The 288358-nt window shown below is 41.6% G+C and overlaps 1 protein-coding gene across 2 annotated transcripts; it reads right to left on the bottom strand.

The window, feature by feature from the left end:
* Positions 1-22896: 22896 nt before the first annotated feature.
* On the bottom strand, positions 22897-197827 carry LRFN2 (leucine rich repeat and fibronectin type III domain containing 2). Of its 2 annotated transcripts, XM_076334386.1 has the most exons (4): positions 197755-197827; positions 197037-197242; positions 64625-66017; positions 22897-25335 (listed from the first exon to the last, which is right to left on the bottom strand). In XM_076334386.1, the coding sequence occupies exons 3-4, from the start codon at positions 65995-65997 to the stop codon at positions 24417-24419; spliced, it is 2292 nt and encodes a 763-aa protein (XP_076190501.1). In that variant the 5' UTR covers positions 65998-66017; positions 197037-197242; positions 197755-197827; the 3' UTR covers positions 22897-24416. The 2 variants fall into 2 exon arrangements, with proteins under 2 accessions (XP_076190501.1, XP_076190500.1); XM_076334385.1 differs by lacking the exon at positions 197755-197827 and having other exon boundaries at positions 197037-197311.
* Between the last annotated feature and the right edge of the window lie 90531 nt (positions 197828-288358).

Below are 288358 nucleotides of genomic sequence, written 5' to 3' on the forward strand. Positions count from 1 at the left end.
TTACTATCACCATGCAAAATAATATGTATGAAGCACAATGAATATAAACCACTTGTTTGGCTGCCTGATAGAACCCTTGCTAATGTCACAGTTTAGATAACCTAAATATTCCCTTTGGGCAGATACTAAGGATATTTTGTCTATTTCTTTTCTGCAGAAATGAACACTGGACAATTAAAATAATTGATTTTTTAATGGAATCTGATTGAATTTATGTTGGGGTTTGGGGGTTTTTTTTACAAAGAATGAAGGAGTAAGCATGTGTTCTACTTTTTTCTAGTATTGTCTTCTTATGTTCATAGTTTAACAGAAGATCCTTAATCAGAAAGATTGACTGTTCAGGAGGCTGACAAAAGGAAAGAACCCAAAGGTTATCTTGTAAATAAATTATGGACTGAGAAGTTTTCATTCTTAGCAGTACTCAGCGAATCAATTACTCCTGTTTCCTCTACCTGAAAAATAAGGCTAACCAATGTTTAACTATCTCACAAGCATTTATTAATCTTTCAAAACCTTTCTGAAATTTCTCAATTAGAACACTTCAAATTGCAAAACTTTGTATTATTATAATAATTATTTGTGGTGAAGGAATTCTTCAATTTTAGATGTCCTGTTCCTGTGTGTCTTTTCTAGTTTTGGTTGTCTCTAAACTTCCTGAACATAGAGGGGCAGGTCTGTGTGTGTTTTATGAATACCGGTAGTTCCTCAACAACTGATGTAAATAGATCCCAGGTATTGTGATGTCATACGTGTGACCACTTTTCTGTGATTTGCACCTTTGCATTTCTAAGAGCTTGCTATCTGTTAGAGGAGATGACATTTTATGTTCATTTTAGATGTAGCAGGTTACAGAGGAAAGGCATGTGCTGTGCCTTTTCATGAGATTTGTTTTCTTGTCTCGTCTTTTTTTTTTTTTTTTTTTTTTTTTGCCTTATCCCATAAAAGTCATTCAGGATATGAAAAGAAAAAGACAATTCCTTGTTTATGGCAAACACAGCATTAATGTGTATCTTTCTCTTTTGCATTTTCTTTCTGATCTTCCAGTGTGCAGGGCAATTTGCCTGCTAATTCATTTAAGACTGCTTTTGTGAGCCTGTCTGAACACGCAGTAGAATAGGAAAATTTGCAAGCATAAAAATGCAGAAGTGTTTCCTACGCTAGCCATTTGGAGTGATAAAGTAGGCAACTCCAGCAGAAGGGTTATATGTATGTGTAGCACTGTGACAGTGGCTAAGCAAGGAGCTCATGGGATCCTCTTGCTGCTCGGAGGTGAAATTAAGGGCAAGATCACACGTGCCCTTTTGGCTGGACCAGATCACCTGGAGACATCCTTCCCCCACGTTAAAACCTTTCCTTCTTCCCTTCAACTCTTGCAGCTGTCTGATGAGTTACTGGGTGCTAATTTCTAACCTCTTCCAGTCAAAGTGACCATTTCTATGACTGGCCTTTGCTGATCTTCATCGTTTTGCCTTACAGGAGTAGGTGAGCCAACATATCTGGTGATAATCCCTGGGGTGAAGAATCTGTTCATCTAGTATACCTGTGTGTGAGGAGAACGACTGAGCAAGCTGCCGCCGTGGGACAGAGGCTCAGCATACAAACTGATACTGAGCCCTCAGTACAGGCATGACCCAAATCGTCGTACCTGACCCTGCAACATATAAAGCATCCACTAAGAGGCACTTCATTGCACTGCCTTTTCTAGGATGTAATACACCTATGTACTATCAGCAGGAGACTAACCTCACAGATGAATCAGGCTTATCTGTTGCCATACTGTAGGTGTAGAGACAAATTCCACTTAATTTGGTACCACTGTCCTCATATACTTGCAGGCACTTCTCATTCACCTGCTCTCTCGATGGTTTCTCTGCAGGTTTATTTTCCCTCTTGCTCCAGGCAGTGATGATTGATTCATAAAGCACATAGCTGCACCTTGCAGGGTCAGCATCAGTAATGTTATTACTGTGTGCATAGTTTATAATCCCAACAAACTTATTTTAAACATTGAGCACAGAGGGATACAGCATCTGTTAATTGGAAATCTCCAAGTCTCTCATTTTTTTTTTTAATGTACTACTAAAAAGCAAGCATTCTTTCTTGTATAAACTGAGAGGCAGGTTTTATTTGTATTGTGCCTTCACAATGGATTATGGCCAGTTAAGCTGAATCATGACTGATAATGACTGAGTGTTTTTTGTGGGAGTAGAAACACAGTTAAGGTCTCCTCCTCACACTCAGAGCCCAGCAAAAGAATTTGGGAAAACATGATTGAAGAGCCAGAACATTTGTGAAGTAACATGGAAGAAAAGCTGTTCTGGAAATGTGTGATCTTGGGTCTCAGTCATGGGTTGGTTTTCAACTCTCTGTGAACAGGGTTTAACTGGTAAAGAGTACATGACATGTAACCTACTCAAACATCAGGGGACTCACCTGTGCCATTGAATTTGGGTTCCCCTACTGGACAAAGAGGAATTTCTCATTCTGTGAAGTGTCCAAGAACTTAGTTATTCATTCAAGGTCAGAATAATTTGATTCAGTTATGATTTCCTGACCTGCTAACCAATGGCCACCTCTCCCTCCTCTGTCTGGGGATATTCTAGGGAGAAAACCTGAAATGTTCAGGGGAAGAATTTTTGTCACTTTTGCCACTTAGCTTCTGAAGGAAGACAGTAGGTCTGGTGACTTTAGCTCTGTACTGGGTGAGAAGGAAGAAGTTTATTCCTATGAGCCAAGGGATTGCATTGAGCAGCATATTCCTCAAGGGGAGTAGACAACCTGCTCAGATTTCTCATGGAAATTAGAAAGTCTTGATAGATCCCTATCTCCACGACACATGTAGATAGCCTTCTCTGAATTACGTATTCCAAGTGTTTTGCCTTGGACATGTTGAAAAGAGAAGAAGAAGGTGAGAGCGCAACAAAGAAGGGGAAGGGAACTTGACAAGAAGGTCCGGAATGAAGGAAAGAGGACACTATCAGAAGAAAAAGAATAACATAGTAAAAAACAGGATGTGTATATGTGAAGGTGTAAGTTTGTATGTGAAGGTCTAATGCAGGGGGTTAAGGGGAAGCATGAAGTGAAAAATGTGCAAGTGGGAAAGACAAAAGAATAAGCTTCAAAGAGATGTTTCCATATTTTCACATTATAACAAACCTCTCCACAGAAAATGTTGTTTCATTAAAGCTGATTTCAGCTCAATGATTTGATTTTTAAGTGCGGAAATGAAAATGACAAATATTTTTTCCAGTTTTCATTTTACTTTAAACAAATAGAAAGTGTTGTAAAAATACACTTAAAATTTAATTTTGAGGGAAAGAAAATATGACACTTTTGTCAATTTAATTTAATTGAAAGTATAAACATTTGTTGTTTGGAAACTTTGGAAGACAGATTGCAGCATTTTTCAGAATTGTAAAACACAGTGTGTTTGGTACGGTGGGGTTTTTTTGCTCCAACTTGGAGGAAAAGTAATTCTGGAATATAGAAATCTCCAGCCAAAAGACATTCTGTTCTTGCACAGTGCCTTAGGTGCCGCAATCACTGTGAAGCTGAGCACTTTCCATTTGCTGTTCTGCAACCTGCCTTTGCTCAAAACTCACTGTAACCATTCACCTGGGCTCTTGTGGCAGGGCTTTCCTGAGCTGCCAGGGCAGTACTTTTTCCCTTGTTGTTTCTCTCAGTCTCACATGGTTTCCCTCATGCCCTTGTACCCCCAAGCCCACGTACCAATTGTATAGATGGTTCTTATGGGATGCAATTGCCATCAGCATGGAGAATCTCCCTTCCTGCCTCTTTCCTACAGCTCATCTTACGGCTTTTAGTTTATATTAGGGAATCCCAAAACTTAGAGCATAGCAGACAGTGGTCATCTAGATACCTGGGCAGGATTATCCGATGAAACATGCACAAAAGCTTAGTGCCGATCCGTGTGCAATGTCTGTGCCCAGCTAAGCATGCTACAGTCAGCATGAAGAGCATCATGAATGGGAGAGCCCATAGGATCTGGAGCAGGTCCTGATGGAAGGTACAAAGTGCTGGGGGACAAGGATGGCAATGGCTACCATCACTATTATAACCTGCTGTGCTGGAGAGACCACAGAGGGGGATGCTTGTCTGGCAATGACACCCAGCTGGTCACAGGGAGAGGCTTTCCTTTCCCTTTTTTTTCTCTCTCTCTTTCTTTTCCCATTGTTTTTAATAACTTTGGTAACTTTGAAGTTGGTGTATATGTCTTCACCTCCAGACCCCACCAATAAATGCTTTGTGCATTAAGCCTGTCTCAATATCCTTCGTGCAACGCTTTTTCGAACAACTGTACTATTCAGTGAAGGCTGACTGTTGGTAAATGTGATTTATTGGAAGGCCGCTTACTTTGAGTAAGACAAACACATTTCTGTCAAACTCTTCCTGACTTGACCAAACAAAGTTTTCTTCTTGCAGGATATAATAGGCACCCAAGAATTTATCTGTGTCCTTATGTGGATTCTGTGTCATGCATTCCTGTTGTTTTCTCCCTGCACAGAGTGAACTTCAGCTTGAGAGCAGGATTGGGCAAACCTGCACAGTCACAACATCAAGTGCCAATAGGTAGTGTGCCAGGAAAGATCAAAGCTGAAATGGAGAGCCAAAAAAGCAAGCTGTTTCTTACTCTCCTCACCACTTGCTTATCCTCATACATTTCCACAGTACCTTCAGGTTTAGATGTCTTTTGCATAAAGTAGTCCATCCAGGTCCTCCGACAGTGTTAGTATATTCCTTGGCTAATATGGACTAATATATAACCAGTTAAAGGCGATGGAAAGAGTCAGATTTTGGGTCATGCTCCAAAGGATTTCACTTTATTGCTGATGGCCACCCAGAGAGTTTATGCGACCTATTTATGGGAGACTGCATCATCCTAGTTCTGTGAAAGACAACGCTATATACTGCTGGTGGAGTGGAAAGCATTGATCAGCCTCTTGAAGTGCATCCCTCTCTCTGCACAAAGGCTGCAGAGGGAGCCTAAATGACTAATATATGCTAGGTGCTTAAGTTTTAGATGGTTAAAAGTAGGTAAGATGAATCCCAGCCTAAGTGCTCTGCTCCTCTTTATCGTCTGCTTTTCCTAACAGTGCTCCTGCTCTAGTCTTATCTAAAGAGCATGTAGCAGCACTATGTCCAGGCAAAGCACTTGCTTCTGCTCTCCCTGAAGTCAGTGGGAGTTTTTGATTGCTTTTCATAACTGCAGAATCAAGCCTAATGCCCCTTCTTGTTTGGTACAAATGCAAGTATTAAATAGCAAAGACAGATGCTGCTATCCCAGCAGCAGAGCATGTAAAGCACTCAGCCCATGGATCTCCTTGTGCTTCTCTTGGCTGCCCAATTCCCTCCCTACCCCGGTTGTACAGATCACACAGGGTAATTATGCACGTTTGTTTATTTCCACTTCTTAACCTAACCAAGAATTGATCACTGTTACAAAGTAGTTACCACCCAGGGGATGGAAATGGAGCTGCATTTTTCTCCTGATTGGGTACACCTCATTAGGTCCATGACAGCCTTCGGCTGAACTCCCTGCCAGGGTAATTAGTAGTGACAATGGTATCGTTTTGCCACATAGCAGTCAGCATTGGCAGGAACAGCCAGATCAGAGAAATGCACAGGAGGAGGTGAATCAAAAAGATTACAGAGATGTCATGAGATTAGTAATTAAGTAAGACTTCCAGAAAGGTGTGTGTTAATTTTATTAAGAGCTGTTGAGGACAATCATCTGTCTTAAGTAACAGATGACTGAGCATACAATTATGAAGTGCCAGTTAATAGAGTTAGAAGCAGACCACAGAAACTTCCAATATTGGCTGTAAACAGAGCTCAATGGAAGAGGCAAACTGATCTTCCCTTTATTTTCCTCCTATGTATCACCAGAAAGACTTGCATGTGTGGGCTTTTTTTTTCCACTGTAAATAAACTTCAGTGAGCTGTTCACTGGTGACTTCAGCCAGGCCTGTAAGACCTGTTGGATAGAGTTTATTGTAAAACTAAAGAAGGGGGCTATATTTAGCTCACAATGACAGAGCTACTGTGAAAGAGCTGTTAAAATTGTCAGAGATGATATAGCAAGGCTAGACTGACATTGCTTTGATCCACTCTGATGATGCTGTACTCCGCAAGCAATCTCATTTGACCTTACTTGTGCCACTTACATATGATTTTGGTGCCATGCAGGCAATTAAAATATCACAACGGGCAAATTGTTCACTTCTTTCCATAAAATATGGGAAATATTCTCAAAAACTTTGATTTGTAAGTAGAGATGCCAAGTGTGAACTGAATCTAGGAATATTTTGATCATAATTTCCAGGATTATTCTAAGAATTTGGCTGGAATGTGACAACAGCTTTTTCCCAAAATTTTGTAAACTAATACAGATAATTATATTGCAGTAATGTGCAGGAAAACCTGTGTAGTAGCACTACTAGAGCCTGTACAGAAGTAAAACAGACGACAATGCCTGTCAAAAGGATCATAAAATCTGAATAGCATACTTAAAGAATTTGCCTGCACAACTTTTTGCTAGTTTAATTATATTATATACAGAGCTGTTCAAACAATGTGTGGACCAGCCAAAACATATGCTAAATATATAGTTTCTATTAAGCTTTGCAGCATAAACAAACCACATAGCACAGCGCACTGTCTGCCAAAATCTGTCATGTGGCTGATATAGTCTTAAGGGACATAAAAAATTAGAGCTTTTGGAAGTATGGTATTTTTTATGTCAAATATGATGGGATTGAAACAAATAAGATTGATTAGCCATATCGATGTCTTTATTAATACTTCATAGGAAGTATTAATTCCTTCCCAACTGGAATACAAATAAAAACCATTCCTTAATTTATTTTTCATTGTTAAATTGTATTTTGTTTCATTTCATAACAGAAAAAAACCTTTTTAAATGGAAAACTATGCCTTTTATTTCTGAAAAGGAGCTGAAATGCTCTGTTTTGACAGTTCTGCAATATTTTCCTGAAAAAATGTGTAAAAAAACTCAGGAGGAATGGGCTACTCACATAAATTATTTTTTATTTTATTAATCAGTAATTTCTGACAAGAAATGTCAAAAAATCCTTTTTGTTCAAGCCAGTATAATGTATATAAGCCTGGGATAATTCCATTGTCTTTAATTGCTTGTAGTTTTCACTATTGTAAAAGAGCTCAGTATCACGTCTCTCAAAATTTCATTGAAACTGTGTAAATCATTTAACCTTCCTGATATAACACCAATGCATCTTCTCTGATAAAAGTCTGGTTTTGCCCAGAATCTGGAAATAAAAGGCATTTTTCCTTCTTCTTATGACATTTTCTGAATCTTTAGTCTCTGCCTTTGCCTCTGGTGTTTCTGTTCTCCCTTTTAATTTTCATTTGTTCCAACCTTGCTCCATCTTCTTGCATGGCACCGGGTTCACTGTTCCCCCTCCTTTGCTCCCAAACTTTAGAAAGGCAAGGAGAGCTTTCATTTTAAAAGAATTGAACTGTGGGTGCAAGTAACATGGAAAAACACGCTCTCGTCTGTATATTATTTGAGGAGGCAGGTACAGGGCTTGACTTCACTTGGAACTGTATTTTTTCAGCACGTTTGTTACATATGCATTGCTGGATTGCTCCCTTATGTTTTCCAGTGTGCTTCATTCACAAGCGGGCACCTTTAAGGCAGAGCCAGCAGCTGTTTAGAAAAGGAACAAGCAAAGATTACCTCCACCAAATGGGCATTATATAGGTGTAGAAGGCATAAGTAAGCACACCTACTGCCTCACGAACTTGAGTGCTGGGCAGCCATGGTGGGTAATGACAACTGGGTTCAGGACAGCCTCTCAGAGACTAATATGTATGCAGCAATAAACCAAAATAGTGATGAACTGGACAAAAAGTACAGGCTCCTGAAACCTTCTTAACAACAGGCTTGCTCTACAGGTTTTGTTTTTTTTTTTCTTGCTCCCATGCCAAGGAAACCACCTAGGAAAGTCAAGAAGGAAACAGATATTTGTCTTCTTTAGAGATGTGATGGGAATGGTGCTTAAGGACATATTGCCACAGATTTGCCCGTTCCCCTTATGTACCCTTCCTCTCTGTAAAGTGATTATGAATCCGGTGCTATTCATCCTGACTGCTTTGCCTGCCTGTGTCTTTCCTTGCCTGCAGAGAATCCTGCATGGAGCTTTTGGTACTTGCCCTAATTTTTTGCTTTGTGCTGCGGCTATCAAAACAAAGACCTCCTGCCAAAGTGCCATCTTTCATTTGGGGGGCGGTGTTTCTTTTACCTGGCTTTAGAAGCTCTTCTTGTTAACTGCCTTTCCCTAGCACGTGAGAAAGGCAACCTTTGCCTCTAAGCCGTATTTCACATCGGATAAACCTATGTCACACAAACAGCAAGAAGGGATTTGCCTATGCTTGTCTTTAATCCAGTCTAATTCAGAGCAGATGGCTCTGAGAACCGTGCATGGGGGTACCTGCAGTACAAGCCTGTCCCTCCCCATGCCAGCGCCTACTCACCATCAGCAGGGTGGTCCCCAGCCGCCCATGCAACCAGAGGGGCAGGAGGCTCCCCTGCTCTGTCCCCTGCTTGCAGGAGTCCAGAGCATCTTTTCACATGCCTGCCTCATCTTGTTATTTGTAATGTTCTGGAAGAGGTTAGTTAACCCTAAAACTTCTTCTGTCCCTTAAAATCCCGTGACCTCATCATGGAGGAGGGATGCTATCTGGTTAGTGGCTTATGGTGCATGAAGGCTAGAGCCCTCAGTGAGGCAAGGAGCTGCAGGTGCAGCATGCAATGCTCAGTTGAGAGGTGGCATCGAATCAACAATGAGAAGTAATGGGTTAACTCACTGTTTTCCTCTTTCAGAATTAGATTAAACGCACCCTGGGAAAATACCTGGTGATGGGTTTCCTCGGCAGGACCTGAGAAGGACTGACCGCCCTAATGGGTCTCTTGAAAACTCTAGTTTCAGTGTCCTATAGCTGTCTGTCAACTCTGCTAGATGTTATAAAAGACAAAGTCAACAGGCTGCACTTAAACTGGGCTTTATTCTGAAGGAAGAAAGGATGTGGTTTCTGTCTGACCCAGTCTGGTACACAGGATGGATGGCCTCAAGTTTTCAAAAATCATGAGCAAGTCTTACTTCAACCCAATCACAAGATATTATAGTGCTAAAATGATAACTTTGGCATTTGAATTACCTTCTGATTTTCAAATTTAGTCAAGAGATTTTTTGCCTCAGTCAGGACGAGTAAAAACTTTTTTTTTTAATGGAAGCTGACAATCTGTCAGAATAATGTAAGTATAGGACCTTTATGAAAGACACCAAATATAGCAGCGTCATGATAAAAATCACTGACACTGGATCCATTTTTTTGCCCTGAAGCGTGAAGAGTGACAGCCCTTAGAATGTTTATACCAGCAATAGTAGCTGCAGATCCTGTCATTATTTACCTAAATGAAATGTATAATCCTTTTACTGAAACATTTTCAGCCAGAAATCAGCCTTAATGATTTAGTGGTCTCAGCCCAGGTACTTATTCTGTCCCCATCCATCTGGTATCTGAACAGCTCGTAAAATTAAAATATACTAAGATTTTCAAGGTCACTGCCTGTTGGCAGTAATTAAAGTAGTCTCTCTTTTCCATGAAGAACTGATTGCTCTTTTTATTTACATAGGATTCTGTACTTGGTTTTGCATATGGTCTGTCAATACTAGAAGATCATGGGATCAAAGAGATCAGATTTGAACCTGAAATCAGGCTAGTTTGAGATTTTGGTCATTAATTGTTCAGAGTAAGGTCAGCTATTCCACAAAATTTAAGTGTCTTTATGATCTCTGTCTTGGAGGGGAAAAAAAATCTCTTGCTCCAACAGAATAGGAATGCTAACAGTGGCCAAAGACCAGGAGGCAAGACAGTTTTTTTAAGTCTCTTATTCCTACAGCATTGAGGACATGAAAAATGAGGCCAGGAGACAAATAGACATGAACAATGAGATGTCTAAAATGTTAAATAAATACTTCATGGGTCACCTCCTGGATTTAAAGATTTGAAAAGCAATCAGACTCAATAATCTAGATGCTTTTGTAAATCTTATTCTTTATTTGTCTCCACAATTAGGTGGCCTAGATACCTTTGTAAAGGCCCTCTCTGTCCTAACAAGAATGTGATCATAATGCAAAGTTGAAAAAAACATGAATAAGGAGAGTCCTTCCTGTTAGGACATAGGCTTCTTGATTCATGCACCAGGTCCAGCTTTTCAGATAGGTCTAAATATACTGGATTCAATACTATGGGACCACAAATATGACATGATAATATGGTCATTAACCCAAAGGACGGGGGACAGTTCTCCAGGTAATCAGTGTTTTGTGATACTCTGGACAAAGAAATCTTCATATTTCTGCATGAATGGCTACTGCTGCATTAAATACAAGCTGTAAATGTATATCCTCTGTCACTAGTGTGCTGCAGGGCTGGGCATGCGCCGTCAGACTGTGTTTGTTGTCTTTCCTCAGATAACTATTGTCATGATGTTATGGACTGAAGCAGGGAAACTAACTGCATCTTCTGTCCCCTCTACCAGGTTCCCCTCCCTGTGTGTTACCCAAATAACACTGTGTTCAACTGCTGTCCCAGCAATGGCAAAGCTAGTTTGTGCCTAAGGGGTTGACAAGAAAACACATTCAAATTCCCAGAGACTCAGCAAATCCACCTTTCTCTACTCTAGGAGTCAACCCCCACTGCTCCCCTGTGAGGTAATTTGCAAGTGATTGTGTTGGACAAACCTACTTTGTTTCCCTTGATTCAGAGATCAAAGTTGGGAGTACAGTTCTTTCTTTGGTATTTAACACATAAATCCCTCCCGTTTCAGAGGCATCCACTTAGAATACATTGGCCATATATATGTATAATTATATCTCAGTTTAAGAGATTACATTTCCCACACAGCAGACGGAATGAAGAGCAGAATGCCATGTTAAAAGGTGTGTCTGAGAAAGGGGTAAACTCAGCAATTAAATATTCAGATTCCAATGCACCAGGTGGCGATGAACTGAGAGACCCAACACTGATGCAGTGCGTTTATTGCTATTGAGTGTAATTTCACTCTTCTGCCCCACAGTGTGGAAGGGAAGAAAGTCATGGGAAATTCATGTAAACCAAGCCTGACACACAAGCAGACCCTTACTCGTACCTCTGTAAAACACTCTCTAAAGCTGAAAAGAATGTAACTTGGTAGGTTCTTCATGGCTGCATAGCAGGAGAGCTATAAGGGAGCAGCTGTCCTAAAAGGCACCCCTCATTCCCAAGTCACTCCATTTTAGTTGAACGTAGCAGAATTCCTCATTCTGTCCCTTCAGCATCTTGGATGTGTGGTGGAGGGAGCTGCAGCAAGGAGCCTGAGAGAAGCGCTGCCGACTGCAGGTGTGTGATGACATGTGGTAACAGGGATGTGTGAGATATGAAGGTGAGGAAACTGTGCAAAGTGCCACTGCTGCACCCACAAGATGATAAGCTCGCCCCTCCTGCCCCACCTTGATGTATTCTTGTTTTCCTCTCTCTTACTGACCTGACTCATGCTGGTCTTGCAGCAAAACTAGGATCCTGATCACTAAAGCTTTTTAGGTACCCAATCACCACTGAAATGAAGAAGGAAAAGATATCTAAAGTGCTGTTAGGGGCAGTGTCTGAAGTCCTTGTCTCTTCTAAAAAGAGGAATGCATTAGGTGGGAATGAAACAGTGGTGAAAACAGTCCTTGACCTTTACTAAGGAAGGATCAGCGCAATCAGCACTGGAGAGAGCTTAGTGCAGTGTATCGACATTCAATCTCTTGCCTCTGACACCGTCCCCTCCTGCAACCTTGGCCATTTGACTTTTCTTTGGTACAGAAAAATGAAAATGCCATGGAAATACTTCAACAGACTGGCAGTGGAGACTGACAGTTTTATTATATATATGTGTGTGTATGTATGTATATATGTACCTATGGATGCACGCATATCTATTTATCAAGGTTGGTTTTATTCCATATATTTCCAAATTGCCTGTATATTTTCATAGGCATAGTGAAAGAAAGCAAAGAAAAACCTGCACATATGTACAGTTTTTTGTTTTGCACAAAACCTACATAAAGGGTATCCTAAAAGGAAGGGAGTGGTTTGAAATCTCCCCTGGAACTAATAGAACAGTTGCACTGTCAATACATGGATCAATACAGGTCTGTCTGGTCTCTGAGCTTTCAGTCTCAGACAGAGAATATATAGTCTTATAAATATATCTACCAGAGGTAAGAAGCATAATAAATTGAAACAGAATATTTGTATGTGTGTGAAAGAAAAGGGAGGAGAGATCAATGAAGAGGCAATGCCATAGTTCATTTCTGTCAGTTCTTACTGTAAGTTTAAGGAAATGCCCAAGTAAATCAGCTGGAGTCTTTCTGTTGCTACCAGTGATCTGAGGACTATGTGTAAAGGTAGTCTTCAGACAACATCAGAACTGTGCAATGGTCAGACAGGAATGGAGACAGTGCTGTTTTACTTTTGCTTTGGTGCCTGAGATTTATACATTCTGTAGGGCACTGTTTGTTTGATGTGTTGAATGCATATCATATACGAAGACTATTGAAGAAACATATTTTCAGAGAAGTTAAAAATCTTGTGCCATGCAGCTGACTGCAAAAAAACAAGCCCCCTTTTTGCCTGCCTCCTATCCCCCACACATCAAGAAATTTCCACGTGCTCTCACTCCAGATTTTCCTGCCAAGCCCAGTGCTGCCAGGCCATTGGCACCCTGCTATCATGGTGGCAGGGACCCCCAGGAAACCGGGAGAACTGTAAAAAATGCAGATTATCTCCCAGAAATCTGGGTGTTCTCCTACTTTGCGGGCCAGGAGAAGGTACTAACAAAATTTGTGTGGTTTGAGTTCACTCAAAAGACTGCCATGTGAGTCATGCGTTTCTAAGTGTTGTGGGCTGTCTGTAGTGATTTTTAAACACTGGGACTAGACATCTCATGCAGCTTAAGAGAGGTCAAAATGTTGTGAATAGGAGACCAGGTCAATATACACCTAAGTGGTTTGTTTTTGTCTGCTCACTCGAGCACATGAGTTTTTCTAGGTCAGCAATTTTATTCATAGGCACTCTAGACCAGATTCTTCAGTTGGGATAAATTGGCAGAAGTGTCCTTGAGATTATACCCATGTATACAAACTGAGAAGCTGCCCTGATGCCTCTAGCATTTCTTCACTATGTTTTAAGAGAACTCTGCCTCTGAGGGAGATGACAATACAGCCAGAAAAAAGTGTGAGTGAAGTAAAACCTGAATACAGACTAATTTGGATGTTTTTATAAAGTCTTGCAGACTTCTCTCCACAAACCATTAAGTCGTAATTGCCACACTAATGTTATTTTATGTTGTAAGTGCAGCTCCCAACTCTTGATATTATGGCACCCAGCAGAATTAAAGCAGGCTCTTAGCTTTACCACCTTCTCTGCTGTAACCTTTTCAATCCATGATTATTATTCTGTCAATGCACGCTTGTTCATTATTACTTAAAGGTGTCATCCCTTCCACCAGGATGACATGCTGCTGTGTAAATTAGGGCCATAACTAACCTGGTTCGGTGCTGAAGCAAGCGCCTTTCTTCTGACAAGCCATGAATTAAGGGCTTCTTTCCTCTCAGTGGAAGGAGCCTCTCTCCTTCGTTCCAAATAAGGGCAATGCTGAGGTGGATTTAAAAGGCTCTTTTCTGTTAAGGGGGTTTGAGCTATGATAATCTCCTATAATCTGGAGATGAGGAGCAAACTGAGCATTAGGCCTGGATTGCAAATCCGCTCTCAGACTTTTTAAAAATTACTTATTTATTTCAAAACTCATTTAAATACAGTACCTTCCTTCCCCCTTTCATAAGGGACATTAAGGAAATACCTTTCCAATTAGCATTCAAATTCCATTAATTATTATTAGTTAATCCCGGTTCTGGTAATTGCATTCCTCCTTCAGGAATTTCACAACCCTTTTAGAAATCATACAGTGTTGGACTGCAGACTGCATGCTATAACTGTATGTTAGCCTCACAGCTGATTTTCTTGTTCTGAATATATATGGAGTAGATGCTGTGCAGTTCAGGAAACATCCTCATTTCCATTTTAACTCACTGTTAAAGCTCTTAGAGTTACATTTTCCAAATAAATCATCCAATGAATTTGATTTGTTTTGTTCTTCTTGTGTTTTCATTCTTGAATTGCTTCTGACCTACCCTAATGTTAGCAAATCTTAGTCTCATTTACACATAATTTTGGAGAAAGACATTTTATTCTAGGATTTGTGATTATATTGCTAATTTCAGCTGTTACATTCCCTATACAGCTATTTGTGGTAGATCAAATGTTACTACTTCTACTCCTTGCTGGACGAGAATAACTTTTTCTATGGACAAGTAATGAAGAAGACATGATGAATCGCAAATAATGAATGGAGAATACTTGTACCTATGTGGGAGTACTGTATGCTAATACAGGCAGTGGTAGAAGGACCATTCCCCATGCAGTCATATGAATGAAAAATAACTAACATAATATTTATGAGCTGAAGATAACATGGGATAGACAAACCACACCGGAACCAAACACATTTTGAATCTGGCTGGGTTTTCACCAACACAGGTGGTAAAGAGAGCCTCATTCCCTCATCAGCTGCTTTGTACCAGGTAAAAAATAACAGGGAACAAAACAGCTAAGGGAGACTCTTACCAGTGCAGGAAAAGACTATCTCCCAGCTGTTTTGGGAAGGGCTGCTAAACAAATCCTGCTGGGTGTGCTGAGGATGACAGAAAAGGAGACAAAAATTTAGACCTGTAGGACTGCTGTAATTTATACAGGTCTCTAGCACCAGCTACATTATACTGGGGGTTATGAGGCAGGTTAAGACCAGAAGAATGCAGATCCACTTCTCTTCAGCACATTTGGGGTTGAAGTTTTGTGCAGAAAGCATATGTAAATATTTCTGTTAAGAGTTATTTCATATTTAGCTCTAATTGTCCCACTCTAGTTTGTGCTTGGGGTATAAATCCAAAATAAATCCATTCTTGAAAGACTGGAGATTTACCCTGGTGGATTTTGGAGGATATTTGGTCTAAGATACATGATTACATTCTGAACAGCAGTATGGCCCATCTATACCCACCACAAGTAGTACGGATAATGGGAACATGCTACACTGCGCTCTTTATATTTATAGGGATGCAGTTATATAGATATATAAAATAAATATATACAGTAATTAGCTCCTTAAACAGATAGAGCAGATTCTCAAAAATATCCAGGAGAGGATGAGGCCTCTGAAGAGTATGAGATCTCTCCTCACTAAAATGAGATCCAGGTCACCTGCCCTAGAGATTAATTCTGAAGCTCTTCACCAGGTGTAATCCATATTAATGCCAGATACACTTTAAACATAGTGGCATTAACAGTAAATCTAACATACCTGACATAGTAATACCTTTTAGCTGTTTGAAAACTGGGTCACCAGTTTGATTTTCCTAAGGGATATACTTTGTCTCTTGCTGGAACAATGACAAACCAATAGGTTTGTTTAGTCAGTGTATTTATCGTCAATTAGTGTGTTTGTTTTGTGGTTGTTCTGAAGAAATCATCCTGAAATGCCCACCTGCGAACTACTAATCAGGAGTGAAAAGGTAGCAAGGCCCCTGATATTGAACTGTGTTCATGCCACCTCTCGGGAGAACACTGAAGGATGACAGATACCTCTTAGGAAATTCGGGTCCTCAGTTTGTGAGAGATGAAGGAGCTCAGTTCATCTGATCATCTTGCTACACTGAATAATTCAAACAACTGTAATTGTAATCATCAGTCACTGTAGTCAACAGCAAAGTTGCAGCAGGGTAACTGAGAAAGGAGTATGGCCAGAAAGTGCACCAGCCATATTCAGCCTGCCCATTCTCCTGTGGTGTGTGGTTACTTCATAGCACCAGCTGGGCTGATATGTATGGTAGATAAAAAATAGCCTCTTGCCTGAAATCAGATGATAAATCAGTGAAGAAAGGGAACAGAGGAGGTATGAAACTTGGGGAAGGGGGGAAGGTGGTGGGTCCCAGAAGGCCAGGCTAGATATGTACGGTCCTTCCCTCTCAAATAAACTCAAGCTCTCACAGGCTGATATAAATGGCAGAAGCAGGGGGCCTCCTTTGGGACTCGGGTCCTGGAGGGATCTGTAACCTACATTCCCCAAGGAGGGACAAGTTCCTCAACCTCATTCAAGATCATGCTTGGTGGTATTTGTGGAGGAAGTCCAACCCAGGTGTCTCTGACCCTCAGACTTCAGGTGGCCAAGGCCGGCAGCAGTGCAGTGATTTGGGCACCCAGCAGCGTGCAGATAACAGTAGCCCAGAAGTTACAGCCAAAACTGTATTGCTCTCATCTGTATTCATGACTTCTAACCAATGCTAACCATTAGCCAACACTCAGCATATTGTAGGCAGTTACATTTCAACCGTTTGAGTCTGTGTAGTCGTTTGGATGTGTTTATTTAGCAGCCCAAACGCATAGCAAGCTGAGGTGCTCTGGCAGCTGTTAAAAGCATTTGTACTAATGGCTTCAGGACTGTTTGCATTTTCATGCACCTACTGAGCTTTGCACTGGCCTCACAACCCGACTTTAAAGGTCCACAATCCCACTGGAGTTTCTTCAATAGAAAGCCATAATTTTATGGCTTGTATTAAAAAGGAAGACAGATAAGTTAACATCTTCTACTGACCTTTAATCTAGGGACATCAGTTTCTTCAGATCAAATTTTTGCTATACTGAGTGTTTCCTGTCTCATCTCCAAATATTACCACACAACCTGGTACTGTGCAATGGTCTCTTGGAAGATGGGATCTTTTTTCTATACAAATTTTGTATTATGTGCATATCCAGAGGAGTATTTGAATGGAAGAGAGAATATCTGGTCTTTTGTTTCTCAAAACCATGTGAGAAAGGCACTTTTTGAGGTGGTGGTGTGGTTTTTTTGCATTATGGCAGAGTTTCATATTTGATAAAGTTGCTACTGGTTTTAATGTTGTTGTTGTTGCTGCTGCTGTACGCATTGGTCTGTGTTTAGCAACAGTGAGACACACAGGACGTGCACTCTGGCCTTATTGCAAATGAGGAATGTTCTCATCATCTCTGTAAATACTCACCTGTCCATTTCCAAGCTCCTTGGGCAACCCAGTCTCAGATGACAAGGAGTGTCTTATTTTTTTAAGTCAGGATTGACAGGCTCAGAGACAGAAACTCCAAAACAGGAGGAGTCATTCAGAGCTCATTCTTGTCCCAGTTTTAGTTCTAAGTTGTGTTTTAATTGTCGAGGTGTGAATTTTGGAAGAAATTCTTTGCTTCTTTATGGAGAATAGGATAAGGACTCCCAACCCATGAGGATTTGGGACAGAGCTCTCTGAAGTTTTCCTGAAGGTACTTTCTCTGAAGTGACCAGTGTTGTACACTATCACAGGATACTAGGATAGGAAAGATTTATTGGGCTATCCAGGTCTAACATGTTCCTACATCACCATGCCTCCTGTCTGTGCTGTGACCTGTGCAGCGATCCCCTCCTGGGGATCCTGCTTCACCAGGCTCAGCCTTTGTGCGTGACACCAGTTCCACCAGTGATCAGCACGCAACTCTGCTGCAGTAACACTTGGATCACATCAGTCCAATGAGTGCCATTATTCTGTCTATGGTACATCAGATTTATGAACCTAATTATTTGAAGTTTCACATCTCTCTGTCATGTTCAAAGAAAGGAAGATTAACACATCCCTTCTCTGGATTTCTGTTTAAGCCTCATTACCACAGGGTAAAAAGTAGACATTTCACCGCATGCAGCCCTGCTTATGTCTTTCAGATCCTACATTTTATACTGATGTACCAGTAGCATTGGCAAAGAAGACCAACTTCCCTGAAACGACAGAGTCTCTTTTTTCTGTGTAGACACCCATCTTGTGATTTTTGACTCATAAATGGTACAGGTGGTAATTAACTGCTCAGTATTATAATATTCTTGCATTGTTCATTGCAGGGAAGAGGATAGGAATATTAATACTTTTAAAATAAACTAGTCCCACAGAAGTAACTTGAAAAGTGTCACAAAAGACATCCATTCAATTTCTCATTGCATGAAAAATATTATGAGCAAACATGGCTGAGCAACTTTAACAATAAGTTGATGCCCACCTCTGTAACTGTACAGGTAACTAATGGAGCATTCTCTTTTCCTATATCCAAACTAAGATTTATGGATTTTACAGTCAGGATTTACTTTCTCCAATGTAATTCTTTACTTGTACAATGGTACAAGCCATTGATTTTCAATGTTTCTGTTTCCCACCAGTTTCTCTAGCCTTGTCTCCAGACTCCTCATATGACTGAGTATAACGTGATACCTCCCTCTCCCAAAAAACAAACTAACAAACTAAAGCACAACATTGTCAGCACATGTAAGACGACAAACAAGGCCAGTGAATGCAGAACAGTAACTCCCTATGGCTGCTTGCCTCCCTGCAAAGCATGAGTCCTCATTGACAGGACACTTATCTGCAGCATGTGATGGGAGAATCAGGTGAATAAATGCCCTAATGTAGGAGTTGAGCCTTTGCTGTGGTCACATGAAACGAATGAATCTTTTCACCTCCAGTTAAGTTCATCTGAAGCACTGAACTCTCCCAGCTGGAATGAGATGCAGATTATCAACTAATCTGCTTCCTAGAAAGAAGATGTTTCTGTTCTCTCTCTCTCTTTCTCCCACTAGTATTTGATTAAAAATGTAAATGTTCTTTTATTACCAAACTATGAAATCTGTACATTACAAACCATACAGTTAAAAAACACAACATGTACATATGTACATGTGTTCACACGGACATGTATACATGAATACAAATGCATGCACTTGCTGATATATTTATATCTGGATATATATTTATATCTCCAGTATTTGCCATCTGTTTGGACTGTAATACCGGGAATAAACATCTGGCACTGGTTTGTATAGTAGGGCCTTTTGGCAGCTGATGCTAGGGAATGCTGTACCTTTGGGGATTAAGGAGTAATTAATTAGGACAAGGAAAAAATACTGCAGAACATAAAATTCCTATATTGAAAGCAAGAGTTTCAAGGTACTCTTTGATTTAGTTTTCCTCTGGCCTACAGCCTAAAACCAAACCTAATTTAATGTTTTTGGAAGGATCCCCTTGTCACGTTTAGGGGAATTTAAAGGTGAAACATGTAAGATGTTAATAATGTCACTTGTTAATTCCACATCCAGAACATTATTACACATCCAGAATTGTCTAAGTATTGAATTACAAACACTGAACACAGAGGGGAGAGTCACTGAGAAAAGGTTCCAGAGAAATAGGCTGCAAGGGGTGGAAGGGGGTGCTGCATGCACCATATGGTGTACTGTGTGTTACCCACAGGTTAATGGGTACAAAGCATTGCAAACAGATGTGACATTCAAGCTATTCAAAGACTAAAATGTTTTCTTGGTTATCAGGTGGAATTATTCATTGGCCTCCAGGTTAGAAAGTGCTTAAATCATTGCTGCATTTATTGCACTTGCTCAGACACCTCCAAGGGCTCTTTTTGGTCATTTGTCTGCAACACTTTGCTGGGTGAAGAGAGAGAATGAAACAAACAGTCTTTTGGAATATTATTTTCTTCTGTTTCCAGAGCGAATCAATCCCATGGTGTGGGATATAACAGGTTTAGCAAAGGAAAAACTATCACCTTTTCAGTCTTGCATCATGCAGAGCAGAGGTACCTTTCATTGCTTTGTTGTTATGCATTGCTTTATGAGTGAATTAATCCAAATTGTAACCAAGTACTGGGTATAGTTTGGAGACATATAAAAAGTTATCTTCCTCTAAGGGTAAGAGGAAAGCAAATTGGTTGCTGTTCTCTAGAGCTGGCAAACTTGGAAAAGACATTCGAAACCAGAAATATATTCCAATGCATGAAATTTGTCAGGAGGATATAAATTGTAAGCAAATAGTATGGTCTACTTTGCTACGCATATGTACATACGCAGATATACACACACACACACACACTCTTTCATTTTAATTTCATACAACAATTTGGTTCCTAGCAGACATCAAATGAAATCCACATCATCACTAATTTCAGAAATTTCCATTTCATCATCTTGTTTAATAGTCTCCAGGATGATATTTTTGGGATTTGGGTTGGTTTTTTTAGCAGGACTAAATGTGTCCAGAATTTCACAGTGGAATCATATCCTGTTCTTTCAAGTAAATGGCATATCATATTTTTAGAAAAAAAGCTTATTCCACTATTATAAAAGATGTAAAAAAAAAAAAAACCTTACAGAGGTTACATACTCGTATGCAGTTGTCTTTAATTATTCTCACAGGCTTCACTTTAAATTCTGTAGCACCTTTAACTTCACAGACTCCTTTTTCAGAAGGCTCTTGTTGATCTGTTGTCCTCATTACTATCTGCGCTACCTGACACTTGCATCTAAAGCATGGTTGGTGCAACTGCATATCACACTACCACATGTTAATTTATGAGACAGCACTATTACTTGAGGCCTGTATAAATTTCTCAGTGTAGGGTTGCGAGACCAGGGGACTAGGCCATTGGAGTTAGCTCAGCTCCTCAGTGATGTGTGAAAATATTTATTACACCCAAGTAAGTGGATATCTAAACATAACTTCACCAGCTGCTGACGTGCAGTTGCACTCAGAGGTGGAGCAAGGAAGAATCCCTATCACACAGCAACACTACAGAAAAATGACCAAATCCAGAGATGCTGAGTGAGGTGCACACATGAAAATAGAAGCAAAAAAAAGGCAAGGTAGAGATTGGTCAGATTGTGTGTGGAGGACCCTGGGGTCACACATGCATTAGCAATTAGGGCATGGATTCAGGATGTAAACCAAAAGACAGAGCTATCTTCAGCAGATCTCAAAGTGGTAAAGGGGAAGCCACAAGATAATTTCAGAGGTCTGCTTGGCTGGCTGTGTAAGCAGGGCAGTGGCTGGTGGCACCTGAAGGATGATCACAACCCAGCAGGTGCCCAGGCACGGGCACCACCACGCTGGGCTTGCTCCATCCCTCTCTCAGGGCTGGCCACTTGCTGACTTGCTGTGGGGCTCCCTGCCTCACTTATGAGTCCCTGAGTCCTCTTACTCCCAAATGCTGTGAACACCAAAGGTAATTGTTGGGCACTTGTTTAATTTTTCTCAGTATCTGCAAATTTGCTGATATGGATTGAGCTTCATTCATTAAAGCTAAATGAATTAAAATCATGGTTAACAGTAATAAATGCAGCTGTTAGATTGTGGACTTTATTACCTGGCTTCTTTGGCAACTATTCATTATTTTAAAACAGCACCTGTTGGCTTACTTCCTCTAATATTGTATGAGAAAGTTGAAAGAGGTGTTTTCCTTTTTAATAAAGAAAATAGGATAGGATATTGCTTTTGAAAATTCACAGCTGCATATGCTACTAATATTGACGATGAACTCAATGGCTAAATTAAAAACAACCCAGATGTCATATTCAAAGCAAAGCAGCAACATCATAAAAAAGTCCAACGACACCACAGCGTAACAAGGAAAAGAAAATAATTACATGAACTCTTAAAGAGTCTTCAGTACAACGTAAATGTCATTAATGGTTAATATGAAGGTGCCATCTGGACAGTTGGATGATGTAGACTCTGGCACTAGAGGTGTAATTCCTCTTGGAAACTATAAGAAAACCAGAGTCTTTGAAAGACGTTGCGAACAAAGTTTGACTGGATCTCTTTTGAATATATTAATGTTGGCTGTGAGCAATAATCTAAGGAAAAACCTACAAAGTCAGGTCCTAAGCCTAAAAAGGCTTCCTCTTATTTCTGCGGATTTTGGATCAGAGTTTAAAATACATTAGTGATATAGATCTGTATAAATGTAACCACTGAAAAAGAGGTGGAATGCCTTTTTACAAGATCTTTTCTCATGCGTTCCAAGAAGGTCTGTATTTCTTGATTCCTACTTAATACCCAAAATCCTGAAGTCAAAGATAGTTTGAGGGAAAGAGAAAGCAAACATCTAAATTTTCAAGATAATTAAAAAAAAATAATTACTGCTCCTTATTCAGGTTTCAAAGCAGACCACAGAACAGCAAATAAATGAAAAGCAGGTACTTTTCCCCAAGAATGTTTTTTACTGTACATTTTGTAGCAAAAAAACCCAAAACAAAATAAAGGAAAAAATATTCTGATCACAGGGATGTCATTTTCTAAAACTCCAAGTAGGAAACGTGACAAATACAAGATCAAGTACACAACCATGTCACAATATATCTCTGCACCTTTAAAAAAAATATACATAGAGTTTTTCATGTGTTATTTTCTCTGTGCTTTGCACCCTTTCTCCACGTTTTTTACAAAATCATAGTAACAATGTGCAATTTCAGATTGGTTCCCAGCAGCTGATCATTGGGAGCCAACAAATAAATAAATGAATGAAAGGACTGTTGCAGTAGCCACCAGAATGCTGGAAATCACAGTAAAGACGTTAAGGACAATGAAGTCAGCTGGGTTGGCCATGTGCATTTCCACAACCACAGCAATGCTCCCCAAAAACAAATCTGAGAATCAGTTTACAAGCCCTAAAGAGCTCCTGTTCTCAGTTCAGCCTATCAGTACTTAAAGGGGGCTTATAAAAAAGATGGCGGCAAACTTTTTAGCAGGGCCTGTTGCGACAGGACAAGGGGGAATGGCTTTAAACTAAAGGGGGGTAGATTTAGACTAGATAGAAGGAAGAAATTTTTTACGCTGAGGGTGGTGAAGCACTGGTAGGGGTTGCCCAGAGAGGTGGTGGATGCCCCATCCCTGGAAACATTCAAGGTCAGGCTGGACGGGGCTCTGAGCAACCTGATGTAGTTGAAGATGTCCCTGCCCACGGCAGGGGGGTTGGACTAGATGACCCTTAGAAGTCCCTTCCAACCCAAACTATTCTATGTTTCTATGATTCAGTTAGCAAGTACCTTAGTGAGGGTGAGAGACAGGGGCGCAGGAGTACACCAGGGGCTGGGGAAGGGCTGTCTGTAACGGAGGGGACACATGGGAGACCCCCTGCTCTGAGACACCCAAACTTAACTCGGTTTCCGTGGCTAACTGGGAACATACCCAGTCCTCTGAAATACACAAAAACTTACATTTCCTGTGATGCTACTTATACAGTCAAGCCGTGTCATGGCAACTGTACAGACGAAGAGCTTTTGTCACAATAGGGTGAAAGTCTGTGTTTTCTTTGTCAGTTGAACGGAGTGTCAGTGTGACCTTTGCCAGAAGCCATTGGTATTCATAATGTGGAGAGTTCATGGGAGCTACTTTTGTTTTCCCTTTCTTTATTCTTTAATAGGGAATCTTGATTACTATTTTTCCCATCTTTGATAGCAACACCCCTACAGATATCAACAGCTGCTGCAATCTGCCTTGAGCATTGACAAGCAGAGACTATGAAGAAGATGGAAGAAAGAGGATGATTTTTTTTTAAATTTATTAACCCCTAGATTTAATTTTTCCTAGGACATAAAGGGGTGGTATTGGAGGTGGGTTATGCAGTACATCAGAAATTTGACCTTTGTACATATCATCCTTTTCATCTGGGGGATTTGATGAGACTGAAAACAAAAACAAAAAAAATGCATGGAAACATACTTTCTGCTGTGGGAGAAAAAACAACTCAAAAGCAGTAACAAGGCAAAACAGAACAGAAATCATTAAATCCAAACCAAAAGCCCACTCAACAACAAGTATTGTTTTCCCAGATGTCACAGTTAACACCATGAGATTATGCTGAACAATTTGCTCTGATCTCTCCCTGTGGATGCCCTGCCTGCACTTTTGAGAAAGTCACTTGCAATGACAACCAGATATTTCCTAGCACCAGTCTTATACCCACAGAAAAGTATTTCTGTGTTTAAAAGAAAAGAAAGAGGTGCCCTTAAAAAAAAAAAAAAAAAAAAGAAACCCTGTAAAATTAAATTTGTGCTGTTAAACCCCTTTTCATCCTCCTTGTTTAATCTTGTGTGATGGTTCACCAAGAGTCTGAGTAACTTTTGGAAAGCAATGCTAAATACAACTAGCAAATTCCTTGAAACATTCACGCATGGTTTAGTTGGGGCCAGACAAGAATGGTGCCACACGTGCCTATTCACATTTCATGACCCTCTTTCTCTTTTTTACTTATTTGTTTACCTATCTTTTTGGCCAGTACAACTGAAAACGTTTCCTCCCCTCTCTTTCCAAATGCATGGCCCTGCAGCAAACCACGCTTTATAACACGAGGGGAGAAGAGGAGGGGGTAGATACTGATATTTACACTGTGCTTTCCATTACCCACTCTGAGCTCCCGAAAGTCCCTTTTGCCCCTGTTAGGTCAGTGTCATCGTACTGCAAAAGCATGCCATTCACCGAGAGGCTCCTCTTTGTCCAAATGTTTGTTATCTTTTTTGGGTAGGTACAACACTGAGATGTGGCGAAGTCCCCCATGTCAAAAGAATGGCTACGTTTAGTTTTGCCCTCCAGAGGCAACATGAGGAGGCTGCGAAATTTGGACTCCGGCTGGCCCAGCAGTGGCTCTTTGTCCAAGTGGTGGGCCACCGTGGAAGTTCTGGAGTCTGTCATCTCCTCCTTTTTCTGACGTTTCAGTTCCAGGGAGGCAAAAGCTCCCATTAACCGGTCAATATTGTGTTTTGACCTGGAAGGAGGCCTCCACTTACTGGACAATGTGCCCTGTTCACTTTGGAGGCTATAGTCATCACAGTCATGGCTATTTGCAGAGCTGGAGGAAGAGGAGATGCTGCTCCGTGCAGACTGACAGTTAAACTCCATAAGTTCATTTCTCACCACCACTTTGGGGTTGACTTGGGGCAAGACTCCGTTTTGAACTGGTTGTGCTCCATTTGTCTGTGAGTAGACATTGCTGACGTTAGACATCTTCCCCTGGGAATTGTTGCAGACCTTATAGCGGACCATGAGTATTACAATGAATACCAACAGAGTTGCCACAATGATGCCTCCAATGATCAGAATCATGGTCCCACCCAGGAACTGGCTGTGCATCGACTCGCACTGAGGGTAGTCTTCTTTGGTGAAGAACTGGGCGCATCCCACAATATTGGTGGCAGTAAGGGTTGTGGCCGTGTCATCCCACATTGCCAGGACACAGAGGTCATAGCCTGTTCCAGAAACAAGGTTGTTTACAACAAAAGCTTTGTTTGTAGCTGGAATCATCCTTTAAAAAAAAGGAAAAAAAAAAAAGAAAAAAAATTGGTTACTCTTGACACTAAGGAAAAAGAGAGAACAGACATAAGAACAGTGTGGTGTTTACTGTGTTGGGTACCGGCAGAGAGGAGTCAGAGCCGTAAAATTTAAACAAGCATTCAAGCTTCCCAGCTCCTGTGGGTCCAACATCCCAGCATTCAGTAATACACAAGTTTAGAGGGCCATCTCTCAAATGTGCAATAAAGGGAATAAGAAAAAGCAGACCAAACTAGTCTGGGTTTTTTTCTCCTCACTTGCATCTGTCCTAATCTTACATATATTCAAACCCGAACAAATAACTCAGAATAAAAATATGTGCCTACAAAGAACAGTTCTTTCTGAGTGTGCAAATGGCCCTTGCACTTGCTGACTCTGAACCTGGCAGTTGTCACATCGCTTCACGGTTTACTGTGAAACATCAGCAGGTTGCTTACCTTGTGAAGACGAGGGGCTACATTTAGTTTTCTCATTTCCTGAGAATGCAAGGCAGGCAGCCACTTCTCTCTCTTTCTGCACTCCCCCATCTACTTTCCCCATCCTCCTACTCCCCACTGTGGAAAATATTTCCTAGAAATGCAGCTATCATCTTCTTTGCCAGAAATTTCTCCCTGCAACCACCTTCCTCTGTGTGAGTGAAAAAGAAATACTGGTATTGGCATTATGGGCTGTGGAAGTGTGAGGAGACGTAGGAAGTTGAAGGGATGGAAACAAGAAGGCTTCTTTAAAATAAAAAATTCTACTCAAATACAAATCCGTTTTCAAAAACCAAATAGCTAGGCCCAAGCTGAGCTCCAAGTTCGGTCACTTATGGATATTATTCTTTGCTGCCACAAAACTTAAGCAGTCATTTGAACTCATGCAATATTAGAGCATCGCTAGCATTCAAAATTAGCAGATGGGAATGAACGTGGTCTATCCCCACTTCAGACTGGTGAAAATTGCAGCACGTTAGTGGAATAGAGTGGAGAATGCCAGATTCGGTGCCTGGTGGGTAGCCAAGAATAAAGCCAAAGAGATATCCCATACGTGTTTCTTTTTACTTCCACGTAACAGGCTTGAGTGAGAGAAAAAAGCTGAAATTGAAACCAGCTCATTCTGACTTAGAGCTGCAGATCATTAGCACCAGCAACAAGGGAGCCCTACAGGCACTTACGCCGCACAGCAAGCTGGTGTGACTGTAATTGGGACGGTAAGGCCTGGTCAGAGGAAAAAGGCATACTCCTTGTGGGAGTGCCAGGCTTTCTTAGCCTCAAATCATCTTCACAGCTAGCATAAATTGCAGCTCTGCAGAGGCCCTTCTGTGCAGTGGGAGGGAACAGGCCTGCACAGAGAAGCAGCAACGTCAAGGCACTGCAAAGACGAGCTTCTGATCATCTTTGCATTTATGCATTCACACCACTTACACAACCTTCAGTCTGGCCACAGGCAAGGATGTGGCTCCTTTTTAAAAAGCAAACCAACACACAAAAAAATTCTGTAAGGAAAAGAAATATCAGTGAGAGACACCTGGAATATAAACATCACCTGGCAGGTTTACTCAGTGTTATATTTGAGATTTTTTGGCACATTTATCATCCTAATGGAGATGTTCTGCACAGACATTGATGAGCTGTTCAGAATGAGCCGAGAGATCATAAAGCAGCCCTCCTGGGAAACTCCAGATACAGTTGCTAAAGTGGTTTCTAATAGTCGAAATGGTTGGTCTCAAGTTATTTCTAATTGTTCTCCTCTCCCTGTGGCTCTGAGAACAACACACCACTGGCCACAGCACCTGGGGCAATGCCTGCACTCCGTTGAATTGTTCAAGGAATTTCATACGCACACACCAAGGATGATATAAGGAATAACAGAATACTATTGATCTTCAAACGTATGATCTTCAAACTCTTGAACAGTTTCACCAATTGCTTCATATCTCCTTCCGTATCACCTAGTGCTATACTCCACTTTCCACCATCACTCCCAGCCACATGCTTAAAAAATTCTGCAGTGCGTAAGTCCTTCAGAAATTATTTCACTGTGAAACCTCATTACAAACAAGTAGCACTGTTAGCAGAGAGAATAGTCAGCCCTATAAACTGGATCTTGGACTCGGGTCATAACTCTCAAAATACAGAGCTATAGCACCATCTGTTAGAGTGGTTCCTTTTGCTTTGCACTGATGAAACATGGAGAGACCTCTATATTCTCCCCAAGTGAACAGCAAACAACTGGGTTTATGTAGTATATAGCTTTGCACATATCTTACACATATAGAAATACAGTCTTTCAGCCTAACACACTATACTAATTTATATAGAGTGAACACTGGTAACTTCAATCATTTACAGCTTGTTTTCTTCAAATACGATTACACACAAGCTTCCAAGGAAATGTAACTGTCTGGAATATTTCAAGCACTGGCAGGTAGTGATACTGGCACGAAATGTAAAGCCAGTCCATTTTTAAATGTCCAGCAGTGAGGCCACAACCAGTCCTAAAGTTTGGCCAGGTTAACTGTATTGAAACATGCCATAAAAGCTTATCTTAGCCCTTAAAAGAAACTGAGTCATTTCTAAACTCAATCAGTCCTGGAAGCTACAGCTGTGATAATATCTGGACTAATAATAGCTTTATGAAAGATCACAGTTGCAATCCCAATTGTGGAAAAAGCAATCAACTCTCCATAAACATCTAAAATGAAGAACTTTAGATGTTTCCATAGATAAACTTCAAATGTTATTGTAAAATATTCAAATTAATATTATTGTAAAAGAACAGCTGAGCATAGGAATAGCACCAAGTTCAAGAGTACTAGGAGTTAAGTAATTAACCTCAGACTCAGTTTTCTAGCTTGCAGGGAAGACGATCTTGTTTTCATGAAGTTGCCAAATTTTAAGAGTATTTTGGCATTTGTCCATGCTTTAGCCCACCCTCCCCAAACATACTGCCAGTCAGCTATGATGGATGACATCTCTTAACGTTCCCCACACCTAAAATCGATGCAGACACATTTTCACTCTGGGATATTGATGATTCTTTGATTGTCCCCAACACAGGTAGCTGCAAGATGCCACTTCAATCTTTGCTTTGCTGCTTAACAGGGGGAGTCTCTTCATGGCTGCTCTGTACATCTAGCACCATTAATCATGGACCGCCGTGCCCTGCCATTGGGACTCGATAGGTAGGAGCTGCCACAAAACTAAAAGGGGTCATTAAAACTGTGTCTAGGCAGAGATCCTGCAAGGCTTTGTTCAGTCAACTCATCAGCTAAACACAGAAAGTTGGTTCCAGGTAGCAAGAATCTATAGCCTGGTTCACTGGAGAACAAAAACAGCTTTTGAAAGTTGCTAGCTTTTGAAACTCGGAAGATCCTACTGCTCACTTGTTAGCCCTCAGATAGCAAACATACTTAATTGCAGCAGGATCTTGAGGCAAGGAACCTGATAGCGTTCACCTGCTCTTCAGGGTAGCATTCTCTTGCAGAGATGCTTCTTATCACAGAAGAGGAATAGAGATCTAAATCTGATACTAACCTTTCTTTAGGGAAAAAAAGAGTAACAGTTGACTAACTGCAAGAGGAGATCAACTAGCAAAACACTTGCTTATTTTTAAACTAACGGTAGGTTATGATAGGTTTTAATGTGTACAGTTTAAGGAGGCCAGGAACAGTGAGGACTGGGAAAGCAAACGAATACTCAAATATGTTAACAGTGTAAGTGTAAATGTAGTCCTAGCTAGAACAAGAATTTTGAAAATCTCTTTATGGGAATTTCACTGTCCAGACACATAAGACACAGTAATTTCTGTCTTTCTCCTCTGGCTTATTTTCCTTGGGGTAGGAGGAGCAGGCAAATCTCCTCCACATTGGTGCCAGGATTTTGTTACCTGATTCTTAAGCTAGTTTCTGAATCCTGTCTGAAGATCAAAGTACTCCAAGGAAAACTATTCATATAAGAACATGGTTCTGACATCTCTGAAAATCTTGCCTCTAAGGAATAAAATGAGCATAGGGGTCTTACAATTGACCTTATTAATTTACAAAAAAGCCCTCTTCTCTCACCCTTTGGCACAATAGCATCGCTTATTGGAAGAGGGGGAGATCTATGGCCAGGATTGGGGCATGGCATAAGCATCTGAAATAGAACAGCAATAGACAGAGGCTCCTATGAGAGTTTATGTGTGATGAAGAGCTATGAAGCTGAGATGGAAGTTTGCAGGACTTTTTCAAACAATACATTCCCTTCAATCCATGGAGATTTACGTCTCATTTTGTGAAAGCACCAAAATGAGACCATGAGACCCTTTTTAAAAAAAGGAAGGATAGTGCTAACACTCTTCTTTGAAGTCAACCTTATTTTCTACCACCACCGCTAAAAAGTCCTTGTTATGTCCTTGTAGACACAACATACGGAAAGCAAACAATTTTGTAATTACTCAGTTCAGTGTGTGGTGATATTAAGAAAATTAGAAAATAAATTACTTAGCAATGCAGGAGAAAAAGGTTTGCTGCAAACTTCACTCGTAGTCCCAGATGCAAGTGAGCACTGAAGCTTGCAGAGAGTGAACTGTGCTGAGAATTTAGGAGACCTGAGTTTTATTGTCTACTTTATCAGTTACACTGATACCAGGCTCTACTTTATCAGTAACTCTCAGTTCCTGAGAAATCATTTTGCTGTACTGTAAGTCTCCTCATTTATAAAATGGGGATAATGCCAGCAATCTCCTTTCAAAAGAGGCCTGTAGTGTATGGAAGGAAATTAGTAGATATTATGATTACACTGTAATATACAAATGGGTTCTTTTCTTCTTTGTAGCACTGCGGATTAGCAGGAGTGAACTGCTGGTTAATACTGTGGTTATGCAAAACAGACAAATTAGAGAAAAGATAGATTAGGCTAATTGGCTAGGCAATTCTGTTCCTTTTCTCCATCGAAAGAAGGGTATGATACCATCTAGTTTTAGCCTGAAACTGCTTTAATCACAGAACTTGCAGGGAGCTGTCAAGGCAATTCCTTTGGGAAGGCACTTGCAACTCCCAAGACTCAGTTTTATACTGACTTGATAGACTATGTTGTTTTTCTCATGGTCATTTTTTTTTATTATTATCCAGGGCTATATACTATCTATATTGCAATACGATTTCTCTTTTTGACGTGAATGCTAGGAGTTTAAAATGGAAAGTCATGCTAATTTATTAAATGCTCGTGTCTAAGGAAAAAAAAAAAAAAGCCGAATTGCTTGGGTGTGAATTTTCTGTGTTTAAGCTGCTCAACCCAAACTCTTCCTGTAAGATTCTATGTCTACATACTGTGTCCCAGGGCAGACACTTCACAAGATATGGTCCATGTCTCTGCTGGTAAATTATCTTTTCTTCTAGAGTGACTTCAGAAAGCTGCGTATCAAAAATAGCCCTTGAAATATTAACTCCTGAACCATGCTGGAAAAAGCATGCAAGGAACTGTACCAAGACATTAGCAGTATATATGATGGGGTTCTGGTGCATGGGAGCATTTCTGGGCCCTCATTAATTTACTGGCACAGCGGTAGCCTATACACTAATTATGAAGCAACTGCTGAACAGTAGTGCTAAACACTGTCACTAGGCACTATAGTTTGTAATGAAGAGGGGAAAAGGAAGAGGAAGAGGGGTGCCACGGTGAAATAACTAGTGTTCTGTAAAATCATATTCTGGTTAGTTAGCACACTAACTTTCCTGGATAGTAATGCCTTAGTGTGAAAACATCAATCTCACTGTACATTCCTATTCTTAAACTTCCTCTTACACAAAGTTGAATTCACATAGCACAAAATACTATCCTGATTGCACTCAGAACTAGAAATCGATCCAGAAAAGGTTAATGCTGGAATCTGACCAATTTTCATTTTTCAGTGAAATTCTCAAGCCAAAAATGTTCATTTATTTCATCAGTAATTTTCTCCCCTGTTTTAAAATCTTTGGGTTTTTTCCTTCATTCCAGTTTCACAGGTAATTCTGAAAAAATGATGATTCCAGCTAGTCTTCCTTTAAAGTATTGTAAAAGGGTCTGATAGAGTTCTACTTTTCAAGTGGAGTGTCCACCTTCAGTCCCAGTGGGATTAAAGTAGGATGGTAGAGAAAGGGGAGAGGGAAAGTATCAATGGTGACATATTGGAGAATGACTGGCTAAAAAGAACATAAAAAGAGTGGGTAATCAGAAGAGAGAGTTCATTGCCTGAAGAAGGACCACATAAAGTATCCTTTAAAGCCTGGTGGATGTAGTTCAAGGGCACACAGATCTTGCTTCTTACCAGACAGAGATAGTAATGAGGTGTTATTTCATTGAGGCCAGGTAAGGAAGAAGAAGGAATCATAGAATCATAGAATCATTGAGGTTGGAAAAGACCTCTAAGATCATCGAGTCCAACCGTCAACCCAACACCACCATGCCCACTAAACCATGTCCCTAAGCGCCTCATCTACACGTCTTTTAAATACCTCCAGGGATGGGGACTCCACCACTTCCCTGGGCAGCCTGTTCCAATGTTTCACCACTCTTTCAGTAAAGAAATTTTTCCTTACATCCAATCTAAACCTCCCCTGGTGCAACTTGAGGCCATTTCCTCTCGTCCTATCGCTTGTTACTTCGGAGAAAAGACCAACACCCACCTCGCTACAACCTCCTTTCAGGTAGTTGTAGAGAGCGATGAGGTCTCCCCTCAGCCTCCTTTTCTCCAGGCTGAACAGTCCCAGTTCCCTCAGCCGCTCCTCATAAGACTTGTTCTCCAGACCCCTCACCAGCCTCGTTGCCCTTCTCTGCACACGCTCCAGCACCTCAACGTCCTTCTTGTAGTGAGGGGCCCAAAACTGAACACAGTATTCGAGGTGCGGCCTCACCAGTGCCGAGTACAGGGGCACGATCACTTCCCTACTCCTACTGGCCACACGATTTCTGATACAGGCCAGGATGCCATTGGCCTTCTTGGCCGCCTGGGCACACTGCTGGCTCATGTTCAGCCGGCTGTCGACCAACACCCCCAGGTCCTTCTCTGCCAGGCAGCTTTCCAGCCACTCTTCCCCAAGCCTGTAGCGCTGCATGGGGTTGTTGTGGCCAAAGTGCAGGACCCGGCACTTGTCCTTGTTGAACCTCATACAGTTGGCCTGGGCCCATCGATCCAGCCTGTCCAGGTCCCTCTGCAGAGCCTTCCTACCCTCGAGCAGATCAACACTCCCGCCCAACTTGGTGTCGTCTGCAAACTTACTGAGGGTGCACTCAATCCCCTCATCCAGATCATCGATAAAGATATTAAACAAGACCAGCCCCAAAACTGAGCCCTGGGGAACACCGCTCGTGACCGGCCGCCAACTGGATGTAACTCCATTCACCACAACTCTCTGGGCCCGGCCATCCGGCCAGTTTTTGACCCAGCGCAGAGTCCACCTGTCTAAGCCGTGAGCCGCCAGCTTCTCTAGGAGAATGCTGTGGGAGACAGTGTCAAAGGCCTTGCTGAAGTCCAGGTAGACCACATCCACAGCCTTTCCCTCATCCACTAGGCGGGTCACCTGGTCATAGAAGGAGATCAGGTTGGTAAGAAGAGAAGGTTGATGTGAGAGAGAATGTAAGAAGAAAAGAGGATAATGAACATTGGTTCTGTATGGCAGTGTCAGAGCAGCAGAAAATGATAGAAATTCAAGATAGGTTCAAAGCAGCCATTGGCAGGGCACTGTCAGGCACGTGGTTACCATCAAAATGATGGAAGTCCAGGTGGCCACTGAATGGGGACCAAGATCACAAAAACAGCTCAATATATAGTTGTGTGCAATGAAACATAGGTGAAGACCTTTCAGCAAAAACAAGACAATTAGAATGATAGTAAAGTGAATCAAGGCAGTGGAAAGAGTTCAGATGGTGGACAGAGATTAAGAAGGCTGGAGAAAAGGGCAAAAAAAGATCAAAGGCAGACTAAAAGGATCTAAATTGCAGTGAAAATGTCACACGTGATGTATTGCCTGGGAGCAAGAGCAAGTAATTGACAAATTTGGACTGCACAGTTGGCATTCTTCTCTGCTGCCAACTTTTGTAATTTCCTTGAAAGTTTTATGGTGTATACTGTTGTCATTTTTTTGCTGTGTTTTTATCCCGGAAAGCCCCAGTTTCTGCAGTCATGGAATGAAAGTAGAATCTAAAATGTTATTAAAAATTAAGTAAGCTAACAATGGAGATTAATTTCTGATCCTTCAAATTTCCAAAAAAGCCCTTGAATATATATCTTCAGATCATCCTAAAGCCTCAGGAATCAAAAAACAAATACAAAATACCAAGTATATTACTGTGTGAGATCTCACAGTCTTTTAGCACCTGATTCAAGAGTTTTTAATCTAAGAATCTGAGAAAGATAGAGACATACTGTGACCTGCATCTCAAAAAAATGACAGTTGTATTTCTGGTGTCCTGGGAAAAAAGATAGTTGTTAGTATTAGCAACAGGGCCTAATTCCTCTGTCAGTCATGTCAACATAAGGAAATGTCAGATAATACCAGGAGGTAGCCAGACTTGTTCAGTAAACATTAACTCAACCCAGCATGAATAATTTTCTGCATTTTTTATTTTATTAGGTTTTGGGGGGTTTATGACATACAGTCATAATTTTGCCTTCAGATGGAACATTTATTATTAAACACAAATCCCTTCCTGCTTTTCTGAATCTTGTCTCCTCATCACTCACACATCCAGCTGCCCTTCAGAGAATCTGTCTTATCAAATGAAACATAGTACATATCGTTTCATTATTATTTCCTAATTTGCTTATGGTCTTTTCTGATCATTTGGAAAAGTGGGGTGGGAGGTGGGGAAGAGCAGACGGAGCCAAAAGTAATTGATATGTCTGTCACAAGATGGTGAGCCAGGGAGATACTGAAAATGAATATATCCCCTGTGCTACAGGGGAAAGGAAAAAAAAAACAACCAAACATTAAACTGCTAGCTCAGAGAATATAAATTTCTGGTGAGGCTGCTGAACGGTGTCCCCTGGGAATGCACTGAAGTCATTCAGCAGGTGACAGAAAAAAGTGTAGGCTTCTAGGGGACATTACTGCACAAGGCTGAGAAAGGGGAACCTTGGTACAAGCTATTCTGCTCCCCTCCATTAGCCATTGCTCTAAGAGGAAATGCTCCTCTCTCTATTATTCCCAACCAGATTCTTGCAAACAACAGGGAGCCGCAGGCAGGCAGGCAGAACTGGTGAGGCACTTCTGGATGAATGAAGACCACCAGAACCATCCCGTAATGCCCTGATCAATGAAGGTGCTCAGTTCAACTGTCCAGGTGCAAGCTACTGCACAGGGGCAACCTCTTTTTGGTTAATGTTGGTATGGCAACACAAAATTAGACTTTCAAGCTCCCTGATCTATGCTATCATTTCTTTCACATGGACATGACAGCAGCAGGCACTTACTGCCCTGATCATTGAATTTTATCTTTAAAGGGAATGCAGACATACCCTAGGAACATTTGACAGCACAAAAGGTAAATTCAGTCACACCCAAGCTATTCAGCTACACACAGAACACCTTTCACCTCAATATATCTGAGATACTAACTGCCTCAGAAAAAAAATCCTCACACTAATTCAAATCCAGCTAAAACATATGTAAGCTCATTAGCAGAGTAATTCAAAGCCCACACAATATTTCTGTTAGTAAATGTGAAGCTGAAGTATTTATGGAAACAATGCATAGCCATACTAATAAATTCACTCTGTATCGTGTTAATGTAGAGTTAGAAAGCTATCATAATTCACAGCAATGTTTCAAAAAGCCAGACAGTAAATTTGAGATTAATCAAAAAATATTTAAAGACAGTAAGTTATTCTACTGATAGTTGCAACAACACGTTACAACTACCCCATTTCTAAAGATGGGAAGAGGTAAAAGTTATCCACGAAAGGTGTGTTCAAGTCATCAAGCAGAGTGTGGGACCTGGGACGCTTTTCCCAGGTTTTTATAGACAAATGGCCCATCCACTTGGCTGGTGTTATGCTTTTTCCCTCTGACTCAAGTAATTTTGAACTCTTTTATGCAGAGTTGGACAGTTACACCAGAAAAGTCATCCTACCATACCAACAGAGGTTCCCAGTAGAGAAGCAACATTAGAAATAATGAGTACATTTAGGAGCTCAGAGGAAATTAATTTGCAAAAGGGATTCTGCTGTTTTCCTGGCAGAGCACAGCTGTGAGATTCAGCTATATGCTGTCCTTTCTTGAGAGTTACAAGTGGGGCTTTCCACTTATTTCTAGGCAGTGAAATCTTTGCAAATTATAATGATAGGATCAAAGAGAGCTGACTGGGATCCTATAGTGGTTGACAGCTGCCCATCCCCTTTTTCTGAAAGAGCTCGTGTGAGCTGAGGTGAAGAGGAGGATCTTCAGTGACTTACTAGCAATTTCATTCATGCTTACTACGCAGAGCACTTATGCTAGGTTGCAACTCATATGTCCTGCAGAAACTCTGTGTCCTATCACACAGGCTAATTTTATCTCTGGAAGGTTGTGCTGGAATGACAAAAACTCCAGGCACTGCTTGAAGTTATGTTCACCCATGTTTTGTAATTGACCGGTCAAAGCAAACTCCAGCATGTTGTTTCAGGCTCTTCTGTCACAAAATCTTTGTACACTGGTGGGAGAAGAGTGGTGCCAGCTAACAGCTGACAGGACTATTCTAACTATTCCAACCAAAAGAAAGAGTCTTATCCAGTGAATCGGAGATCTCGCTACCCATAGAAACTATGTATACACTGATATATTAGTCTGTATAAAAAAGTGTTTCAACGTCAGTTTAAGACACAATTTATGCATTATTAATAAGTTTAATCACATATCACGTAGGTGTTCCCCCACCTCAGTGATTGAATTTGTTGTAGTTAGTCTTGAGAGATCAGGAATGGTTATCTACCAGAATCTCAAGCGTCTCTCTCATTATGAAGATGAAAAAATGAGTTTAATTTACAGTGGAGAGGAAGGGAGAACTGCATTTGCCAATCCTCCTAAAATGAGCTAAAGAAATATCAACTCACTAAAGATACAGACCAAGTATACCTATATTCAGAGAAGAACACAGCCATGATTTAGAAACATGAAAAGGTGTTTATTTGGAAGGATTTTTACCATCACGAGAAGGTTGAAAAGCAAGCAGAAAAAAATGTAAGATTGAGGACCCAGCCCTCTGGCCTCTCAGCAAACACTGGAAATACCTTTTGCTATTTAAAATGGATACAGTAGATTTGTTTGCTTTTTGTAAACTAAGAAAACTTATTGAAAAACAATAAGGGAAATTTTGAATAACAAACTTTTAGTATCAATCATCAAGCTTTTAGTTTCTGAGTTAGAAGAGGGAGAAAATATTTTGCAACAAAAATCTCTGTGAAACATGCACAACAATGCACAAGATAAAGAGAACAAGGATGATTCAGGGTGACTTTTGCAATAACATTGGGGAAAGAAGTGTTTTTTTCAATTGCAGAATGAGAACATGGGGTGCAAAAATCACTAATGGTCAAAAGCATTGTCTTCTAGGGAGGGAAAATAAGCGGGGGGGGGGGGGGGGGGGAAGCTGCATAGATATGTAATAAAGGCATTTCCTAAGGCAGAGGTTTGACATTTTGCCACTTTCTGGGTATTGGATATAAAGCAAAGGAAAAGGAAGGCTAGAAGACTAGATAGGTTAGAAAGACATGGAGAAGTTGAATTTCAGAATGCTCTACAAAAGGCCAGAACACAGTTACATCTTTTCAGTTTGCGATACCAAAATTAGATAAAAGCATTTCTCAGCAACCAGAGACACCCTGCTTCTTTCAAAGCTGAGCCTGGACCGAAACCATAATGTGTGAAGAGTGACAAATACATTACTGAAAAGGAAAGTAAAATCCATCCAGTAAGGAAACAAGTTTTAATTTATAATGACCCCAGGAGGAAGGAAAGAAGAAGTCAATGATCGATTCCAAAAGTAGCATGATATTATCGCCTAGAAATGTTTGTCTGCTAAAGGATCTTAGGCAAGTGTCACAGAATTCTAGTACATGAACAAAGTGTACTAAAAAGTAGTCTACTAGTTCCTTACATGTTACAAATGAGACCCAGAAAACTGAAGGAAGCTGACATGAGTCATCTGATAAGCTAATGGCATGACCCAAAAACTGAATGTAAGTGCAGAATCCCAGGCTGTGCATCCCAATAGTGAACCCACTGCAGAGAGGAAAGCATGAGCAGTGTTTATTGGATTTTCTTCTTCCAGGTACTAGCCATATACTTTGCAAATATGTATTTGGCCCTCTTCATGTTATTTCTCATTCATGGAAAGTACACAGAAGGTTTGGAAGTACTTGGAAAGGAATTAAATCCTACTTTTAAGCAAGGTTACCTATTAAATGAGTTTAAAAATATAAGACTGCTCAAATTTGGTGTCTCCCTTTAATTTCAGAGTACCACAACTGATCTGTTTAGGTTTGATGGTGTAACATTAAGAAGAGACTAGAATTTGTTCTCATGTTTCAACTTCTCCAATTGATTAATGTTTTACCTGGGTCCTGAGATTTACCCACTTACAGCTTAAGTTATGCAGTTTTGCTGAATATGGTTTTAGGATCAAAGAAACTCAGACAATGAGCAGCTGACCAGCAAGTTAATAAGCTTTCACACGAAAACCAGCTACAATAAATGCTAGGTATGCCATCGGTCTGTTGATATAGCTACATCCAGATCTGCTAGACTTATTATTTCTTTATCATGATTAATTCTTAGTCATCAGACCTGAAGGTTTTTGCCGTAATGGCTATTTCATTGTCCACCAGTAGAACAAATGCTTCTACATGTTATAGGCATCCATATGAGGTCATTACAGATAACGGAAAAGAGCTTGCGAAGAATTTCATTGAAAAATTTTATAAATACTGTAGAATCATACGTGTAAGAGCACCCTGAAAGTGAAATGAAAGAATGGATTTTTCTTTATCTTTGCTTGAAAAACGTTCAAAGCAGTGAGTAATGAAGGAAGAGACTGGCAGATTGCTCTGCTCTGCAGAGTTTCAAGTGTAATGCCTGCAAAACTCTCTCTTCTTCACTCTGTAAAATCTTATCTGAGCTTTCCTGCTGTAACTCCAGATAGCATAATAAATAGGACATGCAAAAATGACCCTGAGAGCTAAAAAAAGAGACCATGGAATAAAATACAAATCAAATACACAATGATACTAAACCCACAATTTTTGCCTGCTTGGAGAATACAGAATCATTTGTCACCTCTACTATCAGACAAGGGAATGCTGTCCTCATCCTGTCAAAATGAGCAGTAGTAGAAATTTGCCAAATGTTCATTGATATTTAGGAGCAAAAAAGATGACCGGAACATTGATTCGTAACATCAAGCAGCATCAAAACCTCAGTGTGACCCCTCCAAAAAGACTAAGGAGTAAAAAGCCAGGCTCTATCATTCCTAGAAAGGAGGGTAAAATAAATACTCTAAAAAAATCATTACATAGAAATGTAAGATTCCAGGCTTCTTGGAGAGCGCAGCCAGCACTGCATTCTAGGGTATGTTAGTTCTATGACTCTGTTTTCCCATACATATATTTATCATGAGTATTATCAATAAGGGCATTCAACTCAACATTTCTAATAGCCAATGTAATCCTTCAGAGGAAACTTAAGCATGTCCCTCTTTAACCACTATATGGGCTGGGAGAGTTCCTTACATCTGCAGTCAAGAAAGAACAAAATCTGTTGCCCTCAGTAAAGCATTTTCCCTTCTTTTCTCAATAAATGATCACCCCAGAAGTATTGGAGTGCAGGTCAGAGTGTATGAGCAAGGGGATGAAGTAGACCAGAACTTTACTCCCTTATGAAGTCCTGCAAAGCTGTGCTCCACTAGCAGAACTGCTGTTTTTGGCTTCTCTGCAGTGGGCTGGGTTGGAAGGAGTCCTAAACTTGTCTCTGCACCACTTGTTACACAGCTGCTGGGCTCCAAGTTCCCTTCTCTAAATGATGATTGAGTCCCCTTCCTAGGTTGCACCAAGACAGTGCTGTCCACATGATGTGTGGAATTTAGGTAGGTACTACCACCAGTCTGTGGCAGGACTTCAGCAAGGCACAGTGTCTGTCTCTTTGCTTGAGGAGAGAATGAGGGCTAGACTTGAGCATCTTGACTGATGAGATGGCCTTTCCTACTTTCTTGCTGGGGAAGTCAGCCAGCTTTGGAGAGAAGGGTTTGGGTTTTTTTTTTTTTAAAGTTTAATTTCCTTCCTTATTTTTCTGCCTCACCAAAATGACAGAAGGAGGGAGTCACCAGCAGAAGAAATGAAGCTGCAAACCTGCTGAACAACAACGCTGACTAAACAAGAGGGGACGATGTGGCCTGTACCCTGTAAGAGGAATGCCCACATTTCCCCCAAAAGATGTAGCAAAAGAAGCAAAATGGGAATGGTCTAACAAGAGCTGTCTTTTGTCCTTAAAGTCTGCTTTGGAGCTGCCTTTTTTTCCACAGTCCCTGGAGATTTCTCAAGCAGAACACACCCGTTTCATTCCTTATGCCTTCCCCAGTAGATCATAAAGGTAAGAAAAATCCTGTGTCCAAGCACCTCAAGGGCTTTTTATCCACTTTAAGATTCAGGATTGCTTTCAGAAGAGACATTTAGGGTGTAGTCCTTTCCTGGCCATGTGCACGTTGGCTTTGCAGGTGTGTATTTGTACTATCCCCCCACGTTCAGAGCGAGTCTTTTTCCTAGACCTGACTTGGGAAATACTGGCCCTACTGTGACAGTGCCACAAATCATTATTTGGTGATTGAAAAGTGCTACATTCAGTGATGAAGTGGAGATAGCTGTGGCACTGCAGAAAACTTCTATGAGCTGCTGCCTTTTACATAACTTGGAGAAGTTACTATCTAATGTGCCTCGTGGGCAGATTAAAATTAACTTATCTCAGCCAACAGAAACTACAGACAGAGCCAAATCGTTCCCCACAATACGTGTGTTTCTCTCTTCCACATTAGCCTGACTATAAGCCACAAGCCAAAGATAGTCTTGTCCTAAATTCATGTGGCTATGCACCTAATGAAGGTATAACTCTGACTCACAGTGATTAAATTTCAATGAAATATTGAAGAATGCTTAATTGGTTTTAACACATCAGCAGTAGAAAAGAATTTATTCTGTCATGACTAAATTTCATAACTATGTTTCAGAAAATTAGTTGCTTTTTAATAACCATGCTGGCAACTTTTTGCAGTGCCATAGAAAAGGTGAATAGACAGAAATGTTTTTGTAACCACCAGTGCAATTTCTCACTCCATAGTGTAAATACATGGTGGCCTGCCACAGGTTTCACCTAGGTCTTGTTTTCTCATGTGCACTCTGGGTTTGTCTGCAGATACTGGCCTCTTTATCCTCTGAAGTGTCCCAGATCATTCATAGACATATTTCTGGAACCACTGCTCTGTGGATTTTTTTTTTTTTTACCTTGGTCTGGAATGAATCACTCCACCCTCCCTCCAGCACGAAGACAAATGTGATTGCTGCTCCTGAACATATGGTACAACCTAAAAAAAGGGTTATCTTGTAGGAGTGTATCTGTATGGTTCACTTATCACACATTCCCCAATGAAGGATTTAGGAGATAGCATCTCTTTTTCTTTCTCAAACTGCTCATGTTCAGCATTTTTCTGTCTACTGCTATCCAAGATGCTAACGATTCCTCGAGAGAGAAAAGCCCACTCCCATTACAACTGGCCTTTTACGTATTGCTCAGCAAACTTGGATCCGCTGTACTGCCAGAGACTAGTTGCATAAGATGCAAAAACAAATATACAAAAGTTATCCTCCTTTCTGTGTTCATCATCCTAGATTTGTCTAGATTCATTCCCCATAAGAATGAAATTCAAATTCTGGAGTATTTGGTGACATTATGCCACAATTTTTTGACTCTGAAGAGAGTAACCTGTAATCATGTGAAAAGACAGATTTTCGAAGTTATAAATTTCTATGCTGCTCTGAGTTTGAGAGAGAAGATGTTAGCATGATATTTTATCCCAAAGCAATCTTCTCAGATTACAAGGACTGTCTCTCTGAAGAGCCTATAAACATCTTTTTTTCATTCACTACAGTTTTAGGCAAATACTTTGAGGACTTCGGAATGCTTTAACCAATATCCAAAAGTATCTAACTAGAATAATCTCTAAAGGAAACCCTTTACAAAATTCAAGAGACAGCTACTCTGAGTTGAAGGAACACCTGGCTCTATTCTTGGCTATAAGAGAATCCTATACAGGTGGAGTTGTCTCCTCCAATGTTTCTGTGCATTGGCTAAAATAGATTTAAGGCTTGGTAGAGCACTGGCTACTGCAGTTGCCCACACAAAAGTTTACTAAGACATGACAAAAGCGGACCTAACTAGGAAACCTAACTGTAACACAAACACCTTACCTAAGCAGAAATTGCAAGTTTGATGATGTCTGGTGTCAGGAGTGCACACTTTTAAAGATGGGAGGAAGAAAAGTTTACCATGGATGCAGGATGACTCAGATAAAGGTGAATTGGAAGTATATGGGACAGTATGGCCATAAAAGATGATACAGCAAAAATTAAAATGCATCAGCTGGTTTCATCATGGTTTAAATCAGAGTAGAGTCATGGGGTTGAGCACAGTGGTCCTAGGGAACCATATGGTACTGAGACTGTTCACCCAGCCACCAACACACTATGCCTTAATTGTTCCTTCAGTGAGTATTGGCAGAAGTGTTTTAAGGCTGTGCTTGTGCTCACTAAACCTGGCCAAACCTGCTCCATTTGACTGAGTCTGTGATTATTTCTTAAGAGAAACCTGATACTGCAATCGCTCAACTGCAGCCCTGCTGGCATTGTGGTACTTGAGACCTTGACACAGGCATATCAATAGCACCAGCAGAAGCAGCAAAGAGGAAGACACTGATGAATGACTCCGGTGACCACTAACCAACCCAGACAACAATACACCCAAAAAGACAGATCTAGACCAAACCTCTTCCACAATGACTAACAGCAGAGAAGGCAGGCTGAAAGGCAGAGATGTGTCTGCAGTGCTCAAAATATCCTTGGATGCAACTGTCCAAGGGACTGGCTAGCAAAGAGCATCCCTACGGTCAAGCAAGAAAGAAGTATACATTTTCTTATTTTTCCCTCTCAGTTGCAGCTCAGTGCAAAGTGTCATAATACTCTCTTCTCAGTTTATTCACAAGTACAAATGTTTCTTGTAAGCTGGATCTTGCTGAGATAAAATGCATTGAAAAGATTCCAGAGGAACAGGATAGGAAATACTTAATGGATCACAGCTTAATAGCTTACCCAGGGAATAAACAATGGTAGAGAGAGACTTTGACCCTACCATATGCTTTCTGCACCTGTGGACATTGCTTAAGGTCTGGTAGGATCTTTCCTACCAGAGTTCTAGACCAGGAGTCTCTGAAATGATCAGTACCTGTTGTTTCCATCAGCTTTATTTTCAGGACTGTAAGGGGAGGGTTGGTACTTGGAGACAAGCACTGACTGAAAGCTTGACTGAAAGTCTTCTACCATGTCAGTTAAAAAGGCTTTTCTTAGGTCTCAAGGAAGACGAGGCCATGTAATACCTATTTTTGATACAGCCTAAGAAGATCCATTCAGCATACTGCTGCTGTGACATGACTGCCAGTTAAAGTAATGAGTATTCACACTCACAAAAGTTAAGGCTGTTGAAATCTTAATGCATACAATTGTAGCATTAGTGTACACAGAGGTGTTCAGTTTTATTGAACCTGCTGACTTTACCAGAAGACTTTGATTGACAGTTTGACTGCTTTTACATTCTTGCCTTTATAGGGGGCTGGTTCCCAAATGTTAAGAGCAGTACAGGTAGTCATGATCATCTAGTCTGACCTTCTGGACAGCAGAGTCCAGTATAGGCTGAGGAGTTTATCCAGGGATTCTTCCACTGAGCCCCAGCACAGCGGTTTACTGGACACACGGTCTTAAAGATTTCTCAAGGGATGAGGAGTTGGTGACTCCCCCTCCTCCTACTGGTTCATACCACAAGGTTAAAATGTCACAGCTCATTTCCAATTTGAATGTATAGGTCTTCACTTCAGCCTGAGAAATATAAAGAGTGGTTTACACATCTGCATATAAAGACAAACCAATAAGCAAACAACAGACTTTGAGGCAGGATGGAGACAAAGTCAGCCTATTTAAAGCTGTTGTGAATTATTTAAGTTGTGACTTTTGCTTTTGGAAAAGTCAGAGGATGGTAAGAGCTTCTATACTTGGGGGAGGAGGGCAGGGGTTGCGGAGATTTGGAATATAAAGAATAATGTCATGGGTGATGGATGGTCTGTTATTGGACAAGATGACTGGGTCAATAATCAATGACTCCTCATAAAATGGTTGAGGGATAGGCTTGAGAAAGCCCAGGTGGCCACAGGCAATCTGCCCAAGGCCATGATGAACATGAAGACAAGTATCCAGAGTTTATTTATGGGAAAAGACTTAGGACAACTGGTTGAAATTGAAGGGGATGCAAACACACCATGGAAAAAGGAAGACTATGACATTTCATGTGTAAAAGGAAGAAGAAGGTAGTCCCAGGTATTTAAAACCAGCTCTGGAGTGTCCGGAGATAGGTCATTTGTTTTGTATCCAGCCACTTCCACTTGAAACATGCTTGAGACTGTGAGGTACTTCTGTGTGTTATTATCACTATTAAAAGAGACATAGACAAAACCCCTAAATATTTAGAAGCTTTTTCTGAAGGTCACAGGACCACATGAACACAGAAGAATGTAAACCCAGTGTCTTTTCGGCTTAGCATTTTAGTTACAGTTTCTACAGTATTACTCTGTTCTAAGATGTCTCTTCTATCACTTTGATCATCAGAAAGTCTGTGGGGGAAGCCAGTATCATTCAGCCCAAGGGTTTTGTGCAGATCTTTAATCCTTTCATGACAAGCCATTTTCAAAACTTCTGTTGTGTAGATGAAATAAAGATGACCTCTATCCTTTACTTTTCTCCATTCAAGGTCAACAGCAGTTCTGTGATCTACTGACAATGGCACATGATGCCTATGGAGGATATCCCATTGCTGTCAATGATTAATAGTTGCATTTCACTCTCCTCAGGGCCATAACTCACTCAAACCTTCAGCATCTGAGAATGATGGAACATCCCTGGAACAGATAAATCCATAAATCCTTCCAAGCCAACAAAAACATTGCCAGCTTTCTAGGAGTTTCTTCACAAGTCAGGCTATAGTTTTCAGATTAATATGTGCATGTAACACAAGAGGGGGGAGACCAGATCACCAATAGGAGAAATCAGAGAAGTAATTTAAGGCTGGTTATCATCACTTTCTATACTGTGTTCACTGTTGTTCACTTTGCAGGAAGAAAATGTCAGACAGGCAGACATGACTTATTGTCCACAGTATCTGCATCTGCAGCAGTCATTTCATTTGCAGTTGTGCTGGGAAATGCATTCTGAAGCACACGACTTATCCCAAAAGCAGCTGTATAATAACATCACGAACCAACCTTCAAAAGGACTGCCTGTGGGAGTAGTGTATCAGTCACGTCATTCGGAGATATATCTGCTGATTTTAGCCACCAAAAGTTTTTATTTCTGATAGGTCTGTAGAACAAATACATGTATCAGAGACAGCTGGACTATGTTTAGGCTAGTTCATCGTCTACAAATGGCTCAGCCACTAAAAGCTCCGCCTTCCTGGCTGGCCAGAGCTCAAAATTTACTGCTACAGAGAGACGGAGTCTTGCCCCCATCCTGGCAACATGGGGGGCCAGCCCTGCTGCCTGGGGCTGTGGTTAGTCCAGCTCACAGGTCCATCAGAGATGTCAGCCCTAGGGAAAGGGAGAGCAGCTGTCACTCCGCTCTGACTGCACGCTGGAGCTGGCGAGAGGAGGAAGGGCAACCCTCCTTGAGCTGCCTCTGCAATCACTGTCTAAACTAGATGCTGGAGCTAGGTGGTATGGAAACCTCTCCTGGGGAGCCAGGCAGTCTGTTTGTGTAGGTTGTCAAATACACTCAATTTTTTTGTAAACAAAACAGAAGGCATGTGAGATTGTCAAAATGCTAACTGTAGGAACTCTCAGCTACACACCGTAAAGTTCTGCTTTGAAGTTTAACAGAACTTTTCTGGACTCATAACAGAAAAGTCTTCTGTAGTTCTCAGAAGCTTTTCTCAGAAGGTTTATTAAAAAAAAAAATATTAAAATGAAGTAGTTTTATTTGCATCTTTTATTTTTAATAAGAGTGTTCACAGGTTCAAGAAAAAAAAAATTAGCCTTTTCAGCTATCCATTTTCAAAAGCAGAACTTAGGAAGCTCTTTTTTACTGCTTGTTTTTTCAGTGGAAACCTTTAAAATTTTAATGGAATAAAATATTATTTCCTACATATTTTTCTTACACGTTGCATAATTTCACTTTTCATTTTGGAGGAAAAAGATCTACAATTTTCTGAGTTGTTCTACCTATAGATATTTAGATTTAGCAATGGCCTAATTAAGAAAAGCTTGAATATTTCTTTGAATAGTTAGTCTCTGCAAAGTTTTGGTGCTTATCCAAATCTGACTGAACAGCAGTGAATTTTCCATAGCTTCTGAGGATGCAAAATAGCAAAATGCAAAAAACCCACAGAAAAGGCTGTTCTGCTTCCATTCCTAGCCTGCTCTACACCAAAAGAAAGAACCTCATATTACCCCTGTGCTGGAGTAGAGAAAATACTGAATTTTTAGAGAATTGAGTGGGTTAACCCATCCTTGGAAGCAATATTGGATTTCATATCTCTGAGTCCTCATGGCAGGTTGCTTCCACCTGTGACTATCTATCATCTCAAGTGTAGTTGCCGTTACGTATATGATAGATACATGTATCAGGAACATCCTATGTTGACTGACTGTCCTGGTTTTGGCTGGGATACAGTTAATTTTCTTCCTAGGAGCTGGTAGAGTGCTGAATTTTGGATTTAGGATGAGAATAATGTTGATAACACACTGATGTTTTAGTTGTTGCTAAGCAGTGCTTACACTGGTCAAGGACTTGTCAGCTTCCCATGCCCTGCCAGCGAGAAGCTGGGAGGGGGCACAGCCAGGACAGCTGACCCAAGCTGGCCAAAGGGACATTCCATACCATGTGACGTCATGCTCAGTATATAAACAAGGGGGAGCTGGCCCGGGGGTGGTGACTGCTGCTCAAGGAACTGGCTGGGTGTTGTTTGGCAGGTGGTGAGCAATTGCATTGTGCATCACTTATTTTGCATATTCTTTTATCATTATTATTATTATTATTATTATTATTATTATTATTATTATTATTATTTTCCCTTCTTTTTCTGTCCTATTAAACTGTCTTTATCTCAACCCATAAATTTTACTTTTTTTTTATTTTTCCCCTGATTCTCTCCTCCATCCCACTGCGGGGGGAGGAGGGGAGTGAACGAATGGCTGTGTGGTGTTTAGCTGCCTGCCAGGTTAAACCATAACACTGATGAAACTGTGTCCTAAGTATGTATTCATCTACCTGTGCTCAGTAAAATAATGGTTACCATAAAAGGTATCTCAAAATAGTGGGGTGAGAAGAGAGAGCATAAGCATAAACAGGCAGCCAAATCATAAAACACAGTCCCAAATGATTTATCTAGCAGAAACATTTAAACAAAAAAAATCTCTGCACAGAAAAGTCAAAAGTCATAGCTCTCGTAATTACAGTAGTTAGCAAAAAGTCTCACAAAACCTCCAGCATGATAATTCTGAATAGAAAATAAAGCTGAAGAAATCTCAGTCTGGTCATGGATTAAATCACAAGTGGAAAAAGAGGATCCAGTCCTGACAAGTGGTCTGTTATGACTTAGCTCTACTCAGCTCTTGATTTGTACAAAAATCCATAGGGGAAAAAAATGAAAAGAAATAAAGATTGCATTAAGCAAAGTTACATGTAATTCATATTTGGGAATGGAAAGGGGGAGGAAAGATAAAGAATTTTTTTTCCCCAAAATTTCCTCTGCCTTCATGTACCTTTTTATGTGTTCACGTCACCCTTTTCATATTGTATCTTCCATCTTCATTCCCCTGCCTTTAGCTAAATGTTGTGCAGCTCTCTGCCCTTTTGAACTGTCATTAAAACAACGTGTAAGAGACAGCACTGCAGATAAACAGCAATGCGTGTCACCTGGTAAGTTGTACTGTCACTGCAAGGAAAAAGACAAAGCATCATGCACTCAGAATTGAGCAAAACATCTGAAAGTGTAAGAGGGGCTTATTGTTTCACCTAAGTGCAAACCTTAACGGGGAAGGTGCAGCTGGGATGGAACAAGTGTGGTATCTATTGCTAGTGTCGGAGAATGACTGAAAAATGTGATGGCTCCCAGGACACAAACCTCAGCCGGAGGTTTTTGGCTCCTGCAGCTGCGGCTGCATAAGGCAGAGCCGTTTGGTTTCTTTCTGGCAGAGGGATTCATTACTCACACCAAATCATCCCCTCCCTGAGGGAGCTTGTGTAAAGTGCACAGGTATTTTTCATTAGTTGACGTCTCTAGGACCATGTGTTCAAAGCTCTTACAGGCATTAACACTAGGTGCATCTAGCGAAACCTTGGTATTCTGACGGCAAAGCTGGTCAGATACCTCAAATGAAACACATTTTTATTGTTAAAATAAGGGTTTCTGCTAGATCCAGTTTTTTCTTGTCTCTTGTCAGGAAAATTAAAATGAAAGCTATAGCTGTGGGGACCCACAGTGCTCTTCCTCTCCCTGGCACCTGTGAGGGGTGCTCTGCTTCCAGCCATTGCTCTGCTCCTCTACCAAGTTTTCTGCTCTTTTCCCACTCCCCCACAGTCAGCCGCCCCTTCTCCTTGTACACCCCAACCATCCCTTCGCCACTGCAGGGGCTGAAAGCAGGGACAATATGCGGGGAAGGAAGACCGCTGTGGTGAGGGGAGAGAGAGCAAAGTGAATATGATGAATTTAGTGAGCTTTTCTTCCAGCAGGAGAATAACTCCCCAAGTGGCATGATGTATGGTGGGGATGGGGCTGTCACTCCCAAAGCTGTAACATCCACAAAAAGACTGATAGCAACATTTCCATGTTTCCAAATGAAATACTTCTAAAGTTTTCTTTCCATAAACAAACAAAACAACTGTTATGGAGAATTTTCAGCCCGATTCTTGACAGAAACAGATGTTGCAATATTGGAATTTCCCATGGGACAGATATTCCAGGGTTTGTTCCATTTTAAACAAGGCTAGAAAATAAAACTGAGTTGATATATGGTTTGCTTCTTCATAACCGTTGCAGAGGCAGGTGGTTGGAGGGTGTGCTAGACAGATGTTGCACGCTGCTGCAATGACTGTGAGACCAACTAGTGTGGATTTTTTTTTTTTTTTTTAATTAGTTTTTAAATCTGCTCCTTGTTCAATGTAAGGAGCAATCAATTTCTTTGTGGTTCTGTCCCATTATATGGCAGATTAAGGTTTGCTTTGGGTAAACTGAGGCACTAGCTTCAAAATTTCCCCAAGATAACATCTCTTGTTTGGGAACTAGTAAATGTGACCTGATTTGAAATGCAGCCTGCAGCTCTTTTGAGTATATGCCTCCCTGTCATCAACCTTATCCAAGGTTAAGCAGAAGAGATGAAAATGACGGAAGCCAGGAAAACACTTGCAGATCGTGTCCTCAGGGACTCTCTCTAAGTAGGAAGAAGGACTCTGTTTCTATGGCTTTTCCTGGACTCACTTTGCTACCCTAAAAACATGGAAAATTTCTGGACTAGAATCACTTAAAGAGGGATAGAAAACAGGTTTTAACCTAGTGCAGACGTATACAGTTTCACTAATTTAGGAAGCTCAGCCAGCGTGTTAATCCAGTCTTAACTGGGGAGGTATGGGAACCAGCAAACTGTCAGGAGGTGGGTCCCCATGGCTAGCAAAGCTGGAAACATCTCAGCACCATGCAGCTGTAAGGTCACAGCTTGGCCACCTTGAGCTAGAGTGCGATCGTAAGTTCATAGTAAATGCAGGTTCCCAAATGTTTCGTCAAAGCCCTGGCCTTGTTACTGTGACCAGCCACATCCAAGGGGGGCCAAGAAAGAAGAAAGAAGAAAATTGTCTATAGCACAATCCCACATACACACAGTGAAAGCAGTGAGACAGCAAAAAGTCTTACTAGGACTTTGCTCAATACTGCCTTTGATTGCTAGTTGAACAACAGCTAGTGACTCTAAATGGACAGCAGTGAAATAGCAAGGAACGGAGAAATGTGATCGGCCATCGCCACTACAAGGTTGTATGGATTTGGACAGGAAGGTGTAGGACTTTGCCAGTTAGGCACCACTGGAAAAAACACACGTTACAATTCCACGTTGCAGCAACTTAAACCTTACCACTATGTGTGCTAATCAGGCAAAGAAGCAGCTCTGCTTGCCTGCTTCTCTGTGCTACTCTTTGTCATCTTTGGGTTTTTCAAGAAAGACCAGACAGCTTTGATTCCATTCACCTGTAACCTCTAGTTCAGCACCTCAGTGAGCACCTAAAGCTTTGCCTACAGTACAGCTAGCAACAAGAGCAAGATTTATATACTTACAAACTAAGTCTGCTAAGGAAAAGGGAATTTTTTTTTTGTTGTTTGGAGATGCAAAGGCCAAATTCAAAAAGCCTTATACTTCCTAGATACAATGTGTCCTTTAAAGGTGTTAATCTGAAGGTTAAAATCACTTTTTCTGGAGTAAAGCTACATCATTATTATTATTATTTCCTCCTATAAAGTCAAAATATCAACTAAATTTTGCAGGAAGTTTTATGTCAGTGTGCAACTCCCAGGAATATGCCACCTCTGCCCTCCAAAGTGCTATTCCTTTCACTCCACTTGGATAATCAGCATGTTCATAAACCCCAATGAAACCAGTTACAAACACCTGTGTTACCACACAATGAAATACAAAGAAAATTCTAGGAGAAAACCCAAATGGAAGCTGCTTAAGAACAACTAAATAAAAGGATTTACTCTGAAAAATACTCCAGCTCTGGCATAGTTAGCTAATTAAACCACAGCCAATATAATTATCTACCATGAGAGAGCCTGGATGGGGAAAACAAAGAGAAAAGGTGAAACAAACAACAATATTATGTTTTAGTGGGGGAAAAAAAAAAACAAACAACAGCTAAAACCTCATATGCTTCCATTAGGCAGAGTTTGTATAGCACAAGGTCTCGCCACCTCTTCATCCCACTCCAACCTGGTGTTGTACAAAGGTGCAGTACTGAGCCCTGAAATGGGACTGTTGCAGTCCCTCATGCTTTTGTTAACACTATTCACAGGCGTGAATCCTGCTCCCAGTGTTTATTTCATGCTTCCCCTTGCAAACAGTCCTTCACCTCATAAAAGGCGTTAGTGTCCCCGGAGAAAGAAAATAGAATTTAAACTACTAGCCATACATATAGCCTCGTGTCTTCGATGTGGCTCATCTTCCTAAGCAAATCATACAAGAGCCAAGCGTCTATCAGAGGTACTTCTGCACTGTTTTTCTAGCAGAGAGATTGCAGCATCGCTAGTGCCACTGAGGGTGCAGGAGGTTTGTCTGACACTACCCAGAGAAGATGGGGCTGTCACTGCCCTCTGCTCAGCCAGCACCCTGTGACAGCAGCCACCCCAGGCGCTACAAGGCCCTGGACGGGAGGAGCCAGGTTCTGAAGGAGACTCCTTCCATGATGGCCGTTCCTCCTTCCACCTGCTCAGAGAGCGAGGCACTGTCACGTCATTGACTGAAACAGCAACCAGAGAAGGCCGCAAGGATCAAGGGGTGGAGGAGAGAAGCAGGGATCCTCCTGGCTCTATTGCCTGCTCAGCTAACGTGAACATCTGGCTCCCTTTTAGGGAAGGGGAAGAGGCACAGAGAGACAGGATGGTTTCAAGCCAATTACCTTCATTTCTCCTCCCCTCTCCCATTGCCCAATCTTGGCAGCGCTGTCAAATTCCTCCCCATGGCATTCCCAGGCCATGAACCTCTGCACACAGCAGAGAGAAGAGCAGGCACCAGGCTAGTGACCCATCCTTGTCCCAGCGTAACCAAGCTGAAATTCTGCCTCTACATACTCAAATTAGCAAGATTCAAGTTCACGTGGATGCTGCCATTCCAACTCTGCAGTACAACATGCGGGGAGGCTCAGCGATCACTGCTGTGTATCTTTCTCATTCTGCAGCAGCCTTCTGGAGACGAGACGCAGGCGTCCCCCACCCTCCCAGCACCGGCAGAAGGACTGATTCATCAAGCCTGACTCTCTAAGGCAATCTGCCAGACAACAGAGCTACTGGTGGGGTGCCTTGATGCTGTCAGCTGCCCATATGTCTATCGGGCAGCTACTGCCTGTGCAATCCCCACTCTGAGAAAAATTCAGAGCACAGTTTGGGATATCTACATAAGAACCAATTCCACAATTCAAGCCGATTAAATAAACAAATAGATAATTTAAAAAAAAAAAAAAGTTTTGAGTTGAGCAAACAGCTCTTTTATTTGTTTTCTTGTCAAAATGAAGTAAATTATGAGGTAATAAATATATTACAAAATTTAAACCTAGGCAAATTCAAAGTGATGCAGGGGGAAGGGGAGGGAGGACAGATGGGCAAATTCAGCACAAATTCACACCTCGTGCTGGCTGTCTCAAACTGCTCATCTCTGCAAATAAACTAATCTGTAAACCATGAGCAGCTGAACAGAAGGAGGTTATGGTATAGCCTTACCTTGCTGTCTACATGGATTTTTCAGCCACCTTAAAGCACAGCTGTAGCCTTTAGTGGATGAGCTCTTTCCCATCCGAGGATGCCAGGCTAGGTATCTCTCTCTCTTGCCCAGCATCAGTGCATCCCTCTCTGTTTCTGTGGCACACAGGTGATTTTGCTTCCACTCTACAGTGCCCTTCGACAAAAGCTGAAGCCAATTCCCATTTCCTTTCTGGGCAGCATCACTTTGTGGGATTCTTGTCAAATGCTCTGGGACCTGATATGATCGCGCTGTGACTCTGAGACATCAGCAGGGCTGTGGCAATAGGGCAGATCAGCCTGCTGGCTGGGCTGCTTTTTCTCTGCTATGAAAATCAGAACATTTCATTTTAAACATAGAAATTTCTCAATGGCATTATAGTTTCAAGGTTTCTTTAGATTGCAGTACTATCCTGTTATCCCCAGCTAGGACTGGATTACCTTTGTGTTTGGCCCTATTACAGATTATCATGGGTTACAGGGTACATGTCTGTACTGCCCTCATATTAGACTGTAAAACAAGACACGTTTGAGGGAAAAGGGTAATATGACAATGAAATAACCCATATCATGTTTTCAAAGATATCTATTACCTCACATTTTCTTTCCTTACCATTGAAAATTTGAGTTCCATTTCTCCTGTGCCCTTTTAAGAACAAAGAAAGGATACATGACTTCCTTGTAGTACAAGCCTTCATTGAAAACCTACAAGTCCAACACTCAAAAAATTACATGGAGCATGAATCTGGTTTCTGCCTCAAGTTTTAAGTTCCTCAGCTTGTCTGAAATCCTCCTCTTTCATCCTTCCCTGACCAGAGCATTAACACCAAGACTACTCACCATCAACATCTCAATTAAAGCCTCAAAATAGGTTTAAATGATAAACAAATGTTACATTCACCTTGTAATGGATCACCTGAAAAGAATGATTTTTGGTCACTCTGAGGGCATATATTTTGCTCAGAAAATCTGCCTATTATAGGCAAATCCAAAAATAACCAGGCTTGTAAGAGCCAAAGCTAATGAAGACTTTATAATATCATTTATTTAGTCCAGTGTATTCTTCTTTTTTATTTTTCCAGTGCTGTGTCTTTTTCAGTTCTATATTTTTTCAAATGATGAGTCTTAAGTCATTTCTCTAAAGAAACAAGCTGTATCATTGCTATCATATGTTAGGGTTAACCAGTGCAATCATTGTACAAAAAAGTACAGTTTTTCTGAAAATAACCTGAGCATACAAGCAGAAAACCTGGTATGAAAGAGAGAGGGTATAATAGGAAATTCAGAACAAGCAATCAGATAGGTGAGTCTGCAGCTACGTCAGTGAAATAAGGCATTAGGTTTTAATTGTATTTGTAACTTTGAGTTATTCTCCCCCCTGCCATCCTCCTTGTCCTGTCTCATGTATTTGATAGATAAAATAGTCCTACATAAAAAATTAAACATCATAATAAAGAATGCCCACAGTCAGAACTCAACTGGTCAGCGCTGAGAGACAAGGAGTATTAGGAACCTGCTGCAGGAGGAGCAGGTGCCTTCCTCCAAGTACCTCCTACCAAAAATCTAAAACAAAGACAACTTTGAAATGGGTAAAAAGGCTTCCTGTGACTTCGCGGGGGGGCTGTACTGGGTAGGGTGTCAGATGGCTGGGGAGGCAGGAGCTGTCAAGGCACCCTGTTTCACCTACCCACAGCCTGGAGCCTGCACGTGAGCAAGTGGGAGCTAAGTTAAGCAGAATGATCTCAAACTGGCAAGGCAAATTTTAGGAACTCAGTATGTTTTAGGAATATAATACGCTTTTAAGCTTTTCTTTTTTATTTATAACTCTCTTGCAAAACACCTGTGGATAAAAATAAATCATCCTCTCCTTCAAGCAGGTAGTTTTCAGCCACTACTTCTACTATATAGTCACCACTTGCAGGAGATTTCTTAGCAGTCTGGGGATTACCTGGGTTGCTGGTTTCCCAGTTAAAATGAAGCATGAAGTGAGGGGAGGGAGGAAGTTCTCAGATACAGATTTAGAAAGGCTAGGAATAGTTGTCATGCTCTGTGGTCACTGATACTTTTTCCATGTCTCCTAAAAGGACCCAGGTGCCAGTAGCTGTGACCCAAAATAAGGAAGGGATTAGAGTGGATCTCTGACACCATCTGGAACTCAACGGATCAGCACTGGAGAGACAAGGAGTATTGGGAACCTGCTGCAGGCACCACCTGAAGAAGTGAAAACTCAGACATCAAGTGGAGCATCTTGGGTGCTTAAATGTGTATTACATATACAAACTATGGAGGAAATCAAGCCTCATTGTTTTCATTATTCCTTTAAGGAGATGACACAACACTGTTGTAGAGGTACATGCTTACAGCGAAGCCCTGATCTGAGTTTGATACTATTGAAGGTGCCTTTCCCAAGTCAAACAGATTTATAACCTATATTTAACAAGAGTAACAACACCAAGAATGCTATATTTTCTCCACAAATCATGACATTATGAGGGAAAATTTTCAGATTTGAAATATGAGGAAGGACTTTATTAGGAACACATTGAAAGCTAAATCAGTACTACTCCCAGCTCTGATTCTGTAGGCATGTTGTTTCTTCCACTGGCTTACCAAATTACCTTGAGCAAACTATTTAACTTCCTTCTTCCTCCATCTGCCTCTCTAGAAAATAATGGTAAACCCTAAAATGCAAGATTTTCAGGCTGAACCAAAGCCCATCAAAGTCAATGGTGGCTACTCATTTCTGAGGGCTTTGAGTCAAGCCTTCAGTCAAGCATTTGATCAGTTAATATTTGTAACTATCAGTGCTATTGTTACTTTGCATGACTACGAATGACATGGGAGGTTGTTACTGTTAAGCAGTCAGCAAGTGGCAACAGGTTTTTTTGCACAGAGCAGCACATGAACTGCTATAAATCTGCCCTGGATTTGAAATAGGAAATATAGTTGTAACTGTGCAGCTGTGTGCTGGCTTCTTAATATTCAGGAACAGTGTGAATCTGAGTATGTTAAAACTTTTCATTTAGACACCAAATTGTTGACTCACCTGAAGCTTAATCAAAATCTTATTTCAATAGTTCATTTTGGCATCAGATGTGTAGCTCGTTATTGCAATGACCGGTGGGGACAGCTCCTGGCATTTGGGTTCAGAGCAGCTGAGAGAGAGGATGTGGCAGATGTTATGGGCAAGCATTAGCTCATCCTGAATACCCCTCAAGTAAAAATGCTGAGCCTTGGATGAGCTAAATAGACAATTAGCAGCACAGATAAAATGGGTGTACTGCTGTCTTATGCTGAAAGTCGATTCTGGTTTCCTTTCTGCCCTGTGCAACACTGTTGGCTGTGGTGGGGTTACTTCCCAGCAGCACAACAGGGGCTGAGACGAGAATCAGGCTCTTTGCCTTTGTATTCAGCTCCTGAGGCAGAGCTTGGGGGTAGAGCTGTAGCATGCAATCTCTCCACATACCTCACTAAATGTTATTTGACAGTTGTTAAACTTCGGAGGAAATGGGAATGCCTCCAAGCCAGAGAGAGGTGCTGTCCTGCCCTTCTCTGCTCTGCTGGGGCACTGTGGCTTAGGCAGCAGTAATGCAAATGCCCTCTCACATGCCCTCACATACTTATCACATACTCACATAAAAGGACATACCTCCTGTAGAGATAAGTGGCCATTATCAAGCAAAAAAATATTGTTCTGGGTAGTGATTGCATGGTCTGCCTCTGCTCATGATGAACTGGACTGGCTCTGACCAATGGATTTCTCATCAGTGTCTGTATAAGCCTCAGGTGGATGACAGTTTGTCACAATAATCTAGGACAACTTTAGTGACAATACTAAGATGTACATCTGTTTTCCTTTATTTCTTGTTTATTTTTATTATATTCATATTTATTTCATAATTTATATTTCTATTTTCCACTTCATTATCTGGCAAAATTTTTGTCATTTTCACCACATTTTCTTTCTTATTTTTCAAAGATTTCTCATATTGTGAAGGGAAAAAAAAGAAGAAAAAACCAAACACAAGCAAACAAACAAAAAATAACCCTAAAATACCCTTTGTACCTGTGCTTCTCCCATTAAGAGAGACAAAATAAAAAGTCTAGATGAAAATTGTTTCAGCAGAAGCGAATAAAACCCCACAGTCCCAGAATACATGCTTCTGTGAAGCATCTTCTTCATTATGTCCGATCCCTTTCAGCAAGCTTGCACTTGCTGAGGGTCTTCTAGAAGTCAATGTACGCTACTGCTGCAAACCCCTCTCAAATGGCCTGAAGTACCAAATGTCCGTGTCAAACTTTCCTGTGCTCTGCTTATATAAATTTTTCTTCCCTTTGGGACTGTGACTTCACATTTTTATTTTTATACAATTTCTGTCTTAACCTGTCAAATACAAATGATTAATACATGATGATTAATGTCTTCATGTGATGTCCTTCCTCCCAGTGGTTGTTTTATTCAGTGTTTACATACCTAAATTCTTTGACCAAATCAAGGTTTGTATCCTGGATACAATGCAACCAGAATATTTTAGCTCATGTGTTGAGGGCGAGGAGGGGTTTTTGCACCAGCTGTGAGCCATGGAAGAAGGTCAGTGCCTAACATGATTGGAGACAAGGGTGGAACTGAAAAAGGGGTAGTAGAGTGGCAAGCATTTACCCATAAGTCTTCATCTGTATGAACCCACTGTCCAAATCACGAGTAAGGATAGATGTTCGGGCCTTTCAGAATAAATTAATACTCTGCCTTTTCTAAAATTACCAGAACTTTTTATTTCTAACTTTCCTCAGAGAGAAGATAATGTAATCACGCTTTACTACAACATCAGGATGTTGAGATTATTTGCCCTAACAGCAACAGGGCAGGGCTTCCTCTGTTTTCAGTCTTTAGCTGGTAGACCTCCACACAATAGTCTTTTGTTGCAAGAAGCATTAGCAATCTAGATGATGCATGACCTGGCGTTCAGTGTGGCACTGCTGTTGGAGAGAACATCCTTATATAACTTAGATATCTATTTCTGAAGTTTGCAACACCTTAGTCATAAAGAATTTTCTTACGGACATGCAATTGCCTAGAAGAGAGCATTGGTATATTTATCCCACTATGCTGTAGGAAATTCAAACTCAGTTAATTACTTCCTACCTAGGTTAAAGTAGCCATAAGTGCAAATGTTGAAATTATTTTTTGCTCGTAAAATGGAGCTGCACTATTACCTGACTGCCAAACTGCAGCTAATATTTAACTGAGAGGTGACAGCATAGCAGTGGTTGGTGGAGTGATCTCTGTTCAGCCAGTCTGTAAAGCACTTGCAGTAAAAGGAGCTGTGTAAATGTAAATCATTATTATATTGTTTAAGTAATCAAATCCATGGCACCATTGTTTAAAAAGACTGGAGATGTGGAGCCATTTATTCATATTTTAATGCTTAGACTGCCTGCTACATAAAATATATATGGAAAAAATAAGCTTTCAGAGATATATAAAATACTTATTTTTCCAGTGCTGAATTTATAAGCTAGGGAGACTGTAGTGCTACAGTAATTCTTAATTTGTACAGTTGTTTTTATCACTCTTAGTATGAAATACCACAAAATAAAACAGACCTAAATCTCTCATAAATCAATGGCAGTGTTGCACTTCAGATGCACATTTTTAAGTGGCTGCATCATTGCTTTAATTCAAAACACAGCCAGCAGGCTCAGTACGACCTGGGAAGTTCAACAAAACACTTGCAAATTTATTCATCTTTTGAAATAGTGGTGAATTTATATATTACACCAATGCCCGATGGCCAAAACTGAGATTTGGTCCCATATCATGTAGGGTGCTCTACACATAAAAAAGACACAATCTCTGTCCCCAGATACCTTACTTGAATTCAAGTGTTGCAGTTATGTAATGCTCCATCTTAATCATTCATGACTACCCCTGTTGCTGCAGACCACACAATGACTTCAAAGCAACAGTCTCCCTAGTCACTTATGTGGGCTCCTGGTTCCACAATATTTTCTAATGTGTTTATCCCTATGAGGCAAGGCAGTGCTGTCACCCCAGGTTACAGATGGGAAACTGAGGCCCAAAGATATTATTTTCCAGATTTTTATATTTCAGTTCAATCCCTTATTCAAATGAATTAAGTATGCTAGTGCCTAAGTTGCTCTGATCATGAGTCTGATGCTCTTAAACGACTAAAACACTTTTGAAAGGAGAGTCTAGACTGAGAAAAATTTACTCTTAACTTTCCCAGGAGCAGGTAGGATTTCTATGATAGAACAGGTCTCCTAGTGTTTGCTCCTTTAATCCTGAGTCTAAGGATGGACATTGCTTTGCAGACCTCTGGTCTTCTTCCATCCCTTTCTCTGTTCGACATTGGTTACTCTTCCTGCATGATTTTCCTTCAAATAAGAAGTGATTTTCAGTTGTGCATTTTGTAACAAACTTCTGGTCTTGGCTAAAAGTGATGGGTACAATACACATTTACTGTCATTGGTGTGTGTTTAGGGGTGATTTATTACAGAAAAGGATGAAAGAATGGAAAAGCTGCTGCATTAAAACCCGCATAACTGTCTAAGCATACCCAAAATCACTTTGCTCTAGCCTTTGCAAATTGTACTGTAGTTTTCTAAAAGAACAGCTACAGATAACTTTTCTTCAGTGATCAGCTCACAGTGTCAAAGGAAGTGCCCACCTGAGTGACACTCATGATTACAGAATCACAGAATGGTTGAGCTTATAAAGAACCTCTGGATGTCATTTCGTCCAACCCTCCCGCTCAAGCAGGGCCACCTAGACCCCGTTGCCCAGGACCATGTCCAGATAGCTTTTGAATGTCTCCAAGAATGGAGACTCCACCACCTCTCTGGGCCACCTGTGCCAGTGCTTAGTCACCATCACAGTAAAAAAGTATTTCCTGATGCTCACATGGAACCTCCTGTGCACCTTCAGATAGTGCCTCTTGTCCTGGCACTGGGCACCACTGAAAGAAGCCTGACTCTGTCTTCTTACACCCTCCCTTCAGATATTTGTACACATTGGTGAGTTCCCCCCTGAGCTTTCCCTTCTCCAGGATGAACAGTCACAGGTCTCCCAGCCTTTCCTCATATGTGAGGTGCTCCAGTTCCTTGATCATCTTAGTGGCTCTTTGCTGGACTCTCTCCAGTACACCCATCTCTCTCTTGTACTGAGGAGCCAGAATTGGACACAGTACTCCAGGTGTGGCCTCACCAGTGCTGAGTAGAGGGGAAGGATCACTTTCCTCAATCTTCTGTCAACTCTTCTCCTAATGCAGCCCAGGATACCATTAGCCTTCTCTATGGCAAGGGCACATTGCTGGCTCATTTTCAATCTCATGTCCACCAGGACCCCCAGGTCCTTTTCTGCAAAGCTTTCTAGCCAGGTGGCCCCAGCATATCTGGTGCATGGGATTATTCCTCCTTAGGGGCAGGACTTGGGATTTCCTTTTGCTGAATCATGGGATTCCTCTCAGCCCATTTCTCCAGGCTGTCGAGGTACCTCTGGATGACAGCATGACACTGGTCTATCAGCCACTCCTAGCAGTTTTGTGTCATCAGCAAAATTGCTGAGGGTACACTCTGCCCCATCATACAGGTCATTAATGAAGTTATTAAATAGGATTGGATGTTAAATAGGTTGTGGACCAGTATTGATTCTTTCAGTATACTGCTAGTTACTGGTCTCCAACTAGACTTCATGCCACTGATCACAACCCTCCTGGCTCAGCCATTTGGCTAGTTTTAAATCCACCTCACTGCTGATCCAGCCCATACTTCATCAGCTTCTCTACAAGGATCTTATGAGAGAGAGAGTGTCAAAAGCCTTAGGGAAGTCAAGGTAGATATCTACTGCTCTTGCCTTGCCTACCAACCTAGTTATTTCATTGTAAAAGGTTATCAGGTTTGTCAAGCATGACTTTGTGAATCCATGCTAATGAATCCCAATCACCTTCTTGTCCATCACATTCCTGGAAATGGTTCCCAGGATTAGTTGCTCCATCACTTTCCCAGGGATTGAGGTGAGGCTGACAGGCCTGTAGTTCCCTGGGTCCTCTTTCTTGTCTGCTTTGAAGATAGGAGTGATATTTGGTTTCCTCCAGTCCTCAGGTATCTTTCCCAAGTGCCATGATTATTCAAAGTTAATGGCCTCGCCCTGACACCAAACCAGATCCCTCAGCACTCGTGGGTGCATCCCATCAGTGCCCATGTATATCCAGTTTGCTGGATCTGAGCAGCATGAACCATGGCTACATGTGCCAGCCAAGGAACCTTATTATGTGACAATAGTTTAAAAAATTTCTTGCAGTTCTCAGAGAAATTTTAATTTCCACTTTAAAAGGGCCTGCTCTCATAATCTGTGTATATGAACAGAAGATATAGATAGCAATTTATTATCTTCTCTCTGTGGCACCTGCTGGCCATGATGTGGCTTCATAATGTTAGCAACAATCTCCATTTTCTCCATCCAGGGTAGCACGGGTTTGAATCGCACAAAGATAAATTGGACAGTTAAGGAGAGTGAAGAGGAAAGAAAAGTTAGAATGAATAAGCAACATAAATCAGAAAAGGGAAAAAATACAAAACAAGAAAAGCAAATAAAATTAAAAAAAAAAAAAAAGGCAAAACAAGCTTTCCTCTCACTGCCTAGAAAGAGAGGAATCCTGGTTCTGTTCCAGGTGAAACAATATCATTATTTTGACAGCAGGATTACTAAAAACAGTGCAAGGACAAGTCAGAGAGAGAAATTGCTCATTGGGAGCACACATAGATCAGTAAAGCAAGGGTGTTCACCTGTGTGTGACACAGGACTCCAGCACAGGCCCCTGTTGTAGGATCTTTTTCAATATGAGCACAGATCAAGGCACAAAAAGGAAGCTCTGAGATACCACTAAGAGTTAAGTGCACGCTCCATTAAAGAAGGAACATTTCCTTCTGCCAATGATGTGGAAAAGGTAATATAGCATGTCACCTCTGAGCAGCCTCAGGTTATTGATTTGGTGCCAATGTTAGGGGCAGTCATTGTCTTCGCAAGTTGACATTGACCAAGCTGCCTCTTTGAGACATTTGCACAAGCTATCACTCCCTCCCTCCAGCTTCTCCTTCTCACTCTGGGAAGCCGTGTGGAAAAGTGCTGATCCAGGACCGTGCTCATTAGATCAGTATCAGAAACATGCATCCTGAATCCACTGAAAGAGATAAAAACCTGCTGCTAGCTTCAGCAATGGCCCTGAGACAGCAATTACAAGGGAAGGTCAGATGGGGGAAACAAACAGTGCTCCTCCTGCTAATCCTCATTATAATGGCACTGGTGTATCCAGAGCCAAACTTCAGATTCTGATACTATTTCAGCCCAGTGAAATCAGGAGGCCCAACAGACAACACTTGCCACTATCTCCCACACCTTTGAATTTTCATGGCGCCACTGCACCCCATCGCGGTCCCCTCTGCACCATCTGCAGCTCTTGCAAGTGGAAGACCACAGCTGGGATGCAAGCAAGAATGGGACTGGTGTCCTCAGTAATGATCAGGAGAGATGTTAATATCAACGGGGAGGGAAGAACAACTTCTTTCACTCTTTCACTATGAGTACAATGTTCATGAAAAATTCTTAGCACAGAAAGCAGGAAACCTTTTGTCTTTTGTGCATACAACATTTCTTACTAGCGAGGCAGGATTCCTTCAAGCTGAGCACAGACAGTGTGCCTGAGTCCTGGCATACCGACGTATCTTAACGTATATTAAGTGCCCATCATTTTAGCAGCTAAGCAGTATCTCATCCCATTTAGCGCATACACAGCATTTTATAGAGCAGAGCACTGTAGAAATCCTTTTCCCTTAGGTTTTTCTACACGCTTATTGCAGTGACATGCATCTGACCAATTAAAGCAAAACAGCTTTAGTTAATTAACTCTAAGGGACTGAGTAGTTCCCTGGCTGAAAGTCATAAGAGCTGGTTTTGATATTATTAGGGCCACTGATTAACTCTCAGAAGCTGGACAGTTCACTTCATCTTCCTATGCTTCATTTTTCCCCGGTGCAAAATGTAGAAAAATAAAATTTGTTTTCTTTGGTGAAGTGCTTTTGAGAGCTGTGAATGAAAAGAGCTATGCATCATCAATGAATCCTCAAAAAGCCCCGATGGGAGATTTATGGAAATAGCACTGTCCTCACTGTGCTTCTGGAAAACTGAGCCACAACCAAGTAAAGCAACAAAGGGTCCAAACCTCACTGAGAGGCAGCAGTGAGGACAGGGTAAGAATTTAGAGTTGCCTGACACCTTGACAGCCACTTGTTCCTCCAGACCAGGCTGGCAAGATGGCTTCTTTCTCTCATTTCTGCCCACGCCACCCGATTCTCACTCCTCCAGCTACTAGATTGCATGTCTTCGCTTCTGCATAATTTGTTTTATTTACCCTGGCCATCCTCCTCCTCAGCAAATCAACACATCCAATCACTTCCAACACCTGACAACCTCCAGTAATGTCTCTTTCTGGTTGCAGGGATGTTCCTGTTCACTGGACCAAATTCACTATATGGTGTCATATGACTATACAGATCCTTCAGAGTATTTTTTCAGACTTCCACTGGGCTCAAGATCTTAAATACTGTTAAGGTTTTTTGCCAAAAGCTTTGCCTTAGGAAAAACTGTCAATAGCATACTTTCTTTCATTCTATTCCTATTACTCTATCATTACTTAGTTTTATCTTATCCTTTCATTCTACTTAACTCCACATAGTTGCAAGTCCCAAAGCCAACACACCAGTTCCACAGTACATTAGCCAGAACAAGGCAAGTAATTTGCACCTGTTTATTGATTTGATTATTTCAAAATATTTTTATAATTGAGGAATGGAAGTTAACAGGACTGAATTTCCTCAGATTTTTTTCGGTATTTGAATAAATAGTCTTTTAAAAAAATGTTCTTTGGACTTGCTTGTCAATATTTCTTCTTTTGGCAAAGAGTGGCTAAGTTTGGAACAGTTAAATAAATCACTTTATTATTTCTGTTCTACAACTGACTGAGATATAAGTATTTACGGCACAAAATTGTGTCCATGCCAACTAAGCATTCAGTTCTGAAAACAACTTTAAAATTAGATTTCATTGTAGGAGAAGGGTGAGTGAAAAACATCACATGAGCATTTACTACATCACATTTTGACTTTCTCAGGTTAATGAAAACTATACTGTGGTAAAGAAGAAAATAGCAAGGACTGTTCTGGTATTTAGAGGATGAGTACCATGACTTGACTGGTGCCTCAGCTCTCACTGCAGGCAGTAGGAGAAGGACAGAGTAGTTTGCAGGCCAGCAGACAGTAACCCCGAGCCTACTGAGGAAATCAATGGCTTTTGACTATGTTTTGGCCAGAGATTGCTCTCAAATTATAGTCAAAACCCAAATCTCATTATTCCTCTACCAGATCCAATTTTTCTTCACTGGCTTCAGGATGCTTGTAAAGCTATATGAGTTTATGTGTTTGTTTCTACTTTGCCCTGAGATTCTAACTTCTGCTGGTAGCTCACATGTATCCAAAGACAGACTTCGGCTCAATGCTTCCGATATCTGATATTGCTGCCTCTGCAATAAAAAGGCAGGAAAGGGTGGTTTCTAGGTATTCATCATTAGCATAAACATACTACATAAATCATTCTTCCAAGATAGAGGGGAAAAAGCAGTAACACTGTTTCCTGTTCTGTTAAGCAGTTTCCTACCCATTTTTAATCCCTAAAATTTATTGCTTCTTTCTTTTTCATGGTTAGGATCACTGCATGAGCGACTTTTTTTACATCATTAAAAGTTGGAGGAGTTGTGAAACTGGAGGAGCGTAATGAACATTCAGGGCTTGCTTTTGAAACTATCTCTATCTCTTCTTGCATTTAATATGGTACAAAACATTAAATGCTCCAAAGTTGTCAGCCATTACAGTTGTGTAAAACAGATGTTAATAAAGTAAGAAACAATCTCTTTCATATAGGTGAAAAATCTCTTGCTAACAACCTCGAATCTTGAATCGCAGAATAATTAGAGTCTGTGTTATGGGTAGACAGCACAAACTTCCTCCCACATTGCTTCCTCTCTCAGTAGTATGTTTCAGTCCCACCTACAGGAGGTGGAAAGGGAAACTTCTGACTTCTAGCCTGTCAAGTTTTTCTTTCTTAGTTAAGCCTAGTAAGGAGGCTACCAACTGCAGTACTATTTTTTCCTAAATTGGAAATTTTATTGGTAAGAGCTGTTGTTAGAGAATGAATACTACAGAGATTTGTAATGTATGACTTAGACAGAAAAGTGATGAACAGACCAACAGATAAACTGACAGACACAACGCAAGTTTATCAGACACCGCTAATGTTACTGGTGGTAGTGGCAGTGCTACCTCAGTTCAAAGTCAAATCAATGACCTAAGAGTAAAGGACTTCATATCCTGCTCTCCTCCCCCTGCCACCATCAGAGGACAAAACAGCAATTGGATTTACCTGTAGATCAGGACTTCATCATCCGAGCAATTATACTGCAGCTGATACATTTTTACCCGAGGGGCTGACTTGCTCACAGTCCACTTGACCAAAGCTGAGGTAGTGGTCACATCTGACACCAGGACAGCCCTTTCTGGTGGGCCTTTTGTTTCCCCTCGATTAGACTTGCTGGAGCTGGTGATGTCCGAGAGCCTGGATTTCGGTGGGGCTGTTCTGCCTGTGCCGTTGCTGAGATGGGGGAGCTGAACAATTGAGAGCTCAATCGTTGCGGTGGATTCTCCAGCAGCGTTGGCTGCTATGCATGTGAAAGTCCCGTAATCCTTGGAGGTGGTGATAAGTATATCTAAGGTGCCATTGTCATAGACAGCTGTCCTTGAAGAGTTCCCGATGAGACGGTCATCGGGGGCCACCCAGTGAATGATGGGGGTGGGATCCCCAATGGCTTTGCATTTCAGTGTGGCAGTTTGCCCTTCTAAAACCAGCAACTTGTGAGTATGCTGTGTAATAAGAGGAGGCTCACAAACAAACTCTTCCTCCCGTACATACCAGAAGTACCTTCCCTTTAGACCAGGAGGAGAAGCACAAGTTTCCATATCGTCATCTCTGTCCAGTCGCCTTAACCACAGTAGCTCGCAGTTGCAATGCAGCGGGTTGCCCCCAAAACTGAGAGACAAAGGTGGAGAAAATGGGGTAACGGCTAATGGAATTACTTGAGATCTGGCAAATATAGGGTCGGGGGGCAGCTTCTGGAGTCTGTTGGATGTTAGATCCAATCTGGCCAATTTCTGAAGATCTGCAAACGTCCCCTCTGTAATATAATCTATCAGATTATGATCCAAACTGAGCTGGTGCAAGTTTATCATCTTCCTTATGGATTCCCAGGGAATGCTTCGGAGGTTATTATAGGAAAGGTCTAAGTCTTCCAATGTCAGCAAAAAATCCTCAAAGGCTTCATCAGAGATGCTGCTTAGCTGGTTGTTGTTTAAAATCAAATGCTGAAGGTTAATTAAGCCTCTCAAAATATCCTCTCCAATGTCAGGCAGCCTGTTGCTGTCCAGATGTAAAGAACGAAGGCTCTCCAAGTCAGTGAAAGAGTAGGGCTGTATGTAACTGATGGTGTTTCTGGACAAAGTAAGGTCAACAAGTCCAGACATATTGGCAAAATCCTGTCGGCTGATATTAATAATAAAGTTGCCCCCAAGTCGGAGTTCAACAGTCCTTCGATCTATGTCTAGCGGTACAAATAGGAGACCCTTGGAGGGACACAAAGTCCCCAGTGACTCAGACAGGTTCTGACAGACACAATATTTGGGACAAGCGTTGACCATGACAGCCATTCCAAACACCAGGATGCTGCAGAGCAATTTTTCCATGGTAAATCACGCAACAGTACCTGCAAGAAATGAAAACAGTTACAAGGAACATCAGCAGTTATGATATAGCTACTTTCCTCTTATGTTTTACCTAACATCTACCTCCAGAGAAACTTCGCAGTACCTCCTCTCAGGAGTCATACCTAAAGTGATCAACATTCTAGGATGGGAACGTTACGTGTTATAGCAACATTTCCCCACATAATGCATTTCTTTCTGAAAAAAAAGTGTTTTTCATTCTAAATCTGAATGGGATAGGAATTGTTAGAGCTTACGCCTGGTAATAGGGTCTTGTGACTACCAATTTTCTCATTACAGTTTTACAATTTTTATTGGGTAGGTGGTAGAGGACAAATCCTGCTGTCAGATTGCATGGCTTACTTAAAACCCTGAAAGATTCCATTTTGAATAGTGCCTCCTTCTTTGACGGTAGAAGCTGTCTTATAGTAATTACATACTGCTGCATAATAATGTGGAATTAGTCTTAGGGTTGAAAGAGCTGATTTTATGGACAAAAATAACTGCATATTTACCCTTCAGTAACATGGTTAGTAATGACCATGTAATTATCTGGCCAGTCCTGCAGCAACTCAGTTCACTTGCCCACCCATAATAAAATTCATGATAGGCAGCATAAGAAGCAGAAATCACTTGCATAATCATCACCTGGATTCACCCTGCGCTCAGCCAACCTATGGGAAGGATGACTTCATCTAGCCCCAAAGAGAAGAGATGCAGGGGAACCCTGTGCTACCTTAGGTTCCTGGTAAGCTTCCTGATGCCCCCGTGCTCACATGCCGCAATCCTTTCTGTTGTAGTGACACTGGGGTTCTCATCTGCATCCACGATCCTCCCTTGCATCCTGCCTATTTCTCTTTGCACCATTATCTCTTTTTTTTTTTTTCAGCTCTCACGTGCTTTTCCAGCTTGAGCTGTAAGGTGTGTGTCTTTGAAGAATAAACAAAATTTTTTTACAGGCTGACTCGGCGGGCAAATTGTGGCTGGGAAAAGTTGCAACTCTGCTTCACGTTTGGGAATATCTTCTTACATAGGTTTGCTGACATTCTTCCCACACATGCAGGATATAGGTAAAATTGTTTTCTTTCTGTTTCTCCCTTGCCCAGGCCCTGCCATCAAGGAGGGTCAAGGAATGGGCAGATCATTCATTTCTAACCCTCATTGTCCCTTTGAGGAAAGGAGCAGGTTGACAAAGAGCTGTATTTTTGTGAGGGATCTCCCAGGCTTTTTCTCCAAGATGGTGTGCCCTAGTCTCCAAACCCCTCACTTGTGGCAGTAGCTACAGGCACAGTTCAGGCTATAATTTCCAATGTGGCCATTTTGCCTCAATTTAACCTACATCACCCCACCATGTAACTTTGCATCATTGTCCTCGGTCCTTGGTATACACCATAACCCTTCTCAATCATGCAGGTGCTCATATGCTTAGCAGGTTTTGGCACCTGCGTTTCAAGAGCAGTCATGGCACAATAAGAGATGAGACACCCTCACGCTTCATCAGTTGCCCCTCCAGTGCCTACGCAGTGGATGACAGACAGTCACCTGTGCCTAAGCTGGTTCTCTTACAGCTGTACACATGATGGGATAATACACGGTGTCTCATAATGACTCCAATAATTAGTACTACGAGGCCAATCAAACTTTAGTAAACATATGATGCAAGAAACATATTTCACAAAAAAGTCACATTGCAATTATTTACACTTCATCACACAGATGAAATGACAGTTGCGCAGATGTTTTATAATAATTAAAAGAAATCTTAAAGGTTAGTTATTAATCCCCCAGTAACACACACCAAACACAAAACAAAATCTACCACATCAGTTATTTTTTTTTAACTCTTTAAACAGGTCTTGCTCCACCTCCCTGTGAAAGGAATGAAAACAAGGGCCCCATGTTTGGGGCTCTGCTCAAAGGTGGATGATTCTTCTCCTCTGTAAGGTGGTTTGGTTTCCCCTCTATAGAATATGTGAGATGACTCAGAAGGAAGGAGCTGTAGAAATGCAAGATGTTATGAGTGCTGAACTATGTATAGTATGTTCTTTATGGCAAGGTTTTCTACATGATGTGATGTTAGTAATTATATACCATTATTACTATTTCATAGGAGAGGAAAGGATTGAAGCATCTGTGTTTGCTGAACTCTGCAAACAAGATGAAAGTGAGATACTTTTAGAAAGGATGGCTTGAGAAGAGTAATCTTACCTTCAATAGTAAATAAAAGGCTCCTGAATAAAATGTTTGGAGATTAGAAAGTATGTTATTGATGCAAATCTGTGGCATACTTAGCAAAGAGCTATAAATATCCCTTACATTATTATCAATTGGTAGTTTACTAACAGGCAATTGGCTTTTTGAATCTTAATTATAATTGTGTTCTGCAGCTTTAATTTAGTGCATTACCCTACCAGCTGAAATGATAAACAAAAAGCAGTTTAAAAGGGGGAGAAATAGATACAGTTAATTAGTAATAAGCCCCTTCATAGCTTCTCCCTCATCTATATTCCCACCCTCTGAATATCTATTCAAAAACGTGAATGCACACTTACGACAGCAGTGTCTCCTTTAAGTGTCCCAATTCTCTAACCACATTTTTTCCGGATGCTGTTAAATATCACAGTGCTTTGGGGAGATGGTTGACTCTAAGCATCAGAGTGAAAAGCGTTTGTAAAAAAAAATGGGGGGAGGAACAGAAGTTAATTACAGAAAATAGGGACTGCAACACCAAGAGGAGGCTGTGAAGCAGGAGATTTAAATGGCAAAGTAAATCCTGATGGGGAAACCATCTGTGGATGGCTTGAAAGTGCATCATCTGCCTGTGTGCGCTTGCATGTGTGCATGAAAAAGACACAGTGAGCACAATATGTGCTTTTACCAGCAGGAGGACAAGTAGTAACAACCGTGCTAGGATGGAAATATCATGGCTGCTGTCATAGAATCATAGAATCATAGAATCATTAAGGCTGGAAAAGACCTCTCAGATCATCGAGTCCAACCGTCAACCCAACACCACCATGCCCACTAAACCATGTCCCTAAGCGCCTCATCTACACGTCTTTTAAATACCTCCAGGGATGGGGACTCAACCACTTCCCTGGGCAGCCTGTTCCAATGTTTAACCACTCTTTCAGTAAAGAAATTTTTCCTCACGTCCAATCTAAACCTCCCCTGGAGCAACTTGAGGCCATTTCCTCTTGTCTTATCGCTTGTTACTTGGGAGAAGAGACCAACACCCACCTGGCTACAACCTCCTTTCAGGTAGTTGTAGAGAGCGATGAGGTCTCCCCTCAGCCTCCTTTTCTCCAGGCTGAACAGTCCCAGTTCCCTCAGCCGCTCCTCATAAGACTTGTTCTCCAGACCCTTCACCAGCTTCGTTGCCCTTCTCTGGACACGCTCCAGCACCTCAACGTCCTTCTTGTAGTGAGGGGCCCAAAACTGAACACAGTATTTGAGGTGCGGCCTCACCAGTGCCAAGGACAGGGGCACGATCACTTCCCTACTCCTGCTGGCCACACTATTTCTGATACAGGCCAGGATGCCATTGGCCTTCTTGGCTGCCTGGGCACACTGCTGGCTCATGTTCAGCCGGCTGTCGACCAACACCCCCAGGTCCTTCTCTGCTGGGCAGCTTTCCAGCCACTCTTCCCCAAGCCTGTAGCGCTGCATGGGGTTGTTGTGGCCAAAGTGCAGGACCCGGCACTTGGCCTTGTTGAACCTCACACAATTGGCCTGGGCCCAGCGATCCAGCCTGTCCAGGTCCCTCTGCAGAGCCTTCCTACCCTCGAGCAGGTCAACACTCCCGCCCAGCTTGGTGTCGTCTGCAAACCTACTGAGAGTGCACTCGATCCCCTCATCCAGATCATCGATAAAGATATTGAACAAGATCGGCCCCAAAACTGAGCCCTGGGGAACACCGCTCGTGACCGGCCGCCAACTGGATGTAACTCCATTCACCACAACTCTCTGGGCCCGGCCGTCCGGCCAGTTTTTGACCCAGCGCAGAGTCCACCTGTCTAAGCCGTGAGCCGCCAGCTTCTCTAGGAGAATGCTGTGGGAGACAGTGTCAAAGGCCTTGCTGAAGTCCAGGTAGACCACATCCACAGCCTTTCCCTCATCCACTAGGCGGGTCACCTGGTCATAGAAGGAGATCAGGTTGGTCAAGCAGGACCTGCCTTTCATGAATCCGTGCTGGCTAGGCCGGATCCCCTGGTTGTCCCGCTCATGCCTTGTGAGCGCCCTCAAGATGAACCGCTCCATAATCTTCCCCGGCACCGAGGTCAGGCTGACAGGCCTGTAGTTCCCCGGATCCTCCTTCCGGCCCTTCTTGTGGATGGGCGTCATACTGGCAAGCCTCCAGTCATCCGGGACCTCCCCCGTTAACCAGGACTGCTGATAAATGATGGAGAGTGGCTTGGCGAGCGCTGTCATTCCAGTTATTGAATGCATTTGAAAGTATTAATGTAAATATTGGTTGTCTGCAGAGGAAATTTCTAACCTTTGTGATCTGTTGCCAGCATCGGTATTTCAAGCTTCTGAGCCTTGGGTTTCTCTACAAGGTAGTCCTGAAGTGACCAGTTCATGACACAGCAAATATGGTACAAACCCAAAGGGCTACCTATAGGACATTAGAGAGAACAGAGGTGGGCAGGGCTCCTTAAGGAGAACATCTGGTGTTTTCATAGGGAAGCTGGTTTTCCTTTTTCTCTCCAGACAAACAAAGCACCTGGGCCACAGATGAGGTAAGAATTCGTGAGTCTGCACAGTTATAACAGTATCTTCTAAAATTTAGACTCTCCTACAAAGTCATGGTAATTGCTAGTTGCCAAGGGGAAGGATGTATAATAAAAATTGTTTTGATTTCAGTTCTGGTAACTTTCATATAAGACAGAAAATAAAGTGTCAAGTTTAGGGTCTGTTTTTGCTGACCAGTTTGCTCACCTTGTTCCCAAAATCTCTTGTGACCTGCAACACCAAGCATTCCATGGGCTACTAATGGTAGTCTTGTGATAAGCTCACCATTCTGATTTACATTTTAAAGGTATCTATCAGCCAGATAAAGTAGATTTCTCACAGCAAGTCAGTAAATCTGGCAGAGTTCCTTTCTCAGCCCAAGATGAAAAATAGCCCCTTTAGTCCTCTTATAACATGGATTGGTATGAATTAATATGTGCAAGAGTCATAAACCTTGGTGGTTTGTATTCAAATTTTCCTCATAAAGATACAACTTCTGAGATTTGGCATCTCATTTCGGGAATGTCTCTGAGGCATTTTTTAATTCTATATTCATTGAGCTTTGCATATAAATTCCAATAACCTTTGCGTACCACAGCACCAAGTACAAGGTAACTGTCAGGCAAATAAGCTATAGCTGCAGCATACAGGCTGGGAAAAAAAAAGACAAAAAAAGGGAGAGGTGGATGGATAGCGGCTCTGATTCTACTGTCTTCAAGTGCCCTGGGACCCAACTTCCAGGGACTGCATGGGTGAGTGCATATACTTTTCTTCAGCTTTGTAGGTGCTGTGGAGGAATTGCATTTTCTTTTCTGGGAGCTGCACTTTTCCTTTTTCTTAACCTTCTCTTATCTCTGTTTTCAGTGAACTTCTGTGACTAGGAAATCTACCCCCCAGCTACAAAGCTTGAAGGACTGCAGCGATGGGTGAAGTTTCATGCATATTCTCTGAAGCAGTTTAATTTAAAATATGCAAAAGGGGATGGGACACTGTCAGGACAAAAATTACTCCTTAATCCCTTGCATTGACAAAAACTGTGTGGGAGAGGTAGGTCTCGTGTAGTCCCTGAGCCGTGCAGGTAGTTTATGCCTAACTCACCAAGGGTTGACTATGGCAGTAAGGAATGTAAATGTCTCAGCATCTGAATCTGTCCTCAGTACTACATACATTGAAACATGGGGGTCCGTCCTACCTGCTCTGTGCTCCCCAGCCCTGGAAGCAGCCCTAGTTTGGTAATATTTAGGAAGAGCTATGCTGAAGAGGTGTATGCCTCCAAATGAAATTGACTCATAGGATGGTCTTAAATGTAAGAACATTTCTCTTATGGTTGCAGTCTTTAAAGAACTGATTGTAACTGGATCCAGAACAGAGGTAAGGATAATCCATAAAAGGCAATTTTCAAGAGGGCTTACTCTGTGAAGGCTGATTTAATCCATCCAACAGATCCCCAAGGAAATAACCCAATATTTTCTTAGGCACGGCTATCTCACACAGGAAGATATTGGTCTCTTTCAGTCTTTCATTGGCAAAACTTGTGTCTATTTGTGTGCATTTTTGGGAAGCTTTTCTTTATTTTTATAATTTTTTCCTGATCTTTCCCTGACGCTAGTAATTTTATTTCTTTTTTAAGTACTAACTTTATCTAATTCCTTTACCATTCCCAAGACTGAAGCAATGCATTTATCAAAAGCCCAAATTATCAATGTAGCTAGTCAGGTGCAGAGCTAGGTCAGATGTAATTCACTTACAACCTGAGCATCCTTGCATCACCAGGCTATGAGTGTGGTGGAACATACATTACTTTACACACCACAAACCTCTATTCACTGTGGGATTTTGGTAGGGGAAGCTCTGACCTCACAGCAGCTTTTCTGCTGAAGTACAGGGCTATAACACTGATGGTGTCTGGCACAGGAACCTCACAGCTTTAATGCAGATAAATGTTTTCATCCTTTCATGTCTCTTAGTTTACTAAGGCATCTCATTTCTTCCATTAAAAGCAGTACTTTCCATACACCTTAAAAGAACAAATCTATATGCTAATGTTCCAGCACAGTTAACCTTTGCAATTAGTCATCTCTTCACATTTCAGGCTACTTAGGCCAAAAAAAGAACATTGGACACTTCTATGAAGGTTTAACATCTGTAATACTTGAAAGACAATAGTAACCCAAAATCTTATCAGACAAATTTCAGAGTCAGTCAAAAATATCAGCACGTTGTTTCTGTTTCACATAGTTAAACTACTAGCAAGTGCTGCTTAGGGGAGCTCTTGAAATACATGGTACAAATTCCCTTCATGAAGCCATTTTCTTGGAGTATATAGACATCACCTGGAAAGGGCATTTTATCATAGAATCATAGAATCATAGAATAGTTTGGGTTGGAAGGGACTTCTAAAGGTCATCTAGTCCAACCCCCCTGCCATGGGCAGGGACACCTTCAACGAGATCAGGCTGCTCAGAGCTCCGTCCAACCTGACCTTGAATGTTTCCAGGGATTGGGGCATCCACCACCTCTCTGGGCAACCTCTTCCAGTGTTTCACCACCGTCCGTGTAAAGAATTTCTTCCTTCTATCTAGTCTAAATCTACCCCCCTTTACTTTAAAGCCATTCCCCCTTGTCCTGTTGCAACAGGCCCTGCTAAAACGTTTGCTGCCATCTTTTTTATAAGCCCCCTTTAAGTACTGAAAGGCTGCAATAAGGTCTTCCCGAAGCCTTCTCTTCTCTAGGCTGAACAACCCCAACTCTCTCAGCCTTTCTTCATAGGAGAGGTGTTACAGCCCTCTGACCATTCTCATGGCCCTCATCTGGACCCGCTCCAACAGGTCCATGTCTGTCTTGTGCTGGGGCCCCCATAGCTAGATGTAGTACTCCAGGTGGGGTCACACCAGAGCAGAGTAGAGCGGCAGAATCACCTCCCTCAACTTGCTGGCCGTGTTTCTTTTGATGCAGCCCAGGATACAATTGGCTTTCTGGACTGCAAGAACCTATTGCCAGCTCATATCCAATTTTTTGTCCCCCAGTATCCCTAACCCTTCTCTGCAAGGCTGCTCTCAATCCATTTATTCCCCATCCTGTATTGATACCGGGGGTTGCCCCGACCCAGATTCAGGACCTTGCACTTGGCTTTGTTGAACTTTATGAGGTTCACACAGGCCCACTCCTCCAGCCTGTCAAGGTCCCTCTGGATGGCATCTCTTCCCTCTAGCAAATCAGCTGCACCACTCAGCTTGGTGTCATCTGCAGACTTGCTGAGGGTGCACTCGATCCCACTGTCTATGTCATTGATGAAGATATTAAACAGTCCTGGTCCCAATACGGACCCCTGCGGGACGCCACTCGTCACCAATGTCCAGATGGTGACCATTTAATATCTTCATTTGAAGACATCTTTCATTTTGAGCACTAATGGAAAAGGGTGTGTGCTCACATATGTGTGTACATGAGGATTTTCATTTTTCACAGTGGTTTTGATCCAGGAGAAACAATATATATTTGTAGCTTCTCTGCCAAAGATATGGACCCCTGGCTGCTGGACACAGTATGCGTGTCTAATAGCCTTAGTGACCCTAGAGCACTTACAACCTAGGTTGTGCTTACATCCTAGTTCCTAGGAAATGCAGCAAGAGATCTTAAGTCAGGAGGAAACCAGCTGTAAGTCTGTCAGATCCCACCTCACTTGTACTAGCACTTTGCTGAAATGATGACATCATTATAAGCCATTTGGTTTTAAGAAATGTGCAAAATTAGTCAAGCTTTTGAGATTCATTTCGTGAGAAAATAAAACTTAGTGAACACATTCTGTGTACTTCTGAGCATCTGCCTGTCTGGCACTTCCCCACAATACATTTGGGACATTTTCATCACTTCAGATAAAATCTGAAGTGCAGAAGCCTCAGAAATATTTACTACTCACACATTTCAAGAATATAGAGTAAGTTTCATGAAAGCAGAGGAGACACTTCATTAGCTTTATTAGACTTCTGCAAAGGAAATAATGCATCATGAGTCCACCTCTTGTTGGGCATCAGAGAATCCACATGGAAGAGAAACATTTTTAATATTCTGGCCGCTGAAAAGTCTTTAACCTGAGTTCAGCCTTTTTAGACTGCTGTTAAGGTGGTCTGAGCTGTACAGGTTCTTCGGTGACTAATAAGCAGCAAGCTCACTCTGCAGTCCTAATATAATTCAGGAGTAAGTCAGTCAGGGACATACATCCTTTGGAAGCCAGACTTCCTACTAGTTTCCACAGAAAACTGTATTCCAGACAGCACAGGGATGTAAATGCTGATGAGGATGCAGACCTGGAAAACTATTCAGGAAACCTGGATGCCCCATTCCAGTTCACTTCAATGGGTCTTGGAGGTCCATGTTCCTGAGATGCTTTTTAAAGAACTGCCACTAGCCAGTAACACTGTCCTGTGAAAATAGCTACACTGCTGTTATAGCAGGGCCTGCTGTTTCTGCAAACCCACTGTGCAAATCTGAGTATTATTTAGTGATCTAATAACAAAATAAGAAAGTTTCCACCCAAAGGGTACAGGTGCCACTACTTCATTTTAACTAATCTCTAGAGCTTGTCTGATCTGGCATCATACCTCTTGAAGCTTGGACTGAAAAGCCTTCATGCACACACAGAGAACAGAGCAAAAGAAACATGGGCTTAAAATTCCACTTAGCAATTAGCTTAAATCTCTTGTGCTGCAGAAGATGGAATTTTTTACTCTAGAATGATGTTTACCTTCAATGCCAAAGTCAGTTTCATTTGTATCTGTCCTGAAGCTTATGGCTCAATTTTTAATTCCTGAATGCTGATTGTGGTAAACTATATTAATTCAGTCCTGTAGTGTGAATTCAATTTGATTTACTCATTCATTAAAAATCATGGTACTTTAGGCAAATACCTACATAAAACACATCATTTCAAAATGAAAACATTACATCTCAGAAACACTAGAAAAAAATATTTTGAATGCTTCATTTAATACCTTTCCTAAAGTGGTCTCATGAAACCTGAACAATCTCACAAATAGGTTTTGTCAACATGGACTGATACATATCAGTGGATAAAACTTCTGACCAAATAGAAAAAATTATCTAGCTCTAGCCAGAACTTTTGAGTGACACATTATAACCTTAATAATCATAGCCAGATTTTGTTGACAAGTGTGATTCTACCTGTGACAATAGCTGCACTTTCATTATTCTACATTCACTGACTGGAAAGCACAGGCTTTAACTGCCTGATTTGCTGGGACAAAAAAAACTGCTTAGCTACCTGCATGGTTTTTGAATATGCACAAAATTTAAACATTCAGGCAGTAACTTGTAAGCATACAAAAACAAACTGAAAAGGAAGAGGCCATTTAGAAAATCCAAGTGTAGTTGTTTGGTAAACAGACAGACTTAGGTAACACCACTTGAGACATGCATGTGAATCTGTATTTACTTCAGCTTCATGCAATGTCGCTTTTCTTCAGTGGCAAGACACTGTCCCTGAATTGCCTGAGTCAACTGATAACAAGCTGCAGGTGGGGGGTAAGAGAAGCCCCGAAGCAGCTGAGCAGTTACCTGATGGCTCCTGCCCAGGGGAAGAAATAATCCGTTCCTCAGGTATGGGGATGTGTTGCATCAACAACAGGTCTATTTGGCCTGTTTCTTAGAGCTTTCCAGTGCAGCCACATCTGTGGAGGATGGTGATTTCCCAATGAGAGGGACACAGGAAATGCAGAACAGCATTTTCAACAGCACTAATTAGAAACGGCTTGGGTTGGTTTGGTTTTTTCTCCTGAGACCATTTGCAGGTCCATTCATCTTTCTTTGTTCATTTAATGTCCCCCAACATTTACCTTTGCCTCCTATTTTAATGCTGTGTGCCAGTCTCCATCAGATTTCATCTACAAACTCATCAGTCAGCTAAACTGAGCCCCTTTGCTATTTTTAGCCATCCAGTTCATTTATTTATCAGGTTCGTTACAGCAATCCTGCATTTTGCTTTATCAGCACAATAGAGAAGTTACCAGTTATTCCATCTCTTACTCATTTTGAACACATAGGGAAGCTGCACAGGCACTAAGGAGCAGCTCTCTCAGAGATATTGCCTATGGTGTAAAACATAAATGTCCATCAACAGACCCTATTGCTTTCTGAAAATACAACTGAAGGCCTGTTCTCATCATCTGAATCCAAATTCCCCTCGGCTCTGAGGCATAACAGCAACTCCTCAGGTAGCTCTTCATCCCTATCTTACCCTAATTCTCATAAAAGCCTTTATATATTCTTATTTCCTTTCACATCAAAGGAAAAGGGGGATAATTAAAATTGGGATTCTCTTCTTTCTCTGGGCTTGTTACCTTTTTTTCTTTATTGACCCTTCATTTAGCCCTAGAGACAAACTCTGTCCAATATCCCTTAGGTAGTATTCTTTACTTGCAGTACCGACTGCAGTTTTCCTTTCATGTACAACCTACACTCAAAGAGGCACTGGTAGGAAAAACAAGGCATACATACAAAAAAAGATCTTTTTCTGATGTTTCTCATGAATTTAACTGGGCACAGAAAGTCACATGCAAATATTTGGAGATGTTATGAAACATGGGCAAGGCAAACTGAAGTCCACACTAAAAAAAAAAAAAAATATTTTGCTGAATGTCCCAGATTAGGATTCCTAAGCAAGTTAGCATGGGCATTCGGTAGCAGAGGTCCCTTGTTACAGGGAATACAACCCCAGTGGTTTGTCATTGTGGTTGGCTTATGGTTAGGTAAGAAATCAGCAGAGGTCTGAGAAGGAAACGTGTGACCCCTGCTATGCCATTGCATGACATAACACATGGTCTCCACAGCCTCTGGGCTCTTTCTTCAGCCTGATAAACTTTTTACTGTAATTTCTTGTTTTTCACTTAGTTTGGACAAAAATAGATTTGCCAGTTAAATCTCTTTCTAGTCACTCTCAATTTCCAATTCCCATGCAGGAGGATAATTCATTCTTTCTCTGGAGAACTGAACACTCCCTTAATTTCTACTGTGTGAATATTGGGTTTTTAAAGTTATGTCACATCTGGTTATACAGTTATATATTTCCAAACTGCTGTATCACTGGACAGAAAAGAGAAAGGAGGCATGGACTTTTGGTAGTAATACCTGTTCTTTCATATCAGGTTCTTAATGCACTTTACCAAAGAGACTACTACTAGTACCTCATTTTTACAGGTGAGTAAGAAGAGGCACAATCTGGCTCAAATATCTCGCCCAATGTTTACTCACCAAGTCCCTCCTGGAAAACCCAGCTCTGTCAACTCTCATACCTTCTCTTTGCACAGTGATGTTTCCACACATAAGACATGTCACTGTACAATTTGTTAATACAAATCTAGTGTTGTGGATAGTGTTTGTGTAATTACATTGAAAAGAGAGACTGCGAGCCTGCATCTCTGGGGAAGAAATCTGGTCTTAATGATAACTCCTGGATTACTTTACACTGTCTTGAGACATAGTCTTGGATGAGTTTCACTTAACTTTTCTTTCTCCCCTGTAAGATAAAGATAAATATACCTATTGACTTCTACTAATCAGTTGTTTGCAAGGAACCTGGAGACTGTGCGTGTGTGTAAAGACAGTTTATGGTGGTCTGTTGTCATGGCACAGAAAGGGAGATTGCAGATCAGAGACTGCTTTTGCAGCTCTTTCTCTTGCTCAGTCACTGGTTCATTATCATCCCAAGGCTGGCAGTCAACAGAAGTCAGAGGCAGTGGATGTCTGTGCACAGCTGAAGTGACTCTAGTCCCAGGTGCCCCAGCTGCTGCCCTGAGTACCTGCAGCAGAGAAGCCCCTGAAAAAAGTTTGCCTGCTTTCCTGACATCTCACATTCTTCTACTTCAATGACTTAACCATAGCTCAGAGACTTAGCTTTCACCAGTAGTAAGCTCATATATAGTAGAGTATGTTTCCAACTCTCCTGGCTGTGGAGAAAACTTCATTAGTGCAAATGAGTATACAGGGAAACATCACCATGAAAGCAAATGGAAGGTAAACAAAAAGTACCCCTAGTCTATTACTTTATAAATAACAATAATACAAGTGTATCATGACATTTCAGTCATGCAGATGAGGCTGAAGGTTTTGAATGTGAAACCATAGAAGTTACTGTTATTTTCCTGTCAAACACTGACTGGCCTGCAGAGACCTTGTCCCATGAAAGATGGAAAGTCTTCCAGGTGAGGCTAGAGGAAGGTGAGTGGAAGGCAAGATGAGGATCGCTGCTTTTCTGCTACACTTGCTATGTTTATTTATGAAGAAACAAACGCCTTCAATCCCCGGGACCCTCCACATAGCACCTTTCACTGGCACTAAGTCAGCAAAAAAGAACAAGCCTCTTAAAATTAAAATGAAGGGAAAACATGTGATAAAATAAAACATATAAGCCCCAAATATTTCAAATATATATTCTGCTTCACTTTGCAGTTTCTGCTCACCACCTACTCACAGAATGACAGTCTTATCAGATAAGAGCGGCCAGCTGCTATACGCTGCATTTAAATTTATATTGCAAACAACAGGCTCCATTACCCAAGGATTTTCTCGTTGCATTCCTAATATTGTCTTTCTGCATGCTTTATTGTTCCTCATTTCCTTACATGCTCTTTGCTTTCTAGTGTGTGCAACACATCCTGGTATTTGTTTTTTTTACTTAATCTGCCTTTGACTATATTTCCTTCTTTATGCCTCTAAACACTCTCTGCTTCTCAAACACCATCTCTAAAGCTGCTGTCTCATACACTCTTCGCTGTTCCTTTCTCCCTTTCTGCTGCTCCCCCCTTCCCTCATCCCCTAATCATTTGATCACTGCAGTTCTTTGATGTGTGAGTCTTTCAGTTCAGGCCCAATTTAATTAAGTTTTTCAGAAGACTGACCTCTGTGGTCCCAATTTGTTCAAGACATTTCCTTCATTGATCCAGGGCCAGATCCCTGTACTGCCTGTTCTAAACTAGATTCCTGATATTAGAAGCAGCCATGTATTAGCTCTTAAGGTCAGTTGCGTGTATCAGCAGTTAATCGCACTGATTTATTTGCCGTGGATACAATACACTCTCCCCTGCCCTTAGATCTAGGTGCATAACACAAAATCAAGGGGAAACAATTAGAGGTATTCTCATACTACAACAGACGCACTTGCTTCACTATTCATAAGCATCCTCAAAGAGTAGATTGCATTTTTCAGTAAATTGCAACACATCCCAAAGGTCTGTATTTTTAATTTCTGTTGGTCTATTATGAAAACAACATCCAACACTATCAGACTTTCCCTTCTTAAATTCTCCTCCCATCATCCACCATTCAGGAAATAATCAGAAAGTTGTTTCAAGCTCTGAGCTGGAAAGTTAAATGTGTGGTTTCAAGAAAGAACAAGAGTCCTGTAGAACATTTACAAAGTAAAACACGCTGTGTTGATGGCACCCAGAGTGGGTAGAAGCTAGCTCTGTTTATAAAATACTAGTCTGATATACATGAAAAACTCCTCTGTGTAAACAAAAAAACCAGCTGTATTCTTCAGTAGAGCAGTACAAGCTTCCTATCTGCAGCACAAAAATTTATGGAAAACTGAAATACAATTTTTTATCCCAGGGAGGGAAAACTGCAATATTCCAGCCAAGAAAAGGGGAAAAAATGTCCATGGTGGTTGCTGCTATTCATTGCTTCCAACTGAAGCAATGCTGACAACTGCATAGTAACGGCACTGTGCCACTGAGCTGCGTGTGTTCAGTGAGCACGAGGTGTGGCAAAGGTCTCTCTGAATTAGATGGATCTTATTAAATACAGCTCTGTGCTTGACAGAATATACAGATGCCACAATTCACTTTGTCCGGTTCTACCCAAGGATGATGTCAAATCTAAGTAGACCAGCATGAACACGCTATCCTTGCCTGCTGCCAAAAGCTAACAGCCTGAATAAGATCAGCACAACCGTTACGCTTGACCCTGACTGAAAAGTGTCAAGGAAACCAAGCCTCTGGATAAAACCAGAGCTGCTTCAGGACCACAGTGTCCATTTCCCAAAGCAGAAGGCTAAAACTTGGATGGCATATCTGCTACTGTGAGAGAAGAAGTGCTGGCCTCCTGGACTTTAATGTGATAGGTGCTGAAATCCAAAGAGATCTTGACAGTCCCTCCCTCCTCACCATGACCATCACAAGATGTTGCCTTTCATGTTGATGGAAGATTTTTGGCTTGGTTGAGTTTTTAATTTTAAATATAGGAGAAAAGTACTCTCACCTCCCTTATGCTACCTGTATACTTACAACCACATGGTGTGAGAAATCACAGAAATTCTTCCCAGGAGACGGATGTTCATATAAAAGAAGAGATTAAAACAATCAGATAATCATAATTCAGAAATAAATAAAAAATAACTGTTGGATTATCTGTCCTACTATCTCACAGTTCCCACTGATTTTCCCACGTATGTTTAAATGACCCAAGAAGCACATCTCTTACCCCAACCAAGCAACTCACAGTGTAACACCTTTCAGTCTCAGAAATATTTTATAACACCCCAGCCCAACCCAGCTTCCTGATGGAGCTTATCTGCCCAACACACACCCAACTCACACCCAACTCATTCTCCCACTACTGAGTTCACTCACAGCAAGGTCTGCAAACACATGCGCATCCCTGTAACGACTACTCAAAATGGGAAGGGGGAGGGAAACGTCCATCCTGCAGGGATCAGTTCCTGCTTGATATTTCCCCACTCATGCTGCCTCATGCCTATTGGCTCATGGAGGATGTTCTGTCTGTCTGAATTCTGGAGGTTGACCTGTCCCCTCCTTTTTCTGGACTAAGTTCTGGAGTCTCCATTCTCAAAATCTGTAGGAGGTTTGCCCAAGTAAAATGTGAGTAAGGATTTCAAGACATGGACCTCTGAGCCACAGAATCCTTGAAAAAGGCACCAAAAATGCCAAAAAACCTCTCCAATGTACACCATCATGTTAACAGGGAGCCATGTCACAAGGACGTCTCAATTCTCCCAGTACAGAGGGACTCAGTGGTGCCTGCTGATAATAATAACAGGGATGGTGAATAGAGTGTCTGTGGCAGGCCCTCTGCAGGGTGTCATTGCCAGGACATCAGTGACTAGTTGACATTTATTTGCCCAAAGAATCAGCATAAATCTCTGAGTTGGCTGGAGAGCCCTAAACTATCAAAACAGTGAAACCTCCTCTGAAGGCATTTCTTGATTTCATTCAGATAATCTTGTTTACTTTCTCTCTTTTCAATAGCTTGCTTTTTCTTGGATCTCTGACATGCACTGGAGTATACTCATGCTCCCTTTTTCTATTCTTCAATAGTGAGGATGCACTGTGGGCGTGCTAGATGCCAAGGAGTCTCTCATTTCCTTGGTAACAGTAAACAGTTACTAAACTGGAACAAATAAAAGTGAAACGTAATGCACACACTGAGCTAAGGGTTAGGATGCTTGATCTCCTTTGCTGATAATTTAGTCTGTAACCTCTGTTTGGTTGCTATCCCCCTCTATGCTTTATTTTCCCCAACAACTGAAGAGGCAAATTATGTTGCCCAGTATACAGCACTGAGACTCAAAAAATAATGTTCAATGTAAGGGATTAATAACACTTTGGTGATGACATATTGGGACCTAGAAAGAAGACAGCACAATAGGAAGTGTTAAATACATGTCAGCGTTCACACAGTTAATTCAACTGCAAGCCACATTTTTGCTGGTGTGCACCACAAGCACAGTGAACAGAAGCAGCCGATGGACACAGCAGTTTGTGCACAGAGCGAGACCAGAACCTCTGCTGAGGGCTCTGCAATGGTGGTGACACATGGCAGGGCACAGTCCCCAGCACCCACTGGAGCAACTACCCCTGGTACATCAGAGACTTCACCTCAGGCCAAGCTCCTGAGGGAGGATGCAGGTCTGCAAATCTGGAACTGCAGGGGTGCCTGGGACCTCATGGTGGGACTGTGGCTGAGGGAGACGGGCTCTTTGCCCACATGTGTACACTGGTGAAGGGTCTGCATTGCCAAATAATGGAGCTGTGGGAGAAGGTCAGCAGACTGCACAGCATCAGAAATTGTGAGAAAGTGATCAACTGGATCTTCTCCAAGACTCTGCAGATACAACAGCCTGAACCTCTAGCTGTGCCAATGGAGGGCCAACCATCTGGAAAGCAGCTTTGCAGAAAAGGACCTGGAAGTCTTGGTGGACACCAAGTTGAACACGAGTCTGAAATGTGCTTTTGTGGCAAAGAACACCAACAGCCTCCTGGGCTGCAGTAAGCAGAGTGTTGCCAGCAGGTCAAGGGAGGTGTTCCTTTCCCTCTACTCAGCCCAGGTGAGACACTTCTGGAGTGCTGGGTCCAAGCCTAGACTCCCCAGGGCAAAAGATACATGGACACACTGGAGTGACTTCAGAGAAGGGCCATGAAGATGATTAAGGGACTGGAGCATCTCTCCTATGAGGAAAGAGCGAGAGAGCTGGGACTGTTCAGCCTGGAGAAGAGAAGGCTCGGGGGGTATCTTATCAATGTGTACAAATACCTGATGGGGTTGGAATAAAGAAGATGGAGCCAGAGTCTTCTCAGTGGTAGCCAGTGACAGGATAGGACGAAATTGGCACAAATTGAAATACAGAAAGTTTCATTTAAACATAAGAAAAAAAATTTTTATTGTGAGGGCCGTTAATACCAGAATGGGTTGTCCAGAGAAGTTGAGAAGTCTCCATCCTAGGATATGTTCAAAACCTGACTGGACACAGTCCTGGCCAACCTGTCCTACTTGACCCTGCTTTGAGCAGGTGGGTGGAAAAAATGATGTCCAGAGGTGTCTTCCAAACTGAACTATTCTGTGATTCTGTGGTGTAAACTGTTTGCATATTTTTATGTTACTTATCTAAAGGGCATTCCTGATCTCAGTGCAGAGCCAGAACAGCTTCTGCCCCTGTGCTGTCTGCAACATTACCTCTGTCATACGCAACTTTGAACATGATGGAGATGAGTAACTAGACTAGTGGATTCTACAATAATGAACTCTATTCATAAGGAAATTAATTTCTAGTGAAGGTGATTGTCATACTGGCTCTTATTATAGCAAATACCTCTCTCCAAAACACAAGCTAACAATTTCCCCCATCCATCACACTTCGTAGTCCTGGCTCAGGTACCACGCAGAGCGGAGAAGAGTTAACTTTCATGGATCAATATTCCAGACACAAAGCGGGGGTCAGGTTGCACTGGTTTATAAAGTATCATAGAATCATAGAATCATTAAGGTTGGAAAAGACCTCTAAGATCATCGAGTCCAACCGTCAACCCAACACCACCATGCCCACTAAACCATGTCCCTAAGCACCTCATCTACATGTCTTTTAAATACTTCCAGGGATGGTGACTCAACCACTTCCCTGGGCAGCCTGTTCCAATGTTTAACCACTCTTTCAGTAAAGAAATTTTTCTTATGGTAAATTATGGTAAAGCCATTGTTAGAAATCAATCCTTTGTTAAAATGACTGAGAATGATTGGAACCAAATGATGGTCAGGAAAGCAAGAGTCCTAGACTCCCTCTTTTGAGATTATTGCCCACTTTGGAAATCAACTTAAATTGCACAATTTTATTTTTTTTTTCTTTTTCTTTTTTTTAGTTTAGGTAAATTGTGGCAGCAAATTAAGTCATCATCTTGCTTTTTCCTAAGCCTCTCGTAGGAGTGGGAGTGCAATATGTGGGGAGGAGGAGGAGGAAAGGAGACTTGTGCTCATCACTCTAAGAAGGGAAAGTGAGAAGAGTGATAAATAGGCTTTGTTATGGCATGGGGATGAATGAAAGGTAAGCAGTTCAATCTCTCTGGCTTGTCCTGACTTCCCATCTTTCCTCGCCTGATGGTTCAGTGCATGTGGTTCATTGCAGCAACGCCCCTTGCCTGAACACAAAAGTCTTCTCTGGTGAAAGGTGAAGAGTAAAGATCATCTGGAATTAATGACTTTCCAGAAAAAGTGCTGAATATAAAATGCCTGTGAATACAATCTAAGGAATCCCAACATTTAAAGAAAAGCTCCATCTCCAGAGATACAGCTGCATGTCTGGCACAATGTAAAGAGCCACAGAATACAGGGATGACACAAACATGTTCAGAAAACAGACTGAACCTAATCAGATATATGGAAATATTTCCTGAAGTATCATACCTTCCATTTGACCACAGCTCATGCTGAAGAGCATGGTCAGACACTGCAACGAAAAATGATAGAGGAGAGCCACAGGGGAAACCTGCAAACAGAAAGGCACACCCTAAATCAGCGGTGGAGCTTGTGGGAATATCTGTGAATTGCTTTACTACTCTCCAATACATGAAGCCCTGAAAACAAAACAAGTTTTGTTGCTACCTCTGGAACTGGGTACATCATCGCTGCAGTGACATACAAGCCCGAAGTATTTACAGCATGTTTTATCTCAAATACAGAAAGCTTACATCTCTGTGTCAAAGCCATCTTACAGCCAAAATAACTCCTCTGTCAAACTCTTCATAACCTGACAACCACAGCTGGTTTTTCTGAAGCATGAAAGAAATCTAACTTCTCTTAATAAAGTGTCTATTTCTTAGGAACCTTCCATTTCTAGGAATTTACCATCCATAAAATCCAGTAAAAGTGTGAGTTACTTCTTTACCAATATGAGTCAGGAAGCATCTGGAAACTGCTTGCCATATGATGCAATATACTGAAATAATACAAGCATCTCAAGGTTCGGATACACTCACACAGTGCAGCTGCTTATCAAAATGCAAGAAAAAGATTAATCAAAGCACAAATTGCTGGGAGAAAATGCAAAAGGTCCCGTCTCATTTCAGGTGCCGAATTCACTGTTTTCCAGCATTTCCAGACCACTACGTTCGTATTGGTTTCTTGTAAGAAGTTGTCATTTCTGCAAGAGATTGCTGGCATGGGGAGAATATTCTTTAATGACAGGGCTGATTTTACCAAGCTGCCCTCCACTCTCTTTGTACAGAAATGAGCTGAATGAGAGGTTTGACAGAGCAAACATGGAGAAAGAAATGCAAAGAACTGGGGACTCCTTGACCCTAGTTATACCTCAATTGCAGGTATGCTGTAACTGGGATCAGTTAAAGTCTTCAGCATTTAACCCCTTGTTCATCATTGTACATTTAAAATAATCAGTAAAAAATAATGTGTATGAGTCCTCCAATCATATACAAAGTTTTAAACAGTTTTTTCTTCCTGTAGTGCAAAAGGAAAGTGAAAGTTAACTATAGGGCTTTAAGAGGGTGGTTAAAAGTGGTCACAAATTAATAGAATATATAAGAATTATACAAGGCTTGTTATTTTTCCTGTGAGGTTTTTTCACCCTCTCATAATAGTAATTGTTTAAAATTATACTACTTCAAGAATTGATTTATTTCAGGAGATTCCTGATACCTCATATTAGGAATCCTGGAGTGATGAGGTATGTATTTAACCTTTCATAGCCTTGCTTTTGTGAGGTTTTCATGGAAATTTCCATGGCTGGAAATTGGAAGAAAAGCAGGAGACTGGGGACTGCTGCTGGTGGCATGGCTGCATGCCTGGAGCTTCACCTTGCCATCATGTCCCACCCTGGCTGCTGAAAACTGCAGTCAGAGCACATTTCACTAAGCAGACAGCACATCATTGGTACATAGTCTTTAAATGTTTTACAGGGTATAATTTCACAGATGGTGCCAGGGATGTTTTAACAGAACTATTTTTTTTTTTTTTTAGGAGGACAGATTGGAATAAAAAACAAAACAAAAATGAAATATATATAGCAATGACTAACTGTCTACAAATAGTTGAAACATCTGACTGTTAAAGATGAAAAAGAATTGTTTAACATATTGCCAAGGTATATAAACCATCAGAATTTAGTGCGTATAAAACAGCTGAAGATGAAAAGGGAAGATGATCTTGTCATGCACAGGGACTTAATTTCACTGCTTTGTCACAGACAACTGGTATTTGTCCTTTGGGAAGTCTCTTAATATTCTTCTATGTGAGTCCTCTGTTCTTACAATGCAAGCAGACTTTCACCCCTCATTGTTTTTCTGTCCTGTCAACACGCTTGAAAGCAGTTTGGGCTGAAATTGTTTCTTTCTCTGCATTCACACAGTATGTGCAAATTATAAACCCAATTGCTTTGGGAGCCCCTCAACACTGCCCTAATTAAATAATTATACTAGTACAAAAAGTGCCTTATAGATGTTAAATGTCATATTCTACCTATTCTAATTATATTATATACCTAGTGCTATAATGTATAATAAATTACTGTGTTCAAAGGATAATTTAATATGAATATCAGCAGCCTCATTAAAAGCAAAAGCTACAATTTCAAAGAATCTTAGTGGTTTAGGAACTGCAGATGTATTTCCAAAAACGACTCAGGCACCTACAGGCTCTTGGTATCATTGAGAACCTTTGGGAATCTCACTTTTAGGGAACTAAGTAATTTATAAATTTTTTATTTAGGTATGAAAGACAGTTAAGGACTTCTGAAATTTTGATCCCAGAAGTCTTGACTGTGAAATAGTCTCCCAGGAAAGAAATGGGAGTCGCATTGCTAAAAAGCATATTTAAATGGTCTGGACAAAGCACACAAAATTTGTTGCAAGGAAAATCCTGGAGTAATGAACCCCATGCTAGAAGAAGTACAGACCACTATGAGCTAACAGGTCTTCTTTTGATCTCTCTCTTCTGTGAGTCTTTTGTAGAGCATTATTTTTTTCCTAATGGCAAAACTAATAGAAGAAACCTTTCTTTAGCACAGCCTTACACTCACTCTGTTAATTCCCTGGAGAGAAAAGCTCCTTTATTAATGTACTCTACACTCTCACACACATATCGAATAATATGTCAAAAGATAGGAAAGGAAAGCAAAGAACTTGGGTGACATTTGTTGACATTTCCAACACAGAGGAAACAAACAAGTTATGCTGTTGCTGAATGTTAAAAAGGCCATGGAGAGTGAGTTTCCCCTCATCAAGATGGTCCTCGGGGCATTTTTAACACAGTCTGATATTGTGTTCTCTAGCAGGAGGTATTCCTGCAACACTAGGAGACAGGGATGGCTCATGTCAGCTCTTCGGAGACCTCAATAAAAAGGTCACCAGATCTTTTATTTTAATTTACATTTTTAAAAGATCAAGGTCACTTTTAAAAGAGAATAATCAAGATGTTCAGCCTGCATCTTAACAAAACATCAGCTCCAAACAGAAATCAAAATCAAAATACAAGCATTTTCATTTTTATTTAAAATTTAAAAAGAGATCGAAGGTTCTTTATTTTCCTTCTTTCCTTTTCGGAAATCATGTTAAGATCCCTTTAGAGGCTGCAACTGAGAAACATCAAAAACCTTAATGTGGCCTGAGGGTGGCTCACTACAAAGCCATGCGCTAATAATACCTTACATTTATAGCTCTTTTCATCCAGAAGAACTGGATCCCCAGGCAGTGCAGATACTGTGTATGCAGTAATAATACCTTTGAGCCCCCTTACTGACATGTGGCTGTTCCTGTGGGGCCTCAACATCCAAAATGCCCCATATGTTTAGACCTGGGGGAGCACCCTGTGTTACAGAAAGTACATGGAGAATTTCAGTAGAGCAAAAAGCAAACAGATAAGCTCTATAGGTACATCGGGGATAAAAGGAAGACGAGGGAAAATATGGGCCCTCTCCAGAACGGAACGGGAGACCTGGTTACCCGGGACACAGAGAAGGCGGAGGTACTCAATGACTTTTTTGCCTCGGTCTTCACTGGCAAGTGCTCGAGCCTCACTGCCCAAGCCACAGAAGGCAAAGGCGGAGACTGGGAGAATGAAAAGCCGCCCACTGTGGGAGAACATCAGGTTCGAGACCGTCTAAGGCACCTGAAGGTGCACAAGTCCGTGGAACCCAATGAGATCCATCCGTGGGTCCTGAAGGAACTGGCAGATCAAGTTGCTAAGCCGCTATCCATCGTAGTTGAGAAGTCGTGGCAGTCCGGTGAAGTTCCCACTGACTGGAAAAGGGGAAACATAACCCCCATTTTTAAAAATGGAAAAAAGGAAGACCTGGGGAACTACAGGCCAGTCAGTCTCACCTCTGTGCCTGGGAAGATCATGGAACAGATCCTCCTGGAAGCTATGCTAAGGCACATGGAGGACAGGCAGGTGATTGGAGACAGCCAGCATGGCTTCACCAAGGGCAAGTCCTGCCTGACTAACCTAGTGGCCTTCGATGATGGAGTGACTACATCAGTGGACATGGGAAGGTCTACAGATGTCATCTATCTGGACCTCTGTGAGGCCTTTGACACGGTCCCCCACAACATCCTTCTCTCTAAACTGGAGAGGTAGGGATTTGATGGGTGGACTGTCCGGTGGGTGAGGAATTGGTTAGATAGTCACATCCAGAGGGTAGTGGTCAATGGCTCAATGTCCAGATGGAGGTTGGTGACGAGTGGCGTCCCACAGGGGTCCGTATTGGGACCGGCAGTGTTTAATATCTTCATCAGTGGCATAGACAGTGGGATCGAGTGCACCCTCAGCAAGCTTGCAGACAACAACAAGCTGAGTGGTGCGGTCGACACGCCAGAGGGACGGGATGCCATCCAGAGGGACCTGGACAAGCTCAAGAAGTGGGCACGTGTGAACCTCATGAGGTTTAACAAGGCCAAGGGCAAGGTCCTGCACCTGGGTCGGGGCAACCCCCGGTATCGATACAGGCTGGGGGATGAAGGGATTGAGAGCAGCCCGGCCGAGAAGGACTTGGGGGTGCTGGGGGATGAAAAGCTGGACATGAGCCAGCAATGTGCGCTCACAGCCCAGAAGGCCAATCGTACCCTGGGCTGCATCAACAGAAGCGTGGCCAGCAGGTGGAGGGAGGTGATTCTGCCCCTCTACTCTGCTCTGGTGAGACCCCACCTGGAGTGCTGCGTCCAGCTCTGGAGCCCTCAGCATAAGAAAGACACGGACCTGTTGGAGTGGGTCCAGAAGAGGGTCATGAGAATGGTCAGAGGGCTGTAACACCTCTCCAGTGGAGAAAGGCTGAGACAGTTGGGGTTGTTCAGCCTAGAGAAGAGAAGGCTTCGGGGAGACCTTATTGCAGCCTATCAGTACTTAAAGGGGGCTTATAAAAAAGATGGCGGCAAACTTTTTAGCAGGGCCTGTTGCAACAGGACAAGGGGGAATGGCTTTAAAGTAAAGGGGGGTAGATTTAGACTAGATAGAAGGAAGAAATTTTTTATGCTGCGGGTGGTGAAACACTGGAAGAGGTTGCCCAGAGAGGTGGTGCATGCCCCATCCCTGGAAACATTCAAGGTCAGGCTGGATGGGGCTCTGAGCAACCTGATGTAGTTGAAGATGTCCCTGCCCCTGGCAGGGGAGTTGGACTAGATGACCTTTAGAAGTCCCTTCCTACTCAAACTATCCTATGATTCTATGATTCTAATTGTCTAGAAAATGGAAGCTGTGAGCTCTACCATTTCAGAACGTGTCTTGGGCTCACCAAAGAAACAGCCATGCTGCTGCAGGAGATGCCCTGGAGCCTTTCGGGGCTCTGGCTCAACCCTGGTGCGTATAGGGGCTCCCAGTTGCCGTCCTGGCAGCACCCCTCCTGGCGCAGCATCCCTCTCCCTGCAAGGCTTCCCATATGAGGAGGAGCAACTCTTTAACCATCTCTGATCAATGATCTCAAAAGCACAGCGCAAGCCACATCATTCACATGGAAAATCAAAACTGCTTTTTCATGTAACAAAGATGAATCTCACGCTTCCATTATTTTAGCTTTACAGAGCACCAGTTCATCAGGCAGGAAAAGCTGATACGATGAAATCTAATAATAAAACAGCAGGATTACTCTGAATTCATTTTTACCACCTGCTAATTTTTGAATTTATATTAACTTAATGCTTGGTATTTTACAGGTAAATATCTGTTTCATTGTACACATTTTGAAAATGGTGAGGGAAAAGGTGATATACTAATATATCTCAGGTAAAAGATAAACACATTTTCTCTATGTGTAGGAAGCTGCCCTTATATCTATGTCCAAATACTGAACTACTCCTCGGTGATGCACATTGGCATGACCAAATTAAAAGTCAACAAAGCAGTGCTGATTTACATCTGATGTGTCTATTTCTAGAGTTTTACTACAACAGTAATAAAATAATGATTAATAATGATCACAGCTCACATTATTTAGTGGCAATAATCATGGAATACCTCAAAGCATTTGTAAGCTATTTGAACAGGGAATTGCACCCGCAGTTATGTACACTCATAGAAGAATCACATCAGTTATTTAGACTTTTTATTGTATGTCTCATAGGTCCAGGACCAAATACTGATTTAATCCTGTGTCCTGGTTTCGGCTGGGATAGAGTTAATTTTCTTCCTAGTAGCTGGTACAGTGCTGTGTTCTGGATTTAGGATGAGAATAATGTTGATAACACACTGATGTTTTAGTTGTTGCTAAGCAGTGCTTACACTGGTCAAGGACTTCTCAGCTTCCCATGCCCTGCCAGCGAGAAGCTGGGAGGGGGCACAGCCAGGACAGCTGACCCAAGCTGGCCAAAGGGATATTCCATACCATGTGATGTCATGCTCAGTATATAAACAGGGGGGGAGTTGGCCGGGGGGTGGCGACCGCTGCTTAGGAACTGGCTGGGCATCGGTCAGCGGGTGGTGAGCAATTGCATTGTGCATCACTTATTCTGTATATTCTTTTATTAATTATTATTATTATTATTATTATTATTATTATTATTATTATTATTATTATTATTATTTTCCCTTCCCTTTCTGTCCTATTAAACTGTCTTTATCTCAACCCACGAATTTTACTTTTTTTTTCCCAATTCTCTCCCCCATCCCACTGGTGGGGGGAGTGAGAGAACAGCTGTGTGGTGTTTAGCTGCCTGCTGGGTTAAACCACAACATCCTGTCAGCTCTGCCACCTACACTTTCACGCTATGACTTTTCAAGTGTTTATCTATCATAACAATCCCTATATTTAAGATCATAGAAGCAACGCCCTTTTTCAACCTTTCTGAAAATAATACTACTACCGCTGGTACTGCTTTTATTTCAATTCTTCCTCATTTATCACTGTACTGTGGCTCATGCAAATGTTTGAATTGCTCATTTTTGGGTTTAATAAACACTTTCTACAGCCCTTTCTACAGATATTGAAAAAAGGAGAATTTAAACTGCAGAAAAAAATTGTCAATCATACTTTCCTGTCATCTTCCCGAGTAAGCTGGAATGCTGGCACTCCTTCTATAGCTCTAGTGTCATTTACATTTTTAATAAAGTAGCTTATTTACTGAAGTATACCCTTCCCCTCACAGTTGTTCTATAGATTATGTCTAGTTGTACGAATCCTGTGTGTGCCAGATTTCACAGATGCTCATTCCTTTTCTTTCTGTTCTTTTCTGTGTATGTGCATAACCTGAAATTTCCAGTCCATTTGCCTCAACAGGTATAGATCCCTGCCCCTGACTATGCACCGCATAATTCAGTCCAAAATTCAGCCTTATGCAAAGTCCAAGGAAACTTTCACCTAATGAAGGCAACCGACTCACAGTTGGGTGATGTGGAGAAAATAGGGCACGACTGTCACTCACCACTAATGCTATTTACCACCGCCTCTATCGCTGCACAGCAGAATACCTCTCAAAGCCTCTCTCTTAGGTGGGGCCAGCTAAGTCTGCAACTCTCTGTGAGTACTTGATGACAAAATGCACCCAGGAGACAAGCTGCTGCCAGGTTTGGTTTCTCTAGTTACTTTGATCAATTCTATTTGATATGGGCTTTCACGTCCATAAGCCACCTAGCATGAAAGTACATCATCTCGGGTGTGACTTTATAGCTGTTAAGAGAAAGGAAGACATGGTAAATACAGAGGTGTGAGCTGTAACAGTCCTCTTGAGCCTGCAGTCACTGCGAGAGCTTTGCTGGCTTATTTCAGGGTCTGGCAGCAGTCTTCGACTTGGACAGTGCCACATTTCTAGTGGTCATGGTGGGGGTAAGGGGACAGGAAAACACCCTGTCCTCTTCCCAGACAGACTGGATGTTGTCACTGCTTATCGGTACACTAGGACCAACACTGCTCCATGTTATCGCTGAGACTGACAGAAGGGACAGACACCAGTCCCACGGCAGTGTCTCACAGTAGCTGCCATCTCTCCGTAGCTCTAATCTCCAGCGCATCAGATACCTGCCTAAAACCCATCGCCTGCTCAGTTTCCCACTTTTACAAACCATCTCTTCATTCCTCCTCTTATGGGCCTGCAGCTACATTTCCTTTTGTCTTCATATGCCACCAGTATTGATTCTGACTGACTGATGTACTGCAACTTCTCAAAAATTAATATTTGTGTTGTGGTTTCAGATTACTGAACACTGGGTCTTTATTATTGTTATTAGTTCTTTACTTTATGAGTTCTCACCTTTTTTAAAGATTGGTCAGCTCTATTCCTGCAGTTTTAAATAGAAAATAGCTGTCTGAGGGGAAGAACCATGATACTTTTAATAAAAATAATGGGTTTTTTATCAGTTTTCAGTAGTTCAGTGAAAGTTCACAATGGTTTTCCATTACATTTTATTCCAAATCCAACTTCCTGTGTGTTTTTGTTTAAACATTTGGTTTCTCTTTCTCTTTTTCCCCCACCCATCTTATTTTTCAAGTGCACATAATAGGGAGCATCTTTAATGCAGATGGAAGACCAGAATTCATGTTCAGAACTAAAACATTCTCTCATCTTTCCCCCAGCTCATTTACTCAAAACAATGGCATATCTAGAAACAAAACAAACTGGTTTATACTTATCACCAGGTGAAACTTCAGTTGGCTTTAATCTGTAGAACTCCATCTAACTCTTGGGACTTTTTTGAGGAAGTCGGGTTGAGTGTACAGTAAGTCTAAGGTCACTCTCAGTGGTCAGTGGAATGAGATGGGCTTTTCGTCATACCTCAAAACTGAATTATCATCTGGAGGTGTTTATCTCCATCCTTTGACAACAGACATAAGCTCAAGTGACTACCGTGCTCTTAGCTGCCAGAAGTTAGACAGGATGAATCCAGACCTTACTGTTTTGTCCTAGTAAAGGGAAGTAAAAAGTAAACAGGCATTTCCCCAGGATATACATTTTTTATTTTATTCTTACAGCAGCAACACTAATATTGGCCTTCTAACTGCCTCACCTTCCATCTTAAAAAGTTGCAGGTCCATATGCCAGTTTTAATTGCAGAAGTTGAAATTAATTTTAGTTTGATGGGTTTATACTATTGTCCACAACTTTACTAGGAGTGGCTTTCTGCTTCAGGAAGCTTAGTGAACATAGAGAGCAGCTACAGGACAGTCTTCTAATATAAAAATGGACTTTGTAGAACTTCCTTGTGTAGCTCCCTGAATATAACTGCTTGACCTTGAGAAAAGAAGCAGGAGGTATGTGTATTTGACTTAAGTATTAACAGATAGGAACTGGCCAGTGAATCTTTCAAGAGACCACTGAAAAGCAACAGAAATTCAACATAGAAGGAAAGCTCTGACCTTTATATTTAAGTCTCCTGAAGTTACTAGGAAAAAGAACTGTGTCTCCTCTGTAATGTTAGTCAACAGTACAGTCCACTTCAGATGCAAAGGGATCCTCTATCCCCTACTGGGAGATAAAAAAAAGTAGAAAAAGGCCAAATACTTCATAAATGACTCTACTCTCCTCAAGAGGATGAGCAAATGTCAGCCAGCTGCCCTGAAGTACAATCTTTATCCATTAAAATAAATGTTAGTACATTATCACTTACATCAGTATGGGATGAGGCACAGAATTTGCTCCAGCAGCGAGGTTTTAGTCTTTGGGCTAGACACATTCAAGTAGCTCTGGAGGTCTCACATTACCTGTTCCACTTATCTGCAGGAAGTAATATGCCTATGAAGGGATTTAGTTCCAGGGACGTTACCAGGAAGAAGCACATCAAGTTTTCTGTAGTGAATATTTTGCTAGTGAAAGCTTGACAATCTGAACAGTACTTCATAAAAACTTTGTGAATTGTTGACTGAATACATTTCCTGGTCATTTTGGGTATTTTTCATTTCTAGTCACACTGCACAGTTCTGAGGTTACACATATGGAAGCAGAGATTGCAGGCAAATTCCGTGACTCTTTTGGTTGAAATCTAGACACACAAAGGATTAACTATATTCATTCATAGTTATTCACATGACAAAAGAGGCCAGGAGGGCTGTAATGACAACACTCAACAAAGAGTGAAAGACTTCATTTCATTTTTTTCCCCTCCTGACACTACATTTCACAAGATGACTGTGCTCCTCTCCCAAAAGCATTGTAGAAACACAGTTATATGCAGCACACTGAAATCTTGACACGTGTAAAGTTGATTTCCACTGTAACCTTAGGCCAAAGCTTTTTAAAACCCAAGCAGAATTTTAGAGGGAACCAGAATCAGTGCTTTATGTTAGCCAAAAAGCCCTCAAAAAACAGACAACCTCCCTATTCTTTACTTTGCATTCAGATCTGTCACTCTGCCTGATAAGAAACGACAGATTGTCTCCTGTACAAGCATTGCCACCCAGAGCTCAATTCGAGCATTAAGACCCGGTAGATAGGAGCTCAGCAGGTTTCTCCTCAGTGAGTTTAAGATCTGTAGGACCTCTTTAGGGACAGTCCTAAACATGAAGTCAGTCAGGTGAACAGAACCATCATTTGCTACTTAAATTCACTGTAGTGCTGTCAAAACTTTCTTGAAGTGATGGCTGAACAGGTGGATTTATTTCAGAGTGGCTGACAGACAGTGCTCTTTCTATGAGACCTTTATATTAGAACTTGGCATTAAATCCTGCTTTAAAGTACTTAAGGAAAAGCAAAGAGGAAAATATATATGTTCACTTTTCCACCCTTCTTCACTTTGTTTCCTGCCACCATAGTGGAGCTGCACCTGCGGCAATCAGGTGGAAAAAGAGGGCTGTTCGTCAAGCTGTAAATTGGTATGTTATTTTTCTCTGAAGTCCAACTGTTGTTTCTAAGTTTGAGGGAAAAGAGCAAGTGCTGCAACATTTACGTGATAAAATTTCCCCAATGAATTTGGTGCATTGGCATGTGATGAGCCAGTTGCCTGGTAGAAAACCAAAACAACAAATCAAAAATCCACTTAAAACAAGCCTGTTGTGTTACAGCTTCTTCTAGTTGTCTCAGCCAATATGTCACCGCTTAAAGTTGCAGTACTTACTTGAGACTGAAGTACCCTCCGCCTTTCTGCAAACATACCGTATCTACTGTGCAGCATTACTGGTACTGTAATGCTGGCTCCTCTCCTTCACCCTCCCCTCCTGCCACCCCAGACAAAGCTGTGTTACTGCTGTAACCCACTGTATCCACCCATATTTGGGGCCCCTGCATTTAAACAGAGCTCTGTGCATTGGGATGGAACAGACCATTAAAGGTCATCTAGTCCAACCACCCCTGCAATAAGCAGGGACATTTTCAACTAGATCAGGTTGCTCAGAGCCCTGTCCAAACTGACCTTGAATGTTTCCAGGGATGGGGCATCCACCACCTCTCTGGGCAACCTGTTTCAATTTGTATTTTCTAGAGTTATCCCATAGTCACCTTACAAGTGATCCTACTAAGTAAAATAATAAAAAGACTTAATGTCTTTTGTAAATCCATCAATGTGAAAAGGAATATGACAGTTGTCTAAGTGGACTTGAAGAGTAAGGGTAAAAGAACTTGTAATAAGAGGTCCAACAAAGAAGTGAAGAGAATAAGATGAATAAGAAATTTCATTAAAATTCTAAAATGAAATTATGAATTATGGAAATCTTCCCAGGAAAAGGAAAGAGGTCTGTCATACGTAACAAGGAAAAATGGGTTTTCACTGACTAGTCAGAAATGGTCCTGCTCTAACAAGAGGTGGAGAAGATGACTTACTGGTAACACATTTTTCAGCTTCTGCTTCTGTGGTTCCACTGCCCAGCTGCTGGATTAGATTTTGAACACAAGGGACCCCACAAAGCATGTGTTATGCTCATATTCATGCACAGCCAAGTGGATTAAGGATTAAAACCTTTCTTAACACTATAAATCGGTGTAGTAAGATTTCTGCTATGAGTTTTTTTAAAGTTATTTCTATTATTAAGACTAAGCTGATGGGAGAAACAGATGAGTTTTGACCTTTAACACTAAAAGGCTTTTTCAGAAGGACATAAACTTTGGTTCTTTATTTTTGCTCTTCCATTTTCTCCTCAGCCTTCCTTTGCTTTTTAGCTCATAATTCTGACCAATGGTTTCAGGACTTTTTTATTTTAGGAAATGTCCATTCTTGAAATCCCTGGGGCTCTTTTAAACTTTGATTTCTCTGAATACCTAAACACTGACCCTCAGCAGGGTATAGAAGATCTAAGCTCCCTAATTCAAACAGGAAGGACCAATCTAAAACAAAGGAACATTAGCTGCATGGTTCTGATGCACCAAAACAACCCTTTAAATTTTAATACAAACTTTGAAGTGTGCACTTCGTATAAAGTTAAAAGGTTTTTTAAAGTAAAAAATCCACCAAACTAACCAAAGACAAGAACAAGACTTTTTTTCATGGCAGGTGAAAAGAAACAGCTGAGAAAGGAATGTATTGCGATAAGTTAAGTGATCCCTATCAATCAACTCATTCAGTTTAGGTTTTCTAAGTAAATTTCTTCTGTTCTGGACTAAGATGTGAGATTTACCCCCTGTGAAGCAGAAGTCTCCTTCTGTCACTTGAGCAGTAATAGCTCAGACAAAGCAAATATTTTGTACAACCTACATCAGCGCTGGCCAGGAAAGGTGAATATTGCTTCTATATGTCATTATTGCACACTGGGGGTAGGAATGATATCACCTAATTTTAATTGCCTAAAAGGAAAGCCTCTGGTTTAGAGCTGGTTGTCTAAGCTATTTTTATAGGCAAAGAGCAAACAGGCATTTCCAATAGATAATTCAGCACATGTTAAGAGTAAAAAAGACAGAATGGATGAGGCTTTGTGGTGTTTGTCTTGCACTATGGAGGAAACTGCAAAATCAGCTTACAGCAGACATTTAACATGTTGATATCTAGGCACAATAAAGCTGGCTGGACTGAGTGGTTTTTCTCTGAGACACCGCCTTTATTTGCCTAAGTATCACTTCCAAGTCAGAAGCAGCCAATGAAGTAACAAATGCCAAGGATCTAGGTTAAGAAAAACATCAAAATAAATAGCAAATAATTATTTTGTCTGGAAAGGCAGAATGTGAGTTATTCTGAATATGTCTCTCACCTTTCTATGCGAACCACTCGGTTAAAAAAAAAAAAAAGATCAGTGTCTACTAAAGTCATACATACCGATGGCTTTTATTACTTTGTTATTTCACTTGAAAAAGAAGACATTTCTGGGCTTGATGGCTACACCCTTATCCCCTGGGTGTCTTACATATATACAGGGAAATAACTGAAGGCAAAGAACATGCTCAGGGCACTTGGAAGCTGGCAGCTATTACCTGCAATTCCAGAAAGGTCAAGATTTTCAGAAATGAGCTTTTTATTTGTTAGCATTACTGGTTTAGTAGAGTCTGCTCATGGTACTTAGTGGTGTGTAGACATGTTATGAGTTGCAATCGTTTGAGGGAGATCAGAAGGCATATGATGTGATTATTTGCAATTTAAAGAGGGAATCATTCTGGTGAACCTGATAGCAGGCCATCAGGATGCTTAGGCTATGGGTCCTTCAGGTGATGATGTTGTCAAATGGATCTTTGGCAGCTTACAGGCCATAAGTTGAAGGATTCTCATCATCATTCATAGAGGTCCAGACAAATCTCTTTTATACCAATGAAGACTTGTCCATCCATGCCAGCGGGTTTTGGAGCAGGCCTGAATTCAACTTATGCACTCAGTGCAAACACAAAAATCACCAATAAAACTGACTACCCTGAAGACAGTGTCAATAGCAAATAAAGAAAATGAAAAAGACTGTAAGTGAGCAGTCTCATCCCCCTGGAAGTTTTCAGAGAGAGCAAGAACATATTATTGCTGTTCATACACTACTCGCTCTTTGATAAATAATAAAAGGACTCCAGACTCAAGGGCTGCCAATCTGCCACTTTTCAGCAGCACTAAAATTCTCTTCAAGAAGCAAAAGAGCTGATGATTTCTAGCTTCATAGCTCAATTATCTTTCTTTAATGTCATATCATAAATGGTGAAAATCTGACCTGCAGTGCTGTTACCCCTCCCCCGAGGCACACCAGCATCACTTGGCTGCCCATTCACGCTGCTGTCTGTTTCCTGTCCAGAGCCATAAACGTCAATATGACATAAAATGCCAATATCATCAGCCATAAAGCTGTGAGAGGCAGTTTGCTCAACATGCCATCTGGGAGAAAGCTTCCTTACTGTTCTTCAAGACAGCCCACAGGAATCACCCACTTGCTGTTACTGACCTTGAGTTTGATCTATATGGATATTGTCAATCCTTGTTAACATGTTTCTAATAGGAGGTGGAGAAGATCCTTTCTCAATCTCTTCAAGAGAGCTCTTGCATTTACTCTGAGTGTGGGGACTGAGCCTCATGACTACAGCACAGTGCAAATAGACTGGCCCAAAGCCTTTGGGAGGTGTTTGGACAAAATGTCTCATCATCAGAACATGCTGGTACATCACAGCTGAAATCCCTGGTGGAAACACTGGGAAAAGATTGGCAGGCAGATTTCTGAGGTTCCAGGAATCCCTGGTCAGTTGTGAGGAAAGAAAAGGAGAAACCCAGACTGGCCTTCTGGAAGAAGATCCCACTCCATGGACCTCCTGGCCTCCTGTACCGTCCGGGCTTGGGTATTCAGAAAATTAATTTCAAAACACTAGTAGCTGTTTCAGAATTGAATTCTAGTTGGGATTCTTCCATTCTCTCCTGCCTTTTCCCCTGACCTTAGGGAAATAATTTAATTCCCCCTCCATTGGTTTTACCTAAAAATAACAAAGCGATGACTGTCTGTTGTACCCACCTTTAAGTGACAACATCATTTTTAGCTGATCAGTGTTTGCCAAGAGAATTGAAACCTGTGAAGAAAAATGCCAATCCCTGATAGTGCGCCAAGAGAGACAGAAGAAAAATGCCGAAGTTGTAGTAGCTTTCCCTCAATAGAAAGTTCCAGGCTTTACACAAACAAATATTTTCCTGTCAGCATTTACCACTAACTATTTGAATCATTTGCATTGCGTTTTCACAGCTAAGCTCTTTAAAAACAAACTCAACATCTCCTGTGAACAGTATTTTTACGGGATTTCAAAGTGCGTCTTACTCTCAGCAGCGCCCAAGAGCATAGTCTGATACACTGGTTTCAGATACACACTGTTGCAGTGTGCAGGGATAACGAAAGATAATGGAGAAATAGGGCAGTTATAGCCATATTTTGTGCCAAACAGCAAAAATAGTTTTTCAAAATTGAGTGTTACAACAAAAAGGTGCTCCGGGGAGAGCTGCTTCTTTCTACTATGGCCACTAGGAACATAAGAACAGCTGCACTGCTTCACACCTGATGTCCACATAGTCCTTCCTCTCTGCAATGCTGTTCATGAGCAGATGTTTAAGGTAGCCGTATATGACATTTCTCTCAAGTTTCTCCCATTGTATTGTATCTTGTTTATTGCATATTCCTCCCAGTACAGATGAAAACCTATGCTTTTCCAAAATACTCATAGCCAGGTCTCTTGCTGAACCATCAAACCAGCAGCTTTTACCAAAACAATACACATGCAAAAGTGGAAATCCTCTATTTCAGAATGAGTAAATATGAATGACTCTGTGCAAGACACTAACCTATCACCTTCATTGTCAGTGTAAGAATTTTTAAGTTGAGTACAGTTATTATGTTTTATTACCTTAGTGAAAATGTCTATTATTAGTGAGAAATACTCGACAGTCTTCGGCAGCATGATGTTTTACTATTATGAATAGCATTACAGCTCTAACGAGTCGCATTAGCAAGATCCCATTCCATAAAGAGTGGGACTTCAGGTGGGAGCCCTTTCTAAAGCTGTTAATATTCCCCAAGTTTCCTCTTCCTCTGTCCTCTTCCTCCTGTCCTGTGCTTTGGATATGGCATTCTCACAGCACTGCTTGGCTCCCCAGGCTGCTAATCAAAACTGAGAGTGGATCTTGACATTGGTAGCACCTGTAAGGATGCTTCAGCAAACAGGGCTCAGGTTGGTTTTATTTAGCTGCCAGCAGATGTGCAGTACAGCAGCGTGCTATATGCTGGCTGTTCCAGAGAAGTAACGAGAAGTGAGTATCTCCCTGCTTTCAAGCATCCCTGGGCATGGTTTCTATAAGTAAATGGCAGAGCTGCAAAGGACCCCTCTACCATGTTCTCTGCCTTTTTTTTTCCCCCCAATACTAGCATGAGGTAGCTGTGTGACGGTGTGCACATGCCTTACCCAGCAGTTGATAGCTGACATGTTAAACTTAACAATTTCTCAGAGGAGAATTCCCTGGAGCCTACTGGCCCCCTCTAAAAGTTCAGCTTTGGCTCCAGAGGAGACTAAATAACATATCAACCAGACCACTTAGCAACAATCCCTGGCATCGTTCTTCCAAAGGAATTTAGATGAGATCCAGGTTCAAGATGTGAAGATGCTAAAAGTTTTGCAACATTACTCAAAGGGAAAAGAACAGAAATAGTTTCCCAATCCTTATTTAATCTGTCTATAGCATTACTCGATATGTCTAGAGTTTGGTGTATGCTTTGGGATACACTACAGGACATGTTCCCTTGCAGGGGAACTGTTTTCACTTCAAGTTTCCTCTCAAACAATGATGCTCCCTCACCCAGGCTCTGAGAGACAGTTTTGCATTATTGATTGCATGCACTTAAATGAGCAGCAAGCAAACATGGCAAGCTTTTCTTCTCTTTTCTCTTTGAGCATGCTGGATTACTTTAAAAAAAATTTACAAAAGAGGTTTTGGGGAAATAAAAAAAGTTAAATATCAAGGCAAAGTGTTTCACATCTGGGGGGACAGAAATAATTCATCTCAACCCTGAGAAAAACAATTATGTTTAATTTATTACACAAACCACGAGATGGTATTTACTACTGTCTAGTATGTACAGTTTCTGCAACAAACTGTGAATATTTTGATCCCATTCACTCTTTCCACATTGCCATAATTAAAAAAAAAAAAAGGATCAGATGGTCAGGGCAATGGAGACTATCCAAATCAGGCAGGGTTAGCATTTGGTTGAGATTCAAGAAACTTTCAGTTTTCTCAAATTAAGATGCAGCAGTTCCAGACATGTGGAAACAGGCTGCATTTTATCCTAGAAAGACATAAGAGGAGAAGCTAATATTCTGTTCTTCCACAGCAGTTCTCCCACTGTATGTCATCTGGGTAAATTGATGCACACTCCCAAGTTCTCGATCGTTTGGAGTTTCATTGTGGAAAATATGACACAGCAGTGGATGCCACCAAGCCACAAAATATGGCATGTTCTAATACGAGGTCATCATAACTCTCATGACATTTGGGTCTCTTCTCTTATTTGCTATTCATCTACCCAGTGTGTTCATCGGTTGCTCTGGACCGTTCTCTCTCCTCCCCGCCCTATTTTGCCTTGGGTAACTAGACTGAAAACTCTGTATCATTGGCTCCCTTTCTGCATGCAAAGCAGAACACAGGCAACAGACCTTCAGCTGCAATTGGGAGCTCTCAGTACTGCTGATAAGTAGTAGCACAGATTCGATTACACAGACCAGACACTTATTCTAATCTCAGTTACCCACCTGTGCAGATGTAAAATTAGTCAAAAGAAAAACCCCGGTGTCAGCCTGATAAAGTACAACAAATGCTCTGTCCAACAATTGCTTTGGAGGGGGTTAGTTGCAGATGGCTTTGGGCCTAACTCTTTTCTTCCTTGCACCAGTGATTTTTTCCTTGTGAAAGAAAATCCTTCTGACATTATTTTCTTGTTTTTCTAACAAGCTTGTTTTGAAGCATCTCAGTACTAAATCCTTGTAAGCAAACTGAATACACAGAATAATCCAAGGTTTATGCAAAGGCAGCCAATGACAGTAGTAGCTAAACCTCACTCCATCAAAGAAACATATCAAGGACATCCTCTTCTTGTGTTATTACTAAAAATTACAAGGCATAGCCAAGAAAACAAGCCATGCTACAGAAAACTGACTTGCAGCACTCTGAAAGTGGAACACTTTTCTGGCTTATCCTGCTCCTGGCTTTAAACATCTGGGACCAACACAAAGAAATTGTATCTTTTCTCCCTGCTAATTGTGAAGTAGCTGACTGATTGCTTATGACTGACGAGTGTCTGATAACAGGAAATGGCGGCACGGCGGGAGTTCGATGGGTTAAGAAGAATGAGACAGGAAAACCAATGATGTGATTCTTCATTTAAATGTGTGTGCATGCTGATTGAGAAATGTCAGCCTTACAGTTGTCGGAAGGGCTTGGATACAGGAATTGCTGAGCACCAACCGCTATTACTATCAGCGTTTGCACCACCATAGCTTTTCTGAGCCCTAGCCACAAGCCAGCTTCTCACTGGGTGAATGAAACACAGAGAAGCAGCCCAAGGAGCCCATTCCTCAGCTGCCTGAAATCACCTTTTCACCACAGTAATGTAGCTGTGCAGTTATTCTCAGGGAGCCCCATATACAGCAGAGATGTTCTTTGGAAAGCCCTATGTCAGCTCTGCTGGCTCTCTTTGGGCCTCTACCACAAGGCACTAAGCAGGAGACGCTCTGAGGCAAGTCGATGATGAGAACGCACGTGGCTGGGGTGATCCCATGCGTTGGTGTTTCTGGGATCCCAGGGATGGTTTATCCCCTGCGGGGACCAAGTCAGCTCTCAGCTGCCTCAGAGCTGGAGATGCATGATAAGCTCCCCCCTAGTCCTTATGCTGCTGGTGATGGCATCAGAGGGATGAATCAGGGGCGAACAGCAGGCTTTTTAGAAAGGACTCCAACAGATAAGGCCCCAAGTGAAAGGTTTGTTTGAAACAATGTCCCATGGCTGGGGTTTATTGGGAATTTGTTCAGTTTCAAGATGAAGAGCAAAGTCATGAAGAGAATCTGATGAAAATAACTGCTCTGGCTTTGATGTACCCATCATTGAACTGAGAACAGGAAAGTGAGATTGATTGAAAATCCAAAGTGAAGCAGAGCAGTCCACTTTCAGGCCCAGCAGACAGAAGGGCAAAAGTAAACAAGTAGCCTGCAAGGTTGCCATTATTTTAGCAATGTGAATTAGATGTTAAAATGTCAATTGATTTTTCATAGTCCAAAATATTATTTATAGCATAGATAAAAATTTCTAATTTCCAATAAACAGTCCTGAAATGAGTATTTTGTACTGAATCCTGCTTAAATTGCTCAAGCATATCATCGTATCAAAGTCATTAGGACTGTACAAATGAGAAATGGCAGCAGGAGCTGGCCTTTTATTGGCATGAATTTGAAATGGCTGCCTTACTCAAGCATGCCAATAAAACACTCTTGCCACACTATCATGTATTCCATTTGCTCTCCATTTAAGAGAGAGGGGAAAAGGTTATTTTAGAAATACTTTAGAGTAATAAAATCTTTATTGCTACGATTTTTTGTATCTCTTATGCCTGTGAAGCCAGTTGATTTAGTTATGTCCACAGTTCTGGAAGTGATAGAAAGTCAGTACTTATGCATTTTGTATACCTCTCAGTATTACTTAAGCTGGAGCATCTACAAATCAGGGGGGGTGCATTTTTTAAGGTCATATAGCTCACAACTTGACACAAATTAAAAAAACACACGCTGGGTATATCACAGCCTCACAGTCCCTCCTTCCAATAGGACACAGCAGGTGTTTCTGGTTCTGATGACTTGCAAAGCAACAAATCTAAACAGCCTGGGACTGAATTGAAGCCTGTTACTGTAAATGAAAGATTTGAATGATTGGGAAGGAAAATCTGCCAGGAGTAGGGAAGAACATAAATACACACACATATAGGTTTGGGATCTTTTGAAATCTACGTTAGGACCACAGATACTTTCTAAGCATTATTAATATATAAATATATCACTGCATATTTGGAACAGCATCTTCTTGCACTAAATGCAAAACATGTACTATTGTCCAGTTTATCTATTTACTGTACAATGAGCCAAATAAATATCTCTGCCATGGCAGCTGAAAACTTGCTTTTTATTCATTAAAGCAATGCTGTGCATGGCTGGGAAATAGTACTACATTCCTTCTACCACTCATATCTTCCACCGCTGCTGACACACAGGTGACCAATAAAAAAAAAAAAAATTCTGCTATCGTTATGAGAGGTGAGCAAAACCCTATCTTGCTTTGTTCATCAACAAACCTGTCAGCTAAATGGTGACTTCAGTATCTCCTCTGGTAGTGGCACAAGTGAAACAGGAATCCTGGTGCAATTTTCAAAGTCTGAGGTTGCAACACTGGCTGTTAGAAAAATCATTGTGTGACTTACAAACTGAACAAATTTGCTCAGGAAGTCACACAGAGAAAAAATATGGAACCCCACACTGCCGTTTTGACAATTGCTTTCCTTCTGTAACTGCACTTTAAAAGAGAAGCCAACATCATTTGGAATAAGATATCTGCTTTCTCAGCTGACACCAGCCTGCTGCATAGCAGAATGACAAATATCTCTGTGGTTATTTAATTATTTAGGGCATAATATGCTATTTTATTTGACAATCTGTTTGCTCTGTGGATAAACTGTAATGCTGAGTAATTTTTCTTTATGAAGAAACAAGATTATCTGCTCATTAAATAGCCTCATTGGCCCAATAGCAACATCACACTACAAATAGAAATGATGCTATGAAAAGAATGGAGCAGAGATGCCTGGAAGTTACAGAAAATACAATAGAGACAACCCAGTCTCTGCAGTGAGTGAGAGGAAGAAAAACTTTGGGGACTTGCAGCAGCGGTGTTGCCTGTATGGGCAGAGGAAGTCGGGCTGCCAGGGAGTTAATGAGGTGAAGATCAGCTTTCCCCTTTTGGCTGGTCGGGTAAATTGGCTTACAGACCCCTAGGTGACACTGGCTGGATTATGCTAGTATCCCACAGGACCAAGATCGACAAACCTTGCTATTATTTCCTGGGGCTGCTGTATTAGTTGGTGGTTTGATCCAGAACCCCAAACACATACGGAAGGTTCATTTTCCATAACTTGTTTCCATCTGATGTGCATCTTCAGATGGAAATGCTCTGGAGTTCATGGAGTAAGTTATATAAGTGAGGACAGCAGGCATTTCACGATGCTCTGATTTTGCAGGGCCTGCATTATGCATGGTGATAATAATAAGCTCTAAGCTATCAAACAGTGCTTTCCATTTTAATATGGCCAAATGGTTTCACAGAGCTCTGTCATCATCATCACCATCATTTTACAGATGAAAAAGCACAGAGAAGTCTTTTGCTTGGGGCTGTATTAGAAACCAGTAACATATCTGAAAGTAATACCTAGCTTTCCAACCTCCTAGCCTAATGCTCTAACCACTATTTTACCCTAGAGATAAGAACATGGATAGAAAGCTTTGTCATAACACAAGCAGCATAGTTTACATCACCTATATAAGAAAGCAATAATGATAAGAGATTATTTTAATAACTGACTGTTCTGGGCAGCCAAAGACTTTCTCCGAACAGTGCTAGGTCAAATGGCAAACTGAATACCTTTGGAGCTAATGGACATCGCAGAGTTAAACCTTGCATCCTGGCTCAGATGAAAGGTCCAGATGAAAGAACTATCTCACCCATTTTCTGTCTCTGACAGTGGCCAAAACAAAATACTTAGGGAAGAGCTGAGCAAACATTTATCAGCATTTCTCTAGAATATTCTCAGAAGCCCCAAAAATTTGCAGATGAGGGACTTTCTGAGACAAAAGATGTGGTTTGTATTTAATAGCCCAATGACAAGGAGTGCCACAGCTTACCTGAAAGCTGAAGAAGGACCTCCATTAGTTTACTCTGAACACAAAACAAGCAAGCGGAAGTTGATGCCTCATAATACTTGTAAAGGAAGAAACACGAATAATTTCCCATTCACCCTCTCTGTGAAACTCCTCATTTTCTAGGCTTCTGTCACCCAAGGTTAAATGCAAAGAATAGACACCAAAAGTAAGTTTGGTCCATTCTGGCTGCTGCTAGTGTTGGGAGAGGTCCACAGACAGTCCTGTGGAAGGAGGGGCTCTGTCCCTCAGAGATTCAGTAAAATATCACAGGCCTTGTCCCCATATGCCTTGCTTGGGAATGTTACTACTTGGATTGGCTGACACAGACAGTGGTTTTAAAGCAAATAACTCTTTGATATCTACAGTAGGGTAAGAATAATTCAGTATCTCTGCCTGTTTGACTTTTTGTCTTCTCTGACTGCCAGCATAGCTTCTTTCTGGTGTCAATGTCAGTGTGGACAGCAATTCATTAGAAATGTGTGACCCCATCAATTCATCGGATACAGACTGACTTGGTACCACTGACTTTCAATGAAACAAAATTTGAAGTGGTGATTTACAGATATAGTGTTCTGTGTCCTGTTTACAAGCCCAAAAGTGCAAGCATTTCTATAGAGAACTCTTAAAAAAAATGCATGCTCTCTCTGCCCCAGTAGAAGCATACATGATCCATTTGCCATTTTCATCAGACTTTTTTTAGAACTTTAAATTTTCTTAAGGTGAAGTCGGGCAACTTAGTTTCAATAAGTGGCTTTCAAAAAAGGGTGTCTGTTGGCCCTACAGCGTCTTTTGAGACCTTCAGTTATGTTTATGTCACAACTGTGACACTGCAATAACATTCAGAAATAGCCAAGCTCAGGTTCAAGAAGAAAGGTAACACAGTGTTTTGCATAGGCTAATGCACCTGGGTTTATAAGAGTATTTGGCCAAATAAAACACTGTGCTATCCCAGCGGGACTGTTCCCAGCCTGTGGTCAGAGTTAGTCTGACCATCTCTGTAGGGCATTTCTTGGTACGGAGCGACAAGACCATCCTGATGTCTTTGTTGTGTCAATTTATGTACCACTGTCTAACTAAGCTCTCATCTAGATTAAAAGTAAAAGTTGTTTTTCTGGAGCACATGGAGGTTTTCAAGGCCTCAGTTTGCCTGTCTGCACTGAAGTGCCAAAATAATGCTATGTGGCACGCTTTAGTATGGAAAGGATTTCTAAGTATATGATCCCATTGGTTATAATTAGCAATATAATGCCTAATGATCATTAGTCAAAAGAGGTCTTGAACTACCTGATTTTCATCCAAAACCTGTTGATTAGTAATCCCCCGTAGCTGGGCCATAACACTCTACTGAAACACTGAAAGGAAACTTGGCTTGAATGTAATCGTTTGATTAGCATTCATCCAACCAAAACATCCTCTTTTGTAAAGAGCAAGCATATTTCTACCTTTTGCTAGCTTTTGACAAGAGGCAGGTGTATTAAGCATAGGAAATGTGTACAGTACAGAGTGTTCTTTGACCAAGCACATGGAAAAATACATTCCGCCTTGACAACAGTGACACTTCCTAGTATACCAGTAAGGTATCACTGATCTAGCATCAGCTATGCTCTCACATGGGAGGGACATGATGCACACATAGAAACCCAGAAAAATAGACGAAGAGATAAAAAACACTTTAAAAATTATTACAGATAAGTTATCTAAAATTAATCACAGGATTATTGTTGCTGTGATGTTGCATTTTGTCAGTGATAAGCAAGCAGCTGGCAAGCTTAAATTGTGTCATTTCTTCAAGAAAACATAGATCAACAGAACAGCTACCAAAATGTTGATTTTGCTCCTGTGCTTTCTCTACTGAAACCCTGGGAACCTCTTGGAGTGCATTGCACCTACTCAGGCCTACCTAAATTAGTCAGTAGCAGCTACTATCAGTAACTACTGATGCATGTAAACCCCTGGAAACTGATGTACATTTCAGAAGTTGGATCAACACACCCATATACAGGGCATTGGACAGTGAAATAATGTATGCCAAGAGTAGAGAAATTCCCTTTCAGGTTAAATACACTGAAATGCTACTTTCTCCTCCAGATCACATTGACAGCTTCCCTTTGATGGGGCTTGCTGTGGCTGTGTTGACCCCTGTACACTTTTCTGAGTTGTATCGAACAAGATGCATCTCATTTTCTGCTTCCTTCAGTAGCTCTCTTCCTGCCCAGCCCTAGAGTAGTTTACCTTGGTCTCTCCAGTACCTACTTTTAGCCATTCTTTTACGCCATACAGCATAATATTACTATTCCCGTCTCCCAGTTGATTATTGCTTTTCACTCATGACATATTCATGAATCTTCTCTCTCTGTTGGAAGTATTTGGAGAAAGTAAAAGTATAGTTGGACGTTGGGTGAAAGTTCCCACCTTCTGTCACCTACCCCAGGCTCTCACAACTTTTAGATCTATTCTTGACATCCCTTGGGCACTTCAAATATATCTCTGAATCCACGAGGCAAGGCTAAAAATGTACTCGGCAACTCAACAGGCAAGGAACTGCTTCCACTACAGAAAGTAGCTACTTCTATCTGTATAATTCTTTTTGTTTCTTCTGCACCTTCTTATCTGATGAGTTAGGAGGGAATTTCTTACTCTTAATCTTCTTCCTCAGTTGATGTTCATGAGGGACCACAGCCCCTGAAGCTGCCCTGCTAGGAACAGATATGCTATGCTGTCACCAGATTACAGGACAGGAGGTTTCTTGTTTGGCAGTGCTAAGTCCCTTCCGGCTACAAAAGGAGGTGACAGCAAGAACTAGGAAGAAAAGGAAGATTAATGGTGTGTGTAACACAGTAGAAATAAGAAATTATCATACTCTGCAGAAAGGAGCTTTCCAGAGGAAATGGCTCGAGAGAGACGGATGTAGGAGCCAGTAACATCTGTAACTAGTAATTTAGCCAGTTTATGCAACTGCATGATAAACTTCATGCAGTCCCATGATAATAGTTATCTTCTGACTCAAATGCTGCACAAAGCAGAGGGATCATGATCAATGTCTGGCAGGCACAGGGTCCTTGTTACCAAGGAACACAACTTCTTTTGCAGAGTCAGATTTCTACTTTGATTCATTTCCATTTGTTTTCTACAATTTATACATTAGCAACTGAAAGGAACAGGTACAATAAATATCAATGAAGCATCTGTTAACTCTCTAATGTTCATTAACATTCAGATCAGTACTAACTGACACAGAGAAATTAATATATAATTCACCCATAAAATTAACTCTTTCACAGATAAAACCTTTCAGAGAGAAACTTTGTTGCCTAGGCTAAGATTCAGTTCACTAGCTCTTGTGGACTATGTGGATGCTTTCTAGAGTTTTAATGTCCAAAGAGCATCCTGCCCTTTGCTCACAGAGATACACACATAACATGGAGACAGTGACATTAGAAAGGGAGATGTGATAGCAAAGGCAATGAAGAAGCTACTATATTTAAAAAAACAATCACTACATTATACCCTTTGCTAATGGGAAAACAACTTTATCAGTGGGATTTGCCATGATGCAATCTCCTTACAGAAGAGCTACTAATGAAGTGGACAACTGTATTATGAATTACTTATCTTTCCCGGCAACCTTCTGTGAAAGAGCATAAGCTTCAGAAGGACTGTGGGTAGTTGCCTGATTTTGAAGAGTTAAATACTGTTCTGGACACCTGTGTCCAAGCTATGCCTGTGCCAATGGGTTCTTAAGTGGTGTTCAGCAAGTTTCCTAACAAAGACTTGCATTAGAGCTCACAGTGGTTTTAACATTTTCTGATCATTCATCATTTGGCGATTCAGTTTCTAGAAGTGCTGACATCTTCTATCTACAACTGAAAACAATGGAACTGTGCCCTGAGACAACAAATTTATATAAAATGGTAAAGTGACAAACTGAAAGCAGTGTCCCAAAAGTTAAGAGATGCCTGTAACAATTTTAATTGCCATTGCCATAACTCAGGTCTTAAAGGGTAAAAGGAGAACAATTAACGTTCAGATCAGTGCTAACTGACACAGAGAAATTAATATATAATGGAGGATGGCAATGTGGATTGGATTTGGGGCAAATTGTCATGCCACCTAGGTGTATCTGGAGGGTCCAGTTTGGTCCTTTTCTATACTATTCATCTCTTTGGAAAAATCTAGTGATATATCATGTAAGATGGAAGACAGTAGAGCTCCAGAAGGGAGAGAAAGTGTGGATAAATCCACCTTTACTGTGCTATATGAATATCTGGTGAAGATATAGCCATGACATTTGAGAGATCAGGAAACATACTTGGAACAGCTTTTCAGCTCTGATCACAGACCTGATGTCCAGAGTGAGAAGAGACACTCCTTAATAGCCATGAACCAAAAAAGAAAGACAAGCGAAACATCTTGCTTTCCTCAACCGCAGAGTGAAAGTCACTTGCCAGGTAGAACAATTTCCCCAGTGTGGCCTCATGGTGTCAAGAGGTCATAAAATAGAAACAGCAGTCTTCACTGAAGTTCACTAGGGTCTACAGAAATCTTTCTACGGCTGTCTCTGAATCTGGTGTTAGCAGTCATGATCACTGCTGAAGACTTGTTATCCAGTGAGCATTATATACACTTGCTGCAGTATATCTTCCTTAACCATTGACAAATAAGGGCATTTTCATGTGACCATCCCTTCTTTCAGATGGTTTGGATTAACATGTCTCCACTGATAACTGTGTCTTCCTCTCAAATGAGAGGACTTTTTCCCTTCCCTAGACACCAAGAAACATCTGTAAATTTCATGAGATGCAGCTATTTTTATAAATCAGCAAACCAATTCATCTTCTAAGTGGCCTTCTTGGATTATTTTTCTTTTCCAATCTTCTGCATCTCCCAGTGGCTATTCTTTGGTCCTTGTGAATCAGCTTGTGGTCCTCAGCACTCTGTGAAGAAGAAATGTGCCCCACCTATGCAGCTATCTATATATACAACATAGATTAATCATTTTCGGCCTTGCTTCCAGCAAACAGAGTTTGTGTTGATTTGCTGTACAGAGCTGAGTCCTGTCAAGTCCTGTGACCACTTAAAAGCAGGAATATCCTGTCTCAAGAAGGGAAAAATCTCATGGTCAAAAAGGGAGAACCGTGTGTCCTCAGTTCCTCTGAAAACAGCCACTCATGGAAGGTGTGGATAGCCGTAGATAAGTTTTAGTTTTGTGCAGGAAACAGTGTCTGAAGACTTCAATGGATGGAAATGGATCAGTTTTTTTTCTATAGGTATAAATGTCATCACTAAGATTTGAAATACCCAGAGCCCATGAAAATTTTACTGTTGATTTCAAAGAGCTCAGCAGTTTTCCCCTCATTCTTGACTTTGGAAGAAGGTGCTTGAAAATTTGAAAAAACCCACCTGAGAATGTGAAAATGTTTGCTAAAAATGGCCAAACACAGTATATAACTTTGCACATGTATTTAGGGGAAATACTGCACCTGTGTCCTTTATACTTGCTTTCAGCAAACCTTCTTGAAAATGGACTCTCAGCACAAAAAAATTTTTCTTTGAGTTAAATACTTCTTACCATCTCAGCATCTCCTTCAGTTATTCTTGTTTCTGATGATATCTTTGATTAAATCCCTAGGTTAATTTTTAGGAATGACACAGCAAACCTGGCAGCCATAATCCCTTTAGTAGTTCAATATGTTTATGAGGGTTGAAGGATGTTAAATATGACAGTTTAAATGCTAAGTTGAGTAATCAGTTTATTAGGAATTTGCTCAATACGTTTGCCGTCTGCAGCCGAAGCATGCAAAACCGGACTCAGATAATTCACCAAACAGTTTAATGTATGAACAAGATAAACTCCTCAAACATTGACTGACAAAGCCTGGGATTTTGTTAACAGAGATAAGTGCATATTCATACCCACACCCATGGATAACATCCACTTCCAGCATAGAGGCACTGTAATACAACTGCATTTAGCAGCCAGGGCAGGTATGCACAACTCCACCTCCAAGATCCTGACCCAGGACAGCCTCAGCCAGCAAAGCCAGGCTTCGGGGCATTGAGAAGGAATCTGGGGAGCTCCATCACAGCCATGGAAATCTCTCTGTTGATTACTATGGGGACTGCACCACATCTGTGTGGTGGACCTGCAGACACTGAAATACCCAACCCATGGATCTATGGTGGCCTGTCTTTCTGTCTGGAGGAACTGGAGGAACTACATACCCCATTGTAGCAAAAGCCTGTTGCCTTCTTGAAGCTATCTCAGCCTTTTGAAATCAAACTTCATTTTATGCTGTCCCGTTCTTCCCTTCCACTCTAGCTTGATGAATATCCATCCTGCAGCCTGAATGTTAGTTGGTTTTGGTTTTTTTTTTTCCCCTCATACACATAATTCTTCACTTTGGCCCTTATCTCACTCTCCACAGTAAACCTTATCTCTGCTAATGTTACAAAACAGCCACAACTGTCAATAATTCAACAAAGCCCAGAAACAAATGACCCAAATTTCACCCCGGTCACCATGCTAATATTTTTCTCTGACTGAGTTTATACCTTCAGACATTTCTAACCCCTAAGATGCATGGAATATAGCAATTTAGGGGGAGTTCAAATCTCTGGTTACCTGTCTGATCTGATAGTCTCCAGATGCACCATACAGCCCCAATATAATAAATGCCCTTGCCTAGACAGCAAGAGAAATTTGCTTAGATCAGTTACAGTGTGAAGAAAATGGCCAGAAAAAGCTGAACCACCCCAGACACCATAGTTTCCTAAGCATCTACCCCTTTCTTTCAGTAAAGGAAGATGTCTCTGTCACAGTAGTGAGTTAAAGACTTTTCCTCTCTGTGCCTAAGACGCCTGTCAGGATAAACTTGAAGCAGGACCTCCTCCTACAGCACTCCATCAGCGTTCACTCAGTTCCTTGCTAGTGTCCTGTTAAATGCAGAGTTCATTTAGACTTAGAAGTAATTCATTAAGCCCCGAGTATTTCACTGATCAAAAACCTCTTGAGGCTCTGCTTCTGCAACAAAAAAATTATGTAAGGAGAGAAAGGGGGGGCAGAGGAGAAACAGAAGAGCAAAACCCCACATCACAGCTCAGCTTGATAAACAAGCATGTGAAGGAAGGGTGCGCTATGGGGAGAGGGAGGAAAGAAGTGATTATGTGGCAGAGAAAGATCTTCCTCCTCAAAATGCCTCTGGGAAGGAGGAAGCAAGAAAACATGAGAATCCCACCAGTACACACAATGACCTTTCAAAGCACCATGGGGAACCCAATGATGAAGAGCTTCTCTCTAATGCCTCCTGCCAACTCAATATTTGCCAAATCCCATTTGCCTCTAATCACTCACTGACAGTTGCTTGGCCCGAATCTGCTCCCTCTTTTTCTGGTGCAAAGCTGGAGTTAGGCCGCAGAAGCTTGCTTGGTGCTGGCGTATGTGAAAGTAGGCTCTGTGCCTCTCTTTATGGTCCACAGAGAAATGGAAATGCTGATCGACCTGCCTTAGCGGCTGGCTTGGACAAGTCCTGGAGAAGCAGCTGGGTAGCAGGGTGGGCATGTGGAGCTGCATGTTGTTATAAGGGTTATAGAAAGAGAGAGTACACAGCTAGGATATTCCCAGTAGGTGCTCTGGGAAGAAATGGTTAATCAGAGACACAGTTACTTTTCTGACAGCTCAGGGAAGAGAAACTGCTTACTGAAGGCCATATCGATATTCATCTTGCTACAATTTCTTCCATTACTCTGCCCCCGAAACAGAGTTACCCTTTCTTACTCATCCAGTGACTTTTACACGATACTACGCACTAGGTCTGGCTGCCTTTTGGAGGCAAGCCCAGTTTTCTGAAAGATCCTTCATGGCACAGCAAAAACAAAAAGGGAGTCCTTATTAGGTGCTAGTCACCCAGACAAAGCACCAAGGCAAATCTTCCTTAGTAATATATGGATCTTAGTAATATATGCCGTTCTTTATAAGACCAGCAGTTCATCATGTCCACCTTCCTTCAACCCTTAAATTATGCAGTACATAAGGACAAGAAATTGTTTTCTGACCCTCCTTTGTATACCTTCAACAACAGAAGCAATCAGCTGACATCCTGAAGCACAGCATCTGATTGCATTTCACATGCATAATGGTGGGTGTTATTATTGGTAAGAACAACAGTTGTTACAGTTCAACAAATGTGTCTTAATCATTTTCTGCTTATGTAACACACCATATGCAAGTATTAATGCAATCAAGTGCACTCTAAATACTGCCTGCAGAAATACTGCCTGCAGTCTCCTTTTACCCAATAAGGACTGTAACTGAATCTAAAGGTCTGCATAGAAAACCACTGTACAGAAGCTGGATAATTTGAGGGGATTGGTCCCATGTTTAGATGTTTCATATGTAAGGTGATCCTTAATAATTATGGTTTTAGACCCTAGGTTAAGAAAAGTGAAACAAAATTTCTCTTACGTCTCTGATCCCTTTTCCACTGGCCCATCAGGATTACTTGCATTGATTTCTGTCTTGTTACTCTGAATTTAGATTCTTGTATGTAAGAGCAAATGAAGCCTATATGCAGCAATAACTTTATCTATCCTGGAGAAAAAAAAAAGAAAAAAAAAAGAAAAAAAAAAGCTCTGTGTGTAGATATAGAGATGCTCTGATTTTGCCTCTCATGCTCATAAATTAATTATGCCAGTACTCTCTTTAGCACCGAGGAGAACAGCTACAGACTGGCGTACATCTGTACTACTGAATTCCCTCATCCTTCCAACAGGGTAGTTTCATCCAGGCTGCCTATTGAGAGAGGCTTGTGGCTCCTGCTAACTCCTGTATGATTGTCTGGGAGAGTGAATGGGCCAAATCACCTCCAGGGACAATTCAAGTGATGTAACAGCATGAGCAATTAGATTCGGGTGCCCAGGAACCTCTTCTGGCACTTTTTAAAAACCTGAACTAAATAAGCTCAGCATTGCTGTACCAAATTTGCTTAAGCTATAATGTTTTGGACTAGGGATTGTTAGCAAACTGAAAATAAAGGTCACTTTAAATATATATATATATATATATATATATATGTATATAGCCATACACAGGTATCCAGTTCCCAGCTGGAATTAGATTACTTCCTGGGGAATTGTTCTTCTATGGACTTACAAGTACCACTACAAGGTACACTTTCTTTCATCAGTGAACAAGTCATTACCTCTTTCCTTTACGTGAAGGGGAGAGAACAAAACTCATTCAGATGGGGAGACAAAGAGTTCCCAAAGTGCCCCTGAAAACTCATTTCTAACTTGGAACTATCTGGGGCGGGGGCTTAACAGTCCTTGCTACAGTGTTTTTCATATTTACAAATTACAGGATAAATTTTGAAATGAAGATAATATTCATGCCAAAAGCAAATACCACCTTGGCTCTTTGGTACAGTGTGGGGCAATTCGCATAGTTCAGATAAAGTATACAGAAGCATTCCTATTGCCTGGTTCTTCTCCTAACCAGGCTTTGGACCAGAAGAGTTTTGTTTTGCTCCATTCCTGGTTCTGACTCTTCTCTGCATGAAACCAGGCCATTTAATTGAATGATGAGGTATTTTTCTGTGAACTCTTCAGTGACTTGGACTGAGAAAATGCCATCAATCCATATCTCAGGAGGCACTTCAAGTCGTTTGTAACCAAGGTTTAAGATTCAAAAACCACTAAGCATGTTCCCACTGCTAACTGGAGCACGATATACAACTTTTTAACCTATGAGACTATATGAGGTTAGTCTGGCTGGTTCCCTGTCAGCAACAAGCAAGGCTTGCTCAGCCCCTCTACCTCAGTTTTGAGACAATGACTGTCTTGCTGCTGGTGAGCAAGTTTCTGCAGTTGCAGTTTCGGAGGTAGAAAAGAATAAGCTGCCCTTCATTAAACACTACAGTAAACTGAGCAAATGGGAGCAGAGTCAGAACTGAGACCAGCAGATATGCCTGCCTGCTTTCTCCTTGCTCAGAGCAATACTTAATGGCATAGACCACCCCAGGTACTTTTGAAGTCAAATCCAACAGCAGTAGAAGATGTCAGAGATCAGTGTATCTACTGCACACATGGTCACTCCTTTTAAAATCCACTCAATATCATCTACTTTTGGACTCTGTCACTTTTCCTGAGTTTGACTTGTTCCTGAAAGTCTTTCAAATGGGCCTGGTTGAAGCAAGCCATGAGAAGTTGAGCCACATGTCTCCCCCAGCTCAGGTAGGTGCTGGGAGCAGAGTCCAGAGAGAGACCATCCACTGTGCTCTTGACAAGTTGCCTTGTTTCATGACTATAATGACAATCCCCAGGGGTTTTGATTATTTTTCCATGACAGAAAAAAGAACAATTTAATTTCCTTGCTTCTGGGATCAAACAGCCTGTGGCATTATGATATAAATACATCTGAATAAATTAAAGAAAGATAAGGGAGACATTCAATACAAAGAACATCCTCTTCTCAGAGGCACTTGGCACCAGAACAAGCTTTCCATGTAAGAGTATGAAAGTTAGAAGAATTACGTTACACTCATACCCTCTCAGCTTCTAAGAATATTTTTACAACCTCTGCTGGGGGTCTCATGGCTTTCTATAAAGGTAGGTTATTGACAGATACCAGCTACAACAAAATCAAAGGCATCTTGATCTGGGGGATGTGAAGGTCCAAGAAGCGGATTATGCACAAATAGGTTTTTTTCCAGCATCTTGTGGGAGTCAGGATATGTATGACTGGCTTTATTGCCCTAAGATGAAGTAAAGTCTTGGCTTTCACAAGTTTGGGAATTATGAATCTAGAAGTTTCTATAGCAGAAAATGCAGTACAGAAAACAGAGATATCCACAGGAATGCAAAGCAGTCCCTCAATGTTTAACTGTGCATAGCAACAACACATACCATTATGGGAGCTGATAAAGAATACAGTACCCAGATGAAAATGCAGGGTACATTTTAGAATGTGTATGTTAAATGTATTAATAGTACAGCCTGGACCACGGCCAGGATGTTAATTCTCACAAAAGAGGAGTTACCCTGCAGTTGATAATTGCAAGGATGAATGGCTTGTGCGTGGGGAATCAGATCCAGTTAGTGTCCTGATCACAACCGTTCTGGATCAAAAACATTAGCACTTGCAAAGAGGAAAGTGGCATCTTCTGAGCTGCCAGCACCTGGATTCTCCTGTTTAATAAATTCTCTTAGACCTGCTTGGGTTACAAAATTTACAAGGGCACAACAGATGAGTAAAGAAGAATTACTTAAGTGACAGCTTATCTGAATGAATCTAAACCTCTTGACTGGACAGATGTCTGGTTTGTGAAAGGGACAATTTACCTTGCATTGCCTTCAGCTAACGAAAGGAAAAAAAAAAGCAGATGCAAGTACAGAATAACTTTTGGAAGGGAAAATTAGTGGAAGTCACAGTAATTGGGTGTAACTGCTTTAACAAAGTACTGGACAAATGAGCTGGAAAAAATCTCTTGTTCAAACACTGTAAGGAATAGCGGTCCTCCATTCCCCTGCAGGAGTGGGCAGACTGAAGGGCCAGAGCCATTTCCTCTGCAAAATCCATCGTTAAGATATGTGCTCTGTTCTGGGTGGTGCCTCACTATTTATTTCAGGTTGCTGATGCCAACTGAGCGTGTTGGACTGTACGCAGTGCTGCAGGCTAAGAATCCCTCTGAGTGATGATCCTGATTTTTCCAGTGACTGAGTCTAGGACAAACCATCTGCACATCACAGGCCTCACTTTTCCCACCTGTGAAAAATTAACGAACTCTTTCATTTGTCAAATTGACAGTGTTAAAATTAGTCAGCAAGAGTCAGGGCACAAAACCTTACTCCCTGGATGAATAGTTTTTCACCTAGCTAATCTGTCCAATTTCTCTGGAATTGGGCATTTAATTATTCTCTAAGACTCTAATATTTACACAGTATTTTGGAATAAGTTTTAATAACACCACCTTGTAAGACTCAACACTGATTATATACATTTTTTTTCTTTTTTTTAAGGAAGCATGACTTTTATGAGCCAGAAGAAACATGATAGTTAACAATGGCACTAGAGGGGATTCTATATCCCTACCTTGTGGGCTGTATTCGCAAGAGTTCTGTCATCTGAGGTTTTGACTGACATGGTTTGAAAATAGAGTTCGAGTCTGAGATGAAAATCTGGTGTTCTGGAAGTTGCTTTACAACCCAAAAATGGCAAAGAAGCCAAAGTGTTAAAAGTATTTATGGAGCGAAAATTAAAAAGTCCATAATAATTCGAAATACTGAAATTTAAAATTATGACCTTTTCTATTTAAGCAAACCTGATTATCTAGACATGTTGATATTTTGATATCTTTAAAAGTTAATCCGAAATACCTTTTTCCAAATTACCTCAAAATTGATTTTTCCATCATTTGAAAAGAGACAAAACGCTATCTTTTGGGATAACTTCTACAGTTCTTTTTCTGCTTGACTGCAAAAGGTTATGTACACGGCTGGAGTAGCAATTCAATTAGGAATCCCCAAACCATTTTTTTTATTATTGTAATTACTCTTATTATGGCTTGGCCTAAAAATCTCCGGAAAGATCAAGACGCCAGAGTGTTAGGGTCCATCCAAACATTTAATACACTCCTCTAAAGAAGCTTCTAATCTAAATACGCAAAATGCTGGGAGGAAAAAAGAAATATTATTAGCCCCCCATTTTGAATCAGAAGAGCACGTGACACGAAAAGGAAGCAACATGGCAATGGCTACTCAAAAACTCAGTAGCAGAGCCAGGGATCATTCTGACTCCCTGAGAGCATATTGGGTGCAAAAGCATCTTTGGCCTCTGGAGAGTTATGTTATAAATAAGTTATTCTGTGTGATGAAAAAGGACAAACGGAGGCTCTGTCTGTGTGCTACTCCAGATCCAGGATTAGTTTCCTACAGTAATGAGATGGCTAAGTAATTCCACAGGATTTCACCAAGGTAATCAAGTCCAGACACTCAGCATCTTACAGCCTTTAGACACTGATGAACCCAAAGCCTTTGCTTTTATCAATGCACATATTTAAAGAGCAAGATAGTAATTTGAAAAGTACCTTCTGCTTAGAGCTGCCACAATTCTTTCCAAAAGCATGCCCTGGCCAGAAGTGTGGTTCAGACAGCAGGGGTATTAAAATCCTTTCTGGTAAGAAGTTGCCAATGATGCTGGTGTGTATATGCCCTTGGAGTGCCCAGGCTGCCAGCTGCAGCAGCTGCTGCTTCATTCATTATACATGAGGAGTCACAGGCAGCGTGAAGTGCTGAAATTAATCCTGACAGAGTCATGAATAAAATGTAAATATATCTTGAGAAAGAAACATTTGCAAGGGAATTGAGAAAAAAAAAAAGAAAGAAAAAAGAGGCAAAAAAGGGAAAACCGATCAACTGTAGGAATGTGGGAGAGGAATGAAGCAGTACAGTCTGCAGAGTGAACACCTGGGTCTTCTTGCTTCGTTTCATGTCACTGGGAAGCAGGCTCCCAGTATGTACTGATAGCACATACCACAGTGCTGCAGCTGCCTGGGAATATAGATACTGCAGCTCAACACCCGCCCCCCCCCCCCCCCCCCGAAAAAAAAAAACAACACCCCCCCCCCCATGTCTGCCTAGGGAGTTTTAAACCCAAATGAATTGTGGGACTAGCCTTAAGGTCCACAGAATAACGCTTGCTCTGTGCATGGGTTTGACAGAAGAGGGAAAAGCTGGTATCCACTTGCCTTTTAGCCATGTCTTCCCATTGACTCAGTGCCTAGTTAAAAAGTGCTAGCCGTTTGGGTTGGAGCTTTAAGATAAGCTATCCCCTGTCTGCTTCTGGTTACTACCTCTTTCAACAGGCAGTGACCATACGAGTGCTCCTAGGCTGTTTGCCTAGGACAAATTAGACTAGACACATTAAATCACCTTTTGTAGAACCATGTAATCCATCTGGGAGGCTGTTACCTTCCCTGAGCAGCTCAGACTAGATTGCAAGCACTCATCTGTCTCCGTTCACACTGCCTGGTAGCCGGCAAGTTGCTTCAACTCTCCCTGCCTCAGATTACCTGGTCTCACAATCCATCAAATGACATTCATCTGCTTCACAGGGGGATGAGGAAGAGTCATATGATTCTGGATCCTTGATACAAAGTTGTTCTCTAGATACAAAGACTGACTATAACACTGAATTTTCACAGCCTCCTTCATCCCCTGTGGTTTGAAAACTGCAGGTCAAATATTGCTCTCAGCTACGCCCAGGCAATTCCAACAAATTTCAGTCACAGGCAGGACAAAAATCTGCATATGCAGGGCTCAGTCTAACATCACCGCAATTTGTGTATGTATGTACGTGGAGGGCATGGGGGTGGCACACAGCAGCCGCTCACTGACAGCAATGGTACCTACCCAGCAGGGTGCAGGAGGGAGAAATGAAGAATCATTTTCCCAGTGGAAACTACAGGGAGACTTTTAAGCAGGCAGAATGTAATTACCTGAAATGGAATCGTACATTATGCCCATCACACCATTCCACATAAAAATTTAAAGCATGATTTGCAACTGAGGAAGCTGAAGTGAATTTCTGAGTTTCATTAATTTGGTTCCTCCTCTTTAGCACTGTGATGACGATGAAAGGCAGATTCACCTGCACAGAGAAGCAATACCACCTTCTCCATGCCCTGATCTGGAGGGAGAAGCTGGGAGGTGTGTTGTGCCAATTTCTGAGAGGACCTCAGCTACAGATCTTCCATCATATTCTTTGTACTGCTTTCACCCAAACAAGCTACATTATCTATACCTTACTGGATGCATATATGTTGTTAAACCACAGTCCCTAGCTCCCTCTATTACATAGCACCTGGATGCCTCAAAATCCTTAAGTTTCTTATCCTTCCAACTTATCCTTCCTAAGACACAGCTGACAATTTTAAAGGCAAGAACTGAGGCTCAGAGAAATTGAGAGCAGGATTAATCTCACCTAACTTTAGAAGTCTGAAAAGTAGGTGTCTGCAACTAAGCTAGGAAACTAGGCTTTTCCTTAGGGGTCATTAAACAAAAAGAGGTGCTTTTAAGGCTGAACTGTCCTAAGTGTCTGGTTTAAGAGGGAATCAATCATTCCCTGGAAGTGCCTGCTTTCCTTCTCTGGCTATAAAGAAAGATTAGATAATCGCCCTTTTATTTAGACCCATACAGTCTAAACAGAAATACATAGTGGAATGGGGAATTGAAACCACATCTCCTAATTCATACACAGATTTCTTAGCTAGTGAGCCATGACCCTATTCCTGAAACAATTATAAAAAAAAAATCTTCAAAAATATAGACCTGCTAGGAAAATTGCCTTCAGCCCTTCCCAGATTTTGTGTCCCATGAGTGAATGGATAATTGTGTGTCAGCTCTCACCACATTTTCAAAGAAACAATGGGCCCTGCAGTGCATTGCTGAGGCAGAGGAACGTTGCCACCAATGCTTCAGTAGATGAAGTTTGCATATTAAAAAGATAAGCCTGAATCACAGAAAATTTCTATCTGACTAAACAGGGGAATGGGGCTAGACTGATGAGTGCCTATAGACTTGTGGGTCATTCTACTAGTGCTTATCATCATGAGACAGATGAGAGAGGAATTTATTTTACTTATAATACATATCTAATTATGAAATAAACAGACACAACAACAATAACCAAAACCTCAATATTAGTAGACTGTTGCACCAGTGACTAAAGAAGGAAAATTGCCTACACACAACTTCAGGATGGAGAAGTAAAAGCTTAGGGGGGACCTAACCTTCCAATACCTACAAGAAAGTAATTGAGAAGACAGCGCCAGGCTCCTTACTGAGGAGCAGGATGGAACAGAAAAGGATGGTCATAAATTGAATCACGAGAAGTTCAGACCATATACAAGAGGAAACTTTTTCACCATGAAGACAGACAAGCATTCGAGTGGTCTCCATCTTTGGAAGTTTTCAAGACCTGACTGGATAAAGCTCTGATCAAGCTGGTCTGACCTCACAGCTGACCCTATTTTGAACAGGAGGTTGGTTTCCATCCCCTAACAAGCCACTCAGAGAGTAAAAAACCGTGGTCCTTATTGAAGTTTCATGTGGATTAAATACAGATCTACCAGAGCGGCCAGTAACCAGCCCTTCTCTGTCCTCTGTGTGATGTGTGCAACAAGGACAGGGGAGAGCAGAAATTCAACATTACGTTTTGCAGTCTCTAGACCTTAAGAAGCCTGAAACTTTGAACAGACAGAGCAGTGAAAACTAGCTTGAGAAATCTTTGCAGCACATGCGAGACCAAAGAGGTGGCCGGTGTGATGATGAAGGTGGTGGCTGTGACTTTTGCCCCTGGTGCCTCAAGCTGCAGACGGCACAGTTTGCATCAGAGGGATCTGGCCTTAACTTTCCACAAAGAAAGCTAGCAGTGGGGATATCTGTGTTCTCTGAGACAGCTTAATCACCTTTACAAAGTGCTTTCAAGAAAATAACTTTACTTTCCCTGTATGGATCAATGCCCTATCTTGTAGTATATCCTAAAGAAAAAAAAAAATTAGTAGTGAATTCCCTGAACAGCCAGAATTTTAATCCTTTTGGCCTACCCAGATACTGTGTGCTCCAGAAATCACCCAAGGTTTCCTTTGGGTGTTTCTAACTCACAGTGGTTCCTGAAGGGAAGAAAATAATCTATTTTTTCTTTTGTGTATCACTTTGCTTTCATGGCAAATTACAGGAACCACTTGGCTGAAAAAGGGAAACAAACTATGTCAGCATTTGATATGGAGCTGAATTACTCAACCATGGTGTCACTGAGCCTGAGTCCCTGGGGTCTTTCACTCTTGCCAAGTCCAAATAAGCACAGACGTTCCTCTCTCGTACCTGCAAAACAGCTGCAAAAAGCATTGAATTCATTGTGCTCTAGAGATGGCTTTGCATTCCTACTCCTTCCTATTTCACTAAGGCTTTTTAAATTGAGGCTTAAATCACTTGGCTAGCCAGCAGGACATCTGCAGGAAATGCAGAAGGCATGTTCACACCTCATGGGGTTTTTTTACCTGGTTTAATTAGAAAAAAGATCTACATTGTACTCTTTCTCAAGTTGTGCCTCAGCTTGCGAGGAGGAAAACTCCTCTAGAAGAGAAAACTCTGCAAAGCTGAAGGACAAGTCATAAAGCCATTGAAATGGAAAATTAGAAAGCAATATAAATAGGCTCTTTGGAGGAAAATAGGTCTTCCCTGCTATAGTGAGCATGAATAAACAATAAAAGATCATGTCAATAAGGAAAACACTTGCTAGAGGAGGTCTTTCCTCTTCAATTGCAAAGCTTTCATTGGGAGGCAGTGGTGCACAGGTACAGAATTAACCTCGCTAGGCTCTTTGGATGTGTTAATCTCTTATGGGATTTATTGCTACCTCATTTTTTCCCCCTAAAGTAATGGATATAGTATCTTGTCTACTGGTGAATACTTGATCCTGACAGATGCAGGATTAGGGAAGGTGATTTTGCTTTTTCAAGACCACATAAAGAGACTTGGAATAGCAGGAGCTCTGTCTTGTCAACTTCTGTTAAAGATGCAGGGTGTCAACCAAGTTTGAAACTATGTCAGCTCTTCTAAACTGTGTTTCTTAGGAACACCTTAAATTCTTAAATTATTCAATTTCAGATAAGTGATCTGCCTGTCTTAGAAGAGATTTGAGAGTTCATACTCAAGCAATGCACAGCTGACCCAGATCAGCATCAAAAATGAAGTTTAGCCTCTGACATATCGCTTCAGATTCCCAAATGGTACAAACTAGCAGAATTACTGTGGGGTTATGTTGGTTACACATTAAATGACTGCAACATTCAGCTTTTGGGAAGAAAAATTAAATTTAAACCCTATTTTTTTCTTCTTTTATTTTTGGTTACCAATAATGAATACTTTTTCAGCAAAAAATTGGATGGAAAAGAAGTCATTTTATTGTCCAAAAAGATTGTATTTTGAATCTGCTTTTTCTGACAAAAAAAGAAAGAAAATTGAAACAATTTAAAAGACAGTGAATACTTTCAATGCAATTTCAACCCAATGACAAAGTTGTTTTTTATTCAAATGATTATAGCCACTTTATTTTAATCTGGAATAATGGAATATTATGAACACAGATCTCCAAAATAAAAGAAAAAAAGTAGGACTAAGAAAAATTTCACATAAAACCAGGCTAAGTCATCAAGAACCTGGAAACTCCCTCATGTGAGGAAAGAACGAAGGAAAGAATGAAGAAAAAAGTTCAAGAAAGCCTATGAATGATGATGAGATGAGCCAGTAATATAATGTCGTATAAAATCTTTCTTTTTTTTTTTTTTTTAGAATCTCTTTTAACACACCCAAATGCATGGCAGTATGCTCAGGAATGCAGGCCATACATACACAGGTAAAAAACCAAACAAACAAAAACTTATCCTGGAAAACAGTAGCTTATAAATAAACCTCCAGGCTATGACTGATAAGCAACTCAGATTCAAGCTCCCAAAATGGTACATGATGGTAGTGCGGTTTGATCCCCTGCTATTAAAGGAAAATGATGGAATAAAGACATTTAAAAAAAATCACGTCTTTCTCCTTCTTCAGGCTCATTTCACTGTGTATTTCCGGACACTTCCACATTCTAGATCTTCTTAGCTGGGTACGGCATTATGTCATTAGCTTGAGGTTTTAGTTACATCAATGAGTTTCATTCTTCAAAACGCACCTGTTTCTGGTGAAGTCTAATGTTGTACTCAGGATTGGTTTTATTTTACTTTCTAAAGGAGGTATAAATGCTTTTGCCACTCTTTCTCATCAGCTTCTACCTCCTCAGTAAAATACTGAGAGAATTAGGTATAATGCTTTTGCCAAGCTTTAAGTTTAACGAGAAACGATTGTTGCTGGTGATTTATAAAAGATTGAAATTTTCTTTTTATGCCATATGAAAACTATGCTAGGACAGACTCCTACTTGCTTTACCTATCCATAAAGCTTATCCCCTTCCCTTCTTTTAAATGAAAGAAATCTGGGGTTCATGTATCTGACAGCTCCTTTTTAGCAATGATAGATACAGTTTACTCAATCTGAAATACCATCAGCTGAGGGTGAAAAGTGTTAATTGACTACAAATGCTGGGAGAGAAACACTTTCAGATTCTTTAGAACTCTTGAGTGGATGAACAACAGCCACAGGTTAACTTCCATAAAACAGGGTTCCTCATCACCATCATTGCCGTCATTGTCTGAATTTCTTCAATAGGAAGAAAAAGCACATGGAATATAAGATATTTCTGAGGATAATTATGAAAAATACAGCTTGTGAGACAGAGCATGAGGTCAAGCTTAAGGCTGTAATGAAAAGAGACAATTTTCTCTGCTCATTACATCTCTTTTCATGAAAGGGGCTTTATTCTCCATTCCCATTTTTGTATTTATTTTTTCTCTCCACTTAGAAAGATTTTTAGTACTGAAAATGAAAATGCAAAACTTAATAATCCACAGCATTTTTTGGATCAGTGCAATGGCCTTTGACACTGATTTTTTCAGGACTGAAATAGTTTGACTAGTCCCCTAGCTATTAACTTCCCTCCCCTACAAAGGCTTACTGGGATCTCAGCTCTCCACCCATCCCTTTCCGCTCTGTCCTTAGAGAGAAAACTTTCCTCTGAGAACTCACTATGTTACTATCATGCCTTATCTGTCTTCTAACCTTTCAAGAGATCAGCTTGGTAGTCAGCAAAAATGCAGTATAATGCAATTAAATAAGGTTGTAGCCACACTACAGCTGGAAGAGATATGGCTGTTCTCATGCAATGGTATGAGCTGGGTTTAATTGAGCCAGACTGATTTGTAGTTACAGAAAGAAGAGGAAAGAGGTGTCCAATTTTCCTTTCCACCCCATGAGCACTGTCTGGAGTAGCTGGAATACTTGTCTGAGTGGAAAAAGGAGGACATGGGCTTTTATGTAGATGTAGGTCTGACAAAGCTGATGGACACCCGGAAATCCTAGACCAACAGTGACTGCATACTCAGGTTGATCAGCAAAGTCAGCATAAAAGATGCGCAGCCCCTAAACTCTAACAGAAGTCACAGACTTGGATGGTTTCAATGGTATAGTAGCCTCATCCCGATACACTTTGAAGAACTGAATTACTAATGAGTTGGACATTGCCCACAGCCACAATGCGTGGGCCTCTCACCTGCGTTAGCAGCCCTAGGATGCAGGCTCAGCTCATCATGGAGGTAAGAACACAACTTTTGGGTAAACTTTGGAATTTTGGCACCTTTTCTCCCACTCTAGCTGGGACCAAATGTGAGAGCTTGTTCACACTTAAGCACTACTAACTTCGGTAACATACACCCATTCCTAAACACAGCAGCTTGGACCATAAATGACATGGCAAAGAACTTGACAAGAACAGCAAATGAATGTACTTTTTTGCTTTGCAGAAGATGGTGGGAATTCAAAGGCAAAAGAATGACCTCAGCGGTTACGTTTTATTCCTTAGATTCTCTGTGTAAGGAGAGAGGACTGCTTGTTAAATCTGTATATTTATTAATAGAGCAACTTATGCTAGCCTGAAATTGCTTCAGAGAAGTACAACTTAACAGATACATTATTTTCTTTGATATGATCAGAATTTTGCTATACATATTTATCAAAGTCACTTTGCTGGTGCTGAAGTTCAGTATCCTTCTCTCCCTTCCACTGCAAACCAGTAGATACCACAACAGCCTCAGCTACCCCTGAGATACATTTAAGGCAGCATCTTTCCTGCACTAAAACATACCTGTTACTAAATATTAGAAGAGAAGGGACTGAGACGCTGGGTTGGGAGTGTTTTCTCTAATTAAGTGGGTTAGTTGCCCTCAGTCTCGGCACAAACTGTCCCTTAGAGAGGTCAAGCAGATGAAACTGAGGTCATCTTACCTTTGGGAGGGCTTGACATGGCTGCCAGGGGGAGAGCTGTGCAGCATTATGGATGCTTCTCTCTCATGCTCCAGAGTGGGGAGTGTTAATTAAGGGAAATTCACACCTCACAGTCCTCCCCCTGCACATAGTTTGGTGGGAGAGGAGAGGTGAGGGAAGGGAGTAGGGGGGATGGCAATAAAACACGGTCAGATCCTTGACCCAAACTGAGCTGTTCTTAGGAAGGCAGCTGTTGGCAGCTCCAGCTCTCTGGTACGAGGCAGGTTACTGGCCTGGGGAGGTCCTGAGGGCTATTGCTCCTTCCTACCCTACTCAGAGTGTGGGATTGCTCCTGCCTTAAGTCCAGCAGAGGCTGACATGAAGGCATCCATAGCACTGATCCTGTGATATACCTAAAACCTAGGGAAAATAGAAGGCAGAAAGAAATCCTGATCCATGTTGTTTCTACTTAATTGCAGGTCTTACAGAACATTTACATGTTGTTTCCTTCTCAGTGGGTGAATCACGTTTATTCAGACAACGCAGAGTTTTCTGTCTGTTTTGGGTATTAATCCTTAACTAATAGTTTATCACCAAGGAGTTCTCTATGCAGTAAGAACATGGATCAGATGTTGCCTCCAGTTACATTACTGTCACTTCACAAATGTACATCTCTGTAACCTAGCTCAGGATGTAGCCCTTTGTCTGAATTCAAAGAAAGACACGTAGAGATGTGCACGTACAAATTAGTAAGTGATCCAGGCATTCCTTGGGGAATTTAATCTAAATCTTACGCATCGTATAACTGAGATGGGAAACAGACGTCTAATAATAGATCTGTATTCTAATACCATCTGCTCAGACCAAATCCCCATATCAAACTATGTCTGCCCGCATGTCATGCATTTCTGCAGTTTCAGCCTTTCCAAGGCTCCTTCTCCAGGTTGAAAGAATAATTCCCTGTCATGTTCACCCAAAGCAAAGCATTAGGTCATCAGCCATCTGTTGTTTATTTGTGAGGTTATCTTATCTCTGCTGAGCCTCAGCATCCTGGCACACAGTGTAACTTAGCCACATACCACTTCTCTCTCTTCTCATAGCAAAACATTAAAGGTGTCCTGTTAAATCTAATCAGCCCGAATAGCTAAAAGAAGGTGAATCTCAAATGTGCTCTTACAATATGTAGTCAACAAGACAGTTTATTTCACTCAGAGTAGAACAATTGATTATTTTTAAAATAACCTTACTGAGGTTTAATGACTGTAAAAGGAACTATCCCCTCAGTTTTCAAAACAGCAGACAGGCTCTTTCATTTCCTGCCCAAGCATACAGTACTGCAAACTGTTTAGAAGCGTGTTTTCCTTTCTCCTGCTAATGAGTCTCTATTTCTGACAGAGGACTTGATCACAGCACTTAGCCCTTACCTATTTCGGAGAGGGTAAGCAGCTGTACAGATCAAGGGGTTATGGAGCTCCGTAAGTATCCATAATGTACACTGGAGAGTAAATACTGTCGAGAGCTGGCTCTGAACAACACATTGTATCTGACACCCACAACTGGCCAGCTAAGCTCAACCATTAACACCATCCTCTCTCTAATGACAGACAAGTTTACCCACCTTTGGAGAAGAAGATGATGGACCCTGGGTATTCAAGCTGGTCCTTCTATTAGCTGGACAAAGTAGGATGCTCCTTGGTTTCTATGGAGTCATTTAATGGCAAGAGTTTCAATAGCCCTAGGTTAGTTTGCTAATCAACAACTAGGAAGCAATCGGGATTAACAAGAATCAGGTTTCTACAGATATCTTTTGCATGATGGCTGCAGGGATTTAAAATGTTTATACTAGAAGGGATTTTTTTCTGTTTTTTTTTTCCACTGATCAAAACAAGCAAGTCCCTTGTTGTCTCTTTCTACTTCACGTGCACCTAAATAAGCAGTACCACTCTAGCCACACTTTATAAAGCACCAGAAAATTTTCAGTGACAAGAACTCAAGGCGGATGCTAAGGCTTCCCCCTCAGATCATTATTCCCGAGCATTTCTTTGCTGACGCTGCTGTTTGTGGAAGGGACTCCTCCGCGCTGTACAGAGACCAGTTGCTCCAGTCAGCCCCATAGATTTCAGTGTAATGGGGCTGATTTATAGCACCACCTCCATTTTGTCTGTCTTCACTCCTTCCCTGCTCCCCATGGTAGCAAGTTTGAAGCGTGGGGACATGGAGGGTGGAAGCATGAGGGTGGCTGTGCTGGACAGCCACTGGTAGTCACCACTTTGATAGAGCACAGATAGTGCTGCAGCCACAGGGTAAGGAGCTAATGTGAGCAACTCCTGCTTTGAGTGCTTAAGCAAAATCATCAGTACCAAAAAGAGTTTTCCCATGCCAAATAGCTTCTACCACTACAAAATGCTAACCATCCACAAGCAAAATACTCCACTTGCTCTCCACAACCCTCAGTGCAAGGTCTAACTGTCAGGCTTAGACCTGATCTCCACCAAGCTTGGATACCTGCATTTAGCCTTTCCATGTCAACTCTTTGAGGGATAGATCCCTTTCTTGTGTGCACTGCAACACCCCCTGAGTCCTTTAGATAAGAAGTGCAAAGCACCATTTTCAAACACTTTTGGCTCCATAGTCATTCAGCATGTGTCTGACTTTGGCAAGGGTGAAGTTTTTCTTGATAATCATCAGATAATTCACAGACATCTCCTCTGTGGCCCACGGCTGTAGCTCCCACCTTAGATGAGCCTGTTTTGCAGTGCTACCCTAGTAAACTTTCCTCACACACTCTACTGATGTTAGCAGGCGAATGGGGCTGTCCTAGCGAGATGACAGGCTGTATGATCAGCCATGGTTGTTATGAAAAGCAAAGGCGGAGCTTGGGGACAGGAAAGGTGCTCACATCCATTCTTTACCTGAAAACACTTAATGAGTTTTGAAGCTAGCAGCTGCCTTAGCTTGTAGAAGTAGAGCAAGCGATGCGTGGCTGAATGAAACGCCATGGTTAACCCATGAATCACAACACAGCAGTCATCATAAACCCTGGGGCTCAGTGCCTGCCCCTCATCAGCTCACAGGGTTGTCCTCCCTGCAGTCGTCTGTTACAGAGCTATTATGCCCAGTTCACTGGGCCAAATTTGAATCGTGAGATGCTGAAAGCGGATTTGACCCTATCATCAATCCTCAATAGCTACTATCCAAAAAGTAAACTGTGCATCATGAAGATTAAGCCCCAGAAAGAGCACTACTTTGGTGCTCTTAACTAAAAGTAGAGAACCCTCAGTGACACAGCTAGTTTTCCTCAAAAGCCTCAAGACAATCTCACCCATTCCCTCTTGCCTTTTGCCACCCTGTATTCTAATAGTGCTGGATAATGAGCAGAGTTTATAAATCTTTTGCAGCAGTGAATGAGAGAAGTCGGGAGCAGTTCTGACACCCTTCCAGGAGCGGCTGGGTGGTGTGCTCCTTGCTTGGGAGCACAGTGTCCATGTGTTGTATTGTGATGCCAGTGTCATAATGTTGTGACACTGCAAATTGCTCTGCTCTCCTCACACACGTTTTCATTACAGAGATGCTTTCACCTTTACTGCCTGGTAAAAATGGATGGGAATCTCTCAAATTGTTGAGAAAAAGAAGGAATAGAAAGGAAAAAGTGCTTCCCTGAGGCTAGAGAGAGACGAGAACAAATAACTACAACAAACCCTGACATACAGTCAAATGGCAGTTCTGCAGAAGACTGCTGAGCACTAGTATATTGACTGTATAGGGAAAGTTGATTTCAGGAGGTAACTCACAGTAAACTGAAAACAATATACCATAAGTCAAGGTTATTTTAATTTTGTGTTCAAGTGACCAAAGATTTTTGGCTTATTTGCTGTTAGATTTTATCTGAGAAAGGGTAGTAACAAATCCATTAATGAAAGTGTCTGGGGAGATTTGGTAAGTCAAGCAGCAATAAATAAAAGGATTTTTTATGACCTAATGTTATCGCTTCACATCCAAGAAAGAACAGAACAGAGAAAATATGGTTCCTATTGAAACAATAGCAGAAGCAAAAACTGTGAAAACAGGAAATCATCTCTAAACTGAATGCTTCTCATTCCAGATCTTTGAACTATGTGAAGCACAAATCTTTTCTAATTCACCATATTGCCTCCTTAGTTATCCATATGTATATCAGACTTTTAGAGCTTTGCTAGATTTTCAGGAATGTTAGGGTACATACCAATAATTATAGCAGTACTTGTCTAAATTAAAGTCCAAAGCTTTGATGTTATAATGCTAGTTAACATGCTTGAAATTTTCATCATAATTAAATCATACTGACATGAAACACTAGTTGGTTTTGTAGGCTTTAATTCTCTGTGAATTTCATAAGCAGGTTAGCAGTTTATATTAAGATATCAGTCCAGACCAAACTCCCAGCAGTCAGTGGAGCAATTTGAGATTTGCAGCGTATTAACTGAGGTTCTAAGATGGCTTATCGTTTGAGCTAAAAATTAAGGCAACTTTCCATTATTGCTCTGACTCTGGGTGAAAAAGATGAGATAGACCATCAGGTAAGAAAATATTCTAGGAAGTGGGAACTTGGGAAAAAAAAAAGGTGTCAAACCAGTCAAGATGCATCGTCATCTTGTGTAACAGACTCTCATTTACTTTTAAAACCTTCAAAGAGCTGTCAATCACCTGTTCCACAGATATTTATAGAAACATTTGTGAATACAGTTGAAACACCCTGCCATTCATTGAGGAAAACACCACTGACCATAAACTGTCATTTGAGTTAATAATAATGCTAATAAATCTGAACAGCTTCTTTCAGTCTCAAGCCCTTTGATCTCGTCAAATGCATAAAGCTTGTAAACTGTCTCAGCCTCCTGGGGATAAATGAATGAAAACCCATACTCTGCTGTAAATTGTACCACAGATGCAACCCTGGGTCTTCAGCAACAAAGCCAAAAAGCTGAAGCTAAGTGAACCATTCTGCCATCATTCAGTCAAATACAATCTCTAGTAATTGTTATGGCAGACAGTTACTAGGAAGAGGTAGTTTTGGCACAGATTACTGTTAAATGTAAGTTTTACCTAAACAGATGTTAAGTATATTTACAGGGCACCTGGTCCCTAGGTGTGCACATCATGCTTTGGAAGGAAATCTGACTAAATGTGCAGGAAGGGACCCCCACTTTGTTCAGAGAGATTACCTACCATGGATAACTGTGAAGCAGGACTGGGGAAGACAGAAAGAGCTTCCTCAGTGCAGGCACAGCCATATAAGCCACAAAAGCAGCACTGTATGTTTTGGAGGGTTGATTTCCTTTCTTCTGATTGTAAGGATTCTTTCTTTTTTTTTTTTAGATTCAACACATTGTCTGAAATTATATCTCCCTCGGGGTCCCTGTCATTTAGAGATGTATATAGATAAACAGAATGCATCTCCAAAATGTTTATGCTGTTGAATATGCCAAGGAAAATCTTTTTTCTGGACCAAAAAGTCTAACCACTATGTTGCTATGTAATAATCTTGTCAATAGTCTAACCATCCATATCGCATAATTTCCGGTAGGAATAGAGTAAACCAAAAAGCAACAAATGAACCAACCCCAGATCTGTGATTCATTCACAAATACTGCAAGTCAGCTCTGTTATTTGCAGCAACTTGTTCATTGTCCACACAGTTTTTCCACTCCTAATGAAAGATTCCTCAATGTTAACAGAAGCTAAATATTTGTTAAGGCTTACCTCTCATTATCCCACTGTTGCAAGTGATCAAAAGAGGAAACCAGGTGACCATTTGCACAAATAAAGCATTGCAAATACCTGAAGACCTTAGATAAAATAGAAGCTGAAAGTTGTTCTTTGACATTTTTTTCAAGGAACACTTCTGGGGAGCCAGCATCTTAAAAGATTGTCAGGATTTTGTCATGAACATGACAAAAATTGATGAAGTTTAGGCTGTGAATAAAGACACAGCAAGAGGCACTATCTCTGGCATGTTAAGACAGAAAATTCTGCAGTCCTTATATCACCCACTTCATAGGTCTAAATGTCACCTAAATTAATTTGAAAAAGCCTAAATTTAAAGCAAATATGGTTCAGAATGTATGTATTAATAAAATGCTTGATGATAATATTGTTTGGAGGAAACTTTCCATATCTTAATAACAGATTATGAATGACCTCTAATAATCTAGCTTTGCACCTCTCTTTTCTGCACAGTTCTGTTTTCTAGCATTAAAATTCCAGAGCTATACTGCTCTGTCACAATCCTATACGGCAGAGTAGGATGCTGTGCTCTACATAAGCTATTTATATTAAGAGCCAATAAAGCTCCCCTTTGATTTCATACTCTGGGCTCCTGACTGGGGTGCAGCCAATCCCTGGGAAAAGGAGTTTGTACTTAGCTTATCTCAGCCTACTGTAATGCAAAGGGACACACAGTGAGCAAATGGCACAAGCCCTCACAACTGGAGACCAACCTAGACCCCGACTTCCCAAATAAGGCTGTGGAAATAATGCATTAAAAACAAGGAGACCTTACTGTGCAACGCTGTATTCTGCAAACAGCAGATAGCAATTGTACCATAGTCAGTGGACATCCAGAACTTTTGTGAAGCCAAAAGTTGAAGAATATGAAAGAGACCACCTCAAAGCTGGGGAATGTAATTTTTGAGAACATAGTGATCTTTCTACTTTGCGAGAAAGTAACATAAATTTGAGAATGAGTATATACACCCATCCGGGATTCCATCCATAAAACACAGACAACCTGTTTCACGATTATTTACAAGTCAATTGAAAAACACTCATTGGTTTCAGCAGGCTTTAGAGAAGACTAATCAAAATATCTGACTTATCAAAATACTGCTGGGATATTTGCATTTTCTGATAAGGAAACGAATAATGTCAAAGTACTGGTCAGAGCAAAAATAACATCTTTATTGACTTCACTCTGTTAGTTTGATACCACATCTCTCAACAGTCAGATAGATACCTTCACCGATTTCTTACCACTACAAAGAAGCCCCTTAAGTATAAATACAATGTACATACTTATCTATCCACAATCATGTTCACAGATAGCTCTTTATATGTGACAACATCACTACTGAGGCAAAAATAATGTGTGATTCGCTCTTAAAATCCATACCTATCTCTTTAACAGCAAGATATCACAGTCTTTCAGAGCTCAGAATAGAAAGTGTTTATTCCATCAAGAGAACATAATATGAACAATTGGGGAAGGGCAGGAAAATAAATTAATTGAATTCATTAATAAGAAAAAAGTGACGCGTGGCATAGTGAAAAGCATGGTAGATACAGTCCCATCCAGTAGTTGTTGCATATGTGTTTGTTGTGTTCTCTGCTGAGGAATAAGAGTAATAAGGGCCAAGAGGTCTTTGGAAATGGGCTTTTCTTCACGATGCAAAATGTTAGGAATAGAGAAAAGCCTCCTCACAGATTCCTGCTCTACATAGTTCCTCCTTCCAACCCATCTTGCCACTCTCTTTGCCTTCCTCAGCCTTTCTTTTGAGCTCTGAGCACATTTCCCAGCCTGTTTCTGTCAATCACCATTGTCAGAACAGCAGCTGCACGGAAGTGTCCACGGAATTATTTTATGCTGAAAAACCACCAGCTTAATGTATCTGAAATCTGCAGGAACATTATTGGCAAGGAAACGTTGCCCCATTGCCTGCCTGCCTGTTATTCCACCTCTTAAGGCAGGTGGTTTGGTGGGACGCTGCAGAGCTTGCTGCCTGACTACCTGGTACAGCGAGAACTGGCAGACCCAGAAATCCTCCCCTCAGTTGAAAAGGAAGTTAGACAAACTCAGAAGGAAGTAGTTTGGATTGGTTTTGATATTTTTGGCACTGGGGGGCATGGTATTTAACCTGCAAGTATGTCTATCTTCCCATTCCTTTTCTGGTTAAGGGGCTTATTGCAGAATGAAGTCGTAGTGTGACTGGGGATAAACTGAGGCAGAAGAGTGTGTTATAATGATGGGACATCTGCCAATTGAACATACTAGGTGAGCTAAGAGTATTGCTGGAGATATGTTTTCTCCAAACAACATGCTTGGTTAGGGAAGTTCTCCTCTGACTACACACCTGTGATCCACCTTACTGGGACGCCCACTGTGGAACTGGAGTGTCCCAGAGAAACATTAGGTAGAGAAGGAGAAGGAAACAGGCTGGGGTATGCCTGCTTTTAGGAGCACGCTGTCTGGAGAGTTTAATTGCAATCAGAGTGACGGGGACTCTACTGAGGAGCAGAGCTGGTGAAGGGGAAAAGCTAATGACTGCATATGGCTTTAGTTTCAGGTAAAATGAAGCAGAACCTTTCCTGGATTATTTCCAGCTGTAAACTGTCTCCAGTAATACTTTTCCTGTTGCTGCCCCTGGAACAACTCCTTATTTGTCTTTTATTTTTTAAAATGTAAATCACAAACCATGACATGATAAACATCTCGAACCTGGCATCTTTAGCCCTATGCTATCAGAGCATTCAAGAATCATGCAATAGAAAGTCTAAACTGCCCCCCCCAGATCTCCCTTCACCTCTTAGTGACTCGTTATTGGGTCTGCGTGTAGGGACAAAGGTTTCCTTTCTCAGAGTTGTGCCATTAGGAAAACCTAAGTGTCCCAGGCAACTTTGAGTCTTGCAGCCCAGACAGTTTCAGGGGAAATACCAAGCCTTTCAAACAGCAATGATGAGATTGAACATGAGCCCAAAGGTCTAATTCTTGCTGACATACTGAAACAGATCAACTCAATTCAAAAATACAATACGTGCTTTGAGAAACTGTGCTCCAGGCTGAAATTTGGCATGTAAAGGTCTGTGCCCAGGAGAAAAAATACTTTATCCACTCTTTGAAAAACAACAAGGATTAGCATTTCCTATTCTGAATGAGTAGGAAACAATCAAAATTTAATGTCTCGAGTGGATTGTAGGGTTTTGTTGTTTATTTGTTTGTTTGAATTTGATATTCACAAAAATCATGAATGGATTTAGTTAAAAATATACAGCTGTATTAAAAAGCATTATAAGGTGTAACTGATTTCTGAGGAAAGACCCCCACAAAAACTGCATTTAATTTCATTTTCTAGAGACTGCATGAGGCTCTCCAGTCAGCACCAAGTCACAGGAACACCACCAGAGAACAATTCTCATTATATTTGGTTTCAGAGATTAAGTGGGATTTATGGACTGCCTAGTCCTTGTGGCTGGACTCTGCAGAATTCAACTGTACAAAGGAAATAGGGGAAAATAAGACAGAAAACATAAAATATGACTATAGGTAGATTAAAAGTTTAAAACGCATCAGCAAGAGTACTTTTTTTGTGGGGAAAAAAGGATGATGTTATGGAGTTAGTGTGAATTCAAATGCAGTTAAATCTATAATTAAGAGAAGAAAAAGTATCATAACATGGAGGAATAAGAGATGGCAGAGCAGTATCTCAGAAAAGGATGATGGCAACCATTTTGACTTGACTCATTTGACACTGCGCTGTATGTACAGAGCTGGAGAAGGCAATTACTGGACTGACAGATAGGCCATAAGAAATTATTATGACCATGTACCCATGCAGAACAGAGGCTGGAGTAAACCCTTCCCTGTGTTTCTGCTCTCAGTCCTTTAGCTTTCTGTGCAAGGGAGAACATTCCTCCCAGGAAAAACACGTCAGCGTTGGTGCAGCCTCATCTTGAATATTGTGTGCAGTTCCGGGCCCCACAATTTAAGGATGTGAAGGTCCTTGAATACATCCAGAGGAGGACAACAAAACTGAAAGGGCTGGAAGGCATGTCCTATGAGGAACAGCTAAGGACTTTGGGCTTGTCTAGTTTGGAGAAAAGGAGGCTGAGGGGCAACCTCATTGCTCTCTGCAGCTTCCTGAGGAGGGAATTGGAGAGGGAGGTGCTGAGCTCTTCTCCCCGGTATCCAGTGACAGGACGCGTGGGAATGGTTCAAAGCTGCGCCAGGGGAGGTTTAGACTGGACATTAGGAAGCATTTCTTTACCGAGAGGGTGGGCAAACACTGGAACAGGCTTCCAAGAGAGGTGGTCGATGCCCCAAGCCTGCCAGTGTTTAAGAGGCATTTGGACAATGCCCTTAACAACATGCTTTAACTTTTGGTCAGCCCTGAACTGGCCAGGCAGTTGGACTAGATGATCATTGTAGGTCCCTTCCAACTGAAATAGTCTAGTCTAGTCTATCTTTCCTAGTGTGAGAGGGTAGCAACACATCAACCACAGTGGCTTTTCCCCACTTCTGATTTCTCTAATGAGCAATGAAAAAAGACAAAATCATTCTGAATGCTTGGTCGGGAAAGAAGAGATATGATTTAACCTCACAAAATGACACCACATGTGTAACTACTAACCATAAGAGTGCTGATCACTGGCATTAGAATTCATGTTGCTCTTTTTCTAAATAGGCATTTACAGGCATTGTGCTAGCAGCTGAAGGGCGATCATTAGCAGCTCCTGCGACATGATTCACAGTCTTTTAAGTTTCCCCTTTTTGCACTTTTTTTTTTTTTGGCAGTCTGCCGATAACCATGTGAATGTCAGAGCCAGCAGACCGAAATCTGTGCAAAGAAAACGTAGGTCTTGGTCCACTTTGCCCACAGCCTGGCACAAAGCCCTGCATGCAGTGCTGGGACCCTATCACCATTCTTACTGATGTCATGCTATACAGCCCAAAATAAAAGAATAGTATCCACCTCAGTTCATTCACAAGTTCTCGGTACTGCTCCATATCAACCCATGGGATTTTCAGCCATCATCAGCAAATGCTGAAAAAACAACGTAACATGAATATCTGGAGAAATGAAATTCAGTTACTTAGTCTAAAAAGTGAACAAAGTGAACAAGTGTAAGCCTTTCTACTGCTTCTCCTTCCTTCCTGTCTTTTGGCAGAACGCAGCACAAATTCACAAAAAAAAGAAAAAAAAAGTCAGCACTGTTAGATATTCTCATTCCAATTTCCCCTGCCTCTCTGTTTCTACAACTAAACTCACAGTTCAGCAGAAGTCCGTAGCATTACTAACTTCATTACAGTGGTGCCAATTAAACCCATTTAAGCACTTCTGGCAATGAATAGGTATTTCCAGTAAATTTGCATAAGGGTCTCATTTTCCTACTGGCAAAATAGGTGTTCGGCTAGAAGAGAGTATTATTAAACAATAACTTTCAAAGAAGCGAAGAACAGGAGGGGCTTTATTCACACAGACAGGACTGAGGGTAAAGAGTAGTCCTTTCACCCCTAGATCCCCTTCGAAGGTGCTGCCAGAGAGGAAGGGTCACCTTGCCGGTGGAGCAGAGTCCACTTCTGCTTCCTCTCTCATCACTTCCCAGGGGTGTGAAACTTTCCTCGGTGCTGCCTGTTGCTTCAGCAATCTTGACTGTAAGAGTATTACAGGGCAATGCTGAGAAATGCCTGATATCAGGAGACAGCTGCTGCTCGGATGGACATCTTCACCTCTGCTGGCTTTCCTGATGAATTCTCCTCAAAATGCTAGAGTTCATCAACTTCCAGGTGCTTCTGGATTTAACCATGTCCTGGTTTTGGCAGGGATAGAGTTAATTTCCTTCCTAGTAGCTGGTACAGTGCTGTGTTTTAGATTTAGGATGAGAACAAAGTTGATAATGCACCAATGTTTTAGTTGTTGCTAGGTAATGCTTACACTAGCCAAGGACTTTTTAGTTTCCCATGCCCTACCGACTGAGGAGGCTGGAGGTGCACAAGAAGCTGGGAGGGGGCACAGCCAAACTGGCCAAAGGGACATTCCATACCATGTGACGTCATGCTCAGTACATAAACTGGGGGAAAGCTGGCCGGGGGGGCCGCTGCTCGGGGACTGGCTGGGCATCGGTCGGTGGGTGGTGAGCAATTGCACTGTGCATCACTTGCTTTGTGTATTATTATTATTATTATTGTATTATTATTATTATTATTATTATTATTATTTTATTTCAATTATTAAACTGTTTTTATCTCAACCCACGAGTTTTTCTCACTTGTGCTCTTCCAATTCTCTCCCCCATCCCACCGGGGTTGGGGGGAGGAGAAGTGAGCGAGTGGCTGTGTGGTACTCAGTTGCCGACCGAGGTTAAACCACAACAAACCAAAAACCCAATAATCAAATGTGAGAGACACACTGAAACCACTTATTGAAAAGAAATAAACAAACAAACCATTTTTACCTATTTTCTCCCCCACTAATACTCCGTCTGCTTCTCCTAACAGCTTGGTGCAGTTGCTCTGAGTATCAATGTCAGGACACCTTTGATGCTGTTGACAGCTGAAATAAACTTGGCTATCATAATTTTATCTGAACTGCCTTCTCCCCTTGGACTTAAGGAGTTGGGCAATTCACACGTATATAGGCATTGGAGTAGTCTTTTGACATCCCCATTTACCATCATTGTTAAAAACTAAGAAAGATGATGGGCAGAGATTAAAAGAATACTCTTTTACTGAAACATTCAAGTTACAGATTAATTTCAGGGTCTGCTTTTTTGGACCCTTTAGGAAGGTCAAGCCAGAAACACTTCAGACCGTGAGGCAACCAGAGAACACGATACCATCACCAAAAAGCATGACTTTTTGACACAAATTAAAACCTTTCACAAGCCAATACCACTAACAATGTTATTTACCTGGTCAGGGAGATTCCTGTTACTAAAGTTTTGGGACCTGACAGGACTTTGCTCTGAGTCACTTGTTGTTTGGAAACTTTCATGAACCAAAAGTGGATAAGTTTACAGGAAAGTTTAACAAAGGTCAGCTGCAATGATACAACTGCTAAGGTACAATTAGTATCTCATTCAAAGGTTATTACTCTGAATTATTAATTACACAGTAACATCCAAAAGAATTACTTAATGAGATAAAACAAAGGAGTATATAAACTGCAGTCATGGCTAGGTAGAAGGATGTGGGAGAGCAGGAGTCTCCTGGTGATGGACCAGACGGTGGAGCACCTTCTTGGTATAAGACTTGTCATTTGAGGTACGTGGGCATAGACTGGGCAAAACTTGGGAAATGCAGCATGAAGAGCTGCATTGGCTCTTGACTGGCACAAAATACCTCTAGATTACAAGGTGAGGCTGGTTAAGACAAAATCATTCAGTTTCATGGTTTTCCATCAAGCTTATCTTCATGGTATTGGACACAAATCTTTCATCTTTTCTGGTCCTTTTGTTTCATGAAGATCTAGGGTGTTGGTGTGTGTATCTACGAAAATGGCAGTTATTACAGTTTCTGCAGTTATTTGAGGAATTTAGGAAATTTCTGGCAAAGTCTAAAACTATTAAGTTTCCAAGTAAATTAAGGTGTAAGGGTTAGGGTTTTTTTTCCCCTCAAAGCTTTGCCAGCTCTCCCAACAAATCAGGAAAATGTGTCACAGCTTCAAATAATCAGAGTAGGTCCCTTGTTTATACAAAAAGTTGGCACCTCCTGGCACTTCTGATACAGTTTGTAGTATAGTTCTCTAGGTGACACACCTGTCAATTTGATTTCTTCAATTAAGGGACTGGAGAAGATCCTTAGAAGCATCTGACCTTTCTGATACTTATCTAAATTGAAAACTCAGAATGCTCCGAGATTCACGAGCTGCTCATCCTAATCAACTACCCCTCTGCCAAGCTGTTAACCACATGAAACAGCCTGTGACCCAGAAGGAGAGAGCCCACAGACACTCCACAATGCTCCTATGATTTGAACAATTCCTCTTCTGTGGTTTGGCTACAGAGATCTCTTTTTCATTGCCATATATAGGAGTGGAAACTGGTTGAAATGGCTTTTTAGGAGCTGGAGTCAGGATTCCTCATTTCTTTCCCTGGATTGAGGGCCACGTGACCTACAACAAATCACAAGCATCACTTTTTCCCCAGATTTTTGGCTGTGTTTAGATGCAGACCTTGACCCATACTGGAGCGTTTAAGTTCTCAAAGATGCTGAGGTTTTTCAGCTCTCATTGAAATCAGCGACAGCTCAGCATACTTGTAACTCAAAAATATAGATCCCTTCTATCTCACCTGGACTACCCAAAAATAAAGTTACTGAAATTCCTTCAATTTTTATATGTGTGTGTATATATATACACACACACACACATATATATATATTTATGCCTTTGTAGGATCACAGCCTCATTTGCCTCCTGAGCAAAAATCAGTAAAGTCTTCCTTCCTCACCTCACAACACGGTGTGGTTGAGCTGATTCGTATGCCAGAATCGATGCACAGATGGAAGACACTAGAGGCCATACAAGATTTTATCATTGATTTGCTTGCTTTCCCAAGAGCTGAGGGTCCATGCACAGCCCTGCTTCTTCTGGCACCACGCAGTTCCTGCTGTCTGGATCCAGTAAGAAGCTGCTGAAAGCCTCTCTGCAAAGTGAGAAAGCTGGTTTTATGCTGACACTGGATTAGTCCGAGATGAACTGCTGAGCACAGGGCACTAGAGGATAAAGCTCTTACGTCTGCAACTGTAGATTAGGCCTGGTAGGATACTGCAAACCAGGGAAAGGAAAGGAACGTGCAACAGAAAAGGCATGCCTAGAGCGCAGTGCCTCCTGCAGAACTCTGCCTCACCCGCAGCCAAATGCCAGGGTAGGTGACACTGCAGATGCTGCCCAGGTGAGGGAACTGGCTGGATGATAATGTGTCTTGTGTGCAGGTACAGCAGTAAAACTAGCAACAATAAGGCATTTTAAAAAAAAATCACAATTTGTAACTCAAGAAAAAAACATCTAGTGGGTGATCCCATCCAAACTTTATTCATGGTGTAACTTTATACGTGGTATGTATGGAAAGGTGTCATTGCTGCATTGGCTGGCCTGACAGAATCCTTTCCCCACTCCTGAACATGAATGCAACTACAGAGTTTTAGGTTGAATGGCTGCTTAGAGACTGAATGACATCTGTTGCTGTGTCCCTTTTGCCATTCTTTCTGATCTTAGAGACTCCCACAACCCAGTTTATTTACCTGCGAGTAATGCAATCATTCCAAGCCCACGCTGGCATATCCTTCCTATCCTATCTGTAGCTTAGAGAAGGCCCTGACCCACAAAGTCAACACATTGCCATAATCCTATAAATCTATCTAGTCTGCTCTGCTTTATAAATTGAGTTCCTATAAGAAAAAGTTATTCTCTACTTAAAGAGTCTCCATTGGCTTCATGATTCTATAGGTCTGAATTTACGTATTTCAGCTCAGGGATCCTTCATGTATCACACTGTCTATTTTATGTGTGTCTGAAGACACAAGCACATGAAAGCACACACAGAGCCCTGCTGTAATGCTGTATAGCGCTGGGATGTGAAGGACCCTTGAAAAAAGAATGGAACCAGAAAGAAAATGAAATAGAAATGAAAGGTAACACACCTGTGTTTTGATGGCACACTAATAGCTACCTTAAGGTGAGACCCCATTATTCTGATTAGAGTTAGGGCTCTGCAACCATGTAGCATCCTATGTCCTGATGGCATTCCTCTTCTTTCAGTGCTATAACATCAGGGTTGCAGTCATAAACCATTTCCCACGTTTACTTTCCTGTTTCTTTAGCTTGTTTCAAATCTTTCATTCTTTCCCCTCCTCCCCTTTATCTTCAGCTCCTCCGATGTACCTTCAGAGATACAAAGAAGCAAACAAAATAAACAACTATCTATCTGTGGGCATTGTGTGAACGTTTTCATTTTTGGCTCCCATCTGTTGTGCACAGATAGAACAGAAGCAGTTGCCGTATTTGCTCACAAGTGTGTGGAAAACTGATGCATGCATTCCAGCATATGCAGAGGTTGGAGTGAATATCATAACGGAATGCCAGGGGATTTTAATAGTGACTGGTAGCTCAGGGTGTATTTGTGACCAGTATCTAAACATACACGATGAGAAATTAAAACCTGGTCTCTCTAAAGAAGGTGAGAGCTCCCAAAACAAAGGCATCCAGACTCCTGATCAGGTCCAAGATTCTTGGTCCACAGGCCAATCTAAATTTGGTCAACACTTGGCATGCCCCAGAAATTAGCACATAGTATGGTGTGGGCTTTTTTTTTTTTTTTTTTTTGGGGGGGGGGGGGTAAAGGGGTTTGTGGGGATTTTTTTTATGGTTTGTTTTTTCTTTGTTTTTTTGTCTTGTTTTGTTTTTTTTTCCAAACCCCTCAATTATAGATGTCCTGCTAGCACCATCAGGCTGGTTCTGTATACATTGGTCTCTCCCAGACCCTCCTAAACTGAAGAGCAGAAAGAACTGGTGTCTATTATTTCTTTTTCAGAAGGTGTTATCTCTGACAACATCCTTGACTGGTTTGCCGTCTTGCACATCCAGATGTTTCTCTCTCATCCTCCCTTAAGAGATATATTAGCATTAGGTAATGATTTTAAACTATTTCCCTTTTGAGGAGCTGATATAAGTACCAGCATCCCCTAGGTGGATCCTTCTATCCTTACAGAGAGTTGTGAAAATTTAGAGGCGTAGTTTTTCCAGGGATAGTATCAACTCTTAAGTACAATCCCATCAACCCACCTCAGTGAACACAGGGAGGAATACTACCTTTCAGTCCCTGTTCTATGATAAAGGAGACCCACCACTGCCTAAATACATTCAGGGTGGATTTCATTCTCATTTCCAGCTGGAGGTCTTAGCTGCTGCTAGGATGGGAGTACTTTTTGAACTGATCTAACATATTATACGATTTTAAAAATATACCTGCCTCATCTTATTAAGTTTCTTCACTTCTCTTTCCTGTTTTTACCCTGATGGTAGTATGCCAAAGAATTCCCTGTGTAGAGTTTAATGCCATATATGCAGCCAGTTGTCCTGTATTATTTAACTTAGTGATCTGTTTTGAAGGATGAGGCCTAATTCTGAAGTACTAATCTAGATACAAGTCTTTATTTGTGCCTGATTTTTTACTGAGTTTTTATTTCCTTTTTGTGTAACTTTATAATTACAGTAGCTTCATAATTGCTACTAGTTATAATTGCTTAAAAATTCTGTGTTCCTCAATTTTTTGACGAATTTGCAGAAAATCCACCATTCATACCAATTGTAAAAGCCACATATTAGTGTTGTCACAGGGAAATAAAACCAGAGCATGTCAGAGAAGAATCATGTCCAGAGTTTATGTACCAGTCTACCCAAAACACAGCTGCATTGTATAAACAGCAATCCATTCCCACCCCTGGGAAAATCGGATCGCAAATAAAACTGTCACAACAGACCAAAATCTACATCTGAATGACATACATCCTAGTGAAACAAACAGTAACAATCTCCATCACCATTATTATTAATAGGCATTGCCTGGCAAGTTCTTTGCAAACTGAATCGAATGTTTCTCTATTAGCCCACTCCTTCTGCAAATGGTCCTGACAAAATCCCCTTGACAATCCTAATGTGCATAAGACATTGATGGAAGATACTGAGTTATGAGCCTCTGCATGCTGAACCAGTTGTCTGGAAAATGTATCTTGGGGACAGTAACAATTTGAAATGCACTGCGAGATCCTTTATCATAAATTGCCTGCCTGCAGGATCATTCCACACATCATATAGGGACATAAAAGTGAAGTACAGGGATGGGCAACAGAATGGCCAGTAGCTGAACCGAAGAAGGAACAGCAAATCCTTTAGTCTGACCATGGGGGTCAGTGGTAAGAAAATGGCAGGCTAGCTCCTTGTGGCCCAAATGCTTTTCTGATCAAGGGTAATGGAGGTGAACACTTTCACTTTGGTACAGTAGACTTTGTCTTCAAGAGGATGTGGAAAATCGTAATCTTCAGTCGCGACCACTTACTTAGGGTAAAAACAAGGCAGACCCACATACTAAAGTTGAACGAAGTACAAACCAGGAACATAGAGAAACCAAAAGCCATAGCAAACCACCATGTTTGGCATAAAGCATGGTTAGTGGCCAGGGTTTGGCCCTGGTCAGGAAGCAGGAGAAACCAAGGAAATTACAGTTTGAAGATAAGATGGAAACAGGGTCAAAAAGCAAGAAGCCTGGGAATCCCTGTAAAAGTGAGGGAGAGAAATTTGCAGGGCTGGAGCAAGGCCAGTGTATGATCTCAGAAGTAGAAAGCTGTGCAGGGATTTGGAGATCAGGACCAGGAGTAAGGTTGAGCAGGACAGGGAGAACATCATGAACTGGCACTGGGCAGGCATACATATGACTATGCTATGAAAAGTGGGCAAGGGTGAAGCACTCAGGACAGGGAATCAGGGCTAGAAAGTAGCAAATGAGATCAGGGTCACAAGTTGTATAGCAAAAGCCATCATGTGGAATTCCCCTCCCTACTGCTCAGACTCAGAGGCCAGCCCTGCTACCGGGAGTAACAGGGGGCACAGCCTCCCAGAAAACTGATTGCAGTCAAATCATTTGTGAATGCTTGATTGCCAAGGCAGAGCTGTATGAAAATGAAGGCAATCACATCCTGACTTTCCAAACTATTAAGCCTGGTAATACCATGGTGACACTCCATCACGCAAATAAAAAAACAGGGTTTGCATAATCAGTGTTCAGCCCATCTGTAATTTGATGAGATTGTGACTAGGAATGTCTCCACTTCAAAAGGCGTGGGTGCTCTGTTCATGCAAGCATGCAAACCTCAGATTTTTGTCCCAAAAACTTGGGAATACAAAATGCAAATAACAATCCTACAAAACCAGAAAAGGCTTCTTAATGTTTTTAAATCTTTCCTGCTTCTACCCAGGCTGTGAAAGTTGCAGATACTTTGTTTTCTCCTAATACTGCATCAGAATTCACACATGCAACTAAAGGGTTGTTGGTTTTTTTTTTTTAAATCACATCAAATAAACACGTCAATAAAATGCCTGAGTCCAGATTTAAATTCTCTGAAAGTCAGTAAGTGTTTCAGTCTGGATCCCTAGTTTATACTCATCTCTACATTTCAGAGGAACTGCTTGGCAATAATCTGACCTGGGGAACTCTAATTGCAACAAATCTAGTGCACAACAAGTTTTGGATGCTTTGAACATTATCTTTTAACATTCAAAATACTAGTGCAAATATATTTCAGGGCAGAAGAGAGGATGCTCTGTACACTGATTCCCAAACACTAACAACAACATTGTAAAAGAGTCTAAAAACACTCTGGTGTGATAGGAAATCTGAACTTCTACTTGTGGCTAAAGAAATACAGCCTTCTCTGCTGTCTCTTGTCAGCACCTTGCAGCACAGTTGTTTTTGTCATTGAACCATGTAAAACCTCAGAATCAAGGGACGTGGAAAACTGATGGGTCAAACAGTCATCTGGATTTATACTTTGTAGCTGTGTGTTAATTTCAAGTAATGTTTAACATGCTTTGCTTTTAAAATAAATGCTTCAGCAGCCTCTTGTAATGACTTCCTGAAGCTCAGTCTTTACACGTTCATCTTAGCCATCATGGTGAAAAGCACTGTAAAGAAAGTGCATAGATACTCAGCTGTAAGAGGGGAATGGTCTCATTCGCTGCTTATGACACACTACTTAACTCCTAAATGGTGATTTTCATTTTGTAATTCCACCCTTCTTGACAAAAGAAGGAAATAAGGTTCATCAGTGCCTTTTCTCCTATAATCTGTTTCTTTTGAAGAAGAAAGGGAAATAAGGTCCATAACCAAGCAAAGCATGTGTTTGTGGGATATGTGAAGTGTCTTATTTTCTTTTTTCCCGTTTTTTTTCCTTTTTTCTTTTTTTTTCCTTTCCCCAGAAGTGTCCCTTTCTTGTGAAAATTTTGATTAAGAACAAGAACCCAATGGTTTCGTAAAAGCATTACGAATGGCATATATCTTTCTTCTCCCATTTTTCACATATAAGTACCTCCATGGCTTTTCAGGCAGTAAAAGTCCTTACAAGCTGCATTCACCACCTGGCTCCTCTGCCCTCTGACAAGGACATCAGTGATGAGCTAACACATGTCTGCAAGGTGAAGGACTGCTAGTTGGAAGGTGAGTCTCATAGCGGGTGTTAAGAGCATAGAGGAGGTGGGCAACATGAACAACTTACACGTGTCCAAAGAGGCACAGAGGAAGAATTCTGAATTTAAATGCTTGGGTTTCAGACAAAGCTTTTTAGCTGAAATTTTGCATGTTTACTTTTTGAGGTCAAAAGGATTTTATACTTTCCAAGAAGAGAAAACTCCTACTTTTTTCTGACAAGATCTCATAATCACCTTTTGCTTGCTCAGGGAACACTGAAACACTGGCAAATGTAATGCTGTGCCTACTGGCACATCCTGAGTCAGTGTCAGGGTAGAAAAGGAGCTCATAAGCCTGACTGCCAGTGAAATGCTGCAATAAAAGCGCTAGTGCAGATATAGTCTGAATAACATAAGGTGATTTATGTGGGTGTAACTTATTTCTCCTGTTGAACCGGAATAAGATATATTGACATAAGCACTTTTGCATTGGTAATAACTGTATTCACACTACAGTTGCTTGCCAGTTTAATGATATCAGCACAGTTAAAAAGAAAAACTTTGGAGTGTTGACAAGGCCTAATCCACATATGTAAGGTAGCCATGTTTTCCACAGAAACTGGGGGGGGCGGGAGAAGTAATTTATTTTGCTGAAAAAAACCAGTAATTTATATGGATAGTCCACTTTCTCTCCTCCATTTCCCCCATTGGCCTCAACCCTAGACAGTAAGTTCAAGTAAGTTTGCACCAAATTTTTACTGAAAATACTGAAGTTAAATCTAACATTACAAAATTAACCTAGAATTTGGGTGCAGTTTTAAAGGAAGTAAAGGATAATAATCAATGCCTGCTGTTGAAATGTACTTGAAATCCCACTCTATTTGTCCTTTTGTTTCTTAACGTGACTGTCACTCTAAAATTGAGATAGTTTGGCACCAATTTATACTCACATGTAAAATTAATTTTGCAGGTAGTATCATGACAATGGAGTTGTACAGTGCCACAAGACACTAGTCACCTCTACACAAGGAGAGACGTCAAGTTGGATCATCTTCAAAGCAGAAGACATTTTTTTCTGTTAACACTCCTTTACCAAGATACAATTTCCCATGTGAGAGGAGACTCATGGGAATCTTTTTTATGATATCTAATACATCACAGCTTGGTACTGCATTTGAGAATGAGGGGTTTCCAGGATGTTTTGAGGACCCATTGATACTATGCTTCCAATCAAGGGCAGGAGGACATGTCGCAAGAGAGCTTGGACTCGTACAGCAGATGGGCCTGAACAGACTGAAATCCTGTAGGTTACAAAGACTCAAGAAGACTGCACTGTACAATGACTGCTTTGGGTCATAACCCATCTTTGCACATTGCCCTGATTTATTCTTATCCTGATATAAGCAGACCACAAACCTTCTAGTAAACTCTTCACTCAGACTGAAGATGTTCTACAGCCTCTAGTCTATAGGATGTCATGTTTGATAAAACCACCCAGGGTTGGTTTTGGGGGGGGTTGTTTGGTTTGCGTTTGCTTTTTTTTTTTTTACCTTCTTCAATGAATTTGATAAGCCGTCCACAAGTCTAATGAGACTGAAACATTTTCTTTTCTGTATAACATGTACCATAGCTTTTCCTTGCTTTATCTTTAACCCTGTAGGTACTGATGGGCACAAAGATAGAAAGTTCCAGGCAAGCTGAATTATTTCAGTTATTGAAAGGGGCCCAAAGCAGAGCAGACACATGTAGTCTCCTGAGCAGTCCAGGGTTCAGAAACATAGGATCATTCCCCACAACGTACATGTTCTCATGTACCAAGCTTTTTATGAGACAAAGTCTTTCTCTCATTTGTATCAGGATGACATTGAACCATTAGGATTTGATGTCATGAAATACAGAGGAGACACTGATTTGCAGTGGAACTTCAGAATAGCTTTAAAGAGGTATCTATATTTACGTGGCAGCATCAGACACTTGTAATGGCTGGCAAAGTCTGAGTGCTGAATGACAACCACTGTGTGGAGGTACAGCACCGTTGGCAGCATTATGCTTTAGAGGCAACAATAATTCAAAATGCCCAATGTCTGCTCTTGTGGAACCTAATGGTCCCATGGCACTACTGTATAAGCACGGTGCCTTGGCCAACATCCCCCTTGCTAATAAAATAGCTTTTATACATCCCCAGCTGCATATGAACCACTGTAGAGTATATCAGAGCAGTTGTTTTTGCCTGCACAGTCCCTGCAGGATTCTGTTTTCTCCTACCCTGCTTCAAAGCAAAAGCAGTCTCAGGGAAGCTGATAGAAATACATTAGAGAAAATCCTGGTGTAAGCTACAACGAGGTGAGCCCTCATCTTGTCCCCTGGGGTGGAACCTGCTGATTTGAAAAGGGCTCTGGGGGATCATTTCTGCAAGAAGTACGTGGTGTAAAAACCTAATCTATTTCTTTCTATAATTTAGTCTATTGAATTCTCTGCTTTCAAATGCCAAGGACGTTCTTCATGAAATGCATACTCCTTTGTGTCAACTTAAATATGGTAAAAAGATTGTAAGACTTAAGAAAGCTCAAACAGTTTAGGCTCAAAACCTCAGGTACATGGAGGATAAAACACCTTTTGTGGTGCTTATTAGCTCCTGTACATGAAGAACTAGTACTACCAGTTTCAAGCTTCTCCCTTTACCAGCATTTGTTGTCCTCAAGTAAGATTTCACAGCTGGATTTCCACTCCAGAGTTCTACATGGTGCCATATTCATTTGGCATGTTTACTGCAGTGCTAGAAATATGACCAGGTTGGTTAAGAGCAGCACAAACCACTTGGTTGATTTACCTGGCCTAACTGCCTTCGGACATTTGGCAGGACAAGTGCAAACACTGCGGACAGCAAGGGGGAAAACAAAGCATCTGTTTATACCAAGGAAGAGCCTTCCAGCTGAATGCTGCAGTAAAACCCAATAATTTATATTTCTAATGGCTCCCAAAGCCCTTCTCTCCTTTTGGTGGGTTGTAGTTACTGGTCCCTGTTATGTAGTTTAGGTTCAAAAACATTCCACAAAAGCTTATCTTAGCTGATAAATCTCCTCAAGAGAAGCCAAATATCTTTCACTGAGTAATTTAAAATACACTATCAGTTATTCACTGCTAACACAGGACTGTGAGCTTGCTTTAGGGTTATTTTCCTGCATTCTCTGCAGCAATCAGCTTTTTGTGTAGCTTGGACACAGAGATTTTCCTCCACATAATTTTCTTTAGGGAATACCAAGCATCTAGTTCATATCAGCACTCACTTTTTAAGATAAGTCCATCACATTGCAGATGTGAGCTACCTGAATTGGAAAAATACTTGGTACTGTTTTCAAGAACAGTGCTTTTTCAGTGGTTATCACATCACAGAAGAGTAAATCTTGGATAATGCTTGGGAAAACCCTTTCCAGATTGAGTTATAAACAAACCAAACTCCTAAATTTGAGACTTACCAACAGCCAGTCTTCCCCCCCCCCAAAAAACATTCATTCATTGTCATTGCAGGCAGTCTACCCATCAAGTGATCTATAATAAATATCACCACTAACATTCCTGTTTCTGTCACAGTAATCAAGGTCCCACTCTGCTATACATTGTGTAAAGGATGACACCAGCAGTGTCCCAACTGTCAGGCAAATGTTGATCTACTCTCACAGCTAAATCCCCCTAGGAGTCACACCGCTAGCTCAGCAGCCTGCTCATCAAGCCTCTGCACTGAAGTTTGCTGGAGGCAGAGAGCCTGGAGAAATCCAGCATCATGCCTGTGTACTTTGGCAACCCTAGGCAGGCAGGACAAAAGCTGATCTTGTTGAGAAGCTCAACATGACCCAGAAATGTGTGCTTTCAGCCCAGAAAGCTAACCGTATCCTGGGCTGCATCAAAAGAATTGTGACCAGCAGATCAAGGGAGGTGATTCTCCTCCTCTATTCCACTCTCATGAGACCCCACCTGGACTATTGCATTCAGCTCTGGGGCCCCCAACATAAGAAGGACATGGACCTGTTGGAGCGAGTCCAGAGGAGGGCTATGAAGATGGTCAGAGGGCTGGAACACCTCTCCTCTGAAGACAGGCTGAGAGAGTTGGGGTTGTTCAGCCTGGAGGAGAGAGGGGAGAGGGGAGAGAGGGGGGAGAGAGGGGGGAGAGAGGGGGGAGAGGGCAAGGCTCCGGGGAGACCTTATAGCAGCCTTCCAGTACCTGAAGGGGGCCTACAAGAAAGCTGGAGAGGGACTTTTTACAAGGGCATGTAGTGATAGGACAAGGGGTAACGGCTTTAAACTGAAAAGGGGTAGATTTAGATTTGATATAAGGAAGAAACTCTTCACTGTGAGGGTGGTGAGGCACTGGAACAGGTTGCCCAGAGAAGTTGTGGATGCCCCATCCCTGGAAGTGTTCAAGGCCAGGTTGGATGGCGCTTTGAGCAACCTTGTCTAGTGGAAGATGCCCCTGACCATGGCAGGGGGATTGGAACTAGATGATCTTTAAGGTCCCTTCCAACCCAAACCATTCTATGATTCTATGATCTAAGTCAGCTCTAGCCCAACCCAATAGATTTTTTTTTTTTTTTTTTACTTTTTATTTTTAAAAAATCCTAGGAACCACATTAATGAGCTGTAATAGGGATGGAAAACCTTAAGGCAGCTGACCCTCAGTATACTTAATGCCAGCTCTCATGCTCACTCTCTCTTTACAGTGTTTGTGCATTCAAAGTGCTTGCCACCAGCATCTGAGCAGAAGAGACTAGAGGAGGACTTTCCATACATGCAAGAAAGTGTTTGTTAAATCCACAGTACTTGCCCTGTTGCTGTCAAAGAAATTCTCAGATGGTTCAGTCTGGACATCTGAAAAAAAGATGTGCTTTGGGTTGTTTTTTTGTTTTTTTTTTAAAAGCTAAGTAGTTTTCTCAGTAGTATGAATGCAGCTGTGGTGGGACAATCCATGTGATAAAAGGTTTAATCACAGAGGCCAGGCATTCACAGTTGGATTTCAATTAAAGTGTGTGTTATTTATACCTTTTAATTCCTTGCCTCCAGCCATATGCACTGACTACTTGATCATTGATTTAATAAAAGAAGGTGCATGTGAAAAAGGATATGGATGAGAACAAGCTAGTTATTAACTATGGGGTTATTCATTGCATAATGTGTCACAATAGTCTCAATTAACTAAAGGTCACTCCTCCCTCCTCATCCAGTCCATTCCCCTTCATTTCTGTAAGTAACTGACAACTTATTAACACCTCATTTGTAAACACTGACAACCATATGGTGTTAAGACTCCACTCTGAAAACACTCTGGAAACATGTGTCTTGTGGCTGTTATTATTTGTGTGAAGTTGGCACCTGGGCCTTGCAGCCAGGGATGAGGCCCTGGTTGGTGATGGAGGGAATGAATGTGCCTCCTCCGTTCCCCCCTCCAGAGACTTCGTGAGCCACCAGTGGTGGAGGTTTTTGGTTGAAGAGGGATCAGGCAAGAAGGAGAAATAGGAGTTCCTGGTAATGCTGGAGAAACCAAATAGTGTTCAGTTTTAACCTAATCTTAGGTTATCACAACTTGGATCCTTATGCTTGTTCTGCTCCTGATCATCACTGAGGTATCAATGTTTCCTGGCTTCAAAGAAGATTTGAGTGGTTGCAGGATAAAGTAAAGCTGATCCTTAGAGACCAGAAGAGAATTATACTGTGGGTCCCTATTCCCTGCTCCACTCAGATCCTGATGTCCTTACTCAGACACAGAACTGTCATCACATTTAGTTCTGGAGAAGTTAACGCACATAGCATGGAGAATAAACAAGAGGAGTTAGAGACGTGCGCACACCTGCAGGGCTACATACGACCTTATTGGCATCACGGAGACGTGGTGGGATGGCTCCTATGATTGGAGTGTTGGGATGGAGGGATACAGGCTCTTTAGGAAGGACAGGCAGGGGACACGAGGAGGGGGTGTCACCCTCTATGTCAATGACCAACTGGAGTGCATGGAGCTCTGCCTGGGGATGGATGAGGGGCTGACTGAGAGCTTGTGCATCAGGATTAAAGAGAAGGCAGGGACAGGTGACATTACAGTGGGGGTCTGCTACAGGCCACCTGAACAGGAAGAACCAAGCAGATGAGGCCCTCTATAGACAGAGAGGAGCAGCCTCACGCTTACAAGCCCTGGTCCTCGTGGGGGACTTCAACCACCCCAACATCTGTTGGAGGGACAACATGACAGGGCATAAGCAATCCAGGAGGTTCCTGGAATGCGTCGATGATAACTTCCTTCTCCAAGTGGTAGAGAAGCCAACAAGGAGAGGTGCTATGCTGGACCTTGTTCTCACCAACAAGGAGGGGCTGGTGGGGAATGTGAAGCTCAAGGGCAGCCTGGGCTGCAGTCACCACGAAATGGTGGAGTTCAAGATCCTTAGGGCACCGAGGAGGGTGCACAGCAAGCTCACTACCCTGGACTTCAGGAGAGCAGACTTTGGCCTCTTCAGGGATTTGCTTGGTAGAGTGCCATGGGGCAAAGCCCTGGAGGGAAGAGGGCCCCAAGACAGCTGGGTAATATTCAAGGATCACCTCCTTCAAGCTCAGGAGCGATGCATCCCAACAAAGAGGAAGTCAGGCAAAAACGCCAGGAGGCCTGCATGGATGAACAAGGAGCTCCTGGACAAACTCCAACACAAAAAGGAAGCCTACAGAGGGTGGAAGCAAGGACAGGTAGCCTGGGAGGAATACAGAGACATTGTCCGAGCAGCCAGGGATCAGGTTAGGAAAGCTAAAAAGCCCTGCTAGAATTAAATCTGGCCAGGGACATCAAGGGCAACAAGAAAAGATTCTATAGGTACGTCGGGGATAAAAGGAAGACGAGGGAAAATGTGGGCCCTCTCTGGAAGGAAACGGGAGACCTGGTTACCCGGGACACAGAGAAGGCGGAGGTACTCAATGACTTTTTTGCCTCAGTCTTCACTGGCAAGTGCTCAAGCCCCACCGCCCAAGCCACAGAAGGCAAAGGCAGGGACTGGGAGAATGAAGAGCTGCCCACTGTGGGAGTACATCAGGTTCGAGACCATCTAAGGCACCTGAAGGTGCACAAGTCCGTGGGACCCAATGAGATCCATCCGCAGGTCCTGAAGGAACTGGCAGATGAAGTTGCTAAGCCGCTATCCATCATAGTTGAGAAGTCGTGGCAGTCCGGTGAAGTGCCCACTGACTGGAAAAGGGGAAACATAATCCCCATTTTTCAAAAGGGAAAAAAGGAAGAGTCAGGGAACTACAGGCCAGTCAGTCTCACCTCTGTGCCTGGGAAGATCATGGAACAGATCCTCCTGGAAGCTACGCTAAGGCACATGGAGGACAGGCAGGTGATTGGAGACAGCCAGCATGGCTTCACCAAGGGCAAGTCCTGCCTGACTAACCTAGTGGCCTTCGATGATGGAGTGACTACATCAGTGGACACAGGAAGGCCTACAGATGTCCTCTATCTGGACCTCTGTGAGGCCTTTGACACGGTCCCCCACAACATCCTTCTCTCTAAACTGGAGAGGTAGGGATTTGATGGGTGGACTGTCCGGTGGGTGAGGAATTGGTTAGATGGTCGCATCCAGAGGGTAGTGGTCAACGGCTCAATGTCCAGATGGAGATTAGTGATGAGTGGCGTCCCGCAGGGGTCCGTATTGGGACCGGGACTGTTTAATATCTTCATCAATGACATAGACAGTGGGATCGAGTGCACCCTCAGCAAGTTTGCAGATGACACCAAGCTGAGTGGTGCAGTCGACACACCAGAGGGACGGCATGCCATGCCATCCAGAGGGACCTGGACAAGCTTGAGAACCTCATGAGGTTTAACAAGGCCAAGGGCAAGGTCCTGCACCTGGGTCGGGGCAACCCCCGGTATCAATACAGGCTGGGGGATGAAGGGATTGAGAGCAGCCCGGCCGAGAAGGACTTGGGGGTGCTGGGGGATGAAAAGCTGGACACGAGCCAGCAATGTGCGCTCGCAGCCCAGAAGGCCAATCATACCCTGGGCTGCATCCAAAGAAGCGTGGCCAGCAGGTGGAGGGAGGCGATTCTGCCCCTCTACTCTGCTCTGGCGAGACCCCACCTGGAGTACTGCGTCCACCTCTGGAGCCCTCAGCATAAGAAAGACACCGACCTGTTGGAGTGGGTCCAGAAGAGGGCCACAAAAATGATCAGGGGGATGGAAGACCGCTCCTATGAAGAAAGGCTGAGAGAGTTGGGGTTGTTCAGCCTAGAGAAGAGAAGGCTTCGGGGAGACCTTATTACAGCCTTTCAGTACTTAAAGGGGGCTTATAAAAAAGATGGCAGCAAACGTTTTAGCAGGGCCTGTTGTGACAGGACAAGGGGGAATGGCTTTAAAGTAAAGGGGGGTAGATTTAGACTAGATATAAGGAAGAAATTTTTTACGCTGCAGGTGGTGAAACACTGGTAGGGGTTGCCCAGAGAGGTGGTAGATGCCCCAATCCCTGGAAACATTCAAGGTCAGGTTGGACGGGGCTCTGAGCAGCCTGATGTAGTTGAAGATGTCCCTGCCCCTGGCAGGGGGGTTGGACTAGATGACCTTTAGAGGTCCCTTCCAACCCAAACTATTCTATGATTCTATGATCTCTGCCCAAAGTGGTGATACAATGCTATGGCTACAATTTTAATAATGGATCCCTGAGTTTTTACTCAAACAAAAACCTCCACAAACTATTATGGAATTTTATTTCAGGAAGTCTAAAATAAGATCTTTGTAATTCAGGGGTCTGAATGTCAACCCAAAAAACATAGAAGAAAAGAGTTTATAAGTTGAACCACAGAAAGACAGAAAATTTAAAACTGATGCTGCTGTTATTTGCTTTCTGTTTTTTGAGCTGTGGAGAAAGGGATCAAAGCCCTAAGCTTCCACTCACAACTATAAAGGTTGAAAAGTTTTTTGTTTTTTTTGTTGTTTTTTTTTTTTTAAATATGACAAATGAGATTCTAGCATAGTTGTTGTGGTTTAACCTCCACCGGCAGCTAAGCTCTACACAGCCGCTCGCTCGCTTACTCCCCCCCAGTGGGATGGGGGACAGAATCGGAAGGGTAAAAGAGAAAACTCGTGGGTTGAGATAAAGACAGCTTAATAGGTAAAGCAAAAGCTGCGCACACAAGCAAAGCAAAACAAGGAATTCATTCACTCCTTCCCATCGGCAGGCAAGTGTGCAGCCATCTCCAGGAAAGCAGGGCTCCATCAGGCATAAAGGTTACTTGGGAAGACAAACGCCATCACTCTGAATGTTCCCCCCCCCCTTCTTCTTCCCCCAGCTTTATATGCTGAGCATGACGTCACATGGTGTGGAATATCCCTTTGGCCAGTTTGGGTCAGCTGTCCTGGCTGTGCCCCCTCCCAGCCCCCCATGCACCTGCAGCCCTCCCAGTCAGCAGAGCATTGGAAGCTGAAAAGTCCTTGACTAGTGTAAGCACTACTTAACACACCGATGTTTTAGTTGTTGGTATCATCAACTTTGTTCTGGTCCTAAATCCAAAACACAGCACTGTACCAGCTACTAAGAAGAAAATTAACTCTATCCCTGCCAAAACCAGGACAATAGTCTATTGTCTTCTGGGGCTGGGAGAAGAGTAAATAGTTTAATATATATTTGTAACAGTGGAATACAGTCCAGAAAGAGTTCAGTCTTTGGATGTAAGTATGTCAGCAAACAGGTTGACCAGGTAACACTAAGAATTAAAAGATGCAGATTATGGTGGCTTTCAGCTGGAGTAAGCATTTATAAGAAATACAATATGTATGTACAAAGCAGTGTGTGTTAAAAGGATGAAACAGCAACAAGGTGACAATAATAAGCTGATAATCACAGTTTTGGAAGCAGCAACTAAGACACTGTTCTCAAGCTCATCCTTTCATGACATAAGTAGTGGGTATGCCCATGTCAAGAGGCTGTCCAGAGAAACACAGCATCTTAAACAGATTTCCTAGTAAATCCAATGATTTTTCAGCTAAACCCATGTCTACGTATCAGGGAAGATTTCCACTCACCACAGCTCAGAACCCCAAGGAAGACTTAGGCTTACACATGTAAGACCAATTACAAGGCAGTAAAGTGTCTTTAAGGCTTTCTGCATTGAATGGCGGGTAAGCATGTACCTTGGTAAACCTTGTGGTGAAATTGATTTTGGAAAAAGGTACAAAAGCAAATGCCTTTCTTTGCCCCAAGCAGAAAAAGAACTTGTACACCTTTATCCATCCTCAGAGCTGGATATTTTTCATAACAAAAACCCCTCAAAGCTACTGTGGTTTGAAACCCAAAAGTAAAATCTCTGTAGAAACTGTATATTGTCCCTATCTTGAATTTTACAAGAAAAAGCACCAATCTAGTTTCATGGGGTATTTGGCTTTCAAATAAGATCAATGTATTATTTACATTGAGGCTCCTACTGGAAGCCAGTATATTGTGAGAAGTCTTTAGGATCAGTCCCGTAGTTCCAATATTTTATATTTTGTTTGAAAGCCCTTTCCCCAGAAGTTGCGATATATGTTATATACCAGGAAAATAATATATTCTGAAACTCTTGGACAAGGAGGCCATGGCAGAACCCCCCAAGGTTTATTATTGTCTTTTGTCTGTCCTACAAAGTAGGATTGAATATTCTTGAGGAAACACGGGTTTGAATCATCTCTCTCTCTGGTGGCCCCCAACTAGCTATTTTACTATTAGTGAAATTGCTTTCATTCACGCCTCAGAGTGAAATGATCCTTGACCATGAACTGGGTTTGTGCATCCCAGGAAGATAGCGATCCACAGTGTAAATACGACTTGGGATTTGTAATTCAAGTCCACATCCACACGGGAGCAAAAGGACACATTCCTGTCTGGCAATTTTCTGAACTGACACACTCTGAAATTTCAGGTTCTGATTCTCCTTTGCTTAACAACACCAGTGCAAATTAATGCAAAAGGGCTGTTGCCAAATCAACATGATAGCATTTAAAATTTTGCTTTGCAGATTGATAAGTGATGAGAAGTAAAATAGTGGAAAATTAAAGCCTGATTCTGTGCAGAGAACTGGGGAGAGTGCTTATTGACTTCTAACCTGAGCATGCATACATATATATACACACACATATGCAATTACTGTTTTTTTTTTTCCTGTGATTATGATACGCAAAGATATTTCATTGGCTCAGGCGTGTTTTCCTTCCCCAGCCCACCACAAAACACACGAAGTGAGAAACCCTCATGAACTTTTGGAGACTTCAGATAACGGCAATTTAAGGAATTTATGTTTGCCTGCATTTTAATAATATTAGTGGTACCTCACAGATAATTGCCTATTTCTTAACAGCCATTGCAATACAAATCTATTTTTCATAAAAAAGTAATGTTAATTTAAGCTTAGAAAATTCAGCTTTTGTTTCTCTAATAACCAAATGGTCTGTTCTTGATGACTATCTTCAAACTCATAAAATTAGCAATTATGTTCTTTGCCTTTTTGTACAATACATTCATTTTGTCATGAATCCTCATTGAGGCATCTTTAGCTAAAACAATAGGAGGGGATCACAAGAAGGATGCAGTCTTTTTCTCCTTTTTCTGTGCATATTTTGTCCCCAGGTAATGAGAGTGAGAATCCAAGCTTTGACATAAAGGATAACCCTAAAGTTCAGGGAGTAATAGGACCATCTTCCTTCAAGGAAGGAGCCTAGGGTTTTGAATAACCTTGCAGCAAGAATTGTCAGCAGGGAACTCCCTTGCTCTATTTGCTTTCCAAGGCACCTCATCACAACTCCCATAGCATGAGCAGTTCTACTAGGGGTCCCTTCCGTTGCCACCTCTTGAGAAGACAGCACTAACAATATTCATGGTGTAACTACAAGGGGACTCCAGGCTAGTTTTATTCACTACGTGAACAAGTGGGTGCTGCTGTTTCCCCTTACTTTTCATGCAGCTCACCCTATACACAGTTGCAGCTTCAGCCCCCAGTATACCTCTGTTTTCCACAATCCACCCACTTTCTTCTCAGGTTAGCGTCATGGTCCTTGATGGAAAATTCTACACAGGATTTGTAGCACTTATAGCCTGTAGGAAAAGATCATATTTTGGCTCTTGACAAAGGATGTTCCCTTTATTTAGGATCAACATACTCCTTTTGGTCTCATGATTCATCCTATGTTAGGACATCAGAACAGACTATTATGAAAATGTAAGCTCAAAAACCTTCTACCCACGTTCTAGACTTCTGCCTGAGACAACGCATCATGGACATTCATTCCTAATATGCCTGACTGTGCTCTGATTGAGGTGGCTGTTGACCACAGGCCTTGAAAACCCAAGTCAACAAATGCTTCTCCAAATTAAATCTACAAACCTTTGGAGATTCTCCAAACTGCATCTCTACCAACAGCATGTTTTAGCAAATGAACTACTAGTACAAAAAACTAGTACTATCTGTTTCCAGAACCAAAGCCAAAACAGACACTTCAAGGAGCTTCGGGCTTCTTACAACAACTTTTACAATGGACTTGGCAATAGCAAACAAGTATCATTTTGAGAAGAACAAGCAGTAGAGCAATATTCTTGGCTGGCATATGTCTCAGTCTACACACCTGACAAATGCAATGATAAATATGGGGAAAAGGGTGACAAAGGTTTGGGCATAAGAGTCTGTCTGTTCCTTGTTTTCTTTTTGCTTGTCTTCAAGAATCTGATTGCAAGGGGACTGGAATAAATGCTTGCCCATCAGGAAAATGGGAAAGGATAGCATAGCTCAGAGGACTCACAGCTGCCTATGGAGCTATTATATTGTTACAGGCATAGAATATAATGTTATTTTAATTATGAGAAGAAAATCTAGAGAAATATCAAGCTGCTTACAAAGCATTATATCAGTTTACCTTTTAATTTAGAGGGATGGCCAACATCATTCATTATTATGAATGCAGTGCACAAGATTCACACTGATTTTTTCCACACTCTTAAGTGGCAGCAGCATGTCATTTTTGATGGAATTTGTCTTTAATAAATGTAGAATAAAACTTCTCAGAGAGAGACAGAAAAAAAGCCATCTCAAGCTTTCATAGGCCCAGGTGGTCTACTACTTGCTTATCTCACAGAACACATCCTTTATTAGGATACACACCATGACCAGTACATCCAGTAGTAGGGAATCTAGAACGGCGTTTTGTGTCAGCTTGGCCATACAGGTCAGCAATTTCCCTGAACTTTTTATTTCTATTTAGGACAGATCAGGCAAGTACAGTGACATGTTAAAACAACTTTGCCTAAGAGCTGTGATGGTCTAAATGGATTTCCCTCTCTGCCTCTGGTTTTCAGGAGCACACGGGTACAGGAAATTTTAACGTTGACTTCTCTGTATCACACTCCTAGGGTTTTATGCTGAAGTGGCTTCCAAGAAGACAACATGCAGAAGTGTTTCCCAAGGATACTAGGTCTCCCATTCTCTTCTCACCCATTAAAAGACAGCTGATCATTGCATTTCACCTCCTTATTATGCCTATTTCCAACATATTTATGGGCTATGCTTTTGCCAGAGGGAAGGAGGAGCTAAAACCATTCTTACTTAAATTCTATTTTCCTGTCATGGCATCATTTTAAACTTAAGCCTTTGCTCAACAGACTTTCTTTTTCTCCTAATGAAGTTCCTGATTTTTATATACTTAAAGCTGATGAGAGAACTAGCTGAGGTGAGGAAAAATAACATTTCTTCACCCTGTTCTTCTTGCATGTACAGACCCCCCCCCCAAAAAAAAAAAATCACCCATATTTCTTGTTATTCAAAAATGAGCTCATTACCAACCATGCCAGCCTGACTAAGGAAACACTTGAGGTAAGGGGACGCCACATGCACCATATGGTACACGTCTTGTTGCGGCAGTTTCCAAGCGTACAGTACAGATTGTACAACTGTCTTTATAGAGCTTAGCCAGAAGAGCGCATTTCTTTTTATTTAACAGCAAATGCAATTGCTGCCTAGAAGAAACTGTTTTCTTGGCTTTGGAAACTGAAAACATTCCTGAAATCATTATGAGGTGAGATGAAAACAGGATTAAAGGAAAATAAGTGGCACATACTGCCAGGAGCAATTTCCAATAAAATTTGTAACAAGTACCCTGGGAGGGAGGAGATGGCTGGGGACAGAAATCATGTTTTCCCTTTTTAAAGTCTTCCTTACACATTGATTTAGAGACTTTTCTGAGCAGAAGCTGGGTAAAGCTAGTTGGATCTATAAAGACAGGACAGTCAGCTAGATCTGAATGTCAGAAGGAAAAGTCCATGGATTATTTATGGATCTTTTGAAAAACAGCTACAAGAGAACAGCCCTGTGCAAATACAGACTTCGTGGCTCACTGACCAGCAATTAATTAATCACCTGAGAAGGGGAGAGAAATACAATCATCCCTAACTATTTTGTTAGGATGTTTGTGCACCTTCTGCATTGCAATTTAGAGCAGTGTGTTTGGCTCCCCTCCTAAACACCTGGAGTCCTTCATTGTAACAGAGGCCAAGAGTATATGCTTCTTTATGCAGGGTTAGTTGATCTACTATCATGTTCCTCTATCAAAAAAAATTCAGAGGTTATATTGGACTGAAATCTCCAAGACTTCCTTTCCAGGTACCGAATCCCCCCAGCCACCACCTATTTCCACTGATGGCAGCTTTAATTACCCCAAAACGGGTGAAATTATGCTTTGTTTCCTCTTCATGAAAGTAGAGTTTAAAAAAAAAAAAAACAACAACTGATCTCTCTTACAGATTGATCAAACCACCAGGTCTTTATCAAGTACTCTAACATTCATGCTAAGAGACTTCTGCTAGTAATGTACAACTTCATATCCTCATGAAATATGCAGTGGTTCAGAGTTGAATGCTCCAACTGAGATGCAGACAGGTGCCCTCGCCCTCCTCCTCCCTGAAGTAGCCCAAGGTTTGCTTTTATTCTGTTTCTGTCTTATATTTTGCCACTTCAAAAACCTAACCATAATCTGTAGTGGAGGGCTGGATCTTAGATCACAGACATAAAAGACAGAAGAGACCATCTTTCTGACAAGTGAGAATAAAGTGTCCTAATAAGAGATTAGTCAGATATTAAGCCTCTCTCACTCGATGCCAGCCAAAATACTCTGGGTTAACACTTTACAAAAAGCAATAATTTCATAGTTGTTAAGTCAGCACATGTACTGTTTTCACATAAAATTGGGAATAATCAGAATTTTATGAATTCGTCTCAGGTATATTATTTTTCTCTCTTATTTGGAGTATATTCCTGCTCTGACCTTCCTCCCTCCACAGACTGATTACTCTTTGTTTATAAAAACATTATGTAAATATCTTTAACCAGATCATACTCATCTCAGCAAACAGCAAGTAGGAAGGTTATTAAATGATAAAGCTCCAATTTCTGTAACTTTCAATTACTGAAACAAGATTATGTGAATGCTACAGGGAAAACACAATACAACATTTGGGAAATACTGTGTAAAACATTTGAGCATCTCTAGGAAACGCATCAAGTTTCTCTGGATATTTCAGAGCCCTGACAAGCTGCTTTTACCTTAGAAACTTCAGTGGACACTCTGAGGCTACTTCAGAGGACAGTTCCCAGGAAACAGAAGGTAGATCTCACGGGATACTTCAGGTTCAGACTAAGGGGCACTGACAAAGTTTAAAATTAGAAAACACAGTGAAAAGTAGACATGAAGAATCAGTTAAGGAAGAAGATTTACTTTCAAGAATTTGTGACCTGATGGGGAGCACAAATGTGGCTACCAAAACAGGGAAGTTCAAAGTGGTTCTGCAGCGTAGGCAAGATGTGTATTACAAATGCTGGCAGGATGGGGAGAAGATAGCAGTTGGGATTGTGGCTCAGGATAGGGGTACATTAGGCCTATATTCAGGCACAGCTGTCAACAGACCAAAAGAGGCACTAGAAAGGCCACAGTGAAAGAAGACATGGATTACTGTCAGAGCTCTTTGCACACCCAATCCACTCACCCATTCATGTTGGGCATCTTAGTGGTTTTTTTCTACCAGACATTCATATGTTGGAAAGCTCCTTGACAGGAGAAACCAAATGAAAGAAAACCCTCCTCAATCTATACATTAAGCCTGCTAATCTCCCCCACTGATGGCAACGATAGTTTATGATGTGGGAACCTCTGAAGCACTCCCTCCCAGCAGGCAGCTCTGGAGAGACTTTTTGAAGATGATCTGAAATGTTGCGTGGAGCCTGATGAAAGCTGCTTCTCTCTCTTCTATTGCTATGAGTAAACTGCTGTGCCTGTCAGAGGGTTTGCTCCGATATGACAAGTCAAATCAACAGAGCTCATTTGACAATAGTTTCCCCCAAAGCCTCCATACACAATTTAACCCTTGAAGCTTCCCCAGCTTCTGGTCCCCAGACTACCACCACCCCCCACCCACAGGAGCACCGCAGCTCCCACTCCAGAGGACTTTTTGGCGTGCTTCAATATCTCAGAACCACATGTTGGTCATGAGGATGACCCCAGAGACACACACAAGAACATGTCTCCAACAGCCCCTTCCCACAGCGGTGGCCAGGCTACGCCAGCCCCTAACACCAGCTGCCCCATGCACACATCAGCAGGCTCTCAAGGAACTTCTCTTGCCTTGAGTGGTAAGAGCTCCTCTGATGAAGCTAATTTGCACCAAAAAAACATTAATTAGCAATAGGTTTAAATGAAACCAAAACTTTACACTAAAAAGAAGGTTAACTCTGTTCACAACAGACACTGTTGCTTCTTTGAAAGAAAATTATCTCTGGAACAATAGCCTGCAAACTAAGAAAGTTACTGCTAGTAAGGACAGATAAATAACACAATAAATGTTCTGATTAAACTCCAAGTGGTCACAGCAAGATCACTATTATATATTTTTATTTAATGGAGATTTTTAAGAATGGAGCACTAAGCCTTAATGCAGCTAGATATTGGTAATATAAAATCCTGCTAAAAAGACTTTTGTGCTCACACTTCAATGTAATCTCTCTTCAGAGGAGTGGCATCTGTCACGTATCACTGGGCAGGATGACTCAACAAACAGAACTCCTCAATTTAAAAAAAACAAACAAACCCACAACAAAACAAACATGGAAAAGGCACAGCCTCAATCTGTTCTGTGGTATGGAGGGACCTTTCCCATAACGAGGGTATCAGTGACACTGCCCAAGTCCCACAAAGCAGACATATGAAAACATTAGCATGGGGGGGAGAAAAAAACAAAAACAAGCAAAGAAAAAAAGGCAGTCTTTCTAGTTATGTCAAGTTGATGAACACAGAATGCTTCCTGTGGTCTTCCAGCTTCTTTTGATACTTATAGGGTATAAAGAAATAGTAGCCTTTTCCTCAGCTTGTGCTCACTGTATGTCTGGACTGACAATGTAGGAGGCTGATACTCTCTGTGCAGCCCCCAGCATCATGACAGTATAGGCTCCCTGGAGCAGCAAGCCACCACACTGCCAAATGACCCATTCCTGGACCTGGGGAAAAAAAAAAAGTCACTTCAATGGCAAGAACTGCCAGGGAGCTTAGGTACTTGGTTATAAGTGTTACAGCACTGCTCCATAGAACAGCTGTGTGTCATAAAACAGAACAGGACTCAATATCTAAGAGGTTCCTTCCAGTCCTAGGTCTGTATGCAAGTAAATAATGTTCACAGAGTACTCTGCTTATTGGATTCGCTGGACTGAACTTGCTGCATCTGTGGCCAGTCTTTGGCATTCCTCTGCTCTGCATTCCAGGTTTCTTTTGTGACAACCTCTTGTTCCCTAACATTTCAGGGCTCCATCACATCTGCTTATCCCATGCCAAGGTTCCTAAATGCTTCCTTTACCATTCTTTGTTATTCCTCTCTTTCCCTCCCATCATTTTGTCTACCATGGAAGAAATCATTCAAGATATAAAGAGGAAAAGGGATAAGAGCTGAGATCACAATCATAGAATGGTTGAGGTTGGAAGGAACCTCTGGAGGTCGTCTTTGTCCAACCTCCCTGCTCAAGCATGGCCACCTAGAGCTGGTTGCCCATGAACATGTCCAGATGGCTTTTGAACATCTCCAAGGATGGAGACCCCACAACCTCTCTGGGAAAACTGTTCCAAGCGCTTGGTTACCTCAGTTACCATCAGTTTCCTGATGTTCAAATGGAGCCTCCTGTGTTTCAGTTTGTGCCCATTGCCTCTTGTCCTGTCCCTAGGCACCACTGAAAAGAGCCTGGTATTGCTGTAGAGGTAGCCAGAAGTGGATACCATCAGCTTGTTGTTTAACTGATAAACAATTAGAAGCATGACTCATGTTGGGATCATACTAAACACAGATACAGGATCTTGTTCTCTGCCCCTTTCTATTTTCATGTGTTCTCAAAGTCAGGAAGGTTCTAGCAGCTTATGCCTAGTATAGTACTTACCAGGATGGGAGCATTCATGAGTTTTCATGTTTTTATGCAAAGAAAAAGTGTACAATTATAAATAGGACTTGGTTGTAACTAAATCTGTGGCATTGTTCATGGGTTACTGACTTGAACTCAGGAATGAAGTCTGAGCTAGTAAATTTATTGCTCCAGTCCACTTACACCCCTATAGGAAAACTAACTCCAGCAATGTTTGTGATCACCACTACATTAGATAGAGCAGCTGCCTGTACATTTATGTATGTACACACACAACAGCAGTAACTGTGAAAGTAAAGCACACTATTGTGCTCTTGGGACTTGATTCTCTGCAATTTACTCATTTCTTTTTCCATTGCGGGCAAGAAAAACTAATAGTCCACCAACACCAATCACAGGAGCTTTAAAAAAAGAAGATAAAACAAATAAACGAAGGTTGGGCACTGGAATCCCCATCAAAGGAATACCATAAAGACACCCAGTTAACACTGGATGCCACAGGGTTAGCTTCAGAGACTGCCTAAGGAGAGCTATTTGATCTCTGACACTCGTGCTGAGCTGTCTGGAGAAATGCCTGTCTACCAGGTGTGGTGAAAGACTGCACGATGTAGACACCTGCTCATTTGGGACTTAGCACAGCCCACTCCTTTAACAAATGGTAATGATCATGCGCTGTACAGCTCATCTCAGATATGCTAACGGCATTTGAAAGTGAAAGACTATTTGCCCAGAGACACCCACATGGAGGTGTTTTGAGGAGACTGCCCACAAAAACACCACAGCGGAGCTACCAGTCAGAGGTATGGCAGGATGCAATGTTAACATACCCCTAGATGAGAAGGAAAACTGCCCACTGAAATCCAGCCCCAGCACACAGGGCTCAGCCTGCACATGTGCAGCAGACAGCCAGGCTGGCCCGAGAGCTGGTTAGCTCAGCCGCTGTGGCCATGCATTGCCTCCATGCTAATGTGATGGAAGGGGCTGCTGAGGATCCACACCACTTTCTCTGGCAGCAGACAGAGAACCAACAACACAATCACGTGTGTCAATTACAGCTCTCTGCTGAGTGCCACAGTATTAAATGTTGAAAGCTGGCCAAAATTTTCCCAAGTTTTCTGTGAGACTGACCCTTCCTCTGATCGGTCCAGTGCTGCTTGGACACTGAAACAGCTGCTCTGCTCCAGGCTGCAGGGGCTCCCGCACTGCTCCAAAATCCATCTGTGCAATGGTTTGCGTCCTGCCTGCTGTCATCGTTCCCTTCATGCTGCTCAGGCACACTGCGCTCTTGCAGAGGGGGAATTGTATTACAGTCGCCTGTGCCTATTTTTGCACTCACATTTAACACAGTGTTAAGTCCTCCCACGTCCTCTTTGGATGGAAAAGCTCCACTATGCGTGCAATGGGCAGTATTTGTGAAGCATGTGCAAAACCCACATCTTTCCTATATGCTGTAGAGCTTTTTCTGTGCTGCCATTCAGAGAGGGCACAGAGAGAACAAAGGTGAGGTAGAGCAGGGTAAAGGCACTGTCAGTCCCTGGATGTTACAGGAACATAGAAATATGGATGCTTTCACAGGGGCTCGGTGCTGCATGAGGGGAGGAAAAAAAAAAACAACACTTAGTCTTCTGTGAGTGGATGTGGGAAAGCAAATTATTTGCTCCAGTGGACCCATAGCTCTCAGAAACTGTGTAAGTAGGGTAGAGGAATCCAGATATGGCGTGATGGATAAAGCCACCTCAAGGCTTTTGAGGAATGCAGGGAGTACTTCACTTCCCCGAGGATGAAAAGTTAAGCTTTTAACAGGGATACATAACTCCAGCTATGGAAAGAAACAAGATAAAGATAAGGGACAGAAATAGAAGAGAGAGCTAGAGGGTCAAATTTGCTGTTTGCCAGGGAGAAGGATGGTGGCTATGTTTCTGCAGCAGCAACTACTGCCTCTTTTCCATAAGCTTTCTCTCAGGCTCAGCTTTCCAGGCTCCTAAACACAGGCAAAACAAGATGGAGAATCACAAGCTGCTTTGTTGCCCCCTATTTGTCTGCTTCGCTAGCAAGCGTCCACTTTGCCTGTGCCTAAAGCCAGCCCTGAGAATTTTGCTGGCTAACACAGCAAAACCCACAGAAAAAAAAATACAGCACATGGGCACAAACAGGTGCCACATTTCTAAGCAAAGGAACTATGTCCAGAAACCTGGGGCTGGTCTCAGTTCTTTGCAAAAAAACCCCTAGCTTCTCGCTAAGCAGGTGGCAGTGACAAGTAGGAGGGCCCATTACTGACAGGAGGCTGGCACTCAGTCATTGTAAGGCCTCACACTGCTTGTCCCTAGGAGGACGCTAGGAGCAAGGAGCTCCTGTCTTGCTAGGATGCTGACTGTAGAAACTAGTAAGTTCACAGGGCCCAGAAAGCAATGCCATGCTTCAGTTGAGCCACAAAAGTATGCTTACAAACAATAACGTTACAGCTGGAGTTAGCATATTCCTACCGACAGGTAGTCCACATTGAAATGTACCAACATATTTGCTATCTTCATTGTGCTCAGCCAGAAATGACATGACGCAGATAATCAAGGATCATTAAAAAACAAGCACATCTATCTGTATTGTAAAATAACAATAAAAGCCCTAGTTACTGGAAGTTTGTGCGGCATTTGCTTTAGTTAATAGCAAAATGGTTTTCCAAGACAAGAGCAGAGCAAGATACATTTTTTTTTTTTAAAGTGTTTTTGGGTTTTCTTTTTTTCTCTTTTCCTTCCTACCTCCCCCCCCCCCCCCCCGAGGCTCTAGGAAGCCAAAATTAATTACCCCCAATATGACACCTTCATTTCTGTGAACAAACATCTTCCAGCTAATTAGGGTAAATTGTGTGCTTTGTAGCACTTGGAAAAAAAAAAAATTCCAACCCATTTCTCCATCCATTTACCTCTGCTCATCAGGCAGGAGATGTGAGCCAAGGATGCCATAATGTCTATTAGTGGGCTAAACAAACCCAGAGAAGCCTGGAAAATGTTTGAGATATTAAAGAAACAGGACCCAAGAAGAAGGTTTCAAAATTAATCCTCACTGTTCACAGCAAACAAAATTTATGCCACAAAAATTCTTGTTTGTTCCAAGCAGTACTGCACTGCAGCAGGAAACCAAATTGATATGGTTATGACTCCCAGGATAAACATTTCTCTTATGTAAGGACATATCATTTCACATCTTATCTACAGTGCTCTTCTGCAAGAGAACTTTAGACTCCAGATTTGTCAAATCTGGAACTTCTGACAGCATTAGTTTCATTTTAAGTTATGGAAAGAAGAAAAGATTGACTCTTGCTATAAGGGCATGGAAATGACAATCAAACATCTACAGTGTGACTGCACAGCTACAGCTGAATAGATAATAGGTTCCTGTGTTTGATATTTTAATTTCCCCTCTGTTAGTTATTTTTTCCCCAAAGTATTTCTGGTTTGGAATGAGATTTCTAAGCTGAAAGTTTTTGGGGTGGAGGGATTCCAACAAAAAGAAAAAAAGAAAAAAAGAAAAAGAAGATGGAGGAGGTAGCCCTGAATATTTCATTAAACCTGATATGAATATTTTTTCATAATTTCTGGGTTCATTTAAATGTCTTTGCAAACATGTCTTTTTTTTTTTTTTTTTTAAGTGGCAGGTGCCACTTCAAACAGCAAGTACTGAAACTGCTTTCTCTAACATCTTAGAAGGACATAGGCAGCTTTCACCTGCCTGTACCATCCAGATGAGCTAAATTTCCTCTCAATAGCTGGACCTGACGAGGGACCAGCTGGAAAGGCTGGTTTTTTTGGGAGAGGTGAGTCATAAAACAGAGCAGCAGATATCTACACTTACTCTGCTCAAAACCACAGAGAGGGCAGAAAACCACAGCCCTTTGGTTAGCCGCTAGTTCAGACCATTTACCCAAGGCAGGAGACCTGGTCTCTGCTCTTCCTGACTCAGACATGGTACTAGAAAAGCACCTTTTACATCTCAGATGCCCCCATTGCCAGTCATGCTCACTCACTTGCTCTCACCAGCCTGGATATCTGCCCATTTTTAATGGTTCATGTGCAGCAGAAGCAACCGAAAGCAAACTTCAGAGCAGCCAGGAGCTTATAGCATCTAGTCAGAAGGTGGAAAACAGAAGCCCATGTTCCTAGGCTACATCAAGAGGAACAGGGACTTGAACGTGGGTTGTCATATCCTAAATGAACACCCAAGTCTGGTTACCCCACCTTTCTGTCTGGAAGCAACAGGAAGATGTCTGAAACCAGAAAGCTTGCTCTGCAGGGTAAAACTGTTTCTAGCCCTCTACTAAAACTGCTGCCTTTTGCCCTGGCCCTTAACTCCAAGGGCCTCCTTGAAAGTTAATACGGTTTCTTCTTTCTGACAGAAGGCAATCTTTGACCTGCAGTGAAATCACACTGTAGAAGTTTATCTAGCAGAAATGCCCTTTTCCCTGGACTCTGACTCACTTCTGTAATCAATGTTCACAACCTCAGGGAAACCATATATCAGAAACACCTCTGAAAACACTTATCACCTCCTCGCCTTCTGAACATGAGATGAGGGGACAATGTATGCTTTAGCTCAAATTATCCGCTCTAGTGAGATTCAGGAATTGCTGTCAGCAAGTAGGACACCTGCTGGGACTCCAGGAAAGGAAATACTTACTCAACCATTGTTGAGCCATAATTGAAGGTTTAGGTTTACTCAAATGAGGTTTAAGAGGAGAGTCAAGACATTTTATCTGTCCTCTGAGCCTGTACTCCTTTTCCTATTCATTTGTGAAACAAAACCAAACTGCTGAATGACTTACCAAGCTAAAACAACAATGTATCATTAGCAAATTAAGAGAAAATGAACTACCTTCTTCAAAGCAGAAACTGATGGAACAATTTATATTCTAGGTCTCTAGTGTTAAACCTCCCGGAACAGTTCTATGTGCGTGTTAAGCAAAGGTTTGCTGTACTTATAGTAACACCTTTTCAATACTGCTGCTAATGGGAAACAGTGTAATGCATTGAGAAGGACCATTCTATCCTAGAGTGTTTATTATTTTAAATGGTCGTGGCTGTGAATTATGTCTCTCTCTTCACATTAAGTAGCTTTAGAAAAAAACTATTACTGATTAATAGTAATCAGTAATATTAAAGATTAAAGACTTTAGATACAGACATAATTCTAACCTAAAACGTCTCCACTGCACTCCTTCATTTCTCAAAGAAAAACAATCATAAATGCACTTCAGTGCAAATCTCTTCCTTGCCATTTTGCCACCATTCCCCAATTCAAATGGAGGTCTTTGTTTATAGGTAAGTATTGTAAAAAGATAACATATAGCACTATTGAAACAAGACTGACTTTTTTTCCCCCTGGTCCTTGTCACAAAACAGGAATCCAGGTGACAAAAGCAGAGGCAGAATTTACCTTTGTCACAGTCATTTTTGGCTACAAATAATGAAACTCCAAACACTGTATGAAGTCTTTTGTAGTACATTGTACAGAACTCAAATTCCATCTCAGTCACAAGAATAGAAGGGGCAACGTCTCTTCTGTCTGTATTGTGCTTGTCATGTGGTCACTTATAATGGATTTACTCTTCCTTTACCTTGGTATAGGCAGGGCAGCATAAGACAATGTAAAAGAGGGCATCTGTTAGAGAAAACAAAAGCACCTGCTGGAATGCAATGCAGCAAGGAAGGCTTAGCTACCAACAAACTGAAGACCAGAAAAAGAGCAAGGCACCCATTGCAAGGCAGGTCGGAAGCAAAAGGCAGCAGCATATTGTATTAGTGACCGCATCTCCCCAGGCCCTTCTTTCCCTGTGAGTCAGTGGTAATGAAGGCCATCTGTGTTCATGTTCCTGTTGAGGAGCAGAGAAAGAGAGAAAGCCTGGCTGTGTGCCTACCTCGCTTCACTTCTCTCCTGTGGTGGTGAAGAATGAGGCCTCCTGCAGTGTGAGAGCTCTTATTTTCCTGACTTAGTGCTTTGGGAGAGCCCCTGCTGCCCTGGCTCTGCAGCAGGTAACTAAGATTGTGTATTTGCCTGCAACATTGTTTGAACCCACGTACTTTCCTAAATTCAACTGTCCCACAAGGAATAAGCTTTTCTTTGCACTATGAACTAGCTTTAACTGCAGGCTTCTTGTTTAACAGAAAAACAGAAATATAAAGAGTACCTATAATCTCAGGAAAACGTGACTCTTGGTTCATTACACTAGAGTTTGCAACAATGCTACAGGTACTTACACAGATCTGCTATTCAATTTATGGGTCTCAGATGAGTTTCAAAGTCCTAGTGACTTTCTCTGCCAAGACTCTGTAAACAAACTGCAGTTGCCTATTCACCAGGCTTTGCAGTATCATAACACAGCATTAAAAACACTACACTCAGGTCACCTTGTCTTTTTTGGAAAGAGAAAAAAAACCAAACAGACACAGAGTCAAAAGGCTGAGAAAGGAAGTTTCACACTCCTAACTCTTCATTTCACATAGGAAAAAAAAACAAAAAACAAAAAACCCCAAGAGTTCTGATACCTTTTACTTTCCAAGATTGCTTTGTATGGCTAGAGAAGAATCCCTTGCTACCCATGTCAGTGTTTCCTTTTCTAGTCCACCTACAAACATTTCACAGAAGCGGTGAGAAATTATTTTTTCACATTTCCAATGGGAGCAGAAACAGATTTTGAATTCTCAAAATATCTTACTGGTCAAGTATTCCATGTTCCAACTGGGCTGAGGAAAACTCCGTTTCACTTGCTTGGTTACAAAGAACCTTTATCCCTTCCTCCAAATGGTAGGGTCACAGGTGGATTTCCTACTCTCTTTTATCTAGTTGACTTTGTTGAATTGAATGAGATTCACTTTTAATAGCAGTAAATATTGAGAGATATAGAGGAAGAAAACTAGGTACATCGCAGTTATTGCCACAACAAAATAAGTTGACTAAAATACCACCAGAATACAAGGCTTCTTTCAGAAACAATAAATCAGGACTCATAAGTGAAAGCGATTACATTTGCAGTACAGCTTAGAAGATTGCCTAGCACCATAATTTGAGAATTTTTACTGCTAGTTTGGTTTACTGCTTGGCTGTAAATCCTATTTAAACAATCCTAGAAGGATTGCTGCAAACCTCAGAAGCATAAGGAGTTCCAGAACAAGCCACCTTCAAGGAAGGTTGCAAGCTTCGGCATCAGCCACCCCTGGAAGCCTAATCCACAAGGGATATTTCAGAAGTGTTCTTTGTGTTAACCTATTAGCTTCCTGGAGGTTTATTAGGAAGGTGTAAGGCCAAGCAGTGACTAAATATCAATTAACTACCAAGGTTGGATTTATTGAATTTCAAGAGCTCTATAGCAGGTAAGTCCTGGCATGTATCATTATTGAAATTCATTTGAGGTCTAAGTTGAAATCCCAACCAAGAGAGTTTAATGCATAAAATGAAAAAAATCAATCAATCAATCAATCTCAGTTGGATAATTTGCAACAGACGCTTTACACTGATCCTCTGCTATGGGTGGCATCCTCAGCATATGCTCTAAGAAAATTGGGGGGGGGGGGGGGACCACACAGATTTATATTGGCTTGTGATAAGTCAAGGAAAAATGTATTCCACTTACAGTAACAGAACCAGAAAGCACTGATGTGTTAGGATCTGGTCTCTTTTATCTTAGGTTCATCTGTTACAAATAAAAATCTTTTCATAAATAGAGAAAGAAACCCAAGCTAACAGACCAAATATCTCCTTCTGCTCATTGTCTCTACAATTAATAGTGATACCAACAACAACAACTTACAAAAAAGCTAAGCAAAGGATTTCCTAAATTAGCATCTAGAGAGTTTAAGGAACATAATCAAATAAAGGGTATTATCATACCGCAGACTGATACAACACAAAATACATGATGTCTTAGAGAGTGAGTTCAGTTAGTCACTGCTCCATTTCTGTGTCTGTGGTACTAAAACAGTCCCAGGGACAAATTGTCTCACAATGAAGACAGCAAGCAATTTTAAAGGGAAACGGCCATAGTGGAGCATACAGCTACACAACACCTGAGCTATAGGTAAAGACTTCAGAAGCAGTTAACATTGAACTGCTTTTCCTAAGTGAAACCAGTGGGGTAAAAATAAGGTAAGGATGCAAAGTTAAGATAGAGATGAAGAGCTTTTGTACACTGAATGACCACTATGTTTTCCAACCATGATGATAACCATGTCCAGCAGTGGCTTTGAGGCCCATAATATAGATATTCACATATTAGCTAGTCATCTGGTGACCTTTGTGGATGAATCAAAAGATCTAGGCAGTTCTAGGACATGATTCATCACGCTTACTATAGATATATACCTCAGTAAGTGCTTCATCTACTATAGCTGAGCAGAACTGCACCATGAAAGCGTACTTCTCCTCACCAATGCTAAAGGATCACATGTAGAACACCTCTATGCAGGCATCTAAACCTCAGATGTCTGCTGTAGGTTTAGGGAAAGCCACAATTAGTACACCTGTTGGCAGGCTAAGATGTAAGTAAGTCACTTAGTACCACATGTGCCTGGTCCACCTACAATACAGGGGCAAAGAACTTGGACCTGTGTTAAGGCACAGGTTTGATCCTCTATGAGCTCATATGAAGTTTATTCCTAAGCATATACCTATGGATAAACGGTAAAGATGACAAGCAGGACCAAACATCCACATCAGATAGCATCGATTTAAGCTAAAAGTACATTCACCGATTTCAGTGAGAGCAGAATTTGTCCAATTGGGAGAATGCCTGAAAATCCCACAACCAAGGTGCTTTTTCCAAAAATAAGAGTAAGTTATTAAGAACCAGCTGTCGCAGACCTGAGGCATTTACATAGAAGCTGAATTTTCAAAGTAATTCTGTACCCAGAAGTCCTGTTGTAGGATCATTTAAAAAAATCCCCAAAACCCACAAAACTAAACCAAAAAACAACCCACAAAAAACTGAAGCACTTAGCACCCCATCTGCATTCAGTATGTTGAGCACATTTGAAAAATCTGACCTTAAATTATTATCTCTGACAGGCCCAAAATGTGGTTTTTGAAGGAAATGTGCTTGCTATCAATGCTAGTGCAAAAAGGAAGGGAGAAGACAAGTGTAATCACAGTCATTTGAAACTGGGTATCTGGTTTGCCAAAATACACCTGAATGTTCTTCCCTGTTATTCACTACTTTACCTCAGGCTGTTGGCTATGCTTGTGCCAGATACAGGCATCAAAATGTGATTTTTGTCTTGATAGAGTCTCTGTATTAGAGGGAGAACAGAATTAAAGAAAAAAGTTCTTAAAATACATATGACTCATCATTCCTCATTCAGGGCTATGAAAGACCTTAAAGCTTGATTCAAATTGGGGGAGGGGAGGTGGAAGGAAGGAAGAAGAGAAAAAATGAATGGTTTAATTTGGAAACCTGTCTTCCCTACAGGAACCAAATTCTTCATGAGGCATCGGCAACTTGTGAGAAGATAAGTGATGAGAGTTAAAACAACTCTCAGGAGCTTTTACAGGTTTTGAACTTTTACAAAATCCAAGAGCTGGTATTGATATTAATTTTAAGAGAGAAGTGATGTACAGGTTAGAAGGAGCATGCCTAAATTTCTATGTATTTATTTTACATCTGACTTTTGTGGTTGAGAAAAATCTGTTCAGGTAGATCTTTTAAACTGACAAGAGCCCAAATTAAATAAACCTCTGTCTAAAATTTTATCCTATGTTCCTTACATTAATCCTTTTGCAAAAACAAGAATGAAAGTATTTTAAATTCTTTTTCTACCTGTTATGTTTCTGGCTTTTATTTCTTCTTTCTTGTCTTGGTCAGCAGGGTTAGACAAATCAGTTTCTCTCTCTACAAGAATCTATTTTGTTTCCTGGTTTTCCTGAACCAACAGGTACGCTGATGTTCAAGTTTCTGGCTCTCAGAATATTTAAACAGTAATTTAAAAAAGTATATTTGAAATGCTATGGAGAAAAAAACCTAACAAACAACCAACCTCTGCTGCTCTTATATTATGTAATCTGTTTTTAACAAAAAGTTAAAAAAAAACAAACAAGAAAACTCACAAAATCCTGTGTAGCACTATGTTAAGAAACTGTCTTACTTTAGTTTGAAGTGCACAAGGAGAAAATAATATCAATATAGCTGCACAGGGAACATGGACACTAAGGACTCAGGGTTGCTAACTTCTGCATTTGCTGCAAGATTCAGAAGAGGGGGTTTTGGTTTTACTTTGCCAGCTCCTGGAGTCATATGGTTAGGGAAGACTTTTTTTTATTATTTTTTAAAAAAGATGGTCCACGATAGTTCAGAAACTGGAGGAGAAGGGAGCCTAAAATTATGCAGCTCTACAAAAAGTAGATTATGCCACATAAGCTTATCTCATTTAATGCTCAGATGTTTGAGTGATAATTTCTGAATGCTTATGGTTAGCAAGACTTAGTATTTCCTACTGTTTCTTCACAACCATCTTACAGCCCCCTTGCTCTACAAAACAGAGGTGGATTTATTTGAAACCTTTCCCCATGTGAGACTGTGCAAGGAGGAGCAGAGAAGCCGGATGTTTGTCTGTCCTCCCACAAATAAAGGGGAAGCAGGGTACATATGTCACAGAGCAGTACTGATGTTCCACCCTCAGCACCAGACAGTGCAGCCCTGCAGGGAGGCACCCCAGACCCCACAGCAATTCGTCACCATGCCAGGATTTGTAATATCTGCTTCCAGAAAAAGTTGCAGTCCATTTTTTTGGCCTATAAGAAGCAAGTCTCTCTTGCACAAACACCTATTTATAGATAAAATGCATATATATGTATAAAATCTTTGCTGGGAAGTATCAGCACAAAGGTTGATGGCTCTTCTTTCAGTCTCCTGGTCATGCATAATGGACAGACATGGCAAGTAACAGCCGAAAAATAGAATTCAGATGAATTAAACTATCTGGATTCAGGTGTTACCATTAACATCCTCATTTTGTATCCCTTTGAAGGAAGCAGTCATTGCGAGGAGAGGCCCTTCTTGGCCACAGATGGCATTATCTTAACAAATGGGGTGGGATGATTTTGCTTAAAGAGGAAGGGGGGGGCAGATACTTTTAAAATTACAGCAGTAATTCTAAAGCTGAATGGCAGTTTAAGTCCTCATTTTCCCTTGCAGCACATAATTGAGGCAATATCAGTACCTCATTACCAGAGGATACTGCTGTAAGCTTTGAAAATAGCCTGTAAAGAACCACTGACACCGCTTGAAGAGTTTTGAGAAAACATTGTGTTTAGGGACAAATTTAATTATTCATCATGTATTTTCTGACTCAGATGAAAGGGCCTTTGCATTGTAAGCCACAGGCAGCAGACAGCAAGAGCAGCCCAAATGAGAATGCACAAAGTGAGAGCTGTGACAACACCATGGAAAAGTGGGCCCAATTATTTTATAATGCAGTTGGGCAGCCCCCAAGACTATGTCCCAAGCAGACCCGAGACGCAGTATCCATGTGCCTACGCTGCAGCGCCACTACCTAACTCCTAGCTTTGGGCCTCACTTGATAATATGGATGCATATTATCTCTTCCTCGTCTCCAACATCCTTCACGCCATTTATTTGCTTTTAGTCAGCTCTTGCAATTTCCACACATCTTTGCCTGTCTCCAGTGACAGTGACAAAACTCATACAAAATTAGAGACAAAAACCTTAGCAGTCTGAAGAAAATTGCACAGCTCTTGTACTGAGGCTGGAAGCACATGTATGAGTTTTATATGCTTCTACCGGTACCACCCCAGAACAATTTTTTTGGTTATAGGAATGCATTTACAAGAACTTGCAATTGCCTATTAAAGAGACAGTCTCTCCCCCTTCCTCTTCTAGGTGTTTCCTGCTTCCCATGCTGTCCATCTGGAATACCTCCTCCCAGCCAGGTGCAGTCATAAAATGATGCTTCTCAGCCCACTTAATTGTCCTCAAGTGACAGATGGGATTTGACTATAGCTGGTAAGCCATAAGCACATGAAGCAGATGAGCAGTTAATTAGCAATACTCGTGTTTCTGTGCAAATATCTATAGAAACTAGACATAAAAAGATAGCCTTACCAAGCCAGTTAGTCCAGCCTCTCTCTACTAAAACATTTTTTCCTGTGGTATATTTTAAAGGTTTGTTTTTTTGTTTATCCCCCCCCCCCCCGCCACTTTTAAAATCCCTCCCCCCGCCACTTTTAAAATCCCAAGTGACAAAGTTTCTATCAGCTCCCTTAGGAGACTATTCCACAGCCTAATGAATCTTGTTGTCAGGAAATCTTTTCTTTATGTTCAGCCTGAAGCTAGTTCTTGAAAAATTGAGCAGGAAAAAAACAAGAGGAAAAAAAAAATCATATCTGATAACTTTGTAGAACAATTTCTAAAAACAAAACTAAGCCTTCATGTTTCCTAGGACACATTAACATTTGTGTAAATGGTTGTATTAGAAAAAGAATCAGTGCAATTTTCTCTTGGGGGCAGGTTTCACTTTATCCTACCACATTACACAAATATAAAGACTTTGGTCATAAAAAAAAGAAAAAGAAGAGAGATTGATCAGTAGACTAGAAATGAATGTGGTGATCCCAGGAAGAAAGGCAATGCAGTCAGTCTTTCTTGTATTCCATGTCAAAACACAATGGTCAATGTCTATGCAAGCAGACAGTCTCCCAACTTAAATTCATTTATTTAACCAGTATTCAAAACACACAGAAGACGCTGGAGAACTTTGGCTAAAGAATCCCCCTCTTGGGACCCAGCTATTTCATAAAATAACTCGGTATTTCCTTAGGTTTTCAGAGTAGCTCAACAATACCCGAAAAAAGGTGCTATAAACTCAGCTTAAGGAAAATTACTCCATGAAATTACTGGAAATAAAGACATATTTTAGTATGTTATTTCTACCACATTTAATATGTTTCTTTTACATACGTATGCCAGTCTTCTGATGTTCTTATGTGCTGAGTCTTGAGAAGTCTGTTTATGGCTCACAACTAAAAATATTTAACAAAACAAGACATGTCATTCTCAAGAATGAAGCGAGCTCCAGGTCCTGACAAGAGTTATTTCTTTGCCAGTCCTTCAGTCTCCCCTATCCTTTTTCGCCTTGCTTTAGAGCCTTCCCTCTACTCTTTTCTGTCTGAAAAGTCTCTCCCTAGAAAGATCCTCCACCAACATCAGCAAAAACTCCCCTGGAGATGCAAGGCAAGTGCCAGTGAATTTTTCAGCCCATCTAAAACTCAGGTCAGTCAGAGACTAATGCACACCAAAAAATCCCAAATTAAAGCAGCACAGGCTATAGAAACCATATCTGTTCATCAGCCAGATTTCTACTTGAAAGAGTTTCCCCTATCTATCTGCCATATCTTCTAACTTGTTACAGGGATTGAGCCCTATATGCAGGAGCTCAGAGTCCTGCACCATCAGGAACCACAGCTTTGCAGGTGGCCTCTCTTCTATATATCCAGAAATTATTATTAGACTTTCAGATCAACAGTTTCTCAATCAAGAAAGGAGAATGCTCTTTCTCCTCTTTTCAGCTTAGAGAGACCTGTAATACAACTTAACCTTTTCTTCCCAAGACGTAAGTGAAGGCCTACCTGCTCCAGCCACCAGAGCTCAGCAGCAAACCTCCTGGTGCTCCCACCAACGCAGCTAATACTACAACTGTAGAGAAGCCTAAGGTGCAGATAGAACAATTTTCACCTAAGAAGGAGTAAAACACTATTAAAAGCTATCTGAATTACTTGAGCCAAGGACTGTGATTATATCAGCATCATTTCCAAATCAGAGGTGCTAATAACTTAGTAAATTCAGCAGTGAAGCTGTGTCTTAATATCCTGGTAGAAGATCACTGTTTCTGCCCACACTTGTAAGCACTGAGTAATTAGCACCTCTTTGCACTCTGCTGAAATACAGCTGTGGGCTCAGCCAAGCACTGCACCAGGCTGTGCCATGAGGACTGTAGGAATCAGAGTATCCTCGTTCAAATCAGTCTGAACAAAACTGAACTGTGTCATGCCTATGGTATATCCAGCCCACTATCTTGTCTCGGCTAGTAATCAAGAAGGGAAACCAATCAAAAAACTTAAAAGCAATGGAAGCCTACAGTGATAATGTCGATGATAATTTCCTTCTCCAAGTGGTAGAGGAGCCAACAAGGAGAGGTGCTATGCTGGACATTGTTCTCACCAACAAGGAGGGGCTGGTGGGGAATGTGAAGCTCAAGGGCAGCCTGGGCTGCAGTCACCACGAAATGGTGGAGTTCAAGATCCTTAGGGCACCGAGGAGGGTGCACAGCAAGCTCACTACCCTGGACTTCAGGAGAGCAGACTTTGGCCTCTCCAGGGATCTGCTTGGTAGAGTGCCATGGGGCAAAGCCCTGGAGGGAAGAGGGGCCCAAGACAGCTGGGTAATATTCAAGGATCACCTCCTTCAAGCTCAGGAGCGATGCATCCCAACAAAGAGGAAGTCAGGCAAAAACGCCAGGAGGCCTGCATGGATGAACAAGGAGCTCCTGGACAAACTCCAACACAAAAAGGAAGCCTACAGAGGGTGGAAGCAAGGACAGGTAGCCTGGGAGGAATACAGAGACATTGTCCGAGCAGCCAGGGATCAGGTTAGGAAACCTAAAAAGCCCTGCTAGAATTAAATCTGGCCAGGACATCAAGGGCAACAAGAAAAGATTCCATAGGTACGTTGGGGATAAAAGGAAGATGAGGGAAAATGTGGGCCCTCTCTGGAACAAAACAGGAGACCTGGTTACCCAGGACATGGAGAAGGTGGAGGTACACAATGACTTTTTTGCCTCGGTCTTCATCAGCAAGTACTCGAGCCTCACTGCCCAAGCCACAGAAGGCAAAGGTGGGGACTGGGAGAATGAAGAGCTGCCCACTGTGGGAGTGCTTACACTGGTCAAGGACTTTTCAGTTTCCCATGCTCTACCAACTGAGAAGGTGCAAGAAGCTGTGAGGGGGCACAGCCAGGACAGCTGACCCAAACTGGCCAAAGGGATATTCCATACCATGTGACGTCATGCTCAGTACATAAACTGGGGGAAAGCTGGCCGGGGGGGCCACTGCTCGGGGACTGGCTGGGCATCAATCGGCAGGTGGTGAGCAATTGCACTGTGCATCACTTGCTTTGTATATTATTATTATTACTAGTAGTAGTAGTAGTATTTTATTTTATTTCAATTATTAAACTGTTTTTATCTCAACCCACGAGTTTTCTCACTTTTACTCTTCCATTTCTCTCCCCCATCCCACTGGGGCATGTGAGAGTGAGCGAGCGGCTGTGTGGTGCTCAGTTGCCAACCGAGGTTAAACCATGACAACATCTTCTCTTTAGACCTTGAAAAAATAAGGAGGTGTGGCAAGGTAGTCATTGAAGAAGAACGCACAAAAGATCATGTTAATGGCAAAAAGCACCAGTATTGTTATGATTATTGAAACTTGTAGGAGGGCAAGGAGAGAGAACAGAGGGGGAGAGAGAGAGGTAGTTTGGAGGAGACTGAGTTAATTTGTTCCCTGGCCCCAAAGTAGATTTTGGTTCCTGAGATGCGGTACCATTCACTAGCTCACACAAAGGAAATCTTGGCTGATAACACTTCCTATGCCATGTGGCAGGTACATATGCTGCTTCTCACTTGGACAGCATCAGATACCCACTCTTGTGCTGCTTGCTCTATAGTAGTTTTAGACAGGGATAAGTAAACACACATAGACAAACACACACTCATATATGTATGGACTATGTATATATCTTTCTAAGAAATTGATAAAATGTCTGAAGCCACAAGGTGTGGGGACTGTATTTGTCTACCAATGTTTTTTCTCCTGTGGTGGTGCTTCTGGGCGGTCCTTTGTTGAACTATGGCAAATCACACAGATGCATATTTTAAGCTGTTTAATTGCCCTGCTAAATGGGAATCCAGGTGCTTAAAGAAATTGGGGAGGACTGTAAAAATAACTGACTGTACTATCCTGCGGTTCTGACCATATTAATTCAAATTGCTTTCATGGCATTCATCCAAACTCAAATCCCAATTCAGTGGCTGATCAGAAGAAAAATTCTATCACATACTTCTTGCCATGGCTGAGCATAAATGCTCTTTTAAAAAGCAAGCAAGATGGATGTTCATTTGAGATAGAGAGCTAAATGGGAAACCTGGTTACCCGGGATACAGAGAAGGCGGAGGTACTCAATGACTTTTTTGCCTTGGTCTTCACTGGCAAGTGCTCAGGCCTCACCACCAAGCTGGAGAAGGCAAAGGCGGGGACTGGGAGAATGAAGAGCTGCCCACTGTGGGAGGCTGATGAAAACATCAGCTTCAAGACCATCTAAGGCACCTGAAGGTGCACAAGTCCGTGGGACCCAATGAGATCCATCCGCAGGTCCTGAAGGAACTGGCAGATGAAGTTGCTAAGCCGCTATCCATCGTAGTTGAGAAGTCGTGGCAGTCCGGTGAAGTTCCCACTGACTGGAAAAGGGGAAATATAACCCCCATTTTTCAAAAGGGAAAAAAGGAAGAGTCAGGGAACTACAGGCCAGTCAGTCTCACTTCTGTGCCTGGGAAGATCATGGAACAGACCCTCCTGGAAGCTATGCTAAGGCACATGGAGGACAGGCAGGTGATTGGAGACAGCCAGCATGGCTTCACCAAGGGCAAGTCCTGCCTGACTAACCTAGTGGCCTTCGATGATGGAGTGACTACATCAGTGGACACGGGAAGGCCTACAGATGTCGTCTATCTGGACCTCTGTGAGGCCTTTGACGCGGTCCCCCACAACATCCTTCTCTCTAAACTGGAGAGGTAGGGATTTGATGGGTGGACTGTCCGGTGGGTGAGGAATTGGTTAGATGGTCGCATCCAGAGGGTAGTGGTCAACGGCTCAATGTCCAGATGGAGATTGGTGATGAGTGGCGTCCCACAGGGGTCCGTATTGGGACCGGCAGTGTTTAATATCTTCATCAGTGGCATAGACAGTGGGATCGAGTGCACCCTCAGCAAGTTTGCAGATGACAACAAGCTGAGTGGTGTGGTTGACATGCCAGAGGGACGGGATGCCATCCAGAGGGACCTGGACAAGCTCAAGAAGTGGGCACGTGTGAACCTCATGAGGTTTAACAAGGCCAAGGGCAAGGTCCTGCACCTGGGTCGGGGCAACCCCCGGTATCAATACAGGCTGGGGGATGAAGGGATTGAGAGCAGCCCGGCCGAGAAGGACTTGGGGGTGCTGGGGGATGAAAAGCTGGACATGAGCCAGCAATGTGCGCTCGCAGCCCAGAAGGCCAATCGTACCCTGGGCTGCATCAACAGAAGCGTGGCCAGCAGGTGGAGGGAGGTGATTCTGCCCCTCTACTCTGCTCTGGCGAGACCCCACCTGGAGTCCTGCATCCAGCTCTGGAGCCCTCAGCATAAGAAAGACACGGACCTGTTGGAGTGGGTCCAGAAGAGGGCCACAAAAATGATCAGGGGGATGGAACACCTCCCCTATGAAGAAAGGCTGAGAGAGTTGGGGTTGTTGAGCCTAGAGAAGAGAAGGCTTCGGGGAGACCTTCTTGCAGCCTAAAAAAGATGGCAGCAAACGTTTTAGCAGGGCCTGTTGCAACAGGACAAGGGGGAATGGCTTTAAAGTAAAGGGGGGTAGATTTAGACTAGATAGAAGGAAGAAATTTTTTATGCTGCGGGTGGTGAAGCACTGGAAGAGGTTGCCCAGAGAGGCGGTGCATGCCCCATCCCTGGAAACATTCAAGGTCAGGCTGGACGGGGCTCTGAGCAACCTGATCTAGTTGAAGATGTCCCTGCCCACGGCAGGGGGGTTGGACTAGATGACCTTTAGAGGTCCCTTCCAAACCAAACTATTCTATGATTCTATAATTTCCCAGAATATTCTCTCACTCTGTCTCTTAGCTGCTTGTGCTCTAGCTATCATTGTTAGCTGAAGATACTGTCTTTGCACATAAAAAGACTGTCTTTATTTTGTTTAGTTCTCCAAGTGGTCTATAAATCAATGCAAACACTTAGCAACCCCTGCATCCTTCAGGAAAGGGTTTCACAGCTTTTCACAATCTCAAGTGAAGAAATGCTTTATTTTGTTTGTTCTGGACCTGTCACTTGCCAGTTTAATCTGTTGTCCTCTAAGACTTGTATTAGAAGAGACAAGGAACAAAAGTATCTTTCATAGTCTTAGATATCTTTATCATACCAAGCCAGAGTAAATCCCTTCCAAGCTGAGGAGTAAAAAGGTTATTCAATCTTTCTTTGTGCAAAATCTGCTCCACACATACATCCAGGCTGCCAAAAAATCAGTGCATTTTTTCCAGTTCCTCTTCCAGGACCAGAACTGTGTAACGTTATTGATAAGAGCACTGAAGTCACTTAGCAGCTCAAGCTGGACCTAAATGGGCTGCTGTAGACAAACAGGAAATTGTACTGGGTGACACCCTTTAGTAAATGCTTAGCACTAAAGGCAATGACCAATTTATTGTCACTGGATAATCACCTACTGTACCTACAAAGCAATTCCGCTTTGTACCAACCAGAAAAGCTCACACAGCACTTTCCAGGGATGTCCAGTAATTTTACAGGGACTAGACCTCTAAACCTTTATTTCCTGAGCTGGGGAGTACAGGAAGATATTTTGGCAAATAAGGAGATGTTTGTGGCATCAGCCAAAATCTCTTCTTTCTGCCATTCTATTTCATTATACAGAAAAGTAAATAAAATCATGAATGAATCATCACCTGAGAAATCTCAGGAATTCACAAATCACAAGCTTATTGATGACACAGTGAGTAAACCATCTATATTTAATGACTACTACTGCTCTTACTTCTCTTATGGACTACGTGTGCTAATCACAGTGATTGTGTTTGAAGATTTATTGTCACTTTTCATCTCTGCTGTAGTCACATATCAGAAGCTTTCTCATCAAGAAAAACATGCAAGTTAACATGCTGCTGCTGACTGCGTGATGAGGGGAATTAGAGTGGGACCTTAAAAGTAACAGTTTTTCACTGGCAGTGTGTCTTCATTTAACTGAATGTCATGGGAGACAGAATGTGTCTGAGTAATTATGGGAATTATCAGTGCAACTAACAGACATGAAGGACCATCACCCTGTTTTGGGTAACTGACATTTGGACAGCTGAGACTGTATTGCAGTCTATAGAATGAGGGACTAGTTACAATTCAGCCATATGACACCAAATGTGAAATGGGTGGTTGACAGCTGCAGTGCAGAACCTTCTTGGGTTTAATGGCATTTTTTTGTTTGTCAGTGCAGACTAAAAGGCAGTCCTATAAAAATCATAAGGAAAAACTGTGATCAAGGGACTTAAGAATTTTTTTGCTGGGTTTACATGAGTAATTACAAATCTTGTAGAGGATGAATTCTATTTGGTTTTCCCATACGAACCACTTACGAGCAGTTTTACTGGAGTCAAATAATGATATCAGTAGAATTTCTCCTAGTATGAATTTCATCAGTAATTCAGTATGACAATTCACAATAATAAGTAGAAAATACGTGAAGAAGATTGGGTTTGCCTGGACATATACTTGGAAGATTTCTAGCATCCTAAGCAAGATAGGAAGCTAAGCATGGTTATTTCTGTATTTTTCTGCTAATTCCAGATGCCAGTATATCCATATCTCTCCTAAATGACTATTAAATAAACCCAGCAAAAATAAACAAGAAGATAATGCATGTGGTGGCTATTTTCTTCAACTCTGTTAAAGCATGTAAACTATTGTGCAAAAGGGTTTAGTGGCTTCTACTCTAGCTAATGCTTGCTATTTAAGTACTGTTTTTAGAATAGTCTTGCTGAAATGAAAAGCCCAAATGAAGCTCTCCAGTGGACTTACTTGTGTAGGCATAGCTGACTGTTGCTGCTGCTGCACAGCTCTGGGATTTGATCTTGTTTCCATTCCACCAGTTTAGCACTACCTCGCCATTGCCTAAACCTCATCAGATAGACACCCAGTTTAACGGGCGACCTGATCAACAGCTCTGCTATAGACTTTGCCTGTGATCATAGACTAGTTTAAGCCAAAATCCACGCCCTGTTTTTCTCACTTACAGAATAGTAACCCAATTTACATGAAAAGCGCCAACGGTCAATTGATTCATATTTGCTCAGAGTCCTGAGTGGAAGATGCACTAAAAGTATACCGAGCTGTTACTGCAGTGTCAGCATACTAATACACAGTCCCCAAAAACTCTGCATTCTAGGAAAATTTTGACTTAAATCATCAGGAACGCCTCATTCCCCTCTCCCATGACTGAAGAGATGAATCACCTGTTAAGGATAATCCCTAACACATGTAAAAGTGGAATAGTTGTGAGTTTCATTTTTAAGCATGAGATAATATGAACCATGTACCAGCCAACAGCATTTCCAGTACGAAGAGCACTGAAGTGCAGCATGCGGCTGCTCTACCACTGGAAACTTTCTCTCTCTCACTTTTTTCATCTGCTTCTATTTTTCAGTTCTCACAGAGGCATCGAGCGTGAAGCCTTGTGCTTATCCTTTTTAATTCCTTGTTGATCAGCTCTGTGTGTGTGTGTGTGTGTGTCCCCATTGCTTCTGTACAGCTAAAATTCAGAGGTTAATTCTCTCCAGAGATTAGGAACTGTGATGGCCTGCTTTGCCACGGCCCAAGCCTCCCACTCCAATACCATGTGTTCATTGCCATTTTACCTTCATATTACCTGTCCTGTGAACCTTAAAGCAAATCTAGCATTTTTACAGCCTATTTTATTTGGAGTTGATAGTAGTTGAACTATCTGTTCACTTTATGCATAAACATCCACAAAGAACAGACCTACTAAGGCAAGAAAATAAAAAATGAGAAAGGAGGAAAGAAAAGTTCTACAATGAGAATTGGTACCATCTCTGTATGGCTATCAACAGTCCTAAAAATGTTAAGAAAGCCTGATTTTATCAGAAATTGAGAGACAAGTTTGATTTATTTAGATTAAACTGACTGATTAGAATTTGGAGACCAACTGTTTTCTAGAAAATGCAAAAGCTTATTTTCTGTAAAAATAGAACAAAATGCCACATAAAAGCTTTTTACATGATAAAAAGTTCAATTTTGTTTTAAAACAAAACCCACAAGCATTCCAGCTGAAAATATTGAAAAAAAACCCCAAAGGAAGATGTTACTGAATAACCTCCTCCCCCCTCCGCCCCCGACACATCCAGTAAACTAATTTGGACACAACCTATTCCCTAATGAAAAAAGCTGATTGGAAATTCTTCATCAGTTCTCATTAAGTTGTGCCTCTTTTTTTGCCAACACAGAGTTACTTCCCTGATTGTATCCTTCATCTTCGCTAGTCTATAAACACTTCATAAAAATCAATACACTTAGTCTTAAGACAGGTCTCTGACATACGTTAGTATTATCTCCTATTACAAAAGCAGAAGTGAAAAGCAAAGTTTATGCCTATGGCCAAGAACGGATCTAACCATATGCACACACATATGCAGCCTGTGTATATAAACATATATGTTTAATGATTTGAAAAAAAGGAATTAAATGGCATAGAAAGGAATTGAAAATGTTTTCTGAGCTGACTTGCAATGTTTTATTCAAACAAGAGGAAGATACTTTAAGTTGGACTCATTTAACCTTTCCGAAAATACTTATTGATTCTGAAGTGGAAACATAATTGTGAATTATCAGTGCATTTCATTTCAAATACCATTTCCATTTCAGAAGTGACCTAACGTACAATATACGGGAGGGGGAAACATTTCGAAAGTTAAGCAAATTGTAATCATGAAAATCGTCCTCCCTTTTTTTTTGCAATCAAGTGTGTGTTTTTAGCAAGTTTTACTAAGTCCTGCATAGACTGTTTCTTGCAGGCCTACTTTGACTTTAAGACCAAAGCCTTCATTACAAGGTTATGCTTCCTCCTTGAGGTTTTTTTCTGGTTTTGTCCTACAATAAATAAATAAATAAATAAAAATTTATACATATGAATGTCACAGGGGCTGGTATTGCCATTCCTTTCCCTTGTGAGATGCCAGGATTTACTGGATATCAATATTAAAATACACTTACTGCTATACAGTCTACATTTTATTTTTATTAATTTTTAATGATGGTTAGAAGTATTGATTTCAAAAAATATTTATGATTTAATCCTTACTTTATTTTTTATTTCATCCCATTTGTTTCATATATATTTGGCAAACAAATGCCTCCTACTCTAGCTGTGTGTGATTTGCCAGCTACTAGTATTCATGATTTGCTTAATCACTGTTCATGTTGTGTTCAGATTGTTGGTCATCCTAATCACATGTGATACAGGTGCTGCTGCTTCTCTGAATGACTAAAACACTTGAAAACATGAACATTTGAAAATCACACTAGTCAAAAAAATCTCACCAAAATTAATGGGAGTCACTAGAGTCCAAGTGACCAATATCACTTAATGTCACCCAAATCTTAACATCTATCAACAGAATTATAAGGACCCATCTTCTCCTGGATATCAATTTCCAAATGCCTACTGGTAAGCTCATATGTCCTTTTCTTATCCGAGATCAGCATGATTTTACTACCTGATGCTCTATAAGCATTCAGCAATATTTGTTACTCTATTACAAGATGATCAAAAAAGAACTGTGTATTGGCAAGGTAAATGGTTTTATCTTGTTCCTGGTAAGACTACAGGAATTAAAAAAAAAAAAAAAAAAGAACTCAACAATAAAAGGACCCTAAGATATGTTATAACATAAATTTATAGCTACAGGAGAGATTGTTTTGAAGCAAAGTAGAAATTATTCTGAGAATGACAGTCTGAGATCCCATATTAATTCTTTCCAAGCAGCTCTCAGATAATGTTTTGTTTAAATGTCAGAAAGGCTCTGAAAATTCAATCAGGAATGGAAGGAAGGGAAACAAAGGTTCAAAACTGTGTTCTTTTGTTCTTAAATGTCTTTGCCACCTATGACTAAAGACTCTGCAAACATGGCATAATCAACTTGGGGCATGAACGCAGCCCGGCTTCCCATCTTGAAATACTGTGACTGAAGAAACAGGCTTCCGAAAACAGACCTGATTTGCTGGAGACTAAGATTTGCTGCACAAATGAAGTCTCAAGCTGCAATTTGCCTTTTACCTAAGCCATCAAGATAAGACATATTTAGGAAGAACAGCTGGCTGCAGAGTTCATTTTTGTTCTTTATGTACTTGTCAATATAAAGAAAAAAGAGGGAATGATTGTGAGAGCATGTGAGTGCAACTACATCACACACTAAACTTGGGAGGCTTTTTATTTAGGTTTTTGTAAAAGATGTTTGATTTCCATAATAGAAGGACTTTTGTGGAAAACTGCACTTTTAATGTATGCATTAAACTCATCATAGTTCCATGCTAGAACAACACATGCTATCAAAAAAAGAGTTGAAAGCAATTCCTTAAAATGAACATGATTAGACTAACATAAAATAATTTTTAAAATTCTGTAAGTAACAGAAAGAGACAGCACAGCCTAACAAAGACCTAACTCTCAGGTCTTTTTCCAGTGTCTGGCAAGGTGGTGGTGTAAGGGTCTGTATATCTGATGGCCTGTCTTTGTAAAGTCTACCCCAGCTAGGTCTCAGTTTCAGTTAGGTCACTACGTGATCTGGCTGTGATTTAACACTAACTACAACAACATGGGAGTAGCAGGATGTGTCAACTGAGAGGACGAGATCAATGAGCCATGCTGGAAAGAACTGCAGCAGCTGTTCCTTGGCCTGAGGGCATTATTTATTTTTAAAAGTAAATCCTATAGTTGAGGTAGGATGTAGCATAACTTTGATTTTTCCATTCTGTGGTAGGACACTGATGTAAGGTAGAAGTCACCTATGCACAGAAATTCACCATGTCCTATCTTAGCCTTCTTGCAGGAGGATGGATTTCTTCCTTTTCTTGGCACAATCTCAAATGCAGGGAAGTTTCCTGAGCCACAAACCCACAGGGTTGTCACAGATCTTTGTTATGCTGTTCACAGAATTAGGCAGGTGAAAAATTTGTTAAAGAGGAAAGCAAAACACTAAGATGGGCATGAAATGCAGCCATTTGACGTCCAGCACAGAAGAGACAGATCTCAGCCCATCAATTGCACTCTCTCTGGAAAAGATACCAGAGGAAGATGGACCTGTCATGTTTTAGAGGGTCTCTCACATTAATTTGAAAGCTTGTTGCTAGGTTCTACTAAGAATTGAGGGGAGGGGTTATAATTATTAACGAGTGACTCATCTGCTCACTGATGATAAAAAACTCTTTGTGTTCGGTGCTAAGGAAAAATAAATAAATAGCATTCTCATTCCACTCACTGATTCAGGGAGGTGAAAAAAAGATGGAGAAAACAGAAACAAATACACAAAGGGCCTGAATAAATTTGTCCATGTTCACCAAAAGGCTAAAACAGGTTAGATGTGACAAATAAAGCACTCCACAGTGGCTCAAGGAGGGATCAGCTACGTACAGTGTGACTAAAGACACATATCATAAGCCCTTCTTTAGCTTAGCCTGACACTCCGGCTCAGTGGCAAGAAGAGTTGTATAAATATCTGAAGAAACAGAGATATCTTCTTAGCTGTACTACTGCCGATTCTTCTTTCTCTCTTCCCCCTCGTCCTACCAAAATTTCTCCAGTCTTTCTCCAAACATGACCCTCTTTGCCCTCAGTGCATTTGCTCTCATAAATATCCATCGGGCTGCTCTTCAGCTCCTCTGCTCTGACCCTCTGCCAGTAAGGCCAGTTCTCTCTAGTTCACATGAAACCGCTGTCACCCACCCCTGGATCTGAAAGAAAATGTCATTTACTGAGGCACCTGAAACTTCTCCTCCCACCAGCTGGAGGACCATCAGGTCCAGTCAGGGTAGGGTGCTGGAAGACCATGGACAGGGGAAAGGTCACCCTCTGTGAGACTCCTGGCTACACCGTGTAATTGTGAAGCCTCTCAATAACCTTCCCCCTCACCTCAAGATGGTATCACTGTCAAAATGCATGTGGGGAGCTGTGAATAGAAGATGTAGCTGTGGTGATAGGGAAAGGTGACAGTCCTTGCAAAGTGGGTGTCAGCTGAAGCATTCATGGCTTGGTCTGCTACTTGGTCATGTGAAATAGGATTAGAAAATACTTACATACCTCACAGTGGTATCTGTCAAGCAAATTGAGATTTTTCAGGGGTAACTGCAAGATATTTTGATTATAGGCAGCCTGCAAAAAAACCCTGGATCCTCTCCTCCATAAGAGTTTCTGGGACCTAACACATTTTTCTACTGAACATTTCCAGAGGACATAAGTTATCTGACCTGACTACAGGGAGAAAGTGCAGCCAATAATTTGGAGAGCAAAGAATCAATGTTGTACCCTTATTTAAAAAACAATATACAGTAAATACCTGCCAGCAGCAGTGGTAACATTCACTTACACTGGAGATACCTCATACAAAATGCCAACTAACCATCAGTTTAGGAAACCAACAAAACGGTCTTAGTCCAGATAAGTTATGTTCTATCAATACAGTTTGGCCTTTTTCTTTTTTAGTTTAGTACGCTTGTTTCACATACAAACCATGCAGAGCTTTCTGAGTATCATATGTATTTACATAGTCACAGGAATATTCACAAAGAGAAGGAGATCAAATGACTACTGAAATTATTGGGAAGGTTTTGGTTTTTATCTCTGAGGAGACAGACATTTGTTATTGGCTGCTTTCAAACCAGACAGGGACTGCTGAGCAAGCCATGACAGGCATTTTTTTTCTTCTCGCCATTTACCTGCTCATTGTTTTCATTCTGTACTGAAAGGACAGATACATTTTTTTAAGGCTGTTAACAGAGGGCTCTGATATAAATTCTGGTACAGTCAGTTTTTCCTTTTTAGCACACATACAGGTGCTGCCCTTTCACTGATATCACAACCCACCCATCCTGCCACTGCAACAGAGGATGCGGCATGTTTAAGACATACTCTTTTCCTTTCCTGTTCTTAATTTTTCTCTTTAGGCTGTAACAAAAGCAGGATTACTCATTCTGACTGACATGTATACTGAAGCTTTTCTAAGGAGCTTAGACATGACGAGAGAATGGCTAAGGACTCTTTGCACCTGGTGCCATTTTGAGCTCCCTTGCTCCTCAGCCTGCCAAAGCAAATTGCAACTCTAAAGGCAGGAGAGGAAAAATTCCTTACTGCCTCATCAGTGTGTGTATTTCCTCCAATATCACACATGTCTGATCCCCACAGTCCATGTGGCTTGATCATATTGAGGTCTTCCAAAGTCTGTCCTTCTCCCAACTAAGTCAACTCAAACTCTATAGTCTTAACTGGATAGTTGCAGCAATTTGACTCAGTCCTGCACGTAAAGACTTACGCTCAGCCCTGACCTACCTCCTCTGGCTTCAGGGAGAGAGTCACACTGATAATTTTCTGCAACAGTGCCACACACATTTTTTACAGGGATTTTCAGTGCAACATCAGCTCTATTAAAATAGACAAGGTGCTTTCATCCATCATGTACTTTCTGTTGATTTTATCCTTAATCCAGCTTTCTGTTCTGCTCAGAACCTACGTTGGGATGCACCAGCCCTACCTCTCACCTTCTGACCAACCAGGGTCCAGGACCCTGGATTTACTGCTATTCCAGGGCCCTCTCCTTATCTCACCTCTTTCCATAACACCACAGTGATAGCAGATCTGCCAGAGGACTGGAGACCAGTTCCTTCCTGAAGAGCGATTAACAGAAGCCTCCTAAATGCTCCATTGTACCACTCATACTACGGCTGCAGCTGTGCTTTCATATCTACTCTTATTTAGCTGGCATATCCTCTCAGCACAAGTTTTCCATAGCTGGAAGAATGATTTCAAGAGCAGACACTCAGAGGCCTTGATATCTCACAGCACTTGTTGGCAAAATGCTCCTGGAATAATCCCACTTGGCCAAGTAAATGGACTTCCAGGTAGGGCTTGGCAGACAAAAGTTTTCTGTCCCATGAATTGAAATGAAAGTGCTTACAATTTCCTTGGCCCAAACTGAGATAGAAAGTATGCAAGCCTTCTAATGAGATAGAAATGTTTAGTTCCAGTTTGACTGACAGATTTGCTTGTCGTTTAGCAAAATGGAATTTGAACATGGCCCCTTTTATGGTCAAGTTTCATATGAATTACTTTCAGTTTTCATACAAAATGCATGAACTGGAAAGAAATAATAAAATTTATCTTCCAGAAAAAAGTAAGATGGGGTGTTCTGGCAATTTTCTCCCTACAGTTTTTTCAGTCAGGAAATTCATAAAACTGACCATTTCCCAATCATGTTTCGTTCTGATAAATCTATATTTTCCTGAGAAAAACAAGAACATTTATCACTGAAAAAATTCCACTCAGCTCTGCCTTCTATGTAGGTCAATAGGAATTCTGCGTAGGACTAGACCCTGACAGCACATCTCTTCTTTTTCTCCCATGTTTTCAAATCAGCTTTTTTTTTACTGAGGAGATGTTTTCTGAACTTTGCTGCTGCTGCTCATTTCGTATGCTGAAGTTGGCATTCTGGATTTGTCACAAATGTTTTCCCATGAACATGAGGATGTCATCAGAGACCCAGATCATGGGCAGGACTGAGCAAATGACAGGAAGAGAGAAAAATTAGAAACACTGTCATGCAAATATTCCGAAGTATGGAGACAACCGCTGCTCCTTGGGAAGCAGAAATACTTCTAAATGACATGCCCTTTTCCCAGTTTTCCATGCGGCATCACTGTGGGCCTTTTAATGACATGTTTACATCTGTTAATTTCATGCCAAGGTTTGGCAGTTACCCATGCAGAAGGTAATTTGAGTTCCTAGAAGCAGAAGCACCGCTTATGAGCTTCCCTCCCTCCTGTGCATCCTGGGTGGAGGTGGGCTGGGCAGAGAGTGACAGCTGGTCCTTCACTGAAGTGCTGCATCACACTGGGTGATTTATGGATTTTGTTATTATTCCAGTGCACTCAGATGAAACCTTGTCTTTTGTCACAAGTTTCGGCTGATGACTGGAAGCTGTTCGGCGCCCTGTGAGCACACACAGCCTCTGGACAATGATAGAGTAAGTCCCAGCACCTTGGTGAGATCCTTAGTCACAATAATCAAAGCCTACATGGTTAAGGCAAAGAGGAAACATAAGGGAAACAGCAATGGCCCATTTGGTGTTGGGCAGTGGATTCCACAGTCATCAGGACTGGCTTGAAGGAGCCACGGATTTCTTCCTTCTGCCTTCCATAAGTAGTGTTACTGCTTTTCAGTCCAGCACCTAGAGGACAGTTACTCTCTCCATAAAAACAAACACATGACAACACCCTACAACAAACCCAGAGAAAGTAAGGCTGAGTGCTCAGCCAGAAAGAAGACTGAGTACACACTTGGAACAAACTACCCTTTTTCTCCCACAGGTGATCTTTGTAGGTCAAGGCTGAAATGCATTAACAATGCAATAAGGGGTTTGCGGGTGAACAGGCATTGTCATCACCCCCTCCCTCCTATCGTTGTGGGTGGATAGCAAATGCAGCCTTGAGGGTTATCAGTCTACAACCCCTTGCCAGGGAGTTAGAAGTCACCTGAAGTATATGCTCACCTACTACCAGTTAAACCTTGATAATTTTGAATCAGCTTCCCATTTTGTTTTTTTGCCCACAAGGACAAAAAAAATAGTAAAAAAAGGGAATCAGCTGGGTCTAACACTATTACATTGCAAGGTTCAGTCAGTGGCCAGAGTCGTCTGCAAAGAGAGGGAACAGGGTCACTTTGACAGGGATTGCCGAGGAGTTGTCAGCTCGGGTCCACCTGAGCGGCAGGCAGAGCAGAGGCTGTGGGGCAAGGCTACACATGCCGTTTGTACTTTCCTTGGGGAAAAATGATCAGTTATGTTCCAAAGATAATTTTAAACAAGAAGCACTAATGTCGTGAAGAGTGGCGTGGGGCAGAGAGGGCAGCAGAAATGGAGGCTCTGAGGAGGGGTCACATTTCTCACCCTGCACGGTGCACCCGGGGCTGCCTGCTTGCCTGCCTGCCAGTGCCCTGCACAGCCAGATACCGAGGGACACCGGGCCCAGGGTCGCCCTAAAGAAAACAGAGCTGTGCTGGGGAAAGCAGGACAGACACTATCTCTGATCCGAGAGTTGATACAGATCTTTGCTGGGATTCACAGGTTAAAATGGCTTAGTTGAGCATAATGACTTTTTTCTTCCTGCCTCCTAGCATTGTTGTTTATTTTTTATTGCATCCCGTCTCTCCCTGAGGATTAGTAGCAGTTTCTGGGAAGGTCTGAAGCTCTGCTTTATGCTGCTGCGACAAGGCAGCTATGAACAGAGCACAAAAAAGCACTCTGTTGTGCTCAAGTGGCGATCTGTAGGCAATGCAAACTAACCACCAAGCCAGGGCAAGCTGTAAACAAGGAAACTGTAACCAGCCTGAAACACGGCAAGAGTAAAAGTAATTATCTCTCTCTCTCTTCCTTCTCACCACAAGCTCAAATTTGCCTTAGCACAGCCTCTGTACACAGCAAGGTCCAACAAAAAATTGATACCCTGCATGGCAATGTTTCCTCTTTCCTGAGGAACAGAAAATGCCAGTGACAATTATGTAGCATCTGCTGGACTTATCCCCGGTGAGCATTGTATAATAAAGTTAAGAAGTGTCAATTTAGTTAACTGTGACTTTATAAACTTAAGTGATGTTTACTGTTTGCCTTTCAAAGCCTGTCTCTTCTCATCAGAAGAGTTATTCTGTCCTATTAATCCCAAAGATGGGGTAGGTAAAATAAACCTTACTCTTCTTAATATCTCCATTGCACTGCCCCAAAAAAACTAGATCATCCCTGGCAAAAAATGATTCTTGCTTTAAACCAACGCTATTTGTCTCCTTTGGGTAGGAAGGAGTTACCCAGTTTAAGAACCCTTCCTTGCATACATTACCACAACTGACCACTTTACATTTCCAGTTCACTAATACTGGGACTTGTTGACTTAATCACTGATTTCTGTTCTCCCCTTTAGTTTCTTACTTGTTTTATTCAGTCATGCACTTGTTTTGTGATGCAAAAGTGTGCATGTGTCCATGCAAGTCAGGGAGAGACTCAGTTTCCATTTTGCTACATCTTGTCCTGTGCTGCCATTTAGATGCTTCCCCCCACCCAAATTCTCAGTGCACTTAGTCTTGCAGAAAGCATATATGTCTAGTGACGTCAGACAGACATGACATAGCATATACATGCTTGTGTACCCCACTCCCTGCATGCCCACCTTGCCAATTCTGGATGTCCACCATCAGTGGCATCCCCTTACCAAGAACACCGACCTCTGTGACAGCAGACACTGAAGTGGGTGCCCACTGCCCCTCCACACCCCTCACTCCCTTCCCTTCTCTAGCTGTTCCTATGCCTTCCATTTCTTCACATGACATTTGCCAAGGTCCCCACTCTTTTACTGTATGTTTTTATATACAGCAGAGTTGATCTGTCCAGCAAAGTTCTTCCTTAGCTTTGCAGGATTTACTAATTCCTCCAGAAAGCTGAAATCACTTTCACAGCCTTACTCTATTGCTCAGTTTTTCCTGTATTAGAAATCAAATTATTGTTTTTTCTTTCAAACCTCTTTCCATCACGGTTTCAAAACTGCCATGAAAAAAATCCCTATTGACACTTAAAAAAATAAATATTCTTTTTGAACTGCCTTTTCATGCTGAGAGAAGCAGAAACCAAACTAAGATGCATTTCTCTACATAAACAATCTTATCTAGGCTAGCATAAAAAGGAAGATAAAGTTGTACATTTCTCCGATGCTTTTAAAATGCACTACAACAGAATTTTTTTCCATCAGAGTAACTGTATATAAATGATTTGTGTACATATCTATATAGTTTATATTACAGCTATATAGTTTATATATACATGTGAAAAAAACCTAGCACTTACCTTTGAGAAGTAACATTTATCCCAGGTTCAGTAAAATAGTCTCAGACAGGTGCTTAGACCTTCTTTCTATGCCATGCATCCTTTTTTCAAAAGAAGATATAATCAGAAAAATCCTTATTGATCTCTAGCAAACCAAAATGCAGACTAGATTGTTTGTCAGATGCAGCCTGATTCAGTAAAGTCCAAGTGTGTGAATCCCTGAGGCTCTTTTTTCAGTAATATCCAAAGCACAAAAAAGAGAAAGGGGAGGGGGGGGGGGAAGAAAGAAGAAAAAAGTTAATAACTTGTTCTTTTGTTTGGTTTAAAAAAACCAGTCTTGGAGGACTAAGCAGCCTGCAGGCTTTTCAAGCATTCTGATCCTAGTGCATCCCAAGGTAACGCATGCATTTTGGCGCTGCAAGTCTTCAAGTTCATACGAGCAAGTCCAGCTTCTCTGTATGTGCGTGTGTGTTGGGGAGGGGGGTCGAGTTGTATCGTGATAGGGAGAAGAGAGACAGGGAGATATACACACACACACTCACGCAGAGATGGAAAAAGGAAAAACAGCAAACTGGAGTGATCTCACGAAGTGCTCTAGATGGCAGAGCCTGCACAGCTTGTAAGACAAGCAATGTGCACACACCAAAAAAAAAAAAAAAAAGAAAAAAAAAAAGAAAAAAAAGGGAGAGAGAGAAAAACCCGAGAGAACTAGCAGGCAGCTTCAGGAATTTCTTCTTACCTCTTCTGACGATGCAACATACAGCAAGTGCTTTGTGCTGCATAGGAATCCGTGCAGGCACGACTCAGTCAGACCCCTCACTTCTGAAATAAACAAATATGTAGCATAAGAAAGGGAAGAAAATCAGAAACCAGAGGAAAGAAGGGTACGAAAAGAAGCTATTAAACAAGTAAGAGTGTCGGGGAGGAGGCTTGAGTGGGTGGGAGGCAAATAGTTGGTACAGAAAGGGGCATCCAAACTGCTGGTCCTAATACAGATTGGCTCTGTAATTATGTGGCAAAGCACTGCCTTCTAAGCCATTGCGTAATAATAGAAACCTAAGCTGTGTAGACACAGCCTGACATGCTAAATCCTCAGCAGCTACACTCAACATTTGTCAGTGGAAAGCGTGTCAGTTCTCTGGGGGTGGGGGAAGCTGAGGGAAAAGGGAAGGGGAGAGAAATTTTACTGCAAAATGCACGAGCTGCAGCTGCAAAGAGCTCTCAGGGGGTGCCGATGCCTGAAATGTTATAATGGAAGTCATATATATCTGTATCTATATAGGGAGAGATAGATAAATACAATAACACTGTCAGCTCCATTCATGCTACTCAATACTATGAGAATTTTCCCTTGCTATATTTTAGTAACTTAAATGACAAAGAGAAGAGCATGTACAAAGGTTTTCTGTGTTAAATATTATTCTTTCTAATGCTGGTGGTGAGAAGTAGTTCACCCTTTGTACTGAACAGCATTGGAAGGTCTAAATAAAACCTGAATTAAGATAAAAGAACTCAGGAGGAATGATCAGCCTTTCCCATTTACTGGTGGGTTTCTCTCTCCAGCCCTCCAGACACAGACACACACATTTTCTTCTGCCTCCCTTGGTTGAAGAGGCTTCTAGACAGAGCCAGGGAAAAGATGAGCACTGACTAAATAAGAGTAGGCAAAGCCCCAACTCATTCAAATTACCACACACCGGTATCAATACGCCAACAGACAGAACAATTTATAAAGCACATGGAAGGAACAAAAAACCAAGAAAGAAGTATAATTTTCCAGTGGGAATTTACCTGGAAATTGTGGTCCTGGCTCACACCTATGGTCCATCTAGCCCAGTATCCTTCCTCTGGACAGTGATCAGTACCACACACCTCCGAGGAATCTGAATGAATTTCTTCAGCCAGGGCTAGACAGCCAGGGCTAACCTGTTCATGGGCAAAGCTTCCCCTTAATCCCTATTCTTTAAAGATTAGTTAATGCATTGAAACATGAGCAGGGGAACAGTCTGCCTCTGCACATCCAAACTAAACATGTAAGGTCTGATTTTGAGGCCCTTTGTAGTTGGCGTAAAGTACACCTCTTTTTAGGTACCCTAGATCTAAAGAGTAAAATCTTCTGATTCTTTGTAAACAACCCAGTGTGAAAAAAGGGCATGATTTCAGAAAGAGCTGTAGTATTTCAGTCTGGAGATTGAGAAGTATATTTTTATAGCCTCATCTAGCCTAGTTACTCTCATTTACTCGTTACTCCTAGTGGAAACATCAAATATATTTCAAGAGGCCATCCATTGCAGGCAGGAGGACCAGGTCACTCAGCTAATGTAGGTATCAAATTTGGCCTCTAGAAAGTCAAACCAGACTGAACTGAAAACTTTGAAGATATTTTTGAGAATGACTGCATAGAGCAACACATACTTTTTTTGGAGGGGGTCATAAAAAAGATTCTGCTACAAACTTCAGATCCCTTACTGTTACCAGTCTCGTTCCTTTGATCTATGCTTGCTGAGTTCCCAGGTGACTCTATACCCCTAAGGTGAAGACTGCAGATGTCACACATAAGGGAGTTAGTTACATTGTGGTAAAACAGAGGAGGAAAGACTGTGGACAGAGCAGTTGCCTATTTTGCAGCATATCCAGTTTTCCTCGGCTTTATGTGGAACAGTGCTGAAGGGCTCTTCTTGGGAGGAAGGCCAAGAGTTACAACAGTCAGTAACTTTACTAGGCACTGAGATAAATGGCCTGGTTAAAGAAAGAGTTGAGAAGCTGGTAACTGCCGAACTAGGCATTAAGAATCTTAAAAAATTACTTTATTTACTAGATGACTAAAACATGAATTTAGGAATCTAACTTTAAACGTAGCTCCTGGGAATCCTGGGCCAAGCATGTTGGCTGGAAAATCAAATCGAAGCTCTAATCATGTCAGTGCCTTATAAAATAAATGTCAGTGCATCACAGACAGAAAAAAAAATCTCTTAATGATGTCAGGAATTAATAATAGACTCTAGGACTAGTGTTTCAGAGTCTTATTTGAAATCAAAATATTCCTTGCAATGGCAGAAATCAATGAACTCCGTCAATGCACTCCAAAAATCTTCCAAAAGTCTTTCACCAACTACAGTTGTGACAGTGCCGATTTCCAAGGAAAAATCAAAGATGATACAATCCTGGCAAAAAGTCCCCCAAAAAGGACTTTCATGAGGCTGTGTTGTGGTGGATTCCCACTGTGCTAGGCCAATGTGCTTTCTAGCTTTCCTTGATGCCCTTTAGACTTAAATCAGAGTTCTCTGGGGTTCGTCCCATAGCTTCTTCTCTCTACTAACCATCCCTTATACACATTGCTTTTCTCCCAGGTAAGGAGCTTCTCAGTGAATCAACCTCTTTCTTTCTTGGTCATTCTAGCAGGAAGAGAGCTACCACTTTGTCATGGTTTAACCCCAGTCGGCAACTAAGCACCACACAGCCCCTCTCTCACCACCCCCCCACCCCCCTGCAGTGGGATGGGGGAGAGAATCAGAAGTGCAAAAGTAAGAAAACTCGTGGGTTGAGATAAGAACAGTTTAATGATTGAAATAAAATAAAATTAATAATAATAATAATAATAATAATAATAATAATAATAATAATAATTTGTAATGAAAAGGAAAACAACAACAGAGAGAGGAACAAAACCCAGAAAAAACAAGTGATGCAACCGCTTACCACCTGCTGACTGACGCCCAGCCAGTCCCCGAGCGGCGATCACTGCCCCCATGCCAGCTTTCCCCCAGCTTATATACTGAGCACGATGTCATATGGTGTGGAATGTCCCTTTGGCCAGTTTGGGTCAGCTGTCCTGGCTACGCTCCCTCCCAGCTTCTTGTGCACCTCCTCGCTTGCAGAGCATGGGAAGCTGAAAAGTCCTTGACTTAGTATAAACACTGCTTAGCAACAACTAAGACATCAGTGTGTTATCACATTATTCTCATACTAAATCCAAAACACAGCACTATGCCAGCTACTAGGAGGAAAATTAACTCTATCCCAGCCGAAACCAGGACACACTTTCGTTTCTCTCTTTTGCTCATGCCTCCCCTCTCTCCAATCCTGCCCTAGTTCATAGTCAGCCAACATGGTTGCTTTATCTACATCTGCTCTCATTTCCACCTTCAGGGAAATCCCATCGCCACCCAAAGAGCCACAGGAGAAATCTTGCTCTGCCTAGGTACTGATCATCTCATGGGCCCACAACACTTTACCCTGGAAAGAACTGTCAAGGCTCAGTGTCCTGTTCCTGACTTACATCTAGAAAATACATGAGAGACCATGACTACAGATGACTAACTCCATGCTCACTGAACCTTTAAAACTGCTGCACTGTTGAGCAGCTGAATCTTTCAGTGATGCAGCAATTCCAGTGCCCCAACAGAGTGCATAATTTCTATATGAAGGGACCTCACAAAGCCTTACAACCACATTCATACATGTTCCCTTATACAGTGGCAACCACCCAAAAGACTTAGCCTGGCACAGAAATTTTGTAGTGGGGATGCTCTCCTTTGACATACAGTGCCAGGTACAATACCCAAACCTGAGAAAAGTTTGAAGTAGGATAGCAGAAGAAGACAAAAATAAATTGAGATGCTTTTGCAACCTCCAGGACAACTTTACCTGCCACAAACATCATTCTCCTTTCCAAGTCTAGGAGACAACCTATTGAAGCCTTTGGCCATCTGATTGACAATACAATTTAGCATGTGCATGTAGACACCGGCAATTCCCATTTCCTGCCCACCCCCTTCTAAACTGAAGTAGTCAGCACTGGTCCACATGACTGTTTAATCAATGGCTGCCAATCAATTACACTGATTGAAGGACAGTTTAAAAAACTTTTGGTCTGTGGCCCTGCTGATGAAAACAGTTATCAGGAGCTGAACCCACCAGCTTCCAAACATCAGAGATTTGGGGAAAAATTGTGTATTTCTTTGGTGCTGTTCAACTCAGCTCTTTACAAATCATTGAATGGCTGTTTACACATGTATATGCCAGTACAAAATATCCTTCTCACATCCTCCACCCACACATCCCTCTGCTTTTAAAAGCAGCTCCAGCCAACAGACAAACTGAATATGCTTTCTTTCTGTTTCCTGCATCTTATCATGGGGAAATCCTATTCTCCAATTTCTAGACCCAGAGATCCAACAGAGAGCAGATGTTGTTTCACAGTGCAGTGGAAGAAAACGATCCTTGAAGCTACTGGTGAGACAAAGGCAGCACAGAAGCTCCCTTTTGCAATGCATTGTTATAAAAAGCATAGACAAGTATCACATAGGAAATATGAAGATGAACTTCTTTAAAATACTTCGACAACTCCACAACAATCTTTCATTGTCCATCTTGTAGCTGAATGCAGAAGGATTTCCAAATACCAGGAAACAGTTGTTTCAGGTCATAGAATCAATTACACATTCATAATCTACTCCATTCTAAGCATTCACCCCAGCTGGAATAACCACGATACTTATGCTAACCTCAAAAGGATCCACTGTAACTTTGTAGATGCTCTGAAAGAAGGTCAGCATAATATTTTTATCCCAGGGTTATTATTCTTTCCAGGTTCTCCCCTTACAAGCAGGGAAATCCTTGTACTTCTATTTTGCATAATCACATGTGCAGCTCAGTGAATGAAATTTAATGACCTTTGCTTGATAGGTTAAGACCAGAAGGGATCATTATGGCCATCTCATTTGACCTTCTGCATAAGCTCAGTTACAGAATTCCTCTCTGTGGTTCCTGCATCTATATTCATACTATTGGTTGACACAGAAAATTTCTTTTGTAAAGACAGTCTCTTGATTTAAAGATTTCAAGTGATGAAGCGTTCGTTCCCCATTCTCTTTATAAGTCTGTCCAATCTTTAATTGCTGCCATTGTGAAAAAAAGTCCGCACCTCGTTTTGTTAGTTAGAAGATTCTGGTATGTTATCAAATCCCAAAGTGATAATTATGAATTATAGCTGGGTATCTCTTGATCAGAACACTCAAAATGAGTAACAGCAGAAGTTTCTCCCAGTTAAGCGGATTTGTTCCACTGGGGGCTAGAGTGCTATTTGAGACCAGTGCAATCTATTTACTAAACAAACAAACAAACAAACAAACAAACAAACTTCTTGTTTAATGGCCATCTGTTTCAGCACAGTGTTCATCAGAATAAAGAGACTGCTTTGGCAATGCTCTCCCAATTTGATGGAAAGTACAGCATTAGCTTCCACAGTACACCTGGAGGCAGCAGTATGCTGCCTGCCTATCAGGAAGCAGGACCTGTTCCTGGTGGGTTTGTAACCTCTGGCTTTGATTCTTTCTGTGCACAGAACACTCCCAGCCATCACCGAAATCCAGGGGGGCAGCAGATGCTCCGCGTGCAGTCAGTGCAATAAAGACATGGCACAAGAAGAGTGTGGGTAAGAGTCTTAATTTTATATTTTGACCCTTGCCACATAGAATAAGGAACACTAATGTTTTTCACTATTCAAAGAGGATATGTGGACTTGTCATGCAGCAGGGGTCCCTGTTTGGAGAGGACGCTGTTAGGCTGCAATCCTCTGTTGCAATTCCACAGGCCACAGGAGCAAGGTAAGGGAGGTCAGGCTCTCCACTGCCCTGGCTGGAGCTTGCTGCAGCAACTCCCCTACCAATCCCACATTTGCACCAGCTGAACTATTTGTTCTGAAACCATGTAGACCCATGCACTCAAATGGGTCTGTTATATGATGCAGATCTTGGTTTGCTTTCTAATTGTCACTTAAAAAACTGTGTGGAGGGAGAGAAGGTTGTTTAAGGTATTTTAACCTCTAGGGAGATGGGAATCATGAGAGACTGGGGACAGGGAACCCTTAGACAGCATTTGTCAGCCAGGGATAATGTTGTGAAGCCAGTCTTAGGCTAATCATGTGAGAAGACAGGTACTCTAGGACAGGTACAATGGACAAGAGCCCATATATAGGACAAGGTCGGCTGCTTAAGCTGTTTACGAACCATCCTGATGTTTTCAAGTTTGTATGTCTCAGCCATGGAAAGGAATGGTTACAATTTTGTATCTAAATGAGTAAAAGTACATGGGGGAGGTGAGAATCTTTTGGCCAGACCCTTGTTTTGTATCAAAACTACAGCCATCACCATAAATAAAGTTAGTATTTGCTAACAGATGCCACATTATAGCGTGAAGGTGGCAAATGAATGAACCCATCAATAATCTCAATAATCTGCATTGTAAATTGTGGGAAGAAAGGACCATTCTGCCCAGTCACAAAGCATGTAGAAAGCTTTTGTGATCACAATTATCTGCAACCAAAGATGGGGGCAGGCACTTAATAGGAAGAATCCCAGGCCTCTGAAAGGAGTTAAGGTTGTATAACAGGGTTTGCAGTACACAGGGCAAAAGAAACAATACAAGGTAATATTTTTCTTAGTGAAACTTAAGCATGATGCAAAAAGTGGTTTTTGTCTTCCTAAAACAAATTTTACAGGACTTGGGTGGAAAAGAAGGAAAGCAGCAATAATCCATGTAGAAAACCCACAAACTAGTCAGCATGAACTTGGGGTCTGACTTGGAACCTGAGGGATATGGGAAAGTTTGATGCAGAAAGGAATGGGAAACTGAATGGGGTGTGAAAGCCTCAGAGACAATGCCACCCTCTAGAAGGCAGTGTATGACCTCCGCCTGCTATGCTGGGCCCCAGCTCAGGGCGAAGATGGGCTCCTTCCTGCTCCCTCTTCCTGAGCCTCACGCCAATAAAGTGGGTGCATGTAAGAAGGAGGGCTCAACAGTTCCTTCCTGGCTCTCACCTGAGATCCTGGTAGCCTCTGCAGGGTGTAGAAGAGTGAGGTTCCTGCTCCTGTTCATATCCCAGGTGGGCACACCCAAAGAAAGGAGGAGTAGGAAATTTTGAGGTGCTGCACAGAGTAGCACTGTCAGGATAACAAGTGATTTGGATTCCTCTCTCAGCCTCTGTTCTTATTTGGTTCCATCAGGGGAAAAGAAGGAAGGAGAAAATGAGTCCATATCTTCTTACTTCTTACTTACTTACTCTATATCTTCTTACTTACTTCTTAATGTTAAGAGAAATCAAAGAAAAAATGGCAGCTGCCTTAAAAACATCAGTGAATGCAAGACCTAAGTCAAAGTACCTAAATTTAAGCTGTGATCAGAAAGAGGCACAGCAAGAATTACTTGGCTATGAGGAGCAACAGGGGACACAGAGTAATTTCTGAAGTTTTGGGTTATCTCAAGCATGGTATGAAGATAGGCTAGTGTTTTAGGAACGACCCCAATATGGAATATTTTGAGATGGTTTTTACTGTTGTCTGTGCTCTCAGCTTCCAAAGGGAAGTGGGACCTGTGGTTCTTCAGTGGGACCTGGGGTGTGCAAGGCATCTCAGCATGTCTTAGCTCTGCTGCTATTCTGCTCAGAGACACTGGCGAAGACAGAGCATGTAAGCAATAAGCATACATGGAGCAAAACTTTTTTCATGTATTAAAAACTTGAGCATTTATTGCAAGGCATGTGTGCTCCAGCTCAATATTGTAGCACCCAACATAAAAACTTTGGGAATTCAATTTTTACAGTAGGCTTGCTCTATAGAGGTTAGACAATCTTTGCATGAGCTGCTGCTTCTCTTCCCCAGCCTTCTCAATCTCTCATGTTCACAGAAACAACACATGGAAGACAGTCTGTACTTCCTAGAGCACCAGAGTGAGTGAGGCTGATTGCATTTCTGTATTTTCTTATAAAATGTTAAATATTCATATCTATGTCAAATTAAATTAGTTTCTTGTGCTGCTATTCTTTTCAGCTCATTGGGTCCTCCTCAGATGATACCTGTCCTGCTACTATGTGATGTACCTCCGGAGACTTCACCTTTATCTAATGTTGTTCAGTGCAAGCTCAGTTTCAGGTCAGAATAAAGGAAAAATATAATTTTCAGAAGGACTTGATTACTGATCAACTGCTGTGTCTTTATCACAGTTGTATTATAGGAGAGATGGAAAACGCCTTTGTGGTTACAGGCATAAGAGAGACATACAATAAGGCTTGGAATTTGGTGCACTACAGAGCAAATAAATACACTCTTAGATGTTAAAAGGAAATTATTCTGAAAGAAGTACAGAAATCTCTAAGAAACCAGGCATATAAATGTACAAACTAGAATGAGCAATTCCTGCTTTCATTTTTGACAGCTACCCCTTTTTTCATACATAGGATTGAACACGAGGCCACCAGAGCAGAAGCTTGAAATATTTCTACATTTCTCTTGTACCTGGAAATCATTGTCTCTGTTACTGGGCACAAAATGGGATATTTAGAACATATTGGCAATTACTGTACAGCTGGATGAAAAACTGTGGAGAGACTAATTGTTTCCATAAGAATTAGGCAGCTGAAAACATAAAAGGTAGAGGGTACTGGGACAGCAGGCATAGCTGGGCATTATAGGATGAAATTTAGTCGAGCGAAAAAGCCTCGATAAGTGTAAGAAAAGGTGAAATGATACGGCATGTACATACACACCTAGAGATGCACACAAAGTCTGTGATAGCTGGAGAGCTGCCTCAGAGACTTTGAGGTCCTTCAAAAGCTACAATACTCCAACTACATTCAAAACAGAGCCTTCCATGTCTACAGGGCTTGTGAAATAGATGGGATGTAGGACAGATGAACTAGTGTGTGCTGATGAAGAGAATTGGACCCTTTGATCATTTTGGTCCGAGTGGTCTCCCTGGCAGCAGAGAGCTTGCAGAACTGTGGGATGGCTGACGACCCAAGACCCCAGGGGTGGCCTACTCCAGCCATCCCTGGAATGCCCATTACATTAACGGATGCTGGATCAGATGTCTAGTTAAGAGCACTTCACACAGAGCATATTTTTAGACTACATCTCTATCATCACATTTTGTACTGCTTTAACCTAAATGGAAGTTGCTTTTCCTGCCTAGGAGCTGGCTACAGAAGCACTTACACCTGCTGCAGACAAATACTGTCAAGCTGACACCATCCTGCTTTACAAAGGAAGGAGGATGAGGTCTGAATATACCCCAAAGCATCCCTGCCTCTAGATCTCACATCTGCTCCCGTGCTACAGCAGTGCAGGAGGAGAGGGCATTGCAGGAAGGCAAGGGTACAAATGCCCTGATGTGTTTACTCCTTCCATGCTGCAGAACTGCTTTGCAACCCACTGTAAGGGTTTAATTCCTGGTTTGCAGTGGAGGAAAAGGGGGAAATAAAGGTACTGTCAGGTCTCCCAGGCTTCCTGGGAAAAGACGGGGAATTTGTCTGTCATGGCAGAATGAATACTAAAACGAATAAAAGAGGGAGTGGTAGAGCCAAACTAACCAAACGTGGAAAGAGAACAGGGAACAAAGGTGTATAGGTGAAACAGGAAAGTGGAGCATGAATGGGAACATCACAAAAGGTTTTGAGACTTACACGTGTATAAGAACAGAGAATTTGAATGAAGAAAGGGGAGTCTAGAGCAGAGGAGAAAATAAAGGTAAGAAAAGAAGATGTGGGAGCTCCAAAAGGGAATTGGTGAGGGAGCCAAAAGGGGCTGAAGGCATTTATGATCATCTTCTCCCTTTCTGTTCTGGGCAGCAACTTAAACATGGGCTGTCGGCTTTAGCATCACCAGGCAAGACAAACCATTTTGTGGGGTATCAGTGAAGTGTGCAAATATTTTTGAATGCTTTCCCATCATCTTGTACTAGTGTATTAACATGAGTGCCTTGAACCTGAGGTGGATGCTTCTAAACAAACAAACATAAAAAGAACTCCACAGCAGCTAACTAGAGATAATCTCTACAATTGTAAAAGCTGTGAAACTGAAACATTAATTTCTTTCGTGCCAAAGGTTTAAAAACAAACAGTCTCTTTAGTTAGGAGATCACATTTTATAGAATCCAGAACAATTTCCCCTACAAAAATAATAAAAGCAAAACCCTTCCTTTGGTAATAAAACCATAATGTTTCCTGAATGTCTGATGAGAATGTATTTTGGGAAGCCTGACGTGCAATCAAACACCAAATTATTTCTCTTTTCACGTGATATGTGTAAGTGCTTTTCTCTTATATATGCAGGCAGAAGAGAGGGGCATTTATATATATAAATATATATATGTTTCAATTTTGGCAGCGCATTCCTTTTGATCAAACACACCATTGCTTAGAGAGAGCACAGAAGAGCAAAAATAGAGGGGGATGTTAAATAGCAGAGAGGCAGCACTCAGTGCTGGGATCCAGGGGGCAGCCTTCCTCTCCCCGCTCCAACGTTTGTGTGGGAGCTCAGCAGTGGCTCCAGGACCAGATCCCATCACTGGCTGCACAACAGTACAACACCCAGGCAGACACCAAAAAACAGCTGTGTCACTCTCAAGTAGCCTCTCTGGCTGAGAACAAGGTCTGCTCTTTTACACAAGGACCACGGCTCAGCCACAGACAGCATCCAAAAAGACATCGGCTGGAGAACAAACAGTAGAGGTACACCATGACTTGGCACAAAGTATGGTCGCAGAACATGAAACTCTCTCAGTTTTACATGATTAACTAAGACTTCCGCTCAGTTCTTGGACTATCCATTTACTCATAATTGGAAATTCAGTTGTTGGTGCAGGTGTTTATCCTTATGAATCCACATCGCATCTAGAGTCTTGCCGAGACAGGCCACAAGTGAAATTATTTGACAGAAAACTGAACACCTTTCTTCTAGAAAAAGGAGACACCCATGCAAAGATGACGAATTAGGTATCTAACTTCCACTGCTGCCAGGAACAGCTAGACGCCAAACCTGCTAAGGCCAGGCAAAAGAGCCCACTAAGCACCCGTCTGCATCATCAGGCATGCAAACGTCCATGGAAATTTGATCTGAGTTGTCAAACTATTGACATTTCATGGGCCAAAGCCCTTCAAATCACATAGAAATGTACTGCACCTTCCTCAGTGGATTTTGGATCAGACCTTACTGAACACAGTTGGCCACATACTTTGTTCTTTGATAAATTTCCTTCTCTTTGAGGTATGTATTTTAATAATTGCCAAATAGGCACATGAACTGCTAAATATGTTCTTTTTATGCAACAGGACAACACTCCTAGCATGCAGTTCAGGGAACCAACCCATTTGCTGTGAATCTCATTTATCTACCCTCATGCAGAGTATAGCTTTCCTCCGGTACAGTACAAGGGCTGAGACAGTTAACTACAAAGCTAACCCAGCTAGAGACATAAGAAGCTTTCCAGCAAAAGAAACAGCTACGCTCTCTACCTATCCCCAAGTTATTTATTTAAAATGAGTTGGTATCTTTTTCCTTCTGGTTTCCAGCCTGAAAGAAAGATAGTCCTAATCTAAAATTCAAGCCTAAGCCTTAACCAATTCACCTTTTTTTAACCCTGATATGAAATCAGTGGTTTCGTCAGATTAGGTTTTTAAAACTATGGAAGTAAGACCAAGCTCTGAGGCACATAGGAATGAACTTAACACACAGAGTCCCTCAGAGAGTAGTTTTCTTTATGTCCACCCAGAGAGGAGAAACTGATCAGGAGTAAAAATACTTCAGAGGCTTGGGCTCTTCTCAAGCGTACTTAGGTTGTCTGAACCTGAAATTTCACTGAAAATTCGAAATAGCCTTATTTTTCTCCTAGGGAGAGTTTCATATTAAAAATAGACCTCCTTTAAAAATATTGCTTCTACTGATTTTTGTATGAAAGTTATCAGTTTGGTATCTGTTTCCAACCATATTACTGTATTCTCAAGATGGATTAAGTCACAAGGTGTATAAAAGCAAAACTGTGAAAATAAAATTGACTAAATTAAATGTCATTGAACTGTGCAATTGCCAACTCTAGTTCAATGCTATATCTAAAAGGCTAAATAAAGCCTCAAAGTAGCACTGAAAACTAAGTCAAGATCCCAAGTGTACTGAAGTTCACCTCAAATACATGGCATCTGTGCCATGTTTCCTATTAAGTACTTCCCTTTGCAGACACACAAACTGCTATCCCTCATGGCAGCAAAGAAACCTAATTGTGCAAATTATTTAAGAAAACCAGAAGTGCATGTGTTTATTAACCAGGTTCAGAGCATGAATGAGGGAAGTTCCTTTGGTGTGAAGTAATTAAACTGAAATTGAGGTCAAAGACAACCTGTAGAAACAGCATTTTATTAGGCATTGTCAAGCAAATGGGGTGAAAAAACTTCAAAAAGGCCAATAACCACATAATGATTAAGATTCAAGCTCATCCCTTCTGCTATTAACTCCAGCTACAGCCTGAGCTCCTGATCAGGATTAACATCACCAATGCAAGGCTATGAATGCATGTAAATCTTGCGACCTTTTTTATGCTCTCTAGAGTCTGACTGAGGTTTCAGTGAAGGTCTGTGACAGGAGTAGATTTGAGAAGGTTTCATTTTTATAGGAAAAAAAGTATAATACACATGCAACCTTTAAAAACCTTTAGCGAGTCCTCCTCCATGTTATTCTTGACCAGCTCTATGCACGTCCACTTCTACACTGTTTTCATGACATTTTCTGAGCCTGTACAGTTTAGTAGGAACTAGTGGATGTGCACACCACTTCTGCACTAATGGCACTATTTCATAAAACCGTTGTCAAAGGTATCTTAAAGAAAAGCAGGCAATTTGGAGGCATATAAGATTGAGTCTGAATTTACAGTTTATATTAGAGAAGACGGTCCCAAAGGGAAGATACATTCATCTGAAGGTTGGATGTCCAGATTGCAGAGTCAAGTTGTCAGATTCAGGAGGCTGCTGCGAGTCAAAATTTCTTAAAGAACATGACAGAATTTCTTAAAGAACATGACACAAGGTCTTTATCAAAGGCAGGAAAGGCAACATTGTTCAGCTCACGTTCCCCCTTTGGAAGCTGCTGTTGTTTATCACTTCAGTTGTCTACCAGCTGCACTTCGATGCAATAGATGTGTAAAACCTGACAGGGTAAATACATGCAGAGTATGCATGCAGCCTGTGCCGTGCGCTCTATGCAGTCTCCTGAAGGGAAACAATTTCAGCTCTATCACTGTAGACATTTTGGAGCTCCTCTGGAAGATGCCCTGATAAATACCCCACAGAGAAACCCTGCATCGAATATCATGAGTGGGCAGGCTCTCTCCATCTCCGGCTTCTAGGTACAGTCAAATAAGAAAGAGTAAGTTCAAAATGGCTAAAGTTTGGACCCTTAAAACAGCCCTAAAAAAGATGCAAAAAGTCATAGTAAAGATTTCATGGTCTCCACCATATGGTTTCTTGCCTTAATCAAGAAGTGAGCTACAAGACCCCAGTAAAGCCACCGTGGTAGTGAAGGTTCTGTGAAACAACTTTGAGGGTGTTCACTGTGTGGTGAGTGACTTCTCCTTGCTCCTGTTCATTTTGTGAAATAAACTGCACAGATACTTGGGTGGGGAAGGATAGGGGACGCAATGTCAAATGTACATCCTCTGCCTGTGGAGATGATTATAAGGAGGCTAATAAATCTGGATTTTGTTCACAGGTCTGCCCACCTATATCCGTAGAGAGCTGCAGCTGTACCTCAGGTCAGGGTAATAAAAAGAATAGCCATCCATTCCCTAAAGATCCAATTCACCTCTGTGCAGAGAATCAGCACAATGACTCTGTCTTACTTATGCCTATTCTTGATGGCTTAGCGAATCAGTGACCCCATGCTAGCTCTTTGCAAAGGGATGCACATCATGCTTGAAAGGTACATCTCACAGGGAATTTACCAACATGAAATTGTCACTTTAATGACTCTGGCCAATTTTATAAAGTGAATTGCAATTATTTTTACATGTTCTATATGTGGAAGGTCTAGAATTTATTTGAAAAGTATTTTCCCTCAGGAAAAAAAAAAATTTACTCTTCCTCTACTCATACTGTTTAAGAAGCAAAGAATGCCATAGTTAAAACCTGTTTTCATGACATTTTCTGAGCCTGTACAGTTTAGTAGGATCTAGGGCATACATTTGGTTAGACCTTATATTCAATTTTTGTTGTCATTCCCAATATACCTCTATTACATTGATAGAAAAATATGTCCTCTCTTTCTCTATTGCAAAGCGTTGTGCAGTAGATGAAGTGTCTGTTCTCTATGTAGAAAAAACTAAGAGTACTAAACAGAAAGGTTGCTGTTACCACCAGCCTAACTTCAGGTCAGAGCAAGAAAAAAAAATTCACAGCAAGACTTCAGCCCACCTTTTCCCTCCCCTGAAGAATAGATGTGCTGTAATAAACCACAACTTAAGCCTTAATTAACTGGATGTTGCCTGCATCCCACAGAAAGGGCACAGGCAAACTTTGTAACTTATGCCAGGGTGTGTTCTGGGCTGTTGGCTGCGGCTTTTCTCAATTTGTTTGCTTTGCCTTCATGGATGGAAAAGTGGGGTCCCTCTGGTGGGCAGCACAGCACTGCATGGTGCCACACACCCAGAAACACCGCTGGGGCACAGAGCCCAGGCTGGGCTGCAGAGGGGTTGGGACTCCCCACTCCACATGGAAAAGTCACTAATAACCCTTTCTTCTACCACTGCAAATTTAATTGGAAAGGATAAATCCAAACCTCTCTCCAGAGTTCCCAAAGGGAGAGGTGCCAGTGGGGCTCAGGGACCCTTGTCGTGCTGTGCGTGCTGGCATTAGCAGCACGGGACCTAGTAGCACCAGCCAGGACACAGCTGGGAGCCCTCTGCCAAAGGGTGTCCATGCCCGGGGTACAAGGCACCAGGACGGTCCCAAGAGCATATGCCTCCATGAGGGAGCCTACCTAAGCTGCACCCAGGCAAAGATCAGTGATGAGCATAAAAGTGACATCCATACCTTCCCCTTCCTTCACAAAGCCTGGCTTTACCTGGAGCTGGGAGGATTCATGGTGGATTAAACCCCCTTCCGCGAGAGAGACAATTCAGGACTTGGCTTTCCATGGGAGGGGAAGAGGGGAGATAACATCCTTCTCCAAAATGCACTGGTACCATGCAAGCAATATAGTGCACGATAGTCCACCTAAAGTATCAGGCCAAGTGCCTGACAATTTCAGTTTTAATTCATTTTAACAGTGACAAGGCTGCCCAGAATGAGAGATCAAAAGCTTTGTAAAATTAGGTTGTGTGAGTGTTTGGCTCAAGGCATCTGGGCAGCTTTAAATAGCTGTTTAGGACTGTGACCGCCACTGAAAAAGTCCTGAGCTGAATTAAGATCAAGTTCAAGCTTGCTTCCAAGAGCAGCCAAACCCCTGCCTCCAGAAATTGACTTTCCACTATAAAGTGACAAGCAATGCCAGAGGTGCTCTGCCCTGTGCTATATTCTTTCTAGCTTGAAAAGGCTGGTGTTTGCAGTATGCAGCTTGCATACTTCCCAAAAACCAAGGGAAAATAAAAAACAATAACCCAAACCCTTACAGAGAAAACTGGCAATACAACACAGTGACCTCATGTGCCTCTGCTGATATTTCCGCAAATTATAAAAGTCCTATATTAGTAGAGCAGAAAATCAAAAGAGGAAAGAAACATGCAATCTGAATTACAAAAAGAAAAAAAATATCTTAAGGACAAGGAAAAATATCTTAAGGATAAGGGGAAAGAAGTATCTTAGGGAAAGGGAGCTTTACAAATAATACTCTCATCTTTCCATCCTACCTTTTCCCTCTCCCTATTTTGCCCCAATAACTCAGCCAATTGGTCAATTAAATCCAACAGGCAGATGGAGGCCTTAGAAGTACAACGAAAGTACAAATGCCACAAAAAACAGCTGGGAGGAGGAGCCATAATTTTTGTCCTTGATGAGAGCAAGTTCTGCAGTGCTACCTCACTAAGTGCAAACTTTATAAATGCCCTATCACAGGAAAGACGTTAACTGGAAGTTACTCCTCTCCAGGCACTTGAGTCAAGCATTCCTCACACACGGCATCACCATATACGAGGATTTGGTGTGCACGCTACTCAGGGAGCAAGCTATTTTTTCCGCTTTCTGGAATATGCCTGTGTATTACGAAAAGCTTCTCAGCAGGAAAAATAAATCTATGTATTGCAAAGATGAATGGATAAGCAGATGAAAACCATCTGTTCAAGATGCAGGACCCTAGCCAGAATTAGATATTTGACCTGAACCAAAACTCTGCCTCAGTTTCTGTGATGGCATATCAGGTGTGCTGAAACTTCTTGTACATGAGCCATGGGACGGCTGGGGGATTCAAGTGAATAGTGTATAAGATATTATTCGATAACCCTAGCAAGGAAGTGCTGTAGTAATTAAACAATCATGAATTTGTAATGTGTTTTTAACCAGCAGATCCATGTTTCCTTTAAACATTTAACTAGAACGAGTGCTAGGTGAAAGTTCTGAGAAAAACACTGTACGCCATGAGGACTGATATTCTGAAAATAAGTATTTTTCTGTTTCTTCTCAAAAGTCACAATGTTTGCCTAAATATTGTCCTTCGCTTCTGTCATCTGAGCAGCCACTCTCACCTCAAAAGCATTTCAGTACTCTGAGAGAGACAGATGAAACAAGGTGTCCGTGCCCCATCTGTAGGAGCAATGGGAGTTTCCTTGGAGGAGCAGAGCTGATACCACTTCACAGAAGTCACTGCAGACACCAGTGTGATACTGAATCACAGGGTGTCCCTCTTCTTGCTTTCCTGTTATTTATGAAGCATACATGAGAACTGTTGGCCTGTTTAGATTTCAACATCAAGAGTAGACTTCATGTGCAAGTCTTTAAGAATCATAGCTTTAGAAGTTGAACACAATGTTAACGGACTTTAATATTCAAAAGGTCATCATGGAACTTGAGCTCTGCCATGCTCCGTCCCTCTCTTCCGCAGGGCACTTAGATGTGTGATTGCCCTTTAAAGCAGTCTGCAGCCTACATACTACAGAAGAAACCAACCCATCAGCAATGGACCCTACACTTCAAAGTCTGTCAAGGACAAACAAATAAATAAAGCCATTTCCTTCATCAAAAAAAATTGATAGTTATGGCCCAAGACATGAATTAATATACACTGACATAAATCTTCTTTGTGAATTGAGACAATATTGTAGGCTATTTGCTGTTCTTGGATGTGGAAATGCTCTTCTTCCCACAAGCCCAAGACTTACGAAAGCTCTTCACCCACAAGGAGATCTCATGATGCTTCATGGAATGGCAGCCTAATGGGGAATCAGGTCCCACAGACACAGAACGAGACCATGGAGGGTCTGGTACTACCCCATCCACGGGGCACTTCAGCAGCACAGCGTTGCTCCGTTCAGCAGCAAACCGTCATAAGCAATAAATTACACAAGTCATGAGGCTTGAACAACAAGATAATTAAGAAAAATGATTGATGCAGACAGAAAAAGAGCAACACCTTATTTGGTTACTTGTCTTCACACATACCTGTATTGGAGGATCTATCTGTGGGTAGGGGAGCTATCTACAGAGGCTGGTAAGGGCCAAATTTCCATCCCCTTCTCGCTGCCATGTTCAAAGGAACTTTACCTTGTACAGTTCATTTTGTGCTGCAGAGCCTGATATATAAATCTCATTTTTGGCAAGTAACCTGCACTCTATTAAGCAAATTTGATTGTTTAGCCTACAGTTGAGAAGATTTCTGTGTAAAAACTGTTTTTAGCTTTTATGCAGTGGCTTTAGTTGCAATTTGTGTCTTTCTGTGAACAAACAGTCATTAATTTCTTGCAGTTACAGTCAATATCTGATGACATTCTGCTCCCTTTATGTTAGTGTCTGACCTTCCCTTATTTTATTCATAACAAAGTTGGCTTTTATGCCGCCTGTGCAGCAGTCAATTTAGAGGAACGTTAAATCAAGCAAAATATTAAAACATAAAATAACAAGACTTTAAAACATAAACATGAAAATAAAAGTGAGACAGAATTCTTTCAGAAACTCCAATGAAGAGGAAAAAATGAGCAGGTGCCTGAAAATGAGAGGGTCTCTGTGAGGGTCTTGCAGCTGCCCAGCTGACAGGTAGTAGGTTAGGTGGTAACATGAATAAACACACTTCCCCTGAATTCACTGGAGTTTCATTGTCTTAGGATAATGGAAAGTTAAGTCATTAACATCTGATTAACCATCTTATTTTAGTGCATTTCTACCATCTTTACAAGTCCTTTCCTATGTGGATCTTCATGTAGGAGCATTACCCATTCAAGGAGATGTGTAGCTATTTCAGTTTTTCTGAGCCGTTCATTTAGGGGGAGGGCAGGCATTTTTCTCACACTGATGATGCAGAAACCACAAAGCATTGGAAGAAAGGTTTCTCCACTCTTCAGATCAATAGCCAGTCCAGTAAGTTCACTAAATAGTGAGAAATCTTTGAAAGGATTAACTTACAGAGAATGGTCAAGATAATTAATATGCAATTTGATTTAAAAAAAAAAAATAAATCTGTTGTCATTCAGTTCCAGCCGTTCTAAATAACTTCTCCAAACACAAAATCTCATAATGGATATTCAAAACCTTTAGGGTGGCCTGTAGTGAGAAAGGTGAACTTTTAAAAAGTTTTGAAATACTCTCCATCACTAAGGAAATGGTGCTAGGTAAGGAAAAGTTTTGGTGTAATTAACCAGAGTGTGTGAGATATGTACTACAGGGCTATTTTGGGGGAAGTTCAGGTGAAAGTAAGGTGAACCCAGAGAAAACAGAATGCTGAAAATGACATCAGGTGGCAAAAACTTCAACACCTGAGAAGTATATGAAAAGGGACTCAAGAAGCTTGGAATGGGAAAATAGGGCATAAATGTCCACTAAGAAAGAAAACAATATGTCAAGAGATGAAACTGGAAAGAAAATCAATCCACTGGCAGAACACTTTGGATTTCAAAATGAACTGACTACGGTGGGATTTATAAAGGAAAAGAAGGTTTTTGCATTCAGGGCATACCATTAAATATGCAGCTACTGTTCAAAACTCAGACACTTCCAGCCTGTAACTTTTGCATATTAATCTTCGTTACAAAATTGTACAGCCTTGACTTACATTCTGTGGCATAACTCATTGCTTGGCTAAGGCACCCATTAAATAAATATGGAATTGTCACAAGTAATAGGCTAGCGTTGTCTGCGTTCTCACTTCTAACAAGCACATTTGACAATAGCTTTTAAACATTAATTGAACAGAGAATAGCTATAAAGTTTCCTAAATATTTTTTTTTTGTTTCTAGGCATACCATTTCTAAGTAAAAATAAAATGAATAATTGTTCTCAATTCCTTTGGTATTGGAGAGTTTCAGTTCTCCGCAAATTCTTTCTAGAATATAATTCACAACACAATTACTTGGAAGGCTAAACGAAATAATAAAAACTGGTACTGTCATCCAAAATGATCTCTATAAAGTTTCTCCTCTTTCACTAGAATAATTTTTACATTTTACCACTACTATCAGACAGCCACCTCTGCATTGAGGAGCAAGTGTTCAACATTGCACAGGTTTGCTTCAATAAACAAAATGTACAACAAGGATACACATGGCTTTAGCTGAGAAAGTACTAGGTATCCTCTATCAGCTCAAGCTAGAATTAAGGCAATTGAAAAAATAATGTTTACCCCTTCTGGCTCTTTGCTACACCTGCATCTATTCCACTTAACCAGTCTTTCTTTATAAAGAAGCTTTCTAAAAATAATATCCAGAGCATCAGTAAAATTTGTATTTCTCTGGTCTGTCTGATATGAGACTACACCGAGAAATGAGCACTAAAACCACAGAAATTATGTGTTTACATCAGTACTTGTTTTAATGCAAACCTCTTCAACATTGAGACTGTTTGAAATTTTTTTATTTATTTCTTCATTTTATGAAGAAAGATCTTTATTTGGCAGGGACTGTACTATGGCTGAATAGGGATGGACAAGCTGCAAGATAACCTGAGCCTGAGGATATGTTTGAATGCCAGCATGTTTAATATTCTGCTGAAATTTCCATTCTCCACTGCTTCCTTCCCTGGTTTCTTCCAGGATCATGCTGGAGGCAGACAGCAGAGAACAAGGAACTTGCCCAGGGATCCAGGAAATCACTCAATGCAGGGGAGGGATGGTTGCAGGAGGGCAGGCAGGAGGGAGAAAAGAGTCCTCCAAAGAGCGAGATGAGATGTTGTGGACACGTGGACAGATAGATGTGCTGGGAAATACAGGGAACATACGGGAGGAGGAGGAGATGCTCAAATACTGTAGGACATTTAGAAAGCTGTGGGAGGAGGACAAAAAAGCTTCTCTCTGCTCACTGGGAAGACACCTGATGGTTAGACAGTGTGACATCAGCTGTCCAATGGCATTTCATGAACCTTGCAGCGTCTTCCAAACAATCAACATTTCATACTAAAGAAATGGAAAATATTGAAGTAATTTCCTAATGAGATGGAGTTTTGAACCGTTTTTTCCCCAACTATTCCATTGAAGGAATAAGTAATATTTGCAGAGAACTGGGGGGATAGAGTGGTTATACCATCTTGCTACAGGTCTTGCTACAGTAGGTTTAGACAGTCTCCAGACTTGTGCTGATCATCTCTGACACAGCAGAGAAACAGGATCTGGTCCTTCAGGCTGGATGGAGAAAGGTACAAATAGCTTTGCCTCAGATCATAAGTCATTTGGCAGCTTACAGACAAGATATGTCCTCGGCCATTGGATTATGTGTGCCATGTAGGAACAGGATGAAAATTGAATGTCTCAACTATGTTTATAGATGAACTCAATAAGGCTGTTTACACTTTTCCATATTGTTCTCCACAGTATTAAAAAAAAAAAAATGTACTTGAAAATTTGACCTTTTGCCTTCAACCAAGGGGAAAACAAATGTTGATGCTAGAATTTCTCCAGGGATGAGGAGTGCAGTCCTCCCAACAGTTTTGTTCCACAGACCTCTCTACACGCTATTTGTTCCCATTAAATATGGCCATGGTAGTATCTTCTGCAACAGAAGCTCCACTGTGCCAGGACTGCCTGTAAGTGACATTCAGGAAAGTGGGAAAGGCAGTTGGTAGAATCATTAGAGAGAGCACACAGGGAAAGAGCAGGGGCTGCTTCTCTCCAGTACGGCACTCACCTCCTTCAAGATGGATTGAGCAGCACAAAGCAGATGATCAGAAGGCTGGTAAATGACAATGAAAGATTCACAAAGGATGAAAGGTAATGAGATTAATAAGCAATGCCATTTTAGAGGAGTCACAAGGTCAGCTAGTGAGACTTCATGCGCACAATAATTAGCAGGAGGAAGTATAAATATTTCTCAGCCTTTTCTTCTCTCTTCTCCTCCCTCTCTGTTATCTTGGCCCTGCTACCATTTTGGGTTTCACCCAACATCCATAGTAACAGCCCAAATTTACATATTGTAAAAAGAAGTGATAAAGCAGGAATAAATTATACATATGATGAGACACATCTATTTCTCTGTGCCTACTAAGCCTCTAAAACTAGGACTGGCTAATACAGCTATAACCCTGTGTTCATTGTGTGTGAACTTCTTCCAACTATAGAACAGTAGATACATCCACAAGGACAATTAGGTGTCCTAGTGCTTGGCATTATAGTGACTGACTCCTACATGTCTGTCTTTCCCTCTATTCACCTGCCAAATTATAGTCCAAAATCTTAAATTAGGCTCCACAGAAAGGGATTTACAAGAGTCAGTACACCAATGGAAACCCTGCTGTGAGTGAGGGCCTGGCAAAATATGGGAGATAGTTGCCTAATTGCTAAGCAGGGAGAGGTTTCTAAATCTGATGAGAAACTCAACTTTGAAACCTTACTTAGTAAGCTAGACTCCCAAGTTACCTCTTTCAGAAACAGGGCATGGGTCCCAACACTTTTTTAAAGCGCTACATTATTTTAAAGCATCTTCTCAAGAGAAGGGAGCAGTACTCCTCTTTACTGAATACCCTTGTTAGACTATGTTGTGTGTATTAGAAATTTCTCCAGAGCAACAGGGAGATGACAATGTCCTAACCACTCAACTATGGGCTAATCTGGCAGGGACATTAAGCCCTTCCTATTAAATGATTCTACCTTGCATTAGAAAATTGGGTGCACTGAAATCAGGAGTGGCAGAATAGAACTACCAGTTAACCCAGCTCCCAGGGGAGTCCTTGGATCCTCTTTGTGCTGTAGAGACTGTATGTGTATGTTATCTAATAAATGTCTTGAGAAAACCACAAAAGAAGACCTCAGAATTGGAAGCAGTATTGAAATCATCTTTCTTAACTCACCACTACATACAGAAAGAAGGGCAACTCTCCTTCCCGTAAGGTCTCATCCTGCAGATGTACAGGAGGCCAGCTTGTCAAATTGAACATATGCAGGGTCAGCTGGAGAAGAAAGCCACGGTAGGTTTTGCTGTGTGTAACATCTATCAAGTTATTCAGGGCAGGCAAGAATAAAGAGACCTAAGCTGACACAAGGACATTAGGGGAATATGGGAAAGACGCATCCTTTTACAAACACTAGATACCTATGAAATTATATTTAGGCAAACACCTAACTTAAAATCGTTGGCATTTAAGGCTGAATTCTCAGGAATACTGTACATTAAGGAGGAACTGTGCTGTTGTAGCTGTAAATGTGGTGGTGTGAACCACCACTGCTTTATTTCCCAGAACAGGGTGAACAGAGGGTCCAGCAGATGTTTGCAGGGTGAAAGAGGCAGGGCAGATCCCAGTTCTCTGCTGGCGGGCAATTCACTGAAGACTGTCTCAAAGGCACAGTTTGGAGTAACCTAATAGTTGCTTCAGGTATATCAGGGCTAAATCATGTCAAGAGTTGAGGCCATGGTTTGCTCCCCATTGGCACCCTGCTCCCTCCCCAGCCTTGCAGCAACCAGAACTATGGCACCAGGGAAAGACTGGTAATAACTCCTACAGGAGTAGGACAAACAAATTGAGGAGGCTTACATATAGACATCAGCATCAACCAACAGCTCCCACGTGTATGCCTCTCCAGAATGAGCAATTTAAAACTTGGAAAGTGGTCAGTCGGGACACCCTCAAAAAAGGAAAAAATAAGGGCACTGCTTTTATAAAGCAACCACAGCAGTTTCAACAAACAGTACACAGAGCAGCACTGAAGGGACTGATGCCAGGTCTGCAGTGGACAGACAGCAGAAAACCAAAACCACACTGAGAGAGACTGAGAGGTTGGATAAAGCCAGATTTCTAGGTAAAACCTGTAGGATTCCTCAGTGACAGGAGGAAAAGAGGAAGTTGAAGGCAAAAGAAATTTGGTTCAACTCTACTTTGTTTGGAGGATAGTATTGGGCATGAAAATTACTGAATGTGTGGGGAAGATCTTTAGTTGTATGGAAAGAATAAATGGGATGATAAAATGTTCAGGATGTAGATGGGTAAAGACATGACCCATCATTTTCCCTATCTTGACTTCCACATAAAAACTGCCGAGTATTTGTTTTGCCTCCTGTATTTTATAATGGAGGTAAAGAACAAGCAGTTGTAAGGACTAAATGAGAGAAAACAAGCAGTTTAGTTTTGTAAGCCTATTAGAGCTCTGAGAAGAAAAAAAAGGGCTGATGGAAAACACACAGAAGGACACTAAAAGTTAAAAGACCATGCTGGTTCAAGAACAAATTAATATAAGCCAGCCATAGGTTTATTTCAAAAGAAATTTAGAAGTTTTGTAACCACTGAAGATGTGATGATCTGGGACAATCTTCCAGTAAAAATAATAAGAGTAAGAATCCATCACACTTTAAGATGGAGCCCAGTAGGTTTCTGAAAGAGTTGAAATATTGCGATTGCTGCAGCAAAATTGTTTTGATTGCCCAGGAAATCAGGTGGTTCCCCTCCAACATTTTTACTACTAAACCTGCATCCAGTGTTAAACTAAGAGTGGTGTCAGGCGCTTCAAGAGCTGCAGCAGCAAAACAGGGGCATGTGTGCCACATGAGGAGCCACATCTCTCCTGAATTTCACTATTTCATACTTCTGGTGCCCCTGACACCCTAAGTCATCCCCCTGCCTGTTGTTTAAGGAGGGCGTTGGTACAGAGTTGCTCAGTGCACTGAACCATCCCCTTTTGAAACAGGGTGGGAGCAGGCACATGGGATCTCTCCTTCAAGCTCATCTCATTCAGAGTTTAAGGAAAGAAGAAGAGAAAAAAAAAAAATCTCCCTTCCATTTTGTGATTTCTTTTTCCTGTTTTTCCTGTCTGACTGTAAGCAACATCAGAAAGAGAGTCTGTTTTCCCAGCAAAGGATTTAATTTCTAATTATGTTTTTCATGTTTAAAATTAGGAAACAGTGTTTTATATTCTGGAAATTAAAGAAAGCAAAATGGCTGGCGTTTATGGGCCAGTCTTTTGTACTCTTGTAGCTCAGCAGTAATTGTAAAGAAGCCACACGTACTGTGACAAACTGAAATTATCTCTAGGGTGTTCATCTGTCAAACAAGTTGATTCACATCTCATCTGCTTTCTGAATGAGATATGAAAATGAGTCTGCTACATTACTTCTGCTGTCAAAGGAGAAGATGGATTCAATCCCCTTTAAAGTGACAGTGAACTTTTTACTGTCTTTGTCTGAAGAGTGAGTACATAGGGTTTGACTTTATCTGCAGGGAATTAACCTTATCCCATGCGTACAGAACAAGGAAATATGTCCAAAAGACTTTCAGATTTGGTCCTTTGGGCCTAAAGCAAAAATTCATTTAACTTTCAGTTCATGTCTGCCTTCTTGAAGTTTTATGATTCAATTGATTGTGAAAGGTGTCTGAACGACAGCACTGTTTGGGAAGAGGCAAGGTCCCAGCACTCCTTGAGCACTTGTTTTAACCAGGAAATTAAAATTCAGCAGCTTGCACAGGGAAGGAGGACAGAGATGCCAATGTGCTCAGGGAGAAGGAAGAGTTAGGAACCAGCTGTGAGAAAGACCTGTTCCTTTCACTTACAGAAGTGACTACAAAGCCATCACTATCCAGCATGAGACTGAACTGATGAACTGAAAATGAGGTAAACTCCATTTCTTTTCCCTCTGTTAACCCTTCACTCAGTTTTTAGTTTTAACTTATTTTCTTTAATTATTTAACACTATCAAAGCTCCTGTGAGCTCATCATCCTCCCCACAAAAATCTCTAATGCCATCCAGAAGCAATGAAGCATCGAGATCAGTTTAACACAAACATGCACCTACCACAGTCTCCCGTTTCCATTCCCCTGCATCTGACATGCCCCCTTGCCTGTCCCTTCTGTCTGTCCATCTCTTCCGTTTTGTGTATTCAGCCACTCATTCTGCAAACTGGGAGCTGCTCAGGGCAGGGATCTACCCGTCTTCCTAAGATGCGATGTTCATACATACTGCCAGCCAAGTATGCAGAAAACGGTTCGCCCAGCAGTGGATTCACAGTGATAACTTTGTGAGGGTCCCTGTTGGGTAGAGATCTAAACTCTGATGATGTCAGAGGTAGAGACAATTCTGCTCTGTCTGAACATTCATAAACCTTTGTGGTGGGACAGCAGTCAGAGGCAACAGACCAGAGAGCAGCACAGAGGTTCCTGAGCTAAAAGAGCCAGAAAATGGTAAACATACAGCCCAGTATGGATCAAGCAGCTTGAGTCAGAACCTGTTTATTAAATGCATTTTCTTGCTAATGAACTCTATGACAACACTTTCCCCATCCCTCCCGTTGCAGCTGTGCGATTAGAAGAAAGCAACAGAGAGCATGAGCGTTATGCTCAGTGAGGACAGTATTCATTTGGGAGACATCCTTGTTCCCTGAACTATTTTTGCATTTTTAGTTATTGTTCAGTACAATATGGGGATGTGGACCACAGTTCAGGACTCCCCTCCCTCAGTAGATCTTCTTTTATATCCACAGACCCCGTCCACATTCCCATTTTTGCCATAAATCCTATATTCTTCATCAGCTCAGACCTTCATGTCCTTGCTCAAGGAGTGAAAGCAGTTGTGACTACTGTGATTTGTGCAATGTTCAGTGTGGTGAAGGTGCTTTAGACATGGCAGACCAGGCCCTTCAGGGACATGGTCAGAGGAACATTTAAGTTTCAAGATCTCAAATGGCTTCAGCAGGAGACGTGCTGAAAGATTCAGCTCTGTCAAAACAGATGCAGATCTGAACATGCGAAAGAACAGAGCGCTTTGCATCTTAGAAGCCTTAGTCCTACAGACAGCTAGACATTAAACAGGAGTTTTCTGGGCCACACTGCTGATTTTAGAAGCCTAAGTCTTTTTGTTAATCTGAGCCAACACTGTTTTCAGAGGTATTTGGGCACTTGTGTGGTGGAGCACATTAGGATGGGTGTTCTGAAGTCATGAAAATTGCTTTGAAAAAATATTATTTTGAAAAATGTATAACTACTATTGTGACCTCTCACCCTCCTCCCCATTCCCCAGCCTTTCAAATGCCTAGGCAAACATAGTCTTTGCAATGCACCTTAAGGACATCTCTTCTTTTCAAGTATGCTACAGTAATCTAATATTAATGCGACACATAGAGACTGCAAGAACAAAGTTGGGATACTTGGCAATGTTCACATTAAAAAAAAAAAAGAGAGAGAAAAAAACCCAAAGAGATGAAGCAAGACTTTCCTAGGAGCTGCTGCTGCATGATTTGCTGGTGAATAATAATGTACTGCAACGTCCCAATGGAGGACAGACATCCTCAATTAGGATGGTTACAATCCTCAGTACCCACTTGCTTCTTCAAAAAGAAAGCCAGCAGTAACACTCCCCTTGGTACCCATGGGGTCAGGATCAAACCTGTTGCCATCATGATGGCTCTTATATTATTTCCTTCTTTTCATTTTTGCTCCAGATGTAAAGAAAGATGGCTCAGGTCTCCCAAATCAATTCCACTTTTCCAGCATTTCCGTGTTTGCCATGACATCTGTTCTGCACAGTGGTCCATCTATTTGAACCTCTGCTGCAGATCTGTGGCCTGGATCCATCTGTCAGACTCCACAGTCCCAGCCTCAAAGATCACAGTCAGGTAAACTCCAGCCAAGAAAAACTGTTTATGGGTAGTATCCAATATTACAGGAATTTGCCTCTCCTCATATCATGACATTGATATAAGTCTGGAAGATTTCCTGATGTCAGTGAAGTTACAGTAGTGGCACTCAAGAGGCTGAAGGAGATTAGCAACTGAAGTAAACTTTCATCACCCCGTAATGCTGTCATCTACTTTACTGTTTCTGGGTTAAAAGATTTAGGACATGTCATTTCAGAAACCTACATTAGCCAACTCTACAGTTTCTTTTCCTAAAAATCCAAATGACAGCTTTAATTCCCTCATCTTGTTTTTCAAACTGAGAAAGTTTCTGTTGCAAACTGGGCAAAAAATGGAAATAAAGCTCACAACCATATCATCAAAGAGACAAATCCATAGACCCCAGGCCAAAATTCTTACTACGGTCACAGTGATAGCTTTGCGTGAGAAAGGAGCTCTGGTTTGTCCTGCGTGCACACACAAGGATCAGCTCGCTCGCTCCTTAGGAAAAGATCTCAGTTGCCTGATTTTACCTTCTGAGACAGACAACAGACAATAACGCACATGGAAATCACAGGCAGAATGTGAGGTGACATTTTCAAAAAAGCTTAGTAATGATTTGAGTTTGCTTTCACTGAAAGTATGATTTTATAACTAATTTCAATGGGAGGGAAACTGTACCGAGGTCAAGCCCTTTAAGAAGTTCTTCCCTATGCAAATGCTCAGATTTGAATATTTATTTACAGACATGCTTCACTGATTGTCAGCATAACAAGTGCTGCAGAGGTTGATTTAATATTTCCCCAGAAACAGCTTTTCCTAAGAATGAGACACAATGGGAGTTTTGCTGCGGCTCTGCTTCCCCACAGACAGGGGCAGAGGCACAGGGTCGTTCACCAACGTACTCCAGCTACTCCAGCACACCCACAAATCATTGGATCGAGGTCCTTACTTCAAATACAGACTTCAAGTAACATTTTACCATGTGTTTACATAGTACATTATGGACCACTAACAAGCCTTTGCCTGGAGGAAACTTGGCCAAGTTTCAAAGACACAGCCAAATGCTAATTAAACTGAAATGCACCACTTACTTGCTACTACAAGTCTCCTCTGCAGTAGATCTTTGCATGTGCCCACTATGGCTATACCAAAGACACAGAAACACCCTGGTGTTCAGAGCACTCATCAATTAAAAAACAGAGATTAAAATGTCAAGGTTATTACAGAAAATGAAGGAACCACAGACATTTAGGTCCTTGGGCTCCAAAATGTTTAATTTAAAAAACCAAGAAGACTGCCTCTGCAATAATGTTATATTATTATGTTTATTACCCTCTCTGTCTCTTCAATAACAACTTTTCCTATAACCATAGATCTCAAACTACTCACATTACTATGATGATATAATTTGTAATGTTTAGCCATAGGGTAAGCACAATTTCCTTTATGAATTGCATACTTATGTTCATACAGTAAATTCTTTCTTTGAAAACCTTGTTTAGATTTTACCAATATACCTGCAGTTCATGGACGTTCTGGAAAGATAAACCAAATTGACTGTCTTAAATAATTAAATCTCTTATTTAAAATCTCTTCTGTAAGTGGAAATAATGATACCTAATTTTTATGTAATAATGGCTACACTGGCTTTTGATAGAAAAAAAAATACAGACTTGGAAGTGTGAGCATGCATTCTGGAAGCACTGTATTCACTGAGTAATCCTTCCCCTGGTTATCATGCTTTGATAATTTAAGATTTTATTAAAAATCATTTACTATTCAAATAACATTTGTTTGTTTATTTGTTTAAAGACAAGAATCCTAAAACTGTGAACTAACTGCAATTAGCCTGGTACCATCAACCTGACCAAACACATGACTAAGAATAACAGAATAGCTCAGTCCCTTAGGAGCTATTTGTTACAATGGTCTTCTGACAATGAAACCTATAGAAAACTTTTAACTGTCCACTGCTCCTGATCTGAAGAAACACTTAAACTTCAAGAGAGGTAATTTTACCCTATAATCTCAAAATGCCAAGGTCCACCCTAATGTCCCATTCACAGCATTTAACCATAGATATCAAAAATCTGCATTTTCTTCACTTAACTACAGTGTATAAGATATAACTGATATTTACAGTGAGAACTAAATATGGAAACTGTAGGCACAGTTTCAATCCAGCATGAAAATAAACACAGAATTTAGAGTACTGAACGTATAGCTCATTTTTGTAATGATCACATGTACGAAAATCTTCTCTGTAAAACCAGTAACCCACAAAAACTGTAGTCTGCTATAACAAGATGTCAAAAAGTTTCAGACACAGAATTAAAATACAATGTGATGTGGAAAACAGGGACTGCAGCAAATGGATCTGATATACAGGTTGCCACAGGGGCTTCTCTGTGCTTTAGAAAGCTCCTTCAAGTCCAGTATCAGGAGAAGATGGGAAGAACAGGACTTGTTTCCTCTTCAGAGGATGAGCTCAAGGACGGAGCCCAGAGCAAACCCTGAACTTGCCCAGAGTGGCTCCCATCCAAGTGCTGCTGCTCCGCTCATGCTGAGCCCCTAGATTGCCAGGTACCGACCCTGGGGCTGATGGAGGTGATGACAGAAGAGCTCTTCTTGCATTTAGTCCCCAGCTGACAGCACTGCACTTAAGGAACACTGCAGACGTTTTCCTAAGGTAGTAAATTGCTATATGGGTCAATACCAAGCTAAACAAAACTAAAGAGCTGAGACATTTTTCTATTTAATGCAAAACCCAAGTGATTTGTTGTCTGCTTTTTATGTAATGACTTGTTAAGCACAGCAATGTACGGTTCTGGATGAACACATCTCTAATTCAGACCATTGACAGCAAAGTAGTTAAAAAGTTCTACCAAAAATAACATTTAGCAAGGCATACCAGATGACTTAGAAAGCAAATATTGCCACTAGGGCTATGACTTGACTTTTTCATGTGCAATTCATATTAATGAGGAACAATGGGCTGGAGATTTTGTTAAAAGAACAGTTCAAAGAATAGAAAATTTTTGTTTCAAAGCAATGACAGGTTCAGGTTCTTACACATGTCAACATGGAGAAGTTTTACCTCTTACAATTAAGGTCAAATCCATGTGCAACTTTACTCGTGCTACCTGATTTCTGAGGATAAATACATGTGTTCAGAAGGGAAATCCAATCACTAAGCCATTAGCTGTATTTTGGTTGGAACCAGAACTTGCAAAATATGGCTCCTATCCTACACGTCTTTTAATTTCCATGTAACAAAATATATAGCAATATTATAAATATATTTTATATATAACTGAGTACAACAATATTTAATTCCATGAATAATTAAAGGATTTAGTTATGCTGACCATACTATTCCAGGCAATGAAAATCATATAATGACAGCATTGCTGTTTCAAGAGGGTGCAATCTAAATAGCTACACCAAGAAGAAAAACTAGGACATACAAACACAAGATTGAGAATGAAGGCAGAGAGAGATTTCAGTAATACCCAAGCCCTGCAATATAAACCAGGAGTAAAACTGTTGTTTTTAAGCTCTTACCTGCAAGAGTGGAGGGGAACAAAATTATAGTCTATTTACCAGATAGAAAACCTGATAAACATCATATAAACATATAGTCATAAAGTCATGCAGGCCCATGGTCATGTAACAGATTATAATCAATGGTCACAAGAAATGCGGGGTTGGATCTTTTCCTTTTTTTTTTTTTCTTTTTTTTTTCCTTTTTTTTTTTCTGTCAAAGGTGAACTCATTTTCATAATGATGTGTCTATTTTTGGATACTTAAAATTTTGGGTATATAACACAAAATACCTCTTTCTGCTCAGGCTTTGGAGAAGGCTTCTGAAGAAATTTGTTTGCGGAGAGAAAATCAGGTTCTGAAAAGATTAACATAATTTAACAAGCTTTGAGCAGATAACCCCCTCACCTCAATCGATGATTAGCACTATTCCTGCAAATGTAACTGAAAAATCCCTCGATGTGACTATTAGCAAATTTCCATGGGGCCAACGAACACTTCCAAATCAAACTTCATCTACCATGGGACAGGAGCACACAGCTTCCAGAGAAATAGCACACAGCAGATGATAAATAGTAACTGATGGTTTGTTTTCATCATGCCACCACTTGCAAATGTGAAACTCAGTAATGTAGTTGTTCAGTATTTTGAATATGGCTACCTAAGATTATCTACCACAAGGTAAATCTGCTTTTATTAGCTATGTACAGCAATACTGCTTCTGATTTTCAGTTTCATGAAGGGGTCTACTGATTTACTGGAACATATAATAAGTTTCAGAGGGGTTTAATCCAACCTGTAACAATATCTAAAAGTAATTTTACTTAGCTGTGGAAGTACCACTTCAGAAACTGTTCTTCACTGTGATTCAGCTGTTCTTTCTTTCCCCTCTTGATCCCCAAAAGCAGAAGAGGTTAATGATGGCAGCTTTGGTAGATGATCATTTTCCTTTTCTTAAAGTAGTATCTGTGAAAATGATTCAGCTGCAATTACTGTCTTTGTTCTGAGCCCTGTGTGCAGAATATTTTCTAGATTTTATCTCACAAGTCAGCATAAAATAACTAAGCAGTTCTGGGAGCTAGAACTGGACCAGAACTCAAACTTCCCATACTGCCCACTAGTCTACAGCTGTTGGACTTCATGCACCATCATAGTCAATGAAGCATAATGAGCAAGAAGGAGTGGAGTGAGTCTCTGAAAAATAAGAGTAGTGGTCAGCAGACACAGGGGAGGTAGGAAGTGCGTGTTAGAACTATCTCAAGCCAAACAAAAATTTGAGCCAGACTCTCCTGTTTCCTAGGCAAAAAGCCTCACTGGTGAACAATAATTCATAAGAAAGGTAGACACTGGCCCCTCGTCTGGTGTTTGTGTTTTTAAGAAGGATAGGGACAATTTAATGCTCTGAAATAACGTTTCGAGGCTTTTCACACTGGGGACATTCAAATGGACAGAAGTGCTTTACCTCCAGAGCAGCAAGGGAGAGCAAGAGGACCTCTCTCCTCAGCAGAGCTGACTAGCCTCCACCCAGGACCTTTTTCCATGCAATGGCCTTTCCAGATCTCACTCAACGCCTCTCCTTCCACAGCAACTAGGTCTCCTACAGGTCACATATCATTATTCATTGCAGAGTTCAGCTTTTAGGCACTGAAGTCTGTCACTAGTTCCACTTCTCACAGCTCCCTGGCAAAACCCAAATCCCAGGCTGCAGGACCTCATTGACGATGAGAATTTGATTGTCTTCATGGTATAAGGACCCTCAAAGAAAATCCGTTTTCTTTGCTTACCCGGGAAAGCGTGGACACTATTCACTCCAGTATTGCTGCAGACTGGATGTTACAGAGGTACAATAATAGCTACATAAAAGGTGAAAGAGTGTATTACCATTGAGGTCCACATGGCAGAAGAGTTGAGCTGAATCATCTTTTGACCTGTGATATTCCAGTAATGCTTTATGATCTAAAAGATTTTTCTATTTATACAAGTTTATACTGTGGCCTTACAGTGTATTTTGTGCTCAGACCGGTCAGGGTGTTTTTTTGCTTTGGGCCTTCTGTGCACTTGCAGCAAAGAAGCAAGAAATAGGACAGGGAACAAAGGAAAAATAAAACCACAGATCTTCACAGTTATGTGGTCTATAAATGTACTTACGACACAGGTGCCAAACAAGATTGTATATGAGCTACCACCCATTCATCTGTTTTGTCCTGCTGGTTGAAACCTTTCTTCAGGTAAATCCAGTGCAGCTGAAAAGTACCAAATTAAAGAAGTAGGAACTTTTAATTATCTGTAGGAGCTACCATATGAATAGCTGCAGCGTGCATCTCTTCCGTGCTGCCTATTCTTACCTGCCAACAAGTTAAGCATACAAAGCGGGGAATATTTGGGGAGAGATAAGACCCAAAGGAGCAGAATCTCAGTAGGTGTAAATCTGTACTGCTCCTTTCAAACGAAAGAAAGTTTTAAGCTCGTTTTGATGAAAAGTATTAATGAAATACAAAATTATGTTGAACTTTTCGGGGTTTGGAACGTGCTCTTAAAAACTCAGCCATTGTTCTGCTGATGGCTGTTCTGCCTGAATAGGTTTTCCCTTTGGCCTCAGACACAGAGACAGGGAAGAAAGAGACCAAATTGCCTTTCCATCTAATAGCTCCTAAAGAAGTGTTGAAACAGAAAACTACATAAATAAGGAAAGGAGCTGCAGCCTTCCTCTGCCTCTATTAGGCACAAAATTTGGATGAATTCAGGCCTGATGGGGAATATGAGTCCATTGCACCTCAGATAAAGAGTCTGGTCTCTTTGTCTAGAAACTGAAGAATCTCCAGATGAGGTCAGCTCCCTGACAGTATAGAAGTACTTACCACACTGGAAAGAAAAATAACAGAAGAAACAAAGACGAACACACGGGGATTGCTATGAGATATCTTCCTCAAGGTATTGTTCTGTAAGCACATTATAACTAGAAAGAAAAAAAAATAAAGGATGGACAGTGAAATAAATGCCATGAGACTTCGTTCTGGGACATGCTGAGTGTCTGCATATCAATTTCCAGTGCATATCACCATCAGTCGGGCAGTAATCTCCCACTATTTCTTTGTCCTATGGTATCCTCCAAAAGGCTCAGATGAAAACCTATTGTTATTATAGAGTACTTAGTCCAAAGGAAGAGTCTGCCCTAATTAGTGCCCAAATTCTGTACAAAAGAAATGCAGAACAGTTTTAAGTACAACTGCTGTACTGAGAGATGTACGTTTCCATTTCTTAAAATTTAATGACCTTCCAGGTTGGTGCTCACACAAAAGCATGGCAAACTCTTCTTTTAAATCTTCTATCTGGTCATTTTGTTTGGTTTTCCTGCTTCTTCAACTGTGAGTATGGAACATTTACTCATTATTTCTCATATTTTCCCTGTCATTTATGATTTTGTAGGCCTATATCCCAGTCATTTCTTTTGTGACCTAAAGCATCCTTTTCCAACCTGAAAAATGTTATGCAGTATTCAAAATGTGGGAAGAGAGATATAGAATAATGGAATAATAGAATGTATCATGGAATAATGATGTATTCTCTTTTGTTCTCCACTCCCTTCCCAATCATTCCCATCTTTCTAGTTTCCTTTTCAACTGGTGTTGAGTATTAAGATATTTTGTCTCAAACTTTTTGCAAAAGCTCCTGTATTTCTTTCCTAATTTTGTATAGCTGTATAGGTGGAGTTACCTCCATCCTCAGCCTCCTCACTCACATTTTCATTTGCAAGTATCAGCACTGAACTTAGCCTGATGATTTCTCACCCACTTATTCAATATCAGTCTGTTCTTCTGTAGCTCTTCTAATTCATCTTTAATTTTTTATTTACAAAAAAACCTGAAAAACTCTGTATCATGAGCAAATGTTATCATATCACTGTTCACTTCTTTGTGGATCCAGCTTATGAATTTGTTGAGCAGCGCTGGTCCCAGCACAGATCCTAGTAGAAGGCATTGGAAACTTCTCTCACCTGTAAAACCTGACCATTATTCAGCCCACATAAGTCATGGTTGACCAGATCACCAACGTCTTTGGCTCCTTCTGAGAACTTAAATATACAACTGTAAGACACGGCCTCCATATACAAAATATATGGCAATTCTTTCCTAATATATCATGTTCATTCATATATGTGCTGCTAGAATAGCAGTTATGACCTGTACATAAGGCAAATAAGCATCAATTTAGATGAGATCCACAGTATTTTTAAAAAAATTATATGATTTGTTACATGTCCAGTCCTCAGATAATAGAACAAATTTAAATGATAAACTACATATGGCCACTAATAGTTCACATTCTTGAATAGTGCATTACTAAAAAGCAAGCCCAGAACAGAAAAGAATCTTAAACAGACATATCTATAGTTCCTTTTTTTCTTTGTGATAGTCTTACATTGACCATACCTGCCATTTACTTCCATTAAATTACTCATGGAATAAAACATTCTTTATCCTGAATAAGAAGATGATCAAAACCTTGTCTTTAATAGGGTTCATATCTATTCAATACCAGGCATATTTATGCTCTTGACTCTTTAATAGCAGGAACTCCAAGCACTTTCCTGTGATTTTCTGAGCTCTGTCTTTGACCCTATTTACTACCCGGACTTTCTTTTTAGAAAAAGGTAACAAACTGGAGGTTTCTGTTTGATGCTCAAAGTCAACAGTACTTGCTTGCTCGTACTGGCAAGAAGAGAGATTCAAAGAATCTGAAAAGACCCAAATTGAAAATTGGAAATTTAACGGGGAGTTGGAGTTGTCAGCTTGTTTTTAATCAGACCTCAACCTTATTACAGGTCTAATCAGCCGTGGCAGGTTGATTAGGGTAGTAAGTTACATCTTTGTTATATGAGATAGGGAAATGCTAAGCCTAGTTAACCTTTTGTGCCTTGCAAGCCTCTTTCTGTGCAAAATAAAGCCACTCACTGCAGCAACCGGAAAGTGAGAACAGCAGTGAGCATGAGTTTGGGTGCTGTTACAGCAAGGGCAAGCATGGGGGTCTGATTGCATGAAGCACCAGGAGGTGCATGAGCAAAAGGAAGATCGCAAGATAGCCACCTCAATTCCCCATTCCTGTCAATATCTGTTCTGTGTAGGATGGTGAACAGCAGCGTGAGTGAGGACAGCAGTGTCTATTACCACCTGATGAGGTGGGAGATTGTAATTTATTCAGTAACATGAATTGGCTGTGCCTGTTAGCAACCAGAGCTGCTGAAGAAGAGTGTCTTTAACTGAAGCTCATGCAGGGTCCAGTACATTTACATATGGAAAGAAAATAATTTGATTGTACTCTTTATCACTGAAACTCTTCCTGGGTAAAGAGCAATACCAGGGAGGTAAATGTACAGTACCCAACAATTAAGAGAAGGACTTATTAAGATCTCTTATCCCTGCCTCCACAATGCCTCACAGCACTTGCTTTGCTTCAGAGAAGTCACGTCACAGGCACTGAGCACCACCAAATGTTTTCCACACTCAAAGATATATTTAAAGGTATAAATGATTATTAGGCAACTGTTTCCCATAGAAAGTGAATGAGATTTGGTACTCTGTTTTCCTGTGCACTTTTAGAATATCACATTGAATTTCTGCCCATGAAGAGATAAATCAACTAAGACCTTGATTTACCTCTTTCACAGGGATGAAATTCAATGAAATAAAATGTGTTTGTGCAAAAGACTCACATCAAAACTGAGAAATCTCATCAGCTTTATGAAAATCAATGTTTTGCCAGCATATATTCTATTTATTGTATTGTATAGTTGCTTGTATTATGATTCAGCCACAGTTCTTTCCGACTTTCTTAATAACAATAAGGAGTACTTTTCCTTGAATTGTCTGTGTCATTAATTCAGGAGAAAGGGTAGTTTTGTTGCATTAGAGTCAGGAAATAAGAGATCTCTATATGCAGTCAAAAAAAACATCATAAGGTTTGTCCATGAGTATTTTTTCCATGCGCTGGCCAGCTTCCCAATGTCTATATCTCTGTATTCATTGACCATTTTAGTTGTGTTAGTGATCTAATCCTGATGTTCTCAAACTACAAGCACTAGACTCCCAAGCATTGCTTTGACAGAGCCAATTTCTTAGAAGTCGTAAAATCCCATTTGTCACAAGGGAGTATTTGCCATTTTATACTGAACCACACAAACAGCCTTCAGAACAAAACAAGCACCATTTCCAAGCTCTAGTTTGCAAAGCAGGTAACAGAGCCTGAAATGATGATTAGTTCTTTACTGTAACGTTAGCTTATATCGAAACTTGTCCTTTAAAAAATAAAACAAAACACTCTCTTCTCTCTATAGCTTCTTAGTAACCATGGAGCCACGTGGGGAAAAAAAACCCACCCAAACCCAACACCGACAAGAAAAGCTGTGCTATTTTGTGTGACAAAAATTACTTTTATGACTTCACTACACATTTTAATGATTAGTATTATCTTTACATGCTAAACAATAGCATGTATTTTCATTGCCATTGTATGTCCATCCCCTTTTCCACTGTGTTAGATTTTTCTCACCCCCCATAGGTTTGCCTTTCCAGAGTCAAGTCATTTATACCAGAAACTGCACAGAAGCAATAACAAAATTTCACCATTTACTGTCTCACAAAATTATTTTAGCCAGCAGGATCTTCTAGTAACGTAGAGTACAGACTAGATGCTGAGCACTTCAATATCTTTACAATATTTACAATTAGGAGGTTTTAATTACCTGCTTGACAAGGACATTTCCTTCCATGATTTATCGGGTGACTAATTAACTTTTAAAATACATATTATAGGTGCAATTGACTGTATCAGTCAATAGTCTACCATCAGTATAAGTATAGGCCACATGATACAAATCACTGAATCATTCCTTGGTGTAATAACCTGTGTTCCAGGTTTGAAATAACCCAACTATTCCCAGGGAATAAGGAAAGGAACAAAGCAACAAAACAAAACATTTTCCTCTGTTATGATTCTGTTCATCCAGTTGTGTTAATGTCTCGTTTGCTTACTCTTCTGAAGATTTAAATGACGTTCAGAATCCTTTCAATAGTGTTTCCTAAACCATTGATGGGGTCAGCAAAATTTGACCCCATCAAAACTGATCAAAATTGTAATGCTAGCAATTCACTCACAGTGCAGAGTGGGTTTACACAAGGAGGAGAATGGCTTGGATATCAGTCAATTACTTTTTAAAATAATCTTTCTCCTTCTGCATCAAGCACTGCTATTTAGCTGCCGTTGACCTTCCAGAGATGGCAACAGTTATAATTACCACTGCTCTGTTTGGCACGTTCTGCATCTGTGTGTGTTTAGCTGCAACTTATGAATCAAGCTAAGTAAGAGAGAGGTGTAGAGACAGGTGTGTGGTGAAAGGTAGATAAGAGTAAAGTATGAGAAACTAGTGAAAGTAATCAATAGCTGTTATCCCAATATTGATGCCCTTCTACAGTCCCCCTCCAAAGTCGTTTGCCTGTTATGACACACATGTATGCAGTATGCAAAAAGCATGGAAACGGTCTAGTACAATATGCCTTTAGCAGCCCACCATGTCGCCATGCAGTAAGGTAATTTTGTCATCTACTCAGCCCCATCTCACACAACAGACATGTGAGGTACATGTATGAAGCTACATTTGACAAAATCCACAGGGAAACTAGGATTTTGCTAAAAGGAGAACAGCCATATTTATCTTATATTCTTTTATTTATCAGCTTGCTGGCATTCAACTCCTGCCAGTAAAAACTACACTTTAGGTTAACAGTAGAAATTTGTGTGTAATCAAAGTCTTTCTTTTCAGAAGAACCTCCTGGGCCTCTTGAATTTTTCTTCACCATTGACAGCATTAACACCTTGAATAGAAATACTGCATGCTCCCATAACATAGTCATTAATTTTTGTCTGACCTCTAATTCCTTGATTACAGACCTTTAAAACCGGCATCTTAATTCTACTCTCGGCTGCATTAATTTCATGATACGGTAGCCAGGTATGGCATTACTCTTGTGCAATGAAGTCAGGATTTTTCTCCAAAAGGACACAATGCTTCTGAGAAGCACAGACAATTTTCAGATGTGTCTGACATCTACAAGATCAAGAGTTCTTCAAAAACAACTGCCGTCCTCTTCATATTTCTGAAACTCAAACTTGGCTGACCTGTTTAGTGGTTTTTTTTGTGGCATTCAAAATCAGGACTTTCCCCTATGAAATCTATATATAAACAAACAGCTTAAGTGTGAATCTGTCCCTGTGGAAACAGAATAAGGAACTGTTGGTGATGGGGCAGACAAATCTATTCTCTTTTATGAGCTCCATGTTGGCTTGTAAAAATTTCTTTAAGCAGCATCGTCTCTATTGTAACCTCCAGGTTGGGATAATTTTTCCGTCTTTTCTTGAAATGCAGCTGCTATCTGATAGAGAATGGAATAAAAGGAATTTGCCTTTTGCCAAGGAGATTAGGTAATAGCCGAGTTTGGTCAAACATGTCCATGCTAAGCATCATATACCTGTGAACTCATGATAGATAAATGGCCCTCCTACAGATAATATCCTCACTGTAAGGCCATGATTTCTTGTTTTATTGCCATATGTACAAGGATATAGTCAAAAAGAAAACAAAATATTATCTCTACAGTCTTGTAGGCCACTCAGGACAGTTGAGCAAGCAACACCCTGCTTTGCCAGGAAAAAGCTCCAGTGCCCAGGAAAAAGCTCCAGTGCCCAGGAAAAAGCTCCAGTGCCCCAGGAGTTGAACATGGGATGTTTTAAGAAACCAAGTTCTAGGTATGGTAAAAACAACTAGCTGCTCCAGACATCCCTTGGGAATTGTGATTTCAGCAGCTGAGGTTGGAAATCCAAAAGGGATTCAATATGAGACCCAACTGAGCAATTCACTGGTGGTAGTGAAATGAGCAGTATTTTCTTTTTTTTTTTTTTTAAAGTAGTTTGCGTCATATGTCTGTTAGATCTTTATGATGCCAAGACAGCCATCAAGTCAGGGCTGATCTACTAGAGCTGTGTGACAGCTGGGTGAGACAGCAGGAGTAGAGGGGATTTTGCAGGTGGCATCAGCAGATCAGTTGGGGACCAAGGATCAACATTGCAAAGGTGGTTGTGGGCTCACAGCACTGTGTTGACAATTCACAGTGGATCTGAAGGGGACTGTTGCTCAGATCTGAAGAGCTGTGGCAAAACAGCAGATGCTGATGGATTACTGTTAGCTACATCTTAGGACCGAAGTTAATTAAAAAAACCTTCATGACACCTGTCCACATGATGCCTGGCTCTAATGCCGCTATTAACCACTCAGAGGCAGAAGCAATACATTTCCTGAACAGAAGAGACAGAAGTCCATTATGAAATGCTGACTTCTGCCTTTAGCAATTGTTGTGAGGTTGCAACTGTTTTAAGGCAAAGCCTAAGCCTAGCACAGTGGATCCTTCCCGTTTTGAGAGACATCACTGCAGTAGAAGCAACTTTCTCTGGCCTCAATGGAAGAGTCTCAGTTCAATCCCAAAGTTCTGTGGCACTCAAGCAAACGTAAGTGGCAAGTCATTTTCTGTAGTAAAGCAGATACTAAAAGATAAGGATGAAACATGAAGGAAAAAACAGTGCTGATGAGAAGTATTCAAAATGATCCATATGCGTATCTGTGCCATCTAAGAAGAGACACTTCAAGCCTACACTGCTGATGCTTATCAGTTAGCACAATGATGCTTTGTACTGACATGTCATACTGAAAGTCACCCTAGGTTTATGCTCACCATCTCAAGTTCCCCCTGTAGCTTCTTCTAGAGAAGTTATTTTTACTTACTCATCTGAAAGAGGATACAGCTTTTGCTTTTAAGCTACAATACAGAAGTTAGAGTGGCAGAAGGTCCAGCTGATAGACGGCTATTGAGGGACTAATTGTATATCATCCAAAGGATGCCACTAAAATAGTACAGATAGGAGAGAGGAAAAAACAATCAGACAAGGAATGAGCAGTTCATAACTGCAACTGATCAGCTCAATCCCCATCACTTGCTATTGTATCAGACATAACTTGTAAATGGTGACACATGTGCTAAGGCAAAGTACAGACACATATAAGCAGTTGAAGAGGTATATGTAACCAAAATGCAACTTAAAGAAGTATAATGTTACTTTAAATCATCTCCAACATGGGCATTACTTAATTTTAAAACATGGTTTGGAGGCGCTGAAGCCAGAAAACAGGAAAGAAATTTGCTTGAACAGCCAAGCCTAGAATACATGATTTCTTGACTAGCTCCAAATTCAAGACCCCTAAACAATACAGCCTTTAGATTTCAAGAACAGCTGAGGATATCTTGTGGCCTCTGGGTCCAGGTTACCTTGGCCAGAGGAAGGAATGGGATAGCTTGTAGGCAGTGGACAAAACAGACTATCCCCAAGGCCTCAGCATTAGGGTTTTTTCCTGTGTTGAGAGTAGCTTCTAAGCTCATTTCAAGCATGCTTATGAAGGCAAGTTATTAGCACTGGCGAAGCAAGAGTAAGCATCCAGGACCATGTTTCCCCAGTTGCTACACAGGCTCCCAGTGAGGATTGTGAGGGGATTAGCAGGTGCAGAACTGCCAGGCAGACATAGCCGTGCACCCAACTGTAGAAGCTCAAGAACCATTTTTCTTTATTGTGTTTTTCTGTTTCACTTGGTTCCTTCATGTGCTCTACTCCTCTCCAGAATGGGAATTATCAAGTTACTACAAGAAAAGGCAACTTAACTGTTACTTCCAGCCTGGTGAGACCATAATCTGCCAACTCTTGAGCTGATCCACAGGCACCCTGGACAATTTATTACCATGGTGCTACATGAAGAAGGATTACAGAATGCCAACTGTCATGACTCATTATGCAGCATCTAACTCAGCACATAAAGGCTTCCTTCAGTGTTCCTGAAAGCTAGGGGAGATAACAGTAACTTAAAGCACAGCTCTGTGAGATGTTGTTGTTTACTTAATATACAGTTGTCAGTCACATGTGTCACTCCAGGCATCCAGTCCCTAAGGAACTAAAACTGCAGTAGCTTTTCAGAAAGCATTGGCAAGAAGGTCCCGTGTTCCCTGTGGGCTCAGGATGCATCATCAATTGGCAGTCAAAATACCTAGCGTCTCTGATCAGCACAAGAGTTTCCAGAAAGGCTCATTCAATCCAATGCTTGGGACTTCTAAAATAAAAAATGTCCAGAACAGTATCTCAAGAGGACCTGCCAAATTTCCTGCTTTAGGACCTAAAACAATTGGAGAATTTTAATGTAAAACCCTGGAAACCTGCTCTGATCCTCTTAAAAATCAGGCAGTGCACCTACTAGCACACCCTGAGTCATACTTGAGCAGGAGATAAATTGCTGGATAAAGCATCAAATCAGTCTGATGGCACAGCTTGAAATAAAACAATTCAGACAAACAAATGCTGTAATAAGTGATCAGTGAGAGTCGAGAGCCCCTGTTGGGTGCTGGGTAAGAACTTACCTGGAACACTGTGTAGGTACTTCCCTCTTTTACAGAAAGCACCTGTTTGGATAGACATCCCTTGAAAATGTGGGTGTTACCCTTTTACATTTCTCATGTCTGAAATTGTATCCGTGACAGGTACTTCCCTCAACTGGCATTAAAGTAAACCGGCAAAACCTTACATTGAATATCACAGCTACTTCTTATCTCTAGAGGCTGAGAACTTGTTTGCTATGGTCTTGGACCCTGGGTATGGGTTTATTTTATTCCAGCAGAATATTATATGGCTCCTTGGGATACCTGTTTACTACAGAGATAGTGCTTAGCAGCTTGCTTACTGACCAAAAGCATACTGACGTAGTCACTGCACCATCACAGCAGAAACAGAACCTGGTTTTAGGTATAGAGTACATCAATGGGTAGGGAACAGATTGTGCTCATTTGCATTAGCTTGAGCCCACATTTTCTGCATTTCCTTGGCTGAAATAATTCAGATTATTAATGACAATGTAGCTGGGAACAGAACTGGTTTTGGAGCTACTGGAATGTACATTTCCTCTTGAAGAGACAGTTCTCTGAAGCTACTGCGGCCTTTGTCTGACAGCATGAACAAGGGTCATTCAAGCAGTTATTGCTGAAAGAAGTGTAAATATACAACAGATGTACTCACCAACAGTCACTGCACTGCTCATGTAACAGTGTTTTCCAGGGTTTGTCTGCTGACAGAAAGAAATGGACACGTAACAGCAGTGTTTTTGTAGCTCTGATGGTATAAAAGGCAAGGTTTGTAGTCAGGTTTTTTTGTTTTGTTTTTTTTTCTAGCTAGAGCTTCTGGTTTAAAATAAACAACCTTTCAGAGACAAAAGCCATTCTTTATGTAGAACACCTTTTAACCAGCCCATCCATCTATGCCCATTTACACCCAGAGCCTTTTGGAAGAGTGGGTCAGGTATTCATCATCACACTTCAGCTGTTACCCCTGGCTCTGTGCTCCGTTTCTTACCTTTACTGCTATTGTTTTCCTCTTGAGGCAGATCCCAATCTTACTTGCCGGACTACTTCACATTGGTTCGTTCACGGCTACACAATCTCCGTGGGAAATTATTCTGTTGACTTGAGTGTGACTGGTGGCCCTGGCCAACCCCTGCTTGCCCTGGTCTTTCCAGACACTCCAACTTCCCCATACCCTCCCAGTTTATTTTTTTTTTTTGCATGAATTTTAACTGAATTCAGCCAAGCAGCAAGTGATATACACTGCTGGAGACCAAAGCCATCTAGTTACCTGTCTGACAAGTGCTGTGCAGCTGGGGCACTGGCAGAGTGCTGCAGTCCCTCCTAGCAGAGGGGACTCACCTCCAGTCAGACCAGGTTCATGCGTGGCTCATTCAGCCCCTGTTTCTCCCAGAGCTTGTCAGCCCAGGGCCACTACAAGTCCTGGACCAACCGTGGTAAGCTCCAGCTAGCCATCATTCAAAGAGAAGGTCACTCACCTCTGACTGTCTGCGTTTTTCCATGCTCCACTACCCAGCAGTAGTGGACAGAAGCAAGCACCATTTGGGTAATGGAGACAGTCAAAATTCCCCTGGTATTTCTACCCCTTTAAGACTTAGATTTGTTTCTAGTAAAATGACTCCTCATCTTAAACAAATCATTTATCTACATTTTTAATTGTTATTTTTTTGCAAGAAGTAACTTTTTCTATAAAGCCTTTTTTTTTAAAGAAAAATTTAGCATAAAATTATGGAATAGTTAAGTTTTTTTTATAGAAGATGTTATTGGAAACTTTTTAATAAATGTTTCTGTGCAGTAACCCTATCATATTCAGAATGCTTCTACCAGAAAACCACAAATACCCATGAAGAAAATAAAAAGGATTACTTTCATAGCAATTTAAATTATTCTCCTTTTTCGTATTTCCCAGTGACAAAGCAGTCTTGAAAGATAACTTAAGTAAATCACTTTATAATCAACAAGGCCACCCTATTCTACTATTCTCACCATTTTCAGCCCATTCCGTTTTCTTACCTGTGCACATACATGTTATTTTTTAAGCTTGATCTCCCTATACATCAAGTATGAAAAAATGCAGAATATTAATATATATCTCCATGCATTCTGAGAAGATACTGAAAATAGAAACTGCAGTTTCCTCCAGCCCAATTGAAAGTAACTGCATAAAGAAACAAAGATGGAGACACAAGCTTTTAATTTTTGCCATAGATATTTATCACACAGTATACTACCTGCTTATGCATCTCTAAAACATACCATACTTCCTGATGAAACCCTGCTAGCACTGATCACTTTATTCCTCATGTCTTTCAGGCAACATACTGTTTATCCCTTATACTTGCTTTACCACAACAACACGACAAAGCCCAGTTGTGTTTGGCTCATGATCTACAGCAGACCCCAGATCTCTCCTTTCCACTGAGCTGCTTCGTGGCCAGTGTCCCCTCTTCCCACCCTGCTGGTTTAAAAAAATAAGTTCTTCTGAAGTTTCATGTTTTAGCTTCCTTTTTTTTCCCCCCAAAGCCCATTCACCCCACACACACACAACCCTATTACTTCTGTAAGATCTGCTTTCCCAAGGACTTTAACCCCATTTTTTATTAATTCCTTCTTAGCAGAATTAGAGTTTTCTAATTCTAGCCATTTTGACAGGAGGTCACAGGTCTCTGTCTACCTCCAGCATTCCTCAGCCTCCCTTCCTTTCTCTTAAAGAGCTACTCATCCTGTGCATTTGCCAGTAGTGTCAAACCCTTTAGCTTCCCCCATCACCCAGCTTTCCTAAGCGTAACCACATCCCCGTGGGGACTGAGGGAAGTTCACACTCTGCACCCCTCCTGGCTGCTGGCAGCTCTTGGAGCGGGCTTGCTAATGGCAGCCAGCTGCACACATCTCTCCTCACCCTCCTACCTGTGACAGTGTGCTGTCACATCTCTTCTCACACACTGCCTGATCCACTGACAGAGAAGTGGCACAGAGCACCTGACAGTCTCACCGTCTCCCTACCCACACAGGGTTTAGCACTGGCTGGTGGGCACTCAGCTGCCAGGCACTGTCTTTAGTGGTATGAAACCCTGTAGGGTTCCTAGACTTTCCTGCTCCTTACAGGGCTTCCAATAGCTTCACTTAATCTGCTTACCAAACATCGTCTGCAAAGTGCTTTTGGGAACTGAGAGCTGCCTGAGAGTAGAATTATTTTGAAGGGATCATCAAGATAAAAACCTATCGGTTTGCAAAGGATAAGCCCTGTGCTGTTGCTCAGCTCCATCTTGCTATCTTCCTTGACTGCTCTGCAGGAAAGCTGTTTAAACTCCACTTAGCAGGTAATATAGTCACACTTATTTTGTAGTAAACACATACCATGCTTTGTAGTATTAAACTTAACACAAGCTATCATTTCCTAAAGTGAACACCCTGGGAGAGATTGGAGCTCTCCTCAGACCAAATTCATCGTTCCTACTGAAAAGGACTATATACCTTCAGCCAGTAAACTTTGTGTTTTCCTCTCACTGGTTTCCTAATTCAGTACCTAAGCCTGCAGCAAAGATGTTCTTGTCAAGGCATGTATTGGCCAGCATAACCTAAACAGCTTTTTTTCCTACCTGCAATAGATGTGGCTCTGAAGTCTATCCCATGGCAAAGCAACTCTTTGGTGAAGCACCACACCATTGAAGGGAACAGCTTTGTGAATGGTCTGATGGACATCTGATGCGTGGAATAAAGATGCTCAATGAATAAAACTGGAAGGCCAGGCTGGCAGGGATGACAACATGTGCTGTGGTCTTTGATTGCTCCTAGCAGATAATTCTGCTGTCTAGAGACAAGGGCGTTATTGTGCCCACAGACCAAATAGGCTGATGCACTTTACCCAGAAGAACATGCATTAAAGTCAATGGGTCATCAGTTCGAGAGGCATAGAAGCAGGTGGAAGAGAATCCAGTGAGGTGGATGATTTTGTTCTGAGAAAGTGAGAGACACGAATAAGCTGCTGCAGGGGAGGTAAAAAAAGAAAAGTTACAGTAAGGCTTTATCTAGATCATTGAGAAACAAAACAGAGCTGACCAGCTTTTTTTTCCATGGGAGGGGGTATGAGGGAAGAGGGGTGCAGAGACAGGGAATCTGAAGTTCAAAAACAGAATTATATTGACAAAGTTTGTATTAATCTGAAGAAAAATGTAAAATGTAAAGTCACAGCAGGAAAACTGGATGACACCCAGTTACAGTACAAGAGGAAAGGGACACTGAATCATACCAGAAAGCGGAATAGTCAGACAGAAAGCAATGCTTTTTGCCGCACTATGTATTTAGAAGATGAAATTTTCTACCTCAAGATATCACGAAGGCCTTGCACTTGGCAAGTTTCTGGGAGGGAGCAGAGTCCCATGTACAAGGAACTCCCCACAGAGTTCCATTCAGATACAGAGTTTCACATATCTATATACATCTTAATATCATAACTCTATAGATCCATAACATCCATAAATGTTTTTACATATATATATAATGTTAATATGAATTCTGGAAGGATATAAGGCTTCATCCCTCAGGAAATCAGCTAACCACTCATTTAGGGGAAAGAATATTTTCTAACTGCCTCAGCTATTTTTTTTTTTCCTCCCAGTAAAATGCATTAAGGAGTATTTTTAATATGTTGAGTTTTCACTCAATAACTGAAAGAACTCCAAAACTAAAAAGTATCTAAATTTTAGGTATGTGAGGGCAGGGGAGTGGAGAAGTTTGAGTTTCTCTTTTAAAGAAGTTCTACACAAGTTCTTCACTTAGTTATAAAGCTACTTCCCATTGAGTAAAAAGATATGGTTTTGATCAGAGCTATTGAAAATCCTCAAGGTCTAATTAAACTTCCTGATATGGAAATGTGAAATTACACCATTATCTTAGAAGAATAAAAACTTAACATTTAAAGAAAAGAACGTTATAAAACAAGTCAACTGTAACAATGAAGAACAACTTCCATCTTTACCTGACCCCTCATTTATCTTCATATTGGTAAGGCAAATGTGTACAGACAGTGAAGATCAAAATCCTCAGCAGTCCAATTAAGAAAGGCTATTCCAAATAACTGAGAATCAGTTCTGAACAAGTCCTATGGAAAGCCCCTATAGAATAAAACAAAAACAGGTAATGTTTTTATAATCTTTCTGATCAATTTTATAATATTTAGTAGAAACAAGTTTTTGTTTTAGACTGCCACTAGACAGAGGAAGAAAAATTGATAGAGAGTATAGAGTGATAGACACTCATAAGTTTTGTGTTTCCTCTAAGAGATATTTCAACTAGCCACAGATATTTTCAACAGAGCTCATTTCAATCATCTTGGTCCCATTTAAGTTACAAAAACACACAGTACAGGCACTAAACACGTACACAGAGCAATTTCCAAGTCCTAGGAACAAATATTTAGACAGGCAGGGGTGTTTACTCAGAACCAAATGCCAAGCATCAGGTAGTCCGTCTGTGAGTAACTGGTACGTGTCCACAGAAGAAAGGTTAAAAATATGCTGTTGGGTATTGTATGAGGGAAAGCATTACATTCATTTGGCACACCATCTCCTACACCGGCACACTAAAGCAGCGTCAGCTGGTTTTGCCTATACCCTACCAGTTCTGTATGGAAACCATGAACTTCTTTTGCCCTATCACATCACCAGCTTCTCTTACCACCAAAACCACACTGCAGTGTTTGTCAGTAGTCAGTTTCAAGTTCTTTCCCCCTGCTTCCTCCCCAAGATAATATAAGTAGAATCCTTTCAAATATCTTTTTAAATTAGTTACTTTGTTCATTTGAAAAGGAACAATCTTGTAATGGAAAAATCAGGGGCTGTATTTTGCATAACAATGGCCTCTCTCAATATGCAAAATATGCACAAAAGATTAGTTGCTGGAAGCACCAGTACCTGCTGTACTACTGTTCACACACAACTACTTTTGCCCTCCAGCTCCCAATGCAGCCCTCATCCCAATACTCTTAGTCAAACCCTAAAACAGTAAATTACATAGTATTCATAATACCTGGCAGAGACTGATGTGTCAGTGGCAACTGACAAAATGCATGAGACATCAGTAATGTGTAATTTGTCATTAATGGACCCAGCTTGATAACATTCATGGCCAGTTTAAGAAACTTAACTCAGAACAAATTCTTTCATAGAAACGTGACAATCAAGAAAGTCACTCTCTCCCACGCTAAGTGAAGAATAAAAAGAGGATTTAAATATGAATTCCTATGAGAATATAGGTTTGACGAAGTGCTCAGCTCTGGAGAATAAAAACCTGTTTATCCACTGAAAAGTATCACACCAGGAGAGGTAGTTTCTCCAAAACTGCATTTATTTGACATGCCCCTACATTGAACTGGAGAAAATATTTTCAGAACAGAGAAGCTCATTGTTTTTACCCTGACAATGCTGTTTAAAAAAATGCAGTTACCAACGCTTGTCATGATAGTTGGCGTCTTAGGTCCCCATCCTTAAGAAAAATAGCATAATAATACATACAAGTCTGAGATGTGCTTAGTTATTACCACAGTGATGTACCTGAAACAGAAACGTTCTTTTCTGCATTTCACACTTTGGGACACATTCATAACCCTGACAAGACTGTAGATCACCACCACTGTTGGACCTGTTCTTGCAGAGAAAGAGAGTATTTTTCCAAGAGGTATTTCAGATTAAGACCATATGGTACCAGTAAGCCACCCAGCACTGCTAAGTTCCTTCCATTAAAAGTATTAATATGTTTTTACTGATATACATCTATTTCCCTCCAAACACCACTACTCATTTTTGGGATGATTCAGAGATGGAGAACTAAATTATTTCTAATGTATTTTGTCACTTTTATACATCAATAAATTACAAAAGGGTTCTCTCTGATTAGTGAAAAGAGCCAAGTTACATAAACATCCCATTTCTGGGTCTTCTTCCTGGTAGCAAACCATATTTTATAGGTTGTCTGTTATAGACAGTGGTAATATTGAAAATGCAAACACATTTGCAGAGTCCAAGATGTGTGCAGCCATTCATTTTACGCAGGGGAATAGCAAAGAAGAGGTGCAGTAGGGCTCATGAAGTTTGCCCAGAGGTGACGAAACACTCCCACATCTGAATTACTGTCAAAAACCATGCATCTGTTCTGGAGGCACCATTTCCCCATTTGCTTTAGGTCAAAGACATGAGGCAGCAAAGTGACAATAGGTCATCTGCAAATAGCAGTTCCTAATTACTAAGTTACATGATTGCAGGCTGATGCTCAGTGTAATTAAGACAAACCTCCTAATTTACACTTCCATGGCTAGCAGATGTTTATGTTGGCCACATGGATGCCTAAATCTGGAAAGCAGCATTGAATTTATTCACAGGGAACCCACTGGTGCAATGCTTCTTCAAGAAGCACCAGTAAAGAGCAGAAAGGAAGAGGTGGGAAAGAGTCTTCAGGTTAAACAGTAAGCAATACAAGGCTTCAAACATGACAGCTGAGATTTTTATTTTTATTTTAAATAAATAGCCAACATAGTTAATGCTAAGCACAATAAAGTTAAGGATACAGCGAATACACAATTTTGCATTGCATGAGAACTTACAAATAAGGTACCAATTTATAAGTATTCCAATATCTATGAAAAAGTTTGTTCATTCCCTTGCCTCATGAATTCTCAACTCATCCCTTGGTTCATCTGCAAATTCCTACCTGCAATTCACAGTTTACTTTTCACTTTACTTTTCACTTCAATCTCTCGTTAATCACTCAGGCAACAGAGCTACCAAATATCCAACAAGTGAAGTGAAATATCTAACAGGCAAAAACAGTCCAAAAATATTCATCCAAAGACTTCTGTAGATAACCTACATGTAGATGTTTATCTGTCAATATATTGACACAGAACCAGTGGCAGACTGGGAACTTTGACTAAGTAAAAACAGGAATTCACCTGCAGCAAATATCATTTAAAACTAATAGATCAGTGAATTTTGCTCCACAGGGCAATGGTAGATGTACTAATTGACTAATCCCGTCTCCTCGTTTAATCTTCCTAAGCCATTTTCCTCAATTTCCTGTGGTCATCCATTCCAAAGTTGACAGTGAACATGCTTTCCCATATTGAAAACTGAACAGTTTATCTATGTCTGTGACCTGCTTGAAAAAGTTTATACTTAACATGTATGAAATGCTATTCTTTAAGGATTACATTGTAATTCTGTGTCTAGTTATGCAAAATGGAAATCACACAAAACTTCTCTTGACTGTCAGTTACCGTCAGGATTACATTTCAAGGTCTTACTGTGAAGGCTGTAAGGGACCAGGAAGCAGGATTTCCAGGTTCTATTCCTGACTATTGACATTTTACTCTATAACCTTGTGCAATTTCACTAACCTTTGCAAACCTTATATCTCCTCCTTAAAATGAGTACAATGGGGGGGGGGGGGGGGGGGGAGAAGAAAGAAGAAAAGAAAAATTTAGTGATGCTTGGAAACCACTTTGAGATCCTCCAGTGGAAAAGGTTCTACTGCAAATTTGTACAATAAAAATGCAGTGCAACTAGTCCAAAAGGTTCTGAGTCACACAATGATTCAGTAGAAAGGAAGAGAAAGATCTCTTAGCCTGAAGAAATAAGGTATTGCCGGGTATGGAGTAGGGGATGTTGAAGAAACAGTGGGCATGTTTAGACCATGCCCTTCACCACAGCTTCCTGTTCTGGAGTCCAGCTTCAGCCTGGAGCTACCAGAGCCAGCTCACATCTTACAAGGACATAGACTTGCCAGGTGCTATCACTGCTCCAAGTTATCTTTAGCCATGCCTTAAAAGGTCTCTTCAGCCAAATCAACACTACAAGTTTTGTAATTATACAGGCAACCTCAGCTTCCACTGAGAACAAAACCATGGAAGAGGTATCTCCCTTGCAACAAAAAGATTGGGTACTCAACCCCTTGGAAGCAAGAACAACAAAAGAAAGTGAACCCACTTAAACTGTTTACTTGGGAGGGGCAGCTGGGAGGGGATTCAATCTTCTGAGCCCAAATCATTTTGATGTGGATTGTGTAAACTTGTAGAAAGCGCTCAGAAGATTGGGGTGAAGGATGGGAGTCCAGGGGACATCCTGATGCAAAAGAATGGCTACAGAGGGTGTTTCTGTGGAATGGAAAATGGATCTGTACCAAGCAATAAGTCAGAGGGAAGAGTTTAGCACTAAGAACAAGAAGTGTTATGGAGGGTCATTCTATTCTTCTACTTTGTCCTTGATTAAGTCTGAGGTTTAATGCATAAAAAAAGGAAGCAGCAATTTCTTTCCCTTTTAACCTCTTTTATTCCTTAATCCCTCCATGTTCTAGCTGCCTAAATTCTCTATGAAAAATTGATTAGTATACTAGCATCACCTGAAGAAATAATTTCAATTTTCAGAAAGATTTAGGAGAAATATTGCCACCAGAACCCTTGTAAGCTGTTTTGGTAGCAGCAGCCATTGAGAATGCAGTAGAAAATGTGGCATGAGACTACTTTCCCTTTCATGTAACCTAAAAGGGGAACAAAACTCAACACTGTTCTACTAAACCAGCTGACAGAAATGCAACTACCCTTTAGCCAGTGGAGCAGTGTTACAGTATAAAGCCTGTGTGCAAGCATTGCATATGTAGTGCCTTTGCCACATTTTGCCTTCTACTGTCTTCTTATGTCTTCCTTATGTTATTCTAATATCCAAGCTTTTAATCCTTTGGAACAATGGTTCCACATTTTCTCAGAATGAGAAAAATAGTATTACCTTTATAAATATTCCTATGCTTAAGATCACATACATTTTCTGGCAACATTGAAAATTCTAGTTTCAACTACCAACAACCCTTGCCTGTTTACCATGTCCTTCCATGCATACCACAGTTTTCTGACTGAAATTGTAGGGGGGAAGACTATAGCATAAATTAGTTTCTCGGCTGTAAGGCCAATGCTTTGTCCTTACTTATATGAAAAGCGACAGCAATAAGAATATGGACATTCTGCAAGTAACAACAACTCCTCAGCAGGGGACATGTTTTTCAAAGAGGACAAGAAAAAGGGGGAGGGGAGGCAAAAGCAAATTCCTGTCAATACTTCAGAGTCAGAGCTGAAAAGTAGGTGTTCTATTATTGCTAGATCCCAGCAAGGTCAGCTCACCACCTCCCCTCATCCGAGTTGTAGGTCTTTAATTGAAAAATTTAGCAAGGAATAAAACACTACTGAAAAATATTTTTATCTTCCATCTCTGACATCTTGTATTTCACACCAGGCCAACCTTACCATTTCAATTACAATATCCTATTCCTGGAGGTTTAGCAGTTCCAGTTGGGAGGTTCTTCATGCTACTTCTAGATAATTTTATTCATGAAGAAAGCAAAGCATCTCCAGATCTGAACATTAGATTCTCTTGACCATTTCACTTACATACACATGGTGACACAAAGGTTCAGAAAGAGGATATTTTTTCACAGGAGACTGGGCACAGGTACTCAGGAGGTCTCTAGCCCTCCAGCACTGCTTAGAAATCAAGGGGACTGGCACAATACAGGAACTGTAGGCAGTGAAGGGTAAGCATGCATAAGAAAAGCAAATGGATGGTTCTTCTCATGCAGCAAGTTGTCTTCCCTGCGAGAGCTAAGGAGACAGAGGTGGCTTTAGGTCACCTTTTCAATTCCTTAGTCCTTGACTAGCACAGGAATGGGCAGTTTTCCAAAGCAGATTAAAGGAACTATACATAACCCTCTGCTAAATTTTTGCTTGGGTTCAGCAGTCAGGGAAGTAATTGCTGACTACACTCCAAATATAAGCCAAAAAACCTCTGATCTGGATCCAAGTTTCCCTGAAGCTTAAAGGTGCTTAGATCCAGCTTTCTGGGTCACATCCAATTCTAAACTCCTTTGTTTATCTTCTATAGGCTATTAAGTCTCCGTTAGATGAGGAATTTAGAACAGCAAGTAACAGTACAGCCTTCCCTGGAGTACTGTGTGTGATGGCCATGCCATCCAAACAAGACATCTCTTAACTAGAAGAGACTCAGAATAGTGATAAAAATGAGCAATTGCTTAGGAAAAAAGCTACCATCCAATAAAAAAAAATAGAAAAAGACCTGGACCGGGAAACAAACTAATGAAAAAAGGAAAGAATTTATAGAACGGTGCACAGCCTGAAGAAAAAGGGCTCGGAGCATCCAGTCTCCCCATCTCACAGGGTGAGAACAAAGGAAGCTGAAAGGTGGAAAAACAAAGGAGCATAGATCATGCAGTGTGAAATCAGGCTGGGTAACTCATTGCCAGCATGCCAAGATTCAGACTGGATTCAAAGGGGGAAATTATGCATAGCAAAAATATCCAGAATTATAAGAGTTGCTTTTTAAAGGAGGTATGTGGAAGGAAAAAGGGAAAGACAATTGCAAAGGACAAAATCTGTTGCTTTCAGGCTTAAGTTGGTTTCTGAAAGTTAAGGAGACTATAGGAAGTGCAAGATTATCTCACATCTCCATGGTTTCCGGAAACTCCCCCCAAATTTTCAGTGCTGTCCAGTGTCGGAGAGGATACACTGGAACACCTGGACTCCACACTCCACTTACTGAAATGCTGCAACTGAACAGAAAGACCAGGAACAAATGTCTTTCAACAGGAGTTTAGAAGCTGGTGGAGTGTTGCAGTATAAGCAATAATTTATTAAACTACAGGCTCTGTCCTCACTTGCTTGCACCTCAATGTTATTTTCCTTTACACTGATAGCTGCCTGTGTGGAACAGTTTATACAGCCATGGAAAATGTTTGGCAGCTTAATGTGCCCAGAAAGCCCTGCAACACAGCTGCCCGTGACTGAACAGTCACATCACGGGCAGTAATTAGAAACTGAGTGAAATGGAAGCAGAGCCTTTCCAGCCAGTGCTCCCCAGCCAAAGGCACAGACACTGCCAAATCCCCCTGAAAGGGAAAGCCCTCTACAACTGAAGACATCCTCTGAGGAGCACACTGAGGCCAGACCCCAACCAACAGCTACAGCCTGTTATGAACTGCTCCGAGACACATGCAGCTTGCAATAAATATGGACTTTAGTTTCAAAACAAATCTCAAAGCCATCAGGTTCCTGAGTTTTACAGGTACCACTGCACTGGGTCTGGGACTGCGTCTGTTGAACAGTTACTGAGACACCAGCCCCTACTATGCTGCCCTGAAGTATAAATGGCAGGATTTTACTTTTCTTTATGCTGCGTTTTCCAGTCAGCTGCTCTGCTTCCTCTGCCCCATAGGTCTGTCCACCTGTCCCCCTCATCCTTCCTGGCTGTCTATACAAAGGAAAGGCAGTGCAGGGAGAGAGATCAAGTAGCAGCCTACGTGCAAAGCGAGAAAAAAAAAATAGCTCTCAGGTCTTGTGTGCAGGAGACAGAGTGGCTCAGCAAGATTCAGCTCTGGAGCTACTGACAAAACACACAGTAGGAAACTCTGTCAGGCTCAGATGCTGGATAAGGTCTGCTGAATTCACCAGTGCTCCCCATCACTCCACTCGCTCCAATATCTTCTCCAGAATTAGGAATAGGATTTACTTAGTGGTGACAGATGCTCATGAAAGCTCATGTCCTTACAGAAGCAGCTGCCTGAGACTAAGCATAATGCAGACAAATATCAGGGAAAGACCTTCAGTGTATCCTTTCTGCCGGTGTCCTTTACATATGATGTATGTCATATGTGTCTCTCGCCACATGGCTCCTCACAGTATGTGGATGCTTCTCAGTCCCAAAACATAAAATATTCCCAGCCTCAGTCCCAAAGCTCTGCAAAAGTACTCCAGAGGCAGGGAGCACTTCTAGCTCCAGCTCTAAGACCCCACATAGTCCAGCCAATGAGATCCAGCATGACAAACCAGCCCTCACTGTCACAAATGTAGGTATGATTAAACTGAAAGTGATGGCTATACTATGATGTTCCTATTACCTGTCACGCACTGGGGTTCGGGAGAGTGCCTATAAACTTGACATTTACCTGACTTATTCAGACACAAATTTACAACTGTGTGAAACGCTTTCGTCCTAGACAGCTACCTCTGAGCTGCTCAGGCAGAATTTACATTTACCCTGCCGACCTCGAGTCTCTTCAACTCACCTCTATGTTCTACCAGTCCACTGTCAGCTATAGGATTGTTCTACCTTTACTGTAATGTTATTGAGATCCAAAACTGAACAAAACAGTCATTTAAGACCAAGTTAGCAGGTCAAGACTAATTTATAATTTGTTCCCAGTAGAACATTTTATGGTTTAGGTGTTTGAATGGTGTTTTTTACACATTTGCATTTAAGTTTTTATAAAATAAATTAGCAATGTTTTCTTTTTATTTTTCATTTAAAAATACTTGTTTGAAAAATTGGTTATTTCTTAAAAAAAAGCCCTCAGTAACCATGTTTCTCTCATCCCAAAATGAGAAGCAAAAATACTTCTCTCAATTTTCTTTTCAAGTTAATGTTTTTGATCTCTTCCAGATAAGAGATGGTAACACATAGCAGATACTAGCAAAAGATTTGCATAGCAGCAACACCACAAATTTCTCCCACACAATGACCCTGAAATTTTTCCTAACAATAACTTGAACAAATGAGATCAGATTCGTTTCTGGAACAGCCTCACCAGATTCACTGTGACTCCCCTTATGCTGAATCTGCCTGAATTGCCTCTGGAAGCTTGTCCCCTGGGCATTTCATCAAAACTGTGCCTATGACAATACGTCCCAAGGAATGAATGTATGATGAGGCTTACAGGTGCCCAAGACAACACTCGCTGACATTTGACTCATTTCAGTTGTATACCACCGAACACAAGACTTTTTTGGTCACACTAATACAGTGTAGTTATTTTCTCCTTTGAAAATTCCCTGGATTATTCCAATTCCTTTGCCTAAACCATTCAATCTTGAGCCACCATGTAAAAAAGAAGATTAATGAATATGCTTTTGGTCAAGAAGCCAGTGGCTTTAGTTCACTTTCACCAGCAGCACTGATTTTAAAAAATCCACTAACAACTCAGGAGCAAAGCACTATAAAGACAGATACTAAAGTGTCCTGTAGATAGCTCTTGGATTCCCCATCATAGTTCATTTGCTGCTGAGCATTCAGAGATCATAGTTATGAGACCCCAGAAATAAAGGTTAGAATAACCACTGTGCTGCTATTCTCCAGGATACATGGGGAGCATTAGCCCAGACAATCCCAAGAATATTTATTAGAAATAATGACTGAGGAACTGCCAGGATATAGCATTCTTTCTCAACTACATCTGCCAAATGTATTGGCTTCTAAACATCAGTGACATCAGGTGAACCCAGATATACAGAGAAGCCTGTCACTCCCTCTTCTGTATTTTGTTTCCCATAGCAAGGGGACGGCCAAACCCTTCCAGCTAGCAGTACATACTGCAGGCTCATTGGCAAACAAGGCCAATGTACCACCAGGAAGCGGTGGGTGCAGAATATCTGTTTCACCTAACAACTGTGGCAGAGAGGGGAGATGGTCTATATTTATTCAACCAGAGATGAAGGCATGAAGGGCCGCAAGGCCCTAAGACTTTAATGAAGATATTTTCTCTCCCTTTTTTTTTTTTTTTTTAAAAGGCAATTGTCCTGCAGAAGGCAGAAAGGTCCCTGGTCTTCCTGCATCCTTTGCTAAGTGCGAGAGGTTGTTTCTCTCCCTTTTTCCTTCTGCAGTGACAGCTTTTGCTCCAGCCAAACATTTCCCCCTCCTGCCCAGAGTCTGCTCCAGCACTGTGCCTTCCAGATAAACAAGCTCTTCCTTCACATTAATCATCCCTAATGAGGCAGATATTCTTTCCATAAATTCACTCCCTCCTTAGCTCTTTCTGGATTCTGATATGGAGGTCTTTCATTGCAACCCCATAGTTAGAGGGAGGCAGTTTGGTCAGATCATGAATTTTATTTGATACTTTGTTTAATGTGACTCAGACAGCAAGTGGACAAGAAAGATGTGGTAGTGGCCAGGGGGAGTAAAGGATTGCCTTATGTTTTCAGAAATTACAGCACCAAGTCACACCTATACTTGCTTTAACTTGGTTCATTGCACCTATGCTAAGTGTTGTTACCTGTCTTCTTGTATAGGGAAAAATGGCTTCTTCCCATTGCCTTCACTGTTCATAGTTGAAAAGAGCAACACCTTTCACACAGGTTTTACCTTTTACAAATGTAGAAGTCCATCTTCTTCAGGTATTATTTGGTACCGTATACTTAACCTCATAACCGTAAGTAAAGGAGGGTGGCAGCTCTCAAGAGCAGTACTCCAGTGGTACGCTACATGGGAGCTCCCATAAGCCTGCACCTTCTCAGGCAGGGCAGGAGGGAAATGGGGAATGCAAATCCTGTACATATATATATGTATGTGAATGGCCACTTTCATGCACATATATGATGCCATCATCTGTTTCAACCAAATTTATAAGGAGTTTTGTCTTTGATAATCCTGTGCTACCAACTGTCCCTGATCTCAAACAATCCTACCCAGCCAACATCCCACCCAGACATGTTTAGCCTTCAATAATTCTACACTAACAATTGTTCTAAGTTTTCAGCTAGCTATTTCCTAATGGTGGTTGCTAACACTTTTTGGTTTTTTTCCTTCTAAAGACCTCTGGGATATAGATATTAATTCCAGACAACTACAGAAGAAGATTAAGTTATTGACCTAAACAGAAATCTTAAAGGCTTATTGTGAATGTGGTTAAGGAAATCTAGCAGATATGAAAATGTATACAGAAAAAAAAGGACAAAAAAATTCAACATCTTATATCCAGAGTAAGACTACAGAAACATAGCTGGGAAACCCTTCATCATCTAAAGTTATTGGAAAGGTAGAAACTGAGGTTTTTTTGTTCAAACTGTATCGTTGTGTGCTTTTTCAATATTGAAAGTGTTTTGTTCATGTAGGAAAGACAGAACTGACTCCATCATAGGGAAGTTCATTGCATGCTTAGTCCGGTCTTCTACAAAGAGACAAAATTTGTAAAATTTTTTCCCCACAATTTCAATACAACTAGAACATTCTGATTGTAACCAAGGTGAGGGAAAAAAGATTACGCTGTTAAGACCTAAAAGCCTGACATTCCTATAATCTTTAAGTATCCAGGCCACTCAATACACTGTTTTGAGTAACTTGAAACTTTCTTTGTGTCTTCATTTAGTGATTTATTTTCTTTCCTCTTTCCTTCTTGACTAGCTGAAGGAAAAAAGATCGAGGAAAGAACTGTTATGGGGTTTTATTTTGTTCTTTTAGTGATCTTTTTGTGATGCTGGACATTTCAAGATCCTTTACAGGAAAGAATAAACCATTTCAAATGGATGATGGATTTTTTAATTTTTGAGTGTTTTTAAGAAAAAGCAGTAATATATACTTAATCCCATCTTCACTTTGGTGCTTTGAAACTCTTGAGCCTGACTCTGCAGAACTTTAGGGAACTGGAGCTTTATTAAAGGTAAGTTCTCCAATACAATGTTTACTACACTAGAATCGGGAATCTTAGATCCACCTGGGCACTACTCCACTGGCCTAAATAGTAAATCTATCTCAGGTCCTCAGAAAATAGCTTTCTGATTTCATATTATAGCTATTCTTGTAGGGAGTGACTGAAGTTATGTATACAAATTGTTTATTTTTCCCCAGTCTCAAACCAATAGACACATCCACCTCAATAATTTAGCCATTTTTTCTACTTTCTCTAAGTAGCATCTCTGAGCCAAGGTAACAAAATCCAGAAGAGACTCCTAATGTTTCTGGAAGCTCTCAAAACATGAGAAAATAGCCCTTGGAGACAACACCTTAAGAGAGCAAAAACTGAATGCTTTGGCCAGCTTTCCAGAGATCCTGTTGCATCAACATGTACAGATTACCTCTCCCTGTGGAAAAGGGAGTACCATGAAGATTTCAGGCATTCTCATTCCTTGGGTTTTGCCAACCTCACTGACTTCAGTGGCAAAGAAGTCCATAGAGCTGAAGAGGTTTGATGCAACAAATGACCATGTCGAAGGAACTCAATTCACAAGTGGCAGACAGCCAACTGCATGCATGCAACCAACTTTTTAAATGCTGTTCACACAGACCTGTGGCACCAATACCTCATCTTTTGCAATCTACCTTTAACACAGCGGATTTTACTATCTCCTCAGCCTGTGTAATTTGGCAGTATTGTCTGATACTTAGGCAGCCTTTAACGGAAGTGAGTATTCAGGGCTTAGTTTGAATTTTCTGTGTGAAAATGGCCAGAGAACCTACATTACAATTTCCAAATTACGCTATATATTGGACATGTGAAGTCATATGTATAAAATGTTCTGTAGTAATTCCTTACTGTATGAGCTATAACCTCACTTGTGATAAAACAGGGCTTCTGATCAAGTTTAGGCTTAAAATACTTCTGTTGTAGTTTCAGGTGTAACAGCAGATAGGGTACAAGATGAAGGAGATCTTCCTCCTGCGGTCTGGGTCTCTATATAGCAGAGGCCACACTTTCTATACTTGCATGGTGGAAATAATTCCTAAGCAGCACAGACCTAGGGCTTGCTTTCCTTCCTTGCATGGTTTTTACCATAACATGTAATTCTGATTTCAGCTGATTTAGGTGGGTGTATGTGAGAAGATAACTGGGCCCCTATTGTCTCTAAACATAATGTCACTGCTACATTAATTTAACGAGCAGTGCTTCCTGGCAAATGGCTCACACTTCTGCAGGGACATTTAGGAATGACTTTGCTCTAAAAAAAAAAAATATTAGGTTAATTAGACATCTGCTCTTCCTCCTGTTTACGCTGTTTTGTTGATCTGCTTTCTCATTCTTTCTCAAAATGTTGGCGCATACAAATAATTTAACTTTCCTCTCCTATGTTCTGCAACAACTTCCTTCCAAGTTCAGCCCCAGTTTTCTCATAGCCCAGTGCTCCTCTGCTCCTCCTTAATCCTTCTGCTTCATTTCTCTTCCTTTTCATCAGTAATGGCTCATCGTCCATGTATTTCTCTTGTCTCCGCTCACCCCGGTAAGAAGCATGTCAGCAGTGTAGAGCACTGTGTAAATGTTACAGTGCTATATAAATGTTTGAAATAACTCCTTTGGGGGAAAAGAAGAGGGAAATTTTCCTCCAGCTGAATTTAATAAAATGATCTTGCAAACAAGATGAGATGAATTTGTTTGAAATTATATCCTAATATTATATCCTAAATTTATTCCCAGCACTCTCATTCTTACAAAGGAGTCCAATGACAGTGGATCACCATGATTTCACTCTTTTTTTTGACAGAAGAATCATCCATCTCTGTTCCATATCCATCCCAGCAGACCTGAGCACAACCATGGGCTCACTTAAGCTTTGTCATGGTAAGACGTAAGCATCAGAAAATAGTGCTGCAAGATAACTTTGTTTCAGAAACAAAGATGAGGGGCTGGCCCTACCCTCATGATGAGCTTACAAATGAGCCTCCTTGACTTGTTAAAAAAAATATCCTGGAATAACAAAGTATTTTAATAATCCAGAATAATAATCTACTAAAATAATAATAAATTAAACTTTATGATAGGTAGGTTTCAAAGGCTTAGGAAGTCTCTTTAAGGGTCACTAATGAAAGAGTAGAAAGCCTTGCACTGAGGCATCCGTATTCCTCCCCATGAATTAATCCACGTTGCACACCTTCCTGAGCACGTGCTGTTCTGTGGATCAGCTAGCTTCGCTAGGAACCACAGAGCTAAAATGAGGGAGAACAAGTCAGTCACCTGTTCAGCATCCCCAGTATCTGGCCAGTGCCCAAAGCCTGAGGCAACATATTCCCACAAGGAATAACATCCCAACCAGTGAACTCTAAGAACATGCCAGGAAGCCTTTGGCGCTCTTGTTCAAATAGTTTGGCATTTTCTGTACTAGCAGTGAATACAACACCCCTAAATCTCACTTCTCCCCAGTCTGGAAAAAGTGAAGATGCCAGCAATGATAGAAAGAACCGAGGGCTCCAGAACCCGTTTTAGAAATGAAGCATGGGATGAAGGCCGGCCACATGCTTGAATTAGAAAACACCACCACACATATAACCAATGCTAACATGCAGAAAATTTGACAATTGTATGGTAAGATGTGGTTTAAGTTTCTGGGGAGGAAAGCGTAGAAATTTTCTACCTGACAATTTGCACAGCAGCCTATGTGGACTGAGGGGAAAACACTGGTTATTCTGTATCATCTTTGGAGCTTGGATATACTCTGTGATAAAATGGATCAGTAATACTGCCTTGAATAGATCCAGTTAACATTCATATCAGCTGAACATGATGACAGATGCATTAAAACAAGCTCAAATCTCAGCAGAGTGATAGCACTTGGGGACAAAGAAATACGAGCCTGGAAACAGTCGGCCATTCTGGGCTCATTTCACTTTTTCCAGACTGGGGAGAAGTGAGATTTAGGGGTGTTGTATTCACTGCTAGTACAGAAAATGCCAAACTATTTGAACAAGAGCGCCAAAGGCTTCCTGGCATGTTCTTAGAGTTCACTGGTTGGGATGTTATTCCTTGTGGGAATATGTGACAACAGACATTAGTCACTGCTGCAGATATTAACACAGCAAGCCAACCCAGAACTGCATGCACTGATTCTTCCTTTGCTTTCAGTGCAAACCCCTGACACTAAGCAAGCTTAAACAAAGGCTAGAAGCACAGCATTTCCCTTGGGACAGGATTGTGCTTTGTTCTCAAGTTCTTCTTTGGGAAGAATGATGCTGTTTTCGCCTCAAGGTGCAGTTTTGCATAGTGCATTTTGGTTTATCAAAGGAGTTTAGCAGAACATAAGTGTGCATGATCCTTTCACTTCTTAAAGACATTGACCACCTCTTAGCTATTATAACACCCAAGGCAGTGTCTCCAGGATTTTCTGCTTTTCAAGCATCATTCAGCTCTTTCATTTCCGACTTTGTTAATAGCAACCTGCAGGGCTCAGCAGGACTCTAGAAGTGAGAATACAGGGCTGTAGAGCTCCATTAATCTGTTAGGAGGATCCTTCATGAGGTACAGCCCACTGACAATTTAAGATTTGTACAAGGGAAGGATTTGGACAAGAAAATCCAGAAATTCTGCAAGTGTCTTAGAAATTACCTCTTTGGGGAATGAAACATCAGTGGTCTTACAGGGTTAGAGAAACAAAAGCGGATCACCAGAGGGAACACTGTGCACAATCACTCAGGTCTGCCTCTTATTTTTTCCACTTAAACTAATAAAAATTAAAGGACATCTGCAAAGTTTAGATTATTGATATCCATTGTTAGAGTACTGGGCAAACTGAGGAAAGATTGTGATAGAAGTATATACTTGTAGCTGAAATACTGAAGCAACTGCCTAAGTAGAAGGAACAGTAGATTTCCCTACACAGGAAGACAATGTGGTTTAGCATAGACCGGAATAGCGAACTATCATGGCATTGCCTGTTTATATACACTTCTAGAACATACACAGTATCTCCGTACACCACCAGATAGATGCTTGGTTTGGGTCTTCATATACAGTGGTATAGTCTAGGAATCTGCTAATAAATATTCTGGCATATTAAGCTATAGCAATGGTTTAGTCTGTCTTTTGATCCTAAAATCTGCACTGAAACTCAATCCACTGAATTCTCAGTTTCACTTAAAAGCTGTTCTCATGGTCCAAATTTCACCTAGAGATTCCCATGAGATTGCAAGGAGTTTCTATACTAGTACAGCTCTTAATAGGCATCAAAGTAAGACATGGGATTGTGCTGCAAAGCACCTTCATGTGAAAAAACAGAAGTGTTCAGCAAGGAACCAAATAACACATATGACATACTGCTGTTTTGGGTGAAACTGGGACTAACTGCAGAGCTGGGTGCAACTGTTTGCTGTTCATAGGGAAGTCTGAAATTCTGTTTCAGAAAGCCAGATTCTCATGTTTGAATTGTGAAATAAAAAATCTCCTCCCAAGCACATTACTGAAGAGACAATTCTTGCTGCAACTGTAGTGAGCATACTGGACATGCATTCTTAATATCACTGTCTTTGTCCTGCCATGAGTCATATACTTTGGGTTTTTTTCCACCCCAGTGGAGATGCGCATGAACAAACAACCCAGCTACTGGAACCTAGCTCAGATATCCAAATTGGCCAGAAAGGGTAACTTTTTCTTGTTCTATTGCTGTGCTTTTTCTATTACACTGAGAATTCGAGTGTTTGCAAGGGGCAATAGAGGTGCCTCATGCAGGAAACTATGCAAGCAAAGCTAGCAAGCAAAGCTAGAAAGTCGTCTGTTGCAATAGCCATTGATACCACTCTGACCAGGCACAACTGACAGAAAAACCCAGAATATTTGTTTCCATCATGAGGGGAACATGGGATACTGTTAACCTTGCAGCCCATAATGTGAGGAGACGAATGATACTGAGGCTCAGCAGAAGACACAAGGGAAAGGAGCTGAGGATTCTCTTTAAAAAAGTTTTCGCTATGCACAAATCCTAGTGTTAGAGACAGCATACAAAGGCTTGGAGAAGGCTAGTCACTAGATACAAGAGAAGTGTTTCATTGACCTGAGGTATTTTGTGGAGGGTCTGGCCTCCCACCTGTACTATTGCAAAAGGAAAGAAAGAGGAAGGATCTTCTTATACTGCTTCATGAAAAATGTCACTTTCACTTAAAGAAATTAGTGAGTCCCAGAAAGAGACTAGGAATAAGGTTAGATTTCTTTTACCGGCTAAATAATCAAGGGCCTTGTAATTCATGAGAAAGGGTCATTAAAAAACCTTTTCATGTCACTCCCAATATTCTGTGATCTTCTCATTTGCTGCCTTTGAGAAAATCAGTGAAGTTGTTTGTTATGCCTGGGGTCATGATCACTAGGGTCAAAAAGGAGAAGGATATACAAACCAGATTGTCCTCTTGCAGGACTTCCAGAACACATTTTATTTGTTGTGCATGCTTATAGCAGTAAGCAAGTCTACTGGTCTATTGTCAGCCTGGCTGGGTTGCTCACAGGGCTGCCAGAGAAAGAGATACATTAGAGGTTTCCTCCAGTCCCCAGTAAGCTGCCTTGTCTGGAGCTTGATTTAGCAAGATGTGCATTGCTACTTACAGTTAAACAAACTGGCAGTATTCTAGGAGTTGGCTACAAGAGCTGTGGCTACAAGAGCTGGAGCATCTAAGAAGATTATTTTGCATGAATTATGATTTTGGCCACCTTCAACTCCATGCCCTGGATGCTGCCTTCAGGATGGGTATTTTGCACTTGGCAGTCATCTGCCTCTCCAACTATGGCCAAGCCCAATTTATCAAGTGCAAGCTGAGAAGTGGAATATTTATGAGCACTGAATAACCCCTTAATCAGTGCAATAGGGTTTTCTCAAAAGAGGGATTACATAATAGATGAAATATATGGGAAGAGGAGGGGTTAGACCTTGGCATTTCACCATGGCTAATGGTACACAATGAATTTGTTAGAAAACAGATCTTGCCTGAAACAAACACCCAGCATAGAGGCCAGGGATGAGAGATGCCAGGTCCAAGCCACTCAGAATAAGGAGTGGGCAGAACTGAGGCTGGATATCACAGCAGAAGCAAAAGCCAAGCAGGGCCCAGTCCCTGGCTAGTTCTTGCAAAGCAACAAGTTCTTCAGACCTCAAGGTGCATATTTAGAACACAAGTCAATGTAATAAACTCACTGTGAGAGCGGGCAAAAACCTTTTCAAAAAAGCTTTGACATCCAGTGGTTGCTGTGGACAGGCAGCACTACGTAAGTTTAGGTTGCTAACTGAGTTTTTTACTTTGAGTATGAGTGAGAATTAGAAGCTCATTAGGAGAAGACGTCTCCAAAAACCCAGACAATAATATTTTATTTCTTATTGGTGGTATTTTGAAGAGATTATTACTCCTATCCCTTAATGCTAGTGTAAATGAAGGGTACTGAAGTAACATGGTGAAGCCTTCCCTCTGGACCCCTTGCCACGTGGAGGAAGTACCTTGTCTTGGACAAGGGATTTTAATACAAGTCCCATTGGGCTCCTTGATAATCTTATGTCTCAGATAATTTACTTTCTGGGGCATCTTGCTCAGTTTTTGCTATTGAAGTCAGAGCAGACTAAATAAAAGAGCCAAGCTTTTTTCAGTGGTGCCCAGGGGCAGGACAAGAGGCAATGGACACAAGCTGAAACACAGGAGGGTCTATCTGAACATCAGGAAACACTTTTTCACTATGAAGGTGACCAAGGACTAGTACAGGCTGCCCAGAGAGGTTGTGGAGTCTCCATCCCTGGAGATGTTGAAAAGCCATCTGGACATGGTCCTGGGCAGCCTGCTGTAGGTGGCCCTGCTTGAGCAGGGGGGGGCTGCACCAGATGATCTCCAGAGGTCCCTTCCAACCTCAACCACTCTGTGAAATACCAACAAGTGGCAAAACGCTGGGTGAGAAAGTGCTGGTTTCACAACTATCCTTCAAAGTAGAGTCATACTTTAGCTCCTTAGCTTTCAGTCTTCCCTTTGCCCTGTGGCCGCTGGCCTTGGCACCAGCTCCTACGTGGGACACCGCATACAGTTGGCTGTCAGAGCAAGTAACTCCAGATCCAAGTCTCTTCCCTCCTGCAAGTTACACTTATCTGCGATGCCAGACTGGCATTTCTTCTGATTAGTATCAGCTCAGAGAGGATATCCTCACCTTTACTCTGGCTTGTTGCAAGAATAACCCCTGTTCAAAATTGCTTTTAAAGTATTTGTCTTTAAACATGCACAGATCATACTTTCTCCTCTTGACTGGAACCAGAAATCACCCCATTTCAAGTATACAGCATACTTCTTCCTTTACTGTTGCTGCTTTGCTTCAATATAGTAGTGGAGAAAAACTGGTAACCAGAAACACTGTAGCAGAACTGGGCAAGTGGAGAAAGTGAACAGATTATTTGCTGGTAGCTGGAATAAGATGTGGCTGAAATTGTTTACAATTATATTCTGCAAGGTGTTTGAGCAGGGAGGAGGGAGAAAAGACTGAAGAACTCTAATGTTGTAACCCAACACTTTGAAAGACATTTCATTTTGAAATAACATTTTCATATAACAAAGGGTCACAACTGCAAGCTGTTCACTGAAGATTTGCTGCAAACCTTTAGCAGCCTGGTGAGGAAGGCATAAAGAAACTGCACTTGGATGTAGGAAAGTGAGGGACAGAGTGATTGAGTAATTGATTACTCGGATAACCTCCTGGATGAAAGCAGGGTTTTCCACTCCTCTACTTCTTCCTCAGAGGCATTAACTCTCTCACCTTCTCTTATAACTTAGAGAAAGGGTCAATTTCCAAAGGTGTCGCTATTTTAGGAATAATTTGGCCTCTGGCTAGCCTACTTTGGGAAAAGGAGTAGGGAAAACTGCTTGTCTGGCTGGTAAAGGAGAGAGCTCAGTGAGCTAACCACTTCCCTCCTCCCTGCATTCATCTTCATTAGGCAAAACTAAAGCTCTAAGAAAATGCCAAAATAGAAAGTTTCAGCATGAGCTGACCTGAAAAAATGGAACCCTACTCTGCCCCCTCAGAAAAACCAAAGTTATGCCAGTTCATTTTCCAACAATTGTTTGTTCACTGAACAGGCACATAAGTCATCCCAGGAGTAAACAAGGGCTGGGCTCTTTCAGACTGCTGCCCTGCATGGGATTCTGGTGTGCCTGGTACCAGCTCTGTTGGGAGTTTTGCCCACGTTCTGCATATGTGTTTGTGTGTGTGACACACTATGGGAATCAGCAGCATCAGTGAGGTCCCTTCCACCTGGCTTTTGGAGCTGAGAAAACTCAAAAAAATTTTTATTTTCTTTTAAAATCACTTTAGGGCCTTGAGCCTGCTCCCACCACACTTACTCACCATTCCTCAGTGAGTTTAAGTCACATAAGGGAACTGAGTTCACATTTAGTAGAAGTACATTAAGTCTTGTTTCCTTAAAAAGGCAAAACTTGCAATTTACAAGTCAGCATCACATGTTCAGCTGTGAAGACTAATACTCTTCACCTTCTGTTAGTATATTGATTAATCTACCTGATACTTTTTCTACAAATTCCTAGAGAATACACTAGTGTTTCTCCCTTGCTGGGAGCCTGTAGCACTTCTTTAGCTAAACACAATGCCTAGGTATAGGCATACAATACCAACTGCTTCATAACTCCCTGCCACATGTCCTCAGCCATACCTATAACACAAGACATAAACACAGAAACATCACTGCACCCCTTCTGACTAGCTGACTGCCCAGAAAAATTGTTATTAAAAGCACTACTTACTGACACCCTGCTTTCCTCTGGCACCATCTGATTGCCACACTCCCAGACCCAGCAGTTAGAAGCACACCTGAGATGAAGGTTCATTATATTCCCTGGCTTCAGTTCTCCATTGGCTGCTACTGATACAACTCCACTGATTTCAGTAAAGCTGCTCAACTCACTCTGGCATGGAACTTAGCCTAATAAATTCCTGGAAAAGTGTCATTGCCCCAGAACTTTAGCCAAGCCCGAACATAACTCTTATCCAATGCTCCCAACAGCTACAATTGATCTTTCCTTGTTTATTATCTGGTTGACCCTCTTTGTACTGCAGTAAACCAGGCTGTAAGTGCATTGGGTTGTTTTATAGCTTCTCTGTAGAATGTCTTAATTAGTATGCCTCATATTCTTCTAACACAAGTAAAGTGATAAAAATATTATCAGTATTATGTCTTTTGCAATATGATCATTCGTGTTCTCCTGTGGTTCCAAGAAGCATTTTATGAATAAGAGGAGAAGAGAAGGAAGTAGGAAGCACCTACAGCAAAAATTTCCCTGATCCTGTATAATGAAGCTGATGAAAGGTCAGAAAATCTTCCACCTCTCGTGAATTCCTTCGGGCATCTTTGCAATACTGTCATCTGTGTCCAACAAAAGCAACAACAAATACGTCTCAACGAGACAATGAAGTATCACTCTTCTGTTTTAGACTGATACTGCTGTCATAGAGTCCCTGCCACATGAGTTCCTGCTATGGGCAAACCATCTCTTTTTTCTACTCAAGAATAAAGCTTCCCAGCAAGTGCTAATGGTGCTGCCTCCATCATCTTTATCTCTGTAATTCCTTCCATGGTGGCTTGACAGTGCTGTTAATATTGACAGTTTTCTGGTTTGCCAGATGGTGGAAATTCAATGTAGATTTATTTCACTTTTCAAAAGAATATGCAAATGATTCCACACATGCCCTGTAATTAATGGCTCTGTTTAGCATTACATGTCAGAAAAAAACAATAATCTCTCTACCTAACACAGCATTGTCTAGGACTGTCCATCCTAGATTAGTTCAGACAGCAATAATTTTTACTGAACTGTGCATAATGTCATGTCCATTTTTCCTCAGTAATACACTATGGCTTAAAATGTAATGCACAAAAACTATTGAGCAGCTTCTTAATGAATTTTGTCTTTGTCACAGTAAACTCCCCTCCAAAATGGCAGCCTTTTCCTCTATGATCAGTATGCACATCACTGTCAGCTACCAGGTATAACAGAGCCTTCACGTCCTGGGACCCTGTTCCACCACTGGGAAGTGAGGTCTGCAAGCGTGTGTGGACAGCAAGGACACCTGGGCTGTGGGGATACCTGGTTAGTGGCTGTGCAGGTGTAACCTTGGAGAGAGTCAACCAGAACTTTGTAGCTGGTAAGAACAAGGGAAACAAAATCATCAGGGATCACAGGGGAAAGACAAAACTTATTATGGATATTTGGGGGTTTTGTGGGATTGTGCAAAGCTTGGTCTGGGATGCTTAGGGGAGGGACAAAGGCTGGAAAGAGAAGCACCAAGGTGAGCTGGGGAAGAATAAGTGTGGGAAAAAGGAGAGGAAGGGGGACAAAAGTGACAGGGCATGTGTAACTGAGATGCCCGTCAGTGCACTTGCCTGATCACAGGAGTCTGTCCTGTTGTCTTCTTAAATCCTATTTCTATTTTCTTGACTTTGCTCTCTGTTCTGGATATGCATAGGGCAGTCTGTATGTGACTTTCTACCAAACTTCAAGCTGGCAAGTGAGTTGGAGACCAGAAACTGAAAAGCCCAAGGTTGGAGCTGGGATAAACAGGTGGGATTGTGGATGGACTTAATGTTTGGTCGAGAGTTTGTGTGTCTTTAAATCAAGAGAGCGGGAGTGTCTGCACACCCATTTGGAAAGTGCAGTCCTGGTGAGCTGGCGAGGAGGAGCAGGATTGGGTGCTTGTGCTGCTGGTGTTGATGCACATGCTGTGTGTGCTTGTGTGGGTGCTGATAAAGGCATCTACTCTCTGTCCACATTTGTGTGTGTGGATGGCAGTGCGTGTATTGTGTGGCGGCTTTTTTCATTTTTGGAGTTCACATTGAGTCTTGCTACTGGCTGGATCTGCCAAAGGGAACAGCAACAAACAAGACCAGGGAGGACAAATCTCCCAGATCTTAAGTCCACCATATTCAGTTTCACTTAACGAGGTCCTGCCACACCTGCCTCTGTCATGCCAAATCAATAAATACTGTGGGACCCACTGCAGTGTGATGTGAAAATACCTGTGTACAGTTACCTGGAGTCCTGCAGGACTTTCTAGCTCTGTCTTCATGCTTTGCCTTCCAGATTTAAGCAGCTCTCCAGGAGCTGACCCATTTGTGCCTCTCAACTCCCAGTGCTCCCCATTCTGGAAGGGCTTGTGTCAGCACGGTGATGGACCCTGCACCCCTGAGCATTTATGCAGCACAGCACCTGAGTGTTATGCCCTTCCAAGGAGAGGAGCTCTGAAAAGTGGAGGGTATAACCATTCATGCAACACCTATACTGGGAAATAAAATATCCAGGTATTGTTCTTGGGAACTGAGGCCAAATGACACAGTAATGCTGGCCTCCATAGAGCATACCTCATCCCAAACACAGGGTGATCAACTCCAAAATGCCTGTTAGAACTGTTTACTTGTCCATAATAACCCCTACATTGTAATAAGCATTATGTGGGAAAATCTTCATTAGCCTGGATGCATCAAGAAGTATGCCAATGGTTGTTCAGCAGAGGTGATCATGAGACCATACATATGCCTGTGACCTTTCCCATTTAACTTACTAGCATAAATGAAGCCTTGGGGAGTTTGTGTGACAGCAAGCCAAAGCAAGAGATCAACTGGTGTTAGTAAGCCTTGCTGTAGATGCTGGCTCTACAAAGGGCCAGCTTGGGTCCAGCAGGGGAGCCTGCACAAACTGGTGCAAAGAAAGAGCATTCGCACATGAGATGACCCCAAAATAATACAGCTTTATTCCTGTAGTGCTCTGCCTGAGCATGAAGCCTACTCAAGTTGAGCTGGCTTTGGATAAAGCCTTCACAGGTGTCTTTGTATCTCTGGTATAATTAATCTACAACCTAAAAATCAACCCATCGGAGGAAAGTTATCCGGACCTTATTGCCAGTGGCTATAAATAATTCCCTTTGAGCTCAAGTGGTGACGGTCAGTGCTTTGTCAGGAAAAGGTCAGTCCAAGTCTTGCCTTTGCCCTTGCAATTAACTCCTGGAAGCTGTTGTTGTGCAGCTTCTTGGAACCACAAAACTTGCAGAGTTTACACTTTCCTCAGAGAATATATAAGCTCTGCAAAATCATTAGTTAATTACAGACATCAGTTTCCAAATTACATATATAAATCCTTACTTGAGTTAACACCCTCGATCATTAAACCTGGAATAGGATTTTAAAAGTTTAATTTATTTTTTGCCATTTATTCTGTCATCTCTTTTCCTCCAGCTGTCTTCTCAAGCAATGAAAGGAGGCCAAGAAGCTTGACTGTCTGCTTTTCCTGCTTCAGCATGGTTTTGTCTTATTGGGATTGTGACATTTAAATCCTAACAAGCCATCTTCAAAATAGAGCATGGAAACCTTTGCAATTAATATTGGCAAAACATTACTTGGACTGCAAGCACTTTGGGTACAGGCTGGCCTGTTGTTTCATTGGGTTTTTCAGGTGATATTATAATAAAAACAATAAAATATTTTTATAGCCAAATTTAATTTTTTCTTTAAACTTGTTGACTTCTCTCCATCATTCACAGAGGTGAATGAAGAGGGCTGCAAAAATTGGCAATTTTTCCTATGTTTGTTATTTCATGCTACTTCCCAGCATAACGCTTCTGTGCTGAACTGTTGATTTTGTTGCTTTGCTTAGGACAGTGTGTATTAGTTAGATATTTAGCCTTGGTTTCCTTCACTGTGTCACTTTTCTGTGAAGTTGTATGAATATTTCATTGTTACGCTTTAATGGGAAAGCTGACTCTTGTCAATAAACACTGCAGATTTAAAGCATTTAATGTATTTAAAAGAGTGCTGACAAAAATCTATATATTAAAGTCCTTGAAGTGATCTTATGTTTAGCTCACCACTTGTGGTGTCACGCTGATATCAGTGGAACTGCTCATGAGTGTTAAGCACATGCCAGTCCTACAAATAGTCCTTTTCATTGCAAGTGTTTCAGCAATGATATCCCTATTTTACAAATGGGAAATCTTGCACCCAACAAGAAGCTGGCAACAGAGCTACAAAAAAACAGCAGGAGACCTGGTTTTCACTCCCAGACACACTGTCCAATTACATGCAATTTTTTCGTTCCATCTCTTTCTCTTTCCCATTACCTCTTCTAGTGTATTGCCTCAGTAAAGTACACGAGCACTCATTTGGGGGAAACAAGTGCTGGCACGCTGATAATAAGCCTCCTTTTACATTAAACTTCTAATTTGACAAAAGTGTTATTAAACGACTTCACTTCAACACTGAAAAATGAGCAATTATTACGACAGGACTCTGATTTGAGGTACTGCAAACTATAAACAGTTATAAATGCTTATACTATTAGGGACCTTAATTTATATCTACTGAAAAAAATAAGTTGCACAGCCAGTTAATCATAGAAATATATGTAGTGCATCCATTATTTTAATTCTTTACTTACGTTAGTGTTATATTTTTTTAAAATTTATTAAGAGCTAGGTCTCCATTCTTTTATCTACAAAATTGCAGCAATGGACTGGACCACTGCTAGGCTGTTTTTCCTATTTCTTTCATGCTTGAAATAATTTCCTGGCATATTATATTCATATAAATGAGGAATGTAATAAGTCAGTGATACTTTCCTTTGATACTTTTAATTAGCTGCTTTGAAAGTGAAGGGGAGAAGGGCACATGGAAATCTTCTTCCTATGAGACAGCAGACCAGGTAGAGTAGTTTCTATGCTGCTTGCTGAGGTAAACTGCCTGTGCACTGAGTTATCATCAGTGAGCCCTGGATGCAATGCCCAGAGATGCAAAGCCATCCATTTGCACCCAATGAAATCTCAGCTCTAGAAACAGGTCTCCAGGCAGTGAACAAATGTGTTTTCATGTGAGGATGAAACATTGCTTTTCCCTTAGCAGTAACTATCACACTGCATGCCAGGAAAGGTGCAAAGCCAAAGCTCACCATGGTCGCAGGGAATTGTCTCCATTTCGGGTAGCAAAGGTCCCCACCAGCCACAGTGCTCAGGCTGCTGGCCCCTGCCACTGAGCCAAGGTGTCACCCTTCCTCTGTGGGTCAGGTGAATGAAGGGTGCCGGTGGGTCTGTCCTCACACCATAAGGAGAGTTGTGCTCAGTTTGTGGCCGAGACAGCATGCCTTGCAGTGGCCTTTGGGTGCCCAGGGCCCTGGCAGGAGGCATACCCCATGTTGCTGAGCTGCCTGAGGCTTTGCCCTTGATCTGGGACTTGTCAGGAGTAAGAAAGGGGACTATGAGATAGGAGCAGTAGAAGGGGATTTGACAGGACTGGTGGAAACACGTGGCACTGGCCGTCACAGGGCAGAATATTAAAGTGTTGGCACCCTCCTTACCCTGCATGGGATTTTCCTCTGTGACTGATGGGAAGAAAATGAGACCAGAAAATGATGGAAAGAAAACACTCACCTTGCTTCCTTTCCCTGTATTGGATGTTTGAAAGGAGGACTGTAGTTTACTCTTCAGAGCTAGAACCTCCTATTTATATTTAAACGCTGGAGACACAGGGCCAGACTCTACCTGTATTAACTCACAGGGTTAGCAGAGCAAGAATCCGAAAGCACTCTCTCATGTGGGGAATCTCTCTTGCCTTTCACTCCTGTTTTGTTGGCAACTTCATCTACCATTATATTGCAAGCCACTCAGTCTTGCTGAGCAACCTTACGAGGGTGAATGACTGAGCAATAAAATGACAGGTGAAATTCAGTGCAGACAAATGTCATCACCCACATCCAGGGAAGAATACTCTGAACTTCACATGTAAAATGATGGGCATGATGCTGATAGTTGTATCTCAGGACTTGAGGGTTATAACAGATACTTCTATAGAAACCCTAGCTCAGGGTATTGTAGCAGTCAAAAAGCACATAAAACACTAGGAAAACAGGGAGCAAAACAGGGAACCTTGTTTTGCCAGAATATGAATCCATGGTTTAGCCACATGTTGAGTATCATTTGCAATTCAGGTTATTTTGTCTCATAGGAGCACTGTAGCGATATCATCAAAGGCATTGGACAGCTTCCTCATGAGGAATACCTGACTATGCTGGGACATTTTACTCTGGAAAAGAGACATTGAAAGGGGGATACCTAGCAATCTATCAGGAGTGGCACAGAGAGTGAAAAAAGGGATGAATGTTTGCTGTCTGCACCAAAGCAAAAGCTAGAGGCACCCAGTGGTGCTAATGTCAGATTCAAAACGAGCAAAAGGTTTCATATAACACATAGTGGACTTCTGGCACTTTTTGCCAGAGGTTGGTCATGTGGCTTGATGGGGAAACTGGAAAGTATTTGGAAAAGAAACCTACGGAGGCTTAATAAATATGCAGAAACCACATTTGTCTTAGGTCAGGAAGTCCCTGACCGGAAAAAGTTTGAGAGCAAGAGGGTAGAGAGGGGGAGAGTTTTACATACTTTCTTATTCCTGTTCTAATTCTTCCCTAGGCTTCTAGTTTCAGCCAACATTGGAGCACGGATACTGTGCTAGGTCGATTTTTGCCCTGACCCAGTTATGTCTGCTCTTATATTCTTAACCTTTCTTACAGATGTCAAATTACTGAAAACCCCATATTGCTTCTAGCAGCACATTCTGTAATTGCAAGCGAAGAGCTGCTGCCTCTCCAGCTTTGGGACTCTGCACACAAAGCATGGCCGCTCCTGGTGCACTGGCGACAAGGGGAAGGCAAAGGCCAGGATATGACATGCCAGAGGACTGGGTCCCATGACTGGGATGTCTACCTGACCTTTAGACCTGGATACAGACTGGCTTTTGAGGCTCTTAATGGAGGAGAAAGCACTTAACTTGAGGACTCAAGCTACCCATAGTCTTTCCTGCAACCAGTTCAGCTCCACACCAGGCACACATCCGGCAAGTTTCGAGCAGTGACTCAGTCTAAGCCGATTGGGATCTTAGGTAGTGAGGTAAAATCAGAAACAAATTTCTGTGCGTGGAGAGCTCTGAATGGAATCTGTGTTCATGTAGCCTCTGGGATAAAAGGTGAGAAGCTGCCACAACCAAGGAGCCTTTCATGTCTGAGTACGAGTGTGGCCTCCCTTGGGGTTATTTCCAACTGGTCCTCGGCAGCTCCCATAGATGCACACATACATAAGCACTAGGTCAGTTACCCGTGCTGCTGTTTCTGTTCAGGTGCAAGGAAGGAGGGATGAGTCCACCTCTCTCAAAATGGCTTGGTCCATTCGCTGAAGTTTTTGGCATTCATCACAGCCAGCTAAAGTGGGCTGTGGGAAAGGGCTATGCTACTGGAACTTTTTACCATCTTAAACGACAGAGAGATTCATCATTAGGCACGTCCTGTCATTTTCATATTGTGAATTTTGACATAAAGAATTGGTATGCAAGACTAAGGACTCTCAGACTTCATCTTCCCCTGGCATTAATTCTCCACACACTTTCTAAAGCCTCTTCTATCAGGCAGCGGGATCTGACCCCGGTCATGGCTAAATGCCTCCTCATGATGAGCAGAGATAGAAGCAAAGAAGAAAGAACCTTTTCCACAGGCCTGCTGCTTCCACATCCAATTGCCAGTCCACTGCTATTATTATTTCTAAGTGGTCCAATTTTTTCTCTTGCTTTCCATAACTCTCAACTGCAAATATATTTGAAAACTCCATTATGATTACCTTAAATCAGCCCTGCAATTTGACTTCTGGTATTTCATTTTACTCCTCAGATGGTGCTTTTAACTCCTTTCTGTTTATTTCTGTAGCTCTCCACAACACTGTTTCCTACAGGATTATTTACATTTATTTATTCATTTATTCATTTATTTAAGACATAAACAGGAAGATGATTTAGCTATGGCTAAATGCAGCTGTTTTCTTGTAGTTCCCCCACACCTCAGCCTGTGATTTTTTTGTCAGCACTCTTAAATTGAACTGGATGGATGCTCACTTGAGAGAAATCTGAAAGCACTGGGGGTGGTAGTTCTGGGGACTCAGTGGGTGGCAATCCTCCCTGTGAATTAGTACCAAACCACTGTTTCAGGGCAATTTGAAAGCACCATGCTGCTAAAGGCGCTGCCTTTTGGAAAAAAAAGAAGGATGAGGTTGGCATGTAAGGCATGTATCATGTAAGGCAAATCTCTTTGTTACACTGTGGACAATAGTCTTGCTTTAATGCTGAGAAGTCCCCATATTAAAAGAGTCAGCTTCTTTTTTGATTATTTTTTTGCAGTGGACCTTGTTTATTTGCACAATGTAGACTAGGAAAAGACATGTTCACGGGTGGTGAACAAAAATATTTTATTGGGATGTCGTCTATTAGTACTAACACAGTAACAGTCATAAAATGCTTATAGAATTTGATTGGATTCTTAAGCAATATTAAGACAATGTAATGAATCACTTCAAAATCATGAAAGGTCAGAATTAATCTTGCACCCTTTGTCTTCACTCAGTTTATATGTGAGTTTAACAGGGTATCATCCTTCCCCAGCTTGGGCTGAAATTGCCACCAGAAGCTCTAACCACATGGCCTGGAAAAAGTTCGGAGATGATCCAGTTATACACACCTGGAAAGCTGGTAGGAAAAGAAATTACAGATGTCAAGTCCTTTCCTGTCTCCGTTATTGTTAGTGTGGTAAAGCGTGTCCACCAACACTGCATGGTCTCCCAGCAGCCCAGGACTCAGGAGTACTCCTTGGGTCCTGATAAGTTTGCTTTTTTTTTGGGCCACAGTACTACAAGCAAGCCACATCAGCTAGGTGTTAGCTAGGGCTGCAGCCAGGACCGCAGCATCCTCTGCCGGGTGCGGAGGTGGCCTTTGGCTGGGGGAGACAGACGCCGACTCTCTGGCCTTGTGCTCTGATTGATTTGCCCCTCAGTGTGACAAATATCCAACATGTGAGCAGCCAGCGTTTGTCAGGAGTGACAAACAGAAACCCACTTGGTTGACAGAGAGTAAACAGCCTGCTGGTGCCTGATTTCGTCTCTGTGTAGAAGCTAAGCTGATTTAGTCCTCTCAGCAGTTTGGATGAGTGACCGCTGTGAATAGCTGGTAGTCTCCATTTTGTTGCTTCTCTGTGATTGCTCTTAATGATTTCACCTAAAGAGTCACTTCTTTTGCACAATAGGTAGCCCTGCTGCTCTGAGATGAAAAGGTCCCCAGGTCAATTCCTTGCTGGACTTGCAAGCCTCATTTAATGCTTTCCCACTTGGTTGCTTTCCTGTATTCTCTACCGCTCCTATTTGCCCTATCATCTTGATGTACCCTTACCAGACAGCGTGCTGCTTTGGGGAAACTGTCCAGTTTTGTGGTGAGAACAGGAACTGGGATTAAAAAGACACAGGTACTAATCTAAATCTGACAAGATCTTGTTCTACGACCTTGGATGAATCATGAAATGCCCTTGTGCTATTGTTTTCCTTTCTGATATTGAGAGAGAACAACAAATTCCTAACATACCTATTAGAAGTATTGTGAGGCTTATTATTCCAAAGATTTTTAAAGTTCTCTGAGATTGGGAAGTGGGAAAAACATATTCAAAAGCTAATTAGTGGCACCAATTTTACTGTTGATTATTAGTTTTAGTTAATAATTAGCACCCGCATTAAATTCATTGAGATATGTCAACTCCATTTACTAGCATTAAAGAACTTAAGACGTAATGCAGGAAGGTATCTCCCACAATAAAAAATTCCCTTCCCACCTAAGCAGTATATTATTCATGAAGGCAAGCTACTATCTACCCCAAAAAGGGCTGGGGTGTTACTGTGTCTCTCTGTGTATAAGAGCCTCACAGGGAATTACCAAATTCTGTATAAAGGTTAACACTAGGTTGGACTAAGAACCCTTCATGTAAGGGAATTACGTTATTCACATAGCTTTATCATCAGTAAAGCACATAATATTATTTGTGTGAATCACTATTAACTACCATCAGTCTGCATCTGTTTGTTTGGGGTTTTTTTCCATAAAATTTGTATGACAGCAAAACTGGCCAAAGTTATTCAACATAAATGCTTTTTGGGAAAGATCTGAGGATATTGGTGTTAATCTTTGATTCAATCTGTTATACCATATTCTTTATTTATGGAATGGGGAGAGGAAGGAAATCATGCAGAGGGAAAAATATAAATCTGAAATTTTCTGAAGAATTTAAATTTAAGTTTCCTCATTAAAAATAACTTTCTGGTTTATATTTTTCTTATTTTTTATTTAAATTTGTTTATAAATGCTTGAGATTTGAACAGATGTTTCATTTGACACCAAAGGAACACTTTTAAATTCTCTTTTGCAATTGATAGTAAACCATGTTGCGCAGCTTTATGACAAAAAAGATTATAGCTGAGATTACAAAGCCTTTCCCATTATAACTTCAGAATGGTACATTTGTAACTTTCTGGAGAATTGTACTGATGAGCTGCTTGGAGTTTCCAACAAGATCCATCCTGCAATTTCAAAAGCCTCCACAGAAGTCTCTGCAAAACAGGGGAGAGACAATTTAAAACCATACTGTTCCCATATTTTTTCACACAGGGTTGATATTAGATGCTTGAAAAAATGTGCTAATGAACAGCACTTAGTGAGGAGTAATGCCTTCCTACTTTTTGGGAAGGGAGCTGATAAGAGAGCCTCCTACTACAGTGAGGGCCAGAACCGAACATCCATTGATAGGCAAATTAGTCCTTGAAAGGTAATTCACTGCTGTGCATGGGCACAAGCATAAGATTTACAAATCATTCAAATACTCAGTTAAGCCTTATCTCTGATACTATAAATAATCCAAAGACTTTGAGCTGATAATCTAAAAAGGGGTGAATTTCACCCAGAATGAATGAAGAGATCAGGATCAGCAGATGTCATGTATATCTGACTAGCAATACCAAATTGAGTTTACCCTTTCCCAATGCAGTCCTGAGTCTACCTATCCATTATCTCACTTCCAGCTTCACACTATATTAGCTCTTCCAAAATAAGGGCACAGAGCAAGCTGTTGGTTTCTTTTATGGCCTAAGTAAGTGTCCTCAGGGTTTCAGATCAGCATGATGAATATATTGATTATCATTTTTAATCTGGCATGATCACAAATTACAAATCCCTTTGGTTCCCTTACTTATAAGATGAGACATGCACATGCATCCCCCCGAAGCAGGATTTCCTTGAATTGATTTCTATATTAAGCGTTGGATAGTCTGGGCAATTTCCCCACTAAAATAAATATCCTTTAAAGAGGGTGTCTCCCTTAATCTGTACAATGACATGCAGTGAGAATCTTCCTCCCAAGCCTGCACAAGAGAGACAGGTTGATTTTACTAACCTTGGGTAGTCATAGCCGGTCACATCCACTCTCGCCACCTCAGCTCTGTGTGTGATTGGGAACCATTTGCACCAGAGGTGGTTCTGGACTGTCCCTGGATGGCTTTGGGCTTTGAACACTGGTGCCTGCTGAAGAGGGATGGACTTCCCACACAGCTGCCTACGACATCCATGCAAGCATCGACGAAGAGTTCACCATGATTATTGTCGCTATTATGAGTATCAAGGAAGGACAATTAATTTGACGGTTTTTACAAAGTGCTGCCCAATTTCCATAGACTATATAAATCCAGATAGTAGAAGCATCTGCTTATACATTGTCTCCACTCAACGTTAAGCCTTAACTGAGTAGACACATTTACTGTTTGCTGAAGTTATAAAACACAGTGGTGATTTTGTTTTATACCAAGAGGCAGCAACAGGTTTGTGCTTCTACAGGAAAATGTGGCTGGACATGAAAACGGAAAGGCAGAGACCTCTCTGGTGTAAACCAGCCTCTCTGACTTGTCTCCAGGGAAGCTGCACAAGGGATCTAATCCCTGGTCTCTGTATGCCCAGCATACAGAGGCTGGCATTTCATTAGTAAATGAAAGCAAGTTGGGTCCTAACTCCTCAGTTTAGTAGGTTTTTTTCCTTCTGCCTTTATAGATATCCATTGGTGATATTCTGTACTTGTAAGGCTGAATTCAGTTTCCAGAAAGCCTGTATCCCAGGCACGATCTGATCCAAGGTCTCAGTTTAACCTGTGGCTATTTCAAACTGTAGATCAAAAGTCATGTCTCAGTGGAGATTTTTGATGACTACTGATTCTAATACCAAACATCTGCGTTGAACTTTTGGCTTTGTTTAGATGGTCTTGGTAAAGTAGGTATCTCAGCGGACAGGGTGAGTACAGGGATAATATTAGACAAGAAAAAAAAAAAGCAGTTGTTTTTTCTTCTTTCATATCTCAAATTATAACTTGTGATCCTTTGACCTGCTGTCATGGTGATGTGCTCCATTCATTTCATGGAGAAGCCCAGATCAATGAATATGACTTTGTCAGCACCCTCTGGTAGACCGGCGCTCCATCAAAGAGCAGAGATAGACGAGAGAGACTGCTGGGGAATGAGAGACAGATATCTGGACTAGACTTAGCCATGAACTAAGTGAATGGATTGGGAGAAGCTGGGGTGAACTACCTAGCTTTGTAGCAGTGCAAAAATACAGGAAAAAAATACAGCCTCCAACCCATACTATGGAACAGAACAGGAAGTCATCAGAGATGACTGGTTTCAGCATTGCCCTTCAACCTCTCTGCACCATCCCTAGCTCTGCCATAGATTAGGGTTTTTTTTAGTTGGGAAAGACATTTTCTCTCTTCGCAACAATAACAATGGAAATAGAAAAATAACAAGAATAACAAGTGAATGTAAAAGAAATTTCTGGGCCAAACCCAGTTATGGAAAGAGCAGAGCTATTTGAATCACATAACTTCATACACATTCGTAAAATACCAGCATCTTCCAGCAGTAGAAACTCCAGCAGGAAATGTTTGGCATTTGACTCTCTGATGTGTGTGTGCACGCATGTGTGTGGTGGAGAAAGAAGGGAGGAAAAATAATTCAATAAAACATTTATTTTTCAGGAATGCATATTTTTCTCTTCTTTAAAGAAGAGTTCCCATCTCTGTGACCTCTGCTAGAAAAAAAGATGTCAGCAGAGCCAGCATGAGGTGCATGTTCCTCACTCCAGCAGCCATCACTGGCACCCCTCACAACCACTTGTGGGCTGCTCAGCACCCTTTACCCCACAGCAGTACCACCTTTCTCATCCTTCTTCAAAAGTCACAGAGCGGCAGGTGCAGACTACCCTCCAGGCTCCATCATGCGATGAAGAAATGCACACTATCTGCTGGATGGAAATCCACAAACTTTCTGAAATAAATTAGTTAATTTCTACTGTTTGTTCTTAAGAGGTTCAAAACCCTTTTGAGGTAACTTAAATCACTTCCTCAGCCCTATTTGTTCTCTTGGCTTGACTGCCAAGCTTTCATGTTATCCACGTCTTGATTTTATCCCCAAAATGTCTCTGATGCACTGCCAGAAGTGAATGTCAGCTAGCTCTCAGCTTCACCTAAGGAGCTTGGCATTTTTTTTTTATGAAGTCTTACATCAGAGACAGGACTCAGCTCATAACAAACCCCACATCTTTTGTTGTTGTTGCTTCTTTTTCTCTAAGTGAATTCAGCGGCAGTGCAACGAGCCAGACTGCCATCCTGGAAAGCAAAGCATCCTCTGCAGCCAAACCACCAGCAGCAGGACTTTCCTCCCAGAGCCTATCCCCTGCTCTTCACTGACAGGTGAAATCTGGAAAGTCGGGAGCTTCCAGAGCACCATGAGCTGAATGACGGGTACCACTGACTGACCGTCTGCCCCTCTAAGCATCCCTTTACCACTGCAGAGCATAGCTGCTGTGACTGCATGGGGGGCTGGGAGGGAAGCAACCAACAAGAAAAACTCTTACACTCACAAAACTTCTGTCTTTTTTGTGGACCCACTTGCTTTGGTTTACTGTTGTTCTCTGTTTTGTTTAAAACAAAGACCATAGTCATTTTGATGTAAAATTTTGTCTGTATCCAGCCTCCAGTGGATTTCATAAGGATGCTTGTGGCTATATTCCCTAACCAGCTTTAAAAACCTCATCCTATGGACCAGTAGGATGTCAAATTTTGACATGACTGTGAGAAACATGCAAATAATTTTAGAATCCCCCCCCAAATGGCAGTGAGTGGGAGTGAGGAGTGAATAAAAACAACAGGCTGTTTTTTAAATTAATAACATTTTATCATTGCAAATGACAGCTCTTACACCCACAGTATTTGGTGGCCTATGGCTTTTTCTCCTAAACAAGACTGAGGTTCTTCAAGTGAAAAAAAATAGAGAAGACAGAAACATTGTTTTAGAGGTTGGCACAGAATATAGAAATCAGATCCCTTCACTGGATAATGCTTCAGCTAGTACTGGTGAAAACAGCTATAGCTTCAGGTAAGCAAAGGGAATTATGTACAGTTCAAACTCCAGCTCTTACTACCCTATGTACCAAGGGTCATCATCTGCATGATACTCTTCATCATGCAGACAAGAATAAATGGAGATCTTCTTAGAGAGAAGAAATTCCTTACCACAACCCATCTTGTCCTCACTGAGGCTAACAATAAGTTATGACCATTGTTTGCGCGGCAGTCCACGCAGGCAGGGCGTGCAGGGAAGGTGAGCAGGCAAGGCGCAGCCCCCCTCCTGGCTCTAGAGGCCAACCCAATTAGTAATCATCGGCTTCCAAGAAGAGGACCAGCCATGGTTTCCACTCGGCCAAAAGCCATCACCAGAAGGAATGTGGCGACCCAGACAGAGCCCACACGCAAGCATACAGCTGTCCAAGTCTCTGGCTGCAGGGAGTGCCTGAGCCTGTCAGCCGTACTGGAGGGCAGCAGAGACACCACCTGTGTGCGGTGTGGCCAGGTGGATGATCTGCTTGGCCTGGTGGCAGAGCTGAAGGAGAAAGTGGAAAGGTTAAAGAGTATCTGGGAGTGTGAGAGGGAGATAGATTGGTGGAGCCGCACCCTACCGTCCCTGAGGCAAAGGCAGCAGATGGAGGCTCCACGAGAAGCAGGGGATCCCCTGCCTTCTTGCCACCAAGTAGAAAGAGGGGACCTAAGCGACGGGGGGGAATGGAAACAGGTCCCTGCTCAGGGTGCCAGGCGAACCCCCGCCCAGCCTCCCTTACCTTCCCGTTTGCCTTTACACAACAGATATGGGGCCCTGGAACTTGAGGGCCAGGCAAATGAGGATGTAGAGGAAGGTCCATCCAGGATGTTGCCTAGGGTGAGGCAGTCAGCCCCACGCATTATGACTGCCTCTGCTAAGAAAAAAAGGAGGGTAATTGTCATAGGCGATTCCCTTCTGAGGGGAACAGAGGGCCCGATATGCCGACCAGACCCGTCCCACAGGGAAGTCTGCTGCCTCCCTGGGGCCCGGGTCAGAGACATCACTAGGAAGCTCCCTGGTTTGGTACGGCCTTCTGATTACTACCCGCTGCTGGTTATACAGGCTGGCAGTGATGAGGTTGCAGAGAGAAGTCCTGCAGCGATCAAAAGGGACTTCAGGGCACTGGGGTGACTGGTTGCAGGATCAGGAGCACAAGTAGTGTTTTCCTCTATCCCTACAGTGGCAGGGAAGGATACTGAAAGGAACAGGAAAACACACCTGATCAACACATGGCTCAGGGGCTGGTGCCGTCGGCGGAATTTTGGCTTTTTTGATCACAGGGAGGTTTACATGGCACCAGGCCTGCTGGTGACAGATGGAGTTCAGCTGTCTCACAGGGGGAAAAGGATCATTGCTCATGAATTGGCAGGGCTCATTGAGAGGGCTTTAAACTAGGTTTGAAGGGGGAAGGGTATAAAACCAGGCTCACTAGACATGAGCCTAGGGGTGGCGTGCCGATGCTGGGGGTGAAATCGATAGCCCAGCTCAAGTGCATCTACACCAATGCACGCAGCATGGGCGGCAAACAGGAGGAGCTGGAAGCCATTGTGCAGCGGGATAGATATGACTTAGTCGCCATCACAGAAACATGGTGGGGTGACTCTCATGACTGGAGTGCTGCAATGGATGGCTATAGACTCTTCGGAAGGGACAGGCAAGGAAGGAGAGGCGGTGGGGTGGCCCTGTATGTTAGGGAGTGCTTCGATTGTCTAGAGCTCAACGATTGTGATGATGATATGGTCGAGTGTTTATGGGTAAGGATGAGGGGGAAGGCCAACGAGGCAGATATCCTGCTGGGAGTCTGTTATAGACCACCCAACCAGGATGAAGGGGAGGATGAAGCGTTCTACAAGCGGCTGGCAGAAGTCTCTCAATCGCTAGCCCTCGTTCTCGTGGGGGACTTCAACTTCCCGGACGTCTGCTGGAAATACAACACGGCAGAGAGGAAGCAGCCTAGGAGGTTCCTGGAGTGTGTGGAAGACAACTTCCTGACGCAGCTGGTAAGTGAGCCTACCAGGGGAGGTGCCTTGCTGGACCTGCTGTTTACAAACAGAGAAGGACTGATTGGAGATGTGGTGGTCGGAGGCCGTCTTGGGCTTAGCGACCATGAAATGGTAGAATTCTCCATTCTTGGTGAAGTAAGGAGGGGGGGCAGCAAAACCGCAACCATGGACTTCCGGAGGGCGGACTTTGGCCTGTTCAGGATGCTGGTTGAGAGAGTCCCTTGGGAGACAGTCCTGAAGGGCAAAGGGGTCCAGGACGGCTGGACGATCTTCAAGAAGGAAGTCTTAAAGGCACAGGAGCAGGCTGTCCCCGTACGCCGTAAGAAGAATGGGCGGGGAAGATGACCGGCCTGGCTGAACGGGGAGCTTTTGCTGGGACTCAGGAAAAAAAGGAGAGTTTACCGCTTGTGGAAGAAGGGGCAGGCGACTCAAGAAGAGTACAGGGATCTCGTTAGGTCGTGCAGAGAAGAAATGAGAAAGGCAAAAGCCCAGCTAGAACGCAATCTGGCCGCTGTCGTTACAGACAACAAAAAAAGTTTTTACAGATATATTAATGACAAGAAGAGAGACAAGGAGAATCTCCATTCTTTATTGGATGCGGGGGGGAACATTGTCACCGAGGATGAGGAAAAGGCTGAGGTACTCAATGCCTTCTTTGCCTTGGTCTTTAACAGGCAGACCAGTTATCCTCAGGGTACTCGGCCCCCCGAGCTGGAAGACAGGGACGGCAAGCAGGATGAACCTCCCATAATCCAAGAGGAAGCAGTCAATGACCTGCTACGCCACCTGGACGCTCACAAGTCTATGGGGCCGGATGGGATCCACCCGAGAGTGCTGAGGGAGCTGGCGGAGGTGCTCGCCAAGCTACTCTCCATCATTTATCAGCAGTCCTGGTTAATGGGGGAGGTCCTGGACGACTGGAGGCTTGCCAATGTGACGCCCATCTACAAGAAGGGCCGGAAGGAGGATCTGGGGAACTACAGGCCTGTCAGCCTGACCTCGGTGCCGGGGAAGATTATGGAGCGGTTCATCTTGAGGGCGCTCACAAGGCATGAGCGGGACAACCAGGGGATCAGGCCCAGCCAGCACGGATTCATGAGAGGCAGGTCCTGCTTGACCAACCTGATCTCCTTCTATGACCAGGTGACCCGCCTAGTGGATGAGGGAAAGGCTGTGGATGTGGTCTACCTGGACTTCAGCAAGGCCTTTGACACTGTCTCCCACAGCATTCTCCTAGAGAAGCTGGCGGCTCATGGCTTAGACAGGTGTACTCTTTGCTGGGTCAAAAACTGGCTGGACGGCCAGGCCCAGAGAGTTGTGGTGAATGGAGTTACATCCAGTTGGCGGCCAGTCACGAGCGGTGTTCCCCAGGGCTCAGTACTGGGGCCGGTCTTGTTCAATATCTTTATCAATGATCTGGATGAGGGGACTGAGTGCACCCTCAGTAAGTTTGCAGACGACACCAAGTTGGGCGGGAGTGTTGATCTGCTCGAGGGTAGGAAGGCTCTGCAGAGGGACCTGGACAGGCTGGATCGATGGGCCCAGACCAATTGTATGAGATTCAACAAGGCCAAGTGCTGGGTCCTGCATTTCGGCCACAACAACCCCATGCAGCGCTACAGGCTTGGGGAAGAGTGGCTGGAAAGCTGCCTGGCGGAAAAAGACCTGGGGGTGCTGGTTGACAGCCGGCTGAACATGAGCCAGCAGTGTGCCCAGGCAGCCAAGAAGGCCAATGGCATCCTGGCCTGTATCAGAAATAGTGTGGCCAGCAGGAGTAGGGAAGTGATTGTGCCCCTGTACTCAGCACTGGTGAGGCTGCACCTCAAATACTGTGTTCAGTTTTGGGCCCCTCACTACAGGAAGGACGTTGAGGTGCTGGAGCGTGTCCAGAGAAGGGCAACAAGGCTGGTGAGGGGTCTGGAGAACAAGTCTTCTGAGAAGCGGCTGAGGGAACTGGGGTTGTTTAGCCTGGAGAAAAGGAGGCTGAGGGGAGACCTCATCGCTCTCTACAACTACCTGACAGGATGTTGTCGCAAGGTGGGTGTCGGTCTCTTCTCCCAAGTAACTAGCGATAGGACGAGAGGAAATGGCCTCAAGTTGCGCCAGGGGAAGTTTAGATTGGACGTGAGGAAAAATTTCTTTACTGAAAGAGTGGTGAAACATTGGAAGAGGCTGCCCAGGGAAGTGGTGGAGTCCCCATCCCTGGAGGTATTTAAAAGACGTGTAGATGCGGCACTTAGGGACATGGTTTAGTGGGCATGGTGGTGTTGGGTCGATGGTTGGACTCGATGATCTTAGAGGTCTTTTCCAACCTCAATGATTCTATGATTCTATGATTCTATTTTTAATATCTTGATCACTGCTGCAGTACGATGATGCCCATGCTTTGCAATTACCTCATCCATCTTCTCCTTTGGGCAGCCCCTTCCTCAACAAAGCCTCGGTCCCTTCTGGGGACCCGCACAAGTAGTAACAGGATGCACTGATAGAGACGAAAGGGGGAATGGCTCTGTGCTTGGCTGTCTGGGTCTAGTGTTTTGGTTCAAATAGTTCCCAGCAATGAGAGACATGATCAAAATGACAAAATGCCTAGGAAACATTGTGTTACAGCTGACACTCCACATACTGCCTACTGCCACACAAATGCATACTGTCATTAGAGACATGAACTCAGGAGCAAGAGTAGGGACAAGGCATTTGGAATCTCCTGGCTTTTGTCAGTTTGCATCAAATCTTTTGTTTCACTGACAATGTTTAAATGAAACGTAGATTTATCTATTTTTGCACTGAATTTCTTGCTGGTTCCTAAAGCAAAATCAAGCCATCCATTGAAGGTTATGAAACATGCAAAGTTTTCCCAGGAGATAGCCCATTCTCTCTAGGAATATCTTGTTTTGGTTCCTGTAAATGCATATTTTAGATCCACTTTTACATGTATTTATGCATTTTTTAAAAGCTTCCTTTTTGGTGTCTTAAACACATTTTCTGGGTCAGGCTGTGTCTTCATAGCCCCACTCTGCACCAATCAGGTAGGATCTTAAGTAGCATTTTATTCCTATATCTGTGTCTCCTAGCAAACTGTGATATCAAAAGTTAAGCTTTGAGATGTCATAGCAGGACTGAGTCAACATTTTTTTAAAGCCACTGGAAGTAGTTTTACAATTAGTAGAAACAGCAAAAGAAATTCAGCCAGGCACACACAGAGTCAGCAAGCAGGAGACATACAGTAAGTTTGTCATGCAAGCATGGTGAACTTTAAAGCATTTCGCACTGCGAAAGCTCTGTCTTCTTTAGTTAGATTAGAGAGAATCAGCTTGACACTTTGATTAATATGAACAAGAACGGGCTTTAAAATAATTAGAAAGTCTGCACATGAGTCCACCTCTTGCATCTGAGGTTCCTGGAGAGCTTCAGGAACCATCACTCATGTCTGGTAGTGATACTACTACCAGTTCATCCTCACTTCGGAGGTAGGAGAGTTGAGAGACAACGGATGTGATGTGAACAAGGTTGCAGGAGCCTAGGAGAGCTGCTAAGGTACCCAGGGATATGTTGCTTATTGGTTATTGCTCTTCAGACTCATTGCAACTGAATACTTTTGTTTTTTCAATGTAGTTTGCGAATAGGACTATTCACTTTAGGGACCAGAATAATCCTCCTTCTATCATTATTTGTCCAGATAATGTCAGGGAACTGCACCTCTTTGCCTATTTCCCTTCATCTATTGAATGAGAATAAAGCCACTTGGCCTTCCTTGAAAATTGCTTGTTGTTATCTCTGAAAAATTAGAGTTCATCACACCAGCAGGATTCCATTTTTGCTTTTCCCCATCATAAAAACGTGCTAGAATTTATTTAAAATGAGTGTTATGGCATTCTTCTGTAATGGCAAAGGGCTCACATAATGTTGCCCTCTCAAACAGGGCTGAGGAGGGGGAGTGATGATATTACACTGCCAAAATGTCTCCTCTTCAGTACTTCATGAGGCCACAGAGCCTTTTGTACTTTCTTTCATGATACTTTCACAGCATGGGGCGCAGCTGCTGTATTTACATAATGCCCGAGCAAGAACTTTAATTGTCCTTTAGAAAGGAAGAGGCAGAGGAGGAGGCAGAGGAGGGGGAGACCTGAAGGACCACAGCTCTTGCTATGAGGGAAGCAAACCTGGTGTCCTCCCTCCATGCTGCCCCGGGAACATAACTATCATATCCTCTTCTAGCTTCTAGCCCAGCACACAACAAAGACACTCTTTTTCTTAGTTTGCCAGCGGTACCACTTACAGCCAGGCGTGAGAAACACGGTGGGATCTGCAGCAGAGGCAGTATCACCTCAGCACTGATGGCCACTGACCTTTATGAACAAGAGGGCTAGTGCAGTGCCCGCTGGACAGCCAGTCCTCAAGGGGACTCAGGGATGATGTGAAGGAACAAATGATGGGCTTAGCTGCTGTGATGTCTGTCTCACAGGGTTGTTTTTTTTTTCTTTGTGTTGTACCCTGAGATCGCTGAAGTACCTGCTGGCAGCCATTTCCTCCTCTGTACCTCACAGAGAAGACACACTGCTCTTTTGTGGTGACTTGGCTTTTGTTTGTTCTTGGCTTTTGTGCCCTCCAAATCAAAAGTAAAAACCTGTCTTATTCTTAAATCACTGCCTTATTCTTTCCTTATCGAGAATCTTATTACAGGCAGAGGAAATTCTTCAGGAATTGGTTAAAAGCATCCTGGCAGTGAAATACAGCTTCGTTTTGCTTAGCTTTCTTCAAACAAAGTGTTTGCGGTTTTGTGTGTTACACTATATAAATAAAGATACAGACCATCCTGTAAAATTAAGACAGGGATTTGAAGTTTCATATTACTCATGGGTATCAGAATCTCTCATGATGATGTCTGAAGAAGAGAAAATAAGTAAACAGAGAAGGGAAACGCATGGTTACAATATAAATTAGTATCCTACATCTGCAAGTAATCCCACTGAAATTCCAGCAAGGTACTCAATAGGAGTAAGGGTAGGGAAACCTGCCTTGAATGACTGGTGGAAGGGTGCAGAGAAACAATACACAAGAGTCGTCTGGAGTTGATCAATGGGTAGTAGCTCTGAAATGGATCCCCAGAAAGAAAAGGTATTGTTGGACTTCTTGTCACAATAAGTTATTTTAGTCTAAAGACTGCCTCGCTATCCTTGTAAATGAGTGGTCAGTATTGGTGGTCAAAGCTTTCATTTTCAGATATAGCTCCTGTCTGCTGTGTCAAAAAAAAAGACTAGCTGGTCACACAGCAACTACCATGTTATCATTTTCCCATGATGTTAACTTTAGCTTGTGGCAGTGTTTTGGTAGCCTTGGGATCATGTCTGCTCTACTTCAGGAAGAGACACGATGACAGATAACACAAGCATGTAGTACAGAGCTCACCAATCTCTGTGTGACTTTCAGATCAGAAGGGAATAGGTATTTCAGGAGAATACCAATCAAACTCGAAGCCTGTATCTCCTGAGACCCCCTGCCCACTGCCTCTTTCAAAGATGAGCTGAAAGCTACAGCCTGACATGCAGGTGCAAGGACAATGCTGTTTACACTCCTTGCTCCACCTTGCCACTTCATCAGACTGAATCAGCAATGACCTTCCCCACTGCGGTCCTGCCCAAAGTGACCACCTTCTCCCATCTCCTCCTCCCTTAGTGGTAGACTCAAAAAAAAAAATTTTATGAGGCCTCATCCTCCTTGCTGTCTGTAGGCTAATGTGGATACCCTGACATGCACATGGAGCTCAGCAAGGTAATTCATCAGGATGCTCACGGGCAGGTGGTGTGGGAGACTCCTGTGCAGTGCTGTCCTCCAGTCTCCAGTGTGGGCCCATTTTAATGTTTCTCTTTTGGATAAGAAAACATACCCTCCATGATTTCCTGTCCTCTCTCTCCCCATCCATTCAACTCATCAGCATGTGCATTAGAAGTAAATCTAGAAATGCCCTGTGCTTGTGTCAGCTCGAGTCATGCTGCTCATGCTTGTCCAGCCATTCCCCAAGGAGGTGGATTTGTAGCATATGAGTGATAGCTGCCGTATTTGCCAATGCCACAGGGTTTACATGTTCAATGAGAGCTTATCTCCTGGAGCTAAACAAGCTGGCCCACACCGTAACCTGAGAGGTCCCAGAATCAGAGACAGGCTCCAGAGCCCTATAGCTTTTCACAGGACACCTCTGCTGAGGCTGGGGTGTTTGCTTTAGCATCTGTGTATTTTTCAGTACCTAGAATCACTATCAGTGAGTGGGCAGAGTGGCCTAGACTTCTGGCTTCATTTACTTTTTTCAATAAAGCACTTCAAATGCTATCGTAACAGAGCTTTCCTGTATTTATTTAATTCCTTTTAAGGCAAATAGCCTCAGTGCTCATCTGTCCTTGTTGCTGAATAGAATCCAGAGCTGTTACAAGTGCCTGAAAGGTGTTTTCCCATGTAAATGATTCAACA

This window comes from Aptenodytes patagonicus, chromosome 3 (genome assembly GCF_965638725.1).
Source record: "Aptenodytes patagonicus chromosome 3, bAptPat1.pri.cur, whole genome shotgun sequence".
NCBI lineage: Eukaryota > Metazoa > Chordata > Aves > Sphenisciformes > Spheniscidae > Aptenodytes > Aptenodytes patagonicus.

Excerpts from the sequence above, each read along its gene's own strand:
- LRFN2 (XM_076334386.1), bottom strand. The coding sequence starts at position 65,997 with ATGGAAAAATTGCTCTGCAGCATCCTGGTGTTTGGAATGGCTGTCATG. Across the intron at positions 25,336-64,624 it reads GATGAAGTCCTGATCTACAG|GATGATTCCAGCTACAAACA; the intron begins GTAAATCCAATT and ends TTTTTTTTAAAG.